General features: G+C 41.2%; 2 protein-coding genes, 1 long non-coding RNA gene and 1 pseudogene across 9 annotated transcripts; 2 read left to right on the forward strand and 2 right to left on the reverse strand.

Annotated features, from left to right (window-relative positions):
• Positions 1-3499: 3499 nt before the first annotated feature.
• LOC131518143 (zinc finger matrin-type protein 5-like) lies at positions 3500-4039 on the forward strand (annotated as a pseudogene).
• A 25385-nt stretch (positions 4040-29424) lies between these two features.
• NPTN (neuroplastin) lies at positions 29425-103255 on the forward strand. Of its 6 annotated transcripts, none has more exons than XR_009263973.1 (10): positions 29425-29803; positions 66703-67050; positions 71940-72111; positions 75735-75829; positions 88302-88435; positions 93589-93862; positions 96261-98483; positions 100752-100773; positions 101604-101678; positions 102231-102327. XR_009263973.1 is itself a non-coding variant. In XM_058737106.1 (9 exons), exons 1-8 carry the CDS (start codon positions 29713-29715, stop codon positions 101662-101664), a joined length of 1197 nt encoding a protein of 398 aa, XP_058593089.1. In that variant the 5' UTR covers positions 29558-29712; the 3' UTR covers positions 101665-101678; positions 102231-103255. The 6 variants fall into 6 exon arrangements, 1 of the variants encoding a protein (XP_058593089.1); XR_009263972.1 differs by lacking the exon at positions 96261-98483 and adding an exon at positions 94160-94252 and having other exon boundaries at positions 29558-29803; positions 102231-103255; XR_009263970.1 differs by lacking the exon at positions 29425-29803 and adding an exon at positions 29815-30000.
• Positions 103254-211496, reverse strand: REC114 (REC114 meiotic recombination protein). Of its 2 annotated transcripts, XM_058737107.1 has the most exons (6): positions 211329-211496; positions 188354-188443; positions 120722-120805; positions 112335-112547; positions 106260-106349; positions 103254-103518 (listed from the first exon to the last, which is right to left on the reverse strand). In XM_058737107.1, exons 1-6 carry the CDS (start codon positions 211485-211487, stop codon positions 103354-103356), a joined length of 801 nt encoding a protein of 266 aa, XP_058593090.1. In that variant the 5' UTR covers positions 211488-211496; the 3' UTR covers positions 103254-103353. The 2 variants fall into 2 exon arrangements, with proteins under 2 accessions (XP_058593090.1, XP_058593091.1); XM_058737108.1 differs by lacking the exon at positions 120722-120805.
• Positions 211497-265713: 54217 nt separating this feature from the next.
• On the reverse strand, positions 265714-277405 carry LOC131516289 (uncharacterized). The gene is made up of 2 exons (XR_009263975.1): positions 276751-277405; positions 265714-266125 (listed from the first exon to the last, which is right to left on the reverse strand). It is a non-coding gene; the product is annotated as an uncharacterized LOC131516289 (long non-coding RNA).
• Between the last annotated feature and the right edge of the window lie 8106 nt (positions 277406-285511).

Consider the following 285511-nt stretch of genomic DNA (forward strand, 5'->3'; position numbering starts at 1 on the left):
AGATGTCATTCATCTGATGGAGAAAGCAGAGTAGAGAAATCCACATCCTAAACAAACAAAAGTAGCAGAAATCTGAAACATAAGCTGGAGATGAGTTTTCTCAGAGCTTCAAGGAGTCAGCAAGGGCAGGGAGCACAAGTGGACCATGGAGTAACTAATTAAAGGTCTGTCCTGGATCATCTGAGCTCCTCTCTCTATTTCGAGCAGCTGGCTGCAGCATTTGGCCCCAGGATAGACCCATGATTACCACTCTCTAATCAAATTGGAGAACCTGCCTAGTCAATTCTTGAGACCAGAGAATCAAATTAGGTCCAAGATAATTCTGTACATTCACAATATACATGGAGGAAAAGAAGAAAGAAAATAAGGGAATGCAGCCCCCACCCATGATTGAAATGAACACTCACCTCTAGAATAAAGCCTTCCATTTGTTTTAACAACTGCGGTAGCTTAGCTGACTGTTCTCAACCTAGAACCTTCTATCAATCCTGCAGTTAAGGAGTGAGCCCAGTTGTGGAAATGGAACTTCAATTGTTAAGATAATAAATATGAGCTATATATCAACATAGCCTTGCATTTAAAAAATGTAAATGGACAATTAAGAATCACTAGACATTAGGAAACCAACAGCATGGAAGAGAAGAACTAAGATGAACAAATAGGACATTCAACCCTGGAGGAAACAAAGTTAATTCAGGAAACAGAACATAAAAAAAGTTTTTTAAGTGAATTCGAGTCCCTGTAGTTAATCAAAAGCAAACTGCATCTATAAGAATATGCTCTTATGGGGGCACCTAGGTGGCTCAATTGGTTAAGCATCTGATTCTTGATTTCAGATCAGGTCATGATCTCATGGTCATGAAATCAAGCCCTGCATTGGGCTCTGCATGCTGAGCACGGAACCTGCTTAGGATTCTCTCTCTCTCCCCCTCTGCTCCTCCCTTGCTCACACTCTCGCTCTCTCTCAAAATAAATAAATAAACATTTTTTAAAAAAAGAATATGCTCCTATGAATAGAAGAACAAAAGGAAATATTGACATTTATAAAGCCAATTGCTAAATAAGATTTAAAATTAAATATTAGAGGTCAATAATGTATTTGGACATGACTGAAGACCGATTCAAGGTGTGAATGATAAAGTCAAGGGCCTCTCTCAGGATGAAGACCATAAAAATAGAGATGCAGAATACTAGGGGGAAAAAAAGATATAGAAGGTAGATCTAGAACAATGTTGTCTAATAGAACTTTTTGTGATGATAAAAGTGTTCATTCTGTGCTGTCCAATATGATAGCCATCAGCCACATGATTATTGATTGACAAGTTGAAATGTGTCTAATTCCACTGAAGAATTGAATTTTTAGTTTATTTAGTTTTAATCAATTAAAGTTTAAATTTAAATAGTCACGGGGTGCCTGGGTGGCTCAATCAATTAAGCATGCAACTTTGGCTCAGGTCATGATTTCACGGCTAGCGAGTTTGAGCTCTGCAATGGACTCTGTGCTGACAGCTCAGAGCCTGGAGCCTGTTCAGATTTTGTGTCTCCCTCTCTCTCTCTGCCCCTCCCTTGCTCACACCCTGTCTCTGTCTCTCTCTCAAAATTAAATAACATTAAAACAAAAAATAAATTAAAAAAAATTAGTGACTGGGTGACTCAGTCAGTTAAGCCTCCAACTTCAGCTCAGGTCCTGATCTCACAGTTTGTGAGTTTGAGCCCCACATTGGGCTCTGTGCTGACAGCTCAGAGCCTGGAATCTGCTTCAGGTTCTGTGTCTCCCTCTCTTTCTGCCCTTCCCCTGCTCATACTCTGTGTCTCTTTCTCTCTCTCTGTCTCTCTCAAAAATAAATAAACATTAAAAAATTAAATTTAAATAGTCCCCTGTGGCTTGTGGCTATCATATTGGACAGCACAAATAGAGAGGATCCACTGTATGCTTCCTAGGAATTCAGGAGAGACAGAAAAATAAATCCAGTCAATAAAAAATAGAAAAACTCACACAACTGAACAAAAACCAACAACCCACTTCAAAAATGGGCAAAAGACTTGAAAAGAACTTTCTGCAAAGATAATAAACAAATGGCCAATAAGCACAGGAAAAGACTTTCAATATCATTAGCCATTAGGGAAATGCAAATAAAAACACAGTGAGATACTTCTTCACAACCATTAGGATGGCTACAGTTAAAAACAAATAAACACACAAGCCCAGAAAATAACTGGTATTAGCGAGGATGTGGAGAAATTGGAACCCTTGTGCATTGCTGATAGGAATTCAAAATGGAACACCTGCTATAGAAAATGGTTTGTCAGTTTCTCAAAAGTTAAACATAAAAATTACCTGATGGTTCAGGAATTCCACTTCTAGGTACATACCCAAAAGAATTGAAAGCAAGGACCGAAATAAATTCTTGCACATTAATCTTCATAGCAGCATTATTGACAATAGCCAAAGGGTAGAAATAATCCAAATACCCATCGACAGATGAATGGAAAACAAAATGTGGTATACACATATGATGGAATATTATTCAGTCTTTAAAAAGAATGAAATTCTGATACAACATGTATGAACCTTGAAAACATTATGCTAAGTGGAAAAAAAAAACAGACACAAAAGGACAACTATTGTATGCTCCCACTTATATGCAGTACCCAGTAGAGGCAAATTCATAGAGACAGAAAGTAGCTTAGAGGTTAGCAGAGGCTTGGGAGTAGGAAGGAATGAGAAGTTACTATTTAATGGGCATTATGAAAATTAATAAAGGGAAACCACTAAAATGGAATCGGAAGGCTGGTAGGGGGAGCTCTCATGTCCTACCATTCATCATCAATTACAAATCCAAGAGGAAGAAATGGACTTTGCATCTCCGTACTCCTTTACTATCCAGGCAGGAGGGAAAAGGCTACCCTTCTCTCCTCCTAGCAACAGCCCAGCCAATGAGAGACAATTACTACTCAGCCAATGAGAAGCCACTATGCTTCCAAATCCTAGTTTACTTCACTGGACTTTTTGTTTATAACACCCCTCCCAACTTCTCCCTTTCCTCTATAAAAGAGCAGTTTCTCTCCTTTGTTCTCCAGACTTACCTATGGTTTTTGCTGTAGCTTGCTGGTCCCAGATTGCAAGTCTCTGCTATTCCCGAATAGACCCATTTTTGCTGGTAAAATGAACTGGCAGTTTTATTTTTAAGGTTAACTAACAGTACAGTTTATGCTCAGGATGGTGAAAAATTCCAGAAATAGATGGTGGTGATGGTTGCACAACATTGAATATTCTTAAATGCCACTGAATTGCATACTTAAAAATGGTTAAAATGGAAAATTTTACATTATGCATATTTTACCACAAGTGAACGCTTTAATAGAAAAACCACAAATAAGGAAAAGAAAGGGGTTAAAATGAAAGGTAAAGAAGGTGGAAGGCACAGAAGGAGGAGGAGCTTAGAGCCCTTGGGCCCTGCAGAGAGCCAGGCAGCAGCAGCACCCGGCGTAGGTGGCCATGGGGAAGCATTACTTCTGTGACTACCGCAACCACTCCTTCCAGAACAAGCTCCACACCCACAGGAAACACCTGAATGGGCTGCAGCACCTCAAAGCCAAGAACGTCTGGTATGACCTGTTCTAAGATGCGTCTGCCATCTTGTTAGATGAACAGAACAAGCGGCCCCGCGGGAAGTTTCTACTGACAGGCCAGTGTGACTTTGGCTCCAAATGCAGATTTCCCCACATGTCACAGACAGACCTGCAGGGGCACAGTATCCAGGTGGAGAAGGAGAGGTGGGCCAGGAAGTGGCCAATAAATGTCCTCAAGCTCCCTGAGGGCCATCTAGAAGACTGGTTGGAAAAGAGCCAATCAGCTGAGCTCAGCCCCAAGCAGCAAGGAAGAACCCATGAGAACCACCTTCTTCCACTATCCTGGAGGCTAGCCACCAGTCCAAGAGCTGTCTGCATTCCTGTGGGCAGCCCCACCCAGGGGGTGGTCCCTGAAGCCCAGAGTCCACTGAGACTGAGGGCTCCCTCCCCACCTGCCTCCCTCTTGTCAGCTTCTGGGTTAGTCACAATAAAGAGAAGGGCTTGTTCTGGGGACACCAAGGCCCCCTCCTGCTGCACCCCATGGAGCCTCTGAAACCATCAGCTTGGCTTGGCCTGACTGAGCCCCACAGTCTCCCTACCAGGTGTAGCCCTGGTCCTAGCTCTGTTCCAGGCAGCTTCCCCCTCCCTCCCTCATGGGACATCTTGAGAAGATGGGTGAGAAAACTTTCTTCTGGATGTTTATAAAGAAAGTTTGTCAAGAAAAAGAAAGGAAAGAAAGAAAGAAAGAAAGAAAGAAAGAAAGAAAGAAAGAAAGAAAGAAAGAAAGAAAGAAAAAGAGATGAAGGGAGGAAGGAAGGAAGGAAGGAAGGAAGGAAGGAAGGAAGGAAGGAAAGGAAAGGTGATTGTAGGGGTAATAAGAAATTAATAGATCCAATTTCTCATGAATAAATTTAAAAGAGTGGGTAAGATTCTCTAGTAAATACATATAGTACCAAAACTGGCTCAAGAAGAGCAGAAAAACTGGACAAATAGATAATAGTGAAAAAGAAGTCAAAGAGAGGTGCCTGGGTGGCTCAGTCGGTTGAGTGTCCAACTTCGGCTCAGGTCATCATCTTGCAGTTTATGATTTCGGGCCCCTCGTTGGGCTCTGTGCTGACAGCTCGGAGCCTGCAGCCTGCTTCGAATTCTGTGTCTCCCTGTCTCTCTGTCCCTCCCCTGCTCATACTCTCTGTCTCTCAAAAATAAATAAATGTTGGAAAAAAAAAAAAAAGAAGTCGAAGAGCTACCTTCCCTTCTGTTGCCCTGCCTTTCCCCTCCAAATCCCAGGCCTGTAGGTTTATGTATGCAAGTACCTTAGAATTATCTGAGTACATTTTAAAATACATATATAGATTTCCTGGCTTCCCAGAATCAATGAACTAGAGTCTCCAAAGTTTGCCCTGACAATCTATTTTTTCCATTAAGATTTTGTTTTCAAATGTTATGTATGGTGGTTGTGTAAAAAAAAAAAAAAAAATCCAACAATAAAGACGTGCATAAAGTAAAAATGAAGTCCCCCCATTTCTCTCCCACTCCTTCTGAGTTAACAAATGTTATCAATTTATGTATATTATTTCATATTTTTCTTGTATTGGTACAAAAATAAATGGAATCTATACGGGGCGCCTGGGTGGCTCAGTCAGTTAAGTGTCCAACTTTGGCTCAGGTCATGATCTCACAGTTCATGGGTTTGAGCCCTGTGTCGGGCTCTGTGCTGACAGCTCAGAGCCTGGAGCCTTCTTCAGATTCTGTGTCTCCCTCTTTCTCTACCCCTCCCCGGCTCACACTCTGTCTCTCTCTCTCTCTCTCAAAAATAAATAGTAAACATTAAAAAAGTTTTTTTAAAAAATATAGTCACAGTATATGCAGTAGTCCTTGGACCAATGTTTGGGTGAATTTAAATTAGCCCAAAGCGTGGAAAAACCTGGAATGTCAGCCAACCATTCTTTAAAGCTACTGTAGCCCTGAACCCAAAACCAAGAAAGATCACATGGAGAAAAGAACAACTATCAGAACAACCTCATTTATGAACACAGATGGAAAATTAGAAATAAAATACTAGCAAAGATTGTGGTTAAGCACACACATCTGACTATTCTTTCTCCTAAAACTCCATTAACATGATAGAGTAAAATAACCTAATACAGCAAAGGGAATGATGATGGACCATCACCAAGCAAGAGACTTCCTAAGCTTTCTGGAAAACAGTAAGTAGAGAGAATTGATGGATGAGACGTGGAGTGAGCCCACTGTCCAGAATAAGTGAAGAAAGGGACCTTTAGCTGAGGAGGGAGCTGGAATGCCCAGCAGAGCCCAAGAGTTGGTAGCGGAGGACAGAAGAGATACAAGGAGATCTAAAAGGAAGCTAAGTGGAAGTCTTTCTATAAACAGCTTCCCAAGAGGCCATCCTTGGACCATCCCGCCCCTGCTATCAGCACTCAGGCAGAGCTCACCAGAGAGGGTCAACCACAGAGAACAAAGGTTGCCAGGTGGGTAATAATGTCAGAATAAGGTCTTCTCCTTTAAAAAAAAAAAAAAGTTTATTTTGAGAGAGAGAGAGGGGAAAAGAGAGAGAGAGAGAATGTGCACGGGGAAGGGGCAGGGAGAAAATCCCAAGCAGGCTCTGCACTGTCAACACAGAGCCCTACATGGGGCTCAAACTCAAGAACCATGAGATGATGACCTGAGCCAAATTCAAGAGTCCAGATGCTTAACCAACTGAACCACTCAGGTGCCCTAAGATTTTCTCCATTTGAGGCGTCTCTTCCTTTCCCTCCCTCTAATTCTAAAAGTCAGCTCCAAGCCCTGTCTTGGCATAATAACAAACCTCTGGAGCCTCTGATCAGCTTTTCCCTTCAGAGAGATACTGAATGAGGAAACAGATCTAGACTTATACAGTACACAGGAAACTCATACCAGCTACACAGAAATACCAACATGGTTTTTCTCTCTTAAATATAGAAAAGCAAATATAGATCACCGCACACACAAATAGAAGAAAAAGATCAGGATTTTAAAAATCTGGCCTACAACAGGCACATGAAAAGATGTTCAACGTCGCTCCTTATCAGGGAAATACAAATCAAAACCACACTCAGATATCACCTCACGCCAGTCAGAGTGGCCAAAATGAACAAATCAGGAGACTATAGATGCTGGAGAGGATGTGGAGAAACGGGAACCCTCTTGCACTGTTGGTGGGAATGCAAATTGGTGCAGCCGCTCTGGAAAACAGTGTGGAGGTTCCTCAGAAAATTAAAAATAGACCTACCCTATGACCCAGCAATACCATTGCTAGGAATTTATCCAAGGGATACAGGAGTACTGATGCATAGGGGCACGTGTACCCCAATGTTTATAGCAGCACTCTCAACAATAGCCAAATTATGGAAAGAGCCTAAATGTCCATCAACTGATGAATGGATAAAGAAATTGTGGTTTATATACACAATGGAATACTACGTGGCAATGGGAAAGAATGAAATATGGCCTTTTGTAGCAACATGGATGGAACTGGAGAGTGTGATGCTAAGTGAAATGAGCCATACAGAGAAAGACAGATACCATATGGTTTCACTCTTATGTGGATCCTGAGAAACTTAACAGAAACCCATGGGGGAGGGGAAGAAAAAAAAAAAAAAAAAAAGAGGTTAGAGTGGGAGAGAGCCAAAGCATAAGACACTGTTAAAAACTGAGAACAAACTGAGGGTTGATGGGGGGTGGGAGGGAGGGGAGGGTGGGTGATGGGTATTGAGGAGGGCACCTTTTGGGATGAGCACTGGGTGTTGTATGGAAACCAATTTGACAATAAATTTCATATATTAAAAAACAAAAACAAAAACAAAAAAATAAAATTTATAATATATAAATATATATTATGTATTTAATAAATTTAAATATATTTAAATATTAAAAAAATCTGGCCTAAAAGGAATAAGGAATTCAGAGAACAGAAAACCTTTAAAAACTACCTATTCAGAGAGATTTTTAAAAGATAATATATCCATAAAAGAATTACAGATTACTCTGATAAAGTACCAATCACAGAATAAGAAATTGCTCTTAGAATTTTAAATATAATCGCTGAGGTTAGAAATATAATAGAAGAATTGGCGAATAAAGAAAATATCTTAGAACACAGAACAAAAAGCAAAAGGCCTGGGAAATATGAGAGAAAAAGGTAAGACAAAGAAAACTGATGCAGAAAGTCAAACATTCAGAAAGGGAGGAAAAAAACATGGAAGGTCAGAATTTATCCCAAGTAGTGAACAGACAGTAGTTTTCTAATTGAAAGATTCCAACAAATATTAAACATAATAAATGGAAAAGACCCACACCTCAACATACCCTTATAAATTTTGGAACACCAAAAATAAGTGCCATTTCCAAAACTTCCAAAGAAAAACCCTTTTATTGAAGTATAGTTATCATATATGTTATGTCAATTTCTTTTTTTTTTTTTTAATGTTGATTTATTTTTGAGACAGAGAGAGACATAGCATGAGCAGGGAAGGGGCAGAGAGAGAGGGAGACACAGAATGTGAAGCAGGCTCCAGGCTCTGAGCTGTCAGCACAGAGCCCGACGCGGGGCTCAAACTCATGAACTGTGAGATTGTGACCTGAGCCGAAGTCGACGCTTAACCGACTGAGCCACCCAGGCGCCCCAATGTTATGTCAATTTCAAGCACACGATATAATGATTAAATAATTCTACACATTACTCAGTGTTCATCACAAGTGTAGTCACCTTCTGTCACCAACATCATTACCATTGTTATTTGACTATTTTCTCTATGCTGTATTTTCATCTCTGTGACTTACTTATTTTGTAACAGGAAGTTTGTACCTCTTAATCCCCTTTTTGTACTGCACCCAACCTTTCACTCACCTCTTCAACAATTCATTCTCTGTATTTAGGAGTTTGGGGTTTTTTGTCCCTTTGTTCCTTCATTCTGTTTCTTAATTTCATATATGAATGAAACCATATGGTATTTGTTTTTCTCTGCTGACTTATTTCACTTAGCATAATACCCTTTAGGTCCAACCATGTTGCAAATGCCAAGATCTCTTTTTTTATGGCTGAGTAATATTCCATTGTGTATATATACCACATCTGCTTTATCCGTTCACCTGTTGATGGACACTTGGGCTGCTTCCATATCTTGGCTATTGTAAATAATGTTGCAATGATGTGAGAGTGCATATATCCTTTTCAAATTACTATTTTAGTTTTCTTCAGGTAAATACTCAGTAGTGGAATTACTGAATCATATGGTATTTTTATTTTTCACTTTTTGAAGAAACTCCATACTGTTTTCCATAGTTGTTGCACCAGTGTTCATTCCCACCAAGAGTGCACAAGGTTTCCTTTTTTCCACATCCACACCAACACTTGTTATTTCTTGCTTTCTTTTGGATTCTAGCCATACTGACAGGTGTAAGGTGATATCTTATTGTGGTTTTGATTCACATTCCCCTGATGATTAGAGATGTTGAGTATCTTTGCATTTGTCTGTTGGCCACCTGTATGTCTTCTTTGGAAAAATGCCCATTTTTAATCAGATTATTATTATTATTATTATTATTATTATTATTATAATTTGTTGTTGAGTTGTGTAAGCTCTTTATATATTTTGGATACTAACCCCTTCCAGATACATCATTTGCAAATATCTTCTCCCATTCAGTAGGCTGCTTTTTTGTTTTGTTGACCATTTCCTTTGCTGTGCAAAAGCTTTTTATTTTAGTGTAGTCCTAATAGTTTAATTTTGCTTTTTTTTCCCTTGCCTGAGGAGACATATCTAGCAAAATGTTTCTATGGCTGATGTCAAAGAAATTACTGCCTGTGTTTTCTTCTGGGAATTTTACAGTTTCAGGTCTCACATGTAGGTGCTTAATCTATTTTGAGTTTATTTTGTATATGGTGTAAAAAAAAGTGGTCCAGTTTCATTCTTTTCATGTAGCTGTCCAGTTTCCCAACACCATTTATTGAAGAGACTTTTTCCCATTGCATATTATTGTCTCCTTTGTCGTAGATGAATTGACTATAAAAGATTGGGTGTATTTCTGGGTTCTCCATTCTGTTCCATTAATACCCATGTGTTTATTTTTGTGCCAGCACCATACTGTTTTGATTATAATACGTTTGTAGTATATCTTAAAATCTGGGAATGTGATACTTTCAGCTTTGTTCTTCATTCTCAAGATTGCTTTGGGGTCTTTTAATTGTTTTATTTCTGTGAAAAATGCTGTTGGTATTTTGTTAGGGATCACATTAAATCTGTAGATTGCTTTGTGTAATATGGACATATTTGACAATATTAAAATTTTTACAATATTAATTCTTCTAATCCACGAGCATGGAATATCTTCTATTTGTGTCATCTTTAATTTCTTTCATCAGTGTTTTATAGTTTTCAGGTTTTTCACCCCTTTGGTTAAATTTATTCCTAGGTATTTTATTCTCCTTTATGCACTTGTAAATGAGATTTTTTAAATTATTTATTTATCTAATTTAATTTATTTATTTGAGAGAGAGAGAGAGAGAGAGAGAGAGCAAGCAGGGGAGAGGGAATAGGCTCCACACTCAGCATGGATCCCACAACCCTGGGAGCATGGCCCAAGCCAAAATCAAGAGTCAGATGCTCAACCAACTGAGCTACCCAGGTACCCCAGGATTTTTTTCTTAGTTTCTCTTTCTGCTACTTCATTAGTAGTATATAGAGGTATATTAATTTTTTATGCTGTGACATTTTTTTAATCAGTTCTAACAGTTTTTTGATGGAGTCTTTAGGGTTTTGTCTACATAGTATCTATATTTAGTATATTATCTATGTATAGTATCATGTCATCTGCAATAGTGGGAGTTTTACCTCTTCCTTATCAATTTGAATGTCTTTTATTTCTTTTTCTTATCTGATTGCTGTGGCTAGGGCTTCCAGTACTATGTTGAATAAAAGTGATGAGAATGGACATCCTTGTCTTTTTCCTGATCTTAGAGAGAAAGCTCAGTTTTTTATCACTGGGTATGATGTTAGCTGTGGGCTTTTCATATTTCACCTTTAATAGGTTGCAGTATATTCCCTCAAGACCTAATTTGTTGAGAGTTTTTATCATGAATGGACATTGTACTTTGTCAAATGCTTTTTCTGCATCTATTGAAATGATCTTTGTCCTTTCTCTTGTTAATATGATGTATCACATGGATTGATTTGTGAATGTTGACTCACCCTTGTATCTCTGGAATAAATCCACTTGATGGTGGCAAATGACTTTTTTAAAACTGTATTGTTGAATTCAGTTTGCTAATATTTTGTTGAGGAATTTTGTATCTATGTTCATCAGAGATATTGGTCTGTAGTTATCTTTTTCTGTAGTGTCTTTGTCTGATTTTGGTATCAGAATAATGCTGGTAAGTAAGGCCTCAAAGAACAAATTTGGATCACAATTTTCCACCTGCCTGCAAGATGTTCATTTCAGACCTAAAGGCAATTTAGGACCACTGCTTTCCTTCCTCTTCTATTTTTTTTTTTTTTTTTTTTTTTTTGGAATAGTTTGAGAAGAATAGGTATTATCCCTCTTTAAATGTTTGGTAGAATTCACCTGTGAATCCATCTGGTCCTGGACTTTTGTTGGGAGTTTTTAAAAATTACTGATTCAATTTCATTATTAGGAATTAATCTGCTCAAATTTTCTATTTCTTCCTGATTCACTTTTTGTAGTTTATATGTTTCTGGGTATTTATCCATTTCTTCTAAGTTGTCCAACTAGTTGGTATGTAGTTTTTCATAATATTCTCATAATCTTTTGTATCCATGGTATCAGTTGTTATTTACCCTCCTTCATTTATGATTTTATTTATTTGCATCCTCTAATATTTATTTATTTATTTATTTATTTATTTATTTATTTATGTGTTTGTTTTTTTTTTAATTTTTTTTTTTCAACGTTTTTTATTTATTTTTGGGACAGAGAGAGACAGAGCATGAACGGGGGAGGGGCAGAGAGAGAGGGAGACACAGAATCGGAAACAGGCTCCAGGCTCCGAGCCATCAGCCCAGAGCCCGACGCGGGGCTCGAACTCACGGACCGCGAGATCGTGACCTGGCTGAAGTCGGACGCTTAACCGACTGCGCCACCCAGGCGCCCCTATGTGTTTATTTTTGAAGGAGAGAGAGACAGAGCATGAGCAGGGAATGGGCAGAGAAAGAGGGAGACAGAATATGAAGCAGGCTTCAGGCTCTGAGCTGTCAGCACAGAGCCCGACACAGGGCTCAAACCCATGAGCTGTGAGATTCTGACCTGAACCAAAGTTGGATGCTTAACTGATTGAACCACTCAGGCACCCCTCGAATCCTCTATTTTTTTTCCTTGATGAGTCTGTCTAAAGATTTATCAATTTTGGTGATCTCTTCAAAGAACCAGCTCCTGGTTTTAGTAGTCTTTTCTTGTTTTTGCTTCTGTTGCATTTATTTTTCTCCAATCTTTATTATTTCCTTTCTTCTATGGGCTTTGAGTTTTATTTTTTCTTCATTTTCTTGTTCCTTAAGGAGTAAGGTTAGGTTGTTTATTTGAGATTTTTCTTTTTTCTTGAAGCACATTTGTGTTGCTATAAACTTCCCTCTTAGAACTGTTTTTACTGCATCCCAAAGATTTTGGACCATTGTGTTTTTTTGTTTTTGTTTTAAAAATTTTTTTAATGTTTTATTTATTTATTTTTGAGACAGAGAGAGACAGAGCATGAACGGGGGAGTGTCAGAGAGAGAGGGAGACACAGAATCTGAAGCAGGTTCCAGGCTCTGAGCTGTCAGCACAGAGCCCGACGCGGGGCTCGAACTCACGACCGTGAGATCATGACCTGAGCCGAAGTCAGACGCTCAACCGACTGAGCCACCCAGGTATCCCATGGACCATTGTGTTTTTAATTTTCATTTGTCTCATGTATTTTTTAATTTTCTCTGTGATTTTTTTGGATAACCCATTCATTGTTTAGTAACCTGTTATTTAGCCTCAATGTATTTGTATTCTTTCTAGATTTTTTATTGTGATTGATTTCTAATTCTTTACATTGTGATTAGAAAAGATGCATGATATGACTTCAATCTTCTTGAATTTATTGATATTTATTTATTTTATTTGTGGGTATGTGTGTGTGTGTGTGTGGCCTAACATGTGATCTACTCTGGAGAATGTTCCATGTGCATTTGAAAAGAATATGTACTCTGGTTATTGGAAGGAATGTTCTATATATATCTATTAGGTCCATCTTGTCTCTATCCATTGTTGCAAGTAGGGTGTTAAAGTTCCTATTATTACTGTATTACTTATTGTGTTGTTAACTTCTTCTTTTAAGTCTTTTAATAGTTGCTTTATGTATTTAAGTATTCCCATGTTGAGTGCATAGATATTTACAATTGTTATATCCTTTGGATTATTACCTTAGTGTTATAGAGTGTCCTTGTTTCTTGCTATAATTTTTGCTTAAAGTGTACCTTATCTGATATAGTATTTCTTTTTTTTTTTTTTTAATGTGTATTTATTTTTGAGACAGAGAGAGACAGAGCATGAACGGGGGAGGGTCAGAGAGAGAGGGAGACACAGAATCCGAAACAGGCTCAGCACAGAGCCCGACGCGGGGCTCGAACTCAGGGACCGCAAGATCATGACCTGAGCCAAAGTCGGCCGCTCAACCGACTGAGCCACCCAGGCGCACCTCTGATATAGTATTTCTATCCCAGCTTTCTTTTTCTTCTATTTGTATGTTAAATGTTTTTCCATCCCTTCACTTTCAATATGCATGCCTTTAGGTCTGAAGTGAGCCTCTTATAGGCAGTATATGGATGGGTCTTGCTTTTTTATCCATTCAGTCACCCTATGGTTTTTTGATTGAAGCATTTAGTCTATTTGCATTTAAGAAATTATTGATAGGCATATACTTATTGTCATTTTGCTATTTGTTTTACCGTTCTTTCTTCTTGTTGTTCTCTTCCATTGTGGTTTGATGGCTTTCTATATTGTTATGCTTGTATTCCTTTCTTTGTGTGTGTGTATATCTATTACAGGTTTTTGATTCATACATTAAGTTCATATATAACAGCTTATGCTTATAGCCATCTAGTTGATGGTCACTTAAGGTTGAACATATTCTAAAGGCATTAGATTTTACTCCCCCCCCACCACGTTTTATCTGTCTGATGTCATATTTTACATCCTTTTATTTTGTGAATCACTTGACTGATTTTTGTCAATGCAATTGATTTTACTACTTTTGTGTTTTAACCTCCATACTGTTTGTTTGTTTGTTTGTTTGTATTTAAAATTTTTTATTTTAAAGAAAGAGAGAGAAAGAGAGTGTGTGAGCAGGGGAGAGGGGCAGAGAGAGAGATAGAGAGAATCTCAAGCAGGCTCCATTCTCAGTACGGAGCCCAACATGGGACTCGATCCCATGACCCAGGGATCATAACCTGAGCTGAAATCAAGAGTTGGACTCTCAACTGACTGAGCCACCCAGGTGCCACTCCATACTGGTTTTATAAGTGATTAATCTATTACTTTTATTATATGTTTGCATTTACCTGTGACATTTTTTCCTTTCATAATTTCCTTACTTCTAGTTATGGCCTTTTTTTTCCCCCACTCAAAGAATTCCTTTTAATGTTTCTTACAAGACTAGTTTACTAGTGGGGCACCTGGGTGGCTCAGTGGGTCGGGGGTCCGACTTTGGCTCAGGTCATAATTTCTCAGTTCAGAAGTTCAAGCCCCACGTCGGGCTCTGTGCCGACAGCTCAGAGCCTGGAGGTTGCTTTGGATTCTGTGTCTCCCTCTCTCTCTCTCTGTCCCTCCCTCCCTGACTTGAGCTGTCTCTTTGTCTCAGAAATAAACATTAAAAAAAAAAACAAAAAAAAAAAAACCTAGTTTGGTAGTGATAAACTCCTCTAACTTTTGTTTGTCTGGGAAACTCTTTATCTCTCCTATTCTAAATGATAACCTTGCCAGATAGAGTATTCTGCTTTTCTTTCTATCTTTTTTTTTTTTTTTTTGCTGGTTTTTCCTTTCAGCACTTTAAATATATCATGCCATTCCCTTCTGGCCTGCAAAATTTCTGCTGAAAAAAACAGCTGATAGCCTCTTATGGGGTTTTCCTTATATGTAACTCTTTTCCTGCTTTTAAAATTCTCTTTTTTTTTCACTACTTTTTGCCATTTCAATTATTGTGTGACTTGATGTGGACGTCTTTGGGTTAATTTTGGTGGGAGCTCGCTGTACTTCCTGGATCTGGATGTCTGTTTCTTTTCCCAGATTAGAGAATTTTTCAGTTGTTATTTCTTCAAACAAATTTTATGCCCCCTTTTCTCTCTGTTCTTCCTCTGGTATCCCTATAATGTTAATGCTATTGTGCTTGATAATGTTGCTGAGTTCTCTTTTTTTTTTTTTTTTAACGTTTACTTATTTTTGAGACAGACGAGACAGAGCATGAACGGGGGAGGGTCAGAGAGAGAGAGGGAGACACAGAATCCGAAACAGGCTCCAGGCTCTGAGCTGTCAGCACAGAGCCCGATGCCGGGTTTGAACTCACGAACCGTGAGATCATGACCTGAGCCAAAGTCAGACACTCAACCGACTGAGCCACCCAGGCGCCCCATGTTGCTGAGTTCTTTTAACCTATTCTTACTTTTTATTATTATTTTCCAAAGATTTTTTTTTAAAAAAAGCCACTTACATTGGTGGAAAGTCAAGTTAATGGTGGACTTTGCATCAGTAACATTACACTCTAAAAGAAAATGAAGCGACGTTTCAATAGTTCTGAGGGAAAATTATTTTCAAGTTAGAACTGTATACTCACTCATACTGTGGAACTATCAGTCAAGTATGAAAACAAAATAAAGACATTTTAGACATGCAAAGACTAAGAACATTAACCTCCTATATACTTTTTAGGAGGTAGAATCTTGAGGATATAATGAAATAAAATGCAGGTAAAAACCATGAAAGAGGAAGATGTTGGATTCTTGACGTATTTTCTAAAAATACAACTAATGGCAGCTTAAATAAATGTGGGGGGTTTTTTCCACATAGAAAGTCTGGTGGAGGCATTTAATGGCTGCTTTAGGAGCTCCTGGGTGTCATTAGGTTCTACACACCTTCTTTTTCCAGTTCTACCAACTCTGACATTTGATCTTCATCTTCCCTGTAACAAGATGGCTGCAGCAACTCCAAACATCACATCTCCATTCCCATGGACAAGAAGGAAGAAGCAAATGTAAAAGCCAAATCTATTCCCATCAAAAATATTTTCCTGAGGACCCACTCAGAAATTTTCATTTATATCTCATTAGCTAGAATTAAATGGATCATATGGCCAGCCACCCCTAGCTGAAAAAGAACCTAAAGAGAAAAAGCATTTTTTTTAGGCTGGCTTAGAAAAGCATTTTTAAGGTATATTCCCCTTCTTTTCCTAAACAACAACAACAAAAAAAAGTGAGGTTCTCATAGTAATAAGAAAAAAAAAAGAGAAAAATTATTGGGCAGTCAGCCAACAATGCTTACCACATAAAACATAATTTGGCTCTACAAAGCAAGAAGGGCTTAAGCAGTAAGGAAAAAGAAAATCCAGATGTAGTGATTCCAGAATTAGTTGATTCATTAACTCTGTGACACCACCTGGAGGCTAGATTCTTTTCGTATCTCTGCTCTGCCATTTCTTAGTGTTGGCTTCAGCTTCAAGCCGATAGCAAGATGGCTGTCACAATTTCAGTGTGAAATCTACATATGGCACGTCCAGAGGAAGAAAAAAGACTGTTTTCTGTATTTTTCCCCCTCAAAGAAACAAGAAAATCTTTCCCAGAAGCCCCTTTGCTAATTTATCCTCGTGTCTTATTAGCCACAATTGAGTCACATTTCTGAGCCAATCACTAGCAAAGTGAATGGGATCATCATTGTTGACCTAGACTAATCATCTCAGTGGAATGTGAATTGAGGAATCAAGCAGTGTTCACTACAATACTTCCTATTGTGCTCACCCGGGGAAAGAAGTCTCACTAAGACCACATTGTTACAGATCTAGAAGCCAATCATTTCATATTAGGATAACATACCAGAAGGATCCAACAAGAATGTCTTTCAGAGGAAGCATAGAATAGATTTCAAGCAAAAGTAGTAGGAAAGAATCTGAAAGAGCTTAGTGGTATGGTCATATTAGTTTTCTCAACAACAGAGGAAGATAATTAGAAATTCTAGGGAAGAACGTGTACAAAAAAATCATCATTCAAATGGGAAGCAAAAGAGAGCCCATTTGACCTGGGTCTCTTTCAAGTATCACAGGTTCATATCAGTGATCTTGTAAAGAAGGAAATGTAAGTTGATCACACAGCACAGGACTGCAATCACTGAAAGAAGGGAAACAAACGTGTGAGTCCTAAAATTGCCCCAGTTCGGGGCACCTGGGTGGCTCTGTGGGTTAACTGTCTGACTTTAGCTCAGGTCATGATCTCAGAGTTTATGAGTTCAAGCCCCACATCAGGCTTCGCAGAGACTGCTTGAGATTCTTTTTCTTTCTCAAAATTTCTCAAACAGGATCAGTCCATCTAAGTTGAGGAGACAGAGATTGGAATTTGGAGAGACAGGTGGCTAGAATTTGTGAGGCACCATCTTGGAAGGGAGGCAGCTACACACACAGAAAGCTCTGGAGATCTGCAAAAGGATCCTAGAGACGAATCTTTGGCTGAATGATGATCTGAACATGTTTGTGGTGAAACCGCAGGAGGCTGGGGAAGGAACCACTAGAAAGCAGTAGGTCAAACAATTCCTGGAACTCATACTCAGTTGGGACTAGTTTTTGTTCCCAATGGCCAGAGTGAAGAGACTTTGTAATATATGGGACATCCTAAGAAGGGGGAACCCCAATACAGGGCCTAATTAAACCAAGAGATGTTGCTCTCATGTCATAACAACATGGAAAAGCAAGCCTCAAAATGATCAAACTGATCCACAATAACTTAACTGGATGCCAAAACAAAGCCCCACACTCTTTAAAGAAATACAGCAAGATGCAACATAAAACGAGGTAAATTTTACCATGTAGAGCATGCATAAAAAACCACCAGGCATGTATATAAGCAAGGAAAATATGGCACATAGCTAAGTGAAAAACTGATCAACAGAAACAAATCCAGAAGCAACAGAGTAGCTATTTTATATACACTCAAAATTGAAAGGAAAACATAAAAATAATGAGGAGACAAATTAAAGATATAAAAAGACCCAAATGGAATCTTTAAAGATAAAAAACAATGATCTGAGGTGAAATTTATATAGGATTGGATTAAGAGCAGATTAAACCCTGCAGTGAAAAAGAGACCAGTGAATGTAAACACATGGCAAACAAAAACTCCAAAATGAAGCACACAGAGGAAAAAAAAAAAAAAAAGACTGAAAAAATTAGCAGAACTTAGTGATCCTATGAGATACTTAAAAAAAATTTTTTTTAATGTTTATTTATTTTTGAGACAGAGAGAGACAGAGCATGAACGGGGGAGGGTCAGAGAGAGGAAGACACAGAATCTGAAACAGGCTCCAGGCTCTGAGCCATCAGCACAGAGCCCGATGCGGGGCTCGAACTCTCGGACCGCGAGATCATGACCTGAGCCGAAGTTGGCCGCTTAACTGACTGAGCCACCCAGGCGCCCCCCAAAAAAATTTTTTTTAACGTTTATTCATTTTTGAGAGACAGAATAGAGCGTGAGTGGGGGAGGGTCAGAGAGAGAGGGAGACACAGAATCCCAAGCAGGCTCCAGGCTCCGAGCTGTCAGCACAGAGCCTGACTGGGGGCTCGAACCCACCGACCCCAGATCATGACCTGAGCCTAAGTCAGACACTCAACTGACTGAGCCACCCAGGCACTGACCCCACCCATGAGACACTTTTACGTGATTTAAAATAGGTATTATCTGAGTTGCAGAAGAGGAGGAGGACAGAAACATATTAGAAGAAATAATAGCTAAAAGTTTTCCAAATCCAATGAAATTCAATGAAAGCTATAAATCTACAGATCCAAGAAGCTCAATGAAGTCCAAGTAGATGAAACAGAAAGCAAAAAACTTCAAAATATATTATAATCAAATTTCTGGAAACACAGAAATGATTTTGATAAAGATCAAAAGAGAAATTTTCTCTTGATAAAGAGAAAAATTTAATAGCTGCCAGAAAAAAAAAAAAAAGACACGTGTTCAAAGGAACAAAGGCAAGAACTACAGTAGACCTCTGACCAGAAACTATGCAAACCAGAAGATATGCAATGGGATCTTTGAAGAATTGGGGAAAAAATCATCTGTCAACTTGGAATTCTTTATTTTTTTAATGTTTATTTATTTTTGAGAGAGAGAGAGAGAGAGAGAGAGCTCGTGTAAGCGGAGGAAGATCAGAGAGAGAGGGAGACACAGAATCCTAAGGAGACTCCAGGCTCTGAGCTGTCAGCACAGAGCCCGACGTGGGGCTCAAACTCCTGAACTGTGAGATCATGACCTGAGCTGAAGTCAGATGCTTAACTGACTGAGCCACTCAGATGCCCCTGGCTGGGTTTTAATCTATTTTATTACTATTTGTTTTCTATTTGACCCATTTTTTCCTTGTTAATTTTTTATCTTTCTTGCCTTCTTTTGGACTAATTGAATATATTTTAAGATTCCATTTTATTTTCACCATTTCTTATTAATTCTATCTCTTTTAGTTTTTACAAGTTGCTCTACTAAGTCTTTAATGGATCACAGTTTTCCTCCAAACAATATTATATCACTTCATACAAAGTGTAAGAACCTTAAAACAGTATACTCTCCTTTCCCCACTCATGCCTTTTTTTTTATTGTCATACATTTTACATTCTACATAATAAACCTCATAATACATTGCTATTATTTTTGTTTTAAACAGTCAATTATCTTTCAAAATGTTTTAAAATGAGGGGTACCTTGGTGCCTCAGTTGGTTAAGCCTCCAACTTCAGCTCAGGTCATGTTCTCGCCATTTGTGAGTTCAAGTCGCACGTCGGGCTCTGTGCTGACAGCTCAGAGCCTGGAGCCTGCTTTAGATTCTGTGTCTCCCTCTCTCTCCGCCCCTCCCTTGCTTGCACTCTGTCTCTCTCAAAAATAAACATTAAAAAATAATTTTAATATTTTTAAATGAGGAAAAGTCTTTTATATTTACTTACATATTTATTCTTTCCAAATAGCTTTCTCTATCTTATTTTTTTTTCTATCTTAAGTCTTAGAATAAATTTAAAGTAGTTGAGGCATTGTGATTTGGGGAAGGCTAGACATACAGATCAATGAAACAAAAGAAAGTCCAAAGATAGACCATACATATATGGACAACTGATTCATAACAAAGGTGCCAAGGGAATTCAATGGGGTAGGACAGTATTTTCAACAAATGGTACTAAAAAAAAAAAAAAAAAAAGATCTTGATCTTTACTTCATATTATATGGAAAAATTAACTCTGAATGGATCATAGACATAAATGTGAAAGCTGAAACTTAAGGATTCCAGAATAAAATATAGGAGAAAATCTCTGTGACTTGGGGTAGGCAAAGATTTCTTAGGGCACACGAACGTAAATGTTAAAAGAAAGCATTGATAAATAGATTTGATCATAATCAAAACTTCTTCTTTTCAAAAGACACTACTTTGGAAATGAAAAAGCAGGGCACAGAATGGAAGAAAATATTTGTAAAACATGTTTGGTATTTATATTTAGAATATATAAAAAATCTTACAACTCAATAGTGAGACAAACAGCCCAAATAAAATTGGGCAAAAGATGTTCATAGACATTTCACCAAAGAAGATACATGGATTGCCAATAAGTTCATAAAAAGATACCATTAATCATTAGAGAAATCTAAATTAAAATCACAATGGTATACCACATACCTATTAGAATGACTAAAATTTAAAAAACTGACCTTGCCAAGGGTCGGTGTGGGAGAACTCAAAGCCTCAAACACTGCCAGGAATGTGATGGCATAACCCCCTTTGGAAAACAGTTTGGCAGTTTCTTTTTTTTTTTTTTTTTAATATATGAAATTTACTGTCAAATTGGTTTCCATACAACACCCAGTGCTCATCCCAAAAGGTGCAGTTTGGCAGTTTCTTAAAAGTTAATCGTACACTACCATTTGATTCAGTCATTCCACACCTAGGTATTTACCCGAGAGAAATGAAAGCATATGTCCGCGCAAAATCTTGTACAAGATTGCTCATGCAGCTTTATTTGTGACAGGCGTTACCTAGGAACAACCCAAAGATCCATCAACAGGTGAATGGATAAAACAATTGTGACATATCCATGCAATGAAACACTCCTCGCAGTAAAACAGATTAAACTATTGACACACACAGCGTGAACAAACCTGAAAGAAGCTGTCAAAGATCATACATATTATATGATTCCATTTATATAAAACTCTAGAAGAAGCAAACTTATAGTGACAGAGAGCAGATTGGTGGTTGCCCAGGGGTAGCTGGAGAGAAGTGGGCGGAGGGACTATAAAGGAAAAAGTGGAAACTTCTGGGAGTGAAATGAATGGTGATGATTTCACAGGTATATAAATATGTCAAAACTTATCAGACTGCACCCTTTAAATATGTGCAGTTCATTGTCTATTAATCATACCTCAATAAAACTGTTGATGACACTTATTGATTCTCTCCTTTGTGCTATTAACTGTGCCAGAACCCAAAGTAATGTCGTCCCTCCTTGAGGAGCTCATAGTGAAGAGGGATCATTGCCCTTTCTTCCTTTCCTTTCTTTCTCTCTTTCTTTCTTTCTCTCTCTCTCCCTCTCTCTTTCTCTCTTTCTTTCTTTCTTTCTTTCTTTCTTTCTTTCTTTCTTTCTTTCTTTCTTTCTTTCTTTCTTTCTTTCTTTCTCAGCTTCATCCTCCCTCTGCAGATTGGCTTCCTGAAAATGGCAGGACTCCTGGCCACTGACACCTCAGTTCTCACATCTCATAGCTTATATCCCTGAGCAGAGAGAGACTGGCCAGCTTTCCTAAATTATAATCCATAAATTTCCTAGGGCTTCTGGGTAGCCTGTCTGGAGTCTTGCCTCCTCCTTTGAATCAAACAGGAAAAAAGGGTCTTGCAAGAATGGAATGGTCCCATTAGACCCACGTGGATCAGAGCATTTCTCAGGAAAAAAAAAAAAGACACTGCAGTACAGCTTTAATCAGTCATTAACATGGAAACAACAGAAATGAGTTTCCCATCTGTGGGAAGATCAGGGACCTGGAGAACATCTTGAGCATTCTGGCACTAGCCACAGTTAGCAGAGTGCATCCCTTTATAAACCAGAACCTATTAACCCTCTTTAAAACCCCACATGGGCCAACTGGACTGATTTCTTTTTTTTTTTTTTTTTTTTTTTGCCCGAAAATTATTTTCCTATGGACCTTCACAGATGAAAGTTATCATGTCAGGCTTATGGCTCTGTCAACTAAAGGAGGAAATACTTCTCTGCTGTGCCCTGTGCAGAGACAGGTCTCAAAGTGTGGTTTGCAAACCAAGAGCATTGGCATTACCTAGAAGCTTGTTAGAAATGCAAATTTTCAGCCTCCACCCCTACTGAATCAGAATTTTTAGGGGTAAATGTCACGAGGAAAACAGCTATTTTGAGTTTCATTTTATGGTATGACAACCCTGCTCACGACGAATCTGGACATTTCGATAAGGAACCAAGGTTAGGACTTCCACCACAAGCTCCTGCTTTGCTCTTCCAGAGGCATCTTTTACACTAACCACACAGAGTGCGGCCTGCAAAAAGTTAGTGACCTCCATCCCAACCACCTTATAAATAATAGGGGCTTGCTACCCTTCTCTCTTTTATTTTGCATGCTCCTGACTGAGACAGAAGACTGGCTCATTGCACACCTCCTCATCCCCATTTCTGGGATCTGTAAGTAATAAATCGTGTGACTTTATTTTCTTTGTGTGAGTGTATTAAAATAGTGCCTTCAATCAAAATGACCCTTGGAGTTTTCACTTCCCCAAGGTGGGAGCCCAGCTGCTCAGGGTGGCTTGTTTCTCCTAATTCAGCAGATCATAATCTGTAGATTCTTAATTTATTTAATACACCAGTTACAGGTCCCCCAATACAGTGGGGCCAATAAATCTGTTTTTGAACAGCCTTCTTTGTCATTCTGCTATGTGCCTAATTTTTTAAAAAAGATTGAATTTGAGCACTTGTTCTCAATTTTAGCTGCCCATTGGAATCACCTTGGGAGTCTTAAAAATACACTGATGCTTGGGTCCTTCCTCCAGAGAGTCTGGTTTAATTGTTGTGGTCTAGGGATTGGGAATTTTTAAAGTTCCCAGGTGACCTAAAGTGCTTCCAAATTTGAGAAGCCGTGCATTACAGCACGTTAGAATGCATTACATGGCCACACATGCTGGGTCCCACCCCAAATCAAACAAGCCTGAATCTCTGGGGCTGGGACTGGATATTAGCAAGTATATATCTATACATAGGCGTTGGGGTTTCTCCTGGCTCCTGTGATGATTCTAATGTGTGGTCAGGGCAGAGAACTACTTCATTATTGTAACACTCCTAACCTCCTGTTACTTGCTTTTCCCCATGGGCTCAGGAGTGAGTTTTCTGGTGGGCAAGCGTGGGAGAAGGATGTGAGCAAGCCTGGGACCTGCCACCCACAGAGAGGTGTTTGTCTGTATCTCCATGGTGCCCCATGTTTTCCAGTGGCAGTGGGAGAATTGTGATTTTTTTCACATTGCTGGTGTCTCTGCCTGGATAGTCTGCCAAATTTAGGGGCAAAGTTTTAACAGGTGTGTTAGCAGGCTAATCCACATTCTCCAACGTCACTTTGGAGATAAAATATCCCCCTTATATAGGTGATGTTGGAGAATGTGGATTAGTCTGTTAGCCAAATAAGCTTGTTAACACTTTGCCCCTGAATTTGGCCAAAGTTTTTTTTTTTTTTTTTTTTTTTTTGAGAGTGAGAGAGAAACACAGAGAGAGAGCGAGGGTGGGCAACTGAGCAAGGGGCAGAGAGAGAGGGAGAGAGAGAGTCCTACAAGGGTCAGAGGGAGAGAGAGAAAGAGGGAGGGAGAGGGAGAGAAGTGAGCCTCACTCAAGGCAGAGCTTGTGTTCACCCGGGATGGGGCTTGAGCTCAGCTGATTCAGGCTCAAGCTCACCTGAAGCAGGGCTCCAGCTCACCCGATGTGGGACTCCAACTCACGAACTGTGAGATCATGACCTGAGCTGAACTCAGATGCATAACTGACCGAGCCACTTAGGTGCTCTTGGCCAACTGAATCCAGTCAACACTTGACTCCTATGTCTTTCAATTGTTTCCAAATTTGAGCAGGAATTAAAAGAAGGTTCTGGATTAATTAGTCCCTAGAACCCCATCTGTAACACCAGGGAGAGCCTACCTTGGCTGTTGAGTTGCCCTGCCCCATCAGAGTACAGATGGTACCCAAGGTACTTTCTGAAGAAATCATGGGCACACCAAACTCCTCACAGGAGATGAGCCAATCTTATTCTAACCTCAGCAGATCTTGCCCAAAGACCTTGCTTTGTCATCAGAAAAGACCCAGGCTGTCTGAAGAGGGTCATTTTAGGAGACTGAGATTGTCTTTCTCAGGCTAGTGACTCAGCCACCCTAAGCACATTCCTTTTGGAGTACAAAGGACTTGGGTTCAGATTCTATTTGGTTTTATTACTTGCCAGCTGGGGGCCTTGAACAAGATATTCTCCGTTTCGAGCCTCAGTTATCTTGTGTATGAAATAGAGTTTTGATAACCAAGTGAAATAATGAGATAATGAATGTGAAAATGCTTTGTAATCTGTGAAAAGCTGTGAAATATAAGAGGTTGTTACAATGAGCTCATATTCTAGGTGGGGAGATTAGATGTGGAGAGATGTATTAAATGAACCCATCATGTAAGACTTGATAACAGTTTTCAATGGTAGAGATACCTTATAGGTTTCTGGAGGAGGGAAAATTGAGGGGTGGTCAGCCAGCCTTGGAAATAACTAGAGTCTCCTTGTGCTGAAGGAAGACTGGACCCACCACACTGATCTCTGCCCTCTGTGCTTCATTCACTTTCCTCTTAGGGACAGCATACAAGGGCCTTAGGGGAGGATTCCTGCCCATTCATGTTCTAACCCAAGGAACAAATGGCCCTTCCCTTAATTCCTTGCAGCACAGTTGAGTCTGGAGAGGACAGCTAAACACTCTCTATGGAGAGATTTACTTTACTTCCAACCAAAGAGGCTCTGGACTAGGTTTTGTTAAAGGAGCCAAAATCTCAAATCCTTCACATGGTCCTCAAGGCCTTGCTGATCTGACCCCAATGCCTTTCCTTCAACTTCAGCCTCTTTTTACACACCCTCCCCCCTTGCTCTCTGAGTTCCAGGCACACTGGGCTTCTCTCTAGCCCTTGCTCCCTCCCACTTGGGACCCTTCACACTTGGAAGTTACACCCACTTGGAACACACTTCTTCTGCCTCTGCTTGTCCCCTATATACCTGGTTAACTCTTTTTTTAAAATTTTTTAATGTTTATTTATTTTTGAGGGGGGCATGTGTGAGCAGAGGAGGGGCAGAGGGGGGGCACAGAATATGAAGCAGGCTCTGGGCTCTGAGCTGTCAGCACAGAGCTCAATGTGGGAGAGAGAGACAGAGGGAGAGAGAGAGAGAATCCCCTAAGCAGGCTCCATGCTCAGTGTGGAACCCGAGTTGGACCCAATCCCACGACCCTGGGACCACAACCTGAGATGAAATCAAAAGCCAAACACTCAACCCACTGAACCACCCAGAGGCCCCTTTGCACTAAGTAGGGATGATTTGAAGCTGATATCTGAAGGATAAGAAGCAGATGAGGTAAAGAGGATGGGTGATAAGCATTCTGGGCAAAGATCACAGAATGTGCTGTGGCCCCAAGGTGGGAAGGAGCAGAGCAATCATAAAGAACTGAAAGGGAGTATGGTGTGGGGTGAGGCTTGTGAGGCAAGGGGTGGGAAGCACTGAACCATTCACCTGCAAGGGACCATGTGGCTCTGGGCAATGCACATACCAGCAGTGACCAGAGTGAACTAAACAAATGAATAAACAAAACAAAACCTGGTAATGTCCTGGGCTGCATAAAACCCCAGGAATTTCATATTACCCCAGGAGGTAGGGAGGGAAGTTCATAATGAGCAAAATGGAATTTCTTGTCTCAGCAGAAAGGTGCTCAGAATGGGTTAAATTTGATTTAGAGAAATGAAGAAATGCTCATTTCCTGCACATGACCATTTGATTGCAAATTCATGTTTTTCCACATAGGAAAGAGTAGGATTGTGGGTGATGTTGAGTACCTATTTGAGGTTTGAGACCAGGAATTCAAAATGAAGTCATTCCAAAAATAAATAAATAAATAAACAAATAAATAAATAAATAAATAAATAAATAAAATGAAGTCACTCAACCTGTTTGTGTGTTTTTTCTCTGGCAACATTCAGCTGCTCAGGTGCAGGTATGAAACCTCATCTCAGACTATAGTGCTTATTTAGGTAGATTGTGTGGTTTTTCCAGGAAAGTATGTTGGAGGTTGAGGTGGGTGAGGAAATGACTGTAATGATGAATCATGGACTCTAAGCTGGATCAGGAAGGAAGTGAAGAATGGACAAGAATTGGTGGGATTAATGGATTAGAGGTCTCACTCAATGAGGTTGAAGAATTAGAGCAAATGGGGTCCTAGCACACAGAACTTTAAAGGAGAGGAGGTGGCGAATGGAGAGTGAGGTATTATGTTTTCATATTTCAAAGATGGGGCCCTTTTTTGGGTGATTAAAGTGTCGAAGGTGTAAACATGGAAAGAGTAGCTAAGTTGAGAGGGTTGTTAGAGGTGAGAAGGTCAAAGGGCTGAGAGGCCAGGATATTGACTAGAGCATCAACATGGATGTTGAACTCACCCATGGTGTTCAAGCATGGTGCTAGGAGTTGGAAGGGGCAGGGAAAAAGATTGCGTGGGAGGTCAGAAGGTGACAACAATCAAGATGGTCAGGGTGGTATATCTGAATGGAGAGAACTTAACAAATGAGCAGAGATCTTTGCAGGAGGTGTGGGGGGAAACCATTAGGAAGTTTAAAGTCAACTCTAGCAACACTACTATATTTTACTGGCATCCTTCCCATGGCCAATGAACCACACCAAACCAAACCACCAGATATATTTCAACTGGGAATGCTTTATTACAGGTCTTGCCACCAGGAAGCACTGTCAATACTGGAAAGCAGACCTCCAAGCAGTCCCTGGAGGCCAGGAAAGTGTGTCTCAGCCTGAGCACTGAGGACCCCTAGGGCTCTTGTGAGATATTGCAAGGAGCTCAGCCATCCTTCCCCACAGCTGCGCTTACCTGTAGGGAGATTTTAAGCATCAAGTAAATCTTAAAAACAACAACAACAACAAAAACCCCAAACAAATTCCTAAATTCCTTTTACTTCCTTTACTGAACTATTGGAAGGCTTTGGCTATCATTTATTTTTCCAATAAAAGAGATGTAAAAGCACGGCTACTATCATGTAGGGCTTTACATTTTCTCCTGAGTGAAAGGAGTCCTCACAACTGCAGGTTTTGAGGGTTGATGGTAACACCGTACTTAAATTTTTTGTAAGTAGCATGATTTAGTGGGAAGAGTACAGGGCTGGAATTATAATTGAAGCAGCAGCAGCAGCAGCAGCAGCAGCACCAACAATAGTATTTATTATCATTATAATCAACATTTGAGGGTTTACATGCACCAGAAACTGATGTAAACATTGTATATAAATTGATCATTTATTCCTCCTATAATTTTATGAGGTAGGTGCTATCATTAGCCCCATTTGGTAGATGAGTAGGGAGAGATTAAGTCACTGGCCCAAGGCCACACAGCTAATAGGGGCGGTGGGGGTAGTGGGATGGACTTGAATTTCATTGTTCCCCTAACCAGAATAGTCCAGATTATGCAGTAGCAGTAAACGCCTCTGAATCTCAGTAGCTTAACTCAAAAGACGCTACCTGTTTTGTGTAGGTTGGCAGGAGGCCTGGGCTTATTGTGCTAATTTAGGGACCCAGGCTGACATAAGCTTCATTTTGACACATGCTTCCACCATCACAGATGGCCACACAAAGAGAAGAGTATGCTATAGTGTCTGCAACTGAAATGATGTGCTTCTACTTGAAAATGGTATGTGTCATTTCTCATATTTTGCTAGCCAAAGCAAGTCATGTGCCACTCCCAACTTGGAGGGGCAAGGAGATGCACTCTTGCCATGAGCCCAGAAGGAGTCAAACAAGCTGTTTGCTATTAATGATTACCACTACCACTCAGGCCCTGGGCAGGTCATGCCTTTCTTGGCCTCAGTTTCCCTACCCACAAAACGAGCACAATCATTTTGTAAGGATCCCTTGTTATGAGGCTCCCTAATTAAATGGGGGATGTTGCTTATGGTTATGATGAGGCAGAACAGTTGCATCCCATTGAAGCTTCCATTAGCTGACAATCTTTGCCTCACCACAGGCAGCCCTGTAGCCCTGCATATGGAGCTCTCTGCAGAATAGCCTTTATCCAAGGATACATGCCAACCTTTTGGTCATTTACACACCTAATGTCTCAGAGAATATTTTTATTTCCGTCATCAACATGGCCATAGTTGTAGTCCCAGTGTTTGCTTGAAAATTCAGTCTGGAACCACCAGCTGTCCAGTTCATGTTGAAAGCCTGAGACTGCTTTGGCTTGAGAGTGTGAGGGTCTTGGTGAGTGATCCTTCTTCCAGGTTCCCCAAGCTCTATCTTTGAATCAAGTCAGATCACCAGGACTGTTTACTTGGCTTCTCACAATTTCACCCCAGGGACACTCCCCAGGATGTCTGCTCTGAGTCAGGGATGAGCTAAGCTACAGAAACTCCTTTGTTAGCCAAGGATTGTCGGTGCTAAGAGCAGTACAAAAAAACACCCTTAAAAAGTGCATTTCTCAATTCTATACAAACCATGGTGATCACACTGCCAGAGCACTTCATTGGCTCCTTCCCTATGGGTCGTTTTGCTATGCAGCCACTTGTCCTCTTCCTCACTCCCCTGATAGACTAGGTGGTGAACTTCCTGAAAATGGGGACTATCTTTTCATCTGGGTTTCATTGCATATGCAAAAACCTGATACCCAGCAGGTACTCAATAAGTGTTCGCTGCATAAAAATGCTTCTGAAGATTCTTCATGCAAGTTAATATATGATGACTTCCTTGTAGAATTTAGTGTCTATGGATGCGCTATTAGGCTAGTTGAACTTCAGGCCCAGAGATTCTATGAAACCAAAATAAGGTCAAAATCGGGGAGGAGGAGGAGGAGAAGCGCAGAAAAGGAGGACATTTCAAGCGGCGGGAGCACGAGAGGCAGGAAAGACAAGGTAGTATCGGGCACCGGGAAGACATCACTATGCCTGGAAAATTAAAACATAAGGTGAAGGAGGGAGGTTGGAGCCAGATGCCTGTAGGGGTCTAAGGTCAACGACCAGAAAGAAGAAATAACAGGACTTGGATTGGAGACAATGAGAGGAAGGCGTAAAAAAGGCGGTGGTGCATCAAATTCTGCGGCCAAGAGCTCCAAGAAATGAAAAGCAGGATGAGAGGAGGAAATACATTGTGTCCCCAAAGCTTCCTCTTATTTATGGGCGCTCCCGTTTCACAGAAGGTAAGCTGCAAGCACACTACTCGGTTCCTCAGGGCCAAGGGAGTGGAGGAGCCCCGCCTCTCTCCGTCACGTGGCCAGAAGCGCCGTTGGCACGTGACCCATCCCGCTCTAGGCCAATCAGCCTCCGCAGGGGCGGGACGCAGAGTGTGAGGGGCGGCAGCAACACAGACGAGGCCGCTTCTTCTCGCGAGCCTTGCCGCCGTTGCTCCTTAGCCGCCCACGGCCCGGAGTGAAGATCTCGCGAGGCTTGGGCGCTGCGGCGGTAGGAGGAGGACGGAGAAGGACGGAGCCTAGCTGTTGCTGCCTCCCTCGCTCACTCCTTCGCGCACTCGCCCGCCCCCTCCCTCCCTCCCCTCCCTTCCCCGGCCCCGGCTCCGGCCCCGGCCCCGGCCCATTCGCTGTTCGGTCTTCCGCAGGGAGGATGTCGGGCTCGTCGCTGCCCAGCGCCCTGGCCCTCTCTCTGTTGCTGGTCTCCGGCTCCCTCCTCCCAGGGCCAGGCGCCGCTCAGAACGGTAAGTGGGGCGCCGGGGGCGGGCCGGGCGGGGGCTGAGAGACGCCGGCGACCCGAGCAGGCCGTCCCGGGCCCGAGGAGGTGCCGGAGCAAGGGGAAGAGGGCCGGTCGAATCTGAGGGGCTGCGGACCCGAGAGGAGATGCCGGTCTGGAGTTCCAAGAGGCGCGGGTGTGAGAACCGAGGCTCCGGTCCGAGAGGTGGGGGCGTCCGTTAGGAGCCTGAGGTGTTGCAGACTTAGAGGCTCCGCATCTTGGGGCTCGTCGCTCCGAGTCAGGGAGGGGACACCCAGGAAGCCGACGTGAGGAGCTGGAGTAGCGGGGGCGGATGGGGAGGGGGCGCAGCTTTTAAAGAAGGAGGTGGAAAACAGGTATTTGTGGTTAAGGCGACGAGAGTGGTGTCAGGCTGCCCAAGAGAGCGGGGGGTCCCGGTCACTGGGGTCATTTGGGATTCTACCGGAGCCCCGCGAGACCGGCGACATCCTTAAAAAAATAAGGGAGACTTTGGGGGGGGGGGAGGGGAGTCCTGAAGAATACTGAGCAGAGTACTAGAGCCCCAAGGAGGGGCAAAGACTCGGGGAACCTTGGATAAGGAGGTGGAGGGAAGGTAGGTGGAATGCTAAGGTAGTGGGTTGACTGCAGTAAGGGATCTGGAAAGAGAAGCAGCTGGGGCTCTCAACGAGATGGGGGAAGAGGGCTGGGTTTGCTAAGGAGGGTGGAGTGTTGGGCATTCTGGGGTAGTGGTTGGGAGAGCAAAAAGGAGTGTCTAAATAAGGAGAGGAAAAATGAGCAGAGGATGGGGAGAAAGGGTTGAAACTGAGGCAGGGGGAATATTTATTAGAGCAGTAAAGGTGCCTGGGTAGAGAGATGGGGGTGAGGCGAAGGCAGAAAATAAGGGAAGGGAGTAAAATACAGGAAGCCGGGGGTGTAATGTTGGTGTGCAGTGTGGAGGATATATTAGGGATGGGAGGAGCGGAGTTGTGGCGAGTGCTGGAGGACACTGGTTAGGCCTTTGGGAAGGCAGGGACACGTAACTGGAACTGCCCTGGTGGGACTGAATCCGCCTGAAGACCAGGCGATGGAGGAAGTGGGTTTTTAAGATCTAAAAGTTTCGAGGAAGAGCAGACATTATTTCTGAGGAACATACAAGTAGTTCCTGAGATGCGTGCAGGGGATGGTGGAAACAATTCGGTTTTAAGCTGAAGCTCTTCAGAGAAGATGGAGAGAAATCGTGAGGAATCCCCGTGATGGGGGATCTGGACAGAGAATTCTGACTGGTGAGGACATGTGTTGCAATCCAGCTGCTGAATTGATCTTTCACCGGTGAAAAGTACTGTGAACTAGTTTCTGCTCTCGTGGAAACAGCCTTTAAAGTATTTTTATAGGAAAGAATTTATGAGAAGTCAGTACTAGAGAGTGAACTATAAATTACTTTTGCTAATTCCTCAGTGTCTTCATTATGCTAGAACAATTTAAAATTACTCTTGTTAGAATAGTTGAGATGTAATGGTTTTCAATTTTTTTTTTAATGAAAATGAAAAAAAAAATTGGCTCATTTAAAAAAAAAAAGAGCCAGCGGAGTTAAGGATTCTAAGGAGAGTCTGGGCTTAAATGCTGAAGATTACAATGAAAATGCATCAATAAAGGATTGAAAACCCATTATCCGTTAAATGTAAGTGTTGTAACAGATTGCACTAATCAAATCTTATGTATGCTTCACCGCCTTGAATTATCACTGCAGGGGTCAGCGAGGAAATATTCTTCTGTCTCTAGCATTGAATATGTGAAGTCTGTTGGGTAGTTTTCGATTTCCTCCAAAGCATGAGGCCGCTATGGAAGTCTGATTTGTGTCATCAGTTTTTAGTCTGTGTTAACAATGTGCCTTAAAGGAGCCTAATACTAGTTTCACCTTACCTATTTGATGTGTGGAAACAACATGGTTTCATTTGGCACAATAGGTGACAGATTGTTGATCTTAACGTGTTTAATCTCTGTGCTGTGGCTTGGCTTCTTTCAATGATTTATAATACGGTGAAATTGTAGTTTCTTAGCAACTAAAGCAAGGTTTTTGGATAGGCCTACCAAAGACTCAACTGGCTATTCTCAGCAATGTGTTCTAAATACAGCATAGTGCAGCTTTTCCTTGAAATGAGCTTGAATTCAGTCATATGACATGACTGGTGAAGTGGAGCTGAGCTTGTTCCTGACCCAAATGAATGTAAATTTAAAAGAAAAAAATGGCTGTTTTTTTGAGTTTGAGTCCATATAGGTAAGGATGCCATTTTATAGTTTTCTATAACATGTCTTATAAGATTCATGCTTTCAACTGGTAATAGCCCTGCAATAGTCTGACCTCTTGTTATGGAGTTTGTTTTCTTACATAGTGCATCAGAAATGGATACCATGCTCTGTATGATATCAAAATGTTAGATTATTTGTTTAAAATGATGACTTAGGGAAAAAAACACCTGAGTGTTTCTGGATTAAGTATGTGGTAGTTTAGACTGAGTATAAATGTTTTTCAAAAAGTCTCTTTCATTATCCTGAAAATGAAAAATTTGGACCTGCAAGGTCTCTTACTTCTCACCTCTGTGACCCATTACCATAGAGACTCAAGGCTTTCATTCAGGTAGACTTTGTTTCTCATCCAAATATTTAGACTTGGTAGGACCACAGTTTAAATTAAAATCCTTAGTTACGGTGTTGGTTTTTTTGTATGTATCAAGAAAGTTGTAATTCATTTTAAAGGAAGAAACTTGTTTTAAAGGTGGGGAATGGGCTAAATGGGTGATGGGTATTAAGGAGGGCACTTGTAATGAGCACTGGTTGTTATAAGTAAGTGAGGAATCATATATGTTAGCTAACTAGAATTTAAATAAAAACTTGAAAAAAAATTAAATTCCTCAAAAAAAGTAACTTTTTTGATAAGACATTCAAGAACCTTAGACAATTAAAATTGAATGAGCGTAAGCCAAGCGTTATTATATGGTGATCAAGAACAGACTTTGGATCCTGATAGACTTGTGTTTGAGGCCAGCCCTTTTAGCTAAGTGATTCTGAATAAAGTGCTTAATACTTCCAAATATCAGTTTTATCATCTGTAATTTGGAATTTATAATAATGTCAGTCTCCTAGGGAATGATGCAAAGATTAAATGAGGTAATGGCCATAAAGTACTTAGATTTCTACCTGGCATATAGAGAGTGAGTTTTAATAGAGTGAATTTTTACTATATGTAATATATGTTACTGTATGTGCCATATGCTATATTATGTAGTATAACAGTACTATATGTACTAAGTGCTCACTATAGTGTTAGCTGTTACTGTTGTCCTTTAAAAAGTAGCATTATTATTTTTCCTCATGTATATGTTGAACCACTTGTTAGTTAATACTGTTCACTATCTTGAATAAAGCAAAGCAGGCCATTTTGAAGGCCCACAATGGAGAGATTTGCGCTTGAGCTTATATAACTTTAAGTGACCAGCTGCGCTGCCTCTGCAGTTGCAAATTCTAGTGAGGAAGTTTGTATTTCCATTTCATTGTCAGGGAGATTTCATGCCTTTCTCTTTCAGTGAACGAAGTATCTTTTCATATGGGCTAGATAGAATCTAGAAGTTTTTCATAGAATCCCATTGTGAAAAAGAGAAGTTGAATGTAGTGCCTGGCACACGGTAGGAGTGTTGGAGATGTTAACTGATGAAAGAATGTGGAATGGAGTGTAACGGTGTAATTAATATACTCATACTGAAAATATGAAATTGGATAATTAACACTGCTCAGTGGGAGAAAATAAGGAGCCTAATGAATTTTATTGTTATTTTTTTTTTTAACTTTTTAAATGTTTATTTACTTTTGAGAGAGAGAGAGAGACAGAGCATGAACGGGGGAGGGGAAGAGAGACAGGGAGACAGAATCTGAAGCAGGCTCCAGCCTCTGTGCTGTCAGCACAGAGCCCGATGCGGGGCTCAAACTCGCAGACCATGAGATCATGACCTGAGCCGAAGTCAGATGCTCAACTGACTGAGCCACCCCGGCACCCCTTGAATTTTATTATTAATGAGCTAAACTTTAAGAAACTATTTTGCTTGGGTGATACTGGGTAGTTGTGAACATTGTGATTTGTAGCAATGCCAGTATTTGAAATAGATGATTCACAAATCTTTTTCTTTTCTGTCAAGTGCTGTTTGCTTCAATGGTTTGGCAGTTTTCTCTCCAAGTACATTTTTAGACATATATTCACTATTGATTGTGCATCTCTTCTTTGGGTGAACTTAAATGGGCTACAGAAGACAGATGTACCTAGAGCAGCTGTGGCACAAAAGACATGCCAGATATCAAGCAACACATCTTAACATAATTAATCCAAATAAGATTTTAAATGACCAGAAGAAATAGTTTGCTTTGCAATAAAGCATTTCCTGAAGAGATTATAAGCCTCTAGTCTCTTAGGCAACTGACAGAAGGGTCACTGCTGATATCACGGAGCACTGAGGCAAGAGAAATTGGTCCTGGGTCTGGGGTGGAAAGGCCCTGTTACTACGTCAGGATTGGTCCTGTGCTCTTAAGTTTTTGTTTTTCAACGTTACTAGATTCAACTTGGAAAGAGATGCAGATGGGGTTTTTGTGTTGTGAGACTTAACAGAGCTGACCTGCTAATACTCCAAGGTTTAAAACAACAAAAGGAAATAAAAGTCTTTAAATATAAATGTGCTCCATAGTCCAAACATTGGCCAAAAATTAAGATCGAAGATCATTACACTCTTGACTTCGAATTATACAAATTTTCATGAGGAATTAGACTGTTATGTCTTGAAGGAATCCCGTTCTTTTTCTAAATACAATTTTGATATGAAATGTTTTCTCTAGTGGAGCATATTTTTAGACATTAGTAAAAGGCAAAATGTTACTGTATTGTCTTTTTCTTTTTTAAAATAAAAGTTAATTGTTAAACTGGGTCTGCAAAGATGAACAGATGTGGTCAAATAAGTGCTGTGACAATTTGAACACTTTCTCATTTACTTAGTTTGAGCTACTTTTTCAAAGTAAGGTATATGTAAAATCTGATACTTGCTGGATCTATGTAAAGGTTTTTGTTTGCAAGACAATTTGGGAAGGTAACGAGTAGCTAATAATCTATACAAATGTGAAGTATGTAAAAACACAGTGAATGACTATGTTGGATAAAATACAGGAGATGTTCAATAAAACTTTGGGTAAAATTGTGCAAAGAAGTTTTGGAAGAGGTGAATTCTGTGAATTTTCTACATCTGTTCAGTTTGGTTACAGTGAGAGCACAGTCTGGACAGGATCAGACATAGAGAATGACGTTGTAAGAGAAAGGGAAAAGCTGCAGAAGTACAAGGAGAAAAGTAAGATGTAAGACTGAGGAATAAATATTCATTTGAGAAGCATCTGGAAAAATAGAATCTGTCAGAAAGAATAGAGCAGGAACTTCTAAAGTAAACTCACACATCAACAACAACAAAAAATGAAGCGGAACTACTGAGTGGCTCAGTCAGTTGAGCGTCCTGACTTCGTTCGGCTCAGGTCATGATCTCGCTGTCTGTGAGGTCGGGCTCTGTGCTGACAGCTCGGAGCCTGGAGCCTGGTTTGCATTCTGTGTCTCCCTCTCTCTCTGCTCCTCCCCCGCTCATATTCTCTCTCTCTCTCTCTCTCTCTCTCTCTCTCTCTCTCTCTCTCTCTCTAAATTAACATTAAAAAAAATTTTTTTTTTAATGATGCAGGGGCACCTGGGTAGCTCAGTAGGTGGCCTCCTACTTCGCCTCAGGTCATGATTTCATGGTTTACGGGTTTGAGCCTGGCATAGGGCTCTGTGCTGACAGCTCAGAGCCTAGAGCCTGCTACAGATTCTGTGTGTGTGTGTCTCTCTCTCTCTCTGCCCCTCCTCCCTCACGCTCTCTCTCTCCTTCAAAAGTAAACATCAAAAAAAAAATTTTTTTTTAAATGGTGCGAAATCACCTCCTGTGACTTTCAGTGTGCCTCTTTAAATAAAACATTACTGTATTGTTTTACATGAATTGTTAAAACTACCACTGATGATGTGGAGTTTTTTTTTTTTTTTTTTTTTTTTTTTACGTTTTTTATTTCAGAGAGAGACAGTGTGTGAAAGGGGAAGGGGCACTCTGAGAGAGAGGGAAACACAGAATCAGAAGCGGGCTTCAGGCTCTGAGCTGTCAGCACAGAGCCTGACGCAGGGCTTGAACTCACAGATGGTGAGATCATGGCCTGAGCCGAAGTCAGATGCTCAACCTACTGAGCCACCCAGGTGCCCCTGATGACATGGAGTTTAATTTTAAGCACCTTAGACAATGCATTTTTAAACTTGTTTGTGAGATTATATAATATATAATACATGCTTCTCACTGAGTTTAAAGTGACATTGCAGCAATCTTACGAAAAAACATTATTTCTAGGTAAAACATTATCTGTTTTTCAAGAATTTATTCAGTTTAGGAGGAGTCCAGATTTGTACCTATTTAATTCTAATTTACTGTGTTACCTAAAACTGAAAGTAGTTCTAACTTTTGTCTGTTTTTATGTACACACAAAGATACATTTGTTAATCAAACCTAATTAACTTGAGGTTAATTTTACCTAATTGCTCATAACTTTTTTTTGTTTTCATTGCTCATAACTTTTAATTGGTCTATCTGTGTAGAAATGGGGTTTAAAGAATTTCTTAAGTATTTGCATACAGTAAATTAGTGGGAGACATATTTGATGTTCCTCACCCACTTGTTGGTTTTTTTTGTTTCTTATTTTTGTTATGTTTCGGATTTTAAAAACCCAGTCCTATCTTTTCATTAAAACAGATTGTGGTCAGCTTTGATGGAAATAATCTTGTGTTAAGTTACTTATACTAAAAAGTTGTGAATGGTATTTTGCATCTCTGAAAACAATTACGGAATGTTTTAAGACTGGCTTTCTTTCCAGATAATCTTAATTACTAGAAGCTTATGGTGTGTTTTATGGTATTTTCCAGAAGTATATCAGTTTAGATATGCTTTGCTTCTTTCTGTTTTAGCTTGGTTTATATTGTTGTTACACCCAAGTATCACTTCAAAGTGACTAGACAGTGAAATATAAATGAGACAATGTGAAATCACTCTGAAAGTGTCAGGGTTCTATATATTATGTAAGATTCTATTATCAGAAAACATTAAGTTCCAAAATGTACCAGTAGTTTAAATCATATTCAAATGTATACTCACATTCTAAAAGTGATTAAATATAAAATACTGTACAAGACAAAAGGTCAAGTCCTTTTCTGGTAGAATATTAACAAGGCGAAATGTTCCTTATGCAGTATGATACAGTAAAAAGAGTGTACTTGTGTAGATAAATTGTTAGGACATTGATTCTTCTTTTCTTCCTGATACAGCATTTGAAAACCACTTTGACTAGATGATGTCTAAATTCCCTTCCAGTTCTAAAATTACACAGTTCTATTGACCTTATAACTTAGAGGCCCGAGGGAGAGAATACTTTATTTTAATAAGTTTTTAGAAACTTACTTTTTGGAAATAAGAAAAATTGACTTTGAGGCATATGCTGCTTTGAAATCCCAACTGCCTGTAAACCTACTTCAGACAATGTTTGTAGTTTTTGTTTCAAGGAAGGCAGAATGGTGTAATAGAGATCTTATATTAAACTCACTGGGAAAATTGCCAGTGTGAGTTAAACATTTTAAGAAATGAAAATCACTGCCAGGTAGGTAGATATTTTGTGTTCTTTCTGTTGGTTGAAAAGTAGTTGACTGGGGCGCCAGGGTGGCTCAGTAGGTTAAGCATCAGACTTAGGCTCAGGTCGTGATCTCGCTGTCCATGGGTTCAAGCCCCGCGTCAGGCTCTGTGCTGACAGCTCAGAGTCTGGAGCCTGCTTTGGATTCTATGTCTCCCTCTCTTTCACCCCCTGTCCTCCAACCTCCTAACCGCCCCCCCCCCCCCAAACTCATGCTCTGTTTCTCTCTCAAAAAATAAACTTAAAAAAAAAAAAATAGTTGGCTATTGTGGAGGCCATGAAGAGAAAATGAGGCACACTAAATAATTGTGTTCTCCTTTGAGCAGGTTTGTTTTCTATTTATGACTTCATTTCTCCTGTCTCTTAGTATTTTTTTTTTTTTTTTTTTTTTTTTTTAAGATCTCTAACCCTTTCCATTATAGTTGAACAAGACAATCGAACTATTCTTGGAATTAAATCTGAGGAAGTTCCTAGATAGATAGTCCTTAGAAACAGTGTGTTGAAGAGTCTCAAATTTTTTTAATGTTTATTTATTTTTGAGAGAGAGAGGGGGGCAGAGCGTGAGCAGGGGAGGGGCAGAGAGAGAGGGAGACAGAATCTGAAGCAGGCTCCAGGCTCTGAGCTGTCAGCACAGAGCCCGACGTGGGGCTCAGACTCACAGACCATGAGTTCATGACCTGAGCCGAAGTCAGACGCTTAGCCGACTGAGCCACCCAGGCACCCCTCAAAAGTCTCAATTTATATGTTTATTCATTATACCTCTTTGTATTTGTTAGGTATGTCCATTTCCTTGCTTTTTAAAAAATGTTTTTGTTAGAATTTCAAACATAGCGAGTAATGTAATAATCTCCCATATACTTATCTAGTTTCAAGTGTTATCAACTACATCCTTGCTGCTTATTAATTTTAAAATAACCTGATAATTAACATTACAAATTAAATTTTCTAGTTGCTGAAATACACTTAGTAGACATTAGCTTGTATTATTAGTAAAATAGAAACAATTTGGTTCACATTATGTTGAAATGATTCTAAAAATATAAAAGCTCTTTAGAAAAAGACTTTCACACTTTAGTCTGTGACCCAGATGGAGAAATAGATTTTATTTGTGACTAAGTAGATGCATAAATATGTAACATTTTGTACAGCAGTGTCTGCACTCTGCAATGTATATGAAGAAAACTATTGTGACCTGGCTGGATCCGTAGTTCATTAATGGATGGTGAGACTCCTGTTTGAAAAACAGCCTTTTCTAGTATGGAGTAGTATTGGGTTGTTTTGTTTTTATTTGTTATATGCCATGTTAGTCTGGAACAATCTGATGATTTTTATAAACATAGTAAAGATTTTCACAACGTATCTGTCAGTAGTATCAACATGTACTGTTACTGGTCACTATTAAAGAGGAAAATACAGCATTGTTGAATTAATACATTAGCCATTACTTGTATAATATTGGTTTTTGTTTTCCCTATTTGGATTTGGGACATAGAGGAAGCTACAGTAATTTGAATATCATAAGCAAAACATAAGTTTTGTAGTATGTTTAGTTGTCCTTTTAAATTAGAACTTACGTTCCTTATTCTGTAACCCCTGCCTTCGAATTATTGGTTGAGTAGAGGGCTGGTAGCTCTACCTGTTTAATTTACTCAGAGCTAAATGCTTACTCTGATGCTGTTGTCTGAGGCACTTTGCTGGTGAGTCCAGAATGACTTGAGCACTGGCCAGAGGAAGGGAGGGAAAAAGAAAGAAGCATCACAGAAGAATCATTAGCCTTTCATGTTTAAGATCCTAGAGTGGCACGTTTGTTTTCTTATTTTTAGACATTGCTTAGAGGAAAAAAAGGCAACAATATGTCCTTTGTTGTGTTTTGGCAACTATTGGAATACTCTCTTTTTCCCTCCCTTCCTCCCTTCCTTCCAAAGACCTTATTTTTAAAGTAATCTCTATACCCAACTTGGGGCTTGAACTCACAACCCTGAGATCAAGAATCATAGGCTCTACTGATGGAGCCAGAGGCACCACTGAAATACTTCTCAGTCCATAGATTGAAGGAATATGTTACATTTAATTTAGGATTTTTCATTTTTAATTTAAGTTTAGCAGGTTGGAAACCATTGTGGAACAACTGGGAAAAAATGGCATAGTAGCTTCAGCATTGAAATTGTATTTGTTAATGTTGAACATCAAATCATTCACCAAGGAAGATGAAATAAATGGTCTTAATGCAAACCAGGAAACTGCTACCTGGAAAAAAGCAGCTATAAAGAGGTTTCAGATAACTTGCTGGGAGCTGTCATTGAATTACCCTTAGACAAGTAACCTAGTGATCACATATCAAAATTATGGAACTACTAACAGTATTACTGTTTTCTTACTAGGATAGAACTTCAAATAATTATGAACACTTTCCACATTTAAGGTGAAATGCAAATAATTCTACATTTTTTTTATAAAATTTTTTTTAACGTTTATTTATTTTTGAGACAGAGAGAGACAGAGCATGAACGGGGGAGGGTCAGAGAGAGGGAGACACAGAATCTGAAACAGGCTCCAGGCTCTGAGCTGTCAGCACAGAGCCTGACGCGGGGCTCGAACTCACGGACCGTGAGATCATGACCTGAGCCGAAATTGGCCGCTTAACCGACTGAGCCACCCAGGCGCCCCCAAATAATTCTACATTGATGGTAGCTTAAGACTTAGGGAAAAATCCTGAGGGATCTAAATTTAGGAAAAGGGAGCACTAGGGGGGATATGATTATCTATTAATACCTTCAAGGTAGCGGTGTAAATGAAGTAAGGGAATTAGGCAGTCTCCAAAGATGGATGGGCTGTATGAAAGAGCGGTGGCCTAGAGCACAAGGAAGAAAAGTATAGGTTTAGTATTAAGATTTTAATGAAACTTGCAGAAGAATAGTTATTTGCACTTACTCATTGTCAGAGCCATTATAAGTAGGACAAAGAGCTGATTGGGAGGGACCTCATAAAACAAAAGGGAGGATCTCTTTCTGTTATATCTAGTACTTGCTTAGGAGCTCAATAATAGAAGAAAAAACCTTTATGGAAATGAATATAAAATGAAATGGGATGTCCAGAAGTTTCTAAGGGTCAGAATTAGTTTGTTTCCAACACTAAAGTTCTGTGATTATGAATTCAAGAAAAATGGTAGACTAATTTTGAAATCCACTAAAGTAGCTTTTTTTTTTTTTTTAAGGTAACTTTTTAATACATTAAAAAAAATCTTTCAGGGAGAGGGAGAGAGAGAAAGAATCCCAAGCAGGCTCCACGCTCAGCTCAGAGCCCAGCGAAGGCTCAATCCCATGACCCTGGGACTGTCCTAAGCCAAAATCAAGAGTCAGCAGCGATCAAAAAGACTGAAATCTTGCCATTTGCGACAATGTGCATGGAACTAGAGTGTATCATGCTAAATGAAAAAAGTCAGAGAAAGAAAAAAACATTTCACTCATGTGGAATTTAAGAAAACAGATGAACACAGGTGAACGGAAGTAAAAATAAGATAAAAACAGGCAGACAAACCATTAGAGATTCTTAAATACAGAGAACAAAGTGTGGGTTGCTGGTGGGGTGTTTGTTGGGTAGGGGGATGGGCTAAAGGGGCTTGGGGCATTCAGGAGGGCACTTGTTGGGATGAGCACTGGATGTTATATGGAAGTGATGAATCACTAAATTCTTTTCCTGAAATCATTATTACACTATATGTTAACTAACTTGGATTTAAATTTTAAAAAAAGGAGAAAAGGAGGAAAAGGGGAAAAAAATCAAGAGTCAGATGCTCGATCGACTAAGCCTCCCAGGTACCCCTAAAGTACCTTTTAGGATCTACCTGTAACGCTGAAAATGGGATTCTCTTTATTATAACCTTCATAAACAGCTTTTTTTGTTTAGTTATCAAAAACCTATACAATGAAACTTTTCCAGTTTGTTTTACACTTGGAAGCATAAGCTTCAGAAGAGTTCATTCACTAGACTGCATGGAACCTAGTAAAAGTTTAACCTTTGGCTCTTAGAAATTAGGCTTTGTCTTTTATATGGTAAATGTCAGCTATTAAGAAAGACTTATCAACAGAAAAGAGCACTTACAGACTCTCATTAAGACTTCGTTGGTCAAAGTTCTGCATAGAAGCCTTCCCTTGTTCTTTGAGTGGGAGCTGGTGCTGTAATACTTTGGTAGAGGTGGGAGCTCACTTTAATTAGTTCAGAGTGTAGGGTTGCCAGATAAAATGCAAGATGTCAGTTATATTTGAATTTCAGATAAACAATGAGAAATTTTTATTTGTTATTTTATTTGTTAAACAGTAGAAGAATGTCTTTTTCCACCCCCATTTTGGTTTTCCATTTAGAACTTAAGTGACAAAGAGTCTTGTAATTTGGTGAGTTTGAAATCTTTTTTTTTTTTTTTAAGTTTATTTATTTTGAAAGAGAGAAAGAGCACGCAGGGGAGGAGCAGAGAGGGAGAGAGAATCCCAAGCAGGGGATTTGATGTGGGGCTCAAACTCATGAACTGTGAGACTGTAAGCTGAGCAGCAACCAAGAGAGTTGTATGCTTAACCTACTGAGCCACCCAGGGGCCCCCAAAACAAATCTTTTTAAAGTAGATTTAATGTGACCCAAGTTGTTTTATATTGCAAATTGTGTATGAGAAGATAGTTTAGGGTAGGTTTTTTTTTTTTTTTTTTTTGTTCCATCACATTTCTATATATGTTCTTCAGTTCTGTTATATTTGATAGAATATGTTTTTTATTGTCTAAAAATTGAAGCTATTTTCAGGAAGGATGTGAGCAGAAGGTCTCAAGTTAGATTTTTTTTTTAGCAATTCCTCTCTTCTTACCTAAAAATATTTTAAAATTTGGGGCACTATTGCCTGAGGGTATATGACAAAGATGATTCTGAGGTTATTAGTTCAAAGATTGTCCTTCAGATTTTTGCTCAGGGGCTTGGAATGTATTTGCGTTATTGGTGTGGAAGAAGAGTATAAATGAAGATATGACACACCCTTTTCCTCCTAGTGGGCTCAGAATAATTTTCACTTGCTGAATTATAGCCACCTGATGTAAAGAGTCAGAAAGTAGGTGTTAGCTCTGCAGTCTAGGGATATGATTTCTTTACAGTTAAATTTTATTTTATTTATCTATTTTTAAAAAAATGTTTATTTTTGAGAGAGAGAGTGAGTGAGCGAGAGTGCACAAATGGGGGAGGAGCAGAGAGCAGAGAGAGAGAGAGAGAGAGAGAGAGAGATACATAGAATCCGAAGCAGCCTCCAGGCTCTAAGCTGTTGGCACAGAGCCTGACACAGGGGTCAAACCCATGAACCGTGAGATCATGACCTGAGTTGAAGTCGGATGCCTTAACTGACTGAGCCACCCAGGCACCCCTACAGTTAAATTTTAATACTAAGAAAAATCATGGTTTTGTGAACTTTAATTATAAGGTGTTTGACCAGAGGTGTGTCACTATGTATTAATAGTTCGGTATAAGAGATTTTACTTTCTGTCCTTTTGATGTGGGCTGGGGTGAGGTGGCTATAAAAATAACAAGAATTGAACAATGTAAGAGGTTCCAGGGTGAATGATATAAAGTAGCATAAAACATAATCATAATTATACTTATGCATTTATTTGAAATCTATTTAATGCAGTCTTAAGAAGTGTTAAAAATAATTCATGGTTTTTATGACAATAGAAAATTAATATAGTTTAAATTTGATGCCTAAATTCAGTTGGAGACCATATTACAGGATAAACTGATAGATTCTTTCCTCCCTGTGAATGTAAAATGTAAATAAAAACTATGTTTAAAATGTTATTTTTTAAAAAAAAAATTTTTTTAATGTTTTTTATTTATTTTTGGGACAGAGAGAGACAGAGCATGAACGGGGGAGGGGCAGAGAGAGAGGGAGACGCAGAATCGGAAACAGGCTCCAGGCTCCGAGCCATCAGCCCAGAGCCTGACGCGGGGCTCGAACTCACGGAGCGCGAGATCATGACCTGGCTGAAGTCGGACGCTTAACCGACTGCGCCACCCAGGCGCCCCTAAAATGTTATTTTTGTGGGACATTGTGGTTAAGTAGAAAAAGCACTGCACTTGGCAGTAGACTTGAATTCCTGTTTGCATTTTAGTTGCTATGGTTTCTATTTTTTAAGTTGGTATAATACTTAATCTATAGGATTTTCATTAGATTAAATGATGTGCAGGAAACTGCTTTATAGACTGCTATATTGTAAAGTGGCATGCATGTGTAGTATTCAGTTATATAGGACCTTGTCCTTTATAAGAGTATTTACCCTTATAGGTTAACTGCAACCCTGGTGGTTCATAGGAAATTGAAGAGGAAAATAAAGTACTAATGAGAAGGGCAAGATTAATTCAAGGTTGGTTTTTCTGACAAATGATGACTATATTTTAGAATATGCATTTTATTTTATTTGAATGTGCATTTTATTTGTTTGTTTCTTATTTATTAGAGAGAGAGCATGTGCACTTGTGAACAGGGGAGGGGCAGAGGGAGAGAGAAAATCCCAAGCAGGCTCCACGATGTAGGGCTTGATCCCACCACCCTGGGATCATGACCTAAGCTGAAATCAAGAGTCGGACACTCAACTGACTGAGCTACCCAGGTGCCCCTAGAATGTGCATTTTAGTTGGTTGTCAGCAGACTAGCCTTTTGACTGAATCATCCTCCCTCTGCTAGGGAAGCCTGATACTAAAATTTTATAGTCTTTGAAGTGTGCTTCCCTGTACTGCTGTCATCTCATGTTAAATCTGGTTACAGGGACACCCTGTTATGCCTCATCCCTATTCATTCCTTCCCCTAGATAGATGACAGAAAGTAAAGTATATTTTGTGTCCTCATTTTTAACACATTTTCCTAACTCTCCTTTGCTATCCTCCATGAACTTCATAGATGTTTTAAGCTTCCTACACATCAAGAAAAAAAATATGTAATTCCATAAATGTAATGTAAAGGAGAATATAACTTAAAATACTTATTTCAGTCTGAATGTTCAGGCATGGCTGCATAGGAAGGCAGTGAGGTAGCCTGCCATTTATATTCTTATGTAGAAAAACCAAGAATGTGATAGCTCCAAACGCAGGCTGATATAGTCCTGCTTTGTAAAGGTGATTCAGATACCACAGGTGGCATTGCTATTGACAGTGTCATTTTCTGAGAAAGTGAACAAGTTTTGGTGAAGTTTCAAATGAAACAAAGTCCAGTTTATCCTCACTTTATGTAGTAATTGCATTCCTGGAAAATTGAATGATGATTAAAGTCATGTAAATATTTGTTTATTGTTTTTTACTTTGTGTTATATTTAAAACAGAGTTTCTAGACTCAGAGCAAGGTTTTCATCTTGAATGTCATTTGAAAGTTGTGTAGGGAGAGGGGGACAACTCTTTGTTGTGCAAGACATTCCTACTTTGTGGGATATTGAGGATCCCTGGACTTGGCCTACTAGAGGCTAGTAGTACCATCTCAATCATGTATCAATCAAAAATACACCCACAGATTTCCAAAATGCTCCATAAAAGGCAGAGCAATCTCTGTTGAAAATATCTCCATGATTCCCTCCACTTGTAAATATCCTCTGCTAGAGGATTATAGTACCTAGTCCCCAGGACAACCATTGGTCAAAGCCACACTATTCTAGGAATGGAAAGGCAAGGAGAGCAGCTGTTCACTTGTTTTTATTCATTTTGTTAACATGCATTAAATTTTTTTTTAATGTTTATTCATTTTTGAGAGAGAGACACAGTGCAAGTAGGGGAGGGGCCGAGAGAGAAGGCGACACAGAATCCAAAGCAGGCTGGAGGCTCTGAGCCGTCAGCACAGAAACCGAGCAGGGCTCCAACTCATAAACCATGAGATCATGACCTGAGCCAAAGTCTGATGCTTAACCAACTAAGTCACCCCAGGCGCCCCTCTTTTTGTTAATATGCATGAAAGCAGGGGTTGCAAATTCAGTTATTGCAGGAGCGAGGCAAGTACTGCTTGCTAAACTGCAATACATGCTTGGACTGAAAACACTGCAAGTTGGACCTCTAAAAATACTGTACTGGTCAAATAAAACTGTCGCTGGACCCCGTTTTGCATGCCCTTTACCAAAGGATTATATTAGGAGTTTTGAAGCCTGAGACATTGGATTGGAGTCCTGATTTTTGGCAGTTCTCTTAATCCCCGTTTCCTTATCTGTTAACTAGGAATAACAGACACCTCATATACACAGTGGTGGTTGGGATGAGATTGCATATGTAATCACTTAGCATGATACTTGACACAAGATATGTGCTGAATAACCTTTTCTGTCACTAATACCCTTTCAGTTATCTTGGTTTACTTTTTAATCTCAAAGCTAGCTGTGTTTTATAGTGAAATGATTATGAAATTTGAAATCTCTAATATGGGGATATTAGTCCCTTATTTTTAATAAAAACAAGGAAGTAATTAAAATGAAAGTTTTCGGCTAACACACAACCTATCAACCATTTAAGGTATTTGGAGCTTGATGCTTATAACACTAAACATTGCTAATTCCAAACTATTCCGGTAGATCAGTGTCTTTTGGTTAGCTTTCAATTTTAGCTTAGCAATTATGTTTATTTAGCAGTGCTATTTAATTTTGAAGTAACGATATTGCTAATACTACAACACTTTATTGCACCTTCAAAATTAGATTATGCCATAGTAGTGACATATTTTTATAGTTGTTGCTTGAGTGAGAAATTTAGCAACATAATTTTCACTAGGAAACTCACATGTATGACTTTCTTCCAGTTGTGCATTGAATGCTTTAAAGGTTCCACATTTTCTTTGTTCTTGTAAAATGCTTTAAAAGCATGTAGATCTTGCTGTACATCTTGTTTTCATACTTTAGCAGCATGAAGTTTTTTTTCTTTTTAACTTTAGGCATTAAGACATACCTCAATGATTAAGGCAATACAAGAAATGTGTGCTTTATTCCTTTATTCCCATCCTCAGAATTCTGTTGTTCATCTTTGTTTTCCTCCACAATATGATTTAGAGTCATTTTTAAGAGCTCTGTGCTTTATATATATGTGTATATATATATATATATATGTATGTATATGTATGTATATATATGTATATACACATGTGTGTGTATGTATATACATATATGTGTGTATATACATATATGTGTAAGACCAAGAAATATATATAAAATATATAGTATACATACAGTATACATATAATTTTTTAAAGTCCTTTTTTTTTCTTATTTGGAATGAAAAAGGCCCTCTCAGTGGGCCAATTTCAGGTATCAAGAATTCAGTCATCATCAATGTAATTCCCTTCAGTGACAATGAGTAACAACAGATGTTGCTTTTTTTCCTATTTTTTTTTTTTTTCTATCTTAATTTTAGTTCTTACCCATACCTATCTGGTCTTGCCCATTCTGGTATCTTCCATTGTTTCTAGGCAAACTTTTGGCACTTTTAAATTCTTTGTTCTGTTTTATTTGAATATCTTTGAGGCAGAGGGGTGGCAAATTCAATTGTACTTGTCATATGCAAAGTTTAGTTTAATTGACTCATGTTTTTGAGCCGGAGTGTTTGCATATTGTGACTTCTGGGTATTTTTGCTTTTCCTAACAGCTGTTTAATGATTTTCTTTATGTGATGGAGATTTTTCTAACATGCTCTTAAAATCTTTTAATTCCCACAGGGTTATAATGTCCATATTTTCCAGAAACTGCTCAGCTAGTCTTCGAGGACTAGCACAAAGGAAGTTAATTCCTTATAGAAGTGAGGACATAAAGAGAGAAAGAATTCCAGGCAGGTGGCTAGTAATGAATATTGATTATGAACTATGAGGTGCTTACTGTGGGCTGGCAAATTTTAGTGCTTCCCTGCAAAGCTACCACTTACTGTGAAGTGCACATGAAACATTCTGAAATGTCTGCCTATAGAGCATATAATTTGCTATCCTTTGGCAGGCAGACATTAAAATTCAATTATGGGATGGGGGTGGTGCTAGGGGTAATCAGATTTTACAGCTGTAGGACGAAAGGGCAAACTTTGATGTTCACTAAAGAAAAAAAAACACTAGAGTGTATGGAGTAGTAATTCTTACTTTAGAGACAACACTAAACTATAGTGAAAATTGAGAAATTACCAGTAGAAGTATGAGATGGCTAGCATTTGTATTTATTTCAGTAACAGGTATGTATATTTTAGCAGCTTTAAAGTCAGAATGGGAAAGAAACAATGGGAATGTGTTTTCAGTAGCGTCTTAGAGTATCACTTTACCATTCTGCAACAGTATCCATTTGTCACTGAAACAGCTCAAGAATTGTATCAAGTCTTAAACTCTCAAAATACACCACTGGAAAAACTTAACAGGCCCCATAGTAACTAGGAGAGCCTGAGGTAACCAGATACATAAAACTTGTCAGCTATCTCTACCTAAAATATAATGAAGTTTTCATTGGGTTGAATTTTCAAAGAATGGATATAATTTACTACAGGAGGGAATATTAGCAGACAGGGAGGATAAACCTTCCTGCCTTGGATACTAGTTAACCATTTTGATGTGGAGTTACTTCATTTAAGTTTTTGAAAAAAGGGGATAGTTACTGGATTAAAAAATTATGAAAGGACTTGCTTACATGGTAGTTTCAAATAATACCCAGGTGTATAAGGTAAAATATTAAAGTTCCTCCTTTTATGCCTTAATTCCCACTCTCCAGGAACAAGCACTGTTAGTAGTCTGTTGGGTATCCTTACAAAGTTTGTTCTATGTAAACATAATTTATAGACTGTAAAGCTCTAGTAGTATTAATTATGATATAATTTATCTTGGTATTTATAGCCTTCCTTTATTGACTATGGTAATTGGAATGATAGATATTTTTATTTATTAAGTGTATGGAGCCTTTAGAATACATCTGTTGTTACTCATTGTCACTGAAGGGAATTACATTGATGATGACTGAATTCTTGATACCTGAAACTGGCCCACTGAGAGGGCCTTTTTCATTTCAAATAGGGAAAAAAGCTTTATTAAATGGAAAAGAACAATATATTATTGTATTTTTATCTTGGGGCATGTTTTTTTTTTTTTTTTTTTGGCTGAAATCTTGAATGTTCACACATTTAATATCTTAGCCATGTGGCTGATTCCTGGGACAACTCTGCTAGTTTCTAGTGAAAGCGTTCTGGATACAATTTTGCTGTCCTTTTCAAGAGAAGTGGCAATATTTTGCTGGTGTTTGGGAGACTAGGTAAGTAATATAACCTCATTGTGGTGGTGGAGGGGTACTACTTAATCTTGGAGGTATGAGATACTGAAGACCTGAAACAAGATGATTAGAGTACAAATAAATAATTATGAAAGGAGAGAACAGATTTGAATTGTTGCCTGAATTTTGGGATTTCCTGAGGAATCAAGGAGGGAGCAGATTGTAGTGGATAAAATATTAGTGAATAGGATTCAGAAGATTTGGATTCTAGTAAGGGTGCTGCACTTGAATTAGAGCCTCTTTGGACCATGGTATATGTTAAGTTGTAGATTGGGGCAAGAATTAGATTTAAGTTTTCAACTTTTTAAAAATGTTTGTTTGTTTTGTGAGAGAAGGAGAGAGCCTGTGCATGAGATGAGGAGGGGCAGAGAGAGAGAGAGAGAGAGAGAGAGAGAGGGAGAGGGAGAGGGAGAGGGAGAGGGAGAGAGAATCCCAAGCAGGCTCTGCTCTGTCAGCAGGGAGCCTGACACGGGACTCAATCTCACGAATCGCAAGATCATGACCTGAGCTGAAATCAAGAGTCAGATGCTCAACTGACTGAGCCACCCAGGTGCCCCTAAGTTTTCAACTTTTAGCAGCTGAAAAAAAAAATTTTTTTTTTCATTTAAAAATCAAGTAGAATCCCAAGTAGAGTTGTTTAGGGGGAGAGGGAGATTCCTAATTGTTCCCCAGAATCCTTAGGGTTGGAGGAGCAGAATTTTAAAATTGATGAAATGGGTGACCTCTTTGTGGACCTACTACTGAAGTTTTTGCACAAGGATGTATCTTACCTTTAGTTCGTGATCTACTTGCTCAGTCTTATAGCTGCCTGGGCGAGGTCCTGTAGATACTTGGCAAAGTCAGTGATTAAAGTATTTATACTAATAGATTTGTCTGTGGTTGACATAAGACCAAAGGAAATGATGATCTCTTTAAGGCAGGATCTATAAAATAGCACAAAGATAGTCATCCTGTGCAAAATGTTAAAATAATTGTTAAAATAATTTTTATTGCAAGATTTGTCAGACTTTTTGTGAGAAAGACCTGCTTGTCATATGCATTGAGTTTTGAAATCCAAGAATATGCACAAGATAGAAGAGTGCAGAGCCACGCTGTTAAGTCCCTGCCTGGAAAAGGATTCAAAGTGCCGTTCGTTTTCATCCCTCCGTGGGAGGAAAATCTTCAGGGTATGTGTGGTTTTAGAACCACCTTGGCAATCTGCCAATAAGAACTAGAAATCTACCACTAAGTACCAGTTTACTAGCTAGGAACACGAGCTTAAAACAATATGTCACAGTTGGGAATGCCAAAGACCTTTTAAATTCATAGGCACACGTAGAATTTTTGTATAGGTAACTTAGGTAATTGGGGATAGATGTATACTGAAAAAGGCCTGAACTGGTAATAGTGGTGAAAAAGAAGTAGAACACACTGTGCAATAGTCATTCTGAGATAAAATGTTTTTGGTTCACATAATGCATATAGGATATTATTTAGTCTGGTTGTCTGTAATAAAGTCTTGCTGTCAGTGAGGCAGAACAGTGTAGTGTTTTGAACTCCGGAATCATAACTGCTAGCATCTGCATCCTGCCTCTGCCTATCTGTAGAATGGCAATAACAACCTCAAGGAATAGGCCGTATTTTAATGTAATGAGATTGTATAATATACACTTCACTATGCTTGACATATATAAGTGATCAGTAAAGGTTAGGTGCTGTTATAATAAATTTGTTTTCAGAGACATTCAGTTAACTGTTACTGTCTTTTTAGAATTTTTTTAAATTATTATTTTTTAATTTTTTTTAACGTTTATTTATTTTTGAGACAGAGAGAGACAGAGCATGAATGGGGGAAGGTTAAAGAGAGAGGGAGACACAGAAGCTGAAACAGGCTCCAGGCTCTGAGCTGTCAGCACAGAGCCTGACGTGGGGCTTGAACTCATGGACTGTGAGATCATGACCTGAGCCAAAGTCGGACGCTCAACCGACTGAGCCACCCAGGCGCCCCTAATTATTATTTTTTTAAATTATTTTTAATGTTTATTTTTGAGAGAGAGAGAGACAGAGCACGAGTAGGAGAGGGCAGAGAGAGAGAGGGAAACACAGAATCCGAAGCAGGCTCCAGGCTCTGAGCGGGCAGCACAGAGCCTGATGCGGGGCTTGAACCCATGGACCATGAGATCATGACCTAAGCCACCCAGATGCCCTTAGAATTTTTTTTTTTTTTTTTTAAAGAATAGTTAGAAAATGTCCTGCTTTCTGCCCTTTCCTCCATAGAGGACTTTCTTAAAGATTATCTTTCCAAAGAAGAAATTTCTAGGCTGTTTGTTTTTGATTCTGGGAGGTTTACAGGGAAATCTGAATTTCCTTCTCTTTTGGGATGGATGATGGGCAACATCATTACCTAATTTGGAAAAGAATGGGAAAGCTGAATTCCAACTGTTAAAGTAAAATCTCAAAAGTCTATTTAAGTTCAAATTTTGGGGGTGCCTGGGTGGCTCAGTCGGTTAACCCTCTGACTTCAGCTCAGGTCATGATCTCACAGTTTGTAAGTTCGAGCCCTGTGTTGGGCTCTGTGCTGACAGTTTAGAGACTGGAGCTTGCTTTAGATTATCTGTCTCCTTCTCCCTGCCCCTCCCCTGCTTGTGCTCTGTCTCTCAAAATAATAAATAAATGTTAAAAAAATTTTTTTAACTCAGTTTTTATTCCCTTGCTTGTTAGGATTAATGGATATGGATGCATGGCAAGAAAACAGTCATTACGGATTCCCCCCCCCCCCCCCTTTTTTTTGTTTTTAATGACAGTAACTTCTAGGGGCATCTGTGGTAAATTCAAACATACCATAGTCGAGTTTTCTAGAATTTATGATTCTGTCAATACTCAGAAATATGATTGATTTTGTGAAAAACTCCACTAATTTAAGAAATATGGTTTCATTTATTGTACTACTCGTTAACATACTAATTACTAGTACACTATTAAGTTTTTAATAGGTTGAAATTTGACAAAAGCGTTTTACCCTTAATCCTCTGTTAATGAGAATTGTATTTCTCACCATTCTTTTAACAGGTGTTATTGACTATAATATGTGCAGCAAGCCATTGTGGGGATACAAAATTATAGACCTGTTCTGGTTTTCAAATAATTCATAATCTGTTAAAATATACTCTCAAGCACAGTATTGCTTTATGCATCTTCATGGATTCAGAGAATACTGTATTTCAATTTATTGACCATTAATAATATGCAGATTTACAGAATATTAGCTGTTACATTAGAAAAGACTTTACAAATCATCCATTCCAATCTTATGATTATATACACAAGTGAACTAAGGTTTCGGATGAAACATCTATATTCTCAAATGGAACGATTTCTTTACATTATTATAACTTTTCTTAGTCACAATTTAAATTGGTATGTCTAGCATTTTATTACTGCGAAATTGATATTCATTTCTGAAACAGTATCAGAAAGCACCTAATAATACATTTGAAAGAGTCAGTGCTAGCCTACATAATCTTGGCCTGTTTTGTACCAGGGTTTCTAATTTTACTAGATAAGATAGTACTCTCAGACTACCAAGTAGGGAACTACCTTTTGCAGATATTAGAGTTCATTGATCTTTGTATACTGTCATTTGAAACCAAGGCAGTAGAGCTTGGATATATATGCATACTTTATATGGTTAGTAGGGAAATTATCTTAGCCAAGGGTGGTATAGCTACCAAATAATATTGAATGTAGAGGAATAGGGTTGAGGACTTATCAGTTTTGATTGGGGGGCGGGGTGGGAATCCAGGAATTTGGAGGTGCTTTGTAGGACTAGATATACTTAAATTTGAGACATCGTTGTTTTAACAGTCAAAGGGGTTCTTGGAAAATTATTGCTTAGAGTTCTTGGGAAAAGTTTGTAAATCACAAATACACTGTATTTAGAATTGAAAGTTAATTGACCTGGAGTTTTAATCTATATAGCTCCATTCTAATTGCTTGATTTTACACTGTACAACCTCCAGGTTCCCCATTAGTGGGGTAACCATAATTCTCAGTTGGTGACTATTGCCCCATCACAATTATTCATAGCATCCCTTTCACTTTTAAAAGTGTCCTGGTTTAGGGGCGCCTGGGTGGTTCAATTGGTAAAGTGTCCAACTTTGGCTCAGGTCATGATCTCATCGTTTGTGAGTTTGAACCCTGTGTCGGTGTCTGTGCCAACAGCTCGGAGCCAGGAGCCTGCTTCGGATTCTGTGTCTCCCTCTCTCTCTCTGCCCCTCCCCCACTCATGTTCATTCTCAAGAATAAATAAACATTAAAAAAAAATTTTTTTTTAAAAAGTGTCCTGGTTTAGATAATAAATTATGTGGTTGCCTTACTCATGAGCATGATATCTGCCTTGTGTACTTTAATATGATGAAGGTGTATGAAATGTCTTGTTTTGGGTAATATGTTTTTTCCCTAAGCTGAGATATTTGTTTAGTGGAGTTAGGAGGCCATTGATAAAGACAGTCTTGTGGAAGTCTGGGTGATCTCAAGGCTGACGATTTATAGACTAGAAAAGAGCCCTATGTGTTTGTGCTTGCATCAGAAACACAAGACTGGTGGATATTACTTAGCTTGTCTGGGTTAAACTGAATTTTCATTGCTCAAAGATAATTTTGCATTTATGTCTGATTTTTATTTTTATTAAAAATATTTTTTTTAATGTTTATTTTTGAGAGAGAGAGTCAGAGCACGGGTAGGAGGGGAGAGAGAGAGGGAGACAGAATCTGAAGCAGGCTCCGGCTCTGAGCTGTCAGCACAGAGCCCAAACTGCCAGATCATGACCTGAACCACAGCTGGACACTTAACTGACTGAGCCACCCAGGTGCCCATTATGTGTCATTTAAAAAAAAATTATCTGAAATCAGGTACTCAATCCCAAGGGCAAATAAATCTTAGCACGTGGTTATAAGTATTTTTTGGACTTTAGTTTTTGGAGCAGTTTAGGTTCACAGCAAAATTGAGCAAAAAGGTACAGAGAAATACCATATATCCCCTGCCCTTACCCACACCTACAGCCTTCTCCACTAATACCCCATTCCTATCAGAGTGGTGCATTTGTGGCAATTTGTGAACCCACATCGATACCACATTATCACTCAAAGTCCATAGTTTACATTAGAGTTCATTCTCAATGTTGTCCATTCTAGGAGTTTTGAGACATGAAATGACCTGTATCCGCTATTATAGTATCATAGAAAATAGTTTCACAGTACTAAAAGTCCTCTGTGTTCCACCTGTTCATTTTCCCCTGGTCCCTTAGCCCCTGGCAACCACTGATCTTTTTACTGTCTCCATAGTTTTGCCTTTTTTTAGAGTGACATATAGTTGGAATCATACAGTATATAACCTTTTCAGATTGGCTTTTTCACTTCGTAATATGCAATTAAGTTTCCTCCATGTCTTTTCATGGCTTCATAGCTCATTTCTTTTTAGCACTGAATAATATTTCATTGTCTGGAGTATATTTAATTTTAAGAAAGTGTTCTTGATAGTCTCTTTATAAGTAGGCTTACTAAATTCCACAAGTAGGATCTTAATTCTTTTAACAGCAGATTGAATGTATGTTATATTCCCATTTAGTGGGGGTGAAATTGTTTATTTGCTTTAAGAATGATTTTCCCTGCTTAAAACTTTCTTCATATTATATGCCCCTTTTGGGGATGCAAGTGAAATTTCAGGAGTGAACTATAATTATGTCAGTTGTTGAGAATTTGGAGAGAAATACAGATCTCCATGAAGTGTGTAATACCAAATATTCCTTAGTCTCTGTTGTGTAATCTCACCATATAATTTTGCCACTGTCATGACTTAAGTAGTAGGAAAGTTTGCAATTTCAGTAAAATAGGTGAAGGAGTCAAATTTGTCTCATTTCATAACTCATTTTTAAAAATTCAAAATAAGACACAACATAGTTTTATTGAATATCCTCAGTTTTTTTAAGTTGAGAGACCATTGGAGCCTAGATTGGGGAAGGAAATTGCCCATTTCATGCCATTGTTGAAGTGGAGAATCTGTCGTGGTCATTTGCCTGTGTGTTACTGTCTTTATTTTCCGAATTCATATCTGGTTAGTCTTTATAGAAATATTGAAGAGGGCCAGAAGGTGAGAAAACGAACATAAACATTGCAGCACTTCATGAAAATAGGAGCTACATTCCTGTTTTGTTTTGTTTTGTTTTGTTTTGTTTTCCCCTCTAGATTCATTTGGTATGTGGCATATTGGTTTTGTTTTCAGTACTTTACTGTGGAGTGCATGCAGGGTGAGAGTCTAATCTTGGGCTTCAGGCTGAGATTCCATACATTTTCCTTTTTAAAAGTTGAGAAAATTTGGTTGGGATTAAGTATTAGCTTTATCCCAAGAAAAATTGTTTCTCAAGATAATCTTTGGAACCAAATGGGTGCTGTTTTTATGAAAGGTTAAGGATTCTTTATAAAGGTGAATAAATAGCATTAGGCACTGTACTCAAGGAAAGTCTAGTGTTGCTTTGGGAGCTTCTGGCATGGATCCTGTGCCTTGTATCCGAGTCATTAATAGCAACAACATGAGAAGACCCTTCTTTTACATCTTCCAAAGCAGAATAATACATTATTTACCTGATGTTATTAGAAGTGTTGTCCAGATAAAGGAAGGGAATTAATTCCTATTTTGGTATATTTTATCCTAGCAAAAGTGCATTGCATTCAGTGGTGAATCATTTGGAAAGAAGTGTAATTATGTAGAAAGTTCCATTCTCAGTTCCTTTTTCATCCTCCCTGAGTGATCTCATCTCCTCCCTTGGCTTCAACTTCCATCTAAGCTGATAATTCCCAAGTGCGTATTTCCAGCCTCCACCTCTCTCCTGAATAACAGATCCATATTTTTAACTACATCTGAACATCTCACTCACCAGCATAGCTTATCCTGTATGTGTCTCCAAAGCCAACTCTTGGTTCGTCTTCCTTTATTCCATTTACAGTATCACTCTCCACCCGGTGGCCAACAATTTCAGTTGACCCATTCCCTTAAACATTTGTCACATCCATCACCTTTTCACCATTTCTACAGCTACTCTTAATTAGTTCAGACTCATTTTTCATTTGGATTATTGAAGGAGTTTCCTAGCTCCTTTTTTTTTTTTTTTCTGATCTATCCTTCATACTGCCACCAGATTGGTCACACTGCTTGTTCTGTGGAAAGAAGCCCAGGCCTTAGCCTGCAGGATGCTTGTCATTCTCCCTCAATTGTGAGGTCTTGAGGTTACAGACTATCTTATTTTTTCTGAGCAGCATGAGTACTTAACAGGTGCTTGGCATGTAAAAGCACTCAAAGTTGAATTTTTTCAGCTGAACCTAGAACAGTTCTGCCACTTCTTAACCTTGTGCTTGCAACTGTTTCCTCTTGCCTAGAGCAAACCATCTCTCCTTTCTACACAGCTGATAAGGCTAGACTTTGACATGCATACGTTTTCTGTGCATGTATCAGCCCTGTCCTACAGCAAAATTAGTTATTTCTTGTATGTTCCTGTTGTCTTTTGTACATCTGTTATAGAAGTAACCATTATCAGTTTACTGTATTTTGATTATTTTTCTGTGTCATGTCTTCAAGGTTGAGCTCTCTTTAGGAACAAAGTTCATTTACATTTTTTTTAAACAAACTTTATTTTAATTACTCCTCTGTACAGTCTTTAGTAAATAGGCCCTCAAAAAATGGCAAATTGAATTAAAAGCATGCTCACAGTTTATAGATGGAGAAGTTGAGCAAAGACAAGATAAAAGTCATGAAGTTATAAGGAGTACATGTGCTGCCAAAGCAAGCAAAAGTTGTAGTGAGTGATACAGTTTTTTAGCAACCATTTTTGCCATATTCGCTTTGTTGGTTATGAATCAGACTCAGCTTCTAGGAGAGTATTATATATGGTTTCAGAAACATCTGTGTGGCTCCTATGCCCATATTTCCCTTCTCTTTGAAAAAGCTGATGAGTTTAGCAGTTTCAACTAAGACATTAGTTGTCAAAGTGTGTTCTGTGGACAAGCAACATCAGTGTCCCCTGAGACCTTGTTAGAAATGCACATGCCCGGCCCTACTTTCAGACCTATTGACTCAGAATCTTGGTATGGGGCATAGCAGTCTGTGTTTTAACAGATAATTCTGATACATAATAAGGTTAAAGAATAGCTGCTCTAGGATTCTGCCATCTAAGAAAAGTTTTGCTTTAGACATATAATAACAAAGTTTCCAGTGTGGTTTCCACTATATGCTATTTATGCTTTGGAAATAACTCATCAGAAAAGAAGACTGGGACTATATTACCTAACATTCTGGGATGTGATTCAAAGATTAAATTTCCCTATGTGCAAAGTATTTGACTCTGGTTTCTGGGAATGGCTGTTTAAAAGAAAGCCGGTTTTCTACCTCTTTCAGATAAAATCTCTTCTAGATTATATCCAGAATATCAGCTTGCACTGCTTGTGTCCTTTGTCATTCTTATGGGGGATATATGATGATGAAAGAATGAGATGAATTGTATTATGTTTAACATTTACATCCTGATTGTTGGATGTTGACAGGGACAGAAAGTGAGTTTGATATTAAAAGTTATAGTGAATTTATAGGCAAGTAAATTTCACAGAAAAAGTAATTGGTGGAGGTTAGCTTTTCATTAGTAATTACCCATGGCTTTTGAGAATCGCTTATTTAACTGGAATATTCAACCTTTCTAGCATATCGTTTTCATTTTGCCTTTAATAAATCCTCACTGGAGGGTCAACTGAGGCATACTTTCTTAAAATGCTCTGTAACTGTTCTCCCCACCACAGAAGAAATTGTTTTTGACCTCAAAGTTCCATTTGGGTATAGTTCTGGATTGGTCCATAGCTGGTTTTTTGAGGGGGGTGGGCATAGCTATTTTTGACAATCTATTGGAATAAGAGAACTTTTATGAGCATTTACTTAAATATATAAGGGTTTCACAGTTTGAAATCAGACCTTTCAGTAAGATCGCCCTTTGACATACAGCTGATTTATGTGCGTTTGTCTATTTTCTTTGGATGAGATAGCCTTGGTTTTTAATGGCTAGCGAAACTAGCTTTTTTTACTTTGTGTACTAGCAGCTTGAGTACTATTTGTGGAGTAAAGTAGATTTCCTAAAGTTTCCTAAAAAGACTAGCTTGACAGCAGTTTGTGGCTATGATGTTTCTTCCTTGGATGCACCCTTAGTTTTTAAAAACCTTTTGCTATCACAGACAAATGGGACCTGATCAATTATACTTAGCTTCTCTTTGTTCAAGATTAAAATGCCTGTTTCCTTCTTGGACTGAGGACTAAACGTTAGTCTCAAGGAGTGTCTTCAATAATGAAGCTCTTTATTTGAGGTCTGTAAAAGACTTAAGTGGCTAGGATTTTCTAATAAGTAACATATAAGCAGAGCTTTGAATCTGTTAGAGCCCCTTTTGAGGATATTCATGGTCATAGGCTAGTGTCCGTGAAGAAATGCAAGAAGGGACCAGAATTTAAAATTTTATCATTAATTGCTGGCAACCCTACCTTATTTAATGTCATTTTCTACTTGAACATGTTTAAATTCTGTGGGTTTTCAATGCTTTTATTCTTTTGGAAAATTGAAAAATTAAGAAAAACCATAGGAGTAGATAACACCTGTCCCCCATGGGTGAGTCTTAGAACACCCAAGACTGGTTTAAGTCATCCTTTGTTACAGACTACAATGCTTGCATAAAATGACCATCTATGTTATTATATTTATAGCCATATAGGTTACAAAGTAATTTTACAGACTGTTGTTTATGTGAATTTTGCCATGACTTTATGAAGAAGGTAGGGATTATTATCCCCAGTTTTCAGATGAGGAGATTAAAATTGAAGAAATTGAAGAATCCAACCCAGATGTAAACCATGCTTCATTTCCCTATAAGGTGAGCAGCTCTCTCAGCTTCATAGACCTTTATCTGACCTCGTTCAGTAGCAGTACAGTTCAGACACAGATGGCTAATCTGGTGTCTGGGACACCCCTGTATTAATGGCAGAATTTTGTTTCAGTGTATTTTCTGGGATGAGAGAAACCCATGCCTTTTAACATACTTAGAACCTCTTTTTTTGGGGGGGGGGGAGGAGGTCACTGATTTTTAGATCCAGGAATCTAGGTAGATCATGCTTTTTTTAGCTTGTCAGTGGGAATTGACAGGACTGAATGAAATTCCTTGTTGAAGATCAGTCATGTCAGATGCTTATGCCTTTACTGTCCTACAATAGCATTTGGATAGAGCTTTACAGTTTACAAGGCTCTTCCATATGAACTACATGACTTTCACAACTACCCTATAAAAAAGGTGGCAGCATTTCTGTTTGAAGAAACTGCTCAGTGTTAAGAGAATTTAAGGTGTGTTGGGGCGCCTGGGTGGCGCAGTCAGTTAAGCGTCCGACTTCAGCCAGGTCATGATCTCGCGGTCCGTGAGTTCGAGCCCCACATGGGGCTCTGGGCTGATGGCTCGGAGCCTGGAGCCTGTTTCTGATTCTGTGTCTCCCTCTCTCTCTGACCCTCCCCCATTCATGCTCTGTCTCTCTCTGTCCCAAGAAATAAATAAAAAACGTTGAAAAAAAAAATTTAAGGTGTGGAGGTATGGGCTCAAAAGCTGACACTCTTACACTGAGATTAAGCTTAATCTGACATGGTCCAAAATCCCATAACTACCATTTAATCTTACATTTTGTGAATTTACAGTTTGGCCTGACCAGTGTTCAGTATCTTTCCATATAACATTACTAAACAGTTTGATTTATAATTGGTAGGTTTAGTCTTTACTTTTTTTTTTTTTTTTTTTTTTTTTTTTAAGGAGAATCTTATACTGCCTCTTTTTATTGTCATTACCCTTGGACTTCCTACATTGTTCATAATATCACAGATTTAATGGTTTATAACTCTAGGAAATTTGCAAATTGCTGGAGTCTGCACTGCTGTTATGACTCTCCCTATTCTAGTTTGCTCTAAGAGTAGGAAGGGATGAAGAATTCCCTCCTTTTTCATTGCCTCCTGCAATCAGTATTTCCATTCTGGTTCTAATTTTAAAGGTTAATTTTTATTTCTTGAAGAAGTTTGTTCTAAGTTAGAACTCATTTTGAGGGGCACCTAGGTGGCTCAATTGGTTTAGTGTCGACTGTTGATTTCAGCTCAGGTCATGATCTCATGGTTCGTGGGATTGACCCAAGTCAGGGTCTGTGCGTGCGCGCGCGCGCGCTCTCTCTCTCTCTCTCTCTCTCTCTCTCTTTCTCAATAAATAAAACATTAAAAAGAAGAAGAACAACAACAACTCATTTTGGATGTAACGTTTCTCCACTGTTGTGGAGCAGTGCTGAAGGCTATTGCATGTGGCCTGTTCAGCATTATTTCTGTGGAGACATATAATACTAGCTAACAGTATTGAGTACTTTCTGTGTGCCAAGCACTGTTGTAAACTGTGTTATTTCATTTAATCCTTGCAACAACACTGTCAGGTTGCTACTATTATTAGTCTCTTTCTACAGATTAGGGAGAAGTTTGGAGAGGTTAGGTCACTTGCCTGAGGTCATATAGTTAGTGATTGCACCTCCAGGCAATATGGTTTTAGAGTTTGCTGCTTTTAATCGCCAGACTACATAGTCTCCTTTGAACTAGATATCCCTGTTTCTTCAAAACAGAAGGCTGGCTAAAATGCTGAGCAGATTTCTTTAGCCTTTTGGAGGTATACTTTCTGAATAAAGGGTGGGCCATGGCTTAGAAATTAGTGATGGTGACAACCCTAAGCCTTTGTCATGTTTGCTTGGTAGAGATAGCTGTGAAAGCTTTGTAATTGCTGCCTTCTCTACTGACAGATCAGACTAATCCATGAGATCAGACCCAGATACTTCCTTCCTGCTGCAAAAAATGAGGTTATCCTGTTTTCATTCACTCCCAGGGCCTCAAGCCTGCCTTACCCTTTATGGTTACACACAGAATAAGTGCATATGGATTTATGAACTGCCTTTTTTGTTAAGGAATAATGATAATAATTCTTAAGTTAACAGTGAGGATAGGTGAGATGTGTACAGCCTGTGTATACAGCCTTACAGCTGTTCACGGTCATTTAAGCAGATTTGAAATACTGTGCATATAACCACAGTTAGAGATCAGCTTGTCTTGCTCAGTCTTTCTTCTTTTTGAGGTACATATTATAGTGTGTTTGGGGTGGTGGGCGGGAGGGAGAGAAATGCTCTTTTGTCCTTGGCTGTCACTTTCTCTTTATTTAAATATTTTTAAAAAGATTTGTTTATTTTTGAGACAGAGCATGAGCAGGGAAGGGGCAGAGAGAGACAGACAGACAGACAGACACAGGGAGACTCAGATTCTGAAGCAGGCTCCAGGCTCTGAGCTGTCAGCACAGAGCCTGACGCACGGCTCCAACCCACGGACCATGAGATCCTGACCTGAGCTTAACCCACTGAGCCACCCATAGGGAATTAGTAAACTGGGGCTTGAAGGGAACAGCTGTTTAAAAAGTAAATAAAAGGTGATAAAAGCAGGCAATGGTCACCTGAGAGAGAGGGAGGGAAGTCTCCTTACCTGTTCAGCAGTTGCCCTGGAGGTAAGTAAGAATTTTAGCTGTAAAAGTCAGTGATGGTCTCTCTTGTGTGGGGCTAGGCTAGTTTTTTTGCTTCCTTAGGGCATATATAAAAGCAGTTTTCTTGGGATTGGGCTCAACTTGCTCTTCTGTGTTCCCTTTTTCTTCTCACCCGCTGCTACATATCTACACATCCAGTTTTTCCTGCCAGAGAGCTCCTCCTTTTCTCCGGCTGCTAGCCCCAGCTGTCATCTTCGCCTCCCATCCCCCATCCCTAGTTATGCAATTTTACATTACGCTTTTCCCGGTTTTACTGTCTCTATTTTTTATACTGTGCTTGCTGCTTGCCTCCATCCCCAGCTTCTAGTCCCTCCCTTCCCCCAAACCAGTGACCACCTTTCAGCTTCCCTCTTTATCATTGTTGAACTTAATGTATTTTATTAGTACTTTCTCAAACCTGTTTGAGGTCTGAGCCCAGTTACATATTACATTGGATAGAGATGATGGTGGGGAAGGGGTAGGAAGTTGTTTTTCTGAAATTCAGGCTTTTCCCAAAATACTGGATGGGCTTTGAGCTGGAGATCAAACAGATGCTTCTCTTGGCCTCCCAACTTTAGGTAGTTGTGTGCTCTTACGTTGAGGGCAGATACTTGATTGAAAGCCCTTGATAATGAAAGGTAGGGCAGTGAGTCAGGGTCTGAGCTGTGTGCCGCCTCCTCCTGCTGCTGCTGCTGCAAGCTAGTTCTCTTCTGAATTGGAGCTAATTTTGGATGGATAATGAGGTAGATGGTGGCTAATAACTTTCCTTTGCTAATTGTGATTTCACGATACTGTGTAAAGATGGTTTTTGTTTTTTTGTTTTTTGTTTTTTTGTTTTTTCTTTTCCTTGCTGCTAGGAGGAGAAATAGATCTGTTTTCATGATTTTTGATGCATGTTGAGCTATCAAGAATCCTGTGCTTGGGTTTGTTTAGAGGCACTACAGTTTAATGGAAAGAACCATAGTCTAAGAGCTGAAGACCTGTGTTCTGATCCCATCTCCATTCAGGATTAGCTACCCAGGCAATCTTGGGCAAGTCATGAACCTGTCTCTGTGCCTGTCCCATCTATGAACCTTGTCAAACTGTGTGAATGAAATGAGATGTGACATATGTGGAAGCACTCACTTTGTAAACTGTTAAGTTTTATAAAAATTTCAGGTGCTGCCCTTTGTTAATTTGCCCACTGACCACAATACCAGAGAAATTCATCTAATGTCTTTTAAATTTTTTTTTAATGTTTATTTGTTTTTGAGAGAGAGGCAGAGTGCAATTGGGGAGGGGCAGAGAGAGAGGGAGACATAGAATCCAAAGCAGGCTCCAGGCTCTGAGATGTCAGCACAGAGCCTGATGTGGGGCTCAAACTCATGAAGTATGAGATCATGACCTGAGCCGAAGTTGGATGCTTAACCTACTGAGCCACCCAGGCGCCCATATCTAATGTCTTCCCTCCTATGAAGCCAGCTTTCTCAGGAGCAGGGTGATGAAATCATTAGAATTGGGGGGGGGGGGGGGGGAGATCTTGCCTCTGGAACCATCTTTTCTTTTATTTTCTCACCACACCCCCCACAACACACACATGCCTGCCCCCCCCCCCCCCCCCCCAGTTGCTTGGGAAACTCTTTGATCCTGTGTTTTACTATGTTCATTCTTTACTAGGATTATAATTTGAAGGAGCTAGTGATCATAGTTTGCTGCACATTCCAGTGGACACGTCCTTGTTTTTTGTAGTCAGAAATTACTAATTAGTTATATTTAAGCGGTGACACAAAATATGCTTAACTTTTAAATAGCTACAGAAAACTTTTTCTGTTGTAGTAAGGGACATTGACTGCAGTTGTGGAAAGTGTTAGGAGACCATGCTTTGTCTTTGGACACACCTGGATTCCAGATCAGACTTTTGCACTATTAGCTTGTGACTCTGGGCAAAGTACTTAACTTTTTTGGGCCTTAGTTTCCATCTTTAAGGGTATTCTAATAGCACTTATCTTATAGGGCTGTTGTAGGATTAAATGAGATAATATAAAGTGCTTACCACACTGTCCAACACATAACAAACACATACTTAGGAAGTGTTACCTGTTGATGTACATGTCTAATAATAATAGCTTTCAAAGAATACATAAATAGATGTCTGTTGTTAGTGTTTTAAGGGATTTTAAATCTTGTTTTTAGATAAGTTTTTTTTTTAAATATACGTCATATCATTTACTAATTCAAAGAACATTTATTTTTTACTTACTCCCATTTTCCTGTATTCAGATAGAAAATTTAACTAAATCAGATCAGCATTCTTTCCTCCTTAGGAAGTGACTCTTGCCCAGGGGTGGTGGTGTCAGGTTGAAAGACTTGGTTGATTCTGTGCAATGAAAATTGTGTTCAGGCTGTTTCTTGGCTACCTTTGAATTGTGTGGTGTTGGGATTTGCGATTACATTGGGATTGGCTGGGTTCTTGGGGTTCTTTACATACTTGCAGGCATTCCCTTTACATTAGCATGGTCACTAGATTGATAAAGAGGTTTAAATGTCAGCCCGCATTTCAGAAGGGGAAAAAAAATATAAAACAAACCCACTAACAGATTTCTAGAGCATAATCAAGTTGATGGTCCCTGACTTACTGTGGTTCAATTTAAAGTTTTTCAATTTTATGATGGTGCAAATATGATAATGTATTCAGTAGACACCATATTTTGAATTTTGATCTTTTCCTAGGCAGTGATCTGTACATTTCTCCGTCACAGTGCTGGGCAGTGGCAGCAAGCTGTAGCTCCCAGACAGCCATGCTACCATGAGGGTAAACAACCAATAAACTTAAAACTGTTCTGGACCCATACAGCCATTCTGTTTTTCATTCTCAGTACAACATTCAACATATTATGTTAGATATTCGACACTTTCTTGTAAAGTAGGCAGGCTTGTGTTATATGGTTTTGCTCAACTGTAGGCTAATGTAGGTGTTCTGAGCATGTTTAAGGTAGGCTAGGCTAAGCTATGATATTCAATAGGTTAGGTGTATTAAATGCATTTTTGACTTAAAATTTCAACTTACAATGGGTTTATTAGGATGTAACACCATCGCTAAGTCGAGGATGATTTGTGCATAATCAGTGTTTGAGAGGGCATAAACTCTCCCAGTTCACAGAGAATGTGAGAATAAGAGCACTCGTAATTTCCACTTAATGATCGAGAGTGTGATTAAAATAGAGTACTCCTCTTTACTGCTCCCTAGGGGTTTACTGATAATCAGTTTTCCATGGTGGTTTAACCAATAGTAAAATGAATGGAACCAGGTTCCTTTAGCTAGCCTTCTATATTAGTTGGCATCGACTTTGACAGGTTGGCAGGTGGCAGGTTTTGAGATTAAGACATTAGTCCTTTATTACCACTTTACCTGGAAGTGAGCTCAGGTTTTCATTGCTGGGGGTTGGTGTTTCCTTTCTCAAATTCTGAAACTTCCTTTGCATCTGAGAATGACATCTTTTTGGCTTCTTGGAGCCTCTGGTAGATAGTTCCTTACAAGGAACTGACACAATTTGAAGAGGTAGTTTAGAATAGTATTTGCAAGGTAGAACATTTAGTCTAAGGCTGTTAGTTACTGGATCCTATCCTCCCCACATTTTGTATGTTTTATGAATTGAAAGGCTAGTATGAATTTGGAGGTCTTGACCTCTACTTGAATAAGTATAGTACTTCTCTTAGGGTTCTGAGGTCCATAAGGTGGAGTTTATCTACAAAGGCAAATACTTCTATGGATATAAACAGAAGATTTTCCACTTAGCAACCTCCATTTTCAGGCAGCTCCATTATGTCCTTGGCTTCTGGACTGTAGGAAAACTGTTCAATTTAATTCATACTTTCCCTCTGAAATGTATTTAATCTGATGTGGGTAGATCCCCCCCCACCACTGCAGAGGGGCCAGCTTGGTCCCAGGAGAAATTGCCCAGCCACTGAGAGTACCTCTTGTAGCTTCTTGCCCTGTATCCTAGAATCCTGCCTGAAATGGTAGAAATGCTGCTGGACCCTGGGTAGAGTAAATGGGTGAGAGAGAGTATGCTTGCACTGTGATTTAATTTACTATGAACCCCACTCCAAGTTCTTCAAATAAGCTTGGGTTTTCTACTGTGTCTCTGCCATTGCCACCTTGTCTTATGGGAGTGTAACCTAAAGCAAATTCTGGACAAGTGGAAATAGGCATCAACTTTAGTTCCTGGGAAATGCCTGGCAATGATGTTGAGGCCTAGCCTTCACCATAGAATTTAATTTAATTCATCATTATACATTTCTTATTCTTTACGAGCTGGACTCTGGGGGCTAGGCTACTGAACTACGTAGACAGAGACTGTCAAGTACCATAGTTATTTTGAAGACTCACTTTTCGGGAGAGTTTTCTAGTTGTATGAACTCACAGAATTGTGGAAGGTATAGTCTCTCCATTGGCAATGAGTTGGGTTGATGCTACTGTTGGTTCCACTCCTGAGCTGACACCCATCGTAATTCTCACTCTGAAGTGTACAGACTGTCTTATTTACCTGTGCCTGAATGTCTGCATTCGGGTAGAGGCTATCTAATCACAGACCGCTGGGTTGTTTGTTTGCCACAGGCCCAGGGAAGAATAGGATGTGGGGGAAGTCTGTGCTGAACTCAGGTTGGAATCCTGTATGAGAGAGAATTATGCTACCTTTTCGGTTGAAATTTGGACCCTGATTCCCAAGAGAAGGTGTCATTAGGTCAGTTAATATTTCTTGTTGAGGCCCACAAAAGACATTGCATCTCTAACAAAGTATTCCCCCATCCAAAAGAGAGATCCTGACTTGGCATATAGAACTACTGCCACTTGCGTTTATCTTTCATCACTTGCCTGAATTTGAAAAGGTAATGGTTTGTGCTCTAAGGAAAGATACTCTTCCCTGAGACCTGAGGCTTTCTCATTCCTACCAACTGGGCCCATTGCTAAAATGCTTTCCAGTGGGCTTGCTTCTGCCTGGCTAGCACCTGGGCTGCCCCAGCTTGTAATTAGCCTGCCTTTGCTTCATAAGCTTCCCAGGGTGGTTCTTCTTCTAAAAGCTTGTATGAAATGCTATTTACTGTCTCTTTATATCTTTATAGTTTAAAAATGAATCCTTTTTGTTCTTTGCAACTCATTTGCTTTTTTCTTTTCTTTAAATTACTATTAACACCTGTTGATTCTTTTTTTTCTGCTTGGCCTGTCACTGCATTCCTGCTCCCCCTCCCTCTAGCTGGGTTTGTCAAGTCGCCCATGTCAGAAACTAAGCTCACTGGGGACGCCTTTGAGCTGTACTGTGACGTGGTCGGGAGCCCCACGCCAGAGATCCAGTGGTGGTACGCAGAAGTCAACCGGGCAGAGTCTTTCAGACAGCTGTGGGACGGTGCTCGGAAGCGCCGTGTCACCGTAAACACCGCCTACGGGTCAAACGGCGTGAGTGTGCTGAGAATAACCCGGCTCACCTTGGAGGACTCTGGGACTTACGAGTGCAGGGCCAGCAACGACCCCAAGAGGAATGACTTGAGGCAAAACCCCTCCATAACATGGATTCGAGCCCAGGCCACCATAAGCGTCCTTCAGAGTGAGTCCAGCACCCTACAGTAGTAGTACTGTAGTCATTAGAGGTGGCCCAATGACCCTTCCCTTCTGCTTCCTTTCCCTCTTCCCCAGTATGATCGCTCACCCCACCCCTTGTCTTCGTTTTTTCAAACCCACGACCCTTCTGGTTGTAGTGTATAAAAACATCTGTGGCAACTTTTTTTTTCTTTGCCGTCCTTTCTACCTCCCTCATCCCCCAACCCTTCTCTGTGTCTTTCTCCTCAGGAACAAAGAATTTGGGGAAATCCGTGCCTGTCCAAAATCATCTGCATTGGGAAGAGGTGGGGAGGGAGAACTGGGGAGGCTCAGAAAACCACCTAAAACTCACAAGACCAGGCAGTTAAACCAGGGTAGTAGTGTTGAATTGTTTCTTTCCCTCCCCTTTAATTTTGTAGTAGGTTTCCTGCTATCCTTTTGCTGATTTATTCTCTGGTGCCTTTTTATTTTTGTTTCTCTCCCCAGTCTAACTACTTTTTATTTCTTCTGTTCATCTGTTTGAAGCTCTCTGAATAGCTGCCTTCACCTCTATGATTTTAAGTTTGTGTCTGCCCAGCTTCTTCCCTCACTGTGACTTGGTGTCATCCTGTTCTGTGATGGGAATGTCGCCATAGGTGCGGTGTGATGGTGTGTTTTGGTTGTTGGGTGGCATGTAAGCTTGGGTATTTCCATAGTTCCAGCTCTTTTTCTTTTCTAAAACAGTGGCACGTGCTTCTCTGATAACAGCCCTGCACTACAGCAGCACACTCCTTACTGGTCCTGCCCATCCAGTCTCCTGTTCTTTTAAAAGCAGTAGTCTGAGATTTCCTCCATGTGTCTTGCTGTTAGGCACCAGGTGACACAAGCTGCAAAGTATTTTTTTTTTTAATCCCCATCATGCTGTTTCAGAGTCAGAGTTGCATCTGCTTCCTGTTCACAGATAGTTTGACTCTGATGACTGACTGTTGGCACAGTGCTCCTCTTCCCAGAAGCTGGCAACCCTAGAAATAGTTTGGAAGCCATTCACACTGGCCTTTTCTTGTGTTTTGAAAAAAGAAGAAACTAAAGTCCAACTAAGTGATGAGGGAAAGCTAAGCAGCTGGCTTAGAATTCTTCTCTTCATCTGTTGTGTCAGGTATAAGTAAGACATTAGGCACAGGGACTTTTGTGGCCACCTCTCTTTCTAGCAAGTGTCTTGCTACTTGTATAGAGGCAAGGAGAGGGAGGGAAAAGCCACCACAGAGCCAGTGCTCCTGGCCAGGAAGAGTTCTAGCCCCACATCTGACCTGATTGTAATTGAGGGAGCATACTCTACTTAATGGAATGATCCTCTGGAGTTTTCACCTTCTCTTTTAAGAACTCAGACCTGTAGCCAGTTCTGGCTTAAAGAACTGATTGATTTAGAAAGAGTAAGTAAAAATAGTAAGAACACATTCATGAGGAATTTGGTAGTAACACAGGGATTAATAGGATATGGGCCCTGGATCTATCTATGTACTTAATATAGAAGATAGCAAGTTAGTTGTCTGTCCTTCATAGTTCCTTAGAAGATGCTTATGGAGAGAAGAGGCCTTTGGGAAGAGGTAGGAGAGGCTGCTGCAGCTGGCACTGTTCAATCAGAGAACCTGCTTCTGGAAAGGGGAAAAGAAAACCTTGTCTATGTGAAAATGGGGAATATTAACCCAGCGATTTTCCTTTTATTTAACAATTTTTCCCTTGCACGCTTCCTTCTCCTGCCCCCCTGCTCCTTTCCTTATAAAAGCAGAATTACCCAAATGGCCACAAAGACCTGCAGAAGTTTGTAGGCATGGACTGGGCTGGGCATTTGGTATTTGTACTTCCAGGAGCTTGACTCAAGTAGACTCATAGTTAAGAGGTCATGTCTTGGGGCTAGAAGAAGATGAGTCTTTGGGGTACTTACTACCAATCCTGAGAATACATAACATTTCTCCAGTTTACTTGGAAATACACTTCCTAACTTAGAAGTGTCTGCATGTGGTTGAACCAAACCCTGGTTCAGTCTCATCCCAGACTTCCCCATCAATCAGTTAATTCTAGTTAACTGTTTTAGAGAGCCAACCTGCTGATGCTACTTTTAAAAAACACCCTGAATTCACTCTAATTGGATTTTATGATCTTAGCATCCCAAGGACATTTGCCTCCAGGAGGAGGTTGAAGTCTTCTAAAATGACTCCTTGACAGTATTTCCCCCCAGAACTCCTTGAGTAAAATAAGACAGGATGAGAAATATGCCCAGTTTTTAGGGTATCTCCCTGGCCATAGCATGTTCTACACATGTGTGACGGTGAGGGTAGGGGTCTCCCATCCACTGCTTCTCTGTAGGAGTCAGGGGCAGGCAAAAATTTTGGGGCTCCTCCTAAATGTTCATCTCTCTTGGACTTTCATGGGCATTGCTGGGCCACAGAAACGAAAGCTCCACCTTCATCCTGGTGCAGAATGCAGATGTGGCACCATGGCCAAGGAGCTTGGGTTAGCACTGGTTTCCATATACAGCGATCATCGGAGGGAGGTACCACACCCCACAACCTTCCTATGGTGCAGAATCATATTTAAACCTATTTAAATTATCCACTTGCTCCCAGCCGACTCTCTCCTGGATCTTTAACACTTAAGGGGAAAAGTGCTTTCCTTTGCCTTCCAAGAATTCTTGGCAGAAAGTCTACCAGGTTGCTCTCATCAACTTCTTAATCTCCCTGAGCTGCAGTGGGCATTTGCATCGTCACAGGTAAGAGTAGCATTTATTTTGGCCTCCTTGTGTTTAAACATCTAGAAGCTCTTGGCCTCATTCTCAGAGTTTACCCTTTCTCAGTGCAGTCTGAGAAGAAGAACCAGAAGGAGAGTCCCAAATGGGACAGGAAATAAAATTGGATAATAAAAATTTAGTAAAAACCTAAAAGTGTGTTTGGGTTTTAATGTTGCCTTTATATTTTTAATTTCTGTGGAGTACTGGTTCTCTCTCTTTTTTTTTTTTTTTTTGTTTTTTTTTGTTTTTGTTTTTGCTTGGTTTTGATTTTTCTTGGAATTGTGGTGCTTTCTGCTGATGGTGTGTGTGCGCCTTCCGTTGCAGGGTTTGCAGCCGTTCTGCTCGACTTAAAGGCCCAGGGATTTGGCTTCTGTCCAGTGTGTTTTGGAAACCATGGGACACCACTGCGCTAACGTGTTTACATGCATCTGCTTCTGTCTTAGTGGCTGCTATGCCTCCATTATCTGTACATAGAGACCCTGTTTGATGTCACCAGTAAGGATCAGTGCTGAATGGAAGATAACCATTATCCTTTTGCCAGAGTCAGAAAATAGTGAGAGGCAATTTAATTGAAGAAACTTGAGGATTTGCTTTATTTGCCACAGTGTTCTTTGATACGAGTCTACAGTCAGAAATGTTGCATTGATTAGGAGGTCCTTGGGCATTATGTTTTTCAAGTGTCCCATGACTGCTCCATACTATCCTCCTCCCTGCACAGTGAACAAAGTTTAGTTCCAGTGAAGGGAGAGAGTTCTGTCCTCAAGAGTTAAGAGTCAGCACTATACTGCGTAAAATGGTGTTAGGTTGCTGCTACAGAGTTGCCAGGCGCAGGGAAATGGGAAGCTAGTCAAGAATTTCTGAGAAAAAGTGGAAAAAGGATAAAAGAGGAAGAAATACCTCTGATAGTGGATGGGAAAAGTTTAGACTTTACCTGAAAATGTTTAAGTGTGGGAAAAGATTAGAGATAAGTAACAACAACAAAAAGACAGCAAACAAACATCTTGACTTTCATATAGTGGTGGAATTCAAAGGGCTTTAAGGATGAACCTTCCAGGAATGACAGAGTGTGCCTTACAGAATTTCTGCTCAATGTGTTCTAATATTTGGGTCAAATAGGTTATTTTTGTAGATTCTAAACTAATGACCCCAGGTTATCTAAGCCCAGGATAGAACCAGAAGATGAAGTATGTAACTTGCTGTAGGGTGGAAAGTGTGTGGGGCATTTGGGGCCGGGAAAGGGAGGCAGAGGTAGAGAATTCAGTCAGATGTGTGTTCTAGGCCCAGCTTTGCCACTAATAATAATTATGGCCTTGAACAAGCCATTTTCTGTCTCTAGCTCTTCAAGAGTGGGGTTTAGTGAACTCTAAGGGCCTCTCTGCTCTAAAATGTTTACAGCCCATGATACCAACACATACTGCATTCTAGTTATATTATCTCCACAGTGGAATGTGTTTTAAACAGGAATTCTGAAAAGGTTTTGTTTTGGGAATAAATATGGGCTGGAGAGAAGAACTGTGATGATTCCTTAAGAATTTTCCCGTGGCATATTTTGGAAAATACAATAGACTTCTGGCAGGAAATTTGCTTTTAAGGATCTATACTTTTTCTGCATAACTAATGGCCATGGCTGATTTGCCATAGGTTTATCAGAATTAAATGTGGGAAAAGCCATACATGTATTATCTAATTATAGAAATTACTGTTCCAAGGCCTAGTGACTCCATAGGGAGTTTATTAGTTATATAAATGATACTGCCTTTGTCTTCAGAACTGCAAGGTGGAGCCTGGTTTTCTAATTGAAGCTGAATTGGTTGGTGGTTCTTATATCATAAAACCGTGGTGTTAAAAGTGTAAGTGGATTGTTGCCAGTATAAGTACCCATAATACTCCCATTCTTTTCACGTCTAGGCCAACTGGTCTTCAGGCTGTTGTCTGCGCTAGTGGTCATTTGCTTATAATCATTGTTTTTCCTTTCTTGACTTCCTCCAAACTGGTAAAGTGAAATTCCTCATGTGGTCCTGTCTGCCCTCCCTCTTCTTCTAGTCTCCCTATCCTACCCCATCCAATTCTCAGGCCAGGGCTACAAAGAACAGAAGGCTGTGGCTCCCTATCACTGTGCACTCTTATTACAGAGCCACGGATTGTCACCAGTGAAGAGGTCATTCTTCGAGACAGCCCTGTTCTCCCCGTCACTCTGCAGTGTAACCTCACTTCCAGCTCTCACACCCTTACATACAGCTACTGGACAAAGAATGGGGTAGAGCTGACTGCCACTCGCAAGAATGCCAGCAACATGGAATACAGGTGAGAGGGACTAAGCTCCTAGGAAGATGGGAGGGAGCAGTGAACTTACTATGGACATTCATAATCCATAATTATGTTACGTAGGAGACACATAAGATATATATGGTCCTTCTCTGGAGAGTCTAATCCAGTGTGTCTGGGGTGAGGCCCAGGAACCTATTAAAGATTTCCGACGGAGTCCAATGAATAGCTAGGCTTGAGAGCTCTAGGTGTTCCCCTCATTATGATAATAGAGAAACGGAGGGCATAAGGTGTGATTTGCTCAGGGTAACCATGCTAGTCAGTAGGAAAGTCAGAACTTGAATGCAGGTCCCTTGACTTAAGTCAGTGCTTTGAGGAATCAGATTGAAATCTGCTTTAGGACTCTTAGAGCAAGAACACTGTAAGTAATCTTTCGCCATTGGGTAGAATTCCTAGTGAGTTACCTTTTAGGAGTGATTAATATGACCATAACCAGATCAAGACCGGTGGATATAGGGCTCTTTAGTGATCTGGAATAAGTTTAGTAGCCTGTAAACATCCTTTGATGAAAGGGGGGATATTTGCTGGCTGAAGTTAAGCTGGCACCCAAACATTTGGTGCTTTTTTTGTAATATCTAGAACACATGGCACCTCACCTTTCAGAATAGTTTGTGTTTAAAACCTAATCCCGAAAAGGATCGGCTAATCCTGTTTGGAAGGATTATGCAGTGAGAAGAAAGAGTGCACTCGAGTGAGATCAGGAAGACTTGTGTACCCAGTAGTAGCAAGGACATTCTGCAGTATTTTGCAAAATTGAGATCTTTTCATACCCCTTATTTATTGACCCACATTCATTTCTGGATCCTCCTCCTTTTCTCAAGTGAGGAAGCTAAAACTCCAAGAGTAATGACTGTTTTCCAGGCCAAATACTGTATCTAGTAAATTACAGAAGCAAGGGTTGGTTCCATGTCTTCTGACTTTCTAGAATCTAGGTCATTTTTTTTTCCCCTGCCATTTTAGTGGCAAGCTAATCTGTCTCCACTGTAGTTTCTTCTCATATTAAATTGGAAATATAGCCTCAGCTGTATTCTCATAATTTGGAAAACGTTAATCAAATAGAAGTGTTTGGTGGAATGAAAGGCATATATATATTCCTGGTCTGTTTCTTAGTTTTACAAGTTTGTATTTTTTAACAACTCTTTCAAGGTACCAGACATCCAATTGTGTTTCTCTTGTGTCTTGTACTATGTCACCCATATAGATTTGAACTGTAACTATAAATTTGAGCCTGACTTTATAAAATGCTGCTCCTCCTGCTCCTCCTCCCTCTCCTCCCCTTACTCCTCCTTCTCCTCCTTGGTCCTCCTCCTCCCCCTTGCTCCTCCTCCCCTTCTTCCCCTTCCTCTTCCTCCTCCTCCTCCTCCTCCTCCTCCTCCTCTTCTTCCTCTTTTTTCTTCTTCCTCTTAGTTTATTTGAAGCTCTCCAGGAGTGTTCTGCATTGTCCGTTTTTCAAGGAGTCTGTGTTCTCCCACATTTTGTGGGGAAAAAAAAACCCAGCCGATGAGCCCTTGAGCCACCTGTTAGTTTGGTCAGCCATGGAGCCAGTCTCAGACCCTGCTCCTGCTCAGCTGTAGGGGACGTTTTCCATTTGTGTTGTTTCCCAGTAGCTAGTTGACGGGAATGTTGTAGGGAGATTTTGAGCCCATAGGCATGGGCTGAAGCTTGGGAGTCATCTTTCTAAGTCTTTTCAAGGAACTTAGAGTCAGTCTGAGCTCTGAAGATACAGCTGCTGCTCTTTCTCCAAACTGTGGAACATTTGCTAAGAGCAGCTGACTTGTGTCTGTTTTCCAGTTGGGAGGATATTGGTTTAAGAAGAGCCACTTGTATGAGGTTTAGAAGACTCTTGGCAGTTCCTCTTAGAATATTAGGTTGCCATGGGTATGCTGAGACAGTCCTGGGGATAGACTGTGTGTCTCTCCTCATCCGTGGTCTAGTAACCCGTATTTCTTTTTTGCGATTGAACAGTAAGGTGGATAAATATGTTCGGCCACTCAGTGGTCAAGGTTTCTCTGAGTTTTTCTCAGGCATTAACTAGTGCAGTGGAGCTTTGACCATTGCAAGTTCTCTGTTTTAACCACTGAGTAAAAGAGCAGGATCTGTATAATGGTTATCAGATGTGGATTTCTCTGTTTTCGGTAATTACACACCAGCCTTACTGCATATGTTTGGGGGTGTGTGTAGGCCATAGTGTGCTGAGCTGGTGTGAAGTTGGTCATTAGGGGCAAGACAGCTTGTTAAGGATCACCTTGTGAATTCAGAGGAAGTGCTGTTCTGGCCATACACACTTCCTACAGTCCTCCTTGTCCCTCTACTTACCTTGGTTGGGATCTCTGCACAGCTATGCACTCTGAATTTACATTCACTCCATCATTTACTCGTTTATTTATTCATCCCCCTGCTATATTCCAGCGAGGCCATGAGCTGGGTGTAGATCTGTTCACAAAATAAACAGTGCCTGTCCACATAGAACTTGTTCTGTTGGGAAACTAGACATTCATCAAACAATTGCATAAACATATAATTACATGTTGTGGTGAATGCTTGTGAAGAATGACATTGTAGTATTAGAGATAATATCATGGAGGGGATGTCACTTAGATTGGGGGGTGGGAAGAAGTGATGTGAGCCGAGACTGATGCAAAAGTAGGCTAAGATTGATGGGAACTATTCTCTGTAAAGGAACATCTCATGTCAAGGCTTTTTTTCTTTTCAACTTTTTTTTTTTTAATGTTTATTATTTTTGAGAGAGAGAGAGAGCAAGCAGGGAAGGGGCAGAGAGAGAGGGAGACACAGAATCAGAAGCAGGCTCCATGCTCTGAGCTGTCAGCACAGAGCCTGATGTGGGGCTCGAACTCACAGACCACAAGATCATGACTTGAGCTGTAGTCTGCCGCCCAACCGACTGAGCCACCCAGGCGCCCCTTGTGTCAAGGTTTTGAGATAGGAACGAGTGTGACACGTTGAAAAACTGAAAAGAGCGCAGCAGGGCTAGAAAGTGGCTGAGGTGAGGGTACGACAGATTATGCAGTGCTGTGGAGTTTTAGCTGCACTTAAGCATTAAAAGTGCATTTGCCTCTCTGCGGTGGGTGCTGTGATGGCAGATTTTTTTTTTTTTTAACTATCCCTTGGGTCCTGTTGGTGAGTAGACTTATTGAAAGGCATGCTACTGAAATACAGGGTGGGAAGAACAAGATGAGAAGAACAAGGGTCTTTAGGGAAACACAGAAAAAGGTTTGCTTTTTTCTGCTCTTATTTATTTGACTAGAACCACAAGGTGAGGAAAAAGTTTTTGGTGATGGCTCCATTCTCAATATCTAAATATAGTCCATAGTATTTTGTACAGCCCTCTATTTTGATTACTTGTTTAAGGTTAGAGACCATGTATCATTCTTTGTATTCTATCTTACTCCCAGTAAGGAGTAAAGCATTAATGTTTCATGGAGGGAGGCTTTTGCTTTTAGTTAGGAGGAGGGGAGTTGCATTCAGGGACACAGTTTGGAGAGGAGAGTCCCTGGTTACCCTCTTGATTCCTCTTTTGTTGTATATTTTGTTGTATATTTGTTCCCAGCTTCCTTACTTGATTTTTTTTCTCATCTCTGCAGGATCAATAAGCCGAGAGCTGAGGATTCAGGCGAATACCACTGTGTATATCACTTTGTCAGTGCTCCTAAAGCAAATGCCACCATTGAAGTGAAAGGTACAGCCCAACAGAGGCTACAGTGTGAGCCTCTCACTCTCCTTCTGAGACACTACCTTGCTCTGGACTCCCAGTCTTCAAGCTGTTCTTGTTCCCATTATGGGAGGCAATATAACATTATGGTAGGACTACAGGCTCAGGAGTTCAGCTGCCCAGGTTTAAATCCAAACCCCATCATCTGTTAGCTGTGTGACTATGGCAAGTTATTAGATTCTTTGTGCTCCTGTTTCCTCATTTGCAAAATCTACCTCGTGGGGTTGTAAGGAGGAATAAATAAGTTAATGTAGTAGTTTGAACCATATGAAATTGCTGTTTTTGTCTGGTAAAAGTTTGAATGTTGGCAGCTTCGTATGGTTCAACCTATGTAAATGTTTTCGAGCAAATAGTGCCGTACAAATATTATTACACAGATCTCCGATGGGCCAGAAGGATTTGGCAAAGTACAGTGTGCAGAGTGAACATAAACTATTTGTGGATAATTCATTAGAATTTTTTTTTAGTGTTTGTTTTATTTTTGAGAGAGAACAAGCGGGGGAGGGGCAGAGAGAAGGGGACAGAGGATCTGAAGTGGGCTTTGCGCTGACAGTAGCAAGCCGTGAGATCATGACCTGAACTGAAGTTTGTTGCCACCCAAGTGCCCCATTCATTAGAATTTTAATAGAAACTCTGGGTGCATGGCATCTTAAAGATGCAGCTGTAGCTAAAAGTTCCCAAAAGGGCCAAGAAAACTGTAAAAGTTGAAGCTACTTAACATCATGAATCCCAGCTTTCCTGTGTTATTTCAAAGAAGCAGCTGAGACCCAGAAAAGTATAGCCATGAACTCTGGCTCACAGAGTGGTTTGTGGCAGAGCTAGCATTAGAACCCAGATCTTGATTCTCAATCCCATGTTTATCCATTTTATAAAATGACCAGGGGGAGGTGGGGTTGCTGTTTGAGATCAGACTGAAGAAATGAGGGTTTTTAAATTTTTTTCATGCTTAAAAAAAAATTTTTTTTAATGTTTTTATTTATTTTTGAGACAGAGACAGAGCATGAGCAGGGGAGGGGCAGAGAGAGGGGGAGACACAGAATCTGAAGTGGGCTCCAGGCTCTCTGAGCTGTTAGCACAGAGTCCGACACGGGGCTCGAACTCACTAGCTATGAGATCATGACCTGAGCTGAAGTCGGACGCTCAACCGACTGAGCCACCCAGGTGCCCCAGATTTTTTTCAGTCTTTATTTTGCTCAGGTAGGATACGGATTTGTTCTTCAAATCCTTGGGTGATCCTTAGCAGCTGGAGGGATAAATTTAGTAAATGGGAAGGTCCTATAATAGCAAGTATCAGATCTTTCTTAAAATATTTAGAAGACTAGAAATTCAGATTAAAGAAAGGCTTAGATTCCAAGTTTCAATGATCTGTTATTAAATGAAAGTAGTGTCTTGGTGACCCAGCCCTAATTTGTAAGTTGATGTAAGGACAGCCAGTGTCTCTTCCAGCTGCCACGTTGAATTCTAAATGCCTGAAAGGGTTTAGTCACGATGGCCTGGTAGTAGTCCACACCGGCCAGAGAATGGGGGCTTTGATTAATTCAGGGCTTTTCTTGGAGGGATCTGGGTTTATCTCTGTTTTTGAAGGATGGCATGTTTGTTCAACATGAGGATGAAGGTGTGAGAAGTCGCCTTTTCTCTAAGCCTGCCATGTATCTTTCCTCACCTGGGTGAGCTGGCCTGCATGGGGAGATGTTTTACTCCTCCACGAGAGACCAGAGGCCCTGCAGCATTCCAGGCTGAGCCTTTGGCACAGCGTCCAAGTGTGGAGGTAGCAGGATGGGCGAGGGAGGGAAAGTGGTGTGTGTAGTTAGCCACCCTCCCCAAACCTAAAGGATGGTTACATGCAGTTCCTAGTCCTGGCTTCCCTGTGATAGTGCTGATTGGGCTCTAATGATTTCTAGCAGCACTTTCAGGAGTAGAGACAGAGGAGGTTTCCCATTGGCTTGGCTGCTTGAGAGGTGGGCTTCAGTGGCCCCTGAGGCAGCATCTTTCCTCACATTGTCTTTAGCAGATAGGAGGTGGTGGGCTGGGGGGCAGAGAATGGGAGGCTGCAAGCAGGAGTGATTTCAGAGGAAGTTAAAACATTCCATGGCATCTTATCGTGACTGCGCGAGATGTGTGCTGTTGCATTTTACTGACAACAGCTCTGCGAGGAAGATTGGGCAGGTGGTGCTATCCTGGTTTTAAAGGAGTAGACCTTAAGAAAATTCTCTTTCATAGAATCCTAAGCATATGCTGTGATTAGCTTGGACAGATATGTTAGTCTCTCAAGAAAATTCACAGGGAATTCCAGTCTTTCTCCTTTCTGTCCCCTAATACCTGGATAGAAGACAGGTGAACATTTAATGTCTTACAGGTGATCCTTAGTTTAGTATGGAAAAGACTGAACATTTGAGTTTTTCTGTTTAGCTTCAAAAAGATTTGCTATAGGCCCAGGATCATATTCTTTAAAAAAAAATTTTTTTTAATGTTTGTTTATTTTTGAGAGAGAGACAGTGCAAGTAGGGGAGGAGCAGAGAGAGAGGGAGACACAGAATCTGAAGCAGGTTCCAGGCTCTGAGCTGTCAGCACAGAGCCTGATGTGGGGCTCGAACCCATGAACTGTAAGATCATGACCTGAGCCAAAGTTAGATGCTTAACCGACTGAGCCACCTAGGCACCCCTAAAGTTTATTTATTTATTTTCGAGAGAGAGAGAAAGAGAGTGAGTGAGTGGGGGAGGGGCAGAGAGAGGGGGGAGAGAGAGAATCCCAAGTAGACTCTGCACTGTCAGCACAAAGCCCGACTCGGGCCTGAATTCACGACTCATGAAGTAGTGACCTGAGCTGAAATCCAGAGTCAGACACTTAATTGACTAAGCCACCGCAGGTGGTTAAGCCACCCTGGGGGTGCCCCAGGATCATATTCTAAGGTAGGTGGTTGTGGTTGCCAACCCAATGCCTTGCATTGAGAGAGAGGGAGGGAGGGAGATGGAAAGAGAGAAGGAGCCAAGGTGGGAGGGAGAGGGAAAGAGAGAGAGAGAGAGAGAGAGAGAGGTTGATTGATTCCCAAAGCATTTTCATATAAACTCTGGTTTTATTTCCTTGGTGCCTCTATGGTGGGTAAGAGACAGTTACCTTTTTATAGCTATAAAGACTTGAAAAATCTGAGTAATACAGGTAAGAGGTGGTTGTACTCGAGAGAGATTTAAGGAACATGAGTGACCTCTGTTGAAAGGAGTGTCTTGAGCGTCTTCTTTGTGGTTTAACTAACTCGGCGTGTCAGGGCAATAGAATTTACACCAGACAGATCTCTTCAGCACCTGTTCTGCACTCAGTCCTTTTCTTCCCCATTTGGCTTCTATTGCATTTCAGCACTTCCTCCCTGGGGTGTTGTTTGGGCTCAGCACTGTGGGGAGTGAAGGGTTTATACTAGGCCAGAACTGGGCACTGTGCAGCAGATCAGCACATCTTGAGCTACTTGTGTGCAAGAGAAAAGAAGGCTGCAGGAATCCGAGGGAGGGGTATGTGTCCTGGAACAGCCCTGAGGTGGCAATGTTTTCCACCTTAGTCTGTCAAGAAAGGAATTTTGAGGATGGTAATATCTACGTGTAGTAGGGAAGGCCCTGCGTCTGAAGTAGGGTTTTTTTCTTTCACTTTTTTTTTTCTTAAAGGCCAAGAATGAGGCACAGTGTAAACAGGAAGATACTGTTACTGTTTAGGATTACATTTCTTAGGTATCTAGCAGGTGACCTGAGCAGATGCTGGAGGTGAAAGATGGAGCAGGGCTGGCCAGGGGAGAGGAAACAGCAATGACTAGACCTTAGTGGGACCTCTGCCCCATAGCCCAGCCTCTCTGGGGATCCACTTAGATAACTCTGGGGAGGCATCTCTTTCCCCAGCTTTTTGACTCTTCAAGGTTTATGTCTTCCAGAGAGTCCCCAGCTCATTACAGAGCATTTGTGATTGGATAAGTATTGAACTTTCTATTCCTGTAATTCTTTAACCTTTCTAACTCTTACTCTCTCCCGCTTCCCCTTTCTTCCTTTTCTAAAATTAAAAAAATGTGCTCATAAAAAAACCACATAAAAATGTCTGTGAAATCTGCAAAAAGGAAGAAATCCCTCTCATGACTCCTAAACCCCATCCTCTTTGTTCAGTTATTTTGATTAATCCAAGAAACAAGGAAATGGAATTTTATTCTGTTTTTAGAAAAAGATTTTGGTGGTCATCAAATCCTCTGCAACAAACATGCTACTGCCTCTTGTGAAAGGTACATCCCAGCCCTACGAAGGTCTGGGTCTCGGGTCTCATCAGGCTCATTATCTCTTCCTGCTCACTGGGCACTGCGGGTGAGTTTCAGTCTTTTGGGGGTACCAGAGCTAAGACTGATCTTGTTTTTCCCTCCATACTTCTTAGTTTTTTTGTATTTTAATATTATGACTAAATGTTAGGATCTCTTAAGTGACCTTGTCTGGCATCCCTGTTTCCTCCTCTGTTGTGTGGCCTTACAAATGATATATTACAGTTCAGACTGGCCGAGATGGACCTCATGGTGATGACACCGAATATTATTAAGAGTAATAATACATATCTTTCATCTGTATGGCCCTTTAGCATGCAGATTGTTCTCATGGTTATTTATTTGTTTGATAGGCAGCTAGTTTGGTAGGTGAGGACGCTTAGAGGTTGTGACATCCTTAGGTCAGAGCTGATGGCAAAGCTGGTTCTGACTCAGAATTGCCCATACTTGAAAAGTCTTCGAGAGCAAAATAATAATAATACCTTGAAGCTTCTAGAACACTTTGAGCATCAACTTCAGCCCAGATAACCATACCTATACTTTCTTTTCATGGTGCTACCCTGGCCTTCATTAATAAGAATAAGAATGGCTAACATTGCACATTAACTCTATGCCAGGCGCCATTCTGGGTGCACTGCTGTTTCTGTCCTCCCAGTAGTCTTCACAACTTTTGGATGGAAATGCTGTTGTTATTCCTACTTTCCAGGGGAGAAAATGGAGACTCAAGGGAATTAGATGACTTAACTGGTGTGGCAGGTAAAGAGTGGAACGTGGGTTCTCACCTGTGCTCCTGAACACTAAGCCATGTTACTGTGTGCAGCATATAACAGTTAGAAGGCCTTGGACTGAGAGAGGAATCGGATTCTGATCCTGCCCTGCCATTAAACTTGCTGTGGCCCTAACCGTTTGCTCTCCTACCTTGGGCCTCAGCTTCCACAAGCATGTGATGAAGCAGGATGAGATAGATGGTCTTGGAGGTCCTGTAAGGCTCCAGCAGTCTGTAGTTCCCTTATATGGATACAAATGAGAGGTTGGGTTATTAAAGGAAAATGATCCCTAAGCTTCTTTTCCTCATGGTAGCGGCTGTGTCACCTTCTCAACTTTGAGAATGTCACCTCAGTGTTCCCCATACTTCCACTCATCTCCCTGTCTTAGGGGACACTCCTTCTTACAGTTGCCTTGTCTCAAACACTGGTGCGAGGAAGGGTATGAAAGCAGTGGTTCTCAAACTTGATTTAATGTGTAGGCAATGTGGTCTGACATCAGGCTTTATTCAGAGCATTCTGGGTGATTATAGCATATAGCCAAGGTTAGAATCATGGTCTTAGAGGAGACTTCAGTTACTACCCACTCAGTGCTCTCTCCTGCAGGAAAGGGAAAAGCCTCATCTGCTGAAGGCAGCACAAGTCCCAGACTGCTTTAATCTTTACAGTTGATGATGAATCTACTCTGTGTAGAGAAGGCTTATTGAGCCACAAGCCAGCATCCTTGCTTCCATCCTGACCAGTCTCGTATTGCTTCTTGGGCTTAGCTCTTGGCTTAACAGTAAATCTTTTTTTTTTTTTTTTTTTTTTTTAGTGTTTATTTTTGAAAGAGAGAGGGAGACACAGAATCTGAAGCAGTCTCCAGGCTCTGAGCTGTCAGCACAGAGCCGGATGCGGGGCTCAAACCCATGAACCCTTAAATCATGACCTGAGCCGAAGTCGGACACTTAACCGACTGAGCCACCCAGGTGCCCCAACAGTAAATCTTGCTGTTATCTCTGCCTTCTTCAGCCAAGCCTCTTAATTTTGCCTACAGCAAGATGAGGTGTCTTTGGGATCTGATAGGCTACATAAAGGAAGCAATGAGATCATCATATGGAATAGTATGTTTACTTAGAAACAGGGTACTCATTGACACCTTTAAGGATAGAGTTTCTTTGAAAATGAGTTGTGAGGTTATGAATTTGCTTTGAAAAGTGAGCACCAAAGAAGCAGTCCATGTAAGAAACTCCATACCATGACCCCTTTCTCGGCTCTGTCGTGCTTAACTGTATTTAACATCAGCTTCAGGTGAACATAACTCCATTGCCTAAGTGGACACTTTCTACAGCCACCAGTCTGACAGAGAAGCTGGACGCTCTGCTCTGAGTGTAGGCTGGTCAGGCAACAGAAGGTATTGAGGAGCATGAGGTGGTTCTCACCCACAGACCCAGATAATGAAATTGGGTTGGGTGTTGATGGGGAACTAAGACTCTTTTGGAGCCCCTGTATTGCCATTCATTAGGATACTGGAAGGATATCTATCCATTATCTAATTTCATTAGAGTATGTGACTAATGAAGGGAGAGAGCCAGTTAATTCCCAAGTGGGTCTGTGAGCTCTTTAAAAGTCTCTCTCGGGGCGCCTGGGTGGTGCAGTCGGTTAAGCGTCTGACTTCGGCTCAGGTCACGATCTCGCGGTCCGTGAGTTCGAGCCCCGCGTCGGGCTCTGGGCTGATGGCTCAGAGCCTGGAGCCTGCTTCCGATTCTGTGTCTTCCTCTCTCTCTGCCCCTCCCCCGTTCATGCTCTGTCTCTCTCTGTCTCAAAAATAAAAATAAAACGTTAAAAAAAAAAAAAATTTAAAGTCTCTCTCTTCCTCCTTGCCTCCCTGAGAGGGCAAAGGGAAGTAAGGTATTTGTGTCAGACTCCTCAGACCTACCTTCAGACCAGCAGATCCTGGTTAAGCAGTTCCTTATTAAGTGGCAAGCCCACAGAAGATAAGGCATGTTAACTAATATAAATAAATAGGCCATTAATAAAAATTTGTCCAGTATCTGACCTGATTAAACCTTACTGGAGTTACAAGCACAAATCCTGTTTGTGTCGGCAAACAGAGAACATAATAATCAGCATCTCTTTGATTTCTTAGAACTCAAAGGCCAGAGTCTAAGCCTAGCCTTTCCTTTCCCTGACTACTAATAGGTCAATTTAAATGTTTATTTTTGACCCCGAGCTCTAGTTGATACAGAGATATAACTTAATCCTCACAAGACCTCTGTGAGGTATGTGAATATTACTATTTTACAAAAGTGAGTAATGAAACTTAAATGACTTAAAGGACTTTAAATGATCCGCCTTAGGTTACTCAGTTGGTGAGTAGTAGTCTCATTAGAGCCTAAATTCCTCTGACTTAAAGTCCAAAGCTTTTTTACTTATGTTATAGTGTATGGAGTAGTTAAACTGTGACAGGTAAATCAGTCCACTACAGATCTGGAATGTTCCAGTACCTCTACAAGCAAAGATAACACTTGGACAGTTTGTTATGCATGTTGTAAAGCATACTGTATATTTTTATTTTTATGGACTCTGTTCTAGTTTGGTTTATTTCCTTTCTGTATGTAAAGTTCAAAAAGCATAGCCTCTGGATCAACCCTGAATTTGTTTCTAGCTTCACTGTTAACTAGCAGTGTAATTTTAGATGTTAAATAACTTTTCCAAACTTGAGTTTTCTTTTATGTAAATGGGGTAATATTTTCTTTCTTCATTGGGTTGTTAAATGACCCCCCAAACTTAGTGGCTTAAAACAAGAAACTCTTACTACCTCATAGTTTCTGTGAGTCAGGAATTAGGGAGCAGATTAGTGGGGGTGACTGCAAGCAGCAGTCTTCTGAAAGCTCGACTGGCACTGGAGGATCTGTGTCCTCAGTGGCTGCCTCACATGGCTGCTGTTGGTCAATTCCTCACTGTGTGGGCCTTTTCCACAGGCTGTTTGAGTGGCCTCCCAGTATGACAGCTAACCTGCCCCAGATTGTGTGATCGAGAGAGAGCAAGGAGAAAGCCACACTGGCTTTGTGAACTATCCAAAGTTGCATACCTTTATTTCTGCTTTACTTCATTCATGAGAATTGTGCCACTAAGTCCAGCCCACGCTCAAGGGGAGGGAGCTATTACACTTCACCTTTTGAAGGGAAGAACATGAAAGAATTTGGAGACTATTTAAAAACCACCATGGGTGGACGCTGAGCCCTAAGGGCCCCTCTGCTCTCTGACCAGTGCTTTACATGTGCTCTGAGAGCCTGGTTTCATTTCTTGCTTTGGTTCCACTGTCTTGTTTAGCTGGTAGGACAAGAACAGGCTTGCTTTCTTTTTGTCCCCCTCCCCAACATTTTTTTTTTTTTTTTTTTTTTTTTTTTTTTTTTTTTTACTATTTGACTATGGTTGACATAAGATGTTACATTAGCTTCAGATATACAACTTTGTGATTTGACAAGTTTGTGCATCATGCTATGTTCACAAGTGTGGCTACCAACTGAGGAATGTGATTTTTGATTGAGCAGTTACCATAAAGGAAAGAGAGAAGTGAAAAAACTTTTCATTGACCCAGAGGCTAAAGTGATAGTTGTTATAATCACTCCCTTAAGGATAGAGTGATGTGGCTTAATTTTCTCTCTGCTCAGAATACTAGTGACACTCCCACCATCCTAAGGGTGAATAATCAGGGCTTCACTCAGTATTCTTTGCTAAGCTGAGGAGAAAGCAACAGATCTAACCATTGAAAACTCTTTCCTGTAGGTTTATTCTATGTAAATATGACCAATGAAGTGTGATGGGGTAGCTAAGTTCCTAGATAATCTCTGTGCATAGTAGCCTTTAAGGCATGTTCACATCTATAAATAGAAGCCACTGTAGAACACCAAGGTAGATGAATGAAAAGGAGAAGTAGTGTTCTCCTAAACACCAAGGTAGGAGTGAAGACCATCCCCATCTCTCTCCTCAGGTCTTGGCCTTCTAGTCTGCATCCTTTCAGAATATTGACTTTTTTTTTCTTTTCAAATTTTTATGTAAATTCTAGTTAACATACAGTGCAATATTGATTTCAGGAGTAGGACTCCATGATTCATCACTTATATACAACACTCAGTGCTCATAATAAGTGCCCTCCTTAATACACATCACTTATCTAAGCCCATCCCCTACCCACCTCCATCAACCCTCTGTTTGTTGTCTATCTTTAAGAGTCTCTTATGGTTTATTTCCATCTCTCTTCTTCCCCCCACCATATGTTTATGTGTTTTGTTTCTTAAATTCCACATGCGTGAAATCATATGGTATTTGTCTTTCTCTGACTTATTTTGCAAATGGCAAGATTTCATTCTTTTAGGTGGCTGAGTAATATTCCAGTGTGTGTGTGTGTGTGTGTGTGTGTGTGTGTAAAATGTCTTCTGTATCCATTCATCAATTGATGGACACTTGGGCTCTCTCCATGGTTTGGCTATTGTTGATAATGCTGCAGTAAACATCAGGGTGCATGTACCCCTTAGAACCTGTATCTTTTTATCCTTTGGGTAAATACCTGGTAGTGCAATTGCTGGACCATAGGATAGTTCTATTTTTAACTTTTTGAGGAACCTCCATACTGTGCTCCAGAGTGGCTGCACCAGTTTGCACAGAATAGTGACTTTCTTGGAGGCCATGGTGCCATAAACCGGATCGACTTTTAGCCTTCTGGGTGGTTCTAATGTGTAACCTTGAGATGAGTCCCCAAGGTAAAAGCTGATGGTACTGAATTCACAGTACTATTGGAATTAGTTAACTGGGCTAGAGTGGGTATTCTCTGTGGGGCAAAGGAAAATGGAAAAATATGTCACACATAAGCTGATTTCTAAAATTTATATCTTCACCCTAGACTACTCCTCTGGGCTTCAGACTTGATACTCAGCTGTCTACTTGACAGCTTCACTTGGAGGTTAAAGATGTATCTTAAGCTTAACATGTCCTCAACTTTGAACTCCTGGTTTTTACCACAGCCATTGCTCCATTCCTAAACAAAAACAAAACAAAAGCAAGCCAACAAAAAACTACCTGGTTCTTCTGTAGTCTTATCTTAGTAACTGGCAACTCCATTCTTATAATTCTTCAAGCCAGAAACCTTTGAGTCATCCTTGACTTTCTTCCTCACATCCCACATCCATTCCATTAACAAATACCTTAACTCAACCTATAAAATGTATCAGAATCTCTTTCACTGCTACCGCCCTCATCCAAACCACCCTCTCCTTTGCCTGGATTACTCTAATAGCTCCCTTAAATAAATGGTCTTGATTGCACATAGTCATCTACATAGTAGCCAGAGGAAGCCTGTTAAAACATGCAGATCATTTTATACCTATGTTTGATATTTACCAGTGGCTTCCCAGCTGACTCAGAGTAAATGCCAAAGTCCTTTCAGTGGCCTGCAAAGTCCTATTCAATCTGGGCTCCATTCACTCTGATTTCATCTCCTACCATCTTTGGCTTGCTTACTGTGTTTCAGCCAAACTCCTCCATGCCGTTCCTTGTACATAACAAGTGCACCTGTGCCTCAAGGCTTTTTGTCTTTTATTTGGAGTGTTCTTCCCACAGATACAGGAGTGTGCTCCTCCCTTAGTGTTCTTCATGACTGTGCGAAAATGCACCTCAGTAGAAAGACCTTCCCCCACTAGTCAGTGATGTATCTGGCATGTGGTGGGTGCTCAACAAGTCTTCGTCAGATGAATGAAATACAACTAGAAGCAAAATGTGGTAGTCCTGCTTGCTGTGTCTCCCCATGATGGTGTTTTACTTCGTGTATTGCCATGGAGCTTGCTCCTTGGAGGACTTAAGATGTTCTTCACTCTTTACTGACTGAAGAAAGCTCTGAGAAAGGGGGACAGGGGGAGCAGTAGGTCTGAGCAGTAACCAAGTGGCTTTGGGAGAAATCTGGTGACATGGCAGTAAGATGGAGCCAGCCTGGCCCACTCCCTTCTGCAGTGAGGAAGTCTGCCTGGAAAAAACAAAAAGGCATTTCCTTTAAAACCTCCTCTTTAGATAGAAAACACCACACACTGTGTAGTACTGAGCAGGTTTCAGTTTGGCTGGCAGTGGTGATAGAGACAGCTTGGGACCTCATTCATTCCATTTCTGTCCAGGTGCCTCTGGAGGTGGCCTTGGAAGCACAGTCTGAGAAGTAGCAGAACTTTGGATTTGTTTTAAGCCAAGAAAAAACAGGCCGTTTTGAGGGGGAACATGGGATAAGCCCATGATATAATACAATTGTACAGGCTTTTATAGTTGCAAAGTGAGTGTTTTAAATCTTTCCTACCCAAGGCCCCTGGATGTAGGCAGGGGCTAGGATTATCTCCATTTGATAATGGGTGTAGAAATGAAGCACAGAATAATTAAAGAATTAGCAAAACTTGAATTTGGACCAGACCTGTTGATTTCTCTTTCCTGTCTTGGCCAACTGCGTGACATCTGGCCTACTTTGAGTTTTATTGCTTTCACATTACTTACTGTAACTGGTGAGGTATGGTAGAAAATATTGTCAAGATCAAAGGAGGCTAAATTCAAAGAATTAGCCCCCATCTCAGGCTTCCTGGATCCTTGAAACTTATCTAATTTTTAAACCACAGGTGCTGTCTATTTCTTCCTAAGTGATCCCTTAAAGCAGAGAAGACCAGCAGCGTCTAACATGTCTAGAAATTCCCCCAAGATTGGGTTTATTGAGATTACTGCAAATCAGGTGTACAGGTCAGATTCTTAAACTGTTAATAAAATCTCTTGGGACACTGGTTGAATTTCCTGTTTATTCGTTTCTTGTGAAGATGGATTTGCTGGATTCCCTCTTTCCTGGAAGAGCCTTGCCCATTGATAGTCATCAGATAGCTTCTCCAGGCATTCATTATTTTTATATACCTTGCAATCTTTGACTTGATTTTAAATGTTTGACCTTAGAGATCTCTCATTTCCTTAAGGGAATATATGACATTTGATATAATCCATAATTGTTATTAGTTCAGGCATGAAAAAACCATGACTGGAAGAGGAGATGATAATAGCTTCTGTTTGCATTTTTTTTTTTTTTAAGGATGTTTTAATTTAGGGCAGTTGAGCCTATGCCCCCTCTTCCAGGAGGTTAGAGAGCCACCTGTATTAATAGCAGAACTTCACATATAGCAATCCTGGTATCTGCTTTGGCTGCTTTGGTGGGTGGGAGGTAGGGCATGGTTTGATTCCATTGCTCTGTTCTGACCTGAAATGCATGTTATCAAAGATAAATATGAGGACGGGCCTAAAGATTGGCTATCTTAGAAGCAGGGCTCTGAGTCAGTAGGTGGGGCCTTTGTATCCTCTTCAGAATAGCTTCCCATGATAACTGTTCAACACTCTTTCTCACAGCTGCTCCTGACATCACTGGCCACAAACGGAGCGAGAACAAGAATGAAGGGCAAGATGCCATGATGTATTGCAAATCAGTTGGCTACCCGCACCCAGAGTGGATCTGGCGCAAGAAGGAGAATGGTATGCCCATGGTGAGTAGGAGGCAGCCCTGATTCTCTATACCTGGGTCTCTGTGGTTGCTGGAGTTTCTCCTGGGGAGGTCCAAACATCTGGACCAGTTTCTGCAACCCCTGCCATAATGGCATGGCCCCAGTTACCCTTTCTAGTCATGAACGTTATGAATCTGGAGGTCACTGACAGTCTCTGTCCAGCACTGGAATCCCTACGTGATCTGTTAGAGCTGTTTGTCTACTAAGCGATTTGACTGGTTTGCCTTCAAGACAAGAAGCTGAAAGAGCTAATCCCAATCTTAAACTTTTTTTTATTATTCTAGTGCATCTGTCCTAAAGAAAATATTGTTCTTGGTGTAGTCTTAACATACCTTTCTTGTTTTTTGGAAAGACAAGGCAATGAGGGCAATTACTAGTATATGCCTGGGACACAGAAAGTACTGATTAGGAATTGGGGCAACATGATGAGCCTCAGGAGCAGCCTTAGACATTGGAAATCTGACAGTATCTGCTCCAGAAAAGGTCAAAGAAGACATCTTTTTCAATCTGTGGGATGATTCTTGATGGTGTTAGGGGAGTCAAATATTTGTTAGACTCTCATTCTCTCTCTGATTTCGTGACATTTGTCCAGTCTCTTTTTCTGTGAGAGGGTGTCATACATTCCTCCTCTCCTGAGGCCTTGCATGCCCTGCACTGTACTTTTCAGGCATCCTCTTTGTCAATCATCAGAATCAGAAGGGACCCTGGAGATAATCTAATCTGCTTCTTCAGAAAGGTTGCATTATTAACCAAGGTGAATTAGTGACAAAACCAAGGAAGGGTCAAATCCATTTTTTTTAAATTTCCAGTCCATAATTCTTCCCACTCTAGGATCTCTCAATAATGATATGTCAAGTGGTGGTAAGGACTCTGACATTAACAATGATGACTAGATTTCAGAAACCCACTAATAAGGGGTCGTGATGAGGAAGGGAGAGGTTATTTTCAGAGCAGGCCCTGAAAAGTCAACAAAATATTTAATTCTCTAAAGTGCTGGCAAGCAAATGCCCATTTCTCTCCTGGTATCTGGGTAGGAGAGCCCTTGAGCTTTTGCCAAAGCAGATTGGGATTCCTCAGTGGATATTTTCATCTCCTCTTCTTCTCATACCCATGAATTCTTTGTTTGTTTATGGTTTTTTTTTGAGAGACAGAGTGTGGGCAGGGGAGGGGCAGAGAGAGAGAGAGAGAGACAGAGACAGAGACAGAGACAGAGACAGAATCTGAAGTGGGCTCCAGGCTCTGAGCTGTCAGCACAGAGCCTGACACGGGGCTCAAATTCATGAACCACTAAATGAAGTCATACACTTAACCTCCTGAACAACCCAGATGCCCCTCATGCCCATGAACTCTTAATTATCTGTTACATTGTGAAGAACCTTTGAAATCAATTACTACTTCTTGTTGCTTTCAAGCTGTGAATAGTTTGGGAAACAGAACACTTTTAATGAAAGAGGGGTAGGGAAAAGAAAAGCAATTTCTAGGTTGATGCCTTTGAAAACCAGTTTGTCGAACAGTCTAAACTTGGTTGAGGGCTAAGATAAAATGCTTTCAGTTTTTTTCTAGACACTAATTTCAGTACAGATCCCTTTTCTAGACAGATCCCAGAACTTTGTTGGACCTCTTTGTTTTTAAAGAATTTAGTCCAGCCCAATCCAAAATTCCAGTTTTCTCTCTCATCCCCTTTCCCTAGGCTGCAAGGGGAGCAGAGGATTGTCTTCATTCTGTCTTCTGGGTTTTTCTTCTGTATGGAGTGGGAAAGAGGACAAGTATGGCTCATCTGACTTATCCTATAGCCCACTGCTTCTTGGCTGCTACTTCTGTGGCCTCTGCGTTGGCAGGTGTCCAGATCTGGATCTTGTAAGAACTTGTGTTGGTTCTTATAGGACCAGTTCTCAGATATTAGAGGTCTACTCTAACCAAAATCTCTGTTTCCTGCTTAGCTCCGGCCACAGATGATTTTTACTGCTGGGGTCTTCTCACCCAGAAGGCAACCAACCCTATCAGGGAAACGTGAACATCATGGCTCTTCAAATCCTGGGAGTATAGGCCACTCTGCCTTCAGATCTCCAAATAGCCCTTTCCAAGATTGAGAGGCATACGGCACATCAGCCGGTCTCCTGCCTAAACAAATACCTACTGGAAAAAGATAGTTTCTTCTTGGCACCCCCAGCCTGAGTGATTCTCTTGGTGCCTGTTCCACTCAGCTGCAGGGTGGGAAGCTGCATGCAATGCCAAGTATAACTCTCTTCCTGTCACCTCTAATCCTGTCTTCTCTTTTATAGATTGGTGAGGGTTGATGTGGTCATGTGAGGGGTAAGGTAGCTTGATGGACTCCCTTGTAGTAAGCCCTAGCAGGACTATTTGCCCCCTGATTTGTTTGAACCTTTTTTTTTTTTTCTTTTAAAGAGATAGGTACCTTTTTTTTTTTTAAAGTAAATCATAATTTCTGACCATAAATGTAAAAATTACAGTCGTGTTAAATACAAAGTTTTAGGTATCCTCCTTAAAAGGCAGATTTAAGAAACAAAAATATGATATGTTGTTTAAGATAATCTACATATAACAAAATAATATAAAAGTGTTAAAACAAAAATGATGGACAAAGATATAGTGAAATTCTATAAATAGAAAGAACAAGTGGAAATCTTAACATCACAGAAAGTGAAATTCAAATAAAAAACATTAAACCAGGGTGCCTGGTGGCTCAGTTAAGTGTCCAACTTCACCTCAGGTCATGATCATGAGTTTGAATCCAGCATCGGGCTTTCTGCTGTCGGCGGAGAGCCTGCTTCACATACTCTGTCTCTCTCTGCCCCTCTTCCCCCCGCTTTCCTGCCCCCCCCCCATACTCTGTCTCTTTCTCTCTCAAAAATAATAACTAATAAAAAGTAGTACCTTAAAAAGGTTAAACCAAGAGTTCCTTTTTATCATGATAAGAGGATTAATCCATAATAAAGACAAAGCTATCATGATCTTTTCACACTACATAGTACAGTTCCAAAATGAATGAATTAAAAATTGGAAATATATGGAAATGTAGCCAGAAGCACAATTATATGGTGGCATACTTACATATATTATTTTTAGTCTTTGACAGGTGAGATGAAAAATCACCAACACTGTAGAAGGTTTGAATATCTAATGACTAAGGTGATACAGTCTTGATACTGAAACCTAAGTATCAGTCACTATCAGTCATAAATGTATGTGAACGCTTCCTAAGTGCAAGTTAATGGTGTTTGAATCCTTTTTTTAAAAAAAATGTACACATTTTTATTATTGAAGTATAGTTGACATATAATGTTATATTAGTTTCAGGTATACAGCATAGTAATTTGACAGTTCTGTACATAATGCAGCACTCACCACGATTAGCGTAGTCACCATCTGTTACCTTACACGTCATTACAGTATTATCGACTCTATTCCCTATGCTGTGCTTTCATCCAAGAATATAGGGTACTTTTGATGCTTCTCCTTAGTCATCAATTCTGTAGCAACAGGACAAGTCTCCACTCAGTATCTTATTATGCATTGATTGAAAAGGTTAAAAGTTTCTTGCATATAATGGTATTCAGAAAATACTTAGTGAAGGCCTGTGGATCAAAGAAGACAATAATCATTTCTGATTATAAGTGAAAAACATGGAATTAGTGAGCCGGTAGAGCGGGGGGGGGGGGGGGGGGCTGAGAGAAGTTGGCAGCTTTCCAAGTCCTCGAGTCGAAGCTTCATGGGATAACTTGTTTTGAAGGCTGAGTTTGCCATTTCAGGCATACCCACACTCAACTGCAGACACGATTGTATGCTATAGCTAGACATCATTCTGGGGATTATCTTCCCCTTTCCTCTCTACTATTTCTTTTTTTTTTTTTTTTTTTTTTTTTTTTAAATTTTTTTTTCAACGTTTTTTATTTATTTTTGAGACAGAGAGAGACAGAGCACGAACGGGGGAGGGGCAGAGAGAGAGGGAGACACAGAATCGGAAACAGGCTCCAGGCTCCGAGCCATCAGCCCAGAGCCCGACGCGGGGCTCGAACTCACAGACCGCGAGATCGTGACCTGGCTGAAGTCGGACGCTTAACCGACTGCGCCACCCAGGCGCCCCACCTCTCTACTATTTCTGATTACACTTTAGTTGTTGCATAACAACTGGCACATGAGTCCATTTTCCTGCTACCCCAGGGGATCAGTGCTATAAGCCTGCTGGATCCCAGCTCCACCTAGAGCCCTGCTTATGCACTCTCACCTCCGCCTTCCCACATGGGCCTGGAGTACTCCCGTCCTACTTAGCACCTCTCCTCCCCACAATCTAGTGCAAAAGCTGGCTCTTGTCAAGCTTTCCCTGACTGTTTCTGGCACTGGCCACTCACTCTGCCCCACAGTATTCAGTACATGCCCTCCATTGGGGCTTCTCGTCGCATTCCTATGACTATCCCTTTTGAGGTTCCCTCTTGAGGTCAGTCTCCTTGTTCGTTTTTGTATCATACTTTTCCCTATTTCACCTTCCCCTTGGTAGGATATAAGACATGTAGCATACATTAGTAAATAGTTGATTGATTGAATAAACTTTGCTTTAACCCTGTAATTCTGAAAGGAAAGGGCAGTTACGAATTTCTCTAGCCTTGACTAGGAGCAAGTTCTTAGCATTGTTTTTGGAGGAAGTTTAAGGAGACTTCCCAGAATTCACCAAGCGCGAAGTAGATGTCCTGACTCTGAAGTCATCAGACAGGCCTGAGGTTAGCATATATGCCTGACCGTGGAGGTCACACCCCTCCTTCTCAATTCTCCTTCTGTGTTACGGTTTCTTACCATATGGTATTTGAAGTAGCATTTTCTAGATTGAGTAGGTCTTCCAGTCACTTCATAGAAGTTGGAGAAGTCTGGAGGACCAACAGTGGGGGAGGCCTTAACCTGGCTCTACCAGAAGTTTACTAATGTGTTGTTGTTGTTGTCGATATTGAAAGGAAGTTAATAATGAAGGGCTCACAAGTTACCTGGACAAAGATGGTCCTAGACACTGCTCCCTCATCCCAGCCAGTGATCTTGCTAAGAATGGAGAACAGTGCCACCTTATCTTGGACACGAACTCAACTACTCTGACCTCTGTGTGTTCTCCCTTTCTCCACCCTGAGCAGGACATTGTCAATACCTCTGGCCGCTTCTTCATCATCAACAAGGAAAATTATACTGAGCTGAACATCATGAATCTCCAGATCACGGAAGACCCTGGCGAGTATGAATGTAATGCTACCAACTCCATTGGCTCTGCCTCCGTTGTCACCATCCTCAGGGTACGGAGCCACCTGGCTCCACTCTGGCCTTTTTTGGGAATTCTGGCTGAAATCATCATCTTGGTGGTGATCATTGTTGTGTATGAGAAGAGGAAGAGGCCAGATGAAGTTCCTGATGGTAAGAGCATCCCTACAAAATAGCTATAATGTTGGGGTTGGTTCCTTGGGATGGTTTCCAAGCACCCAAAGAGGACTATAAGTATGTTGGGGTTCAGTCCCAAAAGGAGAGAAGGAAAATTCTCATACTGGTTCCTTAATCCCTACCCCTAAGATTAGCCACCTAGAGCTATAATTATTAGCTCTGTCCCTCCATTTGGGTGTTCTCCAAGCCCCAGTCCCATCTGCCCTTCAGGCCCCATGTGGGGAGCGGGCAGCTGTCAGTCTCTTTGTTCAGCTCTGTCCTCCTTCAATACAGATCATCAGGCAGATTGAGCTTGAGGAGAATCCAAGTCAAGCCTAGAAGCCACCCCAAGATCGCAGGCCACCTGGCCTTTCAGGCAGATTTAAGGTATCTAATTGGTTGTCACATGGTTGCCTCGTGTAGCCCCTGTAGGTAACTGCCCCAGTCCAGTCAAACTGTTCTTGAGAAAAGCCATTGGGACAAGCCAGCCTTTGGTTCCCTTGGTTGGTCCCTTTGATAGGTTTTCAAGGTTCTTGATGAAGCAGGCACCTAGCATTTGGCTTTTCTGTCTCACAGACAAAGTGGTGGAGTCTGATCCATCCACACCCCCACTTTTAAGGCAGAGATAGCTAAGCAGTAACACCTGGAGCCCAGGCCCCAGGGTGGCACCCGCAGGCTGGTGGAGTGCCAGAGATGGGAGTGGATAGAGCGGCACTAGGACTACAGTGAACTATTAAGCTTTGGAAAGAACATGGATCTTAGATTTGGGGACATGCTTACAATCAGGAAGGTCCTAGGAAATCTTTGTGTTTTTTTTTTTTTTTTTTTTTGTTTTTTTTTTTTTTTGGGTATTCCATTTGTAACCCTGGGATTCCAGTCAGGGGACAGCTCCTGCTGGAGACTTGTATCAGTAGCTCCTTCAGCTTTCTGACTAGCCCCCCACCCTCCTGTCCTGTCACGTCATCAGCAAATGAATCGGCCAGCCAGAGATTACCCCCACTTGTTCATCACTGACTAGATGAGAAGGGTGTGTGCCCAAGTTCAGTGGAGGCGGGCCTTGGGTGATGGTGGGGTTGCCAACTCTGGTGTGACTGTTCTGGGCCTGTGCTTGTGCACTGTGGTCCTGTGCCTTGCCCCACAGAGTTGTCCTTGTCCCCGTGGCTGACCAGCAGGACTGCAGCCCCAACCATGTGTGTCTGTGGAGAATTGGTAAGGGGGATCTGCTGCTCCCTCAGAAGTCATGCAGCCCTGAAGGCATGCTGGTGGCTTCAGCCTGTCTGGAAGGCCATGTTTGAGAACAGCAGCCTCTTCCCCTCTTTTCGTTTCTTCTCAGCACCTCCAAATCTCTGCCTGCACTAAGTAGAGGGGAGTATTCTAGGGAGGCTGGCAAAAAGATTTGTCGCTGACACTAACAACGCATGTAGGGAGCCCTGGCAGAACCCCTCCCGGTGTACATCCAGCAGTGAGCTAGACCGAGGAGTGAGGCGGACGCCAGCTGGAAGTCGATGGGCCTGTGTGAATAAATGAGCTGATTCCCTGCAACAGAAGTGTGCCCCCGGGATTTTTACATTCCTTCTCCTAGGTGCACAGAACTGCTGTTCTACGAGGTGAACTGCATTCTTGGGATTTTTCACATATGCATAATGCTTTTTTCTCTAGATTTTTCTCTTTCCTGCTACAAATTAGGACTCCCAAGCAAGGCAGAATACCTGTATTTAGGCCTGAGAGTAAAGGGAAGTTGTCTGTATTTCTAGCACAGCTCTTTAGAAGCAGTTATGCCTCAGTCCTGCAAAGGGCTTTTCATCCCCTCAGAATGCTTTTGCTTTGCTAAATATCACCTTGCTCAGCCTTCCCTTTGGAAAGGTTGGAGAAGCAAAAAGTCAGGTAGGAAAGGGCAAAGATGGGCTTCAGGACCTGATTTTTTATTTTAAGATGATGAGGCTGGGTGCTGCTCTTTTGGCAGAGTGATATGTTGGCTTAGCTGGTCTCCATCAGAGGTTCCGGTCTTCCTCGTAGGAAGCCACTTTGTTTACCAGGTTGCTCTCCCAGCGTGTCTGGAAGACATTTGGGTTAGATTTGAGAAGTGGTTAGTATTGGTTCTGGCAAGTGCAGACACCTGCCCAGGGAAGTGGCTGTCTTAAAAGAGCTAGAACTCCATGGCTACTGAACTCAAGTGGTGGCCAGTTGAGTAGAGGAGTCCTCTGTGGCCAGTAAATCTTCTGAACAGCTTCCTGAAGGGAAGGTACTTCTTTTAAGCTAAATTATTATAGACAGTGGAAGAATCCTACATAAAAGACGTGGGTAAGTGCAAAGTAAAATCTCTTTGCTCTGATCTCTTGGAAGAAATGTAATGCAAGCAGCGTTTACTTTTTTTGTTCTTGAATTGGGGCAACAGACCTGGGATGCTGGAATTATTGCGGTGTTCGCCTCCTCTCTGCTCCCTTCCCGACAGCCAGCGCGGCCCAGGCTCCATTCTCCACTCCACTTCCCTGCCTTGCTCTGGCATTTCCATCCCAGAGTTTTCTCCTTTGTTTGCCTCCTCCTCTCAAACCCCTCCCTGCTCCTATGCCCCTTTATTTCTTGTCCTCCTGGAATTATTAAAGAAAAAAAAAGTTGATTGTTCCTCAGTGAGTTTTCCTTATGCTGTGGCTTTTTTTCCAGCCAGTTTCCCCTCAACTCCTATGCATCCCTCATATGCTTTCTCCTCACCTACCCTGTCCCCAGGTCTACATATAGAGAGATGCGGGCACTCCTTTGTGGAATGAATGAAGAGGTACCTTGTATCTGATACGAATTGGGAGTTTTAGAGGTGATGGATTTTTATCAGCCAGCCATCTGTGGCTCTGTTGACTTATTTGTGCCACTGTGAAAATGGATTTTTTAAATATGCCTGACATGCTTTCTCTGCCAAAATAGGTACTTTTTATTATCAAGGTAGACCTAGGATTTATTTTTGACTTACTGAACTTCTTCTTATATGAAAAAATTTCATATAAAACTCATAATACTCACATTCGGGTAGTCTGTGAGTTCTTGGTAACTCAGCCCCTGACCAGAAAAGCACTAAGTGAACAGTTTAAAACTACACACCACAGATTTGAACTTAGAGAGTTTACTCCAAGTACGCTTCACCAGAATGGCAAAGATTGCTTTAGATTTCTCACATAGAAAATGCTTAGGGTTAAGGGTTAGCTACTTCCAATTAGGGGGAGGGGGAAAAAAGGCCTCTGTGTCTTAGTCTGCTGGCATCTACTCAGAACATTTTTAAGCAAAACTCACACTAAGTCCCTTTAAGCCCCTGCTGTGGTCTCTTTGAGGATCGGTGCCCAGTAGATTGGTTGTCTTCTAGATAGATGGTCTGCATCTCACCTTTTACCTTCAGTGTTTTCAGGAACAGATGAGTCATGGAGACAAACAAGGGCTTCGTTTTTTCAGCTTACTCCTCACTTGACTACATTCTCTGAAAATATTACATGATAATTTTCTAAAAAGAGTGGGTCCAGCCAGCATCCCCCTAGCCTTCCATCCATCCTACAGCTCACATGCCTGGAGCAGACCTTCTGTGCTGGTTCTCTGCTGAGTGAAGCAGAGGGGTTGGTGTGTGCTTCCAAGTTCCTCCCTCCCCACTCACCTGGGGAGATGAGGCGGGAACCTGCCTCATGGTTGGTGCCTTCAGTTCTGGACGTTTTAGTGACCGCAGGTGAAAACAGTAGGAGCTGATTTAAGAAGAGCGGTGGTGGCATCAAAAAGAGTTTTCTGTTTTCACGTTAGGGAGATAATTTTTATAAGCAGTTCAAAGGGACTCTTCTAAGTTACTGATGGAGATCTGAGGTTTTGGGGGGACCATTTTTAGTGGCTCTGATGTATTCGAACTCTGTTAGACACTCTACAATTAAGAGGTATTCTGACATCCGAAAAATCTATCAGTTGGGAATATGAAGCTTTACAACAGATCAGGAATGTTGGTAAAGAAATGTGATCTTTAGAATGACATGCAAAACACACCTTTCATTGTCTCTTAACTAGGGGTCCTCTGAGTCCGTTACCTTATGGAGAAAATACAATAGGACCAAATATGAAAGGAAACTGGAAGTAACTGTTAATCAGTCTCTGGTTTAATGCTAATCTGCTGAGATGAGGCAAAATGTAAGCAGGTTTAGAAACTATAAAAGCCCATCCTCCGTGAGATGAAGGCAGTGAACAAGGAGCTTTGACCAGACAGGCCCCTCTTGGTCATTCTGACTGGAAAGCCATCTTTTTGGAGGTGCTACCATGTCAGGTAACCCGTTCCTTAGCGGGCATCGCAGAGCACTCTTCCTGATGACACGTCCATGTGATCTAGGGGAGTGAGGGCCGGAGTACGTCTGTTGGGAAGACAGCAGTTCCACCAGGAACTTCACTCTCCTGAGGTGGATTCCAGAAGCATCTTGTTTCCCTTCTCCCCAGTCCTCTTCCTCTCGTCTAGCCAGTGGTTGTGAGTAATGCCTAGGTGAAGAGAGGAGCCCTTGTTTAAGCAGCTATCTTTTGGCCTGAGGGTTTGGGGTATGTTGATATTTGTCGGTTACTATGACTTCTTTTTTTTCCCCCCTCAATTGCATCAAACCCTTAAAACATGGTGGTAAGTGAGCGATATGCATGCTTTTGGAGTTTGTTTAATCTCCGCTTCAGTCTATACGATGCACAGTTCATGATGTTAACACTTTTCTTCAAGTTTACTTCATTCACTTTCACAACTAATTTGGATTTCAGTTTGCTGTTCAATTCTCATTTACTTTTTGATTTTTGTACCTTTTTTTCTGTAGTTCTGTTCTTTCCCTCTCTCCTGGTTTCCCTGTTAGGGTCAGGTTGTTTATTGTCTGACCTGTAAAGGGAGAGTGGTGCTGCGGATAGTGGCTCAGTCCAGGACAGTAGGAGACACGAGGCTCTTTTCTCGATTTCTTGTAAATGTGCAGGTGGATGTGGGGAGAGAGATGAAGTGAGGCTTAGACACTAGCGTGAATAGCACCCGCTCCCACTTGCAGGCATGGCAGCTGCACCGGAGCCGCTGTTGCTAAAACCCCGACGGGCCCTTTGCACGTTACCGGCTTGTCAGGCTGGAAGACGACCCCACTGGGCGGACAGCAGGGCATAACCCCCCACCAAAAGAAAAGCTTGCGTGTAAAGTGCTCGGGTCGGTGCCGACAGCGTCATGCTTTGAGAAGAGTAGCTTGGCTATCGCGATGTCCCCCCTCCCCTGCTTTTTCTTTCCACATTGGGAGTAGGTTGGTGGTGGTCTTGTCAGTTATCTTTAGAATTTTGTGTTTTCCGGTACACAGCCAGAGCACTAAAACTATCCTAAGTTTGCTCCTGTGTCTTTTCCTTTAAGTCCCTGAAGTGCTTAGTTCCTAGCATGTAGCTGAGCTGGCTTGGCCTGGATGCTGAGAGCAGTCGGGTGTTGTGGTGAGGGTAGATTTAGGTCGGGCTCGTGTGTCTCAGTCCTGATATGTCTTCGTATATCTTCACTGCATACACAGCACACTGATGTCTCAGGTGTCCTCGACTCTTAGTTTGTTCTTTGTACCTGTTCAATAGCGTACTGTTAGTAGTAGAATCCTGTTGGACACTGGTGTGTCGCCAGCCTGTTGTTTGGCTGAGAAGTCATTGGTTTGTGGTTAGTTCGTTTGTTTGTGTTTTTTTTTTAATCTTTTTTTGCTCCAGTCACTGTGTGTGCTGGCGGTGGCTTTGCCTCTCCGTTGCCTCGAAGGACCAGGTGGAGCAATGTCTCCCTGTGACAGACATTACTCCTGACGTGTGCGCCTGCAGATGCCTACACTGAGACTGTAATCTCCATAACTGCTTCATGTGCACCAAGCCCCCTTGTGGAATCCTGCTGAGAGTTTTTCTAGAAGCCTTCAGCTAAACCAAACTGCTCAGAATCATTTAGTCTACCTGACTGGTATAAAACAGAAAAACTAAGAGCACTTGCTTGTTCCCTCCCCATGTACGTGTATCCCTGCTTAAAGGGGACCAAGTTGCCCTTAGTTGAAACAGGAAAGAAAAACTTATAAATCAGAATAATGAAATACCAATTTAAAAAGGCTTCTAAACTCAGATGATGTAAGCTTTTTGGTTTAAAAAAAACAAAACAAAAACTATCTCGTGGCTCATCTGGATTCGGGTTCTGGTTTTGGCCAGGGCTCGAGTTGAGCCTGTCTTTTCTGTCAGAAGTCTGAAGTCTTTTCCAGAGGGATGTCACCACTATTCAGCTCTCCCTGATGTGCTCACAGAACGTCTTCTGGTTATGTATGCACTTGTGCTGGCATAGCCCAGCTGGGCTGACCCAGTATTAGGTTGAACTGTTGTGGCTTCCTCTCCCTCAATCTCATTCACCAGACTAAAGACTCTCCTAAAGATTACAAAACAGCAAGAACACTGTCTTTGGGGGAAGTGAGGATGTGTGGCTAAATGTATAGAACACACACATCCGTCCACACTGAGGATTGAGCCATGCATTCACCACAAGAAAACAAACAGCAGGATTTTACAACTGAAATGTTGGTTTGTGTTCTCATTTCTCTAAGAGTGAACCACTGGAACTTGGGGACAAGATGAGTATAATATCGCAGCCTGTCTGTCCGCTACAGTTGCAGTTTTTCATGACAAGCATTCCCAGTGTCAACTAAAACCATTGAAACAACATACCCGCCATTAAAAACTCGAATCTAGAAGTAATAACTCCATGAGTGTTTTGCACCTCCAGATGGAATGGCCTTGAATAAATGCTATGAATAGCCATGTTTGCCACTTGCCGTTTGCTCTTCTGTTAATTCTTAATGTAGAGTCTCACGATTTTCTCCTTTCTCCTCCTGTCTCTCAATGGATTATTAAAAAACGGAATACCTTACAGACGATGAACCAGCTGGGCCAATGTGAGTACTTTGTTGGACACTGATTCAGTAGTTTATTTTGTATTTGCAGTTTAATTGAATGGAGTGAGTAGCTAAGGTGGTGGGAAGCCAGCGGGTGGAAATGAGTGTTGTAGTGTAGACTCCCTAGCTACGCAGACATGGAGCTGACAGCCATTTGATTCCCAGGACAGGCTGTGCAGTTTTGTTTTCCGTAACAACACAAGGCGGAACGCCATGCGAAAAACCGTTTAAAATTTTGCACGTCCTATATACTTGAATTGATAGTGTGGAGGAAATAACAAGTGTATCGGAGACTGCCGGTTTTGTGAACGTTAATTTCAAGCTGGACTATAGCATGGAGAAGCTGTCTGGCTTCATTAACAATTGCATGTAGCCAAGACAGATGGTACTGCAAAGTTTCAGTCGGTCCAGGAGAAGCGGAGTCTCCTAGAGTTGGAGACTAAGGGGTGAGAGGCCCAGATTGGCCAAGTGCCAGAGGGCACACCACTGCCCGCCTGTGTGTGATTATCTTTTATCATTCGAGAAGAGACCGTGGTGTTCAGTGGAGAAGAAACCACTGTCCATACACCGTTAGAGTAATTAGATTATAGTTTGTAAATCGGATGGAAAGTTACCTGTATGTTGTCTGCCTTGGGAGTCAAAAGGATTAACTGAAGGTGTGTGTGTATGCACTTTACACAAAGAATATTTTTATTGACTAATGTTGTGCAGTAAAATTTCTTACTATACCAGGGATGGTAGTAAGTGAAAGAATCCCTGTATTTCCTTGTGTTAGAATTTCAAGAGTTGCCACTGACTTTAACTCTTATAATGCAATTTTTCCTCCAAAGGAAAACCAACTCTACCAACAATCACAAAGATAAAAACTTGCGCCAGAGAAACACAAATTAAATACTGCTTATAATGTAAGTATGGCCTGCCTTAGAAATTTTAAAAATTATATGCAAACGAACGTTGCCTCTGTTGACCTTGTTGCTCATTCTTTGGTAGTTGGTAGCATGTTGTAGGATCTTCTAGTTCATTTCAGAGCTGTTGATATGATGGAACAAGTTCTGTTTGCCCTCCGTCCAGTGCAGCAGCCGGAAAGGAACATTTTCAGCTGTGTTGTTCCACATATTTATAGAAGTGCCGTTTCAGAATACGTATGGTGTCTCAAAATGCATCCTTTGCACCGCTATTTAACTGTATTTTGAAAAAAGAGGTAAAAATGGTCACCTTGGGTGGATTATCCCGAGGCCAGTTAATTAATTCCACTTTGCTTGTGAGGGCAAGGCAAGGATGGTGGCCGGGCATAGCTGGGCCAGAGTGCCTTCCATGCCGGCACATGGAGATCAGAGTTTCACACCACATCCCTGCGCATGCTGTCTGAACCAAAGCTTTGTTGTATGTAGGATTTGGTGTAGTCTTCGGGGACAGTGCATATTCCCTTTTAATTTCCAAATACTTTTTCTTCACAGATCTTTAGGTTCCTGAAACTGGTGGCAACATGATCTGCTAAATTTTCTGCTTGGACCTCTTTGGTTCTCTCCCCTTTTAAGTGAGCAGCACCACAAATGACTGTCTAAAGCATGCCTTATTTAGCCTTTCCTGTAAGGGTGATCTAGTCAGGTACATTTTAAACAATGCTTCAGTGTAGAAGGTGTAAACTATTTGGGGCTTGATGTGCTGTGAATGTTGCTTTTTTTCCCCCCTTTGTTAAAATATTTAAGTAGAAGTGAAAAGGTCCTCTGAGGATCGGATCATGCATGCGCCATTTTTTACTTAATGCAGCTGTTAAATTGGCAAAGCTCTAAAATGCACTGCTGCCATCTAGTGATAACATTTTTGTAAAGTACAGCAAAACCTACAGATATATACAGTATATAAATATATATATATATATTTATATTTTTGGGGGTGGGAGAAATCCAAAATAAAATAAATGCTTGTTTCATTTTTTAGCTGCTGATATTCATTCCTTACTGTATGTTGTCAGATGAGGAGATTGTGCAGTTCTGGTACATAAAGATGAGTAATATAAACTGAAATCTATAATTTTAAGGGCTTAACCTATGACTTTGATAAAAAGCTGGAACACTCCACTGAATGGATATATTGAATTGCAGTATATATGTATGATTGCTTTTGAAGTGATTATTTTTTCTTCTGTTAAATCATGTAAATTCTTAAATCCTTTTGCACTGATGTGTTGAACCTTATTGTACATTCAATTAAGGCAAACTTTTATAATTTACCTTTTGTTTTCAATGACCTTGAAATGTTATAGCATGGTATTCTATGCAACTAGTTATCCTCTGGGGTTGACACTGTATTTTTCACATTGATTTAAAACAGTTGAGTATAGATTTTCTCACCCGGCAGGGTTCTCATGCGGTGTGTAACCGTAGATGCATGTACTTGTGTTCTGTGTAAGTGTTGAAGTGCAATGATGTATAAAAAAGTGGATTCACTGTTTTTAAAAATAAAACATTGATAAAAGGTGCTTGGAATAATACTCTTTATTCTTGTATCTAATCTTAGGAGGAAGCACTTTTTCAGTGAACTTTTTCAAGTTCCTTAGTTCTATATGTACGTGGAGTGTTAATTTCTCAACCCCGTCAGCTTTTTAAGTTCCTTTTCCACCTCTTCCACAAATGCGGGGAAATTCTGATCCATGAGGCACAAGCGCAGAAAGGGGCGTAAGTCTTCCGTGTCCCACGCAGATTGTTCATAGACTGGGGACAGCTCCTCTGACACCAGGAGAGACTAGGGGGATTCCAGAAGAGTAGTTTATTAGTGATTATAGCCAAAAGCAATGGCCTGAAATAACAGAACACAGAAAAACTTTGCTTTTAGGAAATATCAGGGAAACACCAAAAATTAGTGTTTATTACCTTCATAGGGAGTGAGATAAACTTGTATCCTTAAGCATGTCAAATTAATGAAATGATTTACAAAGGTAAGGTCCTGCTTTAATGAAGAATACTGTGTTAACATTTTGTGGGTAAGAAAGTTGTCAATGAATGAAATGCACTAGCTTAGTTCATCTTTCTCACCTCCCAGATGAATGGATGTGAGCCGTTCACCTTGTGGAAGGCGGGTTCTGAATGTAATAAAGAGAGGTCACAGACTCACTGTCCAAAGGAGATAATTAGCTCACTCATGTCTCTTTCCAGTCCTGTCCACGAAGTTTGACAGGGAGAGGCATGTAACTATCACCACAGAGAAGACACGGACATTTCCATACCTCTCCACCTCCCGCCGAAAATTTCTTCATGCTGCCTACACTCTTAGTGTCAAACAACCCCTGGCAAGCAACCGCTGATCTGTTCTCCATTACTGTGTAGCTTTACCTTTTCCAGAATGTCATAAATGGAAGTTCTATAATGTCAAGCATTTTTTCACATGCTTATTTGCCACCTGTGTGACTTCTTTGGTAACTTGCAGTGTTTTAAACCAGCTGAGAGGCGCCTGGGTGGCTCAGTCAGTTAAGTGTCCCCACTCTTGATTTTCAGCTCAGGTCATGATCTCATGGTTTGTGGGATTAAAACCTGAGTCAGGCTCTGTGCTGACAGTGTGGAACCTGCTTGGAATTCTGTCTCTCCCTCTCTCTGCCCCTTCCCCTCCCCCGCTCAGTTGTCTCTCTCAAAATAAAAAAAAAATAACCAGCTGAGTAAGTTGCCCAGATTCAGATATCAGAGTTCAAATGAAAGTCTGACTGTGCTTGGCAATTTGGAAGATACGGTGACAGCAGATCCACAGTCTACTGTGATACGATGGGCTCCAGCCCTGCTGTGTTACATCTGTGTTTGCTGCTTTGACTCAGTCGCCATATTTACTCTTCACACTCCGTCTACTAGGTAGGTGGTTTTATGCCCTTTCTATGGATGGCATGGTTTGGTGTGTTTTGGTGTGCACAATTGCTATTTCTCTAGAAACTGTAATAGAAATTTAATAAATTCAAACTAGCCTCTCAGAAGAATGTGAAAGTAACATGGAGCCCTGTTCTCCAGTGAGAGCCACTGTTAGCAGGTCAGTGTATCTCTTTCCAGACCTGTTTTGTGTGTTTGTGTTTCTATAAAAACTAAACCATCCATGCTGTTTCTAACCTTTTAAAAAACTTAATGTATTACAAATATCTTCCACGTCAACAGATAGGGGTCTATATCACTTTTATTGACTGCATTTTTATCCCATTTGTGGTTATACCACACTTAAAACCACTTAGTATCCTACTAGTGCACATTTATGTTGTTGCCAGTTTTGTTACTATGAACAACACTGAAGAGCATCCTTATGTGTACGTTTGTGTCGCTGAAATGGAATTCTGGGTAATAAGATGTAACATTAAATTGGTTCCTAAAATGTTTTATGCACTTATGTTCATGCAACAACTTGTCCAGAAGGTTAGAGCAAATGAGAAACCTATCTGAGCCGCCCGCCTGGTGCATGGTTCGTACGTGGTTCTCCACTATGTGAATACGCTGGGCTACGGTCCGCCTTCTGCAGCATCTGATCTTTCCTGACTAACGATATCATACCCTGCCTTGTTTCCATGTTTTCCTCAGCCACTCATTCAATTAACCTCTAACCACAATGCAAATATGAGGCTACAAACTGGGGCACTGTGGAGTTTGTCCTGCTGCTGGACAAAGAAGCTTTTAATTTTTTTTTGTTGTGGTTGCTAAGTTATTAAAAGAAACAGATGTGAATTCTTATTTAATCGTCTTAAATTTTTAATTGTAGGACTGTCTATTTATTTTGAGTGGTAAGCCAGATGGAGGAAACACCCATATTTTCCGTTTTATACTACTGTTAGCACAGTTCAATAAATACATTAAGAAGAAAACTCATCCTTAAATACTGATTTCCATGCAGAACTGTGTGGAAAGCACAAGCTGTTGGCCGGAGAGCTGCTGTCGAGCGCAGCAGGGAACACAGTGAGGAGGAGACAGGCCTCCAGGAGCTCCCAGCAGAGCAGGGCATCGAGTAACCCTGAATTTGAATGAATAGGTTTTGTGTGATGCTTTGGTAACAGCAAGCTGCAAGGGGAGAGGAATGTCTGAAAGCAAGTCTGTGGGAACAAGGCTGAGTCCTCCCAGGTTTCCGGACATCCTCAGCTCTTAGCACCGGAAATCTGCCACAGAGACCATCACTGAGCTGGCTCCAAATTCATATTGATACCTGCCTTAGGATAGTTCTCAATCTCATTTCCAAAATTAAATGGAAATTCTTCCCTTTATTTCTCTTTGGGAGCGTGGCAATTCTTTATGTCACACATTGAAAAGCTAACAGCGCCCCCACCCCCCTCCTCGGAGGGCAGCTCTTCAGTGGCGCCACCGCACCCGACGGCACAGGTAGGCGGAAGCGGCCCCATCTGTCTCTACTGTCCTCTCTCTGCTGGCACTTCACGTCACTATTCCACAGAGGGGTGAACAGAAGGATACAAATTCCTCAGGATCACTGTTTCTCGTGACCAAGCAAGACAACAGGGAAATAGGCCCTACCTGAGCCAACCAACTCACTGAGGTCCTTCCTCCTGAAGTCCCTGTGCCGGCCGGTCCATCCTGCTGCTGCTTCTCTGGCTTCTGGTGTGACTGCAATTAGGAGACGAGCTGAACGTAATCAGAAATGCCACTGGCCATCATAGGACTGGCCACACATGTACTTGTGTGAAAAGAAAATACCAGTGTCAGTAAAGGCATAAAGTCATTGTCCGTGGACTCTGTCCTGGTTTAAGCTGGGCTGTCCCTTGATTCACTACAGGAGGGGGTTATGGACAGAGTTTCTGTCTGAGGTTCCTGCCCTGCGCCTGGTGTTCCTCGGTGTCTCACCGGCTGTCCAACCCCATCATGTTCTCCTGTCTTCAGAGGCCCAGCCCAGGACCATGTGCTGGTGCTGGAGGGCAGTGGACACTGTCCAGATTCCGATAATGATTTTGTTTTTAAAGTTTGTTTATTTTGAGAGAGCAGGAGAGAGCGCGTGGGAGAGGGGCAGGGAGAAAAAAATCCCAAGCAGGCTCTGTGCTGACAGCACGGAGCCCGATGTGGGGCTCGAACTCACAAACTGCCAAGATCATGACCTGAGCTGAAACCAAGAATTGGGACGCTCAACCAACTGAGCTCAACCAACTAGGCGCCCCTGATTTGTTACTTTCTGAGAGTTACAACTCCAGTAATACATGGTCACGACAGAAAAGCAAAGCAGGGGAAGAAATAAACCCTATGATTTCAAGATAACCATATGCTTTTAATAAAACTTAAAAAAAATCTCATTTTAGACATTCCAAGGGAATGAGTTCTTCTGTTAGTAAAATACCGAGATATCTTCATTCAACAGTGTTAGTGCCTACCATGGAAGGGGGCCACGGAGAACAAGGTAGTGGTCCAGCCCTCAAGAACCCACAGCCAAGTGAGAACCTAACAAGTAGAACAGTGATTAGCATGCAACCTAAGAGGTGCTAGAATGAAGGCAGGTATAAGACTTCAAGCTTACAGTGGAGGGGGTGAGCCATAGTAGGTGGTACACTAAGCATGAAGTGTAGGAATGCTTCAGAATCTGTTTCAAAAGAATCTACAACGTGAGGGGCTTTTCTTGGATAGAGCGCAGGCAAAAGCACAGTGTAGGAGGTGGCCTGGAGGCCTAAAAGGCCTCCGAAGGCCGCCTCTACTTAAGAGCACAGTTTCCGAAGCCCCACCACCCCTCCTTCCTAGCCACGTGTCTGCAGCTCTGGCTAGGTTTTGGATACCTGGGGCTATTGCACACAGGCACGCCCGTCCCACATACAAGCTAAGCTGGTGGCATACAGAGAGAAACCAGGCTCTCCCTAGAAGATGCCTCTAACAGCATCACGTCACGGCTGGCAGAAGTCAGAGTGTCCAAATTTTGTCTCCTCTTACGTGAAGCTGACTATTGCTAGTAGTGGGTATTAACAGAAAAGTAATAGGTATTAACACTAGGTACTAACGGAAAAGCAGATCTGGAAGCATCAAAAATGGGAGGGAGACAGGAAGGAAAGAACAAAAAGAAAACTAGTCAGGAATACTAAAAATGAGCAAAAACATAAGGAACTCTAATGAATCAGGAGTCCTTAGGCAAGCCCCCTTTCTCTGTTCAGTTTCCTCATCTGTAAAAATAAAAGACTCCGGTGCCTGGCATTTCTTCTAGCTCCGACTTTTTTTTTTTTTTTTTAAATGTTTTTTTTTTTTTAACTTTTTTTATTTTTGGGACAGAGAGAGACAGAGCATGAACGGGGGAGGGGCAGAGAGAGAGGGAGACACAGAATCGGAAACAGGCTCCAGGCTCCGAGCCATCAGCCCAGAGCCTGACGCGGGGCTCGAACTCACGGACCGCGAGATCGTGACCTGGCTGAAGTCGGACGCTTAACCGACTGCGCCACCCAGGCGCCCCTAGCTCCGACTTTTTTAAAAAAAATTATTTATTTATTTATTTATTTATTTATTTATTTATTTATTTTTTTGGGACAGAGAGAGACAGAGCATGAACGGGGGAGGGGCAGAGAGAGAGGGAGACACAAAATCGGAAACAGCTCCAGGCTCCGAGCCATCAGCCCAGAGCCTGACGCGGGGCTCGAACTCACGGACCGCGAGATCGTGACCTGGCTGAAGTCGGACGCTTAACCGACTGCGCCACCCAGGCGCCCCCTAGCTCCGACTTTTGATGCTTTCCTAGAGTACCAGTTCACGTCACACATGTTCTTCAAACGGGGCAGACAACAACCCAACATCATGTTGCACAAACGCTGGAGAGTAGCCAAGTGTGATGGAACCACCTGAGGTGAGTAGGTGGCTCCGAGATCAGACCGTCCTCCACCCAAGTGCACAGACAAGGAAGGTGCTGTGCACACAGTAACTGGAGCCTCCTGGCTGCTTTCTTCTTTTGGACTTCTTGTATCAACAACGGACAGTTCGGCTGGGAACTGCCATTCGCCTTCCTGTCTTTCCTTTCCCCCTTCTTCGGGGTGGGCTGGGCTGCCTTAGAAGCCCTCGGGTTGAGAAGCCTTGGTTAGGCCACAGTTGGTAAAATTACAAAGCTGAGGAAGAATAAAAACCAAATGTTCTGGGAAATGACTGAAGAACGTGAAATGAAAAGACAGGAAATTCTCTCTACCTGCAAAGAAGAGAACTATTTCAGATAAGAAGGTATATATAAGGCATTGGGGAAATGACACGTGAGTCCAGGAGGGCAGCAAGTGGACTAGAACTTGGCTACAGCTTGCAACTCTCAAGATGGATTCTGAGAAAGGGAACGTGATACCAAATTTGCACAGGAGCAGCTACGACAAACCTGGGAATGTTTTGCCATTAGGAAGACTAGAATGTTCTAGGCAGTATTTCACAATGTCTACACTCTGGCAAATTAACCTAGTGGCTTTACCTTGTCTTCTGCTCTGCAGCTGTAGACGTTCCATCTTACAGTCCCCTTGCCTTGGGAGTTCTGACCCTTGCTTACTGACCAGCGCGCTAACGTGTTCACTTGCAAGGGAACACAGATCTGGGAGGGTAACGGTACTGGCAATAATAGTAATAATGAATAATGTTATTTAGATGTTTGCCAGGCATTGTACTATGTCTGTATATACAGCATTTCCGTCTTGCCATGTTACAGATGAGGTTCAGGGGCTCACGAAATCACGCGGCCACTAGCAGGGCCAGGATTCAAACCTAGATCCATTTTGATTCTGAAGCCTGTGGTCTTTGCACAGCATTGCATAACCCCCAACTGCAGATCGTCAAAGTCCCTGAATACAGCATCGAGGAAAGATGTGAAAAATGTCTAGCCACTCTGGGGATATTTCTACCTGGGTACTGGGGGCCAGCCTTTGAAATCAGAGCTGGAACTTCCATTTGTTGCTGTAGCTCAGAACCCTCAGTCTGCATCTGCTCCTACATGCTACAGCCTCAATTTATCTTCTTATATTTAGATAAGTGTGTAGCCTGGTTAGGCTCCAGCCTGGCGTGTCTTCATTTCCTTTATAAGGCATTCCAGACATACTTCCCAAATTCTAGCACCCTATTCGGTTCCTGTCCCACTCCATGCACTGGGTACCGTAATCTGAATCTAATAACGATCGATGAAACCTACAAAAGAAGACATTCTACTTAGGGGGCAAAGGATCATAAACTAATAGAGTTTATGATCCTTTGTAATAAACCACTCCATCCCATTTTCAGGGAAGGGATTCTTAATATAGCAGGAGCTGATGTGGCAAAATGAAACCAGATCCAGGGTTTGTAAGAAATGGAGCTTTAGCATGAAGAAATCTTCACAAAGATCAGACAAACAAATGGAGGGAAAGAATTCTAGAAATCTTATTTGGCAAACTGAACACATTCAAGAGGAAATCATACAGCACTTGTTGAAAGAAAAAGACCTTATGATAAATAATGTAAATTTATGTTCCCCCTAGGTAAATTATGAACCACAAGAAACTTGGTGATAAAACAGCAACAATGAATGGTCTTGCTCCATTGAGTTTAAGGGCCCTTATAGGATGAAAGGCTAGAAAGCCAGGTTTGGAAAATCATTTCTCAAAGCAGAAAATAAAAAACCCAACTTGAAACTAGAATTTCATCTCAAAAGCAGAGGCAAATGCCTATGCTAACAGCATTTGGGATTAGGCCAAAGAAGCATGAGAATATGTACTTCCTGGAGAAATTCTGTAACAGTGCTTCTCAAACTTAGGATCACAAGCTCCTTCTATGATCTGACAAACTATTGAGGCCCTCGGACAGCTGCTTTTTAGGCTATATCTAATATTTACATGTTAAAAGTGAAAGCAAAAATTAAAAATATTCATTTAAAAGTGAACCCAATATATGTTATTTAAAATGTGTATGAAAAGTAACTCTATTTCCTAAAATAAAGATGTCATGATTTTGCAAATCTCTGGAATGTCTAGCTTAATGGAAGACGGCTCGACTCTCCTATCTACTGCATTCAGTCTGTTGCTTTGGATGAGGTACATGAAGAAAGTCTGGCTTCACATAGATACGTAGATGGAAAAGGCAGAAGTATCTTACAGTAGCCTTTTCGGATAATTGTGAATAGATATTCTTTGATAGAACACCAAAACTCAACAATTGATTGGTTTTTAAAAGTTAGCTGTATACATGGAATCTGAAATCATAGCAATGAACTTTTTACACTCTGTTATATTAAAACCACTGGTCTGTTTTGCACTTTGAATGGATCTTTTATCCGTGCATGATTTTGTAGCATCATTGGATTGGTCATTTGGAAAATACTGATTGGCTGGACTATACAGATCTTCCAAAATGTTGAAACACCTTGTCACGTAATTATATCCAAAGAAAAACACTCACGTTCGTTAAAAGCACTATCAGAATAGTCTTCTGAGTTAGGGAGCTGTGGAGGTCAAGTGGCAGATACATACACGTTTTCCAAGAGTCCAATTTTTCCTTGAAAAGCTTACTTCATCATTGTCGATAAATACTATTAGTTGTTTTCCCGAAATGATAGGCTCCCTTCATTTGAGAAACTGTCCACTGAATGCCCAAGTATGAATAACCCTAGTTTATCTTGTTCTTTCAAGTACTAACGGTGTTCCGTGAAGAAGGCCGGTTCAGCGCCCAGCACAGGCCCTCAGGCACTTCCCTTCCAAACAGCCACCTCGCCTCCCAGGGCACAGCAGCTCTGCCTGTGTTCTTACTGCGAGTGATTGGTGAAGACTGATCACCACCTGCACAGTTTCAGGCCACTACCTTGATGGGTACCAAGGTGACAGCAGCTTTGCTCACAATTCTTTTGTCAGATTAATGCAAATACTGACAAAGCGAAAAGGGCAAATAACGTCTCAGTATTATAAAAATAATGGTGACTTTATGGACCCCTTGAGAAAGGTCTCAGGAAAGGGTCCACAGACCATACTTTGAGAACCACTGTCTATGATGACACCCAGAATGCAGCTGGGACACCTGGCTAATCTGATGTCTAGGATTATAGGTAGCTACGATGAGGATCAATCTTCAATCTAAATAAGTCAGTCAACATTACGAGGGTGCCTGGGTGGCTCAGTCAGGTGTCCAACTCTTGATTTCGACTCAGGTCATGATCTCATGGTTTGGGAGTTTGAGCCCCACATTGGGCTCACTGATGGCGTGAGCCTGCTTGCGATCTTCTCTCTGCTGCTCATGTGCGCCCTCTCTCTCAAAATAAACAGACTTAAAAATATTTTTAAAAATACATCACTCGGGGCGCCTGGGTGGCTCAGTCGGTTGAGCGTCCGACCTTGGCTCAGGTCATGATCTCCCGGTTCAGGAGTTCGAGCCCCGCGTCAGGCTCTGTGCTGACAGCTCAGAGCCTGGAGCCTGTTTCAGATTCTGTGTCTCCCTCTCTCTCTGCCCTGTACCCACTTGTGCTCTGTCTCTCTCAAAAATGAATAAACATTAAAAAAAAAATTTTTTTTAAATATGTCACTCGACATTAGGTATCTCTTAACCTACAAACCGGATAGATTCAACACATTCCACTGTGATTTCGTCCCCATAAAGCAATACTTTGTCAGGTTTCTCATGCAGCCAACACACTGGCCTACTTACCCGGTGCTGCGGTGGGATGCGCTGTGCACAATCCTTCCCTTGGCTTTCACCTGCCCCCAGCAGGCCAGCACTCGGCCTGAGTTCCTGGCTGACTCTGTCAGGCTCCTGGACGGTCACATACTGGGCCAGCTTCTGCACGCAGCTGCAGCAGCTTTCCAGCGCCTGCTCCTTGGACCCTCCACTAAACTGCACCCGGAACATGCGGCTCTTGTTCTGTTGGGCAGATGCAAAGTTCCCCCTAGAAGCCCTCACTTTTATTTACTGTGGGCACCTCTAGGGAGTGCTTCCCTTTGCGGGGAGCAGTAACTCTAGATTGTTAATGTGGATAGAGAAAAGGCAGTAATTTCCTTTCTTCCCCCTTCGGGGAGCTGCTCATACTAAATTTGTTTCCTTCAGGGAATTGACATCAGCAAAAATGGAAAAGCCCGTATCATACAGACCAGGAAAGTCACTACTGACTACAGTAAAATACCAGTGTTTTGTCTTACTCTGGAATAAAGATTTCATAGCTTCTAATTCCTTAGGTGAAAAATCAGTGCTAGCTCAACAAAATTTTTCTAAACCTAAGTATATAAAAGAGCAAACTGGGTACATGGTACTCTAAACAAACCAGCGAAGTTGACAAACGAGACTGGGGAACGGGACAGGCAGATGCTAAGAGCTAACGAAGCTCCTATTAGCAATCTGTAGTGCCCTTTATTCTTAAAGAAGCCAGACTACCACACAAATTGCCTTTTGCCTTTAATTTAATGTATGAGTTCCATCCCTTGGCAAATCAGCAAATGTGGGAGAGATGCAGTTAGAATTGTAAAAAATTTGGCAACTACATCAAACTTACTGGCTTGTAAGTTTAAAACTAGAACTAAATTGTAACAGTAACAATGATAAATCCAGTATTTTAGTAGCAATAGTTTCCTGTTTTTCTAGTCTAATATTCCATCTAGTTTAGAGGAGTTGATACATACCAAACAGATGGTATGTATCGTGTGCCTTTGTTCAGTTTCTTCTGTAAAGAAGTCCAGATGCTAACTCAGCACAGTGACATTTATTAAACACATAAATCACTCTGCTAACAGAAAAATGTTTCTAGCTAGAGTTCACAAAATCCTGTAAGTTCCCACAGGTAAAAATTCCTTGGTTTGCCTAGTCCCAATTTGCACTATTTACATTTTTAGATAAAGCCATTAGGCAAAGCCACATATTTAAGTTAGAGAAAACTCTGAGCATGGCTAAGTGACGGTAAGGTGTCATGTTTAGAAGAACAGACCCTTCGGGGCGCCTGGGTGGCGCAGTCGGTTAAGCGTCCGACTTCAGCCAGGTCACGATCTCGCGGTCCGTGAGTTCGAGCCCCGCGTCAGGCTCTGGGCTGATGGCTCGGAGCCTGGAGCCTGTTTCCGATTCTGTGTCTCCCTCTCTCTCTGCCCCTCCCCCGTTCATGCTCTGTCTCTCTCTGTCCCAAAAAATGAATAAAAAACGTTGAAAAAAAAAATTTTTAAAAAAGAAGAACAGACCCTGCCCCCCTCCTTACTGCCACTGTTGGGTGATCTTATCTTTTAATTCATTTCATCTTTTTCCTAAGTATAAAATAATCCATTATCATCCCCTACAACAATGAATATATATAATGTATAAAATATTAATATATATATTATATATATATATATTATATATATATGGTAGACTATACTACTGTTTAGTAACCTGATTTTTTTATTTAGTAAGAAGTATAAAATAGAAGTATAGTTCATTGCTCTCAATGGCTGAAGAGTATTCCTTTATTTAACTGGCCCCTACTAACATTTATCTATAGCCTTTTTCCTATTGTAAGCCACAAAGCTTTGGTAGGCAGTCTTATACATACATCTGTGCATAAATGCCTAAAAGGAGATTTGCCTGGTCAAAAGGTCTTGGGTATTTTGGTAGTGCCAAACTGCTGTGGGCGGGGTAGTATCAATTTACTCCCACTGAGAGTCTCTCCAACACTGGAGATTCTTATTCTTTTAAATTAAAAAAAATTTTTTTTATGTTTATTTTTGAGAGAGAGCACAGGCAAATGTGCACACATGCATGGAGCAGGGGCAGAGAGAGGGAGACAGAGGTTCCAAAGCAGGCTCCCCCTGACAGCACAGAGCCCAACGTGGGGCTCAAACTCATGAACCAGGAGATCATGACCTGAGCTGAAGTCGGACACTTAACCAACTGAGCCATCCCAGGAGCCCCTCTTTTAAATGTTTTTAAATCTACTAGGGTAACATAGATTTTTATTGCAGAATTTCATTTCTTTGATTAAAAGTAAGGTTGAATATTTTTCTTCTGCATATTGGTCATTTGTATCTCTTCTGTATTGCCTATTCATTTCCTTAGCCATTTTGCTCTTGGATGAATAAATCCCCAGACTCTCAAGAGTAACTGAAAGCTGGTTTTTCCCTGAGGAAGGGAAAAGAACTGAGAGAACTATACATTCCATTTTTGGTAACTCTATGCATCGTTTTTTATAAAACTGACCTGATTTCCTGTTTACAATTAATTAGTTGTTTCCAATTTACTTACACTACTTTAAACTCTATATGAAGACATCTATATGAAATACCTTTTTTAGGGGTGCCTCGGTGGCTCAGTTGGTTGAGTATCTGACTTCAGCTCAGGTCATGATCTGACAGTTCATGGGTTCAAGCCCCACATCGGGCTCTGTGCTGACAGCTCAGAGCCTGGAGCCTGCTTTGGATTCTGTGTCTCCCTCTTTCTCTGCCCCCTCCCCTACTTGTGCTCTGTCTCTCTCTCAAAAATAAATAAACATTAAACAAATTTTTAAAAAAGTAATTAAAAAAGAAATACCTTTTTTATATGAAATACCTTTATATTAGATATTTCCATGCTGATTTTGTAATTAACTTTTGAAAAGTAATCACATTAAAAATTGTGCCTCTTAGCTGGATGAAAAGCTGTATACAGAAACAGATGAGTATTAAGTGTACTGTCAGGGCAAAAATCTCAGACCAATCATGTAAGCCTAGAGGTGTCTGTATGTGAATGTGCATAAGAAGGAGTCTGGACAGTTAGGGTTTCTTTAGAATGTAGTTCCCAGAATGACAGGGTAGGCTATATGTTCAATAGCCTAACTGAAGCCTGGCTCCGTGTTTGCTTCTGTAAAATTCTCAGGTACAATTTGAGCTTTATCATCTGAAGCCAGAAATATCACCTCAATGCATGTGGACCCAAGATAAAACTAAGGTACATCAAGAAAAATGTGACAGTGAGTTACATCACCATCCCACATCCTCAGTGCCGTGGGGCACAATGGAAAACTGTCACTGGGTTAACAAAAAGGACTCCTAGGTTGAAAATCTTAATCAGATTTATTCTTATGCCATAATTAAGTGAGAAAGGGCTTCTTGTGGTGAAATGAAAAGTTTTCAAGTATGTATCAACAGCCATGAACTGGCCTAAATATAGTCTATCATCTAAGGAGATTAACTCAAAATTACTGTATTTTAGGTGATGGCATAATGTTAGATTGTTCTCTCCTATTTTAGAACACTTAATTTCAAGTTATTACAACAAACAGAAAATTCCCTTCACACAGACGCCTTGAGGAAACAAAAGTTAAGGATAAGGGCTTGCCTCTTGACACTTCTCTTCATGTGCTCACAGGAAAGTCAGGCTCCGCCTTCTGGAAGGCATTGGCCCAGTAAATTCTGACTCTTGGGCATGAACAGCATCTCCTTTTGGAGATTCTTAAGCCTCAGGCTCTACAGCTGATGTTATATGGTGCCAGCATACGTGGAAGACAGGCACCTGGTTAACACCACGTGGGAGGAGAACCACAGAGATACAAGTCCTCACCAGCTTGCCGGGTTTTCCTGCTGGTTTTAGATCCAATGCTCAGATCTATATAGTCTCCTATCACTAGGACCCCAACCAAAGCAGTTTTCCCCACCACTGGTAGAGAATTCCTCTACCATAGAAAAGGAGGGAGAGGGGAGTACAGAAAAAGGACTTAATGAGAGAAGGGGCTTCAACACTTTTCTTTGATCCTTTACTCTGAAACCAAGAGGCATTACTCAAAGCCTAGGCTAGACAAAATCATGAGAACATTCTTCAGTGAGTTACTGGGGGTAAAGAGGAGAGTGGTTTATGTTTATTCCTTTAAACCAAAGTCCCTTTAGGTAGGTAATTACATGTAGACCCTTTGCCGGTTGGCCTGGACCATTTTGATCAGAATTACTAACAAAAAAAAAAGGAAGCCCAACTTACAAGTAGACAGAACTTATATAATCTACTTACTTCAGCCAGAGGGAAAAGAAGTAACTTTTATTATCCACAGAATTTAAGCTATACTAAATTGCTGATAACAGAATAAAAATTTTATTTCAAAATACTTCTTCCATTTATCAACTTAAACACTGGTGTTTGTTACATAATACTTGGTTAATTAAAAGTTATCCAAGGCAAGGAACACCAAAGATATCCTTTTCCAGGTAAGGCAAAAATAAGAATCTGTTGGTTCAATATTAATATATCAAGTCAATACATCATAGAAAGGAAAAAGAAAGACATGATCTTGGTAAGGTGTCAAAAAGCTTTTGATAAAATTTAATATGTAATCCTGAGAAAAGTATTGATAGACAAACTATAACTGAAAGAATACTTCCCTTAAATGGTAAAGAATATCCATCCAGTCAACAGCTAGAAATGTTCTTAACATCTAAACACTTCTTCCCATTCAGGTCAGGAAGATGTCAAAGATGACGCTATAACCATAAAATTAATGTTCTGAAGGGTCTAGATAATTCAGTAAGGTGGGAAAAGTAATAAATATAAACTACTGGAAATAACTATAATTGTCATTGTAGATTATAAAATCACTTTCCTAGAAATTAAAACAATTAACAAATTATCAGTTAATAAAAGTTTAGTAAGGAAGCTAAATTTCAATTCAGAAAAAATCTAATAATAAGCAGCTAGAAATAACTTTGGGATACAGAATATCATTCCCAGTAACAGTTGGCACAACTATGTAGCAATATTTCTAAAAACTACATATATGGCATATATACAAATACATAACTATACAAATTACGTAAACATATATTTCTACATAGCATGTAATGTATACATGTATATAACATGTAATCTCTATACATATTCTGTCTAAATACTTTGAAGAGGAAAGTAAGTCAAAACTAGCCAGTAGGTGATTCAAAGAAGAAATATAGATGGCTAACAAAGACACAAAAAATGTTCATTCTCATTTGTTATCGAAGAAATGCAAATTAAAGGAAGATGTTCATTTTTGCCAATCAGATTGGAAGCTAGCTTTTTAAAAAGTTATTTTTAATATTTTTAATGTTTATTTATTTATTTTAGAGAAAGCAGAAGTGTGCATGAGCAGGGGAGGGGCAGAGAGAGAGGGAGACAGAGACTCTCAAGCAGGCTCCATGCTGTCAGCACAGAGCCTGATGTGGGGCTTGGACTCAAGAACTGTGAAATCATGACCTGAGCCAAAATCAAGAGTCAGACGTTTAACCGAGCCACCCAGACGCCCCAATAGTTATTTACTTTGGGGAGAGAGTGTGTGTGGGTGGGCGGGTGTAGAGTGAGTAGGGAAGAGCAGAGAGAGAAGGAGAGAGAATCCCAAGCAGGCTCCACGCTGTCAGCATGGAGTCTGACACAGGGCTTGATCTCATGAACCATGAGATCATGAACTGTGCCAAAATTTAAATGATACGCCCTATTAGAATTTGGATAAATGAGCATTCTTACATACCACTAGTTCTGTAGAAACAGAAACAACCTACAGAGAGGGCAAATGTACAAGATAAATATATATTCTAGGCTTCTGTCTCAAGAGCCCTGCAAATCCTTATGAAAATCAAAACATTTTTATAATAGTGGAAATGTGGGGATTAGTTAACTGAATTATGTTGCATCCAAACAATAAAATGCTAGGTAGCCACAAACAATCACATTTTCAAAGACTAAGAAATGACTTGGTATAATATTCCTGACATAATGTTACATGACAAGAGGGCAGGATACAAAGTACTCTGTATACTACAATCCCAAGTTTATAAATTATCTATACAGCAGACACAGGGTTCATTGCCATGAGCTGATACATACAAGAGGCTGGAAAAGCCAAGCACTCATTTTGCTAATATTAGCAGATTGGAATTGGCCACAATACATTGTCTGGTCCATGAGACATAAGTAGACATATTCTAGGGGTTGTGCAAGGTGGAAGCCTCATAGGAAGTTTATGCTTTCCTTATGAAAGGGACAGATGAAGCTGGTTTTCTTTCAATAGACATTCAACAGAGCTATAGCAACCATTTTGCAAATGTGAGGGAGAGGCCAAGGAATTGCTAAGATGTTGACCTTGGCACTGTGAAATTGCCAAGCCAAAGCTACCACCTCCCTATTTCTGTTATTTAGTGAAAAAAAAATACACCCCTAATTTTGGGGGCCACTATGTCTGGATTTTTCTGTCATGTGCATCTAAATGCTATCTTGACATAATATACCTGCCACATAGCAACTTTAAAATGCTAATAATGATTATTTTTCAGTGGTCAAATTATGGTTGGTTTTTATTTTACTCTTTATAGTTAAAAATTGTAATAGTATATATCAGGAAAAAATTAGAACTCACATATCAGACATACGGCACGGTGTAACTTTTAGAAAGACATATACAGTTGACTCTTGCAATGTGGGAGTGAGGAGTGCTGAAATTCCGAGTAGAACTTGTGACTCCCCCAGAACTTAGCTACTAATAGCCTACTATTAACAGGAAGCTTACTGATAACATAAACAGTCAATTAACACATTTTATACGTTACATGTGTATATATTGTATTCTTAGAATGAAGTAAGCTAGAGAAAAGAAACTGTTAAGAAAATCATAAGGAAAATACACTTATAGTGCCGTACGGTATTTATCAGAAAAAAAAAAAAAAAAAGCCACAAGTTCAAACCTGCGAGTTCAAACTCATGTTGTTCTGGCATGACACAGTCCCAGGCTGGGAGTCAGAAGATAAGTCGGTGGCCCAGTTCTCTGACAGCCAGTTACAACCTTGACTATTGGCATAAGTTGAATTCTGTGCCCTCATACATAAATGAAAAGAGGGGCTCTTGAGTATGTGCTCCAGACCCCTTTGGCAATCTGGTGAAGCCAGTGAATTGCTTCTCAAAACAATGTGTATGTGTGTGTTTTAATAAAGTTTATTTATTTATTTTGAGAGAGCAGAGCCTGTCATTGCAGCCCAGTGTAGGGCTTGAACCCACAAAGTGTGAGATCAAGACCTGAGCCGAAACCAAGAGTCAGACACTCAACCGACTGAGCCACCCAGCTCTCCCTACCCCAGCACCCCCCTCGCCCCCCGTCAAAACAATGTTTTTAATCACATAAAATACATTGGATTATAAAGGAAACCAATTATACTGAAGTAGTTTACTACAATATTAAAACACTAATTTGTGAATTAACAATACATATGCTTAACACATAACTAAAAAGCTCTAGCAGAGGGACTAATCACCACCATAATTCTGAGGCAGTGATGAGCCTGACACCGAAGATACCTGTGATGCGGCATGAAAGGAGCTGATTTCTACTGGGGCAAAGGTCTAATACGACTGGGCTCTGATGCCTACATTCATAGCTGAAGGAAATGATACATCTCAGTTAGGTGTCAGTGAATACGCAGTTCATGGTCTCCTGAATTCTTTAAGGACCCTTTGGAGGGTCTGTGAACCCCAGGCTTACCCTTCTATTAGGTGCTCTGTTAGATGCTCTTCCAACTCAGTCTATGAGCCCATGAAAAATTAGGAGCTTTCACCTAAATTTCAATATTATCTACTGGGTGAATGTTAACAGATTGTTTTTTTTTTACAGTTATTTCTGAAAGAAAATAATCCAGGTGATTAGTCTGTATTGTATGTTTCTCTGATGAGGATCATTCTTTATGTTTAATGCAGCTAGGAAGCAAGTAAAAGGGAAATTTTTGAATAGTGAAAAGGGAAAATGAAAAGACACAGTAAAGCATTTGAAAATAGTAAGACAAACAATGATGTACCCCACATCCTCGCAGTTTGTGCCTGGGGACTGGAGAATGGTTGCACGGCTCTGTCAGACAGGCATCGACAGATCAATCAAAGCCCTGGCTCTTCAGCAGCACCCTCTTCTAACTAGGCTTCTGCCTCTCTACACACCTTGTTTCATGTTATGTTCCCAATACAAACCTTTCTTAAATGTACATATTCTTCCCAGTACCATTTCCCCTGCAAACAGAAGCTCCCGCATTCACTCCACCCCCATGCATAAGTTAGAAGATGACAAGGGTACGATCATTTGCTTAAAAATAGTTGGCTACACAGTATCTTGCCTTTATCGTTGTTCCAAACAAAAGACAATCCATGCGTCTCACAATCTTCAACCAGTTCTTGCTACCAATGAGTGAAAACCCTTCCTGAAACAAAATAATTAAGCACAATTAGCTGTAAGAAGCCAAAAGGGACATGGAGAATAGCTATGGTGCAGCTGCTTCCCATTGGAAAGTTGTAGACTGATTCTTAGATTAAGCAGAGTAGAAATGACTCAACATCACCCGTTGCCAAGGATGACCATTCCAGTAAGTCCTAAGGCTCTTCCTGCCTGATCAACAGTAACAGTCTCAGCTTTGCTTAAACTTTTCATACTGGAAATCAATAAAATATTAAAGAGAGTTAATGTCCATAGTCATATTTGCTATAAAATACATTTCTAGGATTTGCCAATATGTTGGTAATTCGATACATCCTTGTAAGTAAAGGTTTCCATTATAAGAATTTATTAACTTATCTGACACGTCTAACTACACAGAGTTCTCTTCATGAGAATCTCCTTTTCCGATTCCTACAAATGGAAAAATCGAAGCAACTTGTTTTTGGATGCTGAATGTCTAGTTCTTCATTTCAATCTGAAAGAAGAAAAGGCAAAGAGGGCAGTAGAGGGCACACTAGTCTCAAAAGAGAGATGGCAGTTAGATCTTTATGGTAGAAAGATGAGCTTTTTCTGCAGCTTATTAACAGTAAACAATTGATTATTTAACCATTATGGTCACTCATAAGCTCCAATTATGTCAGTGGATTTCCTCAGTTAAGAAGCCTGTCAAGTTAGAATGTGTTTAGGCTCCACTAATACTAATCCAGGGAACTGAAAATCTAGCAGTATACAAATCCTGCCTACACTGCCTGTCTACCTTGTAGTGTTAATCCACCAGAGCCAGGGAAGGCTGCTGGAAGAATCTGAGAAAAATCCTACTTTTAGAAAACAAAAGAAAATGTCCCTTATAAATAATGAACCCTCATAGAGTCTCTCTTCCTAAATCTGTATCTGGTGAAACCACAACTTCCAGAGAAATGGAGAGCCGGGGAAAACTGAGTGTTAATTCCTTGGCATTTTCATTTGAAAAAGAAAAAAAAAAAAAACCATGCTGATTCTAAGAGTTTCATCATTAGTTAGTAGCTTTTATTTTTTTAGTGAAAAAAGGCAAACCATCTGTGATTTCCTAAAACTCAGAATTAGCAAAAAGAAATGTGTTCACTATCAGATCCTAAACATGTAGATACTGTAGTGTAAAACAGCAGTATACGAAGACCCTGGCACTCACACACATTGTTGGTGGAAAGTGCAAGCTGGTACAACTCTTATGGAGCATGATTTGGCAATATCAGGATTACCAACACAGTACTCTCTAACCCAGCAACTCCAATCCTGGGAATTCATTTCACAGATCAATCTGCACACATGGGAAGTGATGCATGGACAAGGTTAAGCATTTCTGCATTTCTAACAGTAAAAGACTGGAAGCAATTCAAGTATACATCAATAGTGGGCTGGTTCAATATGGTACTCTACAACAGAGTACTATACAACTGTACGAAAATAATGCTCTATATCAGTGCTGTTCAGTAGAAATAGAATTTGAGCCACATATGTAATTTTACATTTTCTAATAGCCACATTTTATAAGAAGTTGGTAAAACTTTAATATTTTAATTAACTTAATATGTCAAAACATGTCAACATGTAAACACTGTAAAACATTACGGCAGTGTAAAAAAAAAAAATGAAACTAAGTCTCTGAAACCCAGTGTGTTTTACACTTAACACCACATCTTAATTTGGATGCTGCATTTTTGATGGCTGAAGTGAAAGGTCATTCTACCAAAATAACGTTTAATGGGAAAATAATTTACACTGCTTCCATTTTAAAATCTAAATTTAAATTTAAATTCTGGTTTTCATTTCACATTTCGGGTGCTCAGTAGCCACTTATGGCCAGTCTGTTGCTGCCTTCTCAGACAGTGCAGTTCTACGATACGTACTAATCTCTAAGGTATATTGTTCAGCAAAAAGCAAGTGACAGAACAGTGTCCACAATATAGTACATTTTGATAAGAAAAGGAGGAAACATACAAAGTATATTCTTATTATTTGCTTATATTTACATTAAAAAGAAACTAGAAGGATTAGTATAGACTAAGAAAAAAAGCTATCTGTACAGAGTGGGAGTAAACAGTGCAGATGGGGGCAGGGGTTGGAGTAAGATTTTTTACTCTATGTCTTTTTTTGAAAAAATATTTATATTTTGGGAAAGTGCAAGTGGTGGAGGGGCAGAGAGAATGGAACAGAGGCTCTGAAGCAGGTTCTGCGCTGACAGGCTGACAGCAGTGAGCCCGATATGGGGCTCAAACTCACAAACTGTGAGTTCATGACCTTAAGCCGAAGTTGGGCGCTCAACTGACTGAGCCACCCAGGTGCCCCTACCCTATGTCTTTTTATATTGCTTTGTGTTTTGAACTACATAAGCCTGTTAAGCATTTATGTGGGAATATCTGTGAAAACAAGGACACCCATTCCAATACGGCAAAAACTCAAGGAAGAGGTAGAAGACCCAAAGAAATGATAAATCCATGGGAACTCTGTACGATTTTTATAACTTTTCTGTAAATCCCAAACTATTCTAGAATAAAAAGCTGATTAAAAAAAAAAAAAGAAAGAAAGAAATGAACCGCTCTTGGCCCTGCCCTGATCTCACCTGTGTTCCTGTCTCTAGTGCAGTTTGGGCTCTAAGGGACATCTTCACTGGACTGCTCCACAGATCTCTCCATGTAAGCTTGTCCAGCTGGATCTCGACAGTTGTCCTCCGCACACATTGCCATTCCTACACGGTGTTGCCTTAGTAAATGGCATCATGCACACCTGCCTGTCACCCAAACAATCACTGGGCATCATGCTTGACTCCTCCTTTCCTCACTCCTCCCTCAACACCAAGAAGTCCTCAAGTCTCCGAGATACTACCCCCAAACAGCTTCCTCACCCACCATTCTCCCCACGTACACTGCCACTGCTGCAGCAGGCCACCACCAGTTGTCCCCAGAATTGCCACACGATCCTTGGATCTGGTCCCCAGATCCTCTGGTCCCCTAGAAATTAGGTCCAGGCCTAGTTTCTACATCTATCTGTGCTACTGCCAGAACAGTACTTTGTAAAACAAGCATCAGATGAAGTCATTCCCTTTTGATGCCACCGCCTCATCATCCCCTCCCTCACCGCCTGCAAGAAGCACCTGCCAGATAGAGTTCAAATTCCTCAGTGCATGTAAATTCCTAACATTTGGCTTCTGCCTTTCATGTGTGATTATTTCCTTCAATTCTCATCTAAACGCTGTACCGGAGCCCATACAAAGCTCCCTGAAGTTCTGCAAATGCACCATGCTCCTCACCCCTGGATTTTGTTGTACAGCTCACTTCTGAAATGGCTTCCTTTTTCATTGATTTTTGAAAACGCAGCTTTATCTCCACAATTCCCCGAGACTAAGTGGGCTGACCTCAGAATTCTGTGCTCTCAAAGGATCTTGTACTTACCTCATAAGTGGTTACATTTCATAAACTGAGGAGGAATCTCTGAGCAGGCAAGGCAGGTTCTAGAATGTGTCTCATTACCCCCTTGAGATCCCAGCAACTAGCACAATGTTTAGCAAATGCTACTGGATCCACCCCAGTGGCCGCTCCATTTAGGACTCTGTGCAGTGGCCATGTGGGGAAAAGTGGTGTCTCCTCCCTGACAGTGTCTCTCATTCGAGCCATGTTAGAGCCCGTCATAAAACCTGTCCAAACCATTTGCCTTAGAACTTTGTATATGTCTTCTCTCTGCCTCTCCCCCTGATGTTTTTTTCTAATTAACCTCCAATCATTATTCATTTCATCCCTAACCTCACTTGGGTCACGCTGTTAGACTTTCTCATAGCACACACAGCACTGATCACAGTTGGTGTGTCTGTAGTGATTATTTGCTTTATGTCTATTTTTTCCCTCATTGTAAGCCCCATGCAGGCAGGGGCTATATTTGTTTTTTGCTCACTACTGGATATATACCACCCATAATAGTGTTTGACACTGGAAGATGCTTCAGTGAGTTTTCAGTGAATGAAAGAATGAAGCTCTTTCTTAAAATTAGCAGAATATTTCATGCCAGTATTTCTTGGGAACAACGAAGCCCATACATTTATTACCTGTCCAATGATGCAGAACATCTTACTTTTATTTGACTCATACCAATCTTGTTGAAGATTCAAAAAGTGCTTCTTCATCCTAATGTTTTGGGCTTTAATAAAGAAGCCTGTGTACCTAACCACTTGCCATTCATATATTCGTAGATTTTAATAATGCATCTCCCTGTCTCTGAAAATCCACCTCTTTGAATCTCCTTTAAGGCTTATCCATCTGATAAATTCAGTTTAGCTCAACTGATAGCTCCTGTATGCAGCCTCTCCTGACTTTCTCGGATAGTTAAGTAAACCTGCTCTGTGCACCTACAGCACACTGTACCAGCTGCTACTAAAGACTCACCATCACTGAGCTCTACTACGGCGGACTACTGTGCTATAGGTTAAAAAGACACAGAAGCTGCCTAAGGGCAGGGGAGAATGCATCAGAATCACCCAGGGAGCTGCTCCTCGTGGTGCTCAGGATACTGTTCCATCACCTGGTCAAAAACCACTGCCATAAGAAGCCACTGCTACCTGATGAGAGTCTGCCATATCCCTTTGAAGTGCTGGGTGGTGGAAAATGGTTAGGAATTAATAGCATAGAGTAAGAGGGGGAAAAAGAGAGGAGTACTCTAGGAAATGCAAAATTTACCACCGACGAAAGAATAGAGCCAAAACTAAGAAGTCATGTCGAAGATAGAGGCATGCAGAAGCTAAAGGGAATAAGACTTTCAAATAGAGAATGATCGACAGTGTCAGGTGATGCACAGGGGTGGAGTGAAAATAAGGGCTATGAAGTCTGCACTGAATTCAGCAGGTGGGACTAGATGCTACTAGGTCTGTGTATGTGTCACTCTACCTCACTCTCCTTCTAGATGCCACTTTATTGCAAACTCCATGAGACCAAGAATTGTTTCATTCATCTTTGTATCTTGCGTGTCTATTGAATTAAAAAAGGAGTGCCAATCTCTGGCCCCCTCACCCCCGCCAGTCCTCTGATCATCCTGTAGCCTATTCCCTCCTGCTGTCCAGCTCCAGCACAGTCTCTCTGCAGTGGCACAAAGCCACATGATTCCAAGGGGCACCATACCACACTTTTGTATATATAAACAGAACCGCAAACTTTGATTTTCAAGTATTATAAATTACAAAGTTCATTTCTAGATTTTAGTTATCCACCTTCTCCTTGGCCTCCATTACCATAAATAATTAACAGTTACCACAAAGGAAGCCAATCAAAAGAAAGGAAAAAGGAACTAATTAATGGAGAGGTCAGAGGTAGACAATGTGATATCCAAGAATGATGGCGGGGTGGGGGGCGGAGAGAGGGTGGGAACCTACACCTTCACCCCGACTAAACTGTTTCCCTTGCTGTCGATTCTATTACTGAACTAGTTTCGTTAGTGGTTCAGACTCCTCTCAGGCATCATGGGGGTCGTCACATTTAGCTAAGTAAATTAGCTTTCAAACCATGCCAGATATGATCATAAGTGCTGTGAAGGAACAGCAGTTTACTTTTATGGAAGTAACAATTAAAAAATGCTCACACCTGCTACAAATACTCTGATTCAGAGGAAAACAGCAGAGGAGAATATGGTTACAAAAATAACTCGATGACTAACCATTAGACAACCTACCTAGTCCTCAACCCCAGAACACCCAAAGGGCTTCTTGATGAATGTGAGGTGTTTAGGTGCCAGGTGATGTATTTAAAAACTAGATCCTGTCTTAAATTTCAGAGTTGTGTTTCTGACTCACTTTGCCTGGAGCTCAAGGTCTGTGAGGTTCAAGTTACATTGAAGATAGGAAAAAAATATCCATGATACAAGAGCCACTACAAAATATGAAGAGGACAATGTGCACAGAGAAGAAAGCAAGAAAAAGGACTGGGATCTTTAAAAATTAATTTTTCGGGGGGCGCCTGGGTGTCTCAGTCGGTTAAGCGTCCGACTTCAGCTCAGGTCACGATCTCGCGGTCCACGGGTTCAAGCCCCGCGTCGGGCTCTGGGCTGATGGCTCAGAGCCTGGAGCCTGCTTCCGATTCTGTGTCTCCCTCTCTCTCTGCCCCTCCCCCGTTCATGCTCTGTCTCTGTCTCAAAAATAAATAAACGTTAAAAAAAATTTTTTTTTTTTAAATTAATTTTTCGGGACGCCTGGGTGGCTTAATCGGTTAAGCATCTGACTTTGGCTCAGGTCATGATCTCACGGTCTGTGAGTTCGAGCCCCGTGTCAGGCTCTGTGCTGACAGCTCAGAGCCTGGAGCCTGCTTCGGATTCTGTGTCTCCCTCTCTCTCTGCCCCTCCCTTGCTCATGCTCTTCCTCTCTCTGTCTCAAAAATAAATAAAAACATTTAAAAAAATTTTTAAATAAAAATTAATTTTTCAATAATCATAACCAATTACTTATTAAGCTAATAAAAGGGAAAAGATAAAAACATCTAGTTTGAGGATTACAATTTTAAATTATTTTTTAATTTGGGGCACCTGGGAGGCTCAGTTGGTTAAGCATCTGACTTCAGCTCAGGTCATGATCTCCCAGTCCATGAGTTCGATCCTGCTGACAGCTCAGAGCCTGGAGCCTGCTTCAGAGTCTGTGTCTCCCTCTCTCTCTGCCCCTCGCCCCACTCGCACTCTGTCTCTCTCTCTCAAAAATAAACAAACATTAAAAAAAATAATTTTTAATTCAAGTATAATTAACATACCATGTTACATTGGTTTCAGGTATACAATATGATTCAACAATTCTGTACATTACTCAGCGACTATCAAGATGAGTGTACTCTTAATCCTCTTCAACTATTTGCATCCCCCCACCTCCCCGTTAGCAGCCATCTGCTTGTTCTCCGTATTTAACAGTCTGTGTTTTTGTCTTTTCTTTCTTTGTTCATTAGTTTGTTTCTTAAATTTCACATGAGTGAAATAATTTGGTTTTTGTCTTTGTCTTATTTCACTTAGCATAATACTCTGCAGGTCCATCCATGTTGTTGCAAATAGGAAGATCTCATTCTTTTATGTGGCTGAGAAATATACCATTGTGTGTATATATATACCACTTCTTTATCCACTCACTTATTGATGGACACTTGGGCTGCTTCCATAACTTGGCTATTGTAAAGCCACAATAAACATAGGGTGCACATATCCCTTCAAATTACTGTTTTCATATTCTTTGGGTAAATACCCAGTAGAGGAATTACTGGGTCTTAATATTAATTTTTAATTTTTTGAGAAATCTCCATACTGTTTTTCACAGTGGCTGCACCAGTTTGCATTCCCACCAACACTGAACCAGGGTTCCTTTTTGTCCATATCCTTTTTTGTTTTTCTTTTGTTTTTGATTTTAGCTATTCTGATAGGTATGTGGTGATACTTCACTGTAGTTTTGATTTGCATTTCCCTAATGATGAGTAATGCTGAGCATCTTTTCATGTGTCTGTTGGCCATCTGTGTCTTCTTTGGAAAAATGTCTGTTCCTGCCTTCTACCCATTTTTAAATTGGATTATTTGGGGGGTTTTTTTTGGTGTTGAGCTGTATACGTTCCTTATACATTTTGGATTCTAACCTCTTATCAGATATGTCTTTGCAAATATCTTCTCCTATTCCATAGGTTGCCTTTTAGTTTTGTTGACTGTTTTCTTTGCTGTGCAGAAGCTTTTTGTTTTGATGTAGTCCCAATAGTTTCATTTTGCTTTTGTTTCTCTGGCCAAAGGAGGCACATGCAGAAAAATGTTGTTATGGCCAATGTCAGATAAATTATTGCCTTTTTTCTCTTCTAGGATTTTTATGGTTTCAGGTCTCTCATTTAGGTCTTTAATCCATTTTGAGTTTATTTTTCTGTATGGTATAAGAAAGTGGTCCAGTTACACTCTTTTGCATGTAGCTGTCTAGTTTTCCCAGCACAATTTATTGAAGCTGATTTTTTTCCTAATGCATATTCTTGCCTCCTTTGTCCTAGATTAACTGACCATAAAAGCGTGGGTTTATTTTTGGGCTTTCTATTCTGTTCCAATGATCTATGTGTCTATTTTTGTGCCAGTACTATACTATTTTGATTACTATAGCTTTGTACTGTACCATGAAATCTGGGATTGTGATACCTCCAGCTTTGTTCTTGTTCAAGATTGCTTTGGTTATTCAAGGCCTTTTGTGGTTCCATACAAATTAGGATTACTTCCTAGTTACGTGAAAAAATGCTGTTCGTATTTTGATAGAGATTGCATTAAATCTGTAGATTGCTTTGACATTTTAACAGTATTTGTTCTCCGCATCCATGAGCATGGAATGTCTTCCCATTTGTCTGTGTCATCTTCAGTATCTTTCATCAATGTTTTATAGTTTTCAGAGTACAAGTCTTTCACCTCCTTGGTTAAAGTTTATTCCTGGGTAGTTTATTATTTTTGGTGCAATTATAAATGAGATTGTTTTCTTAGTTTCTCTTTCTGCTGTTTCATTATTAGTGTCTAGAAATACAATGGATTTATGTATATTAATTTTGTATCCTGCATCCTGACTGAGTTCATTTATCAGTTCTAGTAGGTTTTTTGGAGGAGTCTTTAGGGTTATCTATCTATCTATCTATCTATCTATCTATCTATCTATCTATCGTGTCATGTCATCTGCAAACAGTGATAAATTTACTTCATCCTTACCAATGTGGATGCTTTTTATTGCTTTTTCTTGTCTGACTGCCGTGGCTAGGACTTCCAGTACTATGTTGAATAAAAATATTGACAGTGGGCATCCTTGTCTTCTTGTTCCTAACCTTAGGGGAAAAGCTCTCAGTTTTTCACCATTGAGTATGATGTTAATTGTGGGTTTTTCATAGATGGCCTTTATTATGTGGAGGTATGTTCCCTCTAAACCTACTTTGTTGAGAGCTTTTATCATGAATGGATGTTGTACTTTGTCAAATGCTTTTTCTGAATCTGCTGAAACGATCATATGGCTTTTATCCTCTTATTAATATGATGTATCATGTTGATTTGTGAATACTGAACCACTCTTGCATCCTGGGAATAAATCCCACTTGACTGCGGCAAATAATTTTTTTTTAATGTACTGTTGGGTTCAGTTTCCTAATATTTTGTTGAGGATTTTTGCATCCATGTTCATCACAGATATTGGCCTGTACTTCATTTTCAGCAGTGTCTTTATCTGGTTTTGGTATCAGGGTAATGCTGGCTTCACAGAATGGCCTTTCTCTTATATTTTTTGGAATAGTTTGAGAAGAATAGGTATTAGCTCCTCTTTAAATGTTTGGTAGAATTCACCTGTGAAGCCATCTGGTCTTGGACTTTGGTCTGTTGGGAGTTTTTGGTTACTGATTCAATTTCATTGCTGGTAATTGGTGTGTTCAAATTTTCTATTCCTTCCTGATTCAATTTTGGAAGGTTCTATGTTTCTAGGTATTTATCCATTTCTTCTAGGCTGTCCAATCTGTTGACATATAATTTCTCATAATATTCTCATAATCCTTTGTATTTCTGTGGTGTTAGTTGTTATTTCTTCTCATTCCTTTCTGATACTGAGTCCTCTTTTTCTTTTTAATGACTGGCTAAAGGTTTATCAATTTTGTTGCTTTTTCAAAGAATCAGCTCCTGGTCTACTGTTCCTACTGTTTTTTTGTCTACTCTTTTTTTATTTCCTTCCTTCTACTGGTTTTGGGTTCTGTTTTTTCTAGCTTCTTTAGGTGTAAGGTTAGGTTATTAAAGATTTTTCTTGCTTTTTGAGGTAAGCCTATATTGCTATAAACTTCCCTCTTAGAACCACTTTTACTGCATCCCAAAGATTTTGGACCATTGTGTTTTTAAAAAATTTTTTTAATGTTTATTTTATTATTTTTGAGACAGAGAGAGACAGAGCATGAATGGGGAAGGGGCAGAGAGAGAGGGAGACACAGAATCGGAAGCAGGCTCCAGGCTCCGAGCCATCAGGCCAGAGCCCGACGCGGGGCTCAAACTCACGGACCGCGAGATTGTGACCTGAGCCGAAGTCGGACGCTTAACCGACTGAGCCACCCAGGCGCCCCTGGACCATTGTGTTTTAATTTTCACTTGTCTCCATGTACTTTTTGATTTCCTCTTTGATTTCTTGGTTGACCCATTTATTATTTTATAGCATGTTACTTAACCCCACTGTATTTATGTTCTTTCCATATTTTTTTCTTGTGGTTTATTTCTAGTTTCATAGTGTTGTGGTTAGAAAAGATGCATAATAGGACTTCAATCTTTTTGAGTTTGTTGAGTCTTGTTTTGTGGCCTAATAGGTAATTTATTCTGGAGAATTCTCCATGTGCACTTGAAAAAAATGTGTATTCCACTGTTTTAGGACAGAATGTTCTAAATATATCTTAGAACTATCTGGTCCAATGTGTCATTCAAAACCACCATTCCCTTGTTGATTTTCTGTTTGGATGATCTGTCCATTGATGTGGGTGTTAGTGTCCCTTACTATTACTGTATTACTATTGATTGCTTCCTTTATGTTTATGTATGTGGCTTTTTCCCATGTTGGGTGCATAATTGTTTACAATTACTATATCATGTTGAATTGTTCCCTTTATGATTATGCAGTGTCCTTGTCTCTTATTACAGTCCTTAAAGTCTATTTTGTCTGATATAAGTACTGCTACCCTGGTTTCTCTTCACTTACATTTGCATGATAAATGCCTTTCTATCACTTCACTTTCAGTCTGCAAGTGTATTTTAGGTCTCAAATGAGTCTGTTGTAGGTAGCATATAGATGGATCTTCCTTTTTTATCTATTCCGTTACACTGTATCTTTTGATTGGAGCATTTAGTCCATTTAAACTCAAAGTAATTATTGATAGGGGTACCTGGGTGGCTCAGTTGGTTAAATGTCCGACTTAGGCTCAGGTTATGAACTCATGGCTAGTGAGGCCCCACATCGGGTTCTTTGCTGACAGCCTGGAGCCTGCTTCAGATTCTATCTCCATCTCTCTCTGCCCCTCCTTTACTCACACTCTCTCTCAAAAATAAACATTAAAAAATTAAATCAAAGTAATTATTGATACGTACATACTTACTGCCATTTTGTTATTTGTTCTGTAGTTGTTTTGTAATTTTTCTCTACTCCTTTCTTCTCTTGTTCTCCTCTTTCAGTTTTGCTGCCTTTCTTTAGTGATATATGTAGATTCCTTTCTAATTTTTGCCTGCTATTGGTTTTCGATTTGTATTTATCATTAGGTTTACATCTTACGCAAACAGGAGTCTATATTAAGTTGATGGTTGCTTAAGTTTGAACCCACTCTAAAAGTCTTAAATTTTTACTCCTCTTCCTACTGCCTCCACATTTTAGGTATATGGTGTCATACTTCATGTCCTTTTATTTTGTGAATCCCCTAATTTTTATTGACATATTTAATTTTACTCGTTTTGTGCTTCCTACCTTTCTGACTCATAATTATGGTCTTTCCTTTCCACTCAAAGAATCCCTTTTAACATATCTTGTAAGACTGGTTTAGTGGTGATGAATTCCTTCAATTTTGTTTGGGAAACTCTTGATCTCTCCTAGTCTAAAAGATAGGCTTGCTGGATAGATTCTTCCTTGCAGGATTTTTTTTTTTCTTTCTTTCTTTCTTTCAGTACTTTGAATAGATCATGCCACTCCCTTCTGGCCTGCAAGTTTCTGTTGAAAAATCAGCTGATAGTCTTATGGGGCTTCCCTTGTATGTAACTGTTATCTTTTGCTGCTTTTAAAATTCTCTCTTTATCATTACTTTTTGCCATTTTAATTACTATGTGTCTTGTTGTGGACCTCTTTGGGTTGATTTTGTTAGGGGATCTCTGTTTCTCCTGGATCTGGATATCGGTTTCCTTCCCCAGACTTGAGAAATTTTCTTCAAATAAATTTTCTGCTCCATTTTCTCTCTTCTCCTTCTGGGATCCCTATAAGAAGAATGTTATTATGCTTGATGGTGTCAGAGTTCCCTTAATATATTCTCATTTTTTATTACCCTTTTTTCTTTCTCTTGTTCAACTTGATTGCTTTCCATTACTGTGTCCTCCAGATTGCAGATCTGTTCTGCTTCCTCTAGTCTACTATTTATTCCATCTAGTGTAGTTTTAATTTCAGTTACTGAGTTCTGCATCTCTGATTCTTTTTTATGTTTTCTGTTTTTTTTGTTGTTGAGGGTCCCATTGAGGTCTTCCACTCTTTTCTTAAGTCCATTGAGTATTTTTATGACCATTACTTTAAATTCTCTATCAAGCATACTACTTATCTCCATTTTGTTTAACACTCTTGCTGTGATTTAAAAAAAATTTTCTTTAATGTTCATTTATTTCTGAAAGACAGAGAGAAACAGAGCATGAGCAGGGAAGGGGCAGAGAGGGAGGGAGACACAGAATCCAAAGCAGGCTCCAGGCTCTGAGCTGTCAGCACAAAGCCCAATGTGGGGCTTGAACTCACAAACTGCAAGATCATGACCTGAGCTGAAGTCAGACGCTTAACCAACTGAGCCACCCAGGTGCCCCAATCTTTTGTCCTGTTCTTTCATTTGGGACATATTTCTCTGCCTCCTCATTTTGCCTAACTCTCTGTGTTTGTTTCTATGTGTTAGGAAAGTCAGCTATGTCTTCAGCTCTTGAAAGTAGTGGCATTGGGGGCCTGGCTGGCTTAGCTGGTGAAGCATGTGACTCTTGATCTCAGGGTTGTGAATTTAAGCTCCATACTGAGTGTGGAATTACTTAAAAATAAAATCTTAAAAAAAAGAAGTAAGTAGTAGCTTTATGAAGAAGTTCTGTAGTGCCCTGCAGTGCAATGTTCCTTGTTCACCAGAAACTGGCACTGTAGGGGTGTCTCCTATATGTGTTACATGTGTGTCCTACTGTTGTGGCTAAGCCACTTTTGCTTTTAGTCCAGTTGTCTTCAGTGGCTCTCTCTGCCTGTGTGGGGAGGGTTTGATCCCTGTGTTGTCAGTGGGCCAGTATGGGAGCACCTGGGGCTTGAGTTGGATCAGACCAGGCATCTTTCAGAGCTGTGGTCACAGTGAACTTCAGGCCACTCTTCCTGTGTTGTGCCCCAGGAAGCTTTCATTGATGGGCAGGGCCTATGGTCAGACCAGATGTCTTCCCAGCACACTGCTGGGGCTATGAACTGGTATATGTGGTTATCTTCCTCACTCTCCAGGGTAGGGGTCATTTTGGAGTGGTACTGGCCCTGTCAGGGCTGCTTATCCTCTGCTCCACTCGTGGCACCACTTTGAACTTCTGCTGAGGGTGGGTTGGAGGCCCACAAAACATGGGGACAGGGTACACAGTGTTAGCAAAGTTTGCGCAGGTGGGCTATGAGAGGGGACCTGTAGCTGCTTTGGAGAACTGCTGAGGATGGGTTGGGGGGGGCAGGCCTGTAGAAGAGCAAGGGGACAGGGCATGCTATTAACAAACTATGTGGAGAGTGTTCATGCTACACTGGTCCCTTCATGTGTCCATGTATCTAGGCTGGGGTGAATAGGAGGGAAATGGCACCATTAGCTCTTGCTCTTAGAAAAGTCTCCTAAACATCTCTGTCCCTCCAACACGTTTTGAGATTGGTAAATAAATTTCCCTCCCATTTTACATCCCACCCAGGTGTTCTTCAAACTGCTGCTTCTATGCTATATTTCAGTGGAACTGTTTGTTGTGCTCTTTAAGGGTGAGGACTCAGTTTCCTAATGCCCTCTGAGTCTCCCAAGGTCCATCCTTGGGATTTATTTTTTTTTTTGGTGTCTTTAAAAAAATTTTTTTAAACAATTTTTTAATTTATTTATTTTGAGAGAGGCAGAAAGAGAGAGAACAAGCAGGGAGGGGCAGAAAGAGACAGAGAATCCCAAGCAGGCTCCACACTGCCAGCAAGGAGCCTGACACGGGACTTGAACTCACAAACTATGAGGTCATGACCTGAGCCTAAATCAAGAGTCAGATGCTCAACTGAATGAGCCACCAGGCACCCCTCGCTTATTTTTAAAGTTCTAGGTGTTAAGCTCCATTGACTGTCAGAACTCACAAAATTAAGCCCCTCTGGATTTCAAAGCCAAATGTTATGGAAATTCATCTTCTCAGCACAGGTCCCTATCTATGCCCAGGGTGCCTGGTGTGGGGTCTGCTCCTCTCCCCTCTCTGTGCCAACAGCATCCCTCCCTCCCGCAGATAGTCTCACAGGTTAGTTTGGTTCCCAACTGTGTCTCCACCCTTCCTATCCTTTATGATGTGGCCTCTCTTCTCTACATTTAGCTATGGAGAATCTATTCTGCCAGACTTTGGGTCATTTTCTGGGTTGTTTACACCAATGTGGGTGTTATCTAGGCATTTCCATGGGACAAGGTGAGCTTAGGACCCTCCTACCCTGCCCTACATCTACTCCTGTAAGTCCCTCTATCTTCATTTGAGGAACCTCCGTACTGTTTTCCATAATGCGTGCACCAATTTGCATTCCTTGATGATTAGATTTTTAACTTACATTTGAATGTGGATGTTTCCCCTACATTCAGAAATATACAATATTGTGCCTACAGAAGAAATAATTGTCTTATTTGGAAGGAACTACTCCACACTTAGCATGAAGATAAACAAACCATATCATGTCTCAGACTGAGACAGTTCAAATGAACATGCCCATTCTGTAACTTACTTTAGAGTTATATTTTTCCTGATTTATAAGAGCTATAAACAGTTTGCTTTCATACTGAAAAACAGGCTGTTTGGAAGGCATATAGCAAATAAAAACTAATGAATAATGTCAACAAAATAGGAGTTACTATATTTTGAAATCTTTAACATCTAGAAATCAAATATGCTATGAAGTGTCACAATTTGTTCCAAAAATATTAATGAAAATCTATTATGTGCCAGGTCCTATGATTAGCACTAGGCATCAAAGTCAAATAACACATGACCCCTGCCCTCAGCGACTCATAGGGAAATCAAACAATCATTTAACAGTAACAATCAATGTGGTAAGTCCCATGTTTCTGCAGAAGCACAGAAAAGAGGCATTAGATCACAAGGCCCAGAGGATATGGCCCTTGAATCAATTTTTTAAAAACTTCTATTTTGAAATAACTGATTTATTTTTAAGTCTGTAACGTGGATTTTCAGACATTCACAACACTAAACAGTAAAATAGTATAATGAACCATCATGCACTCATCTTTCAGTCTCAACAATTTTCATAACATGGCCAATCTTTTATACCCACACCCAATAACTCCCACTCCTCAGATTATTCTGAATCAATTCCAGATATTCTGTAATATTCTGTAAATATTTCAGAATATACCTCTAAAAGCTAAGGACTCTTCCTAAAACATAACCACAAAATGGTTATCATAACTTTAAAAATGAGCAATTCCTTAATATCAAATATATTTCTCAATGTTCACATTTCTCTGTTTTTTTTTTTTACGAGACTATTTTTAAGTAAACTCTACATTCAACATGGGGCTCAAACTCACAACCCCACTATCAAGAGTCGCATGCTGAGCCAGCCAGCCATCCTGATTTTTTTTGATTAGGGATCCAAATAAGATTCGTATCTTGTGGTAACTGGTACCTTTCTTAAGTGTCTTTCAAACTGTTGGTTCTTCCTTTTATCTCTTTTGTTCCCTTACATTTTTTTGTTGAAGAAACTGGGTCATTAGTCCTCTAGATCAGGGATCAGTAATTTTTTTTCTGTGAAGGGCCAGTGAGGAAATATTTTAGGCTTTGTAGGCTTTATAGTCTCTGTTGCAGTTACAACTCTACCACTGTAGCATGAACGTGGCCACAGACAACACATAAACAAATGAACATGGCTGTGTTCCAACAAAACTTTATTTGTGGACACTGAACTTTGAATTTTATTTAATTTTCACATTTCATGATTTTTTTCAACCATTTAAAAATGTAAAAACTATTCCTACTTCATAAGCCATGCAAAAACAGGCAATGGGCCAGATCTGTCCCATGGGCCAAAGTTTGCCAAATCCTACTCTAGAGTTGTCCTCACTAAATTTTGCTATTGTATCCCTATGGTGTCTTTTAATACATGATTGTGATTTAATACATGGTAATACGTAATTGTGATTGGTAAACTGGTGGACCAGTAAGCTTGATCAGATTCAGTTTGGATTTTTTTTTTCTTCAGATTTTGTGAGACTACCTCCTAGATGGCCATGTGTGATTCTGTAGGAATGTCTTCTCTTTTTGTGAATTAGCAGCCATTGACCATCCCTGCCCAGACCCACTAATCTCATCAGTGGTTGCAAAGTGATGCGTTAGTTTTCCATTCATTCTTCACTCATTTATGAACTGAAGTACATCAGCAAAGAGAAACTTTGCCTAATCAACTACTTTCTCACTCTAGGTAAAAACAGAAAAGGCAGGATAAATGCTTGCTTCTTTCATTTGTCAGCTTTCAAAATAATGAGATGGTTCCTTGGTATACTCCAGTAATAACAATGAGGGGATTTTTTTTTTTTTTAAGTATCATTTGAAACTCACAAATTCAAACATATTTGCTGTTTCAATTCATTGAACATGTATCCTAAGCTAGGCTGCCTCCCTGTTTCCTCCTGCACTGATGGTGATATCACACAGATCTTCAGCTGTCAGTGATTTAGCCTCCCCCATTCATATTTGGAGGGTCAAAGAAACGCCTAGTCACCTAGTTTTGTTGTAGATGTTATCCATGGGTCTTTGGCTTTGTAGTCTTATTTGATCTATTTTTATAGGATGATTTGAGGAGATTCAAAAGCTAGGATGCAATTTCTGGCCAAGAAAGAGTAAGAGGGTCAAAAATTATACTCCTGCCATAAACAACTAGAAAACAGGACAAACTATTAGAAACAGCTATTTTCAGACAATGGGAAGTAGGTAGTACAGGACTGTGATACTTCATAATTGGATAACAAATGAACTAAGCTCTAAGCAAATGGAGGGATATACATGTTCACAGACTGGATTATGATATTATTAAGATTCAATTCTCTCCTAGATGATATATAGATATAGTGAAATCCCAATTAAAATCTTGCAGAAATTTTTAGAAATTAATAAGCAGATTCTAAAATTCATACAGAAATGCAAAGGACCTAGCCTAGCTAAAACAAGCTTGAAAACAGACAAAGTTGGAAGACTTACACCACCATCTTCAAGAGTATTATAAAATCAGAGTAATAAACACAACAAGATTTTAGCATAAGATTAAGAATATAGATCCTTGTCACAGAATAGAGTCCAGAAACAGACCCTTACATGCACAGGCAATTGATTTCAATAAAAGTGCCACAGTAACTCACTGAAGAAAGTACTGGGACTACAAAATTACTTATTTTGGGAGAAAAATAAACCTTGACTCTTACCCTCATTCTATACACAAAAATTAACTGAAAATAAATCATAAGCCTAAACATACTAAAACTATAAAACTTCTAAAATAAAATACAGGAAAGAATCTTTGCAAGCCTGGGGTAGGCAAAGAGTTCTTACACAGGACACAAAAAGTACAAGCCATAGAAGAATCAATAGTTCATAAATTAGAATTCATGAAAATTTTAACTCTTTAGCTCTTTGAAAGACAATGTTAAGAAAATTAAAAAGTAAGCCATAAACTGGGAGAAAATATTCACAATACACATATCTGACAAAGGACTTAAATCCAGAATATATAAAGGGAGGGGAGACTGCCTTTTGAAGAACAAGTTATTGGGTAAAGAAGCAGGTGGTGCAACACGCACGAAGGCAGAGAATCAAGAAATAACAGGGCATGATTCAGAAAGTGCACACTGTTCCATAAATGGTAGGAGGAATTTGTGCATACGTGGCAATGCAAGGAGAGGAGGCTGCAGACAGAGGTAGGTTCTTTGAAAAGGGCCTTTTATGCTAAACTTAAAGGTTTGTATGTATCAAAATGATCATACGGTTTTTCTATTTTCTGTCAATGTGGTAAAATACATTGATTTTTAAATATTAAACTACCCTTGCATACTTGATACAAACCTACTTTGCTGTAACACACTATCTTTTTTTATGTATACAATCTGCTAATATTGTGTTAAAGACTTTTACGCCGTAAATAAGGTCACTAAGAGACTGGCCTGCAATTTTCCTTCCTTGCAAATTATTCTATAACTTCCTTCTTACAAGAAGAGGTAGGTATTACTCCCTCCTTTTCTGCTTTCTGGAAGAGTTTTGCAAGACTGGTGTTTCTTCCTTAAATATCTGAAAGAATTCACCAGATAAGTTATACAGCTTGAGGTTTTCTTTGTGGGAAGGTTTAAATAATGGAATCAGTGTTCTTAATAGACATTGTATTATGCAGATTTTCTATTCATTCTTCTGTTAGCTTTGGTAAGTTGTATTTTTTCAAGGAACTTGTGCATTTTATCCAAACAATCAAATGGCATGAAATAAAGATATTAAAAATATATCCTCTTTTACCTCTTTAATGTCTGTAGACTCTACAGTGATATACCTCTTTTCATTCCTAATGTTATTTTCTCTATTTCTAAAAATTTGAGTATAGTTGACACAAAATGTTACATTAATTTCAGGTGTACAACGACTCTCTGCCTAACGCTTACCTCACTGCAAGTGGAGCTACCCTCCATCACCATACGAAACTATTACGATACCATTGACTATATTCCCCATGCTGTACCTTTTATTCCTGTGACTTATTCATTCCATAACTAGTAGCCTGTATGACCCACTCCTCTTCACCCATTTTGCCCATCCTCCCACAACCTCCCCCCTGCAACAATCAGTTTGCTCTCTGTAACTATAGGTCTGATTCTGCTTTTTGTTTGTTTATTCATTTGTTCTATATTTTTAGATTCCACATATAAGTGAAATCATATATTTGTCTTTCTCTTTCTGACTTATTTTACTTAGCATAATACCCTCTAGGTCCATACCTGTTGTCACAAATGGTAGTATCTCATCCTTTTTTGTGGCTTAGTAGTAAAAGATGACACAGACAAATGGAAAGATATCCCATGCTCATGGATTGGAAAAATAATGTTAAAATGTCCATAGCAGGGGCGCCTGGGTGGCGCAGTCGGTTGGGCGTCCGACTTCAGCCAGGTCACGATCTCGCGGTCCGTGAGTTCGAGCCCCGCGTCAGGCTCTGGGCTGATGGCTCAGAGCCTGGAGCCTGTTTCCGATTCTGTGTCTCCCTCGCTCTCTGCCCCTCCCCCATTCATGCTCTGTCTCTGTCCCAAAAATAAATAAACGTTGAAAAAAAAAAAATTAAAAAAAAAAAAATGTCCATACCACCCAAAGCAATCTATATATTCAATACAATCCCTATGAAAATACCCACAGTATTTTTCACAAAACTATAAAAACTAATAATTAAATATGTATGAAACAACAAAAGGCCCTGAATAGCCAAAGAAAACTTGAGAATAAAGAACAAAGGTGGAGGTATCACAATCTCAGACTTCAAGATATACTACACAGCTATAGTAATCAAGAGTATGGTACTGGCACAAAAATAGACACACAGGTCAACAGAACGGAATAGAGAGCCCCAAAATAAACCCATGTTTATATGGTCAACTAATCTACTAAAAAGGAGGTAAGAATATACAATGGGAAAAAGAGAGTATCTTCAATAAATGGTGCTGGGCATGAGTGAAAAGAGGAATCATACCCTTTGAATCAACTGGAATCCTATACTTCACATCAGGATTGAATAGATATCCCTGCAAAATGTTTATGAGGGGTTGAATACTGTGAAATGTACTAAGTAAAATATGCATCTAAAGAATACATTAAATAGATAGATAGATAGACAGATAGTGTTGGGGGGAAACTGGAAAGCTATATACCAAAGGATGAAACTTGAGGTTCTGGTCAACGACGGCAATATAGGAAGACCCTAAACTCACATCTGGCACAGACACACCAAATCGATACCTATTAATAGAGTAATTCCTCCTGAAGAAGAACTGAGGGCTGACTCAACAGTTTCCGCACAACCAAAGAGAGACCACATGGAGAAGAGGAAGAGATGGAGATGTGGTAACAAAGGAACCCCCACCCCAAATGCTGCAAACTGCAATGGGGAGGGACAGCACTGAAAAGCCATAAGCAGATTTTCCTGCCTTGGGGCACAGAAAAAGAGCCACAATTTAAAAGAACAACCAGGATATAAAAGATCCAGCCCTAGAACTCTGCCAAACAGCTGAAGAGCTGCTGGAACACTCTCCAAGTTGGAGGGGCTGGTGAGCACCATGGTTTACTCACCCCTCTGCAACTTGAGGGCGTGGACAGGAGCAAGGTCCAGATCTAATGCCCCAGGCCCCTAGCCCACACAGGCTCCAGCTATCCCATCAAGGCAGCCCCAGTGCAACACATCAGGACACCCCTGGCCAGCACTCACATTTCCAGCCAATGTCAAGGTGACACAGGCACAAACTCCAACACTCCAGACCCATACCACATCAGCTCCAGACAGCTTGCTGGGGCATCCCTGGAGCAGAGGACTCTGGGACCTCCTGGCTCACACTTACTTTAGCTCCATGCACTCTGTCAGGGTACGCTCTGTGCAGAATGCTCTGAGAACCTTCAGCCTGTGCCTGTATTGGTTTCATCCACCCTGCCAGGATAGCCCCTTTGTGGAGGGCCCAGGAATCCCTGGTCAGCTTCCCCACCAGGGCATCCCCTGCACAAAGCACCCCAGGACACCCCAGCCCATGTAGGTCTCAGCTTTAATTGCCCCACCAGGGCACCCCCTGCACTGAGAACCCTGAACATTTCAACTTGCACCCATTTCAGCTTCAGCTGTCCTCCCAGGGTACCCTCTGTAGGAAGAGCTCCAGGACCACACTAGTCCATACCTACTTCAACTACAGCTGTCCTGTGAGGGCAATCCCAGGGTGGAGCACCCTGAGATCTCTGCAGTCACCCTGCCTTGGCTCCAGCTGTCCTTTCAGGTCACTCTCTATGTGGAGAACCCCAGGATACTCTAGCTTACCTATTTCAGGTTCAGCTGTGCTCAAAGAACCCCAGGACCACCCCAGCCCACACCCACTTCATCTCTGGCCATCTCACTAGGGTGGTCCAGCATGGAGTGACCCAGAACCCCCGGTCCACACCAGACACAGCTCCAGCCAACCAGCCAAAGTCACCAGGCACACAGTCTACATAGAGAATCACCATACACAAGACCATTCCTTCAAGTTTAGAAGTAGCTGTTTTGCTTAATTTATAGAAACAAAAACAAAGTTAAACAAAACGGGGAGACAGAAGAATATTCCCCATGTAACAGAATAAGACAAAACTCCAGAAAAATAACTAAATGAAACAGAGATAGGCGATATGTCTGATAAAGAGTTTAACGATCATAAAGATGCTCACAACACTGCAGAGAAGAGTAAACTCAGTGAGAACTTCAACAAAGATATACAAAATATTAAAAGAACCAATCAGCTGAAAAATACAATAACTGAAATGAAAAATCCAGTAGCGGGAATCAACAGATTAGTGGATATAGAAGAACAGATTAGCAATCTGGAAGAAAAGGCAATGGAAAGAATCTAAGCTAAACAGCAAAAAAAGATCATTTTTAAAAATGAGGATAGCTGGGATGCCTGCGTGGCTCAGGTCATGATCTTGTGGTTCATGGGTTTGAGCCCCGCATCAGGCTCCGCGCTGGTAGTATGGAGCCTGTTTGCGATTCTCTCTCTCTCTCTCTCTCTCTCTCTCTCTCTCTCTGTCCCTCCCCCAACTTCGGCTCTCTCTCTCTCTTTCTCTCTCTCAAAATAAATAAAATGAACTTTAAAAATGAGGATAGCAAAGGGATCCCTTGGATAACATCAAGTGAACAAACATTTGCATTAAATGGGTCCCAGAAGGAGAAGAGTGACAGAAAGGGGCAGAAAACTTATTTGAAGAATGATAGCTAAAAATTTCCCTAACCAAGTGAAGAAAGCAGACATCAAGATTCAGGAATCACAGAGAGTTCCAAACAAGATGAACCCAAGGAGGTCTCCACCACAACACATGCAAATCAAAGTGTCAAAAGTTGAAGGTAAAGAGAGAACTTTAGAGGCGCCTGGGTGGCTCAGCTGGTTAAGCAACTCTTGGTCTCAGCTCAGGTCATGATCTCACGGTTCATGAGTTCAAGTCCTGCATTGGGCTCCCCTCAAAATAAATGAATTAATTAAAAAAATAAAAATTAAAACTTTTAAAATTTATTTATTAAATATTTTTATTTTTTGAGAGAACAGAGTATAAGCAGGGGAGGGGCAGAGAGAGAGGGACAAAGGATCCAAGGCAGGCTCTGTGCTGACATGCTGACAGTAGTGAGCCTGATGTGGGGCTTGAACTCACTAACCGTGAGATCATGACCTGAGCCAAAGTCAGATGCTCAACTGACTGAGCCACCCAGGTGCCCCAAAACAGTTTTTTTAAAAAAAGAATTTTAAGCAACAAACAAAACATTAAGTACAAAGGAAATACCACAAAGTTATCAGTTGATTTTTCTGCAGAAACACTGCAGGCCAGAAAGGAGTTGGCATGATATACTTAAAGATATGAAAAGAAAAAACCAAAACCAAGAATATCTGGTGAAGTTATCATTCAGAATGGAAGGACACATAAAGAGTTTCCCAGACAAAAGTTAAGAGGAGTTCATCACCACTAAATGGGCCTTGCCAGAAAGGCTAAAGGGACTTCTTCAAATGGAAAAGAAAAGGCCATAATTAGAAGAAAATTATGAATAAAAAGATGTAAAATATGACAACATATACAAAGATATGAAGGAGGAAATAAAAAAGAAGTCCTTTAAGAGTGTGTTCGGGGCGCCTGGGTGGCGCAGTCGGTTAAGCGTCCGACTTCAGCCAGGTCACGATCTCGCGGTCTGTGAGTTCGAGCCCCGCGTCGGGCTCTGGGCTGATGGCTCGGAGCCTGGAGCCTGTTTCCGATTCTGTGTCTCCCTCTCTCTCTGCCCCTCCCCCGTTCATGCTCTGTCTCTCTCTGTCCCAAAAATAAATAAAAAATGTTGAAAAAAAATTTTTTTTAAAATAAAAAAAAAGAGTGTGTTCAAACTTAAATGACTATCAACTTAATATAAACTGCTATCTACTTAGGATCCTACATATGAAACTCATGGTAACCACAAACCCAAAACCTAATACATACACAAAAAATGAAGAGAAAGAAAGCCAAGCATAACACTACAGAATGTCATCAATCATAAGGCAAGACAGCAAGAGATGAAGAACAGAGAACTATAAAAACAATCAGAAAACAATTAACAAAATGGTGGTAAGTACATACCTATCAGTAATTACTTTAAATGTAAATGGTCTGAATAATTAAAAGACACAGGGTGACTGAATGGATTAAAAAAAAAAAAAAAACAACAACACCAAGACTTAATCTATATGCTGCACACAAGAGACTCACTTCAGACCTAAAGATACATATAAGGGGTGCTTGGCTGGCTCAGTTGGTAGAGCATGCAACCCCCTTTATTTTTAAATTTTTTTTAACATGTGTTTATTATTGAGAGACAGACACAGAATGTGAGCAGGGGAGGGGCAAAGAGAGGGGGAGACCCAGAATCTGAAGCAGGCTCCAGGCTCTGAGCTGTCAGCACAGAGCCTGATGCGGGGCTCAAACTCACAAACCGCGAGATCATGACCTGAGCTGAAGTTGGACGCTTAACCAACTGAGCCACCCAGGCACCCCAAGAGCATGCAACTCTTGATCTCAAGGTTATGAGTTCAAGCCCCACAGTGGGCATGGAGCCTACTTAAAAAAAATAATAAAGACACATACAAACTAAAGGTGAAAGTATGGAAAAAGACACACCATGCAAATAACAGAAACAAAAAATAAAAACTACTGACCGATATCCCCAATGAACACAGATGCAAAAATCCTCAAATCCTCAATATTAGCAAACTACATTAAAAGGATCATTCACCACAATCAAGTGGGAGTTATTCTGGGGATATAAAGATGGTTCAGTATTTGCAAATCAATCAACATAACATACCACACTAACATAAAAAAAAAGAAAAATCATATGATCATCTCAATAGATGCAGAGAAAGTATTTCACAAAATGCAACATCCATTCATGATGAAAACTCTCAATAGTGGCTTAAAGGGAACATACCGCAACATGATAAAGGCCATATATGACAAACTCACAGCTAACATCAATCATATTCAATGGTGAAAAGATGAAAGCTTTTCCTCTAAGATAAGGAATAAGACAAGGAGGCCCACTCTTGCCACTTTTATTCAACATAGTACTAGAAGTCCTAGTCACAGCAATCGGACAAGAAAAAAAAAAAAGGCATCCAAATTGGCAAGAAAAAAGTAAACCATTAGTATTTGCAGATGATATAATACTATACACAGAAAACCCTAAAGACTCTACCAAAAAACTATTGGAAATAATAAATGAATTCAGTAAAATTGCAAGATACAAAATCAAAACACATAGAAGTCAGTTGCACTTCTATACACTAATAATGAAGTAGCAGAAAGAGAAATTAAGAAAACAATCCCATTTGCAATTGTACCTAAAACAATAAAATAACTAGGAATAAACTTAACCAAGGAGGTGAAAGACCTGTACTCTGAAAACTATAAAACAAGAATGAAAAAAATTAAAGAAGACACAAACAGATGGAATGATATACCATGTTCATGGATCAGAAGAATTAATATTGTTTAAATTGCCATACTACTGAAAGCAATCTATCGATTCAATGCAATCTCCATCAAATACCAACAGTACTTTTCACAGAACTAGAACAAATAATCCTAAAATTGTATGTAACCACAAAAGACCTCAAATAGCCAAAGCAATCTTCAGAAAGAACAAAGCCAGAGGTATCACCAGCCCAGATTTCAAAACATACTACAAAGTTGTAGTCATCAAAACAGTGTGGTACCGACACAACAACATATACACAGATCAATGAAACAGAATAGGGTGCCCAAAAATAAACCCACGTTTTTAAAGTCAATTAATCTATGATCAAAGGAGGCAAGACTATGCCACGGGGAAAGGACAGTCTTCAATAAATGGTGCTGGAAAAACTGGGCAGCTACATGAACAAGAATGAAGCTAGACTACTTTCTTACACCATATACAAAAATAAACTCAAAATGGATTAAAGACCTAAATGTGAGACCAGAAACCACAAAACTCCTAAAAGAAAACATAGGTGGTAACCTCTTGGACGTCAGCCTTAGAAATATTTTTCCAGACCTGACTTCCCAAGCAAGGGAATCAAGCATAAATAATTGGGACTATGTCAAACTTTTTCCATCAAGAAAACAAAAAGGCAACCTATAGAATGAGAGAAGATATTTTAATCTGATATATCCAATAAGGGATTAACCTCCAAAATATATAAAGAACTTACACAACTCAACACCAAAACCCAAATAATCCAATTAAAAAATGGGCAGAGGACCTGAATAGACATTTTTCCAAAGAAGATGGACAATAGATACATGAAAAGATGTTCAGCATCACTCATCATTAGGGAAATGCAAATCAAAACCACAATGAGATATCACCTTACATCTGTTAGAATGGCTGGAATAAAAGTACAAGAAATAACAAGTGTTGGCAAAGATGTGGCAAAAAGGAACCCTTGTGCATGTTTGGTGAGGATTCTAATCCAATAGAGCCACTGTGGAAAACAGTATGGAAGTTCCTAAAAAAATTAAACAGACCTACCATGTGATCCAGTAATTGTAATTACCCAAAGAAAACAAAAATGCTAATTCAAAAAGATACATTTACCTCTATATTTATTGCAGTATTATTTACAATATCTAAGATGTGAAAGAAACCTAAATGTCCATCAATAGATGAATGGAGAGAGATGTGGTAAATATACATAATGGTATATTACACAGCCATAAAAAAGAATGAGATCTTGCCATGTGTAACAACAGGGATGGAACACAGGATATTATACTAAGTGAAATTAGACACAGAAAGATGAATACCATAGGATTTCACTTATACGTGGACTCTAAACCAACAAACAGAAACAGACCTATAGGTGCTAAGAACAAACTAGTGGTTGCGACAGGGGAGGAGTTTGGGGGGTATAAGCAAAATAGGTGAAGAGGATTAAGAGGTACAAATTTCCAATTATAAAATAAATAAGTCACAGGAATGAAAAGCACGGCATAGGAAATACAGTCAATGATATTGTAGTAACTTCGTATGGTGATAGATGGTAACTACACTTATTGTGGTGAGCATTTTGTAATATATATAATTGTTGAATCACTATGTTGTACATCTGATACTAACAAAATATTGTATATCAACTCTACTTCAATTTTATTTTTTTTAATTTATTTTAGAGAGAGAGAGAGACAGACCCTGGGATCATGACCCAAGCTAAAATCAAGAGTCAGTGGCTCAATTGACTAAGCCACCCAGGTGCCCCCAATTTATAAAACTAATATTCAGGGGTGCCTGGGTGGCTCAGTCAGGTAAGCGTCCAACTTCAGCTCCGGTCATGATCTCATGGTGCCTGGGTTCAAGCCCTGTGTCAGGCTCGAAGCCTGGAACTTGCTTCAGATTCTGTGTCTCACTCTCTCTCTGCCCTTCCCCCACTCATGCTCTGTCTCTCAAAAACAAACATTAAAAAATATTTAAAAACTAATAATATTCAATAGGCACTTATGTTTTTTGAATGAATGAAAAATGTCCAATGGCATAAAAAGTGTGCACTTCACTTCTCAAACAAATATAATGAAAAATTACAAATTCCTAGACATTAGATTAAAAGTACTCTTTTAAAAGGTAGTTACTGATAACACATAATACAGGTGGACTATTTAAAAGAAGACTGGGGAAAAGTACATTAAATTATGGATCAAATCTACCAATTCCACTGCAAGTAGCACCACATGTTTCAGAGTCATATCCAGGCAAAATGAAGCAGGGGTGGCAGTGATGGTGGTGCTAGGGGACAGCTTTTGATATGTTCAACCCCTAAAATCCCCTTGCTTTTGGCTAGGTGCATCAGTCCTTATTTCAAAATGTAGTAAGTTAGTCCTTAAGGAACATCTGTAATTTGTTGATTCATCAACGTGTTTTTAAAAATTTTTTTAATTAGGATAAAAATATGTATCATAAAATTTATCATCTTAACTATTTTTAAGTGCACAGTCCAGTGGTATTCAATACATTCAACATTGCTGTGCAACAGATCTCCAGAACTTTTTTATCTCGCAAAACTGAAACTCTGAACCCATCAAACAACAATTTCTCATTCTCCCTCACCCAGCCCTTGGTAACCACCATTCTATTTTGTGTCTATAAATTTGACTATTCTAGGTACCTCACATAAGTGGAGTCATGTAAGTTAACTTTTTCTGACTGGTTTATTTCTCCTAGCATAATGTCCTCAAGATTCATTCATGTTGTAGTTTATATCAGAATTTTCTTCCTTTTTAGGGATGAATAACATTCCATTGTATGTATATGCCCCATTTTATCCATTCATTTGTCAATGGACAGTCAGGTTGCTTCCATCTTTTGCTCACTGTGAATAATGGTGGTATGAACATGGTGTACAAATATCTGTTCGAGACCCTACTTTCAATTCTTTTGGCTATACACCCAGAAGTGGGATTTCTAGATCATATGGTAGGTCTATTAATTTTTTGAGGAATCATGATCTTGTTTTCCATAGCAGTTAACACCATTTTATAATCAGCGCACCAACAGTGCACATGGGTTTCAATTTCTCCACATCCTCATCAACATCTGTTATTTTCTGTTTGTGGTGTTGTTGTTTTATAGTAGCCATCCGGGTGTGAGGTGGTATCTCAGTGTGGTTTTGATATGCATTTCTCTAGTAATTAGTGATGCTGAGCATCTTTTCATGTGTTTGTTGATCTCAATGTGTGTTTAAGATTAGTTATTATTCAGCTCCCCAAACACAGGAGCACACGCAGCAAGATAATTTCAACATTTCTCTAGCCATAAGAATCAAACCCAGGGGCTCTTTCTGTAAGTTACAATAACACATAGACCCAATCATCCTTTCAGCCAAAAGATTACTTACAAAGTATATCACAAAGCAGGTATTCAAAAATATTGGGCCAAAGGTTACTTTTACAGCTGAAATAGGTGTCTGCTGTTTCTGCCTGCCTAGCACACATTTTTCCTTATTTTGGGAACACATCTTGATTTTCCTTTGGGTAATCACTTCTCCCTTATTCACAGCCCATGTGATTCAGATTAGACTACTTCCTTACCTGGCCCAGCTCCAGGGCTGAGCAGGTGACTCAGGCCTGGCCTGGCAGCATATCTGATCACTTCTGACCAAAGTGACTTGTTTATGAATAAGCACATGATACAAACTCGTACAATCCAAGCAAATCCGGAGATTTTTGCTAGAACTGGAAAGGAGGAACACTCTTTCCATTAGGATTGGAAGGATAAGAAAAGCCCAAAGTTACCAGGGACCACCAGAAGAGATCTTTCCTTAAAGAAAAGCAGAGCTGAGAGAGACAGAAATAGAAAAGACATAGTTAATGATATCGTTTGAGCCCTTGGATTCAATTGTGCCAGAGGCCACTCCTATCTGGACATTTCAATGCCCTAAGGCAAAAAGTTATTTATTTTGTTTAAAGGAAACTGAGTTGGGTTTCTGTTATTTGCAACCCAAAGAATTTAATTAATATCCAGCTTAAAGCAAACATAATTCACTTTTTAAAATGATTTATTTGTTTTTGAGAGAGACAGAGTGTGAGAGGGGGAGGGACAGACCGAGAAGGAGACACAGAATCTGAAGCAGGCTCCATGCTCTGAGCTGTCAGCACAGAGCCTGATGTGGGGCTTGAACTCATAAACTATGAGATCATGACCGGAGATGAAGTCGGAAGCTTAACCAACTGAGCCACTCGGGCACCCCCAAACATAATTCACTTTTTAACAGTTCAAATATGTATCCAAATTTCCCTGTCCAATTGCCATAACATTTTCAAAACCCCACATCCTCTCACTTAACAATACACTAATTAACACATTAATTTTATCTTGCTCTTGCTCAATGTCTTATCAGTACTCACCACAGCTGACCACTTTTTCCTTTTTGAAACATGTCTGCTTGGCTTGTATGATCCCACACTCTTTAGTTTTCCTCCCACCCCTGACAGCTCCTTCTCTGCTTCCTTTGCTAGTTTATTCTTCTTAACTTCCCCCTCCCCTTGTTTATTTTGTTACCCTCTCCCGAGGCAATCTTCACTACATCCACAGTCTCAATTACTGTTTAAATACCTCTGATTCCTGAATCAGATCTCTAGTGCAGACCACTCTGAGACCTTAGAGAACAAGGAGATTAGCTGTTGAGCAGTAAATGAGGATGTGTGGAACTGACATCTCTGCTGGAGTATCTCAAAGTCACCACACATTCAAATTGTCCCAAACCAGGGCCACAGTCCACACACACACACACACACACACACACACACACACACACACACACACTGCCAGGGCCTGGCTCTTCTCTAGAGTTCCGTAACCACAATGAATGAGGCTACCTCCAGTTGAGTTGCATAAGCTAGAGACCTAGAATGTTTCTTTTACAACTCTCTCCCCATCACCACCACTTCCAAATCACCACTACTCTCTGATTTTTAGCTTTTAAATATCTCTTCAATCAACCCATTTCTCTCCATCCTCGTATAAGCTACATCTTCTTTCTTGACTTACTAAAATAGCCTCTTAAAGTAGGCTTCTTGTAACCTTCTGTCCACTTCCTTCTCTACACTACTGTGAGAGAGGTCATTTTAATCTAAAAGCATACTGGCCCTGTCACTCCTCTGCTTAGACTCCTTCAATAGCGTCCTACTTCTCTAAGGATAAAAAAAAAAAAAAAAAATCTTTCATATGCTCTGCAAAGGAGTAAGTGGGAAGGGGTGAAATATGCAAACATTTGCATATCTACTTGGTAAACAGAAGATCCTGAAGATCATAAACTGCCAAGAAATCTTAAGAACCGTTTAGGACCTGAAACACCTCAAGACAAAAGTCTAAAAGCACAGAAGAAGCCTCTGTTCTGGTAAAGATCTCTTCAAGACCCTCCTGGCCTTCCCCATTATGGATGTCAGGAGTAACAGAATCTCCTGTGCTCTCTCCGGGGCACCTGGGTGGCTCAGTCGGTTGAGTGTCCAGCTTCAGCTCAGGTCATAATCTCACAGTTTGAGTTTGAGCCCCACCTCAGGCTCTGTGCTGAAAGCTCAGAGCCTGGAGCCTGTTTCGGATTCTGTGTCTCTCTCTCTCTCTGCTCCTTCCCCGCTCATGCTCTCTCTCTCAAACATAAATAAACATTTAAAAAAAAAAAAAGACACACTCTCTAACCTCAAAGAACTTGCAAAAGTAGAGACAGAAAACATCATCAACACATAACCTAGTAATTACGGTGGAGATGAGATAAGAACCACAAGGCCAGGTGCCAGAAACACACAGAAATGGTGCTTACCTTGATTTTAGGTGCTTAGGAATGACTTCCTAAGAGGTTATAACTCAGCTTCATTCTGATTACTACTGAGATTGAACACAGTTCTGTATGTTTATTTATTCATTCTGTTTTCCTTTTTCACTATTTGTTCATGTGTGCTTGCTTACTTCTATCTATAACAGTCTTGTTTTTGTTAACTTGCATGAGCTCATTGTTATCATAAAAAATATTGTCAATTTGTTCTCTAAATATTGTTCTTAGGCTTTTACACATATGTGTATATATACATATAGATATAGTATCGAATATGCAATGGAAAAATACCAAAGGATAAAGATTTGAAAGTAAGGAGTAATTCCTCCTCTCATCTCTGTCCTTCAGCCATCCAGTCCCCTACCTGGCATAAACACTGAAACTAAGTTCTCATAAAGCCTCTAGATATACTCTATGCATATGCATATACAAGCATATATCACATGATATACATTTGTCTAAGTTATATACACACATAGTTTCCATTTCCAGAGACATGGATACTCTGTATTTCTCTTTATAGCCTTGACCTATTTTTGAGTTATAGTTTTATTAATTAAATTGTAGATATTCTTCACTATCTAAGAAATGAACACTTTGTCTTGAGTTGAATGTTTTTGTCATTTTTATTTAAAAAAAAAAACCTTTGTTTATGGTATTTTCTCCATGTGTAAGTACTGATTGTTTTTATTAGCAAACATTATCAACTTTTATAAATTCTGGGTTTTTACATCTTAATTAGAAAGACCTTCCTCACTCCATTTAAAAATTTTTCTAGTTTGTGGCACCTGGGTGGCTCAGTCAGTTAAGTGTCCAACTCTTCGTTTCAGCTCAGGTCACAATCTCAAGTTTTGTGAGTTCAAGTCCCATGTTGGGCTCTGCACTGACAGAACAGAGCCTGCTTGGGATTCTCTCTCTCTCCCTCTCACTCTCTGCCCCTCCCCCACCTGTGCTGTCTCTCTCTCTCTCTCAAAATAAAGAAACTTTAAATAAATAAATAGATTTTTTTTTAGTTTATTTTATGCCCAATAAAATCCATAAAACCAAAGTTTTCCACTTCTATGTAGTCAGCATCTCTTGATATTTTCCTTGGTGATTTTGAAAAGCCTTTCAAAGGTAAGAGAATTATGGAGTTAGTACACAAATCTGTGTAAGTACCTTCTTTCAGACCTATAGTTTTGATCTTCCAAGGGACCTCTATGTTTGATGTGGTCATTGGCTTCTCAGGCATGTAAGACAGGATTTATAAAACTCACTCATTAATTTACATTTATCCCCCAAAAGATTTATAATTGTAACAGGGATTCTACATTGACAGAATTTAGTTTTTATAAAGAAATATTTATAGCTGAATTAAACTATAATCCTTATCGAACCAACATTGTTCACAGTTAATTTCTTATCGAATTCCAGAATTATTAAATACAGCACTTCTGCTTGCTTTCATTTCTAGTGGCACTTCAGTCATGTTATATCAGCACTACAGGCATCTTTTTAAACTTTAATTTTTAGATTTCACAAGTAGTAGTAATTATAACAGTGCAATGAACCAGCTGAGCTAGGTATAATGCCACCTCTTGCTATTTCAGTACAACTCAGACAATACTGACTGACATTAAAAGTACGATCAAGACAAAATGGAGCAGCTTTTTTAAAAACAGAAGGGTCACAATTGAGTTCTCACTATCTTCCGTTATTAGAAAATATGTGTGATAAAAGGCCAAAGGCAAAACATAAAGCTTTTAGCCTCTAAGAAATAGCAAAGCTTTCCTTACTTTTAATTTATGAAGCCTACTATAAGTTTTCTGCGTAAAAGGACAAAATTAATATGAAAACATGTTTACAAAAAGGAAAAAAAAGTAGTGGAGTGTTAATTCTGTCAGTTCAGAAAGGATGTGCTCGGCACAAACCACATTTCTCAGGCATGTTCTCCTCAAATGTTCTATCTGTAGCAATAAAGAGAAAGCCTTTTCAAATTAAAAGTACGTTACAGAGCAACAATAAGCAGGGAATTTTCTATGAACTATTACCAGGTTAAGAAGGACTAGAGCTGAATGTTGGGTAAGAAAAGGCCCTATTTAGTGCAAAGGACCTCACTGGGCACCTCGGTGGTTGCAATCAGTCAAGCGTCTGATTCTTGGTTTCAGCTTAGGTCATGATCTCACAGTTTGTGGGTTTGAGCCCTGAGTCAGCATCGGCGCTGACAGTGCAGAGCCTGCTTGGGATTCTCTCCCTCCATCTCTCTACCCCTCTCCCACCTCTCTCTCTCTCTCTCTCTCTCATTAATTAATTAATTACCACTAATAAAAGGCTCCCAATTAGCCTGCCCCAAAGAGATGGTCAGAAAATTTATATACATAGCAATGGGACAAAAAACTATTTTCCTAAGAATCTTTGTGGATTTAGCAAATATGAGACAGACAGGTTGAGTACACATGGTAGGAACTGAACAATAACACACATGTATTTAATTGATAAACTTACACTGCCAAATGTCCAACCAAATTGGGGAGAAGTTTACGAACTTTGATACGTGAAGAATACCACAAACATGGTGAATGTAAGATCATTCATAAACATTTATAGGGCTCCTATTACACTGCAGGGGCTATGCAAGGTAAAGAGGATTAAAAGATAAATAAGGCATGGAGAGAGCTCACAAGCTAACGAGGAAGATAAACACGTTGAAGTGTTCTAGGGAGAGAATGAGAAAACAAAGTCATTCGAGGAAGTGAGGACAGCAAATACAAATGTACAGAGGAGTGGAGGAAATACGATATGAACAAGGAACAGAATTTAATTTAGTTTGATTAGAGAATAGGATGCAATTTTATTCTTGTAGAAATTTAGGCAACCCAAGGTACAGGGTTTCTTAAACTGGATTAGAACAGAATCTAATAACATGTCTAACAAAATCCACAAAATCGCTAACTCAAGATTTTCATGCAGCACATAATATGTATGTAATCAATGCTTTAATAAATAACAGAAAGATTAAACAGCTCAACCCAACTTGTAAAATCAGTTGATTGTTCCTCCCTGTCCTCCTCCCTCAAGAATATTCCTAAGGAAGAATGAAAAATGATCCATATCCACTGGTGGGGCACCTGGATGTCTCAGTCGGTTAAGCGTCTGATTCTAGCACAGGTCATGATTTCATGGTTCATGGGTTCAAACCGTGCGTCGAGCTCTGTGCTGACAGCTCAGAGCCTGGAGCCTGCTTCGGATTCTGTGTCTCCCTCTCTCTCTCTGCTCTTCCCCCACTCACACTCTGTCTCTCCCTCTCTCTCTCAAAAATAAACATTAAAAAAATTTTTTTTAAATGACTCATATCCAAACCTGAAGGGGAGGCGAAGCCAAAGAGCATAAATCTTGAGTATCTGAAGAAACTCAAGAGGAGGGGAAACAACTGCTGGTTGTGGGCAGGAGGAAAGGCTAGGATTCTTTTGGCCAAACAGGACCAGGGCCCAGGAAGGGAACCAATATCAGCAGGCAGCCCAGTGACAAACTGTAGGCTGCATTCCAAACCAGCAAGAAAAGGACAGTGTTAGAACAATTAGTTATCCACACAGAAAAAAATAATATTGGGTTCCTTTATCACACTAAACACAAAGATAAATTCCAGGAGGAATAGAGACATAAATGCAAAAAACAAATATGAAAATATTTCTATGGAAGAATTTCTGAAACAAGATATAAAAAGCATAAAACGCAAGGAAATAGATTGATAAACCCATCTACATAGCAGGTCCATCTATTCAATTTTCTTTTCAATTTTTATTAAAAATATTTTTAATTTTTTTTACTATATTCTTTACTTTTGTGTAAATTTTTTCAAATTCTATTTTACTTCCATCATTTTATTTTAGTCTACTGCAGTGTATTCACTTTTTCAAATTTTCAAACAATTTCCTTTTTCTTTTTCCTCTTGTTTCTCTTGAATGCAGAAAAACTTCATTTTTAGTTTCAATTTCTATTAAAAATATTTTTCTTTAATTTTTTACACTTTTTGCTTTTATGTAAATTTTTTCAAATTATATTTTACTTCCATCATTTTATTTTAGTCTACTACGGTGTATTCACTTTTTCAAATTTTCAAATGATTTCCTTTTTTTTCTTTTTTCTCTTTTTCGTTTTTCTTTTTCTTGAATACAGAAAGAGAAAAAATTCATTTTTATTTTTAATTTTTATTAAAAACATTTTTAATTTTTTTCTACTATATTCTTTACCTTTGTGTAAACTTTTTCAAATTCTATTTTACTCCCATCATTTCATTTTAATCTACTTCAGTGTATTCATTTTTTCAAATTCTCAGATGATTTCCTTTTTCTTTTTCCCCCCTTTTTTTCTCTAATCTGTCAAACCACTTTCAACCCCCAGACCAAAACACACCTAGGATCTAGCATCATGTATTCAATTTTTTTGTTTTTAATTTTTTAATTTTAACATTTATTTTAATTTTTTTAATTTTAATTTTTCCACCTCACTAATTCCTTTTCTCCCTTCAAAATGACAAAATGAAGGAATTCACCCCAAAAGAAAGAGCATGAAGAAACGACAGCCAGGGATTTAACCAACATAGATACAAGCAAGATGTCTAAACCAGAATTTAGAATCACGATAATTAGAATACTAGCTGGAGTCGAATCCAGGGATTAGAGTCCCTTTCTGCAGAGATAAAAAAAAGTAAAAACTAGTCATAATGAAATTAAAAATGCTATAACTGAGCTGCAATCACAGATGGATGCTGCAGTGGCAAGGATGGGTGAGGCAGAACTGAGAAGCAGCGATATAGAGGACAAACTTACACAGAATAATGAAGCAGAAAAAAAAGAGGGAGATGAAGGCAAAAGAGCATGATTTAAGAATTAGAGAAATCAGTGACTCATTAAAAAGGAACAACATCAGAATCATAGGGGTCCCAAAAGAGGAAGAGAGAAAAATAGGGGTAGGAGGGTTATGTGAGCAAATCAGAGCGGAAAACTTTCCTAACGTGGGGAAAGAAACAGACATCAAAATCCAGGAAGCACAGAGGACCCCCATTAGATTCAACAAAAACCGACCATCAACAAGGCATATCATAGTCAAATTCACAAAATACTCAGGCAAGGAGAGAATCATGAAAGCAGCAAGGGATAAACCCACCTACATAAATATTAGAAACTTATGTACAGCAAAAGTCAACACGAACTAATTAGAAAAAGTCAACAAAAGACTGGGAAAAGATATCTGCAACTCACATACTAGTTGATGGCAAGGGACAAGTATTCAGAATACATAAAAGTTGATTAGTAAAAGTCACACAAACTAGTAGGAAAACAGGCATGGGAGAAAAAAATCCAATCCATACATAAGGAACCTCAGTTGCCACTATGAAATGATGCTAAAGCTTATTATAATCAGGAAAAATAAAATTTAAAAACACAAAATCTTATTTCCTATCCACCAAATTAGCAACTTTAAAAATTTTTTATTATAATAGGGCATTTTAAGCATATATGAAAATAGAGTAGTAAAATGACATCCATACACCCATCCCCCCATTCCAACAATCATTTGTTCATAGTCAATCTTATTTCATCTATACCTCAAATGCCAGTTAATTTTTTTTTAATGTTTGTTTATTTTTGAGAGACAGAGACAGAGCACAAGTGGGGAAGGGGCAGAGAGAGAGACACAGAACCCAAAGCAGGCTTCAGGCTCCAAGCTGGCAGCACAAAGTGCGATGTGGGGCTCGAACCTACAAACTGCGAGATCATGACCTGAGCCAAAGTTGGACGTTTAACCAACTGAGCCACCCAGGGGCCCCAAATGCCAGTTAATTTTGAAGCAAATTCCAGGCATTGCAGCATTTTTTTTTCCTGTAAATATTTTAGCTATGTCTTTAAAAAATGTCTTTAAAAAAATTTTAGTCAGATTTATTGAGGTATAATTTACATACAGTAAAATCCACCCTTTTTGGTATACAGTTCTGTGGATTTAATGACCATAGTTGTGTACCCACCATTATCAAAATAAATAAGATTTTCATCATCCCCCAAAATTGCTGCCTGTCTGTAGTCAACCCTGACTCCAATACCCAGCCTTTGGCAATCACTCCTTTTTTTCACCTCTATAGTCTTCCTTTTTCCAGAATGTCAGGTAAATGGAATGATAAGGCATATACTCTTTTGAGTCGACTTCTTTCACTTGCAAAATACATTTAAGATTCGTCCATATTGTTGTATATATCGGTAGTCAGGTATTTGTACTGCTGAGGAATAGTACATGTATATACCTAGGTTTTATTCCTATGTTCACCAATTGGAAGATTTGGGGTCTTCCAGTTTGGGGTGATAATGCATAAAGCTGCTACAAGCATTTATGAACCAATTTTCATGTGAAAATAGGTTTTCATTTCACTTTAGTAAATATCTAAGAGCCTCTCCTGCTGGGCCATGTGATAAGCATGTATTTAACTTTACAAGAAACCACCAAACTCTTTGCCCCTGTGACTGTATTATTTTGCATTCCCAACAGCAAAGTGTGAAAACTGCATCTTTGCAAACAATATTTTAGTTCTTATTTGTTTAGTCTTGGCCATTCTAATAGACATGTAGTGGTATCTCCTTGTGGTTTTAATTTGCATTTATTTAATCTATGTAATCAATTCAGTAAGAATTGACACAAACAGAAAAATATTAAAGACTGGTTAAAGCCGAGTGGTAGATACAATGGTTTTTTCCCATGTTTTTCTGTTTGAATATTCTCATAAAAAAGTATCTTTAAATAGCCTCCACATCTTCCTTTATGATTTCTTATAAATGGCCAAAACAAAATTATTTAATTTCAGTATCAATACATATCTTGAAGAGATCATCCTTTTTGCAGTTACAAGTACAAGTAGTTTTTTGGGGGAGGCAATGGTATTCCAAACAATAGGCTGAAATTTCATTTTAAAAAATCAATGCAAAATTTAACCTTTTATACCCTGACAAATTTTAGTAGCAAACTTCCTTAAATGTAATCTAATCTTCCTTACTTAGTGTGACGGATAATGTTACTGTGGAAATTTAGTCTTCAGCTTGATATTTTATTTTCATTATTTTTTTCTTAAAGTTTATTATTTAATAGGTATGGAGAACACAAAGTATACAAGTGTCACATTCCAGATAAACCAAAATTACTTTCTCTCCTTGCTAAAATCATTCTTGGAATTGCACTTTTCACAATAGAACTCTCTTAAGTCCTGAGCATAAAGAATATGCTTTTAATAAAATTCATCCCACAAGAAAATGAATTCTGTTCCTGAAGTGTATATATATGTATTTACTGCTCCAGTCATTGCACTGCGTCCTTTGCACCTGCTCTGATTATCTGATGAAACATTTATTCTGAAAAATAAAACATAAAATCAGCTTGCTTAGAAGTGAATTGATTCTGTCCTTCCTCAAGAATAAAACTGGCCAAGACTCACAGCATAAACTCTATTTATTTTGGACCCTCCTATATATTTTCCTCCAAGAAAGGAAAATGACAAGCAATAATTTCATCTTGCCTTAAATTCTACTATACACTACATATATAAAGTTGTGTCTTTTAGACTTCAATTAACATTTATTCAACTAGACTGAATATTGCATCTTCATGGATATGCAATAAGAAATATTCCTGTAGTGGGGCACCTGGGTGGCTCAGTTGGTTGAGTGTCCCATTTCAGCTCAGGTCATGATCTCACGGTTCGTGAGTTAAGCCCCAGGTTGGGTTTTGTGTTGACAGCATGGAGCCTTCCTGCTTTGGATTCTCTGTCTCCCTTTCTGTCCCTCCTCTGCTCACATGTGTGCGCTCTCTCTTTCTCTTAAAGATAAATATTTTTAAAAACCATTAAAAAATATTCTTAGTAAAACCAACGTTTTGGTGTCTTTTTTTATGCCAAGTATCATACACCATTTACATGGACACTCTCACCTAGGTACTGAAAATGGTTTCATGAACATGCCTTATATACTCACGTAATCTGTGTTGGTGAGTGTATCACTGCCTCCCCAAACTACAACTCCTGTTAGATGGATAGTAAGTCCAATGACTCACTCCCTCCCTCAACCCAAAAGGCCAGGGTGGGACCTGACACAGAGTAGGCCCATCTTCAGGCTGGTCTGCATTCTAGGAACAGAGGTGCTGAGGATGAACAGGAGGGAAGGACAAGTGTTATTATTCAGAAGAAGAAGCAGGGAGTCTGAAGCAGCTCCCAGTTTTCCAATTGGAGTCACCAAGAAAATGGTGGTACCAGTAAGAAAAAAATAATGGAAGAGAGCAAGTTGTTTTGTTTTTTTTTTCCTTTTTTTTAAATTGAGGGAGGATTTACCTTAAGCAAAGCACAGAAGTTTACAGCTTGATACATTTTATACACATATATAGCTAACCATCATCCAGATCAGGATAGAACATACCAAGGACCTAGAATTTCCCTTCACATATGATCTCTCCAAGTTAGCAATGTCCCCACCTCACCTGCTGCCAAAGGTAACCACTATTCTGGCTTCTATCACCATAGCTTAGTTTTGTTTTTCCTTTAATATATGTACTCTTTTGTATCTGGTTTCTTTGGGGGAAAAAGTTTTTGGTTTTTTTGTTTTTTTTTTTTCAATGTATGTATTTCTGGGAAGCAGGGGAGAATGGGGTAATGGCAAGCAGGGGAAAGATATGAGATTGGTTTATTACTTTTCATATTTATTAAATACCTATTATGTATCAGTCTTTACATTAGGCACATAAAACACCAGGTAAAAGGAACTGGGTACCTACTCTTTAAAAAAAAAAAATTTTTTTTTAATGTTTGTTGATTTTTGAGAGAGAGAGAGAGAGACAGAGCATGAGGGGCAGAGAGAAGGGAGATACAGAATCTGAAGCCGGCTCCATGCTGTAAGCTGTCAGCACAGAGCCAAACTCAGGGCTCAAACTCATGAACAGTGAGATCATGACCTGAGCCGAAGTTGGACACTTAACTGACTGAGCCACCCAGGTGCCCCTACTTGGTACCTACTTGTCAGGGACTTACAATCTAGAGGGGGAGACAGGTATATGAGTAATTATATCAACTTATAAGCATTCTAAGGAGAACACAGGGAAGAAATGGCTCACTTTGCCTAAAAAGGTTATAGAAGACTCCAATAAAGACTGAGTTGGAGGGGCTCCTGGGTGGCTCAGTTAGTTAAGCATTTGACTAGGGCTCAGGTCATGATCTCGTGGTTCACGGGTTTGAGCCCTGCATCAGGCTCTGTGCTAACAGCCCAGAGCCTGGAGCCTGCTTTGTGGATTCTGTCTCCCTCACTCTCTGCCTCTCCCCTGCTTATACTCTGTCTTTCTCTCTCAAAAATAAATTAAAAAGAAAACGTTAAAAAAATTTAAGACTGAATTGGAAAAACAGAACAAGTTGAAAGATTTTCTAACTGTTGATTATCTGCACATGAATGATAGATGTGTGAGGGGTCATTACAGTATTTTCTCTAGCGTATGTTTGACAATATCTATAATAAAGTTTAAATTGTCCTGAAGCACAAATAGGAGTTAATCAGTAAGATGAGACAAAAGCATGCTAGCTAGACAAATATTTTTTTTTTTCAACGTTTTTTATTTATTTTTGGGACAGAGAGAGACAGAGCATGAACGGGGGAGGGGCAGAGAGAGAGGGAGACACAGAATCGGAAACAGGCTCCAGGCTCCGAGCCATCAGCCCAGAGCCCGACGTGGGGCTCGAACTCACAGACCGCAAGATCGTGACCTGGCTGAAGTCGGACGCTTAACCGACTGCGCCACCCAGGCGCCCCAAGACAAATATTTTTTAAAAAAATTTTTAATGTTTATTTTTGAGAGAGACAGAGACAGAACATGAACAGGGGAGGGGCAGAGAGAGAGGGAGACCACAGAATCTGAAGCAGCCTCCAGGTTCTGAGCTGTAGCACCGAGCCTGACGTGGTGCTCAAATCCACAAACTGTGAAATCATGACCTGAGCCAAAGTCAGATGCTTACCCGACTGAGCCACCCAGGTGCCCCAAGCAAGAGAAATATGAAAAGCAAAGGTGAGAAGGAAAACTACAGAGTTTTCAGAGAACGACAAGTCGTTTGGGGAAGTGTAGGTGTTAAGGTAGGAGAGACAGGCAGATCATTAAGGTCCTTGTATCTCATGCTTTATTCTAAGGCAACTAGGAGCTACTAAAGCAACCATAAGCAAGAGAATGATCTGATTACACCTATATTTAAATTTTTTTTTAATCTTTATTTATTTTTGAGAGAGAGACAGAGTGTGAGCAGGGGAGGAGCAGAGAGAGAGGGAGACACAGAATCTGAAGCAGGCTCCAGGCCCTCAGCTGTCAAGTACAGAGCCCGACGCAGGGCTCAAACCCACAAACTGAGATCATGACCCGAGCCAAAGTCAGATGCTCAACCAACTGAGCCACCCAGGTGCCCCTCTTCAGACCTAAAGATGCACACACAGTGAAAGTGAAGGGATGGAAAAAACACCATGCAAATGGAAGAAGAGGGAAAAAAAAGCCAGGGTAGCAATATTTCTATCAGGCAAAATAGACTTTAACACAAAGACTGTAGCAAGAGACAAAGAAGGGCACTACATAATGATCAAAGAATCAATCCAACAAGAGGATGTGACACCTGGAACTATCTATGCAACCAACACAGAAGCACCTAAATATCTAAAGCAAATATTAACAAACATAAAGAGAAAAACTGATGGCAATACAACAATAGTAGGGGATTTTAACACCTCACTTAAATCAATGGATAGATCCTCCAGACAGAAAATCAAACAATGGCTTTGAACAACACATTACACCAGATGGACCTATTAGATATACACAGAATAGTCCATCCAAAACCAGCAGAATGCACATTCTTTACAAGTACACATGGAAGGTTCTCCAGGATAGATCACATGTTAGGCCATTTATTGATGAACGGAGAAAGATGTGGTACATATACATGATGGAATCTTAGTCATAAAAAAGAATGAGATCTTGCCATTTGTGACAATACGGATGGACCTAGATGCTATTATGCTAAGTGAAATATGTCAAACTGAGACAAATACTGTGTAATTTCACTTATAAGTGGAATCTGAGAAACAAAACAACAACAACAGAACAAACAGAACAACAACAAAACATTCTTAAATGCAGAGAACTGTTGGCTGCCAGACGGGAAGTGGGTGGGAGGATGGGTGAAATAGATAAAGGGGATTAAGATCTATAAACTTCCACTTACAAAATAAATAAGTCAAGGGGCACTTAGGTGGTTCAGCTGGTTAAGCGTCCAACTCTTGATTTCGGCTCAGGTCATGATCTCACAGTTTGTGAGTTCGAGCCCCACGTCAGGCTCTGCACTAGCAGTGTAGAGCCTGCTTGAGAGTCTCTCATTCTCTCCCCATGTGCTTGTGCTCACTCTCTCGCTCTCTTAAAAGTAAATAAACATTTTAAAAAATAAATAAATCTCAAAGATGAAAAGTACAGCATAGGGAATATAGTCAATGATACTGCTGTATGATGGCAGATGGTGACCACACTTACTGTGGTAGCCATACCATAATGTACAGAATTGGAGAATCAGCTGTATACTGTATACCTGCAACTAATATAGCACTGTATGTTAATTATACTTCAATTAAAACATTTTTTAATTAGCTTTTTGTTCTTTGTATACAAACCTAAAAGATTTAGCACAAAAGGTTGCATTAGATACCAAATGGTCAAATTGAATTCTGGTGAATATTTAGTTTTTCTATTTAAAAATTCTCCACACAGCCTTACAGCAATTAAACATATTTTTCCATAATACTTTACCCCTCATAATAGGTTTCAGTTCGACAAAACAAAAGGAATCAAACTAATTGACTTAGAAGTACTAACACCTTGATGCGCCTGGGTCAGTAAGTTAAGCGTCCGACTTCGGCTCAGGTCATGATCTCACAGCTTGTGGGTTTGCACCCCATGTAGGGCTCTGTGCTGACAGCTCAGAGACTGGAGCCTGCTTCAGATTCTGTCTTTCCCTCTTTCTCTGTACTTCCCCTGTTCGCACTCTCTCTCTCTCTAAATTAAATATATAAACATTAAAAAAAATTAAAAGAAGAAGTACTAACACCTTGGCAGGTGTTCCTTGAGAGTGTCCAATGTCCTCACGGTCAGCTGGAGAATCTTAGCTACTTGGCAGACCAAGTCAGAACAGCAGTGACAAGGAGGAGAGTTCAGCTGAGTGCCATTGTGCAAACAAGTCAACAGCTGAAAACCAACAAAAAAAGATGAAATTCCAAGCTAAAAGCAAAAGCTAAGCCAAACCCAAAGTTTGAGGTTCATTGCATTTATTGTTGATTTTGAGGTCTCTGGACTTTATAAAACATCCATCCCTGAAATAACTGGCAAAAAAACATTAACCTTTGATGGCTTCAGTACCTCATGTTAGCTTTTATAAACATACAGAATGATGAGGCAAGTCTATTTCTAATGTTTTACTGCAGAAGAGAACACAAAAGATGCCAAATGAAATGTCCTCCATCCATTAATATAATTATTTACTGTGACTGTTCTTTATTTCATTCTGGTTTCATGCCTTTATCTGGCCACATTCTTTAACATGAAATAGAAAAAAACGTACTGTGATGTGAAGTCTTCTGTCTCCTCAGTTACAATGCTGAACACAGTGGAATCTCATCTATTCTTCCTTGACTATTTGCAGTTCAAGTACTGCTATTTCCACTCCCCATCCCCATCACTAGTAACTGCTGAAGTCAGGAAATCTCATTAGAATTTGCCACCTCACCGTGCTCAGGCAGGTCGACCTACTTAGCAGCTTAGTCTACTATTTTTTGCCTGATTGTGGTGACACGAAGAAATAAAACTTTCATCCCCAAAGACAAAAAAAGAGAGATCTTAAGTCGCAAATTTAATGTTCGATGTGTCTTCCAAATATCTAAAGCAAAGAGGATAGAGGAACAAATCATCCTGGGCAGGGGATATAGGTATTGATTCAGAAACTTAATAAGAGGAAGACACATCAAGTACTTCTGCACACAGTATTGTCATAGGTACCAAGAAAGACTCACAAAGCAAATTGGAAAAAAAAAAAAAAAAGCCAAAAGCAATAACATCCATGGTACCTTATGGTCTTGTGTGTTTCACACACCTGTAATAAAGTACACCAGATATAACGTTTCCAAACCAGACAACGGTTTAAGATACAAGAAAAAATTATGTGTTTTTTTTTTTAACGTTTTTTTCTTTTATTTTTGAGACAGAGAGAGACAGAGCATGAACGGGGGAGGGTCAGAGACAGGGAGACACAGAATCTGAAACAGGCTCCAGGCTCTGAGCTGTCAGCACAGAGCCCGACGGGAGGCTCGAACTCACAGACCGTGAGATCATGACCTGAGCCGAAGTCGGCCGCTTAACAGACTGAGCCACCCAGGCGCCCCATGTTGTTTTTATATTTAATCTGGCTACCTATTTTGCTACACAAAACAAAGGAGTTTTCAAAATTAATAGTCAAAGAAATGCATTTACTATTGCATAATATTCTAGGGCATTCAGAAAGTATTTATTGCACACAGCAGAATGTGAGAATGTGTGCTGCCTCTGTATTTCTATGATTTACTTCTGTCTTTCTTCAGACTCTTATCTCCATATAGCTATTTCTCTCTACCTTCATTCATTTAGACTTGGTCCTCCCTGTGGCGAAGGAGACTTGAGGACCAAGTCTAAAAGAATGAACTCTCAAGTCTGCCCCTGAAAACAGCCTTTGTTCTCTGAATAGCCATAGGCATTTAACAACAAAATAGTAACAATGTTACCATTTGTATCACATTTTAGCACTTGCAAATCTATTTTATATACGGTAGAGCAGATATTATTTCCATTTTACTGAATACACTGGAGGGTGAGAATAGTTGAATATTTTGCCTGAAACCAAATTTCATGGTACACAGGAAAGTTAAGAACCCTGATATTCTTTAAAAAAAAAAAAAAAAAAGGTGCTAGTGGCAAAATTAATAATAGTTGTGGATGATAATCTACAGAATATCCATGAGTCCATAACAATATAACCAACTAAATGAATAAATAAACAAATAAGGGGAAAGGGACACCCCTTCCAATGAATAAATGTGGACAAAATAACAGAAACAGAAAACCACCATTTGGCAAACACTAGAGTAGTAACTGTTGCTGGCAAGAGTCATCAGTGGATGGTAAAATTAATGGACCAGACTATAATGAGAAACAGGAAACTTGTATACCTCAGAGTATCTCCCCACAAGATACACATTACAAGGGGAAAACAGTAAGTTTACAATGGAGAAAGTTGGCAGATACTACCTTAAGCAAGTGATCCTCACCAGCAATGAGACCTAGCAATATCATGTACCTCCTGAGATGGTGAACTGAGAAGGGCCAAACACTTCTTTTAGTACATTCTACAAAATAACTGGCCAGTACTCTTAAAGTATCAAAGACATGTACAAAAAAACAAAGACTGAGGAGGTGTCCCAGATTGAAAGAGCTCAAGGAGAAATGACAACCAAGCACAGCGTGGGATCCTAAGTTAGACCAGTGGAACTGGTAAAATAGGCAGATTAGTCGATAGCATTGTGTCAATGTGAATTTCCTGGTTTTGATCATTGTTCTCTGCTACATGTGAACATTTGGAGAAGCTGAGTGAAAGGTATGTGGGAATTATTTTTGCACCTTGTGCAAAATTTGTATTATTTTTGCAACCTTTTGGTTTAGGTCTGAAATTATTTCCAAATAACCAGTTAAAAAAAAAAAAGTTACTGGTGCTTATAATCTAAACTGTATCAGTTGGAGTTGCATTTTCTTTGTTTCAAGTGTATAAATTTTGTCTCCTAAGTAAGCCCCACTGAAGAACTAAACATTCTCAAGTATTAAATTATTTTAAATTTTTAAAAAGAAGAGTTTAAGTAGTAATGGCCAAAGTAAAATCTGTTCTTTTCCTCTTCGTTAATGATTAGCAACACAAAAAAAAGACTTTTCTCCAATAATAGTAGAAGATTTACTATTTTAAAACAACCCAAGGAAAGCTGATCCAATTGAAACCTGTGTAGGCTTGAATACTGCAGGGAAAAAAATCTTATACCAAAGATGTATTTTAAGAAAGACTCTAAATTCTATAACTTCTTTTTTTTTTTTTAATTTTTTTTTTCAACGTTTTTTATTTATTTTTGGGACAGAGAGAGACAGAGCATGAACGGGGGAGGGGCAGAGAGAGAGGGAGGCACAGAAGCGGAAACAGGCTCCAGGCTCCGAGCCATCAGCCCAGAGCCTGACGCGGGGCTCGAACTCACGGACCGCGAGATCGTGACCTGGCTGAAGTCGGACGCTTAACCGACTGCGCCACCCAGGCGCCCCTAAATTCTATAACTTCTTAACCAGAGAAGGAATCTAGAAGCCTGGCTGAGTCCTGTGATTAAACTCATGCCACATCCTTTGATAAGACAGCGAAGAGGAATATAAATTAACCAAGAATTAATTTGTTGCAGTAAAAAACAATATGAAAAGAATTTTTTTTAAAGATTTGCCCTGTAAAAAATTTTAAGACTATGGTATTCACAATATTTTGTTTGAGTATACCACAGATAACTGGTGAGCTCTATATTGATATACACTTTCAACATATGAAATAAGAACCAACCAGAATTCAGCCCCAAAGAGCCACTTTTTCTTCCAAACTACAATCTGGTAAAGTAAATGGGAGCTTTAAAAACAAAGACACAATCCACAAAATCTGGCAAATATATTTGACTCCAAGATGTGTGGACATGAAAAGGAATGGGGGGAAGCACTTGGGTTTCAAGTGTCCAAATTTCTCTTTGTGTGTAGCTGATACCCCTTCAAAAGCATCATTCCAAAGTTATGACTCACTTTAGAGAAAAGAGAAAAAGAAATGATCAGTATTACGGGCTGTACATGCTTATGAGTTTTCATACTAAATACAAAATAGAAGCTTTTTTACAAATTACTGTCATGAATGAGTCCTTTAAGAAGGACAAGAAATACACAGAAAAGCCCCAGTAAAATCCAACATAACAAAAGTATAATTATAGTTTTAAAAGCAAAGCAGGCTAGATAAGCCCTTAAATTCCCTATCAGAGCCATTACCTTATCAGTGAAGCTAGATATATACACTCACTCACCACAAAACACTTAGTATAACAAAGTAACTCAGGCTTAGGTCAAAGATCACCCATTTAGAGTGCCTCATCTGTCTGATCCAGTATAGTCTGTTAAGTACTTTCAAGTACAGAAATGTTCTTGATTTATATTTGGATATTCCAGTCCACTAATAGAAGATCACCCAATTACTAATACAGACTCACCTGAGATACAATGAACAACCAAGCCTCACAGAAAATTGCAAAACTTTAATTCTATGTTTGTTACTTTATGGTGTTACTCTATTCCATTTTGGTGGAATAAAATATTTTAGTGGGAAAAAATCATAAAAATTACCTAAAAGGTTTTTATACTCCCAGTTATGAGAACATCTTGAATAGTGGCATTAAACTCATCACCTTCATCTCATCACAATTAAAATGCCAAAACAAATCTAAAATAAGAGAGAACTATACCAACGTTAGAAACTAGGAATGGATGAGATTCATAGGACAAAACTGAAGAATTTCTGCAAGACATGGAAAGATAAATCTGGGACGGAAGAAAGATATTAAGAGTCGACTAGTGACTTATCTTCCTGAGAAAGGAGAGCTGTGAGTCAGAGAGAAAGTAGAGGAGATACTGGCAAAAACACCATTAAGAAGAAGGGCAAGAGCTAGGGAACAGGCACACCATGGGAAAAAAATAAGAAACCTTTCATGTGAAATCTGTTGTACTAGCCAAAAGTTTTGGAAACAATGTACCCCAGGATATGCACTGCAGTATACCAAACAATGGTTTAGGAAATCTAGCAATTTCTCCCAGAAACAGTGGGCAGATCTACTAGGAAGGTGGATGAAACATTACAGTTGTATAATATTTTTTGTTGGCCTTGCGGCTAGCAAAAGCTAGCCTCGTAGCTTCTGAATGAGTTTAATTCCTCATAGAAGAAATTGGAGACAACACTCCTTGCTAGGACAGGCTCCCAATCTACTCCTCTTAGGCTTCTGGGTAGATGAACAGAAACATAAATTTCTATCAACCAGGTCACTTACGTAATAATTGAAAGGAAAATCTATTAGTATCCAAGGACAGTGAGGTTGTTGCAAATGAATCCACCCCCAAGCCCTAGATGAGACTTCTCCAAGCATAAGGATTAATAAAACAGAAAAAAGGAGGAGAAAGAGGAAGAGAAGGAAGAAGAGGAGAAAGAGGATGGGAAGAGGTAAACAGAGAGAGGAGGAGAAAAAAAAACACATGCTGGGTCTATGAAATTGTTCTGTAGCAAAAAAGGAAAAAAGGCAAATATAACACTCAAGATACACACAAGGGCATACAGTTTTGAAAAAACCCTGGAAACAGAAATTTTAATTAACATTGCATTTTATGAAATTTAATAAAAACTTAAAAAACAGGTTCTTTGAAACCAGAGATATCAGATCAGATCTTGTATACCAGACTGAAGTCTGGCTAAGAGTCAATAGAAATAAGTAGGGAGCGGAAGGAAGGAAGGAAGGAAGGAAGGAAGGAAGGAAGGAAGGAAGGAAGGAAAGAAAGAAAGAAAGATTGATTAAGAAAAGAATAAGACGACTAAGAGACGTAACAGAATGAAAAGGTGTTAATAGGATGGGGCGACTGGGTGGCTCAGTTGTTTAAGTGTCTAACTTCAGCTCAGGTCATCATCTTGAGGTTCATCAGTTCGAGCTCTGCCTCTGGCTCTGTGCTGACAGCTCAGAACCTGGAGCCTGCTTTGGAATCTGTGACTCCCTCTCTCTCTGCCCCTGCCCCTGCCCCTCCCCCACTCGTGTGCGCGCTCTCTCTCTCGCTCTCTCTCAAAAAATAAACATTAAAAAAAATTTAGGGGCACCTGGGTGGCTCAGTCGGTTGAGCATCCGACTTCAGCTTAGGCCATGATCTCGCGGTTCATGAGTTCGAGCCCCGCATGAGGCTCTGTGCGCACAAGCTCAGAGCCGGGAGCCTGCTTCAGGTTCTGTGTCTCCCTTTCTCTTTGCCCTACCCTGTTCGTGCTCTGTCTCTCTCACCCTCAAAAATAAAAATAAAATTTTTAATTAAAAAAAAATGTTAACAGAAGAATAATAAGTGTAATAGCAGAAGTAAAAACTACATCAACGATAATCCAATAGAAAAATGAGCAGAAGATTTCAACATATACTTCACAGAAGGGGATATCCAGATTGCCAATAAATATAAGAAGGACACAATTTCATTAGTAACTAGAAAAATATAAATTAAAATCACGAGATCACCACATACCTACCAAAATTGTCAAAATGAAAAGACAATACCAAGTGTTGTCAAAAATGTGAACCACTCTCACACATTATTAATGACAGTAAGACTTGAACATAATCACACTGGAAACTCTTGGGTGGTATCTACGAAAGCTGAACATAGGCATATCCCTGAGTGTGTCTAGGGATTAGTAGCAACAGCATCACCTTGGAGTTTGTTAGAAATGCAAATTCTTAGCAGTGCCTGGGTGGCTCGGTTGAGCGTCCAAGTCTTGATTTTGGCTCAGGTCATGATCCTGGGGTTCACGGGATCCAGCCCCATGTCAGGCTCTGCAATGAGCGTGGAGCCTGCCTGCAATTCTCTCTTTTCCCTTCTGTCCCTCTCCCCCATTCTAAGATAAATTTTTTTAATTTTTTAAACTTATTTGTATTTTTTCTTTTCTTTTTTTTATTTTAAAGGGGGGGGCACCTGGATGGCTCAGTCAGCTAAGTGTCCAACTCTTGATTTTGGCTCTGGTCATTATCTCAAGGTTGTGAGATCAAGCCCCGCATTGGCTCTGTGCTAAGCACAGAGCCTGCTTAAGATTCTCTCTTTCCCTCTCTCTCTAAAATAAATAAATTCTTTACAAAACAAAACAAAACAAAAAAGAAATGCAAAATCTTAGGCCACACCCAAAACCTGCTGATTCACAACAGGTATTTTATTAAGAGCCAAGGTAATACATGTGCACATTAAAGTTGCAGAACTGCTGGGGCGCCTGGGTGGCTCAGTCAGTTGGGCGTCGGACTTCGGCTCAGGTCATGATCTTGCAGTTTGTGAGTTTGAGCCCCGCATTGGGCTCTGTGCTGACAGCTCAGAGCCTGAACCCTGCTTCAGATTCTGTGTCTCCTCCTCTCTCTGCTCCTCCCATGCTCATGTTCTGTCTCTCTCCGTCTCTCAATAATAAACATTAAAAAAAAATTTTAAGTGCAGAGCTGCTGTCCCATCTCACCTACCTACATGCCCAACAAAAGTATATACAAGTGTTCACTGAAAGATATGTACTAGAATATTCACAGCAGCATTATTTCTAATAGCTAAATATTGGAAGTTAACCAAATACCCATAAACAATTCAATGGATAAGTAAATTGTGATATATTCCCAAAGTGAGAATGGATAATTTATATTTGCATACAATATGGATAAGTCTCATAAGTATGATAGTGAGTGAAAGAATCCAAGTATAGAAGAGACCAGGTATTTACTCATTTTATATAAAATATTGGGGCGCCTGGGTGGCGCAGTCGGTTAAGCGTCCGACTTCAGCCAGGTCACGATCTCGCGGTCCGTGAGTTCGAGCCCCGCATCGGGCTCTGGGCTGATGGCTCGGAGCCTGGAGCCTGTTTCCGATTCTGTGTCTCCCTCTCTCTCTGCCCCTCCCCCGTTCATGCTCTGTCTCTCTCTGTCCCAAAAATAAATAAAAAACGTTGAAAAAAAAATTTTAAAAAAAAAATAAAATATAAAAACAGGCAAAACTCATCTATACTGTTGGAAGTCAGAATGGTGGTTAGCCTTTAGGAGGGTGGTAATATACAATAATGACTGGAGGAGAACATGAGCGGTTTCTGGGGTGATCAAAATGTTCTCTTTTTTCTCCTTCTTAGGTACAAATTTCCAGCTGTAAGATAAGTCAGAGGATGTAACGTATAGCATGGGGACTACAGTCAATAATACTGTACTGCATATTTGAAAGTTGCTAAAAGAGTAGATCTTAAAAGTTCTTATCACAAGAAAAAAAATCTTTGTAACTATGTATGGTGATGAATGTTAACTGGACTTATTTGGGGGACTATTTCATAATATATACAAACACTGAATCATTTTATCATATGCTTGAAACTAACAGTATTATATGTCAATTATACTTCAAAAAATGTTCTGTTTCTTAACCTGGACAATAGGTGTATGAAAGATGTGCATCAATAGTCATTCAGGAAATGGGAATTAAACTACAATGACATGACATTACGCAGACACTAGAATCGCTATTATAAAAAGCGACACTATCAAGTGTTAACCAGAGTGTAGAGCAACATGGACTAACAAACAGAGCTGGTGGGAAAGCAAAAATCATAGGACTACTTTGAAATCAGTACAGTAGTTTCTTATAAAGTTAAATATTCATTTACCATGTGACCCAGCAATTCTACTCCTAGGTATTACTTAAGACACATTAAAACATCAGTCCAGGGGCGCCTGGGTGGCTCAGTTGGTTAAGCAGCCGACTTCAGTCAGGTCATGATCTCGCGGTCCGTGAGTTCAAGCCCCGCGTTGGGCTCTGTGCTGACAGCTCAGAGCCTGGAGCCTGTTTCAGATTCTGTGTCTCCCTCTCTCTCTGATTCATGCTCTGTCTCTCTCTGTCTCAAAAATGAATAAACATTAAAAAAAAATTTAAAAAAAAACATCAGTCCATACAAACACTTGTATACAAATAAATGTTCATAGTTGTTTTAGTCATAATTGACCCAAACTGGAAAGAACCAAATATCCATCAACAGATGATGGATAAACAAACTGCAGTACACTCATAAAATGAAATTCTAACCAGCAATAAAAGAGCACATGATACACACAACAACAGGGACCCGTCTTGAAAACATTATTCTGTGTAAGAGAAACCAGACAAGAAAGAGTACATAGTATACGATTCCATTTATACCAATTGTTAGCAAAGGCAAAACTAATCTGCAGCAACAGCAGGGCAGAAAGAACGTGGTTGCCTGGGGATGGAGATGGGTGGCCATGAAGGAATTTGGGGGAATAAAAGTTCCATATCATGCTTGTGATGATGCTTTATATGGCTGTATATACACATTTATCAAAACTCCACGCTCTCAATGAGTACATTTTATTTTATGTAAGTTACACTCCAATTAAAATCATTTTCAAAAAAGCTAATGGAAAATCAAGAAAAAAAGATTTCAGGCACCTGGATGACTCAGTTGGTTAAGCATCTGACTTCAGCTCAGGTCATGATCTCATGGTTTGTGAGTTCGAGCCCCATATGTGGCTCTGTGCTGACAGTGTGGAACCTGCTTGGGATTCTCTCTCTCCCTCTCTCTGCCGCTCCATGACTCATGCACACACGCACTCTCTCTCTCTCAAAATAAATAAACTTAAAAAAAAAAAGAAAAGAAAAAAGATTTCACCATACATTCAAAGATTTAATATTCTTACTCTAGAAAGATAATGCCAATAATACCAACAACAAAACTCCAGTTTCCCAACAGAAAATGTGAAAGACACTGTGGGTTTCCAGAATGCTGAAAAGCTTGCAGAAACCCCTGAGCACTGACAGCTTTCCATCTTTTTTTTTCTTAATGTTTATTTATTTTTGAGAGAAAGAGAGTGTGAGCAGGAGAGAGGCAGAGAGAGAGGGAGACACAGAATCCGAAGCAGACTCCAGGCTCTGAGCTGTCAGCAGAGAGCCTGACACGGGGCTTGAACCCACGAGTGGCGAGATCATGACCTGAGCTGAAGTAGGACGCTTAAACGACTGAGCCACCCAGGCACCCCTGACAGTTTTCCATCTTAAAAAAGATACAGATGTGGGGGCGCCTGGGTGGCGCAGTCGGTTAAGCGTCCGACTTCAGCCAGGTCACGATCTCGCGGTCCGTGAGTTCGAGCCCCGCGTCAGGCTCTGGGCTGATGGCTCGGAGCCTGGAGCCTGTTTCCGATTCTGTGTCTCCCTCTCTCTCTCTGCCCCTCCCCCGTTCATGCTCTGTCTCTCTCTGTCCCCAAAAAAAAATAAATTAAAAAAAAAAAAAAAAAAAAAACGTTGAAAAAAAAAAAAAAAGATACAGATGTGAATCTAATACTTGCCAACATTTCCTTAATCAGAAGCTGACTGATTCATTTTTCTGGAATGGCAACATAAGTCTCACATATAAAAGGCTATGGATTAGCAAAAAGTGAGTTTTTCTAGAGCCTGGCAAAAACCAGTGTCATCAGACAAGAGAGTGAGGGAGACTCTGCTGACATTCACTGTATCTACTGCAGTCAGGTGTGGTCACCTGACTTCTAATAGTATTCCCATTGCCAATTAAGCAAGGAACTTGAACACCATTGTGCATGAGTGTGCCTTCTCCTTCCACCCACCTGAAATTGGCAAGTGAGACTGGCACAGACACACCACCATCCTTGTTAAACAAGTCTGGAAAGAGTGTTGGGAAGACAAGAGAGGAAAGTGATGACTGAGGAAGTCTGGGCAGAGATGAGAGAAATTACAGCACCTATGAGAGTTGTTTTTTCTGGAGTAGTCATGAGTGGAGTTCACAGGCTGTTCTCTTACTTATTGACAAGTTGAGCCCAATGGATAATTTAAAAGAGGAAAGGCAAGACAGTCTAATGTGTAAGTCACAGATAGCTCACTAATGAAGGTGGTGGGAATGATTACAGTTCCCCAAAGGCAGCACAGGGAGATAGGGGAGGCATGATGGAGGGAGCCCTGCACATGCCTCTTAGATGAGTAGTCAGTAACTTTTCAGGCCAGTACCGCATAGGCGCTGAAGTTTATTTAGAAGTGGGAAAGTATAAAAATAGAGCAGCGGAATGCTTTAACTCTTGCTAACCCAATTCTCTCTGGAGGGGAGATAAAAGACAAAAAAACAATGATACAGTTGATGCCAGTGGTCTCAAATGTGGGAAGGGGGATGATAATAAAGTTACAAAAGCCCTGTTGTCCTTGATCCTTCTTGAAAAGATGGCCAAAGAAAAGACTGGTTCTAATTTAAAGAATTTAACTGTGTGAACAATAACCTGATTTTAAAACTCTCTGATGAGTCTTTCCTCTCAGAAGATTATTAAGTTCAGACTGAGACTTAAACAAATATTTCTTAAACTGGGTTAGAAGTAGTGTTTGAAGTTTCCAGAGTTCATGTAAATAGGAATTTAACATTTCTACTGGTAAACAGAAAGACAATTTCTTTTTGAAGAATATTTGGGCTGAGTGTGAAAAGTTAAAAGGAAAACAGAACAAAAACTATGAATGCCATCACTTCCAGGATGACCCATGTTCCCCAAGAAGACAGAATTTATATTGTCTCAAGACCATTTAACTCCTGTGTTTCAGACATAGTTTTATTTAGGTGAAGACACTTGTTCTGGATCAGAACCAAGTGAGATAAAAAGGAGTGGCGGGAAATAAAGGCTAAAGTCTTAGGAAGTAATTTCCCCCATTTGGATATCTTTAGAATTTTGGTTTCTGCAACTTCTAGCTTGAGAAGGGAGATGCTGATAAAAGGTGGATCTTTATAGATCTACAATTATATACAGAATATGTTTTTAACTTTAGAAAAATATCTCGTCTATGGCCACACCACCCTGAACGCGCCCGATCTTGTCTGATCTCGGAAGCTAAGCAGGGTCAGGCCTGGTTAGTACTTGGATGGGAGAAAAATATCTCAAAAGGAGTTATGAATTCTAGATTTTTTTAATATATGAAATTTATTGTCAAATTGGTTTCCATACAATACCCAGTGCTCATCCTAAAAGATGCCCTCTTCAATGCCCATCACCTACCCTCCCCTCCCTCCCACCCCCCATCAACCCTCAGTTTGTTCTCAGTTTGCTCTGGCTCTCTCCCACTCTAACCTCTTTTTTTTTTTTTTCCTTCCCCTCCCCCATGAGTTTCTGTTAAGTTTCTCAGGATCCACATAAGAGTGAAACCATATGGTATCTGTCTTTCTCTGTATGGCTTATTTCACTTAGCATCACACTGTCCAGTTCCATCCACGTTGCTACAAAGGGCCATATTTCATTCTTTCTCATTGCCACGTAGTACTCCATTGTGTATATAAACCACAATTTCTTTATCCATTCATCAGTTGATGGACATTTAGGCTTTCTCCACAATTTGGCTATTGTTGAGAGTGCTGCTATAAACATTGGGGTACAAGGAATTCTAGATTTTTTTAAAAGGGTTTGAGAAAGAGAAAACAGATGACACCTCACTGAAGGATAAACTCACTCTGACCTGGAGCTCCAGCACCAAGAGGGCAGGAGCCAAGCAGGACTGAGGAGAGGCAGGGGCAATCTTGCACTTAATGGTGACTGGGTGAGGGTCAGCAGGGTGCAGAACGATGTGCCCCAGAAAGGCCATTATTCCATGTCTTCCTCCTAAAGAAGACTCACAATGCTCAGCCTATACTTACCCAAGCTGAAAGAAGAAACAAGGGAGAAAAAGAAAATCACATAAGACCTAGTAAAAAAAGAAGCTGCATTCATCAGCTGCTGTGTGTGTGTGTGTGTGTGTGTGTTAAATGTGATAATATACTTCAGTAACAACAACAACAAAAAACCCCAATCAACAATAGCCAAACTATGGAGAGAGCCCAAATGTTCTCTGACTGATGAACAGGTAAAGATATGGTGTGTGTGTGTGTGTGTGTGTGTGTGTGTGTGTGTGTGTATTACTCAGCCAGGAAAAAAAATGAAATCTTGCCATCTGCAACAACGTGGATGGAGCTAGAATGTATTATGCTAAGTGAAAGAAGTCAATCAGAGAAAGACAAATTCATATGATTTCACTCATATGTGAAATTTAAGAAACAAGAGAGATGAACACATGGGAAGGGGGGAAAGAGAACAAAGGGAAACAAACCACAAGAGACTCTTAACAACAGAGAATAAACTAAGGGTTGATAGAGGAGGTGGATGGGGGATGGGCTAGATTGGTGATGGGTATTAAGGAGGGCACTAGTTGCGATGAGCACTGGGTACTGTATATAAGTGATGAATTACTGAATTCTACTTCTGAAACCAGTACACAATACACTGTATATTAACTAAAATTTAAATTAAAAACAGAAATATAAAAAAAATCAGAAAATATGCAAAGACTTGAACAGATATTTCTCCCAAGATGATCTACAAATTGTCAAAATGCACATGAAAAGACATTGAACATCACTAATAATTAGAGAACACAAATCAAACCACACTGAGATACTACCTCACTCCTATTAGGATGAGGTAGTCAAAAAAGCAAACAAGCAAGCAAACAAGAAAGAGAAAAGAAAAAAGAAATAGAAGGTAAAATAACAACAGAAAAGATCAATGAAACTATGAGCTGGTTCTTTGAAAAGATATACAACATTGATAAACATTTAGCTAGACTCAAGGACTCAAATAAATAAAATCAGAAATAAAAGGGGTGCCTGGGTGGCTCAGTCGGTTAAGTGGCCGACTTTGGCTTAGGTCATGATCTCGTGATCTGTGAGTTCAAGCCCCGCGTCGGGCTCTGTGCTGACAGCTCAGAGCCTGGAGCCTGTTTCAGATTCTGTGTCTCCCTCTCCCTGACCCTCCCCTGTTCATGCTCTGTCTCTCTCTGTCTCAAAAATAAATAAACGTTAAAAAAAAAAAAAGAAATAAAAGAGGAGACTTTATGACTGATACTACAGAAATACAAAGAATCATGAGACTACTGTGAACAATATGCCACCAAATTTGACAACCTAGAAAAAATGGATAAATTCTTAGGAACATACAACCTACCAAGACTGAATCATGAAGAAATAGAAAACCTGAATAGATCAAGGGTGCCTAGGTGGCTCAGTCAGTTAAGCATCAACTTCGGCTCAGGTCATGATCTCACAGTTCATGAGCTGGAGCCCCACATCAGGTTCTGTGCTGACAACTCAGAGCCTGGAGCCTGCATCAGATTCTGTGTCTCCCTCTCTCTCTGCCCCTCCCCAGCTAATGCTCTATCTCTCAAAAATAAATAAACGTTAAAAAAAATTTTTTTTAAGGAAACCTGAACAGGGGCACCTGGGTGGCTCAGTTGGTTGAGCGTCTGACTTCGGCTCAGGACATGATCTCACAGTCTGTGAGTTCAAGCCCCATGTGGGGCTCTGTGCTGACAGCTCGGAGCTTAGAGCCTGCTTCGGATTCTGTGTCTCCCTCTCTCTCTGACCCTCCCCCGTTCATGCTCTGCCTCTCTCTGTCTCAAAAATAAACAAACATTAGAAAAAAAAGAAAAAAAAAAAAAGAAAAAGAAAACCTGAACAGATCAACTACTAGTAAAGAGATTGGATCAATAATCAAAACCTCTCAAAAGACAATAGTCCAGGACCAGGATGCTCCACTGGTGAATTCTACCAAACATTCAATTAATACCAATCCTTCTCAAAGTCTTTAAAAAAAATAAATAAATAAAATAAAAAACAGAAGAAGAGGGAATGCTTCCAAACTCCTTTTACGAGACCAGCATTATTACCCTGATACCAAAACCAGACAAGGACACCAAAAGAAAAAAAAAAAAATCATGGGCCAATAACATATCTATGAGGAAAATAGATGCAAAAATCCTCAATAAAATATTAGCACACCAAATACAACACATTAAAAGGATCATACACCATGCAAATCAAAACCACAGTGAAATATCACCTTAGTACTTGTTAAAATGGCTATTATCAAAAAGATAAGAAATTACAAGTGTTGGCAACAATACAGAGAAAAGGGAACCACTGTGTACTGCTGGTAGGGATGTAAACTGATGCAGTCACTATGGAAAACACTGGAGGTTCCTCAAAAAATTAAAACTAGAACTATCATACGATCCAGCAATATTACCTCTGGTTATTTTATCTGAAGAAAATGAAAAGCAACTATTAAATATGCTTTATTAAATAAAGAAAATGAAAGTGCATGTTCACTGCATCATTATTTACAATAGCCAAGCCATGGAAACAACCTAAGTGTCCATTCAGTGGATGAATGGATAAAGAAAATGTTACACACACACACACACACACACACACACACACACACACACACACACACGACCAGGCTGTTAGACATAAAAAAGAACCCTGTCATTTGAGATAACATGGATATACCTGAGAGTATTATATTAAGTGAAATAAGTGACAGAGAAAGACAAATACCCTATGACCTCATTTATAAGTAGTATCTAAAAACAAAAACAAAAACAAGCTCACAGATACAGCAAAGAGATTGGTGGCTGCCAGGAGTGGATACTGGTGGGGGGCAGGGGAGGAATAAGAAAAGGGAGTCAAAAGGTACAAACTCCCAGTTGTAAAATAAGTAAGTCATGGAGATGTAATGTACACCATGGTGACTACAGTTAATAATAATGTTGCATATTAAATAGTTGCTAAGAGAATAAATCTTATTAAAGTTCTCATCACAAGAAAAAAAATTTTTTGTAACTATATAAGGTGACAGATGTTAAACCAGATGGTTGTAGTGATCATTTAACAGTGTATACACATATCAAATAATTACATTATACACCTGAAACTAAATAATGGTATGTCAATGATGCCTCAACTAAAGAAACAACAACAACAAAATAACAAGTGTTGGCCCAGATTGGATCCTTTGTGCAGTGTTAGTGCAGTGTTAGTGGGAGCTTCAAATACTGTATCCACCGTGGGAAAAGGGTATGGCAGTTCTTTTCTTAAGACAGAATTATAATAGGATCCAATAATCTCACTTCTGGGTATACACCCCGCAAAACTGAAAGCAGAGTCTCACAGAGATATCTGTACACCCATGTTCATAGCAGGATTAGTTACAGTAGGCAAAGGTAGAAAGAACCCGTGTCTACTGACAGATAAATAGATAAACAAAATGTAGTATACACATAAAATGGAGTATTATTCAGCTTTAAAAAGGAGGGATAGGCTCCTGGGTGGCTCGGTTGGTTGAGCGTCCAACTCTTGATTTCAGCTCAGATCGTGAGTTCAAGCCCCATGTTGGGCTCCACCCTGGGCGTGGAGCCTACTCAAAAAATATTAATAAAAAAAAATGAAATAAAAAGGAAGAAAATTCTGATACATGTTTCAGCTGGATAAAGCTTGAGGCCATTCTGCTAAGTGAAATAAGCCAGTCACAAAAAGACAAATACTGTATGATCCCACTTATATGAGGTGCCTAGATTAGTTACCATTCACAGAGATAGAAAGTAGAATGATTGTTGCCAGGTGCTAGGCTAGAAGTAGGGAGCTACTGTTCAATGGGTACAGAGTTTCAGTTTTGCAAATGAAAAGACTTCTGGAGATGGACAGTAGTCCTGGCTGCACAATCATGTGAACGCACTTAATACCAGCGGACAATACACTTAAATGGTTAAAATGGCATGTTTTATGTTATGTGCATTTTACAATTATATAAAAACAATTTTTAAAAGCCCAAAATAGCCAAAGGAGAACCTGTCCAAAGTGCCAAGACTGGAAAGGGAAAACCTGTTGAGCTCAAGTCCAAGGCAGGACGAGGATGGCGCCAAGGTCTCCCTGTCTTCTTGCCATACTAACCCTCCTTAAGAAATAACAATAGAACGGCCCAGTGGTAGGTGTGCATAGCGCCTTCTAACAGTGAATCATCACCCGAGTGCAAGTGCTAACTGAACGAGCTAAACGAAAATCCATTGTACTACTGGGCACCAAGTTACATTTAATCTGAAACATTAAGTTCCCATGGACCTCAACAGGAAGTGACAATCTGAGAACCAAGAAATTTAAGGGAAATGAAGTTTAAATAGGGGCCAGGTCCAAGCAGAAAGTCCAAAGCCTTGTTGACCTGTCTGGATTTCTACAAAAACATATCTAGTGGGAGCTGTCACTGAGCCCTAGCCATCAGTTTCTCTGAAATAAATGACTTTTTTAGAGGTTTGTGCAGCTTCCACAAAGATTTGATAGTACAAATATAGCACAATTTAATCTATGCCAACAACTGGATTCTCTTACTAAAACAGAAGTGGCTAAAACTTCCCATAGCTGTTATGTCCCTACTTTTTAGGGGAAAAATTCTAAAAATATATCACAACCCAGATTAGCATGAGGGGGGAGGGTGTATAAATATAATACCAATATAAAATTGTAATTAAAATGTTTTATAATTCCAATGTGTTTGCTCTTCTATACTTTGGTTCTTGTGGAACCCCAGAAATACTGTCAAAAAAATAGTATGAACTGACAAAAATTGTTATTTAATTTAGGTGGTACATTTTTTAATATGCATTCTTATTTTTTTTTTTCAACATTTTTTTATTTATTTTTGGGACAGAGAGAGACAGAGCATGAACGGGGGAGGGGCAGAGAGAGAGGGAGACACAGAATCGGAAACAGGCTCCAGGCTCCGAGCCATCAGCCCAGAGCCTGACGCAGGGCTCGAACTCACGGAGCGCGAGATCGTGACCTGGCTGAAGTCGGACGCTTAACCGACTGCGCCACCCAGGCGCCCCTATGCATTCTTATTTTTAATCACTTAGACATGTATATTATTTTAAAAAGCAAATACTTCTATGATAAAGGAAGATTCAATAAGAAACTAGATATCTTTAAAAATGTATTACATCAACAGAACTAAAAAAATAAAGACAATCCATCTCAGTAGATGCAGAAAAAGCATTCAACAAAATTCAACTCCTATTCATGATTAAAACTCTCAGCAAACTAGAATGGAAGGGAACTTCCTCAGTCTGATAAAGGGTATCTACAAAAACCTCAGTGCTAACATTATACTTATTGGTGAATGGACTGAATGCTTTCCCCTAAGATCAGGAACAGGCAAGGATGTCAACTTTCACCATTTCTATTCACACTGTAAAGGATGTCCTACCCAGTGTCACCTGGGGGAAAAGAAAGGAGGGAGGCAAGGGAGAGTAGTTGGATTAGAAAGAAGAATGGAAAACTGTATTGACAACAGATCATCTATATGGAAAATTCTACAAAAACATCCACAAAAAAGCTATGGAACTAATGAGTTTAGCAACATCACAGGATACAAAGTCAAAAATCAGTTGTGTTTCTACACACTAGCAACAAACTATTAGACACTGAGATTCATAAAATTATATTTATAACATAAAAACTATGAAGTATTTATGGATAAAGTTAGTTAAATATGTGCAAGACCTATCGTGAAAACTTCAAAACACTGAGGAAAAGTATATATAACAAATGGAATAATGAATATAAATAATTATAACATGTTCACTCACTATGAAGATGTCAGTTCTCCCCAAAATGATTTATAGAATCAAAGCATCACAGTGAAAACCCCAGCAGGGTTTTTTGATAGGAAAGCTGATTCTAAAATTTATATGGAAATGCAAATGACCTAAAATAGCCAAAACAACTTTGAAGAACAAATTTGGAGGAATTATACTACCTGCTTCAAAAATTACAACAAAGTTAAAGTAATCAAGACAGTCTCTTCCTGGCAGAAAGGATAGACATATAGATCAATAGAAAAGAGAGTCCAGAAATATGCCCACACATACATCACAAATTGATTTTCATAAAGGTACCAAGGTAATTCAATGAGCAAAGGCTAGTCTTTCAACAAATGGTGCTGGAACATCTGCTATCTACTTGCAAAAAAATTAATCCAGACCCTTAATTCTCACCATACATTAAAAATTAACTCAATGGTTCCAGAAGTAGATTCCCTAAGATCCATGATCATATTTCACAATATAGTAATTTTTCTCAATACCCATTGCTTTAATTAAGGGGAAGAAGGGGCCCTAATAAATATTAGTGTCATCAACTAATACTAAAAATTCATAATGGACCATAAGCCTAAATGTAAGAGCTAAAACTTTAACATTTCCAGAAGAAAACACAGAAAATTTTTATTGCAATCGTGGCAAATTGACAAATATTTCTAAAACAGCATAAAAAAGCATGAGCCATAGGGGCATCTGGGTGGTTCAGCTGGTTAAGCGTCCAACTGTTAGTTTTGGCTCAGGTCATGATCTCACAGTTCGAGAGATCGAACCCTCCATCAGGCTCTGCACTGACAGTACAAAACCTGCTTGGGATTCTATTTCTCCTCCCCTGCATGAGCACGAGCATGAGTGTGCGCGCGCGGTCTCTCTCAAAAATAAAAAGCATGAGCCATAAAGTAAAGAAAAAAGGACTTCATCAAAATTTTAGGCTTCTGCTCATCAAAAAACTGTTAAGAAATAAAAAGGTAAGCCACAGAAATATATTTGCAGAACATATTTCTGATAAAAGAGCTGTAATCAGAATAAGAACTCCTTTAATTCAAACATAAAAAGACAACTGATTAAAAATGGTTAAAAGATATAAAAAGGCACTATACCAATAAGACATATAAATGGCAAATACAGGCATACATCATTTTATTGCACTTCACTTTTGTGCAATACTTAACCTCTGTGCTTCACATACACTGTGTTTTTATAACAAATGGAAGGTTTGTGGCAAGCCTGTGCAAAGCCACGTATATTGGTGCCATTTTTCCAACAGCATTTGCTCACTTCATGTCTTTGTGTCATGTTTTGGTAATTCTCACAATATTTCATATTATTTAATTATTACTATATTTGTTAGGGTGATCTGTGATCAGTTATCTTTGATATTACTATTATAATTGTTCTGGGGAGTCATGAGCCACACCCATCTAAGACAGCAAACTTAATAAATGTTGTGTGTGTTCTGACTGCTCTGTCGACCAGCCATTTCCCCATCTTTCTCCCTCTCCTTGGGCCTCTCAATTCCCTGAGACACAACAATACTGAAATTAGGCCAAGTAATAACCCCACAGTGAAATGGCTTCTAAGTGTTCAAGTGAAATAAAAAGTCACACATCTCTTGCTTTGAATCAAAAGCTAGAAATGATTAAGCTTAGTGAGGAAGGCATGTTGAAAGCTGGAACAGGTTGAAAGCTAGGCCACTTGTACCAAACATGAGGTGCAAGCAAATGGTGCCAAACAAGTTAGCCAAGTTGTGAATGCAAAGGAAAAGTTCTTGAAGGAAATTACCAGTGCTACTCCAGTGAACACATGAATGATTCAAAAGTGAAACAGTCTTCTTGCTGATATAGAGAAAGTTTTAACAGTCTGGACAGAAGATCAAACCAACCACAACATTCCCTTAAGCCAAAGCCTAATCCAGAGCAAGGCCCTAACTCTTTTCAATTCTATGAAGGCTGAGAGAGGTGAGGAAGCTGCAGAAGAAAAGTTTGAAGCCAGCACAGGTTGGTTCAGGAGGTGTAAGGAAAGCATAACATAAAAGTGCAAGGTGAAGCAGTAAGTTATCCAGAAGATCCTGCTCAGATAATGAAGGTGGCTATACTAAACAAAAGATTTTCAGTGTAGGTGAAACAGCCTTATATTGGAAGAAGATGCTGTCTCAGACTTTCACAGCTAAAGAGAAGTCAATACCAGGCCTCAAGGCTTCAAAGAACAGGCTGGCTCTCCTGTTAAGAGCTAATGCAGCTGGTGACTTGAAGTTGAAGCCAATGCTCATTTACCATTCCAAAAATCCCAGGGCCTTCCGAATTATGGCAAATCTACTTTGCCTGTGCTCTATAAATACAACATTACCTGGATGATAGCGTACCTGTTTACAGCACGGATTACTGAACATTTGAAACCCACTGTTGAGACCTTCTGCTCGGAGAAAGATTCCTTTCGAAATATGACTGCACATTGACAATGCACCTGGTCACCCAAAAGCTCTGATGAATATGTATGACAAGATTAATGTTGTTTTCATGTCTGCAAACATAACAGTCATTCTGCAGCCTGTGGATCAACGAGTCATTTTGACTTTCAAGTTTTATTTAAGAACTATGCTTTGTAAGGTGATAGTTGCTGTAGAGGGTCTTATGATGGATCTGGACAAAGTAAATTGAAAACCTTCTGGAAAGAATTAACCATTCTAGATGCCACTCAGAACATTCCTGATTCAAGGGAAGAGGTCAAAATATCAACATGAACAGGAGTTTAGAAGTGGATTCCAACCCTCATGGGGTACTTTGAGGGGTTCAGGACTTGAGTGGAGGAAGAAACTCCACATGTGGTGGAAACAGCAAGAGAACTAGAAGTGGAACCTGAAGACAGGACTGAATTACTGCAATATCATGACAGGACTTTAACAGATAAGTAGTTGTTTCTTATGGGTGAGCAAAGAAGGTGGTTTCTTGAGATGGAAACTGCTCCTGGTGAAGATGCTGTGAAGACTGTTGAAACGACAACAAAGGATTTAGAATATAACATAAGCTTAGTTGATAAAGCAGCAGCAGGATTTGAGTATCAGCTCCAATTTTGAAAGGAGTTCTGTGGGGAAAATGCTATCAAACAGCACTGCACGCTACAGGGAATCATTCGTGAAAGGAAGAGTCTACCAATACAGCAAAGTTCACTGTTGTCTTATTTTAAGAAATTGCCACAGCCACCCCAATCTTCAGCACCCACCACCCTGATCAGTCAGCAGCTATCACCATCAAGGCAAGACCCTCCACCAGCAAGAAGATTATGGCTTACCAAAAACTTAGATGGTAGTTAGCATTTTTCAGTCATACAGTATTTTTTATTTAAGGTATGTACATTATTTTTTAAATTTTTAAATGTTTGTTTATTTATTTACTTAGAGACAGAGACAGAGAGAGAGAGAGAGAGAGAGAGGAGAGAGAGGAGAGAGAGGAGAGAGGGAGGTAGAGAGAGAATCCCAAGCAGGCTCTGCACTGTCAGTGCAAAGCCCAATGTGGGGCTCAATCTCACAAACTATGAGATCATGACCTGAGACGAAATTCAGAGTCGGATGCTTAGCCTACTGAGCCACCCAGGCATCCATGTACACTGTTGTTGTTTTTTTTCAAACACAGTGCTATGGCACACTTAACAGACTACAGTGTAATGTAAACCTAACATATATACACTGGGAAATAAAAAAATTCATTTGATTCACTTCATTGTGCTCATTTTATTGCAGTGGTTCAGTACTTAACCTGCAGTATCTCCAAGGTACACCTGTCAACACATAAAAAGTTGTTCAATGTCATTAGTTATTAAGGGAATGCAAATTAAAACCACCATGAGATGCCACCAGACACCCATTAAAATAAACTTAAGACTGACAATACCAAGTGTTAGTGAGGACATGGAACAACTGGAACCTCCAAACATTGTTTGTGCGAATGCCACTTTGAAAAACAGCTGTGCAGCATTTTATAAACACAGATGTACTACATGACCCTGCGGCAGTTCCTTTCTTGGGAATTTATCAAAGAAAAATTAAAACACGTTTGTTCATACAAAGGCTTGTACACAAATGGCTATACCAGCATCATTCATATTAACAAAATGGAAACAACCCAAATGTTTATCAAAAGGTGAATGGATATAAGCAAATGAGGTTTATATAAAGTAAATGCTATTCAGTAATGAAAAGGAGTGAACAATATGGATGAATCTCAAAAGCATTATGCTAAGTGGAAAAAGGCAGACACAAAAGACTACATATTATCAGATTTCATTTACATGAAATTTTACAGAAGGCAAAACAGTAGGTACAGAAAGCAAGATCTGAGGGTAGAAGGGTAGATTCCCCCCCTCAGAGGGGACTGACTACAACAGGGCACACAGAAACTTTTAGAGTTATTTGGAATGTTCTACATCACAACTGTGATGGTGGTTACACAACTATATTCATTTCCCAAAACACATCAAATTGAACACTGAAAATTAGTGATTTTATGTAAATTATACCCCAATAAAACTGAGTTTCAAAAAGTGCTTAACAGGGGTACGTGGGTGACTCAGCCAGTTAAGCATCTGGCTTCAGCTCAGGTCATGATCTCGTGGTCCGTGGGTTTGAGCCCCGCATTGGGCTCTGTGCTGGGAGCCTGGAGCCTGCTTTGGATTCTGTGTCTCCTCTCTGTGCCCCTCTCCCACTCGTGCTCTGTCTCTCTCTCTCTCTCTCGAAAATAAATAAACATTAAAAAAAGTAAAACAAAGCATTTAATAAAGATTTTAAAAAAATTTTAATGTTTATTTTTGAGAGAGAGACAGAGTGCAAGCAGAGGAGGGCAGAGAGAGAGGGAGACACATAATCTGAAACAGGCTCCAGGCTCTGAGCTTCAGTGCAGAGCCCAACGCAGGGCTCAGACTCACGAACCGTGATATCATGACCTGAGCCAAAGTTGGAGGCTTAACCAACTGAATCACCCAGGCATTGCAAGACTTTTAAAAAGTAATATCCAATAGGGGTGCCTGACTGACTCAGTCAGTAGAACATGTGACTCTTGATCTCAGGATCATGAGTTCAAGCCCCATACTGGGAATGAAGCCTACCTAGAATTTTTTTTTTTTTAAGTATTATCCAATATATAAGGTATATATGTACAGGCAACATGCAACGAACTGTGGAGTTACCATTGTATTTCTCAGTAGTGGTTCTTTGGAATTTGATAACCTTAGTTTTATAACTGCATTGCAAAAATCGTTTCATGTATGATACAAAGAGACCTCTATCAGTTTGTAACAACATTTACCACTGGTACAAACAGATGGAGCAGACAAAGCACAGGATGTCCTCCTATGTCTCAGGAAGCAAAATTGCCTTAATGTCATCATTCAGTGAAGTCTCACAATATTCATAGAGGAAAACTTAGCTGTGTACCAGGCATCCCCCTGTCCACCATCTGGAATATCCTTCATTCAAAGCTAAAGAAGACATCTTTTCTTCTGCAAATGATTCAAGCCCTAACAGTGGTAAATAAAGCAAAAATGATACCATTGCTACAGTTTTAAAAATCAGGAGGAACACAAAGAGGACTTTGCAGGTCACTTCACATTCAAGGATAAGGCTATACACCACGTAAGTGGAGAGACGGATCATCACAATACACGACTGTGGGATGCTGCCATCCTAATAAAATAGAATGTATAAGGGATCCACCAAAAATTCATATCTTTTAACTATATTTGACCTATTTATTATTTGACCTATTTGTTTATGATGTTTCTCCCCACTAAAATGATGACACTCCATGATGATAAGGATTTCTGTCTTTGTTTACTGCTATATCCCTAGCACCTAGAACAATGCCTACTATGTAATAACTGCTCAATAAATACCCGTTAAGTGAATAAGTTATGCCTATGTTGATATTCAGTAAATACCTGTACAAATTTATTATGTCTATGTAGATATTATTCACAGGTAAATGATGTAATAACCTTCCTTTATATTTCCTTTCTTTTACAATTCTTTGACTAGAAGTTGTCTTGTTTCTTCATTTTGTTTCTAAATACCAATTCAGACAAACTTTCAAGCAAAAATGAATGTTATTTTCTCCTTTATTTCTTCATTTCAAAAACTTCCTACAATACATGTGTGTGTTCAGAATAAAGAACAAATGCACCTTTATAAAATTAGTTTTATAGAGGGCTATGTAAGTTAATAATAGCCTGTTTCAAATTTTCTATTTCCTCAAATCTATCCCTCTGCATATGTTCTTTACCTTCTTTGAAAAACCCTCCACACATTTCTGTATAAATTTAGCCGGTCTCAACCCAATTTCCCCAGTTAAGAATCCTTTATAATACTGGTTAATCTCAATCCTTTGATCCACTTTGATTCCCAAAACAGAACCCTAAACCTCTTCAGTGTATACCTGTATTACCTACTGCTAAAGAACATTCAATAAATGCTTAATTTGTTGAACCTGATGAATTTCTGTAAGACTGAAGCATGAGAGTACAAAAATTAATGTAAAGCTACAAATATAAAGAAATATATTTGCATATTAAACTATATGCATAAAACCTACCAGCAGTGTGGGTCCTTGGGAAATGAAGAAATGACCTGATATAACGATGGTGAGAACAAGATACCCAGATTCTTCACTGGAGTCAAAAACCTTGAAAAAGAAAAAGTGAAAGAAATGTGCATAAGACAATACACTTCTGAAATACCAATAAATGTATAATATCTTCTCACACTGAGCTTCCTACTCTGAACATTTCTTTTCCTTCTGTTTAATCTGTAGGGGCGCCTGGGTGGTTGAGTCTGTTAAGCTCCAACTTTGGCTCAGGTCATGATCCCATGGTTCATGACTTTGAGCCCTGCGTTGGAGTTTGTGCTGACAGCTCGGAGCCTGGAGCCTGCTTCAGATTCTGTGTCTCCCTCTCTCTCTGCCCCTCCCCCACTCGCACTCTATCTCTCTCTCTTAAAAAAAAAAATAAACATTAAAAAAATTTACAGATCTGTAATCATTTACTTATCATTTCAAGTTTCTCCTCTATAGGGGCTAACAGTCAGCTTTTAAAAAATATAACTAAAACATATATTTTGAAATGAAAAGAATACTAGATTAAAAATAAGGAGATGTGGGCCCTAAGCCAACCACTTTTCAGTATCATTTTAATTAGTCATTAATTATCTTTGAGCCTCAATTTGCTTTCTGTAAAATGGGGATAATGCCCTACAGTGTTGCTATGAGACTTCAGAGTCCTCCTTTCATCAGCCATACAATCCATTTTTATAATCCCTCAAAACCTGGTGCTTTTCTTTGCATGAACTTCAATTTGTCAATGTCAATCTTAAAATATGGTGCCCAAAACTGACCATAATACACTTGGTGTGGTCTAACTATCTCTTATTTTTTGCACTAATGCAGCCTACAATCACATTAACCTTTTGAGGGGGTAGTCCCATTTGAAGAATGATCTGATATCAGCAAAACTTCCTGAAACTTCATCACTTATATTGGTAAATCAGACTTTCATTTTCATCTGAACCTCAATGTAAGACCTTGCATTTATTCTCATTATATTTTATCTTGTTAAATTTGGTCCATAGTTTTCGTAGGGAGTTGAGGCAATGAAATCAAAATGTCAAGGAGGACATGACTGACAGATACAGACTAGTAGAATTTGGGTCTTAAGTGGCTACCCTGTATAGGTGGTTTTCATACACTGTAAGGTAAACATCCTTGTAGAAATATTAAGATGAAATTATGGATTCACCTCAATGCTCAAAGCTCAAAACAATTAACACATACCTAACTCAAGTATATCTTTATGAGGTTACTACATTCTATTGAGAAATAATGTTCTTATAGTTTCATATGTGGGGTTTACAGCTTTAATGCTATATTTAAACTTAAGATTTCCTAATGAGTTTCCTCTAATTCACTTTAAATTCCAACCTTAAAACAACTTGAAGGATTTTTAGATGTCAAGGAAGGTATGCTAAAATCGAAACTTCAGTGGTTGTTATTCTGCCTTTTTTCTAGTATTAAGAATTCAGCTATTTGTATGATACTCTTCCTGCCACAGTTTAAATAGATTATCTTTTATGCTTCATGACCACTTAAAACCACAAGGATAGCTAGGAGTCAAGAGGGGCTTTCAAAACTAGAGCCTGGTCAACAAATTCTTTTTTTTTTTTTTTAAATTTTTTTTTTTCAACGTTTTTTATTTTATTTTTGGGACAGAGAGAGACAGAGCATGAATGGGGGAGGGGCAGAGAGAGAGGGAGACACAGAATCAGAAACAGGCTCCAGGCTCCGAGCCATCAGCCCAGAGCCTGACGCGGGGCTCGAACTCACGGACTGCGAGATCGTGACCTGGCTGAAGTCGGACGCTTAACCGACTGCGCCACCCAGGCGCCCCTCAACAAATTCTTTAGGAGGCAATATGTTAACATGATAGTTTATTTTTTTTTAGAAATGTAATATACACCCTGAAAATACCCCCCAAAGTGTCCAACACTTAAGTGTACAACTCAGTGAATAATGATAACATCAGCATATAATAATTACCACCCAGGTGAAGAAACAGAACATTGCCAGCCTTCCAGAAGGTACCCTAGTGCTGTCTCCCAATCACTACCTGCTCCTTCCTCCCCCTAACACAGCTTGATTTCTAACACCATAGTTTAGCTTTATTTATAAGAATAGAATCATATAGAAAGAATTATGTCTGGCTTCATCAGTGTTGTTGCATATACCCAGTTCATTCATTTTCATTACTGTACAATACCATTCTATGACTACACCACAATTTATTTTTTCATTCTCTTGTTGATCAATATTGTTTTCCAGTTTAGGTCTACCACTAACAATGCTGTTATGAACATTTTTATATATGTCTTTTGTTGGGTAGGAACTCTCACTATGGAGACCCCAATTCTTTCCCAATTATTTTATAAGTTTTTCAAGTAGTGACTAATGACTTCCAAGAGAATCCCAGTAGACTACTCCCCTGGGCTCCAAATTGTTACATCTAATTGCCCACTCATTATTTCCACTTAAAGGTCCAACAGTCATTTCAAAATTAACAGCTCCTAATTCCAAGTCCAAACCCTCCATTCATTCATTTATTCATTCAATATTTACAAAGTGTTGAGCAAGTGACATCTGTTGCCTATCACAGGAGTAGAATCCAACCATTTCTGCCCACTGCATTTTGGTACTGGAGTCACTATGGAAAACACAACACAGTCAAGTACTGGATGGAACAGCACTTTACTCACATACAGAATAAATAGAGCAAGATGAGCATCAGTAGTGGGGGTCAGTTCCCCCTAGCGGGGGAGAGAGAGCAGGTCCCTCTCAGCAGCCATACAGAGCAGTTGGCCTGTTCTCAGCCCTCTGGTGCTGCAGCAGAAGGACGCCATTCCCTCCCCCAAAGGGACGGATACAGCAGTAGGGTTGGCTGGGTGCCATATAATACTTAAGCAGAACAAAGGAGCATGGGCTATGAGGACTCTCCCTTGGTAAAGGAAGTGTTCCAGGCTTCAGACCCATTCTTATGGTCTTGGCCGAAAGGGGCTGAAAGACTACATGCACAAAAGACTGCCTTCCCAACACAAAACGCATACCACATACCAGGCTGTTGTAGGTATCTGACTCCCACAGTTTCACATCAAAGAATATAATTCTTAGGTAAATGGTGGAATCATTCTTAAATCCTCTCCTTTCCTCATATCCAAATCAATCCATCAGCATATCCTTCATGTCTATCTTCAAAATATTCAGCATCCAATCACTTCTCATGGGTCTGGTCTGAGTTACCATCTCCAGTTGTATTAACATAATAACCTCCTAAATGGCTTTCCCTTTGTGTTCTTGCTCCCCCTTCCCACACAATTTATTCTCAATAAAGTAAGAAGAGTGATTTTTTTTTTTTTAGAGTTTATTTATTTTGAGAGAGTGGGAGGGAAAGTGTGACCAGGGAAGGGCAGAGAGAGAGGGAGACAGAGAATCCCAAGCAGGCTCCATGCTATCAGCACAGAGCCCGACAAGCAGCTTGATCCTGTGAACTGTGAGATCATGATCTGAGCTGAAATCAAGAGTCAGACACTTAACTAACTGAACCACCCAGGAGCCCCCTCCAGAGTGATCCTTTTAAAACCTAAGTTAGATCATGTTATTTCCAGCTCATAGCCCTGCAGTAGCCCTGCATCTCATTCGGAAACTCATGCAAAGTATTCTACAACCCAGCCCCTACTGCCCCTTTGCTCTCATCACCCTTGGGCACTCTGCTCCATCCACACTGGCCTCCTTGCTGCTCTTTGAACCTACTAGGAAAATTCATGATTATAAATTTCAGGGCTTTTTCAGTCCTGTTCTATCTAAAATTCTCTTATATTCACATAACTCACTCCTTCATCTTCTTCAAGTCTTTGCTTAAATGTTACCTTTTCAGGTAATACCTTTCCTGACCATCCTACTGAAAACTGCCACCAATTCCTCTCATTGCCCAAACCAGATGGCTCCTATTACTTTTTTCCAGCTTTGCTTTCCTCCATAGTTCTTTCCACTTTTGTTACTTTATATTTACTTGTTATCTACCTATTTTCTTTAAAATGTAATTGATAAATGGGATTATAAACAATACTCAATCTGAAAGTCAGAATAAGAATAAAAAGGGAACAAAGAACAGATGGGACAAACACAAAACAAATACCAAGATTATATACTTATACCCACCCTATCAATGATCGATCACATTAAGTGTAAATGGCTTAAATACCCGAATAAAAGACAATCTAACAGGACAAAAAGGTATGACTATACCTTGCCTATAAGAAATGCACTTTAATTTATTTTATTTATATTTTAATGTTTATTCATTTTTGAGAGAGACAGAGTGTGAGCAGGGGAGGGGCAGAGAGAGAGGGAGACACAGAACCTGAAGCAGGCCCCAGGCTCTGAGCTGTCAGCACAGAGCCTAATGGATGCTCAAACTCACAAATTGTGAGATCATGACCGAAGCTGGAGTCAGAGGCTCAACCAACTGAGCCACCCAGACACCCTGAAATGCATTTTATTTTTTAAAACATGTATTTAGTTTTGGATTCAACAATACATTAAAAAAATTATTCACCACGACCAACTGGGATTTGTACCTGGGATGCAGGCCCAGTTCAATATCCACAAAACAATCAATGTGATTCATCACATCAATAAAATAAAGGACAAGAACCACATGATCCTCTCAACAGATGCAGAGAAAGCATTTGACAAAATACAGCATCCTTTCTTGATAAAAACTCTTAAGAAAGTAGGGATAGAAGGATCATACCTCAAGATCATAAAAGCCATATATGAAAGACCCATTGCTAATATCATCCTCAATGGGGAAAAACTGAGAGCTTTCCCCCGAAGGTCAGGGACAAGACAAGGATGACCACTTTTGTCACTGTTATTCAACACAGTATTAGAAGTCTTAGCCTCAGCAATCAGACAACACAAAGAAATAAAAGACATCCAAATCGGCCAGGAGGAGGTCAAACTTTCACTCTTTGCAGATGACAGGATACTCTATATGGAAAATCCAAAAGATCCCACCAAAAAACTACTAGAACTGATCCATTAATTCAGCAAAGTGGCAAGACATAAAATCAATGCACAGAAATCGGTTGCATTTCTATACACCAACAATGAAGCAACAGAAAGAGAAATCAAGGAGTTGATCCCATTTACAATTGCACCAAAAATCTTAAAATACCTAGGAATAAATCTAACCAAAGAGGTGAAAAATCTATACACTGAAAACTATAGAAAGCTTATGAAAGAAATTGAAGAAGACACAAAAAAAGGAAAAATATTCCACATTCCTGGGTAGGAAGAACAAATATTGTTAAAACATCAATACTACCCAAAGCAATCTACATATTCAATGCGATACGTATCAAAATAACACTAGCATTCTTCACAGAGCTAGAACAAACAATCCTAAAATTTGTATGGAACCACAAAAGACCCCGAATAGCCAAAGCAATCTTGAAAAAGAAAACCAAAGCAGGAAGCATCACAATCCCAGACTTCAAGCTGTATTACAAAGCTGTAATCATCAAGACAGTATGGTATGGGCACAAGAACAGACACTCAGATCAATGTGACAGAATAGAGAACTCAGAAATGGACCCACAAACGTATGGCCAACTAACCTTTGACAAAGCAGGAAAAAATATCCAATGGAATAAAGACAGTCTCTTAAGCAAGTGGTGCTGGGAAAACTGGACAGCGACATGCAGAAAAATGAACCTGGACCACTTTCTTACACCATACACACAAAAAAATTCAAAATGGATGAAAGACCTAAATGTAAGACAGGAAGCCATCAAAATCCTCGAGGAGAAAGCAGGCAAAAATCTCTTTGACCTTGGCTACAGCAACTTGTTACTCAACATGTCCCTGGAGGCAAGAGAAACAAAAGCAAAAATGAACTACTGGGACCTCATCAAAATAAAAAGCTTCTGCACAGCGAAGGAAACAATCAGCAAAACTAAAAGGCAACCAATGGAATGGGAGAAGATATTTGCAAATGACATATCAGATAAAGGGTTAGTATCCAAAAATCTATAAAGAAGTTATCAAACTCGATACCCAAAAAACAAATAATCCGGTGAAGAAATGGGCAAAAGACATGAATAGACACTTCTCCAAAGAAGACATCCAGATGGCCAACCAAAACATGAAAAAATGCTCAACATTACTCATCATCAGGGAAAAACAAATCAAAACCACAATGAGATACTACCTTATACCTGTCAGAATGGTTAACATTAATAACTCAGGCAACAACAGATGTTGGCGAGGATGAGGAGAAAGAGGATCTCTTTTGCACTGCTGGTAGGAATGCAAGCTGGGGCAGCCACTCTGGAAAATAGTATGGAGATTCCTCAAAAAATTAAAAATAGAACCACCCTACAACCCAGCAATTGCACTAATAGGTATTTATCCAAGGGATACAGGTATGCTGTTTCGAAGGGGCCCATGCACCCCAATGTTTATAGCAGCACTATCAACAATAGCCAAACTATGGAAAGAGCCCAAATGTCCATCAATGGATGAATGGATAAAGAAGACATGGTATATATACATATATGTATATACAATGGAGTACCACTCAGCAATCAAAAAGAATGAAATCTTGCCATTTGCAACTACGTGGATGGAACTAGAGGGTATTATGCTAAGCGAAATTAGTCAGAGAAAGACAAATATCACATGACTTCACTCATATGAGGACTTTAAGATACAAAACAGATGAACATAAGGGAAGGGAAGCAAAAATAATATAAAAACAGGGAGGGGGACAAAAACATAAAAGACTCTTAAATATGGAGAGCAAACAGAGGGTTGCTGGAGGGGTTGTGGGCAGGGGGATGGTCTACATGGGCAAGGGGCATTAAGGAATCTACTCCTGAAATCATTGTTGCACTATATGCTAACTTGGATGTAAGTTAAAATAAAAAATTAAATAAAAAATTAAATGAAAAAAACCAGAATGAGAAAAATTAATAAATAAAAGAAGAAACTAAAATTTCAAAAAAAAGTGTTTATATTTTTGAGAGAGAGAGACAGAAAGACAGACAGAGCATGAGCAGGGGAGGGGTAGAGAGAGAGGGAAACATAGAATCCGAAGCAGGCTCCAGGCTCTGGGCTGTCAGCACAGATCCCAATGAAGGGCTCGAACCCACGAAATAGGAGATCATGACTTGAGCCGAAGTTGGACGCTTAACCGACTGAGCCACCCAGGCACCCCACATTTTAAATATAAAAACATGAACAGGTTAAAAACAAAAGAGTGGGGAAAATATAATATGCGAATATTAGTCAAAAGAAAATTGAAGTATCTATATTAACATTAGGCAAGAGTATCAAAAAGTATAGAGAAGGTCATTTCATTTTTATTGATAAAGGAGTAGGTTAATCAAGAGACATAATTATCCTAAACATTTGTGTCTCCAATAACAGAGCTTAAAAATACATGAAGCAATAATTGATAGAACTGTAGGGGGATACAGACAAATCCACAATTACATTCAGATATGTCAATACCCCTCTCTCAAAAATTGATAGAACAAGTACATAGAAAATCAGCAAATGTATATAGTAGACTTGAACAACACTATCATCCAACATAACCTAATTGATATTTATAGAATACTTCACCCAATACCAGCAAAAATACACATTCTTCTCAAGTGTACAGAAAGCATTTACTAAGACAGACAAAATTCTGGGCCATAAAACAAGTCTTGGTGAATTTATAAGTATGTTCTCTGAGCACAATTAAACTAGAAATCAATAACAGAAAAATCTCTGAAAAAAATCCCCAAATATTTTGAAACTACGTAGTATATTTCTAAATAACCCATGAGCAAATAAGAAATTAAAAGGGAAATTAGGAAGTATTTTGAAATGAATGTAATTCACCATGTTAACAAACTCAAAAAGAAAAACCATATGATCACCTCAATAATGACAGAATACAGAAAAGGCATCTGACAAAATCTAACATCCATTCCTGATTTAAAAACTCAGCAAACCAGGTATAGAAGGAATTTCCTAGAGCTGACAAAGGGCATCTGTGAAAAACCTACAGTTAACATCATACTTAAGAGTGAAAGACTAAAAGCTTTCTCTCTAAGATAAAGAACAAGACAAACAACATTAGCTCTCACTACTCCTATTCAACACTGTCCTGGAGGTTCTAACAATTGCAATCAGGCAAGAAAAAGAAATAAAACACCCAGATTGTAAAGAAAGACGTAAAACTGTCTTAATTCACAAACAATAGGATCACTTATGTAGAAAGTCCAATTGATTTTCCTAGAATAAACGAATTCTAGAAAGGTTACAGGATACAAGAGCAATAAAGGAAAACTAAATGTATACAAACTAGTAAAGAACAATTAGAATTTGAAATTTTAGGGGCACTTGTGTGGCTCAGTCAGTTAAGTGTCCAGCTCTTGATTTTGGTTTCAGGTCATGATCTCACAGTTCATGGATTTGAGCCCCATGCTAGACTCCATGCTGACAGCGTGGAGCCTACTTGGGATATTCTCTCTGCCCCTCCTGCACATGCACACACTCTCTCTCTCTCTCTCAAAATAAATAAACTTTAATAAAAAAAGAATTTGAAATTTTAAAAATATCAACATTTATCACAGCATCAAAAATATGCAATACTTAGGGATAAATATGAGGAAAAGTGAAAGACCTGCACACTGAAAATTGACAGAAATTTAAGAACATGTAAATCTATGGAGTGAGACATTTTGTTCACGGATAGGAACATCTACTATTGGTACAATGCTGAGGCAGGCAGAATAATGGCCCCTCAAAGATTTCCATGTCTTAATCTCTAGAACCTATGATTATGCTTTCTTATGTGGCAAAGGAGACTCTGCAGAGGCAATTCAAGTTAAGGATCTTGAGAGGAGAGAGAGCCTGGATTGTCCAGGGGGGCCCAATATAATCACAAGAGTTCTTATAAAGGAAAGAGGAGGCAGAAGAGTCAGAGAAGGAAATGTGATTGATGGCTTTTGAAGATGGAAGGTAGTACAAGGCAAGGAATTCAGGTAGCCACTAGAGGCTGGAACAGGAAAGAAAAAGATTCTCCCCTAGAGCCTCCAGAAAGAATGCAGCCCTGCTGACACCTTGATTTTAGCCCCATAAGACCTATTTTGACCACGAGAACTATAAAAGAGTAAGTTTGAGTTGTCATAAGCCACTAAGTTTGTGGCAATTTGTTACAGCAGTAATAAAAATTCTAAACTCTTCTGTAGAGATTAAAAACACCATATATCAAGCATTTCACTAGGTTAACATTAACAAAGTACTACCCACTATACACCAATTTCTTTTATAAATATTTAGGAAAGAAAAAAGAAAACATGGCAAGGAATGTCCCTGACCTTGAGCTTCATTCATTCATTTGTTCATTCAACAAATATTTATTGAGCACCTACTAGATGTCAAGCGTTTTTTTTGAAAGATGTGATACATCACTGAACAAAATATTTGTTGGCTTCATGGAGCTAATGTGGGATGGGATGCTGGGCAAGGGTAGAGACTACAATAAACAAGTATAATTAGTGGCACTCTAAGGGTGGGATGTTGAGAGCAGTCAATCCTGGTTCAGGCAACAAGGGAATGCTTTGTCAAGAATTTATAAACAATAGTCAAACTGACTAACAAGCACTCTCTTTTTACTACCACCACATGCCCACAATTCTAATCAATGTCACTGAGAAAATACTCCTCCCTGAAAAAAGTCTTTTGTTGGTCTTAGTTCCAAACAACTGCTACAATTACTGCTAAGTTTAAATAACACATATGTAAGCTTCAAATTATCATATTGTTATTACTTATTCTTTAATAAACTTGGTCTTTTACGCATTCATTTGGAAAACTCCCAGTTATAATGTTGGCCCACATAAATGCAGACTTAACCACATACATTTGTTTCAAGAATAGCTCACAAAGATTTGAAATACTTCAAGCTTGTTTAATGCAAAGTTCTTGTCTCCAACTCTTTCTTAGGATGCAGTTTACTTCAAACCTGTGGTACTATGTCCTTCTGCATTTACACTAGATTCAAAATAAACAATGATAGCATACTGATTGTAAAGACAAAAAAACGGATTTAAGTTACTCAAAATCTGGGACCTCTTGGTATTTAGATTTGTGTTTAAAAGTGTGTTTTAAAAAACTATAAGTGCAACTAATAAGATGGAACATTTTGTTGAAGTGCAAATTTTAGCTCACACTAAAAGTATTTTACTAAACTTGAATAACTTTAACATTTTAAATTATTAAATGTTTCCAAACTAAAGAACAAAAAGGAGAACAAAACAGCAATTTTATCATTAGTTGCTTAGATTGTACCATTGGAGATTCAGGTTTTTTAATCATTTGTTAGTTTGTGGGTGATTAATTACATAAAGTATCGGCCTCTAACCAAAGAATCAAAGTTCAGTTAACAAGATGTAAAAACAATTGGCTAAGGAGTTATGCTTTTTTCCTGTCTTATACTATAATGTGTATTTCCCTTTTCTCATTGATTTTACTGCCATGAGGATAATAATGAAGCTCAGTAGAAAAATTTACTATCTACAAAATAAATGAACAATTTCATTTGTGAAAATTTTATGAAAATAATGTCATCATTTAGGGGAGTGGAGTGTTAAAAAATTATCCACTCCAGGGGCACCTGGGTGGCTCAGTCTGTTAAGCATCCGACTTCAGCTCAGGTCATGATCCCGTGGTTCATGGGTTTGAGCCCCGCATCGGGCTCTGGGCTGACAGCTCGGAGCCGGGAACCTGCTTCAGATTCTATGTCTTCTTCTCTCTCTACCCCCTCCCCCACTTGTGCTCTGTCCTCTCTCAAAAATAAATAAACATTAAAAAAAAAAGTCATCCACTCCAGGGGCGCCTGGGTGGTTCAGTCAGTTAAGCGTCTAACTTCAGCTCAGGTCATGATCTCGTGGTTCATGAGTTTAAGCCCCACCTCAGGCTCTGTGATGACAGCTCAGAGCCTGGAGTCTGCTTCAGATTCTGTGTCTCCCTCTCTATCTGCCCCTCCCCTGCTCGTGCTCAGTGTCTGTCTGTCTGTCTGTCTGTCTCTCTCTCTCTCTCTCTCAAAAATAAATAAAAAATGTTAAAAAAAAAAATTATCCACTCTGGGTGTCAAATGCTCTAGGCACATCACTTAACATAATAAATAAATAATCTAGTATATCAGAAAGTGCTAGGAGGTAGGGAAATAGTAAAGCAGGGTCAAGAGAATAGGAGTGTAAAGACAGGGCATGAAAGTTACAATATAAATATGTGGTCACAGTAGGCATCATGAGAAGGTGAGGCTTGAGCAAAGACTTGAAGGCATGAGAGGGTTACACAAATATCTGGGTATATAATACTATTTTTCAAATATTTGTTGCAATCCTTCATCTAAAAGATCTTAAAAGTATGCTCATACATTCTGAAATTGTCTAATTAGAAGTTTCTAAGGAGTTAGGAAAAACGGTAGTTTGCATCCTTACAGTCTTTCCTTCCCAAATCCAAACCAAATACCAATTACCTTTCCTTGAGCAGTTATTAATTTTTTTAACATTTATTTATTATTGAGAAACAGAGAGAGAAAGACAAAGCATGAGCAGGGGAGGGGCAGAGAGAGAAGGAGCAACAGAATCCAAACCAGGCTCCAGGCTCTGCCCGGCGCAGGGCTCAAACCCACAAACCACGGGATCATGACCTCAGCCAAAATCACTTAACTGAGCCACCCAGGCACCCCACCTTGAGCAGTTATTAAAAATCAGCATCCAGGGGTGCCTGGGTGGCTCAGTTGGTTAAGCATCTAACTCTTCTTGGTTTTGGCTAGGGTCATGATCTCATTGTTCGTGAGTCTGAACTCCACATCAGGCTCCATGCTGACAGTACAGAACCTGCTTGGGATATTCTCTCTCCCCTCTCTGCCCCTCCCCCACTCACATGTGTGTGCATACACTCTCTGTCTCTCTCAAAATAAGTAAAACATTTTTAAAGAAAGAAAGGAAGGAAGAAAGGAAGGAAGGAAGGAAGGAAGAAAGAAAAAGAAAGAAAGAAAAAGAAAGAAAAGTCAGCATCCAGGGGCACCTGGGTGGCTCAGTCAATTAAGTGTCGGACTGTCGGGGCTCTTGATTTCAGCTCAGGTCACAATCTCATGATTTGTGAGATCCAGCCTGTGTCTGGCTCTGCACCAATAGCACAGAGCCTGCTTGAGATGCTCTCTCCTTCTCCTTCTCTCTGCCCCTCCCCTGCTCATTTGCATGTGCACATGTGCGCACACTTTCTCTCTCTCTCTCTAAAAAAAAATAAAACAAAAACTGGTCCCTTATCTTTTATTTTTAAAAAAAAATTTTTTTTAACGTTTATTTATTTTTGAGACAGAGAGAGACAGAGAATGAACAGAGGAGGGGCAGACAGAGAGGGAGACACAGAATCTGAAACAGGCTTCAGGCTCTGAGCTGTCAGCACAGAGCCCAACACGGGGCTCGAACTCACGGACCGTGAGATCATGACCTGAGCCGAAATCGAATGCTTAACCGACCAAGCCACCCAGGCACCCCTGGTCCCTTATCTTTTAGAGGTAATTGAAATAATCAATGAAATGGTATGCTGTATGAGATTTCCTTCAAAATAACACAATGGACACAGGATATAGATGAAACCAGATTGGTCATGAGTTGATAACCACTGAAGCTGGTGATACATACATGTGAGTTTACTATACTCTTATCTCTTTGATTATGTTTGAATTTCTTTATAACAAAAAGTTTTATAAGAGCCTTCCATTTTCTTTGTTGAATAGGTAGAATTATGATTAAGGAAAGCATTTAGCTTACTACAAAACACAGGAATACTACATGCAGTGTCCTAACTCTACAAATTCCAAATATCATAATGCCTAGTATAATCCAGGCATCTGAGAAAAGAAATTACTTATTTCTGGTTCTTGGGAAATATTTTTAATGAGTGATGATTTAGCATTTTACTGAAATGTTCACATTAGCACAATATGGAAAGCTCAAAGAAAAATGTTATCTCTAATGACCAAGTCATCAGAGAAAAAGACATTAATTTTAATTTGTCAGAGAGAACATTTATCATGTTCACATCTTCTCTTCTTTTTAGTTTCTAACCTAAATGTGGCTTAAGATTTAGGTCATCAAAAAAAGTATGCACGGTATTGGCACAAAAACAGACACATAGACCAATGGAACAGAATGGAGAACCTAGAAATAAACCCATGCATATACAGTCAAGTAATATTTGACAAGGGATCCAAGAATACTCAAGGGAGAAAAGGCAGTTTCTTCAATAAACGGTGCTGGGAAAACTGGATATTCACATGCAAAAAATGAAACTAGTACCCCATCTTGCATCACTCACAAAAATTAACTCAAAAGGGATTGAAAACTTAACTGTAGGACCTGAAACCATAAAACTTCTAGAAGAAAACAGAGGGAAACAGCCCTTTGACACTGGTCTAGGTAATGATTTTTTTGGATATGACAACTAAAGCACAAGAAACAAAAGCAAAAATAAACAAGTAGACTACATCAAACTAACAAGTTTCTGCATAAAAAAAAGAAACGATTAACAAAATGAAAAGACAACCAATGGATAAGGCAAAATATTTGCAAACCACATATCTAACAAAGGGTTAACATCCAAAATATACAAGCAGCTCATATAACTCAATAGCAAAAAAGCACATAATCCAATTTTTAAATGTGCAAAGGACCTGAAAAGACATTTTCCCAAAGATGTTCAAAAGGTACATGATATAGGGCTCAATATCACTAACCATCAGGGAAATATAAATCAAAACCACAGTATGTTATCACCTCAGATGTGTTAGAATGGCTATTCTAAAAAAGACATGAGATAACAAGTGCTGGCAAGGATATGGAAAAAAGGAAACCCTTGTACACTGTTGGTGGGAATGTAAATTCGTATAACTATGAAGGAGAACAGTAGAGATGTTCCTCAAAAAAAAAAAAAAAACATTAAAAGAACTACCACATCATCTAGCAAATCCACTTCTGGGTATATATCTGAAGAAAATGAAATCACTACCTTAAGGAGATACCTGCACCTCCATGTTTACTGCACCATTATTTACAATAGTCAAGACATGAAAACAATCTAAGGGTCAAGAGACAGATGAAAGGATAAAGATAATTTGAGACTTATACATACACAATGAAGTATTATTCAGCCATGAAAAAGAAGGAAATCCTGCCATTTGGAACAATATGGATGAAACTTGAGGGCATTATGCTAAGTAAAATAAGCCAGACACAGAAGGATAAATACTGCATGACCTTACCTACATGTGAAATCTAAAAAAAAAAAAAAAAAAAAGCCAAACTCATAGAAACAGAAAACAGATTGGTGGAGAATAGAGGCAGGCAAAATAGGTGAAAGTGGTCAAAAGGTACAGGCTTCCACTTATAAGTTCTGGGGATACAATATACAACATGATGACTACAGCTAACAATACTGGATTATATATTTGAAAACTGCTGGGGGTAGAATCTTAAAACTTCTCATCACAACGAAAAAAATGTATAACTATGTAAGGTTACAGATGTTAACTAAACTTACTGTGGTAATCATTTCACAATATTTACATATTTCAAATCATTATGTTGTGTATCAAAAACTTACCGTTATATGTCAATTATATCTCAATAAAACTGGGGGGGGGGGAAGAGGTTTACATCAACCCGACCTCTGTCTGTTGTGGTGTTTTGACATCAATACAATAGGATGCACTAAGATATAGAGCCTATCTATTACAAGCTGGTTTTTCAGGCACAGTTTATACGTTGGTTAAATCAGATACATGCATATTTTTATATTCTAATACTTTATATGCATGTATTTGTGCAAGACTGCACTATAACACTAAAGTTAAAAAGAAAACAGTTAAAAGAAATATATGAAAATATAGAAAAATATTTCAAATATACTTAGATGAAAGGTTAAAACAGCATTACTCTTCAGATGTGACAAATTATGTACTTGATTAAGGGTTTTTTTTTTTTCCTGCTTTTGAGGCCCCTCAGAAAGTGTCACAGTTGTATATATTGGCCCTAAGGAATTTATGCATTACAAAATATGAAAAACATGCAAAACTGCTAAGTAGGCTATCAGCTGCTTCCCTCTTGGTAGCTAAAGTGCCTCATAAATTATTTCAACAAACTAGTAGAGTATATATGCTAATGAAAGTGATCCTGCTACATACCCATTACCAAACTATAAAATTCAGTGTTTTTGCTGTTTCATAGAAATGCTAAGTGTTAATAGTAACAATAAAAACAATTACAACAGCATAACACCCAGAGCAAAAACAAACAAACAAACAAGTAATGATACATACCTATTGCCACACAGCAATTATGCACTAAATAACAGGGTTGTTGTTTTTTTTTTTTTGGTTATTGCTATTGTTATTAGAAAATGCCTTTGAGTTCCAACCAGGGAACCTAGGAATAAAGCCTTCATTTTTTAGCAGTCTCCAGATTCAGAAGAGAAGAGTGTGTGGCAGACTTCTAGCTATTCTCTAATATCCATTTTCCTTTCTACATGGTAATAGAACTGCTGGGTTTTAGCTGGACACATGATCTTGTGGAATACAGACTACATATGCCAGCTGCCCATGCAGTTACGATGGCCTCAGGTCCAAGTCCTGGCCACTGTGCCGTAGGAGGTAGTATCATGTGGCAGCTTATGGGAAATCTTCCTTAAGAGACAGCATGTGTATATCCTTTAACTTCTTGATCCCTTTCTCCACCAAACTGTCTGGAGTATCAATTCTATCTTGGACTATTTGACCATGGCCACACGGGGCAGAGGAACAAAACAGGCTCCTCAGTTCCTAACACTGTGGAGTGTCATACCAGCCCTGAACTTTTGTGTGGAGAATAATAAACTTTCATCTCATTTAATCCACTGTTATTTTATATTTTGTTACTCAGAGTCAATATCAATTCTAATTAATACAAAACATAACTGTTAACTCTTTAAAAAAGGCAAGCTGCATGAAAGAATAATAACTCTCAATGATATTCCTACATCTACATTAAGAGAAAATACCAATGTAGGAAGCAGCAGTGTACAACAGAATGAGGACTGGCTTGTATTAAGACTTGAGTTTTAGAACGAATTCTTCTACTTCCTACGTAAAACCTCTGGCAAGCCATTTAACCTGGGCAGGCCTCAACTTCTTCTATAAAATGGTAGTAAGACAGATCTAAAAAGTTGTGAGAATTGGAAGAGGTTTACAAAAATACTCTACAAATTGTAAACAGCTATATAGTATCAATTACTTTGTCAGTTATTCCTTCTTCCCCACCCTTCCTTCAGAATTGGAGCATGAGAATGGACTGCAGTACATAAACATAACCTGGAGCATCACCCCCAGACACTGGTTCATTAGGTCTAGCACAGGAACCACAAAACTGCATTTTCAGCACATACCCCAAGACACTGTTGAAAGCAATGTGCCCGTTACACCTTGAGAAACACTGCTCTATGATCAGGCGCTACCCATCCTTGTTATCCTGTGCTTGATGCTCTGTTATTTTAAGAGCGTGAAGAGGGGCGCCTGGGTGGCTTAGTCTGTTAAGCATCCGACTTTGACTTCGGATCAGGTCATATCTCACAGCTCATGGGTTCGGGCCCCACTCGGGCTCTCTGCTGTCCGTGTTGGGGCCTGCTTTAGATCTTCCGTCACCCTCTCTCTCTGTCCCTCCCCCACTGGCATGTACTCTCTCTCTCAAAAATAAATAAATGCTAAAAAAAAAAAAAAACACAAAAAGATCATGATGAAACATAAGGACAGCTCCATAGCCTCTCCAGTGCCTCACTAAATGCTAAGTACCCAGTAGATAATTTAACAATATTTTGTTGAATTGATGAACTGAAGTGGAAAATGACAAGGTAGAACCAAATCAAATGACCCACCATTTCTGGCCAACAAAATAACAGGGACCGAATTTACCTTCCTGCCTGAAACAACTAAAAAAAACAGGGCAAATTAGAGGACACAACAGTTTTCAAGACACTGGATATTAGGTAATAAAAAACATGATTCCTGAGAAATAACAGGAAACAAAGGGGAGCCTTACAACTGCCTGGAGAGAGTTTCCAGGCCAAAGGAGAAAGATGAGGAGCCCAGGCAGAACCAGGTGAGGTGTTCCTGAGTTGAGGGAATAGAGCTGTGAGTGCAGGAAGGACAGTGTGGCTACAGTTCACAGGACAGAATACCAGAGAAAGAACTCCCAATGCCTGCAGAGACTCAACTCTTCAGCATGTATGTGTGTGTGTGAGGCTGGGCAAAAAAACACCTGAAAGGATTTAAGAGAACAATCCAGAGACCTCACATAGGGCAGGGGATAGTGCCTGTTCTCATCAGCTCAGGTGAAAACCCTCATAATTTCTCATTGGGTAGGACAGTCCGAAGAGTTTTGCCTCAGGTGTGAGGAAAAAATTAGCCCTAGATCAAATGCTGCTCTGGTCCCACCTGACAAAGCTTTAAAGCAAGACCTGAAAGGATCAAACTGTTTCCAGATAACTTATCCCAGAAAAATCAAGAATATTTATAGGAATACAAAAATATCCTGCATCCAACAGGGTAAAATTCACAACATCAAGCATCCAATCAAAAATTACCAGACATGTAAAGAAGAACTACTACTTTGCTATTTTAAAAATAGTTTTCTTGGGGTTTTACTGAATCTTAAATTTTCCTTAAAAAAAAAAAAACTGTCATTTTTATCATTTTCACCCTGTGTGTTAATCTCAAAAATCCCTCATGTACATAATTGAACTGTTATTCCCCATATGAAATATTAACTCTTCAAAGACAAACAGCATAGTGGTTAAAAGCACAAGCTCTGGAGGCAGAAAAACCAGACTCTGAATAAACTCTTATCTCTGTTCCTGGGCAAGCCACTGAACCTCTCTGAATTTTGGCTTACTTATCTATAAAATGGTATGATAGTATTTGCTTCATAGGGCTTCTATAAGAAATATACCAAAGTAAACACTTAATAAACAGTAGCTATCATGTCATAATTATCACATCATAAGGAAAGTTTAGAAAAATTAGCATACACTCAAACATTTACTGAGGAACTATCATATGCTAGTTAGTATCTAGGCACTAGGAATACAATGGAAAAAAAAAAAAAAAAAAAGGCCACTATAGAGAGGACCCGAAGTATATTTTATGTTGAATCCGCATTTCGTAGTTCATCTCAAGTACAAACTTCATATTCTGTTTCTTAATTTCTAAGTAGGGCAATTATTTTAAGTTCCTCCTATAAAAATTAAAGGTTGATTTTTTTTCCCTTTGAAAGGGAAAAAATAAGAAATTGTCAGGTTCAACCAATTAGGGCATGTCTAAGAAATCCTGAAATCTGAAAAACGTGATAAAACTTTAATTTAAAAGGAACCTACAATTAACACCACCTTTCAAAATTATTCTGAAATTAGTAGAACAAATTGTATTCAGACGTAAAATACACAAAATGGACCAATCTGTTATTGTGATAATCTTTTCAGAAAGGCTTGGGCTAACAGATGTAAGGATTTAAAATCAAGTTCAATGGGGCGCCTGGGTGGCTTGGTCGGTTGAGTATCTGACTTCGGCTCAGGTCATGATCTCACAGTCTGTGAGTTCGAGCCCCGCGTCGGGCTCTGTGCTGACAGCTCAGAGCCTGGAGCCTGTTTCAGATTCTGTGTCTCCCTCTCTCTCTGCCCCTCCCCTGTTCATGCTCTGTCTCTCTGTCTCAAAAATAAATAAACGTTAAAAATAAAAAATAAAAAAATAAAATAAAGTTCAAGTTTGTATTTCATTTGCTCATTCCACTTAAATGACAGATGGCTTAAATATTAACCCTATTAACAAAACATCTGCACTTTCATTATGAATCTACTTGCCTTACTTCATAACTCCATAAATTCATTTTATTAATTTACTGTATGGTTGCCCATTTCATTCAAGGTCTTCTAAACTCTTGCCTCTCCAAGTGTGGTTCTATAACCAGAGCATCAGCATCACCTGGAAACTTGTTAGAACTACAGAATTTTATTCTGCATACCAGACCTACTGAGTCAAATGTGCATTAAAAAAGAATCCCCAAGTGAGTTTTTTTTTTTTTTAACGTTTATTTATTTTTGAGAGACAGAGAGAGAGCACGAGTGGGGAAGGAGCAGAGACAGAAGGAGATACAGAATCCGAACCAGGCTCCAGGCTCTTAGCTGTCAGCACAGAGTCCGATATGGGGCTAGAATCCATGAACCCTGAGTGACCTGAAGTTGGATGCTTAACCGACTGAGCCACCTAGGCACCCCCTCCCCAAGCGATTTTATGCACAATGAAACCTGAATGGCAAAGTTTTAAATTCTTTATCTTTTTCCATACTTTTTTTTTTTTTAACAGTATTACAAAAGTTTATTTGCTTCCAAACACTGATTGACTTATCTCCAGATAGTAACTCTTCATCAAGAATAATTCAATTCAGGGGCGCCTGGGTGGCTCAGTCGGTTGAGTGACTGACTCTTGGTTTCAGCTCAGGTCATGATCTCACGGTCTGGTTTGTGAGTTCGAGCCGCATGGGGCTCTGTGCTGACAGTGCAGAGCCTGCTTGGGATTTTCTCTCTCCCCCTTCTCTGCCCCTGCCCACCCTCAAAATTAAAAAAAAAAAATTTTTTTTAAAGAATATTTAATTCAGACAAATAAATCCAATTGATATACATATATTAGATGTTCTCTATATAGTATTTGTCTCAGACTTGACCTCCCCTCTCAACCATGATTTCAAGTCTTAGAAGACTTGCTGTACTATCCATATTTTCTCGAGTCAACATTTTTGTGAGCATTAGCATGTGGCCACTGTGACAAAATCTTCTCTGTAATTAAACAACTATATAGAATACCAGATCAGTTCCCCCCATAATTTCAGAAAAAAATGAAAAATTCAAAATAATTTCAAACAAGGTTGAACTTGAAAGTTCCCTAGGGGGAGGGAAAAAAAAAAAAGAAAGTTCCCTAGGGAAAAAAAAAAGAAAGTTCCCTAGGGAAAAGATGACCAGAATGATTCTATCCTCCACAATAATATATTTTTATGCTTTACCTAACATATTTTTTACTGCAGGTACCACATAGTTTTAAAATAAGAAATTCACATGGGACTTAGTACAGTTCTTTAGATGGCTCATCTTTTATTATTACTATTACACAATAGTCACAGTGCACATAAAATAGAACAAATCTTGTTTTCTCTTTCGCTTTTCCAAAAAGAAAAATGACAGACCTAGGCTGAAACTGATCACAGCAGGTAGGATGCTTCAGCACAGATTCAAAGGAAGGTACAAATGTTCAGTTTTCAAAAGCACTGCAAAAGCCAACTTCATCTCTTGTCACTGGAGCTGTGGCTTTATGCCAAACATTTGAGAACTGTTGAAAAGTGCCATTCCTCATAAGCAATTATGAAGAGCTTTGCAAAAAGAAGGGAAAAATAACTGCAATAACAATGAACTCCTTACAATAGCCAAATGTCCATGGCCTCTGGGCTGCAGAATAAGAATCCAAGAGTTACCCATGTACATCTGAGCCAACGCACCCAACACGGATGCCTTGGGAGAAAGAGTTTGAAGGGGTGTTAAGAGAAGGTGTGAAGGAATGTTATGGGCAATCTCAGAAATTAAATATGTCCTCAAACATGCCCAGGTTTTTTATAAGACACAATTATAGATCAGTCATCCTTCTATTTAACTTTACTCATGCCTTTTTGCATTTGCAGCCTATATAATTTTCCAGAATATAGACAGCATTCTACAAGAGTACAACTAAGTATTGAACTCCCTTTTTATGGCCCTAGATATATTGATTTCAAGCTTTAAGTAGTGTCCCTAGCTATAATATTCAAAAATTTGGTGAACAATTCATCATGCCCCATCTCTACTCTCATCCACAGCCAAGTCTCTCAGAAGAATGAACTAGGAATGTTAGCTCCACTCCCTCACCTACCTGTCACTCTTCAACCCACTGCATCTGGTTTGCACCACTTCACTCCACTGAAACTTCTCTTAGTAAAGACCATAAGGACCTTCATGTTGCTAAATCCAACAGACATCCCTTTGTTATCATTTTTCTCTACTTTGCAGCATCATTCAACAAAGTTCACTGTTCTCTCCCTCTTAAAACAACTTTCTGTAGCTTTGATAGACCTGCTTTCTCCTGGGTGCCTCCCAACTCCCTGTCCCTTGTCAGTCTTCTTTAGGGACTCTGTCTACTCTACCTGACCTACAAATGTTGGACTATCTTGGGACTTGGTCCTGGAATTTCATGTAATCTCGTAACTATAAATACCATTTTCATGCTGTTGACCCACCTTCAGCCTGATAACATACTTACATCTCCAACCCAGATCTTTCTTCTACACCAGTATACCCAACTACCTACTCAACATCTCCACATGAGTGTTTCATAAACACATTTAAACTCAATACATCCAAAACTGAAGCCTTGGATCTTTCTCTCACTGTTCCTCCTCCAATGTTCTCGATTCCTTTACCATTTACCCAGTTGCTCCTGCTAGAAGCCCAGAAGTCCTTTACTCTCACCACTCCTACCCAATCAAGCCCCAAATCCTATCATTTTGGCCTCCAAAATATAGTTTCAATATGCCATTTCCCCAACCTCACTGTCATCCTCTCCAACACCCCCTCCCACTCTAGTCATCATCACCTGCCTGCTGCAATGGCATTCTAAGTGATCTTCCTGAATCTACTCATATTCCCCTTCAATTCTGTCTTCAGACTTCAGCCAATGATCTTTCAAATATGAAGATTCTCCTACTTAAAACCCTTCAGTGGCTTCCAGCTTGTTTTAGGATAATGTTCACGAGGCACCTGTATACCTCTCCAGACAATCTCACCTCATGCTATCATTCCCTTTGTCCTCTAAATACCTTATTCTTTTCTCCATACATTATACATGCTGAGGTTTTCCAGGTGTAGGGCCTTTGCATTTGCTGCAAACTCTACCTGAAATGTCTGTTCTTTTACTCTTTTCCTACCCATTGCTACCCAAATCACACTACCATACACATGCACAGGCACAATCCAAAACTTCAGGGTCCACAACTAAGTCAAACCAGATCGAAAGGAACTGAATGATTAGCAACGCTTGGCATTAAAATATACCAAACATACCACCACCACAACAGAAAATAATAATAGCAAACCCTTCTATAAATGTATAAGGCACTGATTTAAGTAATGTATATATGTTGACTTATTCATTGCTCACAACGGCCTTATGAAGTGGTTACTATTACTATCTCTATTTTAAGGTAAGTTAAATAAGGTACAGAGGGGATCCATAACTTAACCAAGGTCACAGAAATTCAGTGGCAAAGCAAGGATTGAAATTTAGTCCTTCTTCTGTGGGAGTGCTTGACTGCCTGTAGCGTGACAACTTGGTTATGGACTATTCAACCATTGCTTCCACATAAGGGATATGGAACCGGTCTAATAATTACAAAGTTATTTGGATAAATACTGTGTCCTCCGCTAGACTGGAAACATAAATGAGGGTAGGGACCATTTCGATCTTGTTCACTGATGATATATTCCCATCACCCTGAATAAAATCTAACACATAATTGACGCTCAGTAAATAATCTATATTAAATATGACTACTCCCTTGCATAATTATTTTGAGAATGTATTGGGCCCAAACATGAGATATTACATAGATTTTTTTTTTTTTTCTGTTAGCTGTAGCCATTCCTGTCAGTCCCGCGGTGTCCCCTCCTCCTGCCTGCATGGCATTCGAGGACTGAACCCTGCGTGGCATCTGGCCACGGTCTACCCTCCCTCCCCCACCTACCCCACGGGAGTGAGCGCCTCGCGGCTTTTCCCTCCCTCAGGCCTCACCTTCCATGTGAGGGAAGAGGCTGTCCCCGCACCCTGACCAGGACCAGGAGGCTCTCCGGTGCCTGAGGGCATGAAGCGTCCATACCGCTGCAGAGGCCATTGGGTGGCACCTCCTCCCGGGAACGCGAGGCCTGCAGGCTCTTTTCCCGCCTCCGCCATGTTCAGCTTCCCGACGTGCATTGCAGGCGGGCACCTGCCAATCTGAGCAGCCAACCAATCAGGAAGCGAGACGGCCCAAAGCCCACCTCCCCCACTGGTGGAAGCCAATGGACGGGCCCGAAGACTCCTGCATGCTTCTGAGGCTGTGGGCACCCGAACTCTTGTGACCTTCTCCTCTTCCTTGGCAAAGCGGAGATAGTAACTTCCACCTTGAGGAGGGGCTGGGACGCTAGGAGATAGTAGTTGGCCTCTCCTCTACATCCTTGAGGCCCTCACCTTCCCTCAGGCCGCCCGTGTCACGGTCCAGCCCCTCAGACTGGGACATTTCCGAAAGCTGGCGGACTCCCTGTAACTTCTACGCACTGAGACTAGGCCCGCTGACCGAGGCTGCGTGGACAAGTATATTTCCCTTACTCACAGCAGCCTTTCAGATGACAGTGTCCCTGCCCACCCCAAACCCATCACAACACAGCATCAATTCCACCCGCTGTTCAGGAAGTAAGGCTATTTTCTCCTCGTTCTGTGGACATACTCCCTCCAGACCCTTAAGTTCTCTCCAAAAGAGAAGCAAATAGGTAGCATGCTGCAGGCAATAAAAGATGTGCCTCAATCAAACAGCAGGTGCAACTAAATGACAGGTCTGGGTGATTTAGAGTCGTTGACAAAGCACTTCTACATCTGTTATTTCATTTGCCCTCCCAACAACCTTGTGAATTAAGCAAAAAAGAGAATATTGCCCCCCATTGAATAGATGGGAGGCAAAATAAGGCCCTGAGGGTCAAAGCGATTTGCCCAGGGTTACACAACCAGAGCAAAACTGTGGTCTCCACAATCTCTCCCAAGTGTCCACCCCACTTGCCAAGATTTTAGGTAGTCACCGAGTCTGTGTCAAGTCAGAAGCAGAGTATACAGAGGATGGAGACTATGTTAACCAAACACATAAAATAGAGTTATAATGCAAATAATTTTTCAACATTTATTTATATTTAAGAGAGAGAGAGAGAGAGAGAAAGAGAGAGAGAGAGAGAGCAAGCGGGGGAGGGGCAGAAAGCCAGAGACAGAATCTGAAGCAGACTCCAGGCTCTGAGTTGTCAGCACAGAGCCTGGTATGATGCTTTAATCTACAAACCCCGAGATCATGACCTGAGCCGAAGTCAGTCGCTCAGCCAACTGAGCCACCCAGGTGCCCGGTGCAAGTAATTTTTTTAATGTTTATTTATTTTTGAGAGAGAGACACACACACACAAGATCTGAAGCAGTCTCCAGGCTCCAAACTGTCAGCACAGAGCCTGATGTGGGACTCGAACTCACAAACGGTGAGAGATCATGACCTGAGCTGAGGTCGGATACTCAACAGACTGAGGCATCCAGGTGCCCCACATATAATTTTTAAAACTGAATGTCAAAGGGTAGTAAGTGGATAGACAATGGTTGGAGAGGTGGTAACTTATTCATCCTTCAAGGCACCGATTAAATACCCACAGTGTGTCTAGTCACCCTTTGTTTACAGAAATGGTTAAGGCATGCATCTAGCCTTCTAGGACCTCAGCATCTTATAAGAAAGGTGAGAGGTACCCATGATACCTGATAGCTACTGCCACGTGAAAGGTACAAACTAAGTTCTCTAAGGATTCAGAGGAAGAATGGCAGTGGCATTTCAGTGTGAACTTGAAGGGTGAGAAATTTTCCCAAGGGAAGACAGAAGAAACTGGAGGGCAAGTTGAGGAGCAAAGTTTCAGGGGTGAAGATAGTGACATAACCAGCTAGAGCGCAAGGTGTTTTAAGGAAGATGAAGCCACAAAGTTGAGTTGGGCCAAAGAGCACTGAACAGCAGCTTAGGAGAGTGAATTTTACTTGGTAGGTGATAAGCAGCTTGGAACGTGTGTGTAGGGGAGTGACACTGTTATAATGGTGGTCTAAGGCAGGCTAATTTTTGGGGGGCATACAGAATAAATTGCATTCAAGGCAAAGGATATATGTTACTTATCTTTCCATTAGCCAGTAGAGCTTGAAAGGGTCAGATTTCCGAAACTGTTTCTGAAGGTCCTCAAATGACACAGCACTACTGCATTTAATGTAGTAGTGAATAGTTAGAAATTTGGTTGGAATCCCAGTTCCACCACTTGCCAGCTGTGTGACCTTGGGGAAGTCACTTAACCTCTCTGTAAAATAGGGTTAGCAAATACAGGGCCACAAGAAAGATAAAATAAGATCATATGAGGGAAAATACCTGGTAAGTGACAAAGCAGTACACATGTTGGTGCTTTCTATTTGCAGGGTTAAAGTGACTTTCTGTGGGCTCCCTGTAGGCAGGAGGATGAGAATGGGAGCCTGACATTCGGTCTCAGAGGCACTCACCTTCCAGGTCCAGGGCTGTGGATGCTGTCAGACACCCTTCACAGGAGCAGATGGTGCTCACAGTTGGGACCCTGTCAGTGCCCAAGGACACCCAGGGCCCTGCTGGGTTCCCACCTGCAAGCTCCCTTCCTAGACAATGCACCTGTGCTTGAGCTTCTGGGGCCACCAGTGTCTGCCAAGAACAGATCATGTCTGCAAAGGGAGATATGAGAAAGCCACACCACAATGCACAGAGGCTCTTAAAAACTTATGATATTAACAAATGCGACTCGAGCATTCAAAAGGTCCCAGATGCCGTGCTAGGTGCTGGGGATACAGTAGAGAACAAACCAGGTATGGCTTCTACCCTCCTGAAGCTTACAGTCTAGCAAGAGGGTGGAGGGAGTTGGGGAGGGGGTGCAGAACACTGAGCAAATTACTCCATATTTTTAATGGTCATTGTATTTTCTTTTTTAAAGATAGATCTATAATATTTATTGAGGTACAATTTTATACAATGAAAGCACAGATCTTACATGTTCAATTAAGGAAGTCTGGGCACCTACACTCATGTAATCACCATCAAAAAAAAAGATATAAAACATTTCCAAAAGCCCCAAGTTCTCTTAGGAGTGCCTTGTTCTTGTCAATCTCCAACTCCCAAGAGCAACTGTTGGTCTGTTTTTTATCACTAAGGCTTGGCTTTCCTTTTCCTGGACTTAACATACATGAAATCATACAGAATGTACCCTTTTATATGTGCTTCCTTTGGTCAGCATAAATTTGTCTTTTACCTTCATCCCGTGTTGTTATGTGTATCAGTAATCCATTCCTTTTTAGTGCTAAATAGCATTCTATTGTATGATTGTGTTGTACTTTGTTCTTCACCTGTTGATGGTCATTTGGGTTGTTTTTGGTGCTCTTTTATTTTTTTATTATTATTTTTTAACACTTTATTTATTTTTGAGAGACAGAGTGAGACAGAGCACAAGTGGGGGAGGGGCAGAGAGAGGGGGGCGTACCCAGAATCCAGAGCAGGCTCCAGGCTCTGGCCGTGAGCACAGAGCCGGACGTGGGGCTAGAACTCGTGGACCACAAGATCATGACCTGAGCCGAAGTCGGCTGCTTAACCGACTGAGCCACCCAGGTGCCCTGTTTTTGGTGTTTTTTTAAAGCTGTTAGGAATATTTTTTGTACCAGTCTTTTTCGGAGATATGTGCTGCCACTTATATTCAATATATACCTAGGAGTGAAATTGCTGTATTCTAGGGAGATGTATTTTTTTCATATACAAAACTGCCAATGAGGGGCAGCCTGGGTGGCTCAGTCAGTTAAGAGTCTGACTCTTGATTTCGGCTCAGGTCATGATTTCACAGTTTCTGAGATCGAGCCGCACATCCAGCTCTGCTGACAGTGCAGAGCCTGCTTGGGATTCTCTCTCTCCCTCTCTCTCTGCCCCTTCCTCACTCTCTCTCTCTCTCTCTCAAATAATAAATAAGCTAAAAAAAAAACTGCCAAAGAGTTTGTGACAGGGGTGCTTGTACAATTCACACTCCTTAATAGCAAAATATGAGAGGTCCAGTTGTCCTCGCTGACCTTTGCTATGTCAAGTCCTTTTAGCTCAGCAACTCTAGTGGATATATAGTGACGTCTCATTGTAGTTTTAATTTGCATCTCCCTGATGATAAATAATATTCAGCCCATTTCCAATGGGTTACTGGCCATTTGCATATCTTATTTTATGAAGTGTCTGTTCAAATCATTTGCCGTTATTCATTTGTAAGAGTTCTTTACATAGTCTGGATATAAGTCTTTTGTCAGATATATGTGTTGAAAATATTTTTCCCATGCTGTGATTTGTCTTTTCATGTTCTTCATAATGTTTTTCAAAGAGCAGAATTATTTAATTCTGAATGGAAGCAATTTATTAATCTTTGAGGTGCTTTTTTTTCTTTAGTGCTTTGTGTGTCCTAAGAAATCTTTGCATACCTTAAGGTTGTTCACATGCTTTCCTATGTTTTCTTCTAGAAATTTTATGGTTCCAACTTTTACATCTAGGCATGTGGCCCTAAATTGTTTGGAGGAAATGAAGTAGGACTTAAGGTTGTTTTTTTTTATGCAGATATGTAATTAATGTTAGATAGGAACAACCTTTTACCAAGGACTGTTGGAAATTGGCATATAAATACCCCAATCTCTTCATTCCTTAGGTGGGATAACTTTGAGATTTGTGTAATACCCTGTTTCCCAGAGTTCACTCATGGGATTAGGCTCCAGTTACCCAAGCTGTAACTTTCTTCATAATGTTTCTGTTTTTGGCTAGCTTCCCTTCCCTGTCTCCCTCTCCTGTCTTCCTCCCCAACCACTGTTTCCTGGAATTGCCTCTCAGATAAATTACTTTCAGGAATCTTTGCCCCAAGGTCTGCTTCTGAGGGAACCCAAACTAAGACAGTGACAAACAAGACAGACAGGTCCCCTGCCTTCGTGTATTTTGCTACAATATAGTTGCATACAAGAAGATAGTACAGGAGGCAGTAAGAGGAGGAAGGAGTCACTCTCATATCCAAAGCAGACCCGCCAACGTCAAGCTGACCACCAGTAACAGAACAACAGCATTTGTGGTCAGGACTAATGAATGACAGGTGACTATGAGTTAGCACATCTCCCTCCCTTTTCAGAGGCTATAACCAGTTTTTTACAAAAATGAAATAAAAACCAAAAACCTAGCACCTAAAGTAAAAAAAAAAAAGTTTGTTTATTTCATTGAACATTTATTTATCCCAAATCCTTTTACTGTTCAACTCCATTTTGCAGGTAGTATGAATGACAGAGAAATATTGGCTGCATTAGCAGTCAGCATCATTATTGTAGCAGGCTGTAGGGCTGGCTTCAGAATTCCAGTACATCCCTCTCAAAGCAGACCAGGGACCCCAAAGGAAATGAAGCAAAGGAAATGGTGGCTTCAGCCTCCTTGGGTCTATCTCCTGGATGATAGAGAAATAAGCACCTTTATTCTGCCTGCCATGTCCCTTTACAACAGCTCTGGGAACCACACAGAGTGATTGAGAACTGCAGGGCACTGTTGATGGCTGTGGGGTTTCCCAGAAAAGCCATGATGTCAGACCTGGGGATGCTATGTAAGAAGGGCATGTTTCCATGGAACTCTACACTCACTGCTAGAAAGCAATTATTTTCAAGTGTCTACTCTGTATCTTTCACATGCAAAAACTAACTGCTCCATTTGAGATAACTGAAGAGATTTCAGTGTGACTAGACACAGACAATCCCAACCTGTCCAGAGGCTGCTGAGCATTTGCAACAACATGAAGAGAGATTAATAGCGACTTTATCCACTTATTAAAAGCAAAGAGACGGCGCCTGGGTGGCTCAGTCGGTTAAGCATCCAACTTCAGCTTAGCTCATGATGTCACCCGGTCCGTAAGTTTGAACCCCGCGTAGGGTTCTGTACTGACAGCTTGGAGCCTGGAGCCTGCTTCGGATTCTGTGTCTCCCTCTCTCTCTGTGCCTCCCCCACTCTCATTTTGTCTCTCTCAAAAATAAACAAATATTTTTTTTAAAAAGCACAGAGAATAGTAGGGTAGTCAAAAATGTTTACCAGCTGGTAAATTTGGGGGTACATTTTACAAAGCTGGGTTAGAGTCAGAAATAGGAACTTGGAGCAAATCCTCAAGAAAGACTAATGACCTCATACCTCGAAGAGAGGGATTATATTTTACTTATGTCGGAATCGAGAGTTTCTGGCACATGGTAGATTCTTACATTTTTTTTTTATGAAAGGATTGCAAATTTTTAAAAAATTCTTTTTATTTATTTTTGAGAGAGTGAGAGCAGGGAAAGGGGCAAGAGAGAGTAAGACAGAGGATCTGAAGTGGGCTCTGTGCTAACAGCACAGAATGACAGGTGACTGAGCCCCCTGTGGGGCTCAAACTCACAAACCTAACCATGAGATCATGACCTGAGCCAAAGTTGAAGCTCAACTAACTGAGCCACCCAGGCGCCCCAAGGATTGCAAATTCTAATATGAGAGAGTGAGAGGGATCGTTTAAAAGTCACTTTGAGGCTATAAAGGGCAAACACGAGGGAAATGGTTAATGACTTTTCCCCACCCTTATCTCTGCATGAGCTGGAACAAGAAGAAACATCTTTGGCCATGTCATAAAGAAAATTGTAGCCAAAGCCAAGGAAGACATTTTTATATCTCAAAATCTTAATCGGATAGCTGGTATCGTCAGGAAATGTGTAACCCCGAAGCCCACAAATATGGAGTCAAATATAGGAGCAGAGACAGAATGCGCCCCTTGAAGTCTCTTCCAATCTGATACATTGTTTATTCACCATTTGTTGCCTAAGCCAGGAGAGGTCGTTTAAACCCACTCTGTAGAGTGAGGCTGCGATATTTGCAATTTACATCCCAGAGGACAGATGAGAGCATCATAGTAAAAAACGCTTTGTGCTGAAGGGTGACTCAGCAGAAGCATCTCTGCACTTAGTTGTTGGGAGTATTTTGAGTAATTGAGCCTGCAGCCATTGGGACTGCACCTCCAGCAGACGCTAGGTGAGGACTGGGGACTGGTGGAGACCGGGAGGACAAAGTTGTAGCCACCCCCTCAGCCCCCACCCCCCACCCCCCACTCCCCCGGGGAATGGTCAGGGCTGTTTGCCCTGTTTCCTCACACAAAAGGCTTCAGCGCGTGCCCCACAATGTGTTTTCCGAATGAAAATCCTTTTTTCAGGCGGTATAACTCTAACAATAAACTGAGAGACCTAGAGGAAGAGTGAATTTTTTTTCTCGGTGGTCACAAGAGCTGAACTAATTTGTTCCTTCATTTATTCAGCAAGTATTTGTTGGGCTTACTCTGTGCCAGACACCAAGCAAGGTGACAAAGAAACAATTTGAAGAGGACACCCTCCCCTCCTGCCAGTGCTTATGGTCTGGTGGTGGGACAGACACAAAGACAAACAACTTGCAATATAATGTGAAAGATGCTCACTGAAGGTGCGAAAAAGAGAAAGGGTGATACTGTCCAACAGGAGCAGTTAGGAAAGTGGGCAGTAAGGTGTCTTGTGCTAAAATTCACATTTAACCATTTTATTTATTTTCTTAAAAGTTTATTTTATTCTGAGAGAGAGCGAGTGTGAGCAGAGGAGGGGCAGAGAGAGAGGGAGAGAGAGAGAATCCCAAGCAGGCTCCATGCTATTAGCACGGAGCCCAACCTGCAGGCCTCCAACTCACAAACTGTGAGCCAAAACCAAGAATCAGATGCTTAACCATTGGAGCCACCCGGGCGCCCCTATGAGTTTAACCCTTTTAAAGCACACAATTCAGCAGCATTTAGCACATTTACAATGTTGTACAACAACCACCACTGTCTAGTTCTGGAACATCTTCATTACCCAGGAGGAAATCCCATACCCATTAGTAGTCACTTCCCATTTCCCCCTCCTCCATATCCTAGAAACCACCAATCTGCTTTCTGTCTCAATGGATTTGCCTGTTGTGGATATTTCATATAAATGGAATAATACAATGTTTGGCCTTTCCCGTTTGGCTTTTTACTCAGCATAATTTTTTCAAGATTCATCCACATTATGGCATGTAGTGGTACTTCACTCTTTTTAATTTTTTTAAATGTTTATTTATTTTTGAGAGAGAGACAGAGTGTGAGCAGGGGAGGGGCAGAGAGAGAGAGGGAGACACAGAGTCTGAAACAGGTTCCAGATTCTGAGCTGTCAGCACAGAGCCCGACGCGGGGCTCGAACTCATGGACCACGAGATCATGACCTGAGCCAAAGTTGGACATTTAACCGACTGAGCCACCCAGGTGCCCTGGTACTTCATTCTTTTTGATGGTTGGCTGATATTATATTGTATAGATATATATCATTTTGTTTACCCCTCATTGGCTGATGGACATTTGGGTTGTTTCCACCTGGATGAGGACTCCTGAACAGTGCTTTATTTATTTCAGAATAAAAGAATAAAAATGCTCTGCTGATAAAAACAAAGCAATACAGACTTCCAGAGAGCATGGTAAAGTTCAGTCCTCAACAACTTCTCCCACCTCCAGACACAGCAGTGACAGGTCAAATATAAGAAGAGACAACCAAAAAGAGATAGCTGAGATGAAAGACAAGGTAGGCATCTCTGGGACCAGAAATCCACAAAGGTGAGCAAAGATGAAGCCAGGGCCTGCTGGGCTCCAGCTCTGGACCCAGACAATGGTGGTGGGAGACTGATTCCAGCAGAGAAGCAGGAATGAAACAGCTCCACACAAGGCACAGCATAGAGTCAGGCACCCTGCATGCAGCTAGGGGCTGGAGTGGGGAGCTCCTCCTTTGAAGGGGGTCCAGAATGCTGCCACTCTGCTGCTCAATGTAACTGTTTTCAGGAAAATCAGGACCTACAGAGGCAGATGGACGGACACAGCATCATAAGCAGGACTTGAGCCAAGGCTCCTGCAGGCTCTGAGACTGGATGTCCCCAATGTTGCTGCAGAGAAGGTATGCAGAGACACGCCTGTAAGACTGGACTGAGGCCTGGGGAGGTTCAGGGAAAGCACCAGTACACCTGCTACACTACTAGAAAGTAAGGGAGAGATGAGGAAGCAGGAAGCTTCCCACTGAAAATGAACTTGAAAATCGAAAATCCAAAACTCACAAGGAAATACAATTCTAGGAAAGCCAACCAAAGCAACAATAAGAATATAAACTCACTTCTGACAAAACTGATTATACAGAACAGGCTAATAAAAATGCTTTAAGATGAGCAATATTATTACAACCTGCAACAACATGGATAAATAATGTAATATTGAACAAAAAAAGCCAGACACAAGAGGACACAACTCATGCTTACAATGATTTGAAAAAATAGGTAAACTATACTATGATGTTAGAAGTCAGGACAGTGGTTACTTTTGGAAAAGAGCCCAAAGACATGCTACAAATGTTATGTTTCTTGACTTGGGTACTTGCTACATGGATGCCTTTACTTTGTGAAAAGTCATTGTGTTATACATAGGGTCAATCTTCATTATTTGCAGATTTTCTATTTGTGAATTTGCCTACTCACAAAAATTTATTTGTAACCCCCAAATCAACACATGTACCCTTTGTGGTCATTCGCAGATACAAGCAGTAAGGGGGACGTTTTGAGTTATCAGATGTTTATGGTCCCATCTGAGGTCAAACTCAAGGTAACATTCTGCCTTCTTATTTCAATCTTCATATTCTAAACAATTATCCTTTTTGTAGTCTGCCTAGTGCCATGTATTTTGCATTTTTTGTGCCTTTTGTGCTTTTTTTTAAGCTGTCTAAAATGCTGGCTAGTCTTCCTAAGCTCAAGAAGCTGTGATATGCCTTATGTAGACAATACGTGTGTTAGATAAATTTCCTTCAGACCTGAGTTATAGTGCTGTTGGCCATGAATTTTGTGTTAATGAGTCGACAATATATATTAAATAAGGGATCATCAAGCAGAAACACACACTGAGCAAAATTGTGTGTTGATCGGTTTATGAAATGTTTCCAGAGGTTCTCACGAGCCTAACCCTGTATTTTCCCTAGGAACAATGGTTTGGTATTCACTAATTTAATATTCAATGTAAGCAATAAATACATTTTTAAATCTTTAAACAATTTTTAATGTTTATTTTTGAGAGAGAGAGAGAGAGAGAGAGAGAGAGAGAGTGGGGGAGGCGCAGAGAGAGAGGGAGACACAGAATCTGAAGCAGGCTCCAGGTTCTGAGCTGGCAGCACAGAGCCCGATGCAGGGCTCGAACTCATGATCTGAGAGATCATGACCTGAGCCGAAGTCAGATGCTTAATGTGCTGAGCCACACAGGCGCCCTAACATTTTTAAATATGAGAACAACTAAGAGAGTACTTCCAGACACTCATTGAAATAATTATTAGAGGATGCATTTAATGATAGCACAGAAACTTGATTAAAATGTAGAGAAATTTAACTATTGAGTGTAAAAAAAATACTTTTTGTGTAAAAATATAAAAGCGAAATTCTAAAGAAGTATAATAAAATGAAGAATGAGAAGTATTCGAAGAGTAGTTAAATTATGAAAATGTCCAAAGGTAGAACTGAAATATTTAAGAACATTAGTTTTGTTAGAAGGTAAGAAATTGTGTGTATGTTCAAAAAATTAGAGAAACTACTAAGAAATAGAAGTACAATCTATAGCTTTCAAAGAAGTACACTAAAACATGAGACTCAGGATAAGAAAAATCTATCAACAGAAAGAAAGAATAAAGAAAAAATGGTAAACAGAAATCTGCATAAACTGGTATTAAAAATTCAGATATGCACATATTCACAAAAATGTAAATAGATTATACTCACTTATTAAAACATGAATTATCAGATTGGATTTTTTAAAAATCTAGTTATATTCTAGAATTAATTATATTACATAACATTAATTATATGTTAGAATTATAACATTATCAATTACAAGAACAGCAGACTGTCAAACATCCAAATTATCAGAAGAAAACACCACATACACAGTTATACATACATATCCCAGAAAAGTAAACACAGATTATAAAGTGAAACATCAATATAGTAAAATAACAAGAAAGTATTAAACAAAGGAATAACCTAAAAGACCAAACGTATTGTCATTTTAATACATTTAGAATACCAGCTCACCTGGGAGGAAAAAAGGCTATGATCTCAAAGCAAAGTGGAGGAGAGTTCAACAAGTTTCTGAAGAGAGAAAATTACATCAAGAAGGGGAATTGATAGAGTAGGACAAGGGAATTTGCAGCCTGGAGCATACCAGAAGGATAGTATAACATAGAAGAAAGCCAACATGCCCGCAGAGATGGCATGTATCCCCAAAGGGGCAGAAAACATGGATTAATTGAATGTCTACAAATGAACCACTTCTCACAAGTTAAATGTAAAACATCTAGCCACAGGGCATCTCTCCCAAGGCAGAGGGTTCTTTCATGGAGAACCGAATAATTCCTATTTATCTGGCTTTTGAGGACCACTCACAGGAAAAGCAAACTTCCTATCTGATAACATAAGACAAAGTTCACCAATTCTAAAGCCTAACCCCTTATACATCTCTAAACAGCTTAGTGCCTCACGCTTAAATAAAAACCAACAATATTATCAGACATTTGAGAAAAATTTCCACCATAAAAAAGAGATTTTGAGAAAGGATAAATGACCCTAGGGGAAAAAGGTAACATGGGGGGAGGAGAAGAAAAATAATAATTAAAATCTGCAGAGACATGAAAAGCTAGTGCATCTATAAAACAAGAACAGGTTGCTATGAAAAAAAAGTAATTACAGAAAAGAGAGTACTCTCAGAAAATAAAGATATGATGGTGGATAAATATAAAAGAAAGTAGAAGAGTTGGAAAATAAATTTGAGGAACTATCTCAGAAAGTAAGACAAAAAGACAAAGAGAAAAGATAAGGACATAACTTAAGCCACAGAACTTGTCAGGTATGTAGTGCAGAGAGGTGAACTGGGGAAGAGAGAAGCCACAGAGGGTAGGGAGCTGTTTTTGTGGAAAGAGGACAGAGAAAGTGGGGGAGAGTTCAGGAAAAGCGCTTCTCCCAAAAGTAGCTGGGGAGAAAGACAAAGAGTGGAAACACAAGGGACTGAACAAGAAATATGTTTCCCAAAAACATTGACAGGGAGAAAGGAGAGGGTTTCAATACCATTAAGACTCTATAAATAGGGGAGCACAAAGTCGGAAATTCTGAGTTCAATACCTGGTGGTGCTCTGGTGAGGAGAAAGGGTGAATCCCCAGGAACGGGAAGCGACGTCCAAGGGGTCAGTGGGCCACACAGGGAGAAGTGGTTCTCTGGCTTGAAGAGCATTTGGTAGAGGCCATATGGCCTCCCCACAGGAAAAGGTCCCTGTGGACCCTGGAGAACAGCCACGTTTGAGACACCAGAAAGCAGCAAAACCTGGCGCTGGCTGTGTTGTGATTTGCCATAATCTCTGAACCTATACCACTGTGCAATTTCACGAACATTCTTTGAGGCAAGCTGGCACCCAGCCATTGCTCACTGAGACCCTCCCCCAGAGGACTAGAGCAGGTCCACACCACAGGGTTCCCTGTAGTGAGGGGTTTGGAAACACAGCCCCATCTGAGATAAAATTCAGGAGGAAGGTGCCACCTGGAAGGCTGATGGCTTGGACACAGACAGTATAGAAGCAGGGAATGCACAGAAGGCTGAGACAAAGGAAGCGTGCTTGATTGCTGGTTGGTGAGAGTGCAGAGTTCCTGTGCCTGAGACTAGGAAACTGGAGAAGCCATTTTCATCTCTCTCGCACATACATGCACATGCGTGCACCATACCGATCCACCCCAGTAAGCTAAACAGCACCACCTAGTGGAGAATGGAGCTTTTACACCAAACCCCGCCCAACTGTGCCCTCCAAGCACATGTCCTAGAGGTCCACCACAATTTTCTCTGCCAGCTTAGTGCTATAAAGTGCTTCATAGTTTGAGTTCATAGTTTGAGAGGAAACTGGACGCAACTTCATTCGGGTTTCATTCTGTTTGCAGCCATCTACTCGTTTTGTTGTTTTTTGTTTGTTTGTTTTCTGTTTTTGTTTAAATTGTTTTTTCTTTTTTTTTTTTTTCCTTTTCTTTTTCTTGGATACAGAAAGAGAAAATGTTATTTTTATTTTCCTTTTTAAAAATTTTTTTGTTTTTTAATTCTTTTTGCTATGTATTTTTTTGTAAATTTTTAAATTCTATTTCACTTTTTCCATTTAATTTTATTCTATTTTATTATATACATTTTTTAAGTTTTTTAAACTTTTTCTTACTTTTTTTCTTTTCTTTCCCTTTTTCTCTATTCTATCAAGCTTCTTTCAACAACCAGACCCAAGACCCCTAGTATCTATCTTCCGTTATTTGATTTTTTGTGTTATTTTTAATACTTTAATTTTAATTTTTTATTTTGTTAATTATTTTTCTTTCTCCAAAATGACAAAATGAAGGAAATCACCCCAAAAGAAAGAATAGGAGGAAATGATAGCCAGGTGCTTAGTCAACATAGATACAAGCAAGATGTCCGAACTAGAATTTAGAACCACAAAAATAAGAATACTAGCTGGGGTTGAAAAAAGCATAGAATCCCTTTTTGTGGAGATAAAAGAAGTAAAATCTAGTCAGGACAAAATTAAAAATACTATAACCAAGATGCAATCTTGAAAGGATGTCATGGTGGCAAGGATGGATGAAGCAGCACAGCAAATCAGCAATATAGAAGACAAAATTATGGAGAATAATGAAGCAGGAAAAAGAGGGAAACTAAGGCAAGAGAGCATGATACAAGACTTAGAGAACTCAGTGACTTACTAAAAAGGAATAACTTCTGAATCAGAGGAGTCCCAGAAACGGAAGAGAGAGAAAAAGGGGTAGAAAGTTTATGTGAGAAAATTATAGTGGAAAACTTTCCTAATCTGGTAAACGACACAAATACCAAAATCCCAGAAGCACAGAGAACACCCATTAGATTAAAAAAAAAAAACCTGACCATCATCAAGGTATATCATAGTCAAATTCACACAATACACAAACAAGGAAAGAATTATTAGCAACAAGGAAAAAAAGTCCTTAACCTATAAGAGAAGACAGATTAGGTTCACAGCAGACCTATCCACAGAAACTTGGCAGGCCAGAAAGGAGTGGCAGGATATATTCAACATGCTGAATTGGGAAAAATATGCATCCAAGAACTCTTTATCCAGCAATGCTGTCGTTTAAAATAGAAGGAGAGGGGTGACTGGGTAGCTCAGTTGGTTAAGCATCTGACTTCAGCTCAGGTCATGATCTTGCAGTTCGTGAGTTTGAGCCCTGCATCGGGCTCTGTGCTGACAGCTCAGAGCCTGGAGTCTGCTTCAGATTCTGTATCTCCCTCTCTCTCTGCCCCTCCCCTGCTAGCATTCTTTCTCTCTCCCTCTCAAAAATAAATAAATGTTAAAAAAATAAAATAACATAGGAGAGATAAAGAGTTTCCCAGACAAACAAAAAATAAAGGAATTCAGAATCACTAAACCAGCCCTGCAAGACATTTTAAGGGGGATTCTCTGAGGGGGGAAAAGATGAAACAAAACAAGAAAGACTAAAAGCAACAAAGACTAGGAAGGACTAGAGAAACCACCAGAAACTCCAGCTCTACAGGCAACACAATGACACTAAATTCATTATCTTTCACTACTCACTCTGAAAGTCAATGGACTAAATGTTCCAATCAAAAGACATAGGGTATCAGAATGGATAAGAAAACAAAATCTCACTATATGCTGTTTACCAGAAACCCATTTTAGACCTAAAGACACCTTCAGATTGAAAGTAAGGGGATGGAGAACCATGTATCATGCTAATGGACGCCAAAAGAAATCTGGAGTAGCTATACTTACATTGGACAAACCAGATTTTAAAATAAAGACTATAACAAGAGATGAAGAAGGGCATTATATCACTCTTAAGGGGTCTATCCACCAAGAAGATCTAATAATTGTAAACATTTATACCCCCAATGTAAAGCACCCAAATATATAAATCAATTAATTACAAGTATAAAGAGACTAATTAATAATAATGCCATAATAGTAGGAGACTTCAACACCCCACTTACAGCAATGGAAAGATCATCTAAACAGAAAATCAACAATGAAACAATGGCTTTGAATGACACACTGGACCGGATGGACTTAACAGATATATTCAGAACATTTCATCCTAAAGCAGCGGAATACACATTCTTCTCGGGTGCACATGGAACATTCTCCAGAACAGATCACATACTGGGAAACAAATCAACCCTCAACAAATATAAAAAGATTGAGACCATACCATGCAGATTTTCAGACCACAACGCTATGAAACTTGAAAACAACCACAAGGAAAAATTTGGAAAGACAACAAATACTTGGAGATTAAAGAACATCCAACTAAAGAATGAATGGGTCAACCATGAAATCGAAGAGGAAGGTAAAAAGTACATGGAAGCCAATGAAAATGATAGCACCACAGTCCAAAACCTCTGCAGTAAAGGCAGTCATAAGAGGGAAGTATATAGCAATCCAGGCCTTCCTAAAAGAAGGAAGAAAGGTCTCAGACACACAACCTAAACTTACACCTTAAAAAGCTAGAAAAAAACCCCAGCAAATAAAACCCAAGACCAGCAAAACATGGGGAATAATAAAGATTAGAGCAGAAATCAACGCTATCACAACTAAAAAAAAAAAAACTGTAGAACAGATCAATGAAACCAGGAGATGGTTCTTTAAAAGAATTTAAAAAATTGATAAACCCCTATCCAGTTTGATCAAAAAGAAAAAGGAAAGGACCCAAATAAATAAAATCAAGAATGAAAGAGGAAAGATCACAACCAACACTGCAGAAATACAAACAATAATAAGAGAATATTATGAGTAATTATGTGCCAATAAAACAGGCAATCTGGAAGAAATGGACAAATTCCTAGAAACATATAAACTACCAAAACTGAAACAGGAAGAAATAGAAAATGTGAACAGACCCATAACCAGTAAATAAATTGAATTAGTAATAAAAAATCTCCCAAAAAACAAGAGTCCAGGGCCAGATGGCTTTCCAGGGGAATTCTGCCAAACATTTAAAGAAGAGTTAGCACCTATTCTCTTGGACTGTTAAAAAATTAGAAATGGAAGGAAAACTTCCAAACGTATTCTACAAGGCCAGCATTACCTTGATTCTAAAACCAGACAAAGACCCCACTAAAAAGGAGAACTACAGACCAATTTCCCTGGTGAACACGGATGCAAAAATTCTCAACAAGATACAAGCCAACAGGATTCAACAATATATTAAAAGAATTATTCACCACGACCAAGTGGGATTTTATACCTGGGATGCAAGTCTGGTTCAATATCTGCAAATCAATGAATGTGATATATCACATTAATAAAACAAAGAATAGAACCATATGATCCTCTCAATAGATGCAGAGAAAGCATTTGACAAAATACAGCATCCTTTCTTGATAAAATCCTTCAAGAAAGTAGGGATAGAAGGACCATATATCAAGATCATAAAAGCCACATACAAAAGACCCACTGCTAACATCTTCAATGGAGAAAAACTGAGAACTTTCCCCCTAAGGTCAGGAACACGACAAGGATGTCCACTCTCACCACTATTATTCAACACAGTGTTGGAAGTCCTAGCTTCAGCAATCAGACAACACAAAGAAATAAAAGGCATCCAAAACAGCAAGGAGGAAGTCAAACTTTCACTCTTCACAGATGACATGATACCCTATGTGGAGAACCCAAAAGATTCCACCAAAAAACTGCTAGAACTGATCCATGAATTCAGCAAAGTCACAGGATATAAAATCAATGCACAGAAATCGGTTGCATTTCTATACACCAATAAAGAAGCAGCAGAAAGAGAAATCAAGGAATTGATCCCATTTACAGTTGCACCAAAAACCATACAATAACTTGGAATAAACTTAACCAAAGAGGTGAAAAATCTATACACTGAAAACTATAGAAATCTTGTGAAAGAAATTGAAGAAGGCACAAAAAAATGGAAAAAAAATCCATGCTCATAGTTTGGAAGAACAAATATTGTTAAAATGTTGATACTAACCAAAGCAATCTACATATTCTATGCAATCTCTATCAAAATAAAACCAGCATTTTCCACAGAGCTGGAACAAATAATCCTAAAATTTGTATGGAACCACAAAAGAGCTCAAATAGCCAAAGCAATCTTGAAGAAAAAAAAATAAAAAAACAAAGCTGGAGGCATCGAGATGTATTACAAAGCTGTAATCAAGACAGTATGGTACTGGCACAAAAACAGACATATAGATCAATGGAACAGAATAGAGAACCCAGAAATGGACCCGCAAATGTATGGCCAACTAATCTTTGACAAAGCAAGAAAGAATATCCAGTGGAAAAAAGTCAGTGTCTTCAGCAAATGGTGTTGGGAAAACTGGATGGCAACATGCAGAAGAATGAAGCTGGACCACTTTCTTACGCCATACACAAAAATAAACTCAAAATAGAAGAAAGACCTAAATATGAGACAAGAAGCCATCAAAACCCTAGAGGAGGCAGCAGTCAACAACCTCTTTGACCAAAGGAAACAATCAGCAAAACTAAAAGGCAACCAACGGAATGGGAAAAAATATTTGCAAGTGACATACCAGATAAAGGGTTAGCCAAAATCTATAAAGAACTTATCAAACTCAACACCCAAAAAACAAATAATCCAGTGAAGAAATGGGCAAAAGACATGAATGGACACTTTTCCAAAGAAGACATCCAGATGGCTAACCGACACATGAAAAAATGCTCAACATCACTCATCATCAGGAAAATACAAATCAAAACCACCTTGAGATGTCACCTCACACTAGTCAGAATGGTTAAAATTAACAATCCAAGCAATGAGAGATGTTGGCAAGGATGTGGAGAAAGAGGATCTCTTTTGCACTGCTGGTGGGAATGCACACTAGTGCAGCCACTCTGGAAAACAGTATGGAGGTTCCTCAAAAAATTAAATATTGAATTACCCTATGACCCAGCAACTGCACTACTAGGTATTTATCCAAAGGATATAGCAGTGCTGTTTTGAAGGGGCATATGCACCCAAATGTTTATAACAGCACTATCAATAGTGAAAGTATAGAAATAGCCCAAATTTCCATCAACTGATAAATGGATAAAGAAGATGTGATACACACACACACACACACACACACACACACACACACACACACACACACACTGGAATATTACTTGGCAATCAAAAAGGATGAAATCTTGCCATTTGCAACAACAAGGATGGAACTAGAGTGTATTATGCTAAGTGAAATAAGTCAGTCAGAGAAAGACAAATATATGACTTCACTCATATGTGGAATTTAAGATAAAAAACAGATGAACATAAGGGCAGGGAAGCAAAAATAATACAAAAACTGAGAGGAACAAAACGTAAGAGAGTCTTAAATACAGAAAACAAACTGAGGGTTGCTGGAGGGGTTTTTGGTGGGGGGGGATGGGCTAAATGGGTGAGGGGCATTAAGGAGGACACTTGCTGGGATGAGCACTGAGTGTTATATGTAGGTGATGAATCACTGGATTCTACTCCTGAAATCATAATTGCTCTATATGCTAACTAACTTGGATGTAAATTAAAAATAAATAAGTAAACAAACAAACAAAATCTTCAAAAAAAATAGAAAAGATAAGGACAATCTGGGAGCTCCAGTGGGATCCTACTCAAGGGCACATTGTGACCTGTGTACAGCCTAGAAATGCAGGAGAGTTAACACCCCATAGGGCAATCCTTGACCAATGGTAGTTGGAAGCCCATGAATAAATGTGCTCATCTTCTATCTCTGGGGCAAACGATTCCCATAGTGCTTTCTATATGGTTCCCAAAGAGATCTCTAGTAGGATGGAGCCCCACTAGAGTTCTCTACAGTGGTGACTGGCTAGATAAATACTCTTGGATTGGTTTTTCCTCTTCTCCCTTACACTTTCCCCATCCCCCCATCTCTATTTCCTGGGATCACTTGCATGCAAGACTTTGTCTTACTTCTGCTTGTGGGGGGAATCTAAGCTATGACATAAAAGGTTTCCAAATTTCTTATGATTACAAAAGAATCTTGCTTTATTCTTTTATATATTTCCATGTGACCATGTGTAAGTTATTCTCTAGGGTGTAAACCTAAAAGTAGAATTGCTCAGTCACCTAATGCATTCATTCCCAACTTTATTAGAAATTGCCAGGTTACTTGCAAAAAGATATTTTTTCCTTTATAGTTTGTAATTTTTTTATGTCTTTTTATTTATTTTGAGAGAGAGAGAGAGAGCATGAGTGGGGGAGAGGCAGAGAGTGAGGGAGAGAGAGAATCCCAAACAGGTTCCATGCTGTCAGTGCCGAGCTTGATTCGGGGCTTGATCCTATGAAACTTGAGATCATGACCTGAGATGAAATCAAGAGTCGGACGCTTAACCAACTGAGCCATCCAGGTGCCCCTGTGTCTTAAGAGATCCTTATTTTCATGGAGGTTCATGATATTTATTTATTGTCCCCCCTCATAGCTTTAACCTTTATTTTTTTTTTTTAACGTTTTTTATTTATTTTTGAGACAGGGAGACAGAGCATGAACAGGGGAGGGTCAGAGAGAGGGAGACACAGAATCTGAAACAGGCTCCAGGCTGAGCTGTCAGCACAGAGCCCGACGCGGGGCTAGAACTCACAGACCGCGAGATCATGACCTGAGCCAAAGTCAGCCGCTTAACCGACTGAGCCACCCAGGCGCCCCTCCCCTCATAGTTTTAAAGTTTGATTTCACAATTAGGTCTTTAATACATCTGGAATTTATTTTCAGGCATGGTGTGAAGCATCGGTGTTTTTGAGCTAACAAGCATTGAGAAGAAGCTTCTCTTTGCTTTAAAACATGCTTCTTGCTGAGATGTCTTGGCATTTTGCATAATGCACATTTGTCAGACCTAGAAATGGCAGGAAGGTAACAGAGGATGGGGGAAACACGAAGAAACCAGGGATACCAGAGGAATTTCACATTTCCAAATGTGAGTACAAAGATCTTCTTTGGGCAAAGCAATCCTACAAAACCACTTTAGAGAGGTTTATAGTAGGTCTTAGTTGTTTACAGTGGCACATTAGCAAATAACTTTGGGTACCCTCACCCCCATTAGTCAGTTGAAATATACTCAGGGAAATTGTGAAAACTATGAGAAAAGAAGTAGCTTTAGTCTGAATGAAACATGATGGAAAGGGAGGTCTGCAGCAAGAAAATCACATTTCAAAGACTAAGCTATAACAAAGGGATTTTCTGCCATCTTGGAATAGCTGTGAACCCTGTGCATTTATTCACTTATTCATTCATTCAATAAACATGTATCGGGCATGTACTCCATTCCTAGGACTATCTTGGATGCGTGGGAGCTGTAAAGAGGAATAAGTCCCTCTTCTTACCTTCGGTGAGTTTCTTTGTAGGCAAAAAACCACAAATATATAAGGAAATACGTCTCCATTCTATGTAATAAACACAAAAGTGGCTATAGGATACCACACAAACTTAGTGCTGAGCAAGGAGGAATGAAGTATCAATGTTGGGAGGAGGAGGAGGTCAAGGGGATGTTCCTAGAGAAGCTAACATGTGAGGGCTTATTCAAGGGTGAATAGTAGTTCACCAGGTATACAAGGGCTAGACAAGAAGATCCTTTGAAGGACATCCCAACTGGAGGAAGCAGAGAAATCAGACACGAGAGACAATTGTGCCTCCAGGTAGTAAAAGAAGGTTTGAAAATGTCATAGAAACAACATCTATGTCTCCTTTTCAATATGAACTTGTCTTAGTTCTGAAGAAGAGACACAATTTCAATAAAGAAAACAAACAAGGACTGAAATTTACCTTCTTTTGCACACATATCCAGATTCCTTTCATCCATCTGCTAAAATTCTTGGTCAATCACCACTGTGTGCCAGGTACACGAGGCATGAATCTTTTCACAGGAATCTGTGAAAAGACAGGCATGTTGTGCACTTAAGATTAATACAATGTTGTATGTCAATTAAAAATTTTTTTTAATGTTTATTTATTTCCAAGAGACAGAGTGCCCCAGAAGGGGTAGAGAGAGAGAGGGAGACACAGGATCCAAAGCAGGCTCCACACTGACAGCCTGTTGAGGGGCTGGAACCCACAAACCGCGACAACATGACCTGAGCCGAAGTCAGACGCTTAACTGACTGAACCACCCAGGAGCCCCAATTATATATCAATTGTTTTAAAAAAGAGATGGGCCAATAGAAATATAGATGCTGATAAGACCAGGCCTCCAGAGATGTTTACAGATGTTGATACTCAGGTCCTACATGTGTAAACACAGCACCCCATTCTGCCTGGGAAAACCAGCGAAGAGAGACCAAGGAAGTAGTCCTTGAGTGGAAACTTGATAGGTAAATAAAAAGTTTGCCAGGCAGGTAAGTGGGAAGGAGGTCATTCTAGTGGAGGTTACAGGATGTTATAGAGGCCTGATCATAATGCCCCTTCCAGCCGCACTGCCTCATCTACCACACTTAGCTCAGAGAAGAGAAGCAAAGTCATTCTCTGAAGCATGGTGGCCACTGACTGGACCAGAGATGGCTTCATGACAAGAAGGTAATGCCCTACGAAGTAGCTGGGCACGAAGGGCTTTACCCAGTTAGGAAGCACTGGAAAATGAATTTGGCCAATCAGATTGGACCCCTCCCCCCAAGAATTTGAAGAGTACAGATTGGACTGCCCAGTCAGTGTAGAAGGATGATGAAGAGAGATTCTCCAGAGAGAATTGGAGATCTGGTGAGAGCACCTGGTGCCTAGAGCCTCCTTAAATCCTGGATAGCTTTTTTTGATGCCAAATTCAGTCTCCATGTGTTCTTACAATAAAATTACTTCCTTTGTCAAGCAGCCTCATGACTCCAGGTCTTGTAGCCAAGCCTCGCACACCTGCCCACATATGTGTACAGAGTGAAAAGCAAGGGAGGGTGGGGTAGCATAACATTTCAGGGAACTTGTAGAAGTTTAGAGCACCGGTGAGATATAAGGAAGGTCATAAGAGCTAACATTCACTAAGTGCTTACTATGTGCCAGAAACTATTTTAAGTGCTTCACAAATATAAACTAATCTAATCCTTAAAAGAAGCCCATGATGTTCTATTAACTGTGTTTTATCAAGAAGGAAACCCAGGCACAGAGAGGTAAAACAGTGTGCCCAAGTTTGTACAGCTAGTAAGAGGCAAAGGATTTGAATGCAGAAAGCTTGGTTCCAGAGTCCTCATATGTAGCTACCAAGCCATACTGATTCTGTAGAGTTAAGAGATGTTGCTAGAGAGGTCGGCAGGGGACAGATCAGGAAAGACCTTGTATGCCTCGCTTAGGAGTCTACATAATTCAACAGAGCGGTCCCGCATTTATCTGTTTTACATACTGCACTTCTGTGTGAAGATTTCATTTAGATACAGGGTCTGCGTCTAAAACTGCTATAGGCAATGGCAATGACAGAGGAATTTTGAGCTAGAGAGTGATGTAGTCTGATTTGCCATTTAGAAAGATTGTGCTGGCAGCGGTGTGGAGAATGAGTTGGTCTATCTGCTACTAAAGGCAGTCGTTGCAATGGCCCCGAGGAGACATGAAGAGTTTTGATGTAGAGAAGTGTAGTGGGAATGGGTGTGAGATATATTTAGGAGTGAGACTCACCAGGACAGTAGAAACTGACTGAACGTGGAGGAAGAGAGGAGGGGGCCAGGTCACTGGGACCTGAGCACTCCTGCGCATGCTCAAAGGCACACCTCATGCACGTGCATAATCATTTGCATGCCCACACCATGCACAAAGGAACATTATTAACTTCAGGTAGAAACACACATACTCAGATTCACAGATGTATTTTATTTCCATGCTAGGTGAGAGCCCTCACAGCCACGTCTGCAAAGATCCCTTTCTCCTCATACCCTCTGTCAGAATCCTGTTCTGAAACAGGATGTTGTTCTATTACAGGTAGATCCATTATAGATTGTCTGTCTATCTATCTATCTATCTATCTATCTATCTATCTATCTATCTATCTATCTAAGTAGTCCTTAGCCTGGGGTACCCCACCTCTACAAGGCGAGGTTTGAAAATGTGCAGAGGTAATTTTAGTTGCTACAGTGACCCAGGGATGTTATTGACTTGATGTCCAGGGACCAGAGTTGCTAAACATTGTGCAGTAAAAAAAACTATCCTGCCCCAAATACGACAGCACCACCTCTGAGAAATACTGGAAGAACTTCATAGTCAAACAGCCATAGGTTTGAAGGGTGCCTGGGTGGCTCAGTTGGTTAAGCATCAAGCTTTGGCTCAGGTCGTGATATCGCGGTTCATGAGTTCGAGCCCTACGTTGGGCTCTGTGCTGACAGCTCAGAGCTTGGAGCCTGCTTCAGATTCTGTGTCTCCCTCTTTCCCTACCCTTCCCCTGCTTGCACTCTGTTTCTCTCTCTCAAGAATAAATAAACATTAAAAAAAAAAAAAAGAGCCCTAGGGAAACTCCTCCCCTTACCAGATGGACAAGGTAGCATTTTTTTGAAAGTAGGGTTCATGCTCAGTACGGAGCCCAATGTGGGGCTTGAACTCATGAACCTGAGGTCAAAAACCGAGCTGAAATCAAGTGTCAGACTCTTAACCGACTGAGCCACCCAGGCACCCCAGACAAGTTAGCATTTTTGAGCCTCAGTTTCTTCACCTGTAAGATGGGAATCTATTATCTGCCTGCCAGGATTCTTATGAGGATTCTGAAAGGTAACATAGTGCCTGACATGTATGGAGCTCTTGGTAAGAATAGTTTCCTTTCCTTGTATAGCATCACAGTCCTTTTCTCGACTTCCTGTTATAGGTCATGAACTAGTGTGCTAATTCCCAAGAAGCAAATGTTGCTCCCACCCCCTCATGCTTCTGGGTGCAGAGCAGGCCTGTGCAGTCCACTTCAAGGATAAGTGATTGACAGCAAAATGTCCCTTGAAATAACTCATGAACAGCTTGTGGAGGTTGAGCTGTTAGAGATTCCAGCTCGGGAAGAGCAGTTTCCAGCCCTAGTGGCTGACAGCCCAAGATATTTATAGAGACAGGGGCAGCATGGATGAATGGATGGTTCAAGCCCAAAATGGGGGTGAAATTATGGAGAGGCCAGTGGCTGTTTCCTTATGTCAGAAATCAGAGAGCTAATCTTCCTACAAGGATGTTTGTAAGCCCTTGGGGTGTCTGAGGCTTTTCAGCCCGTCTCTTTGAGATGCTAAGAAGTGATACTTATCATCGATTAACCAAATGACTAACTGAAGTGTCTAGCACTGAGCTAGACACCTTACTCATACTACTTCTAAGTGTTCATAGACCATTTTCAAAGCAATTCTTGAATTACTCTATGGGTGCGAACACTGAAGGTTGGCAAGGTAGAGGGGCTTGTCCAAAATGACACAGCTGTAAATCGATGATCAGGCTCGTTTTGACCTTGGTGTGTGTTGACTCCCATGTTGCGTCTCTTCACTAAATGAAACAGAGGACCAGGGAGGTTTTGCTGAGTGTTCTTTTTGTTCCCTTGAGCGTGTGTTTCTTTTGGTGTTTCACAATGACAGTCCTGACCTCCCTTGAACTTGTGGAGGTGGGGAATCCCTCTGTCCCAGCCCAGGGCTGGGCTGGGTGTCAGTGAGGATCCCCTGGCTGTGGGCACCCGATACTGGTGGCTAAGGGTGGATTGGAGAGTTCTATGTGACACTCTGAGCTGATGGTAACTGCTCTGCGGTAGCATCTCTAATAGTGGCCGAAGTCACTGATGCAGTGTGATGACCAGTGACCCCCTGCTTGATCACGTGACCCCTCAGATTGATCGATAACTGTGCCATACTGCTCATTAAATATGTTGAATATCATCCCTAATGGTATTATCAAGATCATTATCAAGGCTGATTTCAGAATGCTGGGCTTATTCTATATATTACTATGGAAAAGGCTAGAGAAAGAGGTTTGTTACTTTTTGCTGCATATGGAACACTATTATTATGAGGATAAAAGAACATTTTCACATTTACGGTTTCTAAAGTTCCCAAAGAAATACAAGCTCATTGTAAAAAAACTAGAATACACTTAAAGACATTTATTTGTTAGATGCCTAGCCAACATTCTAGCAATACCCAGACTTTTTTTTTTCCAGGTATCTACCCCTCCCCATTATAGCCCATCTGCTTTGGATTGGCCCTGTCTATTCTGAGATAATCAGGATAATGATTCAGAGATGGAGATGTGACACAATCTGGTCAAGGAGACTCAGGTGTTAGTTGTCTGAATCATATGAGAAAGAAATTTCTTCTTCTGAAAGAGATACCAGGAGAGAGGTCTTCTCTCTGGAGCAGCATGATAGGTAAATGCAAAACCTGGAACTTCTGTAGCCGTTTTGGCACCATGAAGGGAGCCAGCCTTGGGTTAAAGCTGGAACCTTGGAAGGCAGAGCAGAAAGAGAGAAGGACACAGATCCCTGAAGGGGAATGGCATTGCTGAATCTCTGAACCACATCAGCTATGTTTTGGCTTACCCTACCACTGGCCTTTTCAGTCATGTAAGCCCATAAATCCACTTCATTTTTCAAGCCAGTTTGAATTGGGTTATTTGTTTCTTACATCTGAATGCAGAGTTGGTTGTCTGTTAACTCCATAGAAACCTGAAGAAAAAAAAATATAGCAAGCTCACGTCAGCCTACTATCAAATCAAGACACATAATGAAGGTCATAGGGCCTGCATGGCAATGTTTCAAGTGACCTTCATCTCCTCCAAATAGAGGAGACAGATTGTGCTAAAAAATCAGGCCAAGATTTGATTGCAAAGGAAGATGAATTCACAGCCCTAACAAGTCTGTGATGAAACCAGGACCCTGGTAAGGTGAGATCAGGACTCTGACACATGGGATAGGGATATTTGGGTAGATGTCTTTGAGAACCTAGAATCCTCTGGGTCAGCAGAGGTGCCGCCCATTTGCCAGAACAACTAGCCTCCCGTTGCCACCTAGATTGATAACTGTGGTCAGGTCTCAGCTTGTCTTCATTTGGGAAGTATTGTCCTTGCTGTGGAATAAAAGGGATTATTTCCCCGAAAGACATAGGACACAGCAAATGTGTGAAAAAAATATATAGGTGAGAATGGATTTCAGGATTGCTGGACAAAAGAGCTTGAAATATAAATCTGGTATGCAAGATTTAATGATACAGACACACTTCCATGACTTCAAATTTAACATCCTGGCAAGGGACTGTTCAACAACCATCCTGGAGGAGGTCTTCACATGGATTGATTCACTGAAGCTTGAAACCAATGATGGTCTATAGGAAATAAGATGGGGATGCCTCAGCAGAGTATTAAAGAGGAGGTTAAACAACAACAACAACAACAACAACAACAACAACAACTCAACACTAGAGTGTTGAGACGCCTGGGTGGCTCAGTTGATTAAGCATCTGACTTCGGCTCAGGTCATGATCTCAAAGTTGGTGGGTTCAAGGCTGCTTCGGGCTCTGTGCTGATAGCTTAGAACTCAGAGCCTTCTTTGGATTCTCTGTGTCCCCCTCTCTTTCTGCCCCTTCCCTACTTGTGCTGTCTCTGTCTCTCTCTCTCTCTCCCCCCCCCCACTCAAAAATAGGTAAATAAACATTAAAAAAAATACCAAAAAACAATCTGATTAAAAAATGGGCTGCAGACCAGAATAAACATTTTCCCAAAGAAGACATACAGATGACCCCCAGACATGTGAAAAGATGCTCAACATCACTCATCATCAGGGAAATGAAAATCAAAACCACAATGAAACATCACCTCACATATTTCAGATGGCTATTATCAAAACAGACAAGAAATAACAAGTATTGGAGAGGATGTGGTGAAAAGGGAACCCTTGTGCACTGTTGGTGGGAGTATAAATTGGTGCAGCCCCCATGGAAAGCAGTATGGAGATTGCCTCCACAATAAAAATGGAACTACCATACAATCCAGTAATTCCACTTCTGTATTTTTATCTGTGAAAAAAAAAACTTGAAAAGATCTATGCACCCCTATGTTTACTGCAGCATTACTTACAAGAGCAAGACATGGAAGCAACCTTCATCTAGCAATAAAGAAGATATAATATATACACACATTATGGAATACTACTCAGCCATAAAAGAGAATGAGATCTTGCCCTTTGAAACAACATGGATGGACCTAGAGGTTATCATGCTAAGTGAAATAAGTCTGACAGAGAAAGACAGATACTGAACGACTTCATTTTTATGTGCATTTAAAAAACAAGACAAATGAAATAGAAATAAAAATTAAAAAACAAAACAAAATAGAAATAGACTCAGAAATACAGGAGAACAAACTGGTGGTTGCTGGAGGGGGTGGAGGAGTGGGCAAAATAAGTAAAGGCGATTAAGAGGAACAAAGTTCCAGTTATGAAACAAAGGAGTCACAGGGATGAAAAGCACAGGATAGGGAACGCAGTCAATAATATTGTAATAACTTTGTATGGTGACAGAGGGTAACTAGATATCATGGTGATCATTTTGTAATGTATATAAATGTCAAATCACTATGTTGTATACCTAAAACTAATATTGTAGGTCAACTACGTCAATTAAAAAAAAAACAAACCCAAACCTTAGAGGGCTAAGCATGTTAAAATGGATTTATTATGTAATACCAGAGAGCTCTCAGGTGACTATATTCTCTGGGAAGGCTCTGAAAATACTTCCTCCACTAAAGAAATAAGGAATGTGCTGAAGAAGTGGCTCAGTGTTTCCTGTCTTCTGTAGGCCAGGGTTGATGGTATGAGATGCTGCTGTGGACCTGGGGTCCCCATGTCAATGAGATGATAGAATTCGAGAACAGGGAGGCCAGAAAGTAGCACTTAACTGTCAGATACCATGTGAGTGTAATTATCATAATGAACAACAAGATCAGATGGAAATCAAGGGCCTTGATCTTGGGGGATCAGGACAATGGCTAACAGACAATGTTTCTAGGAGTGAGATAAACGGACAACCAACGAGGACGTTGCTTAAATCCTATGATCAAAAAATCAAGAAAGAGCGAACGAAAGGTTGGTTGCAATGGAAAAATATCATGATTTCTTAACCGAGCCAGTTTTTAGAGCACTTGATAGGAGGGGGCTGGGTCCCTTGAAGAAGAACAATGTGCAATGTCACATCAAGTTTATGTAGCAGAGATTCTTCCAATTCTTCCTTCAAAGAGACCTACAGTCTTGCAACAGAGTCATTGTACACTGAGTGCAAGGGAACATCCAGATCTTTGAAGGCTGTTTTTTATGGGATCTGAGCTGACACTGATACTATGGGGACCCCCAAATACCATCACAGTCCCCATGCTTAGGGATGGCGTATACAGAGGCCAGGTGTTACGTGGAGTCCTAGTCCAAGTCCATTTTATCTGTCTCTAATTGCATAATTGAGATGGATATACTCAGCAGCTGGTTCCCTGGCTTGTAGGGTAAGAGCCATTATGGTATGTAAGGCAAAATGGAAGCCCACTATGCTACTGCCCTCAAACCAAGATAGTAAATTAGAAATAATACTGCATCCTGTGGGATGGCAGAGATTAATGCTGCTGTAAAGGACCTAAAAATCAAATGAATCAAGGTGAATTATGGTGGATTACCATAAACTTAAACAAGTGGTGGTCCCAATCCCAGCTGTTGCGCCAAACACAGCATCTTTACTGAGATCAACACAGACTATGCTACTTGGTATGCATCTACCGAGCTGGTGAATGTGTTATTTTAAATCTCCATCAGGAAAATGGATCAACAGCAGTTTGCATTTTCTGGGACAGACAGCAGTACACATTCAATGTCTTGACCCAGAGCTAGATCAACTCTCTTACTGTCTGTCACAACATAGTTTAATTTTTTTTTAATGTTTATTTATTTTTGAGACAGAGGGAGACAGAGCACGAGTGGGGGAGGGGCAGAGAGAGAGGGAGACACAGAATCTGAAACAGGCTCCAGGCTCTGAGCTGTCAGCACAGAGCCTGGTGCGGGGCTCGAACCCACAAACCGTGAGATCATGACCTGAGCCTAAGTTGGACGCTTAACCGACTGAGTCACCCAGGCGCCCCTGTCACAACATAGTTTAAAGTGACCTTGATCATCTTGACATTCCACAGAACTTCATGCTGGTCTACTGTATTGATGAAATCACATTAATCAAAGCTGGCAAGTGGGAATGAGAAGTATCCTGGAAGCCCTGGTGAGACACCTGAGTACCAAAGGGTGGGAGATAAATCCTAGAAAAATTTAGGGGGCCTAACACACCTATTAAGCATTCAGGTGTCCAATAGTCTGGGACATGCTGGAATATCCCCTCCAAAGGAAAGGAGAAACTATTGTGCCTTGTACCCCCTGGCATAAAAAAGGAGGCGCAGTCCTTGAGAGGCCTTGTTGGATTTTAGAGACAGAACATACCATGGACTATTATTAAATCCTATTCATCAGATGAGTCAGAAAGCCACTGGGTTTGCGTGGGGCCCAGAGTAAGACAGGAGTCTTCAGCAGATCCAGGCTGTAGCAAAAGCCTCTAGAATCATATAACCCAGCAGGATCAATGGGGCTAAGGGTCTCTGTGGTAGTTAAGGGTGCTTTGCAGAATCTCCAGCAAGTTTTATTAGGGGAGTAGCACCACGAACATCTAAGGTTCTAGAGCAAGGCTATCTGCAGCAGACAGCTATCCATCATTCAAGCGACAGCTCCTGGCATGCCACTGAGCTTGGGCAGGGACTGAGTGTATAATCATGGGGCATCAGGTGACTACGTAACTGGATCTGACCTTCATGAGTTGGATCCTGTCACATCCACCAAGTCATAAGCTTGAGAAGCACAGCAGCAATCAATCATATGGTGGAACTGTGCTCAAACAAAACTGGAGAGTTCAAAAAACTTACATGATCAGGTGTTTCAAATCTCCATGCCACCTCCATGCCCTCTGTTGCCACGACACCTGCTCAGACCTAAGGCCTCATGAGAAGTTCTGTATAATGTAGACAGGAAAAAACTGGGTCAGGTTCCTAAATGGAATGCCTTGATTTGTTTCTCTGAGCCATAAACAGGCTGCTGACCCATTACCACTCAACTCAACACCATAAACCTTCTAGTAGACAAAGCTCTATGCAGTACACCCGGTCATTGACTTTTGTGCTGGGAAAAGTGACCTGAGAGAAGTGTATTAATGTTCCGTTGTGAGACTTCCATTTATGCATTCATGAGCTGATGAACATTTAGGTTGTTTTCACTTTTTGACTATTATGAATAGTGCTCTAATGAACATTTGTGTACAAGTTTTCATCTGAACATGTATTTTTCAATTCCCTTGAGTTGAATCGCTGGGAATTAAATTCTATATTTAATTTGGGGACAGGGAAACCAACACTCTTTCCACAACGGTTGTGCCATTTTATATTCTCACCAGTAATGTATAAGTGTTCTAATTTCTCCACATCCTCACCAGCTCTTATTTTCTGTTTTTTTCCCCCTAATTATTATAGTCATCCTAGTGTGTATGGAATAGTAACTCACTGGTATGAGTTCCCTTGATGGTAATGAAAGATCCACTCTTCTTTCTTGTAAGCTTGACCATACATTCTAAAAAGTGACATTTGTTATATTTTATGTGTAAGTGTTTGTATTGAACATACCCAGAATACTTTCCCCACCACAATGTGGAGCCTTTCTCTGTAGTCAAGGACTATAATTAGTGTTAAGAAAAAAAAGACGAGACTTAAGCACAGAGATGCACGTCTAGAGGGAGCAGCCACAGGTTTTAGATCTCCTAGAATTGGTACTAGGAGAGAACATCATATAAAATTTTTGAGGGGTCCTTGGGTGGTTCAGTCGGTTAAGCATCCGACTTCGGCTCAGGTCATGATCTCACGGTTTGTGAGTTCGAGCCCCACGTCGGGCTCTGTGCTGACAGCTCAGAGCCTGGAGCCTGTTTCAGATTCTGTGTTTCCCTCTCTCTCTGGCCCTTCCCTTCTCAAGCTCTCTCTTTCTCTCTGTCAAAAATAAATAAAAACATTTAAAAAAAGTTTTTGACATATGGAATAACTAGCATAGAAATGAGATGACTATCAGCAAGGTAAGTGTGCAGGAGATGGCCTACCTGGTCACAACAGAAGGCTGATTGTGGGAATGTATATTTAAAGAGATATAGGCTCTGAAGCCTAGTTTCTCCTATGTCCAGAAACTTCTCTTGCTCTAGGTTCAATATGGGCTTAAAACTACCCAAGTGACTGACCATCCAGACTACTCCAGCAGGTTGTCAGTATGACAACACAACTGTAACTCATTTATTCACTCATTCATTTGTTCAAGAACTAACCATCAAGGGGCGCCTGGGTTGCTCAGTCAGTTGAGCATCCGACTTCGGCTCAGGTCATGATCTCACAGTTCGTGAGTTCAAGCCCCATGTTGGGCTCTGTGCTGACAGCTTAGAGCCTGGAGCCTGTTTTGGATTCTGTGTCTCCCTCTCTCTGCCCCTTCCCTACTCATGCTCTGTCTCTCTCTGTCTCTCAAAAATGAATAAATGTTTAAAAAAATAAAAAAAAAGAACTAATCATCAAGCATCAAGGGCCAGCACTGAGAACATTGTTCTAGACATAGGGTGTATGGTGGCCAACAAGACAGAGCCTGTCCCTGCTCTCCTGAGTCTTATGCCATGGCAACACACAGAACCAGATAGCCTCTAAGCATTCCTGGATCTACTCCCCTCCCTCTTGCTCAGAACTTTAACCCTCATACAGGACATTCACTTCTTCAAAGCAGCCCCCATGGCACCCTCAGAATGCAATTAGATTGATCCAGATAGAGACTATCAAGTGTGCACTTTCACAAAGAGACAATCTGGATTTAATTAGAGAGAGGATGCCGTTAACCCATTATTCTATCAACTGAAAGGCCCTCTAACCTGAAAATTTGGAAATGCAAATGAAAGCAGACACAGTCAGAGAGATTTTTAATATCTAAGGGTCCAAGGGCCAGATTACAGCTCACTCCACTCGCACAGTTCATATTCTCCAAGCCTTTTCTCAGTAATTACTCTAAAAAGCTTTGAAATACCTTGAGCATAATCACAGTTCCAGGAAAACAAATTAGATAGCACATTAATTACATTGATTGCTGAAAATATGGGGGCCAGGGGGACCGAATGCAGAAGCATTGAGACCTATGGGACAGCCAGGATGGAGCAGTGTACTTCAACTTGTAAAATATGCAAAACAGGGTGTCTGGGAGAGCTGTCATGTGGAACCCAGAGATGGTCAGGGGGAAGAACACTGCTGACTGAGACCCTGAAGATCAGAGGGGGATTCAGCCAAGCCACTGAGGGCGGCACTCTGGGCTGGGCCCCAAAGAGGAGGAATGACCTCACCCTGCAAGAGCCTCTGCTATGACGAGGGGCAGCCCTGGGGCAAAGCCCTGCAGAATGCCATATCAGAGAGACTTACTGACTAAACTCCTACTGAGACACTCCAACATAAACGATTTGCTGAGGTCAGATTGATTGCTGTCCCCAAACTGATCAGAGTTCCCCTACATCACTGCCATTGTCCATGCTTCCTTTCCTATTCCACTTACTAATTCCTGTTTATCATTCAAGACTTAGCTCAAATGTGATTTCTTGGACCAGACAGCCTACATTGATCTCTTCCTTCACCAAGCATTGTTGGCTTACAAAGCCCATAGACTGAATGGCCTTGAGTAAGGAATGGGATGTGTATTCAGCTCCACTCTTCCCCACCTCACTTCCCCAACAGCCCTCCTAGACTATTGATTCAACAAGTGACCACTCGGGGCACCTAAGCAGCTCAGTTGGTTAAGTGTCTGACTCTTGATTTCTGCTCAGGTCATGATCTCAGGGTGGTTAGATTGAGCCCCACGGGAAGGTCCCCCCCCCCCCAAACCTGCATTAAGGGCCCCACAGTAGGACTCTGTGCTGGGTGGAGCCCGCTTAGGATTCTTTCCCTTCCTCTGTCCCTCCCCTACTCACACACATGCACACTCTCTCTAAATAAATAAATAAATAAATAAATAAATAAATAAATAAATAAATAAAAATTAAATAAATTTAAAAAACCCAAATGAGCAATCAGTGCTGCTTGAGCTCTTTCTTTGTGCCAGGCCTTGTGCTAAACACTGGGAATACAGTGCCTAGTGAATAAGACTGATATGGTTCCTGCCTTCCCAGAGCTTATACTGTACATCTTTTAAGCAGTTCCCTTCCTGACTGAGAAGTAATAAAACATACCAATCACAAGAGCTAGTCACATCAGCCAGGGCTTTCAAACGCAGAGGGGCCATCCAGAGACCGTGAAGCAGAGCAGGGTAATAATGGGAACTCAATCCTTAAGAGTGTCAGGGTCGACTCTCCAGCTCTAGCTGCTACACTGCCTGGACCATCAGCATGAGGCTAGGTCCCTAGAGAAAGGATGAGGCTTTTTCATCTGCCCTAGTGATCACCCAGGCCACCCAGAAATGCTCCTTCTTCAGTGTGTTGCTTAAACCTTTCTGAACTGAACCACTTACATGTGGACTGAGCAGAAAGAGTCTTTACCTGGGAGGCAGGACTGTGTTTTCATCTTGGTCTAATGACTACCAATGAACGGCCTTGGACGAGTCATTTAAAGCTCTCACATTCAGTTGTCTCATCTGAAAGTGGGTGTAAGGGATGCCTGGCTGGCTCAGTTGGAAAAGCGTGAGACTCTTGATCTTGGGGTTGTGAGTTCAAGCCCCGCGTTGTGGAGACTATTTAAAAATAAAACCTTAAAAAAAATAAAATAAATGAAAGTGGGCGTGAAAGACACCTGATCTGTTTGTCGGAGTGGACCTAAACCAGAGGGTCTCTTGAAGTCCTTTCTAAGCTAAAATATATTTTTTCATTTTATTATTCTAAAGAATACCCAGGAAAGAACATAAAAGAAGAAATGTAGGCTTTAATCTTCTTACGACTGATCACCCAGGTAATTGACAGGTCAAGAAAGAGTATTTCTAGCACCCACTGAAAGCACCTCTATGTGTGCCCCTTCCTAATCCCAATCCCCTTCTCCTGCAAGAGGTGCCCACTATCCCAATACTTACGGTAATCACATCCTACCTAAGCATGCAAGCCTAGATGAGGTAGCTTAGTTTTGTGAGGTTTTAAATGTCATATGGATGGAATCACATAGTGTTTGCTCCTTTGTATCTGGCTCTTTTTTTTTTTTTTTTAAAGTAAACTCTATGCCCAACGTGGGGCTTGCACTCCCAACCCTGAGATCAAGAGTCACATGCTTTACTGACTGAGGCAGCCAGGCACTCTACATGTCGCTTTTTTTGATCAAAATTGTGTTTTGAGATTCATTTATGTTTAGGGTAGCTGGGTTTATATCTGTTGCTATATCATATTTTCTCGTATGAATATACCACAGTTTATCCAGTCTACTATTGATGGATGTGTGGGCTTTTTCTTTTTCTTTTTTTTTTTTTTAATGTTTATTTTTGGGAGAAAGACAGAGTGAGGGTGGGGGGGGTGTTGCAGAGAGAGAGGGAGCCCCAGAATCCAAAGCAGGCTCCAGGCTCTGAGCTGTCAGCACAGACCCCCACACGGGGTTCGAACCCATGAACCATGAGATTATGACCTGAACCAAAGTCAGATGCTTAACCAACTGAGCCCACCAGGCGCCTGGATGTGTGGGTTTTTTCCAATTTGAGGCTTTTTCAGGAAGTACTGCTATGAACATTCTTGCCCATATACATTCGTGTACAAGAATTTCTGAGTCATAGGGTATACTTTATTAGGAAATGCCAGTTTTCCAAAGTGGTTGTGTCAATTTACACTCCAGCCAATAGTGTAAGAGAGTTCCCCTTGCACTACACCCTAGCCAATGCCTAGTGCCTACCAGACTTCCAAAAAATTTACCCATATGATGGGTGTGTAATAGAATCTCATTGTGGCTTTAGTTTGCATTTCCTTGATTTTAATAAGATTGAATCCCTTTCCTTAAGTATATTCACCATTTAGACTTCCTTTTTTGTGACGTGCTTGTTCAAGTACTTTGCCATTTTTAAAATTCTGTTGTCTTTTTCTTATTGATTGGTAGGTGTTCTTTACGGTCCATTATATGTGTGGAAGATGTCTCCTCTTCCCCCATTCTGTGACTTGCTTTTTCACCCTCTTAATAGTGCCTTTGATGAGGATTCTTCTCTTTTGTGGCTAGTACTTTTATATGTCTTATGAAATTTTTTCCTTTGCGAGGGTCATGAAGGTATTTTCCTACGTTGTCTTTTAAAGACTTTATTATCCTATCTTTAATTTTAGAACTCCAGTCAATCTGGAATTTTCTAGTCCATTTGAAATTCATTTTTTGTAGATGGTGTGAGGATAAGGATCAGATTTTTTCCCCCACATAAATACCTGATTGCATGATTACCTCTTATTGGAGAGGCTATCTTTTCCTTAGTGCTCTGCAATGTTATTTTTGCCATAGATCAAGTGTTTATCTATTTCAAGGTTCCTCACTGGAGCCACCATTCACCCCAGGTCTTCTTGTCCACAGTTTTACTCTTCCCTTAAGCCTAAGCCAATCCAGCAGGGACAAAGACTCTTCCTCTACCTTCCCAAGCCATTCACCTGTTCACCATTTCTTTTTTAAGCTATCCCAAATGCTGTAGGCCACCCTTACACCAACTCAACAATGACCACACTCCTCTGTTAGCCCTCATGCTCCTTGCTGGTGCCACGCAAGGTTGCTGGCAAGTGTCCTTGGTATGTTGGTGGTACTTGCTATGGATACTTCTCTTGAATTCCTTCTCCCAGTGGCCTGTGCATCCCCATGGTAATGCTCCAGCATCAGAAAGTTAGTTTCACAATCTCTACATTTGACAGCCTCAAGAATTCTCTAAGTCTACACTTCCCATCCAAGGTCTGGGGATACCTGCAGGAGGCATTGAGGCCAAGGAGGCTAAGGTGAACACCGGAGAAAGGTACCCCTTCACCCCTCTCAGGATGATGCACAGATTCTCCACAAGGACAGAATGACATATCTTCTGTGGTCCACATTCCTTTAGTTAACTCTGGCCCATCTTGTGGCTTTTCTCGGCTTTAGATTCCTCATCGGCAAAATTAGGACAGCACCTGCCTTGGCAGCTACTGTAGATTAGCTGACTCAGCATCTGGTCAACCATATTATCTACTGCCTTACTCTACTACAGAGGCTGGCAAGTGAAATACTTCTATCCCTGTCTCTTTTTCAGATAGAGGTGGCCATGATATAACACACCTCTAGCTAATGAGATGCAGCAGAAAACCCCACCCCACGGGACGTGAGAGGCCTTCCCTTCCAGGATGCCTTCCAGGCAATGCCTGACAAGGAGGAGGCTTTTGCTTTTTACCATTTACTTTTTGCCTCCCTAACCCCCTTCTTTCTGCCTGGAACTTGGATGGGATGTCTGAGGGCACAGCATCTGTTCTATCTAAGGGAGCAAAGCACACTAATGGTGGTAGAACCGGTAGATAGAAGAAACCTAGTTCTTCATAATGACCTTGGCCAGCAGTACAGTCCTGAATTTCCTAACCTGACACCTATTTATATGGGAAAAGACAAATTTCTCTTGTCTGAGTATATAGGAGGGTTTTCTTTTCTTTTTTTAAAAATTTTTAAATATTTATTTATTTTTGATACAGAAGCGACAGAGCATGGGCAGGGGAGGGGCAGAGAGAGAGGGAGACACAGAATTGGAAGCAGGCTCCAGGTTCTGAGCTAGTAGTACAGAGCCTGATGCAGGGCTTCAACTCACAAGCTGTGAGATCATGACCCTGGCTGAAGTCGGACACTTAACCAACTGAGCCACCCAGGCACCCCAGAAGGGTTTTCTTTTAAAGAAATTTTTTTTAATGTTTACTATTTATTTTTGAGAGAGAGAGACAGAGTGTGAGCAGGCAAGAGGTAGAGAGAGGAGGAGGCACGGAATCCGAAGCAGGCTCCAGGCTCTGAGCTGTCAGCACAGAGCCTGACATGAGGCTCGAACTCACAGACCTCGAGATCATGACCTGAGCTGAAGTCGGACGCTTAACTGACTGAGCCGCCCAGGTGCCCCTGTAGGAGGGTTTTCTAATGCTCATGGCCAAAAGCATTTCTAATACACTTACATCACAGGGTTGTGATGGGAAATAAAGACTAGTGTATGTAAAACCCCAACAGTACTTCCTGCTATGTGGCTCAATAAATGGCAGCTGTTATTAACAGACCCTTGTGTGTGAGTCTGCACCTGTTCCAGACAGATCAGGAACTTCCTGAAGACAAGGCCCAAGAAAATGAACTGGGAACACGGTGAAGGTCAGTACAGACTGAGCTGAACTGGGCAAAATGTTACATACTTAGAGGATCTCGCAGAGGATGGGTGCATTAATCAGTTCAGTGCAGTTAACGGAAATCACTCTATTTCATGCAGAAAGAGATTTAATAGAAAGAATAAGGTATGTTTTTGGAAGAGATTTATGGTGTGGAAGTCAGGGTTCTGGCTTCAGGCTGTTGAATAAGCAAACACACCGCCGAACCCACACCAGGAGCCCACCGCAGCTGCCACCTCTGCAGACACCACAGCTGGACCAGATCTCTGAGTCCAGCTGTCGCCATGCAGACACTCAGCCTTGCTTACCATCAGCAGGAGTAAGATGGCCTCCCCCTACCTCCTACTTCCAAATGCAGTCTGAGTGCATTTACTGATGAAAGGAACTTTGAATCCAGGGGCCTAGCTGCAAAGCAATCTGAGAAATGCAGTTTTTACCTTTTCAACCTCTCTAACTAGAAAAAGGTAGAATGGAGGTTGAGAGGCCTATCTCCCTCACCCAGGGACATGGGTAATAGGAGGAGAGGGAGGGAAAGATGTGATCCGTGCTTTTCCTGTAGTCCTGTTGGAGGCAGCAAGGAACGGGGACCAACCACAGTATCGCCTGATCATTGATGGTTTTGCAAGAATAAATTCTGACAGGCAAGCTGACAGCTCCTAGAGAAGGAGTGAAGCAGAACACATGCTCAAATGGGTCTCATTCTCTTAGTGAAGCGGAAGCAAAAAACAGGGGAAGCCATACCAAGGGGGGCAACCTCTGTGAATTGCCATGCTCCGGTCACTTTTCCTTTGTGTGACTCTGGCACACATCAGAGACTGTGCATAAGAGAAGGGGAGGAGAAGGAGGCAGGAGCTGCTCTCTCACCTTGCTCCCTCGTCCTGGGCTTGGTCAGGGAGACACTATCTGTCTGACACTTTTCTGGAAAGTCTGTGAAGGCCTCTGCTCACCCAGCATCTCACCAACCAGCCCTCAGAGCTGCTGTTATGGCTCCTGCATCACTGTGGGCCAGGCCCTGTGCTAATTGCTGTGTGTGTGTGTGTGTGTGTGTGTGTGTGTGTGTTGGGGGGGGGGCTCATTCAATGGTCAACAAACACTCATTTTTAAGATATCAGAAAGGTAGAATGTGTTTTGTGTAGTAGGCTCTGCTCTAAAAAACTGTTTGCCTGTATAGTAGCTGTAAATGACAGCCATGACCCTCAGATGCAGGGGCTTTTCAGACTTATTTATTTTTGTAGGTCAAAATAAATCAGTCACTGAGTACCCCAACCCTTTAACATATAAGGAAGTGCTCAGCACATCTACCTTAGTGCTTTGGTTCTTTTGCTACCACTACTGGGCCCTACTTGGATCCCATGAGTTACTTGGGGCCTGGTCCTTAACCTCATGTGGTTAACATGGTTCTTCTTAAATTCTCTTGTCCCCTCTCCTGCACAGCTATTCTCGGTGGACTGAGTTAACCATCGTAAGGATGTATCCACTGGCCACCACTCTCGTGCCATTCCAGTCTTCCTCCAACTTAGTTCACCCTAATGTTTCAAAGGTGCACGCTGCCCATGACACAGTGAGGCCTTCCATAAAAACTGCCAGATGAGGGGCACCTGGGTGGCTCGGTCGGTTAAGCTTCAGACTTCGGCTCAGGTCATGATCTTGCAGTTCGTGAGTTCGAGCCCTGCTTCGGGCTCTGTGCTGACAGCTCAGAGCCTGGAGTCTGCTTCAGATTCTGTGTATCCCTCTCTCTCTGCCCCTCCCCTGCTCTCTCTCTCTCCCTCTCTCTCTCAAAGATAAATAAACATTAAAAAAAAACACCACTCCCAGATGGGGTCTTCTGCTTGTGTGAGTGTTTTTCAGAGAAATTCTCCTGGTCTCTCAGTGAGAGGGAAATGGTTCATCAGAGAAATGGCCCTAAAGCCTGAGGACACTGCCTCATTGAGGCCTGATCTCTATCATCAACTATGTATCTATATATCAACTGCAGCTGGATAAGAAGCAAATGCATCCTGTTCTAATAGTGGTGGTAGCCATTTTCCTGCATCCTCTCTAGATGAATCTAGCCTGCATACCAGCCCGTGCTGAAACTCTCAAACTCTGAAACATCAACACATTAAAAGAGAAAATCCATGTGATCTTCTCAAGAGAGGCAGAGAAAAGCAGTTGACCCAACACCCACTCGGAAAAGTAACTCAGCACAATAGGAATAGGGAGGGAGCATCCTCCACACAATAAAGGATATTAATTAGAAACCTACAGCATGTGTGTTAGAAGCATTCCTTTTAAAGTCAGAAATAAGACAAGGATGCACGCTAATACCATTTCTTTTTGATGAGGTAATGGAGACTGTAGCCAGTACAGAAAGAAAGAAAAGATGTTGGAAAGAAAAAGAAAAAACACAAAAAACCCATACCTCTAATAAAACATAAAGCAATCAATACAGAGCTGTCAAAAGTGTATTGAAAGTAAAGAAGAAAAACCATCATTATGTGCAGAATATTATTTGCCTAGAAAAATCTAAGAATCTACAGTAAAATTATTAGGACTAAGAGTAGGGGAAGGTAAAAATACTCAAATATCAATTTTGTTCATATACAATAGCATTAAAAACTTATAAGATATAATTTAAAAATATAAGCAAAGCAGCAAATCAAAACTATTGATTAACTAGGAACAAACCTAACCAAAACATTCAGGGCCTTTAATGGAGAAAACTAAAAAACATTACTGATGATGGGCACTGGGTGTTGTATGTAAGTGATGAATCACTGAATTCTATTCCTGAAACCAACATTGCACTGAATGTTAACTAACTAGAATTTAAATAAAAATTTTAAAAAAACATTATTGAAAGATTTCAAAACAAACCTAAATAAATGTAAACAAATAGAGATATATTTTGTATTTATATTCGGGAAAACCCAAAATTGTAAAGATGGCATTTACCCCTAAATTAATATCTACAGTCAATATAATGTCACGTAACATATCAGTAGAGTTTTCTGTGGAACTGAACAATGTGATCCTAACATTTATATGGCAGGGTGAAGGATCAAAAACAACCAATGGAATTTTGAAGGAGATATTCCTCCAACTAGATATCAAGATTTAGTATAAAGCTATGGTAGCTAAGAGAGTGTATTCTTGGAATAAATGTTGATAAATTGAAAACCCTATGTAACAGAGAGCCTACCAACATATCTATGCCTATATGGATATTTGATATATGATAGAGGTAGAATTTTGAATTAGAAGCAAGTGGTGCTGAAAACATTGGTTATCCACATGTAACAAATTAGAACTGTAGCTCATAGCATACACACGAAAATAAATTCCAGATGGACTAAAAGCCCTATTATGAAAGGCAAAACTTGAACACTTTTAGAGGAAAATATAAAAGAATATCTATATGACCTTGGAGTGGGAAGGGATGTCTTAAGGAAGAAAAAACATCAACAATAATGGGAATAATGGATAAATTCAATTGCATTAGAAACAAAAACTTTTGCACAAAAGAGATACGACAATTGAGAAGCCAGGTTATTGACTGAGAGATGATCTATATATAATGCATAAAACCATTAAAGTGTCAGTATAGGGAATATACAAAGAACTTCTACAAAGCAACGAGAAAAGGACCAATGATGTATAGGTCCTTTGGTGTAAAGCTGGTCAAACAGAATTCACAGAAAATAAAGCTTCAGGAGTACAGGGGAAAAGTGCACAGCCTCACAAATAATCAAAGGTATGCAAAATTAAAACAATTTGACATACCATGGGGCACGTGGGGGGCTATTTAGTTGAGCATCTGACTCTTAATTTTGGCTCAGGTCATGATCCCGGAGTCATGGGGTGGAGCCTCATGTAAGACTCTGTGCCGAGTGTGGAGTCTGCTTAGAATTCTCCCTCCCTCTCTCTCTCCCTCTGCCCCTCTCCCCAACTCATGCGTTCTCTCTCTAAAATAAAAAAAAAATTTTTTTTGACATACCATTTCTACTCAACAGATGCAAAAATTAGGAAGTCTCATGCAACTGGGGCTCTCATACCACCACTTCGGAGAGGAACTGCGACATAGGAGATGTGTACACCCTAGAAATCAACTATTTTACCATCAGCTATATAGAAACTCTCATACATGTGCATAAGAAAATATCTACACATTTTTCATTTTTTCTTTTTTCTTTTTAAAAAATTCATTTATTTTTAAATAAAAAAAAATTAATCCAAGTTAGTTCACATACAGTGTAATAATGATTTCAGGAATGGAATTTAGTGAATCATTACTCACATCTAACACCCACTGCTCACTCCAACAGTGTCCTCCTTAATGCCCCTCACTCATTTAGCCCATATCGCACCCCCACCTCTCCAGCAAACTTCAATTTGTTCTCTGTATTTAAAAGTCTCTTATGGTTTGTCTCCCTCTCTGTTTTTCTATTATTTTTGCTCCCCTTCCCTTATGTTCATCTGGTCTGTATCTTAAATTCCACAAATGAATGAAATCATATATTTCTCTTTCACTGACTGACTTATTTCGCTTAGCATAATACACTTTAGTTCCATGCATGTTGTTGCAAAAGGCAAGATTTCATTCTTTTGATTGCTGAGGAATATTCCATTGTGTATATATATATATATATATATATATATATATATCCATTCATCAGTTAAGGAGCACTTGGGCTCTTTCCATACTTTGGCTATTGTCAATAGTGCTGCTAAAAACATTGGGGTGCATGTGCCCCTTTGAAATAGTACTCCTGTATCCTTCGGATAAATACCTGGTAGTACAATTCTTGGGTCACAGGGTAGTTAAATTTTTAATTTTTTGAGGAACCTCCATACTGTTTTCCAGAGTAGCTGCACCAATTTGTATTCCCACCAGCAGTGCAAAAGGGTTCCTCTTTCCCTTGCTGACATCTGTCGTTGCCTGAGTTGTTAATTTTAGCCATTCTGACTGGTGTGAGGTGGTATCTAATTGTGGTTTTGATTTGTATTTTCCTGATGATGAGTGATGTTGAGCATTTATTCATGTGTAGGTTGGCCATCTGGATGTCTTCCTTAGAGAACTGTCTACTCATGTCTTTTGCCCATTTCTTCACTGGATTATTTGTTTTTTTGGGTGTTGAGTTTGATAAGATCTTTATAGATTTTGGATACTAACCCTTTATCTGATATATCATTTGCAAATATTTTCTCCCATTCCATTGGTTGCCTTTTAGTTTTGCTGATTGTTTCCTTTGCTGTGCAGAAGTTTTTATCTTGATGAGGTCCCAATAGTTCATTTTTGCTTTTGTTTCCCTGGCCTCCAGAGACATGTTGAGTAAGAAGTTGCTGTGGTCGAGGTCACACAGGTTGTTGACTATTGTCTCCTTTAGGGTTTTGATGGCTTCCTGTCTCACATTTAGGTCTTTCATCCATTTGGAGTTTATTTTTGTGTATGGTATAAGAGTGGTCCAGGTTCATTCTTCTGTATGTCGCTGTCCAGTTTTCCCAACACCATTTGCTGAAGACACTTTTTTCCACTTTTCTGCTTTGTCAAAGATTAGTTGGTCATATGTTTGTGAGTCATTTTCTGGGTTCTCTATTCTGTTCCATTGATCTATGTGTCTGTTTTTGTGCCAGTACCATACTGTCTTGATGATTACAGCTTTGTAATACAGCTTAAAGTTCAGAATTGTGATGCCTCTGGCTTTGGTTTTCTTTTTCAGGATTGCTTTGGCTATTCGAGGTCTTTTGTGGTTCCATACAAATTTTAAGATTGTTTTTTCTAGCTCTGTGAAGAATGCTGGTGTTATTTTGATAGGGATTGCTACAAAATTTTCATTTTAGCACAGTTTGTTATAGAGAAATATGGGAATCAACCCAAATGTCCATCAACAGGGAGGTGAATAAATAAATTGTGCCATGATTAGAATCAACATAGATAGATCTTGCAGAATGTGCGTGAAAACACAAAATTGCCAAAGGATACCTAGGTGTGATTTAATTTATATAGAGTTTAGAAACATGCAATATAATGCTAAATACTGCTTACAGATGCATACCCATGGAGTTTATGTATAAAACACGCATGGGAATGATGAACACCAACTACAAGTTCATGGTTACTTCTGAGGAAAAAGGGAGAAGAGAATTGCAGACTGGTTCATGAAAGCTTCAACTGTATAATATTGTATTTTAACTTATTAAAAAGGTCTAAAGCATCATGGCAAAATGTTAAGATTTCACAAGCTGAGTGGCAGGTACATGGATGTCTACCAAGCTATTTTATACAATTTTTTTTGGTGTTTGAACTGTCTCCCAGTTTTGAAAATTATGTGGAACACAGCTACCACAGGGTTCAGTCCATGGGTTCTCAGGGACTCTTCTGTCATCCCAAGCATGCCTTGTCTTCTCCTTATCCCGCAGTCTTCCTGGTGTAACCTACCCTAAATAGACCCTTCTTTATGGAATAGGATTGGAACGGCCTATATCAAAGTAACCAAAGCATCAGCTGGTTACATGCACAGCTGGAATCCTGGAAACATTTAATTAGTCCTTTCCTTCAGGTCTAAGTACTTTCATACCACTTGTTATGGAGTGGGTTGGGAGGAAAGGTTCTTGCATCTGACTACAGCTGCCTTGATGGGTGTCCTTGCTGCATTCCTCCTGCACTCTCACGGGGAAGCATGTGGCTGCCCTCCCAGGAGGCCAGGGACATCTCCGCACCCTCTCCTTTCTTTGACAGTCTTTCTGTCCTTTTACATTTCATTTTCCTATTTTTAACTGTATTATAAAAAATTTCAAACATAAAAGTAGAGAGAATAGTAAAATGAAGTCATATCATCACCCAATTTCAACTATTAATATTAATACTTTGTCAATCTTATTTCATCTATCTCTCTGATTTTTTTTTTTGCCGCAGTATTATAAAGCAAATCCTAGACATCATTTCATTCCGTCCATAAATACTTCAGTGTTGGCAGATGACTTTTAAAAATTACCATAATACCATTATCACACCTAACAAAATTAATAACAATCCCTCAATATCTTCTAATACAAGCATACAATATTACTCTCAGACCTGAGCAAGACCCTGTCCTTTAGAAGTTCCCACATATTTCAAACACACAGAAAATAAATTTTTTAAAGAAATCATGGGCACCAATATCACCGTGGATATTGCACTGAGCTGAGCGACTCATTGCCCTAACATCCGCTTTTGTGACTAACACAGTTCAGGCCCCAGGGAATCACTTCTCCCCCCTTCTTGCCCTAGGGCCTCTACCTACTCAGTAGGCATCTGAGCTGTGCAGCTCCAGGGGTTGGAGATGGGTCCACAGCAGACAGTCTACAAGATTTTACAGCAGAAGCTCGTAAGTAGAGAAAAGACTAATTAACTTGTCACGTCCCTCCTCTTACAGAATGTGGATGTTGTAGATTCTTGCATAATAAATTGTCTGTTCCAGCAGTGCCAATGAACCATTTCTTGCTTCTCTCCATATTCCAGTTCACGGCTCTGGAGGCACTCATGAATTAGCACAGGGTTTGCAATAGTTGTACACGGCGACCGAGGAGTATTTTGCAAAGTTAAACAATTCATGATACTCTTAAATTTGTGTATGCTAGATCTAGATATAATATCCCTGAAGTATGATCCTTACCTTAGGCAACTAGAAAAGCAAAGAATGCCAAAATTGTGAATGTTTTTAATTCTTTTTTCAATTTATATTTTAAGTAGGCTTCCTACCCAACATAGGGCTTGAAATCATGATTCTGAGATCAAGAATCACATGCAAGAATCTACTAACTGAGCCAGCCAGGCACCCCAGTGAATATTTTTCAATAAAAATACTTAATATATAAGTGCTTTGTTTTAAATATGAATCTCAGCTTTAGTTAAGTAATTTGGACTTTAACTCTTGATATTTGCTAATTATGACTTCTATTTTGCCTTTTAATTCAAAAGATAATTTAGAATATCTCAGACCAGGGGTTCTGAACTTTTTCTGTGGAGATCCAGATACTAAAAATTTAAGGTTTTGCAGGCTACATATAGTAGGCTCCTTTGTTTCTGTTTGTTTTTGCAGCCCTTTAAAAATGTAAAAGCCGGGGCGCCTGGGTGGCGCAGTCGGTTAAGCGTCCGACTTCAGCCAGGTCACGATCTCGCGGTCCGTGAGTTCGAGCCCCGCGTCGGGCTCTGGGCCGATGGCTCGGAGCCTGGAGCCTGTTTCCGATTCTGTGTCTCCCTCTCTCTCTGCCCCTCCCCCGTTCATGCTCTGTCTCTCTCTGTCCCAAAAATAAATAAAAAATGTTGAAAAAAAAAAAAATTTAAAAATGTAAAAGCCAACCGCAGGGAGATCCCACGTCATAGCCTGTAGGATAGCTAAAATAAGAAAGCCAGACAATAATAAGTGTTGATAAGGATATGGAGAAATTGCACCCATCACACATTGATGGTGGGAACGTAAAATAAAACACCTCTTTGGAAAACAATTTGGCAGTTCCCCAAGAAGTGAAACATGACTCCAGGGTGTGTACCTTAGAGAACTGAAAACATAACATTCATACAAAAACAGTGTGTGCATACTCACAGCTGCATTATTCATTATAGCTCAAGGTGGAAACAATCCCCATGTCCATTAGCTATCCATTCATCAATGGATAAGTACAATGTGGTATATTGTGTGGCATAATCAAATATCCATTTGGTCTTTGTTCACAGTTCCTAATACAGAACTCCTAAAACTCATGCAACGTCCGGAGTGATGGGAGTGTCTTTTGTTGTTCATTAGAACCCCTTCAGACCACAGCTGAGCTTATGCTAATGAGGTGAGTCAGAGTGGGGCCCCTGGACTGTTTCAGGATGGGAGCTGGTCACCAAAAAGACTAAATACATGATTACAGGGTGGAAACTTTCAGCCCCATCCCTGACCTCAAAGGAGGAGGGAGGAGCTGGAGGCAAGGTCATAAAAACCCTCCAACAAGGAGAGTGCTTCTGTGTTGGGGAATACACTGACGTGCTGGGAAGACGGCACACCTGGAGAGGGCATGGGAGCTCCATGCCTTACCCCTTATATCCTGCCCTGTGTATCTTTTCCATTTGGCTGTTTATTTGTATCCTCTCCAATAAACCAGTAATTGCAAGTAAAGCACTTTCCTGAGTTCTGTGGGTTGTTCTAGTGAATTGTGGAAGTTGAAAGGGATTGTGGAAGCTCTTAGTAGCCTGGGCACCCCATTCATAGCTGGCATCAGAATGGAAGCAGTCTTGTGGGGCTGAGTCCTTAACCTATGGGGTCTGTGCTAACCCTGGACTGTGTCAGAACTGAATTGAGTTGTTAGACACCCAGCTGGCGTCTGAGAATTGGTTGTTGTTAGTTTGGAAAATAATATATATTTGCCATGAAAGAAAAAACCCGTGCATTTGGTGTCAGAGGTGGTATCAGAAAACACCACATCTGTATCCACACAATGAAATACTACTTATGCATGCTATATATATGATACATGCTGCAACGTAGACGAACCTTGAAAATATTATGCGAAGCAAAAGAATTCAGATAGAACAGGCCTCATATTGTATGATTCCATTTATATGAAATGTCCAGAACGATGTCCAGAGAAATTCACAGAGTCAGAAAGTAGATTATTGGTTGCCAAGGACTGGGGGGGAATGGGGGAATGGGAAATGACTGCTGATGGATACGGGTGATGAAATATTCTGGAATTAAAGAGTGGTGATAGTTGTATAATTCTGTGAATACACTGAAAACCACTGGATTGTACACTCTAAAAAGGTGCACTTTATAGTGTGTGAATTATATCTCAACAAAGCTGCTATTTAAAAGTGTAAAAAGCATTTTTTTTAAGCTCAAGGACCACATAAAAATGGGCCGAGGGCTGGATTTGACCTGCAGACCAGAATCTGCGGACGCCTGTTTTAGACGACAAAACTTTCTTTGAAACCTATGGGAAAAATAGTTTAAATTTCTACCCTTGACCCAAGCTCTGTAAATGTAAGGGATGGTCCTGATCCACTATCGGATCTATTTTTAAATGTTCTTGATTTTCTCAAAATGTCTTTAACACATTCATTGTCTCCCCACAAGGTGTGTCCTCTCTTGTGTCTCCCTCCAGAGCCATTAGTCGGTCCTTCTCCATCCACTATTCCACCTGGTTCCATAGCAACGAGGCAAGAAGAGAAGCAGGGAGAAGTACTGGACCAGAGATCCAAAGCACAAGCAAACTGCACACTGTGTGGTCTCAAGAGCGCAAATCCTACAAGTTTTATGTAATGATGCAATTGAGGTGATGACGGTGAACCATGCAATGGTAGTCATGGAAGATGATGATGGGGTGGATGTGGTGATGGTGGTGGTGGTGGAGGATGGCAGAATCTTGATGCAGTTAATAGTGGTCCATAATGGGATGATTACCAACAAGGAGATGTTTGAGAAGGGGGTTTACTTTTTTTTTTTTTTTTTTTGCTGGCAATTTTGCTATTTTCTCTCATTCTTGAGTTAGCCTGGAAAATGAGTCTCTGCCAGGGTCTGGGCAAGTAGGAGTCTGCAGTAATATTTAGCGTTCTATTTTGTGATTTTATGGAACTGCTGAAAAGGTCAAGAACATTTCTTTAAATGTCAATGGCCTGAGGGTCCAATTACCCAGGGGAGGACATTCTTGGAAGAGGAGTTTTGTAAGTCTGGCAGAATGGTGTGGGAGGGGCTGAGCAAGTAGGGAGCCAAGGGGTGGGTCCAGGCTTCCCAAGAGAGGGTCCCGGGCAGAGCAGCAGAGGGAAGGGCGGGTTCTTGCAGAAGCTGTTGACGCATCCCCCATCCCCGGTGGTTAGGGAAGCTTTGGTAGAGTCACCACTGAGCAGAGCTCACTACCCTCTCCACCCTCCTTGTGAGGCTGAGTCCAAAGTGCCTAGGGGAGCCTCAGGGGCCAGGTGTGAGCTGGAGGGGGTGTCCAGAACTCCAGACTGTGGAGGTCCCACAGTCCTCAGTGCAGATGCCTGGGACTCACCTAAGGAAAGGCACGGGCTCAACCCCCTGAGAAAGTGTTTTTAAATTTTAGTGAACATAGGTGTCTCCTGGAGAATGTGATTAAAATGCAGAGTTCTGAGCGCCACGTGGATTCAAATGTCTTACAGTGAACACTGTTATTATTTTACAATGGAGAAGGAAGCTATTTTCATGGGAGTTAGGTGGCTTGCTAAAATGCATATTCTTAGGCCACCCCACCTCATGGAATCAATACCTGAAGGAAAGGAGCACATGGAGGGAGGGGGTGGGACCCAAGAACTTGCACCGCCAGCAACTTCCCCAGGTGACTTTGAGGCTGGTCCGCTCCAGGCCTCCCTCCAAGAACCAGTGCATCTGCCTTAAGATTCCTCCGTCCCCTTTGAATCTCTCCTTGGGAAAACTGTGTCTGCTCTAGTACCCAGGTGAGCGCAGGATAACAGGGCTTTGAAGTCAGTCTGGGATTGAACGCTGGCTGGGTCACATTCTGTATGACCTTGGGCAAGTTACTTAACCCTTGGGCTTCCATTCCCTGATCTGTAAAACCCCTGTTTTACAGACTAATGCCCATGTCCAGGGGTCGTGGAAAAGAGTCAATGAAATAATGAAGGTGAAGATGTGAGCCCAGCGCCTGGCACGTGGTAAGTGCTCTGTCAGTGTAGAGTCTCAATTACTATTATTAGGCATCTGGGAGGCTTAGACATCAGGTAGGGCTTCTGGTCTTGGCCATCTGTTTCCCTCCGCTCACAGGGCCAGCATGTGCGAGGGTGAGTGTGTGTCTGAGAGTGTGCTTGCACGTGTGTGCCCACGTCTTTGATCCTCCTTGCAGCCCCACCGCCCCCACCAATACTATGACTACCAGCCAGAGCTCAGGGATGCTGGTCCAAACAAGGGGGAGGGATGAAGCTGGGACGTGTTTGCCAATATCTCATCCCCAGTCACGGCCAACTCCTCAGAAGGGACAGCTTGCACTGATACACAAGACTGCTTTGAACACAGACGCAGATCATGGTCACATGGGAGCCTGTATTCAGGGTTCTCCCTGTGGCCTGAGACATTTGGAAGCTGGAGCTTCCTCAGGACAGATGTGGCCAGGATCCCATGCAGGATCCCCCTCCCCTGATCCACTCTGCTTTCAGGATAGACTCTAGGGCATCAGTCCTTTCCCCTGAGGCCAATGGTGGGCCTGAAGGCTTTGTCAGGGCTGTAGCAGTCACCCAGGAAAGAGAGGGCTCCCCAGAGTTGGCCGGAAGGGGTGTGTGTGGGCTTCCCTAGGGAAGGGGATTGAAGTTCTCTCCCTTAGCCTGCATCCAGGACCCTGGGACTTGAAGGCAATCCCCACCACTCATCCCTCATCTAGCACGAATAGCATCTGCTCAGATATAGTGATCTTGCTATTTGAAAAAGAATCTGAGAAGGCCTTATACATTTGCATGGCTTTTTTCCAAGCTGCCCCTTTTGAGTGCCTACTGTGTGCCATGAGCTTACACTCTATTGTTTTATCCTCTACCATAACCCTGTTGGCTAAGTATTATTTTACATGCGAGGAACCAGAGGGAATTAGACAAGAGAAGCTAAGATCCAACAGATAGTAAATGGTGGCACTTAATCCAAACTCAGGTAGATTGAACTCCAAATCCTAGGCTCCCATCTGTGGGCTCTATTTCAACTGCTAAGTAAAGCTGACCAAGATGAGATGATGCCAGAACAAGATGACAGGGGGAGGTTACCAGGGCCACATCTGGGGTGACATGTGACTACAGTCCATGAATCAAGACGACAGGTCAGGAGCTATGGATGACGGAAGGAAAGACATCCAGCTGTCTGTGGTCCTAGCAAACCAGAGTTGGTGAGAGTAACATTCACAAAGTCTCTGTAATAGGACTTAAAAAAAAAATTTTCCACTATCCTCATGGTCAGAGAGAAGATGAGATAGATACCTACTGATTTGTCTCTCCATCCCTCCTCTCAGTTTCTGGGGTGAGCTCCCCTCCTCCCCCCTTCCCCCCTTCCAACTTACAGTAAACTACGCCTTCTCCCTTTCCAATCATAGGGTGCCCATGGGAGCAGCCATTTTGCTATTCCATCCACCGGCCAGAGTTGAGTGCTTCAGGGGCGGGACTGCCATCCAAGCTGAGCCAATCAGACCTCTTTGCCGGCGTTTCTTAAACTGGGAATAAGATAAAGACCCCGTCTCTCTCCAGGAGCTGCGGTTGTGAGGGTGAAGCTCAGGAGGTATAGGAAGCCAATCTAGTGTCAGAGAGAATGGGACACGGATGGAGACATAAGGAGGAAGTTGGATTCCTGGCAGCATTTGAGACTGAGTTCAGATGTTCCTGAGGCTTAGTGGTATCCCTGCTCTCTCCAGGTTGGCAGTTCGACCCTTCTTTTGGTTGGGATATGTTTGCCAATATCCCATACCTGACCCTGGCTTGCTTCTCAAAAGGGACAACTTGGTACCACAACATCTACCAACAAAGTCCCTTTTTGTGCCCACGTTAGTATGAACTGTCCTGCCACCAAGTGACCTGACTAATCTGTCTCCTCACCCATCACCACGGCATGAGGAGGACACAGTCCAGAAAGTTGGGGCGGTGAAGCAAACCAGAGGGGCCCAGGTGCCTGATGGTGACATGGGGACACGTACAGGGAAATCTCAGGCCTGGAACAGCTGGCCCCACTCTGGACTGCAGAGCCCTGGTTGGAAGCCAATCTTGTGGGCCAGGCTGGCTCCTGGTACCCAAAACGGAAGCCAAAGAGATTGGGCTTGGGGGTGGCTGCTCTAAATTTGTCATCACTCAGATGCCTGAGCCAGAAATGATGTCTTTCCTCTGACCTGGACAGCAGGGCTGCCTTTCAGGGAATCACTACGAAACTCACTGGGCTATCCCTGGGAGTCCAGGGCCTGTCAGACCCTTCTGTAATCCCTCAGCCAGATGCCCCTCAGAGCCAACGTGGACTGAGTAGGGAAGAGAATGGCAGGGAGAGGGACAGAGAGGACAGGGAGAGGAAAAATATGTACTCTGGGAGGAGAGAAGAGAAGGGAGATGGTAAAGAGGAGCCTGCAGAAAAATCCATCTTTATTTATCTTGTCAGCAATTCTCAAGAGGAGCTTCCCCCTCCCTTTCCTTCTTCCAGCAGACACCATGGACTTCATTCTCCCTTCAAGAAAGAGCTTTTCTGCTCAGCTGGAAGGAGTAGTCAGGAGTGTGGGGCTGGACAGCAAGGCTTTACCAAGCTCCTGAGCCTCCCCTCTGGGTTTCTAGATCCCAGGGGAGGATCCCAGAGGATGCCCATTTTAGGATGGAAAGAGCTGGACCCTGAGGCTCTGCAGCTGCCCCTTTTGTCCACACTGGAGACAGAGCTGAGTATATTGGCCTCAGTTTGCTGCCTGTGAAATAGGGATGGTATATAACCAAACAGGGTCCCACTGCTGCTGTGTTGGGGTTCCCCTGGTGAGCGCTCAGGGCAGTAAAGAAGACAGTGCCCTGCCACCTCTCGCACACTCCCTGCCCAACCCCCAGTCTTTTTGGCTTATCGTGGACTTTCTCTTGCATCTTCTCATAGGAGGGACATAAGAGTCCCCAGAGAAAGGCCAAGCTATAGCTAGCATTTCTACATTCCTGGAAGGATAAGCAGTGAGAGTGGGGGCTCGCTTGTTCAAAAGCACTCAGCGCACCCCTGTAGAACTGAGTTCTGCCCGTGCGCCATTTTGCCTTCTCCTGTAGCCCTGTCCCCAGCTCTGTGCCCCCCGAAACGTGGCACTGCCCCCATTCCCATGTCTTTCACCAAGCACTTCTAGGTTTGTCACGTGCTAACTTGTTACATTTTGCTCAGCCTCTCGGACAAGGTGAGCTGGCAGAGGTCAGTGGTTGTGTATCTCTCTGCCCCACCCCCCACACCCCTTCCCCTCCAAGAGAGCAGTCCTGTCTTAGGACACAGTGAAACTCTGAAATGTCAGGGGACATGCAAGCTGACTGGCAGGGCTTGCTGTGCAGTGGAAAACTGCTTAGACCCCACTTTAGCCCCTCTCCCCTTCCCCTCTAGCCTTCCCAGACACCCCCTGCAGGCTCTCCAAGGCAGACCAAAAGCTGGCTGACCCCGAGGGGTGCTTGAGAGGTAAGGAGGGGAGGAGAGGAGGCTGTTCATTAAAATTCATATCAAGAGAAATAACTAATCAGAAGCCGTTTGTTGCTTAATTGGTTTTAAACCTCAGGAAGATTCCTCATTAGCCTAGGGGTGACCTCTGCAGAGCAGCCCGGTTGGGAAAGGAAGAAATGAAGAATGGGAGGGGGGAAAGGGGAGCACAAGCCCCCTCCCCTGCCAGCCTGCCCCGTACTGTCTAGCTGAGCATTCAGAGACGGTTCTGCACTTCTTGCAGCAAGCTCCCTGAGCCAAGCTCCAGCTTTGCAATCCCCTTCTTCTTTCCAGGCCCCCTCTTCCAGGAAGCCTCCCCTGACTGGCCAGCTCCTGCAGGTACAGTCTGTGCCACCCAAGCTGGGCACTTTTTAAAGTATTTGATGGTGCTTCCCAGCCTGGGAGCTCCTAGAGAGCTGAAGCTTCCTCCCTGTTCTCCTCGTGGCCTCCTTGTCTCCTTTTCTTCTATTTCGACCTCTGCCTCCCTCCCTCCTCCCACTCTTCCCTCTTCTCTCCTTCCTCCTCTTCCCCACATTCTCCTCCTTCTTTGTGCTTCCTCCTCAGTCAACTCGCTTGTTTGGCCAAAGGAAACAGCTGGTTGGCGACTGGCACCAAGGGGTACTGCAGCCCTCCATGATTTTCATCAGCATTCCAGCAGACACATCTCAAGTCTGGCCCCCATTCCAACTTCCACCAGATTGCTGCCGTCTGCTCAGGATAGAGAAGGAAGAGGTCTGGAAACCTATTGCACTCGGAGAAATGGAGGAACTAGAACAACTTTGCTTGGAGGAAAGCACATTGGGTCAAGTCATACTGACACTTTGTATCTCCAAGCCGCTGGCTCGACTGGGTGAGCAGCTGTGTGCTATGCCTGCTGGGACAGAGCGAGGACCGGTGTGGGCCTGGAGGTTGTCAGAGGGACAGAGAATCGGAGCCAATGTAAGGGAAGAAGGGTGGTGCATACCCTCTGGTTTTCTATAGGCTTCTAGAAACAGTATTTCGCCCTTTGGGGATTCTACCCTTGCACACTCCAACTGGGTCCACTAGGGCTACCATTTAGCATTGCCTATCCTTGGGTCATGTGACAAGACCTGGCCAATCATAATTACCCATGGCCCTGCCTATGGCGATTGGCTCAGGATGGTCATGTGACCCAAGGCTGGGCCGCCTCAGGCCTTCTCCGAGAATTTTTATGTCATCAGTGGGAGCTAGAAGCTTTACCTTGTGATTCAGTAAGATGTGATCATGTATGCTGAGCATTGTGGGCTGCCTTCTCCTCAATTACATGGAGAAAGAGAGCCAAGAGTCGCGAAGGGAGAGGAGGAAAGTCCTGACAACACAGTTTGGGTCTCCAGAGCCCTTGAAATCACCTCGGCTCCTGCCCTCTCCGATTTCTTGGGCCAATAAAATCCCTTTTTTGGTGAGCCGTTTGAGTTGAAATTCTGTCACTTCAACGCAAAGGGTTCCTGACTGACGTCCGAACTTTCTCGCAGAGCTGTCCAAATGGAGGCCGGGCCGCCCCAGGAGGCTGTAGTTCCCCAGGGCAGAGCTGCACAGCCTCCTGCCAGAACACTGTGGAGAAAACTTCTGGATCCAGTTGTGCCAGATAACAGCTAACGTTTATCGGGTTCCTGGTGCTTTATAGCCGTTACTTCAGTTAATCTTTACAACACCCCTGTAGGGAGGGCATTATTCCAACCCCCCCCCCCCCATTTTGTAGATGAGGAAACAGAGTCTCAGGGACGCTCGTTAACTTGTCAAGGAGGCACAGATCCAAGGTAAAGTGCACGTCTTTTTTGGCTCCAGGACTCCTGCTCCTTCCTGCAAGCCCAGAGATTCAGAGGGCTTTTGCTTATACCCCACCTCAAAGCCTGGCCACCTCTGGAGGGGGCAGGTGCAGACTTGGTCTCTGCAGTCAGCTCAACAGCTCTTAACTAGGGCAGTCGATAGAGGCGCAGCGCTGTGTCCAGGTGAGCAGCGAGGCACACAGCTCCAGATGGCTCTGGGGACAGTCTGCCTGCAGAGCCATAGCAGTGGAAGAAACCCAGAGGGGGGGCAGACCGGGTCTCGCGGGAGGGCACAGCCCAGCAGGAGGCACTTCTTCCTCCAAGGACCTGAGTCAGGGGCTTTACTGTCTTGTGAGTCACAGATGCCTTTGGGATTCTCATGGCATCATGGACCTTCTCCTAGAAACAAAGGCACAGGTACGATGTTTTGCACGTAATTTTAGGGGCTTCAGAGACACCCCCCCCCCAGAGCAATGCATGGAACCCCAGTAGCCCAGTTAAGAACTCCTGATCAAGAAGCGTGAAAAGTGCTCGGGGGCCTGCCCCAGGCCAAGTAGCAGTAGCAGTAAAATTTCAGAGATGCCGACCTACCACAGCCAATTATTTTAACCAGCATGTCTAGCGGGAGAAGGTGAGCAAGTGTCTTTGTCCCTTCTCCCTTAGGACCCTGCCCCCAGCATCTTAATGACCCCTTGTTTACCTCCATGGCTGCTCCTCCCCAGGTGAGGGTGGAGGGAAGTATCTGATGAGCTTCTGCAGCCTGAGATGGGGGAGGACACCCACCCCCCACATCTTTTCTCAGTCCAAGGCTAACCTGCATCCCCGTGACATTGTCAATCAACTCACCCTCCCCAGGGTTAAGCTGCAGAGCAAGATTAGCAGAAATTCCTCTCTCTAAGGTCCAACAACCCAAGACCCACAGAGTAAGCTCAAGACCTGTGTGGTCCAATAGGGTAGTCACATGTGGCCATTTTAATTAAAATGTATGAAAGTAAAATCAAATTTTTAAAAAAATTTTTCTAATGTTTATTTATTCTTGAGACAGAGACAGAGACAGAGTGTGAACAGGGGAGGGGCAGAGAGAGAGGGAGACACAGAATCTGAAACAGGCTCCAGGCTCTGAACTGTCAGCACAAAGCCTGACGCAGGGCTCAAACCCACGAACTGTGAGATCATGACCTGAGCCGATGTCGGATGCTCAACCGACTGAGCCACCAGGCGCCCCGAAAGTGAAAATCAAATTTAAAACTCATTTCTTCAGTCAGTTGCCCTAGCCACATTTTGTGTGCTCAGTATCCACATGTAGTCTGTGACTACTATATTGGGCAATGTAGATGTAGAGCCTTCTCATCACGGCAGACAGTTCTATCGGACACACTGGTGGATTAGACAGAATCTGAACAAAGACATAGCCCTGAAGTCAGGTTTCCTTGCTTCAAACCTGTAGCCTACCATTCACTAGCTACGTTTAGGGTAAATTTCTTAGCTTCTCTGGGATTCAGATTCCTTCTCTTTAAAATGGGGATGATAATAATATCTGCCTCATAAGGTTCTCATGGCCCTCAAATGAGTTAAGCCATTTGACACTTCAGCACGGTGCCCCGCACATAGCCAGACAAGCTAGGTGTCTTTAGTTTGCCCCTCTAGACCCACCATCCACTCTTCTCCACCCTACTCTATGCCTGTGAACCTGACCTTTGTGGATTGCATCAGTGGGTTTCCTTGCCCTCTGTCTTCTGGTTGGATTTGGCCATTGGAAGACAGCACAGAATATTGGAGGGCAGGAAAGGAGAGACGTTGGGGTGCTTGTTTTGTGGCATTCTCCCTGCCTGGCCACTGTGGGTGGGCTCTGTCCCTCTATGAAAGGCCACAGCATTGTCAGGTGGCCCTCTCTAGAGAGCTCCTCATTCCAAGTTCCAGTAACTTTTTCCATATGCCCCTTTAGGTCCTGAGGTGGAAGGCGCTTCCTGTTGTTTCTTGATGGGGTGCTGCCCTGTCCCTTATTGGTTTCTCCTTATGGATACTCTTTACTTGGTTCTCCTTCATGACCTAGTGTGAAAATGCCTCCCCTGTCCTGATACACAAGCCCCTGCCTAGGCTAGTCCAATTGGTAGTACCATAGGCATGGGGGATCGTGGATGTTCCTCTCACCACCTCTCCTTCTGCCTCTAAGCTTCTTCAGAAGGGACTGAATTCCAGGAGCCATCCAAATGAGGAAGGATGGAAGAAATAGCTCAGGGCGGGCTGATGAGGCAGGAGGGATGAGTTGTTAGTGAGGTGAAGACTCAACGAATCAGAGGAAGGAGGCGGAAAACAAGACAGAGTGCAGGAGTCCTCGAGGGCCTCCTGAGAAGCTTTGGACTCCAGAGAAGACAGATCTGAGGTTGAAGATGAGAACCATGTTTGACTTCCCAGGGGTTGGAGCGCCTGCTGAGACAGTCCTGGAGCTCAGGCCTCTGCCATGGGGTCCGTGCCATCTCTCCATATCCCTTCAAACAGGACAGCATGTCCCTTCCTTCACAGGGCCTCTCTCTGGAGCCTGACACCCACCCCTGCCTGGGGCCTCTTTCATTTGAGCAGCTTTCTTGCTTATCTGCCCCCTTGGCCCCAGAGGTGTGACTCTTATCTGGTGCTCTCACTGAAGCAGGAGACAGAGTGGCGCGGGGGTGGCAGCCGAGGGATGCCCTTAGAGAGCTCTAAGAGGAGCATGTGGAGTTTCTGCTTCCCATCCGAAGCTCCCCCCACCTGACCCTTCACCTCAAGTCTGGGCTAGGTGTCCCTCCTCCAGGCTTCCAAAGTCAGGTGCACTTTCCTTACCATAACTGCCCATCTCTTCTCTTGTCAGAGCACCATCTAATCCATCTTTATATCATCAGCACCTAGCAGCTTGCTTGGCACACATAGTGACCGAACCAATATCTATTTATAAGAGAAACTGCCCCCTGCTGCCCCAGAGCAGAAGACCTCCAGTAACACTGGCATAGACAGTGGGAAGAGCCCTGCGAGGCCAGGGTCCGAGAGGACTGTCCAATATTGTGTGCTTTAATTTCACCAGGCTGCTGGCGTTGGGTACTCCCTTCTTGTTCTGGGCCTTGGTGTGGCTTATCTGAAACTTGGACTTGATAATCTGTGGTTCCAGTGCCAAGGAAAGACTTTTTAAAGTATCATGATTAATACATACAAGTGATTAATACGTACAGATTTTGAATTGCAGTCACAAAACTTGGCATCTTAGCCTTTCTTTTTTACTCATAGCCAAGCGCTGTAGGTATTTTTATCTACATGTGCCTAGTCTAAAAAGAGTTGATGTCCTCATCCGGCCATGTAAGGCCTCTGTGCCCACAAAACCAGGTGATTGATTAATTCACTTCTTCACCCATTTGTTCATTTAACAAATATTTATGGGATGCGTATCGTGGGTCAGAGATGAATTGTGCATTTCCTTCACTGTCTTTGGAAGAAGCTCAGAGAAAGCTAGTAGGTTATCAGAGATGGCATGGAATCTTCACGTGGGCACAGAGGTGGGCCCCTCCCTCATCACCTGGCCCACTTCACTCCTGCTGTTGCCGCAAAGGTGCCTGGGAGAGGTGGCCCTGTTGCCGGGGACAGAAAAGTCTGGCTGCCTATGGGGCTTCCCATGGGGCAGGTGGTGATGTCTGATTTAGGGATCAAAAGCTCAGGGATATGGGAAGAGTAGAGTGCCAAGTGAAGGCCCAGACCTTTCTGCATGGCCCAGTGGAGATCCCCTCATATCTAACAACTATGCCCCTACACACACTAGCCAAATGTAGGTAGGAAGTGTCACTAAGCTCCTCTCCAATGGGGCTGACCTGGAGCAAAGCCTCTGAGCCCAGCAACTGCCCCATGGGCCTTTCTTGAGTCAAACTCACTGATGCATGGAGGATGGACCAACAAACTAGGCCAGGATGAGTGCACTCGCTGTCCAACTCACATCTGAATGCTGTTTAGGACTCATCAAGGATTCTGGCTAGAGTTAAAAGTGCCATCCTTCTGAGTGCTGGATTCCGGTCTGGCAATGTGCCTTTTCCCTTTGGTCGGGGTACAAATGCTCTCCAGACAGTTGTCTGCAGGGTCAAGGAAGGGGGAAAGTTTCATTTATGCACCTGGATTGAAGATGCCAGCTCAACGATGGTGGGCTGTCCATGGGGCCCCAGGTGGGGAATGTAGGGAGGCTCTTCCTGGATGTGTCCCATGGGTGACCTGTGAGCAGCACTGGGCTAAGGACATCGCTAAATTTGGCCAGGCTGTTTTCCCTTTGGAAAAGGAAGCTGCTGAGTGCAGCTGGAGGGAGTAAACTCAACCTGATACATGGGCCCCTTGACAGATTTCTCTTTCAGGCTCAGATGGGGTCCCATTGCTGCTTGGCAATCCTTCAAAAAAAAATAATAACCACATTCTTTAACTAAGAAAAAGCAATACAAACACATTGTCAAAAAATTTGTAAATAAAGGTAAGGGAAAAAGAAAAGTCACCCTTAATTCCACATTCCACCACTCAGAAACAGTCACTGCTAGCTGGTATATACTTACAGTCATCTATCTGTCCATGTATGGACATACTACATATTCTTTTAAAAAAAATCAGATTGCTGTGTTCATACCCATTTTTCAGTTAATGTGCCCTAAATATTTTTTCATATCATCAAGTTTACTTGTTTTATTTTCTGATATCATTTCGAATGGCTGTCGAACATTCTATTATATGAACCTGCTTTATCAAGTTGGGGAAGAAATAAGATAAATGTTTCATAAATATTCACACTAACTACTCAAGCCCATCTGAAGTGACAAGAAGTACAGTCTGTCTGTCTTGGGTTTTTCCTCCGCCCTGAATTGTCAAAGCATACAAGGACGTCCTCAAAAGAGCTGGCTCATCCAAAGCCAGGGGACAGACGAGAGCACTGGAGCCTCTGATTAGCTATGGCTTCTGTTGCCACACCGAGGTATCCCTATAGAACCTGGTCCTGCACAATCCCAGCATCTTTGTCCAGCAAGGCAGTGCTTTGATGTCCTCAATGGTACAGATTTCCAAGGGATTTCTAAAGTAGTTCTCCAGTGGAGAAAGACCCCCCAACCTGTCAAAGTGGTTAGGGTGAGAGAAGCTTCCAGTCCCAGACACATACCAGCCAGAACCCTGCAAGCTTAGGGCCTGGTACTGAGCTTAGACAATCTGTCAAGCTTCCTACCACCAGTGGACCTCATTTAGAATCATCTCAATCCATCAGAGAAGGGATAACCATGTTGATCTCCAAAGGAAGGGGCCAAGGGGCCTTTCCTTTTGGACGCTCTTTGCCCCATATGGATTTTTGCCCACCTCCTTCTCGGCAACCATCCTTAAGAAGTTAACTGAGTTGTCTCAGATCCTTCTCTGCACCTCAGTTTTTCCTTGGCCTGTCATGCATTCTTTCACTTGCCTCTCATATTGGGAACTGTCCTTCCTTCTCTTCCAGGTGGGCCTCAGGTCTTCTGTAGGCTCTTGGGGCTGCTTCTTTCCCTCCTAAGTCTCTCGTCTTTATTAATTTTTCCTTTTATACCCTGCGTCTTCAATCTCTCCCTCTTTGCTAAGTCTTCTTCCTCCCCAGATAGACAAATCTGTCAAGTGTAAAAAACTAACAAGCAAGTAAGCCCTCCTCCAACCTTAATTTCCCTCCGGCTATGACCCAACTGTCTCCTTACCTTTCTGGCCAGACTTCTAAAAAGAACAATCTAGTCTCACTGTCTTGACTCCTCAACTGACACAACGATGGACACTGTGGATGTCATCTGCTGAGACCACTTTCTCAGAGGTCACCATAATCAGGGGCACCATGTGTTCCGGTTTGCCAGAAATAACCCTGGGTTGCCCCTGTTGTCCCAGAATCCTTTTCAATGTGCCAGTTTAAACGCGGAGTGATAGGATCACCTGACCTTGAACCAGCCACAACCAACACATCCCACGGCTTCATCGCAGCTATTCTCCACAACCTCCCAGCAACACCGGCTCTGTTGACTGTGCCCTTCTTGAAATGTCCTCATCCTCTGGCTTGCTTGACACCCTTTGGCTAGTTCTGGCCTCTCCCTTCTGTGTGCTCTCTCTCATCCACTCCCACCACATTCACTTTCCCCCCAAATGCTGGAGCTTTGTAACGTTCCGTTTCACTTAGCATTTAATCTCCTTCTGAATTTCACCCCCATCCACAGCCTCAGCTCATCATCTCCGCCTTCGCCCCCAATGCAGTGCAAAGCTAAAGGCTTCTGGGAATCGTGGTGGCTTAAATGCAGGTTTACAAAACTACCCTCCCCAAACTTGACAGAAATGAACAAAAAGAAACAAAAATGAGAGAAAAGGCTGCACCAGGGCTGAAACCATGGCATGATTCTCCTCAGACACAAAAGGAGATTTAAATAGAGACAGACCTTCCTCTTGGAAGGGAAGATGCCATGATCTAAAGATATCTATTTCCTCTGAATTAATTCGTAAACCCAGTACAATCCTAATCAAAAGACCAGCATCAAATAATTATATATAGTTAATCTCACAGGAAATAGCTAGAAGAATTCTGAAAGAGACAGCAGGAGAGGAGAAAGATTCTTTATCTTCTTCTTTTTTTAAAAGATAATAGTACATTATGGTAATTTGGGGGAAAGGTTGTGTTATAGGAACAGGAATAAGAAGCAAATCACGGAATAGGTATCAAATCCAGAATATATATCCATACAGATAGAAATGTACTGTATAAGAAAAGGGGCACTGCTAGTTAATAGGGGAAAGATCGATTACATATGCATATGACATGTGCTTATAGACAAGAGAATGTAAATAAATATTTCTTCAGGTGGGGAAGAGCTCTTTCAGGTGTGATATAGGTTAGAGATTATAAAAGAAAAGGTTGGGGCGCCTGGGTGGCTCAGTTAAGCGTCCAACTTCGGCTCAGGTCATGATCTTGCAGTCTGTGGGTTCGAGCCCCACGTCAGGCTCTGAGAGCTCAGAGCCTGGATCCTACTTCAGATTGTGTCTCCCTCTCTCTCTGCCCCTCCCCCCCCCCACACTCTCTCTCTCTCTCTCTCTCTCTTTCAAAAATAAATAAACATTAAAAATTTTTAAAAAGAATGGTTGATATGCTTCACTATATAAAATGTGAAAATTTCTGACATGGCAAATGCCCCGTAACAAAAGTCAAATAACAATTGGGCGGGGGGGGGGGGGGGGGGGGGGGGAGGGGTAGTATTTGTAGCAATAAACGATAGAAAAGGAAAAACTCTTCCCAATATAGAAAGTACTCCTTCAACTCCGTAAGAAAAAAAGATAAAAAGCTGAATGGAAATGGGGAAAGGGCATGAAAAGAGTTTGGGAATCATTACTTGCTTAATCAGCCACCTGGCGTAAAGTCAGGGAGAGACTAGTGGGCTAGAAGAACAATGTAACACAAATGTTATCAGACCCTCCCAGTTTGGGGCTATAAATAAAGTTCCGTTAACATCCATCACCCAAAGTTCCTGCTGTTTCTCTTCTGGCACCTACAAGACCTCTGCCCTCTTCCTCCTCTGCCACAAGTATTTCTGGGAGTTCCAAAAAGGGAGCCCACATATGATGAAGCATCACCCCGTCAGCTACAATCCCCATATGGCTTCTCTGGAATTCTCCTCTCCTGGTTCAGTGCCTGCTGCCAGCAAAGCCACTCCAACAGTGACCCATGTGTGACTACTGCTGTGAGGCAGTGTCCCCTTTCCAATGTTCCCAAAGCCTCCATTTCCTGGAACCAGAGGGTGCTGGGCCCTGAGGAGAAGTGAGGAGAACAGCTTTCTCTACTGCTCAGTGTCTGACCTCCCTGCTAACACCAAGGGGATTAACCCAGCGCAAGAGGAAGACAGAGGGGACGGAGAAGGAGGACGGAATGGGACTGTTTAGTTTCCTACCGCTGCTGTAACTAATGACCACAAACCATTGGCTTACAAGAGCACCCCTTATTCTTTTACAGCTCTGGAGGCCAGGAGTCTGAAGTCTGTCTCGAGCTGAAATAACAGTGCTGGCAGGCCTGGCTGTACTCTCTCCAGAGGCTCTCAGGGAGAATCTTTCCCTCGCCTTTCCCAGCTTCTAGAGCTGCCTTCTTTGTGTTCCTTGGCTCATGGCCCCTTCATCCATCTTCAAAGCCAGCAGCATGGCATCATGCTTCAATGGTTACATTGCTTTCTTGTTCTGTGTCAAATCTCTCTCTGCTTCCCTCCTACAAGGACACTAATGATTGCCTTTAGGGCCTCCCCAGCTAATCCAAAGTCATCTCCCCATTTTCAAGATTCTTAATCACATCTTCGGAGTGTCTTGTCATATCAGGTAACATTCACGGGTTCCAGGGATTAGGACTCGATTATCTTTGGGTACCATCTCTCAGACTGCCACAGGGCCAGATGCCTTTTTATCATCCTCCAGACTGCTCATCTCCTGTCTTCTTAGCCCCCAATCCCTTTCCCAAGTTCAGGAAAATAGCCCCCATGCATATTTATAGATGCAAATAAATGCTGAATCTGGGGAAGAATGTTGTCTACATCAGGGGTGTCAGAGGCCCCGCCTGGCAAGCCAGTGCCCCGTGATGGAGGTCAGGCTACCGGTCTTGGGCATACACGGAAACTGGGTGGTTGGTCGGGGCTATAGACCTAAGCTTCCGAGAAAGTCGAAGCACCACCTCAGCTGGTCACCGAGAGAGTCGCCAGCAGAGACAGAGCGTGGGGCACCAACTGGCTGGAGCTGGTCTTCTACGGCCTCGCAGCTAACCTTGCCTGTGTCCTCACTAAGGGCTGACGGCAGTGGCATCTTCACACTTATCACCTGGTCCCTCTACGATCATCACCCTCGCCACTACTGCACCAACTTGCTGGGATCAACTCAAGGCTGAAAAGAGATGAATACTGGACATAGGTTCAGGCTGACAGCCAAGAGTCACCATGGGAAGACAGCTGTGCCCTGACTAGAGAGTCCCCAAACACCCCCCGTTGCAGATGGTCCTGAGATGGGCATATGTTACCAACCTTGTGGGACGGTTTCTGCCTCCAACGACTGCCGTTACAATGGGGTAGGCAGTGTTTTCAACTTGCCACTCCACCTTAATCATCAACAGCTAACATCTCCATGATCGCCACTGCAGTCATTAACGAGAGTGTCGCTACCACCGCAAGCAGAAAGTCTAGGAAAGTGCATGAGTGCAGAGTGCCAGGGGAAGGAGGGCACTGTTGAGATGGAAGGCTGAGGAAATCATGGTGGCCAGGCCATTAAAAATGGCCTTTATCCCAGCCCAGTGGAAATCATTATAGAGTCTTAAGCAGATATGCCAGAGTTACATTTTGGAAAATCACTCTGGATGCATCATGGATAATGGGTTATAATAAGGCAAGGCTGGAGGTAGGGAGTTCCATTAGGAGGCTGCTGTCATGGCCTAGGCAAGAAGTAATCTGGAGTTGTGTCAGCGGACATGGTAAGGAGTAGACGTACTTGAGAGATATTTATGAAGGAGAAATAGCAGGACGTTGGAGTTGATTGGATATGGGGGCCGGTGGTGGGACTGGTGGTGGAAGGAGTCAGGAACGATGCCCGTGTTTCTGGCTTTAGCCACTGGAAGGATGGTGGTCATTCATGGAGTGGGAAGAAAGAGGGGTCTTTGAAGAAGAGCGTGTGGAATGTGAAGTGCTTGTGGGATACCCAAGAGGCCATTAAACAACCAGATCTGGAGCCCATGGGAGAGGTCTGGGCTGAGGGCATGGATGAGAACTGAGCCCAACTGGGTGACAGTGTCCCAGGAGAGAGATCACAAAAGAAAAGAAAGCACGGGCAACAGAGTCAGGAATGAAGCCAAGAGATGCGGAGTCGGCTGAGGAAGCCCTCCTCCTCCCACACGGGAAACTGAGGACTGCCAGAGATGGAGAGGACATCGGGAGAGTATGTGCTCCTGAAGTCAAGGGAAGAGGATGTTTCAAGAAGAGGGAGGTAAGGAAGGGAATGAAAGGTGGACTTGATCTTGCTGAAGACACAGGGTAGCAAAGCCTGATGGCTGCGCGCTAAGGAATGAGTGGCAGTTGAGAGACAAAGGCGAGGGCTTCCCTCCCTTTCAAGAAGATTAGATGTGATGGGAAGGAGGGAAAGAGACAATAGGATTCAAAGAGGACCTTTTTGGATCAAAGGCATCTGATCAGGCTTCAATGCTGATAGGCAGGACTCTGTAGGAAGAGGTGCAAAGATTGGGAGAATGGTAACCGATGGGAACAGCATGAGGACAGGCAGATAGGAAAATACAGTGGGATCACCAGGTGGCCCCGGGTGCATTAAAGACCAGGAATTGGAGGAAGCGCAAGTCAGGGCACCCGTGTGATTTCAGCAGGGCTGCTGGAGCCTGTACACAGTAGGTCCCAGCCCACTCGAGTACAAGGACCTCTTTTTCACTGAAAAAACCCTCTGGCTTTGAAGCTTCAAAATACATCTCACGTGATAGCAGTTGTGATTGAGAAAGCAGCCAATGGTGGGTGAGATTAAGACACTGTGTCAGACGTAACTGCCAGCAAATCCTGGCTCTTCCACTGCCGGTGGGAGCTTGGGTAAGTTAGTCAACCTCACTAGCCTCGATTTAATCATCTGTAAAATGGAGATAATACCACTTACCTGACCAGGACTCTAGCAGGGATTACATGAGCTAATCCATGCTAAGCACTTGGCAAGGTGCCTGGCACAGAGCTAGCTCTCCATAAATGTCAGTTTTCACGACTATGAATTCAGTTATACTTTAAAACAAATCGGTGTTTTATGCATCACACTAGCACCCACACATGGGGGGAATGGTTGTCTGTATAGGTGGAGGGTGCGTTTCTTATTCGGCCAGCAGGCTGTTCCTGGCGGCGGCTGGGGAGACCCTGAGACCCCTTGAAAAAGCTTGGAGTCTCACAGGGACCCTCGGTCAGTCCACATCTGCTCCGGTCTAATTCTGCGACCTGGCCTCTCCCCAAGGCCGGTATTACCAAGGAAACGGAGGCCCGGAAACTTACCCATGGACACACAGGAACCCACGGCAGGGGGCTAGGAACCGGCCTCACTCACCCCCTTTCGCTCTCCTGTGGCAGCTTCAGCCTGTTGGCAGTTCCACAAGTGCCTGGGCCTGGCTGGGCCCATGTGTTTGCTGTGTTGCTGCTGTCACCGCCAACTGCTCTGTCAACCGTGGGAGTGTAGGCCTGGGCTCCGGGAGCTGTTGTCCCAACTCTGATTGTGGTTCCAGACTTAGTCACATTTCTGTCCCGGGCTCTCTCACCGTCCCTGTCTCAGCCTTTGTCACAGCACTGTGGCAGCATCTGTCATAGTACCTGCCGCAGCCTTTGTCACAATACCTGTCACAGCCCCTGTCGCAGCCCCTGTTACAGCCTCTGTCACAGCCTCTGTCATAGCTCCTGTTAGAGTCTCTGTCATAGCCCCCATCACAGCTCCTGTCACAGCCACAGCTCCTATCACAGCCCCTGTCATAGCCCCTGTCACAGCTTCTGTCATGGCCTCTGTCACAGACTCTGTCACAACCCCTGTCACAGACTCTGTCCTAGCCCCTGTCAGAGCCTCTATCGTAGATTCTGTCTCAGTTTTGTCCCAGCCCCTGTATCAGCCTGTCACAGCCTCTATCACAGTCTGTCACGGCCCTATCACAGCCTCTATCACAGACTCTGTCACAGCCCCTATCACAGCCCCTGTCATAGCCCCTGTCACAGTTCCTGTCATGGCCTCTGTCACAGACTCTGTCACAGCCCCTGTCACAGGCTCTGTCCTAGCCCCCATCAGAGCCTCTATCGTAGATGCTGTCTCAGTTTTGTCCCAGCCCCTGTAGTAACCTCTGTCCCAGCCCCTGTCTCAGCCTGTCACAGTCCCTATCACAGCCTCTATCACAGCCTGTCACAGTCCCATCACAACCTCTATCACAGACTCTGTCATAGCCCCTGTCACAGCCCCTGTCACAGCCACTGTCACAGTCCCTGTCACAACCTCTAACACAGCCTATCACAGCTCCATCACAGCCTCTATCACAGCCTCTGGCACAGCCTCTGTCACAGGTCCTGTCACAGCCTCTGTCATAGGTTTTGTCTCAGCCTTGTCATAGACCCCTGTCACAAGCCTCTATCACAGACCCTATCATAGTGTCTGCCACAGCCCCTTCCATACACTCTGTCACAGTGTCTATCACAGCCCCTATCACAGCCTCTATCACCCTCTCCCTGACACTGCTTCTGCTCTGGACCCTGCAGGGTGGCCTGTGGGGCACGGCTCTCGTTACACAGCGGAGCTGTCTCTCTCTGGAAGGCGTCCAGCGAAAGGCTCATGTAATAGCAGGTTATCCTGATGCGCAGGGCTCGTGGGAGGGAGGCTGGGCTGTGGGGCCCGTACAAAAGACGTGCTTTGCAGGGAGCTGGAGAGCAGAGCTCTCAAACCAGCTGCCAACCCTGGCTGTGGCTCCCTGTATGCGCCCACAGGCATCTGGGGGCCAGGTCCTTGACTCTGGCAGGATGACTGAATGGTTTTGTGCCATTACTTTAATCTCTTTGACTCCACTGTGAGCTTCCAAGAGCAGGGGTTGTATCTTATTCTTTTCTTGTTCACTCACTGAAGACCTGAGTACAGGGCTGGGCTCCCAGGGCACAACCTGATGGTTGTCCCCAAAGTCCTGGCCTGTCTTAAGTCAGGTCTAGTCACTCCCCATTGCCTCCAGAGCCAGCCTACCTTTGGGTGTTCGTGCTCCCCCACCCCGACCACCAGGGCTGCCGTCCCCCAGACTGCTCAGCCACCCCAGTGCACGGGCTCCCGTTTGCCCCTCTTTTGTTCACACCGTGCCCTTTGCCCGGCATAGGCCACCTCTCTGCTTCCACTTTAACAAATCACACATGCCTTCTGCAAAAGCCAATTCAAGCAAGACCATTTCCCCCTGCTCCCCTCCTCCACGTTCTTCCTCCTCCTTCCGGGCGCTCCAGCCACTTGTCCACATCACATGACCCTTGTCCCTGGCTTCTTTACAAGAGGTTCTGTCTCTGTCTTATTCTTGTCGCAGCCTGAGGTGGCTGGAGATTAGGGGCTGGATCTTCAGCATTATACAGTAGGTACTCCATAGTCGGCTCAGTAAATAAAGGGGTGAACGGTTGAACGAAAACAGGAACTATGTGAAATTGGGGGAAGAATATGTAGAGGAGTGAGGGGAGAGGACAGAGGGCAGGACAGCATGAACAAGGCTTGGCAGAAGGGAGGAGCCCAGCATTAGTAAGGGCCACCTCAGGTTTCCCTGAGGAGGGGGTGGAAACCTACCCCTCCCCCCCCCCCCCCCCCCCCCCCGCCCAGTGTTCCTCACTCTCCCCCAATCCTCCACCTTGTCCTGTTTGCCAAGCCTCTTCTGCCTCTTCCCCCTTCCCAGGCCATCCTGTCTCTTCCTTTCCCTCCCTAACTCCTCCAGCGCAGGCTTGGAACCATTCCGGAGCTCCTGTCTGAACTCACTTCAGCCCTGATATATGGTGAATTCCAGACTTGGGACAGAGGAGTCTCTGGTACTTAACTTCTTGGCAGCTCAGCTCAGCCAGCACCTCGGGAGCCTCCCCCGACCCCAAGTGCCTCACTCTCCAGCCTGGCTCTGAGTCCAGGTGGCCCAGACGTCCTGGAGCCCTGGTGGGACACAGAGACACAGTCCAGGCCTGGCTGAGCTGTCAGCACATCTTTCTTCTGCCTTCCTGAGAGGAAAGGGGCATGATGTCCCTGCCAGGGTCCTGGCTGAGTCCTGGGGAGTAGCCTGGAGTGTGGGATGGGGAGAATGGAGAGATCAAGGCCTGGCCTGGGGATGAAAGGGCTTTGGGCTCTGCCAGCCTCTGGGCACTCACAGGTGGGGTCCTGCACAGAGGCAGGGGGTAGAGTAGGGGACAATGCCATAGCCCACACTCCCAGCTCCTAAAGAAACAAGACAGAGCTGGAAGAAAGCAGATGGCAAATCCAATAGGAAACTGAGCCTGTAGGGACTTTCTTTCAGTAGTGCCTTAACGTCATTGGGGGAGGGTGAGCATGTGGGCTCCCAGTAGTTTTTGCAGCCAGACTGTGAGGGTGAGAGTGTTGGGAGGAGGGGGTCAAAAGGACCCAATGCCCTCCTCCTATGGAGATAGCAGACTTTCTTTTAGGGCCAGCTTAGAGCAACCATGTAGTGGTCCCGTGGGGTGGATGCTACCCTAGGTCTATCCTTTGGCAATGCCTTATTAACCCCACAGAGAATTCTGCAGGCCTCACCCCTGCCAGGCTGCTCCATTCACTGTTTTCCCCAACAGAAACATACATACACACACACACACACACACACACACACACACACACACACACAGTAACCACTGTCTAGAAAATCCACTTCACTTTCCACCCCCTCCAGGAAGCCCACCTTGACCACACTCAGGAGCACCACTGCTCTGAGCTTCTGAACCACTCACTCTGACCCTTGATTACAAACTTCTGGTATGGTCTTTCACTGCTTTGACCAGACTGAGAACTGCCCCAAATAGGGCATCTCTTTGTCTTCTCAGCCTCTATCTTTTTTTTTTTTTTTTTTTTTTTTTTTTTTTTTTTTTTTTTTGGGAAGGATGGAGAGAGCATGAATTGGGGACAGGGGCAGAGGAAAAGAGAGAAAGAATCTTAAGCAGGCTCCACATTCAGCATAGGGTTCAATCCCACAACCCTGGGATCATGCATGACCTGAGCTGAAATGAAGAGTTGGACACTCCACCAACTGAGCCACCCAGACGCCCCATTCTCAGCCTCCATCCATTGGTGGCTGTGCTCAGGGACGAGCACCAAGTCTTGGTCAAGACTGCATGGTTAATTTGTTCTCTCCATACATCTACATCCAATCTGGCTGCTCCCATGTTCCTTCTCCCTTCCAGTTTTTTCATCAGGAAGCCTTGAGATGGGAAACCTGAGGGAATGTAGCAGATTCCAATATTACTTCTTGGGGGCCTCATCCCCAGTTCAGAACCACCAGCAGGAAATTTACATACCCCCAATTCCAGCCCACAGAGCAGACTTGCCTCAGAGCAGAGCAGAAGGTGCACTGGGAGGACCTAAACAGAAAGATGAAGTTGCACCTGTGAATGGTGGGAGCCTTGAGCATAAGGTCAAGGGTGTGACCTCTGGGTCAATTTCTCTGATCCCACTTAGGCAAGTGCTCATCCAGAGAGAAGAAAATCTGCCTTCTGGAGAATCAGCCAAGACTTACCAGGGATGAAGAATTCAAAGAAGGCAATCTTGCATAACAAGACATCCTTTTTGTCCCAACAGCAATTTTAAAGACAAATATATGACCTAAATTGGATTCTAAAGGCTGTCTCCTCTCCATGGGCTATTGCAGGTTTTTTTTTTTTCATTTTTAAGTTTACTTATTTATTTTGAGAGAGAGAGAGAGAGAGAGAGAGAGAGAGAGAGAGAGAGAATGCAAGCAGGGGAAGGACAGAGAGGGGGAGAGAGACAGAGAATCCCAAGCAGGTTCCTTGCTGCCAGCACATGGTCTGATGTGAGGCTCAAACCCATGAGATCATGACCTGAGCTGAAACCAAGGGTCAGACACCTAACCGACTGAGCCACCCAGGTTTTATTCACTATTCCATCATTCCGTGTTTGTTGAGAACTTACTACAAATGAGATGTCATATTCTGTGCATTCATGTCTCATTTGGTCTTCATAATAGCTTATGATGTACACATCATTAAACCCATTTCACACATGAGGAAGATTGAGGCATAAACAGGCAGTAAATGACAGAGGAGTATTTAATTCCACTGGATTTGTTTTCCAGTCTCATGCTCTATTGTTTATGGTGGGGGCTCCCAGACTTTTGGAATTCACAGACCAATAACATTTCAAAAATGATTTTTGGGAACAAACACAGAATCCCATGCCAACTTTTTATTTAGCCGAGGACATAAAAAATACCATCTCCTGGCACTATGATTTCATAAAAGGGCATTTCAACACAGAAAATGCAGCAAGGATATAATGTTAGAATAAAGACAGACTTCTAAGAAGGGCAGTTGGCAACCTTACCCTAAAATATCCTACATTGTTCTCCCTCTTTCTTTCCCTCTCTCTCTCTCTCTCTCTCTCTCTCGGTTAAATTTTAAGCAGGACTGGACAAAACCTTGGCATAACATGGTGTGGGAGCCACGGCCCTACCTCGGAGTCACTTCTTTAAGCAAGAACAATGCCCTTGGCCCACAAGCAAATAACCTTTCAGAATTTCTCAACCCCCTCTACCCATCTGCCCATCCAGGTTCCTGCCAAATAAGGTCTGAGGTTGATCTATAATAATCAGCTACATCCCCACCCCACTCCCAGCTGATCTTCTGAATTCAGTATCCCTTCCAGAGAAGGAAGCTCATCCCTTCTCTTAGCCCATCCCACAGCCTCTTCTCTCTTAGACCCAGATTTTTTTCTGGGTTTGCAGTCCAGGAATACCCAGGCTCCCCTATGGCCCTAGAGGAGACACATCTGTCTCCCAGAGACACTCAGTTCCCCAATGAAGCTGAGAGCCACAGGTCTCTGTCTCAGGCCAGAGGCAGGGCCTTCCCCAGGTCCTGTCCACTGTGTTACCAGATGAATCCGAACAGACCCCGGGCTTTCTAGGTGGCACTGGAAATGAGAAGGCATGAGACCTGGCAGGAGCAATGGGGAGAATACAGAATGCAGGGGCTCCATTCTTCACCTCCTCTCTGCTTCAATCACGCACTCAGAACGGCACCGTAGCTGCGTGAGTTCTCTGGGCAGCTGAGAAGAGCCCAGCCTGTGGGGCCCTTGGCTGGGGGTCCAGCTCCACCATTTCTTGCTGTGAGACATTTGGCAATGGCAATGCCTCAGTGCGTTAGTTCCCTTACTTGCAAATGAGAGCAAGGATGTTAGTTACAGCCAGTGAAATCCTGACAATCTGATCATATTTGGTCAACAAAAATTTCATGTGGTTTAACAGATACGGAGTCAACTGTAAAGGGCTGGATACCTGTCTCTTACCAAATCTGAGTCCTTTCTCCAGGGAGTCCTCCCTAGCTACCCCAAGCTCAGCGAGGTCCCCCTCCTCAAATTGCTCATCGGATGAGGCGTGATTTAGTACACACTTCTTTCCTATCTTGAGTTTTCTCCTCTTTCCCAAGGCTGTGTCCAAGATTTCCCACAATTAGAGCCCATCAAAGCCTGGGTTTCTTCCTCTCTCCCCCACACCACCGACATGCCACAGCTGTCCTCCATTAGGGTTTTCACACAGAGGAGACAGGAGAGGCCAGCATTACCATATGCCTACTTTACCTAATGGTCATTTCTGCACCCGAGGGTGATCCTAGATGGTCCTAGATGAGTCGTACTAACCAAACTGAGGGTAGGTGAGGGGCTAGAGGGAGAGGAATCTGAGGGCCCTGACCCCTGGCCAGCCTGTGGCAGGAGTAACCCAGGAAGCATAAACCTTGGTCATATCCTCCATCTACTTCAAGGACCCCCTTCAGTGGCATAGCTGGCTTCTAGGGTTGTTCATCCATAGTTGACATTTACTGATCTGCTCTCTGTCCCCCCCCCCCCCCATTTTGGTGCTGAGGTCCCTGAGATGAATTGAATCTGTCCTACCCTCAGGGAGCTCAGTCCTGAAGGGGACATAAACTCCACTGGGTAATCAGTGTTCAGGTGGACGGGGGATCATGGGCCATGGGGACTAAAAGGTGGGACATGGCCAAGATTTGGGTGGCCAGGAAGGGTACCTAGAGGAGGGTGCCCTTACCACAGGTCACTGGGAATCCTGTTTGGGCTGACTTCCTGAAGCTGGGGTAGGGCAGACTAGCTCCTAGTTGTATCCAGAAGCCCAAAGAAGTGAGTTAAACGGAGGTCTTCTCCCTACGGCTGGCACATCAGGGCAGGCGGGGCTTCCAGCCCGTTAAGAACACTCCTCAAGGAGACCCAAGGACATTCAAGGATTAGGCCTCCCAGCATCTGTGCAGAGAACTGTCAGCTCAGAGCTGCTCAAAAGTAGAAATGCCAGCTAGCGGTGATGACATCACTGCTAGTCATTCCCTCCCCCCATGGGAGGTCCTGTGGTCCAGTGGGTAGAGCAGAGAAGCACCTGCCAGGCGGCCTCCTCCCATCTTGCTTCCAAAATTTCTGCTCTGAATGGGGTGGGGGAGGTGGTCCCAAGTGGGCTAAGAATGAGACTAAAAAATCCTTTGAAGAAAAACTTCACGTTATTCCTCAGACAGATGGCAAGGCTAGGGGACCTTTTTGCCTCTCTCCCGTCAGTCAGACTTTGCTGAGGGTCCACTTCAGCATTAACCCAAACTCCAGCCTTCCCTGGCCAACCCCTTCCCTCTAATGCCCCGTCCTCATTCACGAACTAATCTGGGATGCTGGACCTGACAGGATCTCAGTAACCCCTGAGCCATCTTGGTAGCCCCCAGGCCAAGGAGAGGGGGTGTGGCAGCCCTGCCTGTGTGGATGTGGAGGGGCGGGGTGTCAGGCTATCGTGGGGTGTGGAAGGAAAAAGAGCGATATTTCTGGCTGAGCTGGTGGGATTTGTCCATAAGCCCCGGAGACCGTACAGGGAGAGAGAGGACACACAGCTGGATGGCTTGCTGGCCTGGGGGTGGGGGTGGGGAGCAGACTCAAAGGGGGAAGCGATTGTACAGTTGCTTGGGGGTAGGGGGTAGGGTAGAGTGGGAACTCCTTCAGCGTTGGTCCATACGGGGGTGTCACGATTTGGATGGGAGAAGGTCCACAGCTAGCTCCAGAGTGCCAGGCCTCCAGAGGAGCCTGCCTATTGGCTCCCCGCTGCAGCCCCCCTGGTCTCAGAAACCCCCGTCGGAACCACATCGGAAGAGGTGTGCACGGGGATCGGACCCCCGGTCCGAGGCTGCTGCGGGCGCATTTCCTCGAAGTCTTACCTCGAAGGGCTGGGTCTCACCCGCGCGCCCGGTGTCTCCCGGAGTTTTCCCCACGCCCTCCTTGCCCGGCAGCTGCAAGCCTCCGCAGGGGAAAGAACGGCGGAGGGGGGGGGGGGGTGGGGGTTCGCCCCTCGCCCGTGTCGCAGGAAAACCCCGGGAGCAGCACAGAGGCGGCGCATTTCCTGGAAACCCCCTCTCCAGGCGCCTTGAGGAAAGGCCTGGGGGCTCCGCATCCAGAAGACCCGCCCGCCTCCCGGGAGCAGGGTCGGAGACTCAGCTGAGAAGCTAAACCGCCCGGGAAAGGAGAGCCTAGAGCTCGGAGGAGAGATCAGGAAACCCCGTCCCCCCCCCCCCGCCCCCCCTCCACTTTCCCCCGCCCCGTCTTGGGGTGGAAATTCGCAACCCAAGCTGGAATCCTAGACTTGGGGCGCGCTCCCAGCCTTGTCCAAGGAAAGGTATTCGAGGGTGTATGATTAAGGACACCTTTCACCCCAGCCCCTAAGGTCAGGCAAGGGTCCACCCTGCGCGCCCGCGGGTCCCGCCCCCCACCCTCCGCCCCTCTCCGAGCCCCCGGCCCGCGCGCCGCTGCTCCTTTAAGAAGCCCAGGTAGGCAGGCCCGGCTGCGGGAGCCGCTCCTATGGCAACCCGCGAGCTGCGGCGGCTTCATGAATATTCCGGGGCGCGGGAGCCCAGCGCTGCCGGAGGGCGCTCCGGGGGAGGCGGCCGCTGATGTAAGCCCGGCGGGCCGCTGGGCTCCGCTCGGCTGCGGCGGGAGCCCCGGGACGGGCCGGCCGGGCTCGGCCAGAGGAGGCGAGGCGAGCTCGCGAGTGGCTGGCCACAAAGCCGGGGC

The sequence above is a fragment of the Neofelis nebulosa genome, chromosome 7 (genome assembly GCF_028018385.1).
Source record: "Neofelis nebulosa isolate mNeoNeb1 chromosome 7, mNeoNeb1.pri, whole genome shotgun sequence".
Classification (NCBI taxonomy): Eukaryota; Metazoa; Chordata; class Mammalia; order Carnivora; family Felidae; genus Neofelis; species Neofelis nebulosa.

Excerpts from the sequence above, each read along its gene's own strand:
- NPTN (XM_058737106.1), top strand. The coding sequence starts at position 29,713 with ATGTCGGGCTCGTCGCTGCCCAGCGCCCTGGCCCTCTCTCTGTTGCTG. Across the intron at positions 29,804-66,702 it reads GCCAGGCGCCGCTCAGAACG|CTGGGTTTGTCAAGTCGCCC; the intron begins GTAAGTGGGGCG and ends CCCTCCCTCTAG. Across the intron at positions 93,863-100,751 it reads GCCAGATGAAGTTCCTGATG|ACGATGAACCAGCTGGGCCA; the intron begins GTAAGAGCATCC and ends AATACCTTACAG.
- REC114 (XM_058737107.1), bottom strand. The coding sequence starts at position 211,487 with ATGGCGGAGGCGGGAAAAGAGCCTGCAGGCCTCGCGTTCCCGGGAGGA. Across the intron at positions 112,548-120,721 it reads TGTTTGGAACAACGATAAAG|AACAAGAGCCGCATGTTCCG; the intron begins GCAAGATACTGT and ends TCTGCCCAACAG. Across the intron at positions 106,350-112,334 it reads GCATCCCACCGCAGCACCGG|TCACACCAGAAGCCAGAGAA; the intron begins GTAAGTAGGCCA and ends TCCTAATTGCAG.